The sequence below is a fragment of the Scyliorhinus torazame genome, chromosome 2 (assembly GCF_047496885.1).
Source record: "Scyliorhinus torazame isolate Kashiwa2021f chromosome 2, sScyTor2.1, whole genome shotgun sequence".
In the NCBI taxonomy this organism is placed as follows: Eukaryota; Metazoa; Chordata; class Chondrichthyes; order Carcharhiniformes; family Scyliorhinidae; genus Scyliorhinus; species Scyliorhinus torazame.
Window position 1 is genome coordinate 199,706,870 of NC_092708.1, and position 263,796 is coordinate 199,970,665.

Sequence of the window (263,796 nt, forward strand, 5' to 3'; positions counted from 1 at the left end):
TGCTCTTTCCAAGGGCTGGTGCAGACTCGATGGGCCGAATGGCCTCCTTCGACACTGCAAATTCTATGATTCCATAAACCATAGTAAACAGACCCAAACAGCTCATCAAAGGTTTGCAATTTGCAATGCAAGTGTAACGGACAAGTCCCATTTCTGTATGTGCTTAAGTTGGAGCTTAATATTCCACCCTGAAAAATGCAGTCTGTCCATACCCTTCTAACGATTCACTGGAACATTTTCAGCATGTTATACCTTTGATTGTCCCATCGATTTGGGCAGCATGGTAGCATTGTGGATAGCACAATTGCTTCACAGCTCCAGGGTCCCAGGTTCAATTCCGGCTTGGGTCACTGTCTGTGCAGAGTCTGCACATCCTCCCAGTGTGTGCGCGAGTTTCCTCCGGGTGCTCCGGTTTCCTCCCACAGTCCAAAGATGTGCAGGTTAGGTGGATTGGCCATGATAAATTGTCCTTAATGTCCAAAATTGCCCTTAGTGTTGGGTGGGGTTACTGGGTTATGTGGATTGGGTGGAGGTGTTGACCTTGGGTAGGGTGCTCTTTCCAAGAGCCGGTGCAGACTCGATGGGCCGAATGGCCTCCTTCTGCACTGTAAATTCTATGATTCAGATAAGGTCTACATGGATTATTCAATATACAGTCAATCATTAAAAGTCAAACTATCCAAAACTCAGAAATAGCACAATCACAATAAGGAAATGTTTTGTATAAATTCTTTAATCAATTTATAGAGATTTACATAACTTATTGCACTTGTGCCTGTCCTTGATAAAAAATAAACCAATTCCAACATCTTAGGAAAATTCATAAAGGAGATAGACCCTCTATCCCACAAAACATAGTAGCAGAGTTACTTGATAAACAGTTGGTTGCTCACATTGGAGGGGATGTTTCTGCAGCAGTTTGTACAAGTTTTATTTCAATTGATACTGATGCCCTTCTGAGCACCAGACTTGCAAAGATGCTAGTTTTGCGAGTGCTGCTCTCTGTTTTCTAAGCCATAGCCTGAAGCAAGCATGAAAAATGTAATTCCTTCAAACGAAAGTCTCAATTCTTCCATTCTAATACATAATTTGCTTTTCTCTGTCTTTCTGACACTATGTCGTAAAACCATCTCTTCTCCCTCTGCATCCCCAAAATTTAATTACTGGGGTCTGAATTATTTACAACAAGGAACTGTGTAACATTCTGTTCTACTAAGATTCTTGCAGGGTATTCTCTCATGTCATCTCCGGTAACTTTGGTGAATATTTGTTGCAAAATCCAGCTGTGGAGTGGGAGACGCTCCCCAGGAAATTCCGAGGATCTTTCTCTGGTGGCAACATGCAGTCAAAAGGATGCCAAAACAGCAATGACAACTCCAGCTTGTATACAAAGTCTATGGTTAAAGAATGAATTGACTCAAACCATTCACAAGTATTGATCAGCCCCTGAAGTAATGGGGCATCTGCTGTAGGTGGTCTTGTTATTTGCTTTATGTAATACATTTGCAGCTCTTCTTTCATTAATAGGATTGCACCTTTTAAAATGAAACCACCCAACTCTGTACTCTTCTATCCTCCTCTGTCTCTACACTTACTCCACCTGCTGAAAGTGGGCAGGGTGATGGGAAAGAAAGTTTAGTCTAAGGTTGTCGCAGGATGACTTAATAATTAGAGCCCATCAGTGCCTGAAGGGGATTACGTTTCCCTGTCCTTGTTATGCCAATACAAGGGATGCTTCATTCCCTGAAACGGGTAAACACAGACAGGGCATCTCTTAAGTCGGCATTGCATCCAATGTGATGCAGCTATGAATAATCTCCAAGGCTATTGATGGAGCAGCGCACAGGTAAATCCAGCACACAGTCACTGCCAGAGGGCTGGCAGAAGCCAAATTCTGCTATATTGAAAGGGAGATAGACAGGGATTAGTGAGGAACCCATCTGGGGAATGCCACCTGGAAATTGGAATCTGCGTTCAATGCATAGACGCCTTCACACCCAAGACCAATGAATTAATGGAAAATGGCATTTTACAATGTACACTGATACTTACATGGCATCCACTGTCACAAAATAAGTAAAACACAAGATATTAATTTTGGAAAGATTGGCGAGGATAACTAACTCCAAAGGGCTAGGATAGTTCTTAAAGAACTATAACAAATTAGGACTGTAGCAGTTATTCGGTAAAAGAAAAAAGGCGCTGAACTTATCATTTTTAAAAGTGTTCAGGGATTCTGTATTTAATTGACCTGTTGTTACTGAAAGAAATATAAAGTTAATAGTCATCAAGCTCAAAGACATCTTGTCAACTGTGTTCCTGCTTTGATAACATTAACTCTTCTAAAAGAGAACCATTGCCGGTGCTGGAAAAAGCTGCTCCAAAAACAAAATGCTTTCCAAAGGACTCCATAAAACTAGCCTTCAAATTAGTCTGGGTAGCTTCTCGCCCTCGTTCCCCACAATGAAACCAAATGCTTCCTTCTGGCCGAGTTGCTCATCTCTTTTGCTGTGTGCAGACATGCTAAAGGTTTTTCAGCTCAATTTGACATTATTAATTGTTCGTTAAAATGACCTTCCATTTGGGCAATAACGAGGGACACACACATGATATTTTACCATATTATGTCACAGCACATGTAAGAACTAATACACATCCACACTCTGCAGAGTGAAGAAATAGATTGCTCACCAGCATTATATTTGCTTAGCAATTTTTGTAGTAAATAAACTTGATTTAAAACTGAAACAATTGCAGCACCAACATACTATCACACTTTCTGATGACATTTTTCACTGAGCCACTGGCTATATTTTGCATCTGGTTCTGTCTGGAGGAGAAAAAACTCCATGCATTTATCTGATCTCTCTTAAAGAAACAGAACTTCAATGCCCATTTATAAAGTTCACAGGCAGGTTTCACAGTGAGATTTGCTAATTGTTGCTCCCATTTCCTATCATCTAGACCTTACTGTTCTGTTCGATTAATTGCCCTGAAAAGCTCAGCGCAGTACAACATAATTATTGCAGTCTCAGAAGCAGTTTTTGGTGAGGTCTGGAAGAAGCCACAGGAATAGTGCTCATTTTCCTATGAAATGTGCTAAATAATTGCAACGGCTCAGCTTGAATGAATCGCAGTGGAAGGGGTTAATGAATAACAATTGAAATTGGGCTCTCATTTTCTCTGCAACCATTAGTTTATAGCTGATATATTCTGACAAAGATATTCTGTTAAATCGGGTCAGTGAGTAATACTTTCTTAAGCATGTGGATTGCTTACAAATGGATTAACAAAACCTGTTCCTCATTCTGAACAAGTACGGACTGGATAAGGATTTAACGGCTACTAGTTTATACTTGATTGTACCAACACCAGCAGGATAACCAGAAATCTAAGTGGAGGAAAACTATATGATATTAACTTAGCAACAGGAAATTACCCTGTCCTACTAGCCATGTAGAAACCACCTTTTGAGTGCCCTACATTTAATCCATCCTATTTACAAGAGGTTCCTTCTCCTTTTAAGGCATTGGATAGCCCAAGTGACAAAATTACTAGTCCAAAATAAGTAGTTTTCTAGTCACTGTGACAGATAAAGTAAGGAAACACTGATTCTTTCGGAGATGTTACTCCACTGGCAACGTAGGTTCATATATAAATGTTTTTATTCCTTTCCACAAAGTATGCACTCTGAATCTATGACAAATCAATCCATTTTTGTATCAACATTAAAGAACCAAGTTTTCTCTAACCTGGCAACTCCTGAGGTTACAAGTGTTCATGTGAGGGACACAGTCCTTGCCAGCAAGTCAGGTTCTCACTGAAAGTCAGACCATAAAATCCACTTTAACTACGATTTTACACCCATCCTGCGTTAAAAAATCATTTATGTCACAACCAACCAGCTTTGCATTTGATAGGAGTCTCCACATAGGTGTGAGATCTGCACTGGATTTTATGGTCCCGTGAAATTCCAATTAATACATCAATCAAATCTGAACAAGTGCAAGAGGGATATTTTCACGAAAGTACATTACCAAAACACTATGTAAAGCACGGACAGCTGCAACACTGGGCGTCCACAATGTAAACAAGCGCCGGTTGCTGGTGTGTCAGAAGCTTCGAATTATTTCTTGGGAATAGATTCCCATTTATTGCATAGGTATTTTAAAAATTAGTTTTGAATACTTGCAAGAAGAAAACTGATTTCTTTTAAATATTGATTTAGGCAGTTATTGACAAAACAAATCTAAGTTCCCCTGGAGAAGGTTCTTCTCTTTGTTCCGATAATGCATTCTGCTAGGTCTCTCCTCCCAGTTTGAGAAGGTAGAACGGAACCTCACCAGGGCACCATCAAACTGGAGGGAGGAATCTGACAGCTCTTGCCAATTTATCTTCAAACCTTACTTTATAACTGAGATCATCGATTGCCTTTACTCCCGAGCTTTAGTAGATGGTGAATCGCTCTGTTCATACATTGCTTTTACTCAGCTCCACACTTCTAACAGTCATTGCAAGCCTCGTTAGCTCTTCCAGGACCCTCTTCCAGATAGCACAGTTGTTATCTGAAGTCTGCTACACTGATTGACAAGGCCACTTCAGGTCTGCGGGTACGAACACGAACTGTTTTTCTTTCACTGTTTTCTGGGGCATCTCCACTCTGATAGGCAGTAGCTTGCTGACTGTGAAGGAAAAATATACTGTTGATATGTGTGTCCAGACATTTCAGCTTATAATCCTTAACATTTCAAGCTTGATGAGGCTTCTATGAAGTACCTTGGGAAGTTGTACGTTGAAGTTGCTATATAAATGTAAGCTAATGGTACAGATTTACATCTTAAACAAAACTTTAATTAAATGAGCCTTTTCTGTATTGTAAGATTTGACAGTTCAAGCACTGCAAGTCACAAATACTAGTCTGCCATTAAACACATTAATATTGCACTCCTACAAGCCACATTAGAACAATTGAAGGATTTATACAAATCAGCTATTCGTGTGCAACATAATAATTTCCATTCCTGCTTCTCGCTGTTTTCCTTTAGCTAGGGGTCATGTGAGTAAGTGGCTTGTTTTTTCAGGGCTTAAACTGTTGTGCTCAGTGAAGAGGACACGCACTTGCTGGTCTAGTATTGTTAACTCAACATTTCCAGGCAGATTCAACAGCACTTTTCACAGTGTCATACTTATAGCTTTGTCAATGGGCAAACAAAATCTCTAAATGGCTCAGTCGGCTGTTAAAGGAGTTTCTATAACCCAGTGTTCATCTATAAATTATTCAAGTGAGCATCTGCTCTAGACTGCAGGACACCTAATCTCAGAAGATTACATATCACTAACTTTTCAATGCACTTGGGATGAGTATGTGTCGACTCTTCAACATTCTCCACCTAGAATAAACGGAACTGTAACTTCACAGTTACACTGTCCAGAAATATCCATTTTGCCACATTCCCCCCACCCCATGCCCCCAAGAGAATTTATCTCCTGCTTCCATATCCAGAGCTCCTCAGAATTTGCTAATCCATCTCATACTTCTGTTCTTCCCTACAAGAGACAAAATCTAGTTGCAAACTACAGCAATATAGTTTGACTCGCAACCAAATGTTTCTACAGGACAGCATATTCCTGCTTATCACTCTAGGCTCCATACTATTGGGAAATACCCTGCCCCAAAGAGTACAAAAGGACAACTGTTGATAAACAGATAAAAGCAAAATACCGTGGATTTTGGAAATCTGATATAAAAACAGAAAATACTGGAAAACCTCAGCAGGTCTGGCAGCATCTGTGGAGAGAGAAACGGAGTTAACTTTTAAAGTCCGTATGACTCTAAGAGGAATTCCAAAGATACAGACTCGAAACGCCAACTCTGTTTCACTTTCTCCACAGTTGCTGCCAGATGTGCTGGGTTTTTCCATAATTTCCTGTTTTTATTAGTGATCTATTAGGAAAGACTAGAAGTATTAGAAGATACTTATACTAGTGAAAAGGTGGGTTAGAGATGGCCTTATTAGGTATTTCAGTGCTTTAATGAACAGTGCTTTAAAACTGGATTGCCAGCACATCATCCCCTTGCAGAAATGCAGCACTACTTTCAAAGAGAGTTTATGACAATCCTATTGCAGAGACCATTAGATCAATCAACATGGCATGAAATCCATGCCATGAATCGGAGATGATTCAGTTTGGACCTCGAAAGATTAAAGTCTGTTAAATAGATGTTTAAGAGCAGATAGGCTTTTGTGGAAATTATGTGGAAGGGGGTTACGTCCATGAGCAGAAATCCCCACAAATAAGTTACCGTTTGTCGTTATTACTGTCTTCCAGTCTGAGCTTTTCCTTCCCAATCTCATCGGCAATGGTGCTGAAGTCTTTATTCTTGTCAATTAATAGATTCTGTGCAAATAAAATGTTTAAAATCATCCAATGAAGTTCAAGCAGGTGAGTTCCTCCCATGTAATCCAATCAATTCTCATTTCATCCTTGAAAGCTGGTCCACCATTCCCTCTTTAGAGAGGCCAATTGGAATTTCCTTTGTTTTAACCAAGTTACTGAAATGGCTGCATGCACAACTCCTCATGACTTGTGCAAATAATGAATTTTTTTTTCCTTTAAAAACAAAGCTCTGCGATGGTGTGTTGGCGAACACATTTTTTCTGCAGATGAGCCACAGCAAAGGATTCAAAACATCTCAATAATTCTAGTGAAATGGAATCCAAAGCACGGAGGTTATTGCGTACCTTTAAAGGCCATACTTGACAGAATTCGGTCCTTTGCGTCACAAAAAAAGATGTAGAATCATTGGTGAAAAGATTTTACTGGAGTGATATCAGAACCGAAAGGTTTCAACTATCATGAAGGACTGGACAGGCTGGACTTCTTTTCATAGGTGGAGCACGATCAACGGCATCCATCTGTTTCTGTGCCAGAGAATTCAATGTAAGAAGGGGTATTGATGAGGAAACAAATGTTGGCCAACAGACTCACCTTAACACCAATGATATCTCCGTCTTTCAGATAATAAGGTGCTCCTTGGAGGCTCTGCGATTTCTTTTTCTTCTTCTTCTTTGAAACTTGTTGGCTCTAAAAAGGTAAGATGAGATTTTGACTGCCAGACAGGTTAAGGCACGAGGTGCTTAAATTCCACTGTAGCAACCAGAGGTTTATTGCAACAAGGTTAGTAGTTCTTCAAAATAATGAGGCTAGAAGAAGAGGAGAGGTCACCTGGTGTCCTGGGCCAATATTTATCTCCCAAACAACTTTACAAAAATAGATTATCAAATTGGCTGGCGCGAATCCTACATTTGAACAGTGACAACACATTTCAAAAGTACTGTAAAATGCTTTGGGATATCCTGATGTCATGAAAGGCCTGTATAGATCCAAGTCTTTCTTCTCTTGAAGATCAAAGACTTTCAATAAATACTGAATCAGCAAAATAACAAAATTTGTTTACGGCATTTGAAAACATGGGGCGGGATTCTTTATAAAAACTGGATAAAAGCTTTGACAAAAGGTCACCTGGACTCAAAATATTAGCTCTTTTCTCTCCTACAGATGCTGCCAGACCTGCTGAGATTTTCCAGCATTTTCTCTTTGGGCGGGATTCTCTTTCGGCTGACATCAAAATCAGCAAAGGTGATTGGGTGAAGAATTGCTCGTGAAACCAAAATCGTGGCCGGCACTGGGCAGCCGCCAGAAAGCCATGCTCCAGTGCCTCGAGAGCAGCATCAATGCATTCTACTCCGCACATAGAGTAAATGCCATTGCGTATCATTAGCAGGCCCGACCTGGTATTCTCCGGGCTCTCCACGATGTTCCGCCTCCGCCGGGGAATTACCGATAGTATGTTTCACTTGTGGTTTCAAAAATTAGGAAATAGGTACCATGGCTGCCAAGGGACAGAGAGGAGGCCGGACATGCAGAGGAGCAACCGTGGGCTGCCGGTCCTGACATTGGTGGTTGGGGGGGTGGGAGGGAATGTGGCAGCGGGGAGTGACGGGTGATCAGGGAATGGGCTGTGGGGTGACCACCCCCACGGGTCCGGGTGTCCAGGCATGGACCACCATTGCCGCAGCCTGCAAGGCAGCCATCTTGCTACGCACCCCACTGACTGCCCAGCCTGGCTCGTGGTTGCGCAGAGTGACATCGGCCGCATGGGTACACCCACCCAATCACCCCCAGATTCCACCCCCCACCCACTGGCGAGGCAGCACGCTGCCCACCCAAGAGCAGAGCCCACAGTTGCCCCTGCAGGAGGGCAGCAGCCACCGGTACCCCTGGCAACAGGAATGGGTGCCAGGACCAGAGCAGACAGGGAGGGTGGGGGATGCAGGCAGGGTCACCATGTCGCCTGTGTGACCTGTCCATCCCCCCACCTCCAACGCCCCTTCTGCAGTGAGCCCAGATCTGCGCAGCCCATCCCTCACACCTGTCCGACAGAGCACCGAGGCAGGTGCATGGTGAACATAAGATTTGTGCCCGAGCCCCTATCGCTATACTGTGCTGCAGCAGTGCCAACTTAACTGGTGTCTACCATTCTGGCCTTACGGGACCTAACGCTACACCTAGGTGAATCTCCAGGCGGTACATCAGGAGTGGAGGTGACCTGCTGCGATTCCCACCCCGTGACCTGGGTCGCCACTGATGGCCATCTTAGGGGCGGCCGGGCTTCGATGGGCAAGCTGCTGTTCAGGTGTCCACGTTGCGTGGTGCCACCCTGTTCAGCCTGCTGCCCATCAGATGCGCCAGGGGCAAGAGAGGTGTTCCGGCACCTTCCCTGCGGGAGTCACCGGCATGGGCCCCATCACCCCCTCCACCCTCGGGGTGCCTGATGGCCCCCGCGGTAGTCCATGGAATGGTTGCTGACACCCCCTCATGCAGTCTCTCGCTCTGCGACTGCATCTCCACTATCGACAGGACCGTCCTTTCCAGAAGCCCAAAACCTGTCTGGACGGCAGCTCATCCCTGGGTTCTGGCCGTCCTGCGAACATCCACCCCCTCGGGGATTCCTACCTCCACCTGCTGTACCGTGCCATTAGGAACCACAACAGAGAGGGGTCTCACTTTCGTGCCCGATGTCGACCCAGAAAACACACAATCGGATGCATGCAGCACAGGGGTGGGTAGCTGGTGGTCTTCATGGCCAGGACACCCGGCCATGGCAGCCGGTATGGGTGTAGGCACGTGGTGCAGGATGGGGGCTCGGTCGCCCTACGGGTGGGGGGATGGGGTTATGGGGTGTGTGGGATGTGGGTTGGTGCAAAAGGGCACAGTGCTTCACCCTGGCTGCCCTGAGGAGGTCTTGCAGTTTCTTCCGGTACTGCTGTTCATTCCTGGCGGTGTGCCCCACGTCACTCACAACCTCTGCTGCCTGTGCTCAGGCCCGGGGCACGGCAGCAGGTGGCCACCTCCTTCCCATCCCGGTGTACAGGGTAGCCCTCCTGTCCTCCTCACCTCCATGGCATCCAGCCGGGTTTTGAGTTCAGTGCCCATGAACCGGGGTGGAGCTCTTTGTGCTGTCATCTTGTTGACTGAGAGGAGTGTGTTGGGAATGGAATGCTTATATACGGCTGCAGCTTGTCTGTCTCTCGAGTGTCAAGCCCCACCCCTGCAAATCCAACACCATGTTTCATTGGAATCAACCCTGTTCCATGTGGCGCCAGTGCCAGCCCATTGACGGTTGATGAATTGGTCCGGGTGCAGCGCCAATTTTGCTGGCACAGAAGTCCACCGATTCTGTCCCTGCGTCAGCACTTGTCTCTGAAACAGAGAACCCCACCCATGGATTTTTTGATGCAGTATATTTGTTATGATCAGAGAAGAGATGTAACAGCGCCCCTCTTTTCCCACTTTTTGTATGACTGCAACAGATTTTTTTAAAAAAGGATATGCTTGCTAATTCTGTTTAAGTGTAAAAGACATACGCAAACAGATTTTCTTGAGTTTTTTTGAAAAGGTTAGCTTTTATTGTATTGTACATTGTCTAAATAAGAATAAAAACGCCCCAACTGTCACACATACTCAGGTTCACACATACAAAAAATAGTTTACAAAATGGAGGATAGATAAAGTGATATTTTAAAAGTCAAATAAAGATTAAAGTGATACGGTTTTCATCGACTGATCAGGTTGAGCTCATTGATCCTTCTGGTTTCGGTATTGAGGCAGATTAAAGATGTTGACCGATGATTTTTCTGTTCTTTAGGAGACATCAGCTGCTGGGTTGATTTTGAACGAGAGTGCAACAAGGCCGGAGAATGGCACCCATAATCTCTTGCAGAGATCATTGAAGCTGATTGCCATCTCAGCAAAAACCATCGCCGGAGACTTCATTCAGACACATTTGTGTTTTCGCCTTCCGGGAATTGACAAGGGATTAAAAGCCAACTGCAACCCTGGTCTGTGTGCGCTAGTCTAGCATTATAGTTCAACTGTGCTTGTATGTGATGTGAAGATCACAGCTGGAGAATAATCATTAGGCAACCCTGTGCTGGCAGCTACAGTCTCTCTTCCTCCCTGATTGATGTCTTACAATACCAGGTTAAAGTCCTTTAAGACTTCTTACTGTGCTCACCCCAGTCCAACGCCAGCATCTCCACATCATCTCTGATTGATGGAAGCATGTCAAGTTAGCAAAGCCAGTCAAAAAGGAACCAGGACAACTCCTTTCAGCTAACCCACAGAACCAAAAACCTCCAAACCAATTGCTCAAATGTTAAAGTCAGCGTTACGAGAATCATCCAATTTAACGTGCGTAACGTTTTAACATCTGCTCCTCACAGACAAGCCAAAAATCGATTCAGATAAGGTTTTTTAACCTTTATTATTGGGCTCACTTCTCATTTCTATTTTGTGCGTAAGCATGCTAAGTTTTATTATTTTCTTCCCGTGTTTTAGTAGATGATAAATGTACCCTTTCTTTAACTCAAGAAAGACTGATTAAATTGGTTCCTTTTAAAACATAAAATCCATTTTGACTGGGAAGAGGGACCCACAAGGGGAGGCATCATTTTTAAACTGATCTTGTTGTGTCCAACCGAGGGGATTGAATGAAGACTGGGAGCAAGTTCATCCCTCCCCACTCAGAACATAACAATTTGGGGGCATCTTGTCTGGAATCATAACAAATTGGGGGACCTTGCCCAGGGACCAATCATAACAATAGGAAGACCTATTCTTAACTGTACCGGGGACTGGATTCCCCAAATGGAGGTGAAGGAAAAGGGCTGCATTTTATTGGGTTTTTCAACTGCACAGTAATGGCACAACAGCAGGAAACGAGATGAAAGACATTGTAAGTGAGCCCAACTGCCCTCAGTAGCAGTCTTTGCAACCAAACACAGCACTTGCATCATAATGTTCCTGCATGATACTTACAGTGGTTGTTAAACCTAACCCACAGTCATGAAACAAACTGCAGCTCACCAGTCAAAAACAGCTTCATTATCAAATACTGCTTTCCCAACTGCAATAAGAACATAACTGGTTTTATAGAAATTACATTCTTAAGGTATCTTTTACACAACTAAAGCGCCCCAAAATGCTTTAATATCGTAATGGTTGCCACCAAGCAGGATATGAGGAAGAAAATGAGCAATATCAAAGGTAAGTTTCAGGCCTTTTGAAAGTGGGAAGTGCATGAAGAAGTGAATCCCTGCAAGAGATTGATGGCTGGCCTCTACAACTGATGAAAGACCTGGGGGAAGGGAAGCCAAAATACACACCTCTGAGAGCTAGTATTGAGCCAGGTGAAGTTGGTCAGGACAGAGGTAAAATAGGTGTGCGGGCAGGGTACAGCCATGGAATTGGGAGTTGGTGTACAGCATAGCTGGGGAGTCTGGTAAAGAGAGGATTAGGGAAATAGAAACTTGAGATTATTAAAAGGTGTAAATGAGAGTTTTAGCATAATTGAGGTTGTGGTAGGCAGGAAATGGGAAACCTTGCCTAGAATCATTTTGGTAATGCATCAGATAGAGTTTGGAACTCGGTTGAATTGAACATTGAGATTGGCACGCCTGCTGCTTCGGGGCAGCCAGGGAAAGGGGCAGCACTGACCTCCGCTGAAAAATCTTTGGAAGGAACATAACAAATCTCATTTAACTTGGAACTGTTCTGGCCGATGCAGGACCAGATATTCAATATAACGTATAAGGACGGAGGCAGATATTAATCCGATGCTCAAGGATTATTTTACTAAGCAAATAGGAATGGGCGGAGATGTAGAGTTGCAGAATGCAAAAAGCACTAAATAGATGATGGTGAAGTCATTTGCACTCAATTTTGAGCATGAGACACAAGTGAACCATTACTCATTATTTAGCATGTCAGGCACATGTGTCTTGCCAGATATAAATTAATTATTTTCTTGTACCAAGTTTGCGCTCTACCTTCAAATTATTCATAACAGTGCTGTTGAGTTGCTTCTTACCCAGCTGGTCATAGGCATCCATTCAAAATGCTCTGCAAAGTATTTGGCAATTTCAATCTGTTCTGGCAGTAATGAGTAGCGCTGTACAATTTTCTGTTTAAGGGCTCGAGCTGTGTACTCCTTGGATGTGTCCCAAACAAATTCCTCCGCTGGGTAATACGACCTTTCACCAGGCACTGCCATCTGCAGCCGCAGCAACAACTCAGTGGGCCTGAACAAAAGGCAATTACAAGTACACTTACATTAAGATATTGGGCCTCCTTCTTTTACTGCAAATACCCGATACACAAACTTCTTTAAAAAATTCACTCTTAAGAAATGGGCGTGGCTGGCATTTATGGACCTCTCTTTGTTGTTCTTGAGAAGAAAGCAGCAAACCACCCTCTTGGAAAGCTCCAGGCCGTGTGGTAAAGGTTTTCACATATTGTCAAATGGAAATTCCAGGAATTTGACGCAGCAGAGATGACAAAATGATGATATATGTCTAAATCAGGCTGATCTACTGATTTCATGAATGGATCTAGAATTATAAGACTACAGCTGGAATCCTCCGGCCTTTCGCTGACAGCAGGATTCTCCGCTCCCGCCAGCAGCGGGGGGTGGGGGGCGCGGAGAGAGAGAGAGGCAGATACCACCTTGGACCTCCAGGTACAATTTTCAGCAGGTTCATTTGGGGTTTGTGGATTAAGAATATTGTTTAAAAGTATTGGTATGGCAAGATGTTAAGGTGCCGAGGAGAGTATAGCCAAGGAGCATGGCTTTTACCTCTACACCAGGTGTCTACATCGCCTCATGTTCTTCTGGAGGCAGCTACAAGAATAGACCAAACTACCTGGTTTGCTAACTGCCTTTTGGATGAGATGTTGAATCAAGTACCCACGTGCCTGCTCAGGTAGATGTAAAAGACACTATGGCATTATTTCAAAGACCAGGTGGAATTAACCCCAGGATCCTAGCCAATATTTAGCTCTCAAACAACATTAAAAAAATACATTAGCCTCATTACTTTTTGTACAAGCTTGTTGTGCATGAGACTGGCTGTAGCGTTTCAGTGACTGCGCTTCAAAAGTATTTAATTGACTATAAAGCACATTAAGACATTCAGTGATCATGAAAAACGCTATATAAATGCAAGTCTTTTCAAGGGTGTCCAAACTGCAACCTGTGAACCACATGCAGACAACCCCCAGCACCAAAAATACACAGGCAACTTTAATTTTATTTACACTTATATTTCACACTCACTGGCTTATCTTTATCAATTTGGCAGACCTACATTTTTGGAAAGGACTCCATTATAACGCCATTGCTTCATTGCTGGACAAATTAAAGCAGACTTTGAAGACCAGTTGGCCACAATTTAAAAATAAATTGATTAAACTTCATATGTGACCAGCAATCCTGCTTTTATTTATATTCAGGAGCATAGTAACCTGTTAAATAAAGTGAATTTTCAACCATTAGAAAGAAAAAGAAGCTGCTGGTCTTTTTGTCGGTGTGCAGAAACATGCTCTTGGAAGGATGAGAGTGGTCTTATGTTCACCATATCAAAGAAAGTGGTGGAAAATACTGCATGTCCACAATGACACTCCAGATCTATCAGCAATGAAACATGGCACTGCAAGCAGTGGGATGAAACAATACAATGAGATACTTACGCTAAACTTTCTTCTGCCTGCAGTGGTTGAATTCCAATCTCTGCACGAGCCCCCAGCTTGAATTTGCTGCAGAGACAAAAAGAATAAAACTCAGGGTGGAAGCTATGCATGCTTCTCAATTTAATAAATCTCAATTTATGCATTTATCCAGTGCATATATACAATCAACGGGGCAGAATGTAGAATATCAGCAGGGCCACAAGAAAAACCATCAAAAACCTAAAAAGATAGGGAGATTTAAAACACAGGAGGCCATTCGGCCCACTGTGTCCATGGCGGCCAAGAAAGAGTTGTTCAGTCTAATCCCAATTCCTGCTGCTGTCCAGAGCCCAAAGGTTGCAGAACCTCAAGTACATTTCCAAGTGTTTTTTAAAAGACAATTTTTTGTGTGTGTGTGTGTGTGTGTGTGTGTGTGTGTGGGGGGGGTGGGGTGGGGGGGGGGGGGGGGTGGAGGTTGCTTTGCCTGTCAATCAAGTAGTGAATTCCACATTCCCACCATTCTCTAGGTAAAACATTTTTCCTCAACTCCCTTCTAATCCTTCCATCAATTACTTTGACTCTCTTCCCCCTGACTATTGACCTCTCTGTGCTAATGGAAATTGGAGGAATATCTCTCAGTTCTTCTAATCATCCAGGGTTAGACATGTATGCAGTTTCTTCATTATTGCTGGGTAATACCTTTGAAATCCCTACTCAAAACTACCATTGGAGCACCATTATCACAAGGATCACAATTCAATTCAACTTCTCAGGCAGTTGGAGATGGCCACTAAATGCAGTCACATTCAGAGAATGAATAATAACATACACAGACTCCCCGTTATTAGAAATTAAAGATGTGAGTTGGGGGGGAAATCTTCTGGCATAAAACAAATTCAAATAATGACATAGGGAGAGTGATTAGTATGAGAGAATAATCATCTACAAAACAGTTTCTCCATCCACTTTAGTGTGAAGTGTGCAAGTACAAACAGCTCATTCAGGTTGTTGTAAGATGGAAGCCAGATAGACTAGGTGCTGATGCCTTGACAGAAGATTTAATGAGTTTAGTGTAATTGCCAGGAGGTATTTGCTCGAGTGTCCGCCAGCTGGTATTTACCTGAGCTGTTGCTGCTGGTTCCGTAGGATCTTGACAGGACATTTATTCTCCACCAACCAGACTCTAACGAATTCCATTGAAGGGACAGAGAGATCCTGCAGCACAGGCAAAGTCAAAACCTACAAAAAGGAAAACAGCAAGCTTAAAAGGAAACATAACTGAACACCTTAAAGAGCCGGCAACTTAAATCACCCCCTTATCGCACAAAGAGTGCCGCACTGAAGTATGTGTACAGCACACATAATCAGCACCATGATTCACCACAAATACATACACATTCTTCTTGTTTCATTTAAATGCAAGTTAGCACCTTCTGTAGTTTTTTCTTTTTCTTAATTCAATATTTGTACTTGTTTTTGCTAAACGTACTCCTTTTGTAAGGATTATTCTGATGGGGAATAGTAAATTTATTCCAGTGATAGTTTCAGTATTCCTACGTGAGCTGCTGCAGTGAAACAGCAGTAGTGATTGGTTTTCATGTAAGTTTTGGACCTTCAGAAGCAACCTCTATCTCGTTCCTCCATAATTATGAGATTCCAGCACCCACAATCCAGAACAGCAGCAGTTCCCAGCAAAAGAAAAAGTGAGAGGCTGCAGTTCAGAAGTATTTTGACTTATAAATGTTCGCCAGCACAGAGGGATTTGACTTTTTCCAGTAGGACTGTGGGAGTTAGGGTTGGGAAGAGTTTATTCGCTTTGAAATTTTGAAATATTAAAAAATTCATCAGGCTAAGAGATGCCAGTGATGCAGAAACTGAGCAAAGTAGTGCAAAACAATAGATAACTTTTGCTTTCCAACACCGGATCAATGAAACAGAAAGTTGAAAAGAACAACATGAAATTTCCAAGACCAGGTTAGCTCCAATGGCAAGCAGAGGGAAAAGTAACAGTGAAAAGAGGTGATTCCATTCCAGCAGGGAAAATATGAGGATATGGCTGAGAGAGTTCCCAAGTGCTGCCTCCCCAGTGCAAGTGTGAGGCATCTTAACTTGGGTGAATGATCTGTCAACAAGGTGTAGGGATAAATTTACTGTTGGGTTAAAATAATAGTTGTCACAGTCACCATTACTGAAACTAGCTTCATATTCCAGATTTATTAACTGAATTTAAGTTCCACCAGTGCCATGGTGGAATTGGAACACATTACTCCAGAGCATTAGGCTGGATCTATTCATTTAGTCCAGTGACATTACAACAACTTGGCAGTGTTCCTCAAAATATCTTCAAAAATGAACATAATGTGTTCATAAAGGGATCAGGGCAGTAAGGTTTCAGGGCGGCATATGGCACAGTGGATAGCACTGGGACTGTGGTGCTGAGGACCCGGATTCAAATCCCGGCTCTGGGTCACTGTCCGTGTGGAGTTTGCACATTTTCCCCATGTAGGCATGAGTTTCACCCACAACCCAGAGATGTGCAGGTTAGGTGGACTGGCCACGCTAAATTGCCCCTTAATAGGAAAAAAAAAAAATTGGATACTCTAAATTTATTTTTATAAAAGGACAGCAAAGTTTCTCAAGGCTCATTAAGATAAAATTAGTGAGTTGTAAAAATGGAATGTGAGGAAGATAGAGGCACAAAATTCACACCACCAAATCGGAACTTTTCTGAAACTGGAATAAATCACCTATACGCAATTCTAAGTAAGGTGTCTGTACATTCTAGTCTAAGTTAGAAAAATGCAGGTGAGAGATGTAAATTTATAACTTTCGCCTGAGGATGTTTGTGGCCCTGTCTATGGTCCTATTAAGAAAACCACACTGCGAGTCTAGCCACTACACTGGGACCATGCAAGAAAGATTAGCAAAGAGCTCCAGTCACACATCCCATTCTTCCAGTCTTTTCATAGATCACCTGAAAGCACAAGGATAAATTGTGTTAGATGTCACTTGGAATACTGATGTATTTGTGCGCAAACGCAATTTTTTTTACATGTGAAGAAGTGCACAGCAATTTTGCACTCAAGGCAGCGACTGGAAGAATGTGGGTTTTGAGAGGGATCAGGCATTGCAAGAGTTAGATAACCTATGCATTTTTCTTTAGTTCTGAATAAAAATATCCCCTTGGATTTCTGATGATCTGCTGATTGCATATTCTTTATTGTGTCACGAGTGGCCATGTTATTGCAAAGAACACACTTATTATTGCCAGAACATAGAGGGAAGAGAACAAAAACTATCATGGTTTTAACTTCATAACTATGTCTATGGGTACGCTTCATCTTTTGCAAGTCACTGAAACATAATCAACTATAAATCCCTTTTACTAATATGCTTTTGTTAGTCTGTAGTTGTGTAGAGTGCTCCCTCCACAGAATAAGTGGCAGATTACTCACTTGGCTTCAGAAATTCACTCACTAAATAAATAAATGGTCCATAGTTTAATATTGAGACTGCCAGTTTATAGTTTTCATTAATTCAAATTATCTTATTAATTTAGTTTTAGTTCCTCTTCATCAAGCAAAATTATGTTAAAAACTAAATTTTAATTAGTTAAATCTCACAGGAAATGCGTGTATGAAGGCTAAAAGACAGATAAGGGAGGCCCAAAGCAAGTGCCTAGATTCAGAGCTTGTCAGACCAATTACTGGGTAGAATTGGGTATGTAAGATGTATCACTGGATGGATTTTCTTACAGTTCTGATTTTTGGAGTATATTCGAGAAGGTATAGACCTAAAATAGGTCTTGCCTTTTACCAAAGGATAATAATGGATAATATAATTCTCATTTGTTCTTTATAAATTTCTGGAAGAATATTGCAGGACATTAAGTCTCACTTATACGCAGGTAAAATAATAACTGGTAGCAGCGTGGAGTCAACTTTGAACCACTGAACAGTCTGCAGGGATTTCAAATTTTTACAGGTCCTGTTGTAGAAGTCTGGATAGGTTTTTGTGTATCTCATACACAGTAAAAAGTGCAGCAACTCTGCACCGGGGTAGGCAAGTTTCATGTTTAAGATGGTGGGTGAGCTGCTGATAAAGCAGATATTTGTGCTGATTGCCAGCTTAAGATGATCATGCTTGAGATGTGTTTGGAGAAACAACATCCTGATAACATCTCTGCAGGATGGAAGATGGTGCATTTGTTCCGTTACCTTCTTACTTGGTGCATGGAAACACCAGTACCTCCAGTCACCCACCATCCTACTTGATTATATATTGCTGGTCTTTCATCGTTGGGGCGAAGGGGTTTAAAGGATATGGGGGAAAGCGGGATCAGGCTATTGAGCTGGATGATCAGCCATGGTCATAATGACTGGCAGAGCAACCTGGGAAGGAGTACCCCTTTCTTCTCGCACGTGCACTCTAGAATTGATTTTTCATGATGAGTCGGGCGGTGCTAATGAGGGTGGTACGGGCGGAGTATGTGATTTCCGACCACGCACCGCATTGGCTGGATGTGAGGCTTAGTTCAGGGCAGGGGTAGAGGCCGGGGTGGAGGTTGGATTCTGGATGGATTGCTGGCAGAAAAAGTGTTTGTGAGAAGGTGCGAGTGGCGATTAGGAACTATGTAGAGCTCAATCAGAATGGGGAGGTGTCGGCGGCCACGTTCTGGGAAGCTTTGAAGGTGGTCGTCCGAGGTGAGATTATTTTGTTTAAGGCGCATAGGGACTGGAGGAGGAGGAAGGAGCACCGGTGGCTGTTAGACAAGATAGTCGAGGTGGATAGGAGACATTCGTTGGGCCCCACGAAGGAGGAGGTTGCAAGGGCAGTTTAACAGGTTTACAACGGGCAAGGTGCTGGGACAGCTGCGGAGGGCGAGGGGGGTACAATACGAGTATGGAGAGAAGGTGAGTCATATGTTGGCCCACCAATTTCAGCATCAGGCAGCGTCTAGGGATATTTTGCAAGTAAGGGCGGAGGAGAGGGAGATGGTGTCGGAGCCACAAAAGATAAATGAGGTGTCTAGGGGGTTGTACACGGCCCGGCCGGGGGGAGGGGGTGTTTCGGGATGGGTTGGAGTTCCCAGAGCTGGAGGAGAGGAAGAGTCAGGCATTGGAGAAGCTATTGGGGCTGAGGGAGGTGGTGGATAGTATCAGGGGAATGCAGTTGGGGGAAGGCCCTGGGGCCGGACGGATTGCTGGCGTTGTTTTATCAAACGTCTGCCAGACGTCCAGCATTTTTTGGTCAGCACGGTAGTGCAGTGGGTAGCACAGTTGCTTCACAGCTCCAGGGTGCCAGGTTCGATTCCTGGCTTGGGTCACTGTCTGTACCAAACACCTCCTCCCAAAAGTTCTCCAGCTCCCTGCAACCCCAGAACATGTGAGCATGATTCGGCGGCCCCCGCCCACTCACAGCCATCGGTCACCCCCTGGAAGAACCCACTCATCCTCGCCCAAGACATGTGCATCCTGTGCACCACCTTGAACATGTAGAGGGGGAGGTTGAGCTCACCCACCGCATTGCCTCTGTTATGGGAGAGGTGTTTTCAGTAACCTCTGAAGAACCCTTTTGAGGGCAGCACCGGAGCATAGTGATTAGCACAATTGCTTCACAGCTCCAGGGTCCCAGGTTCGATTCCCGGCTTGGATCACTGTCTGTGCGGAGTCTGCACGTCCTCCCCGTGTGTGCGTGGGTTTCCTCCGGGTGCTCCGGTTTCCTCCCACAGTCCAAAGATGTGCAGGTTAGGTGGATTGGCCATGCTAAATTGCCCTTAGTGTCCAAAATTGCCCTTAGTGTTGGGTGGGGTTATGGGGATAGGGTGGAGGTGTGCGGTTGGGTAGGGTGCTCTTTCCAAGAGCTGGTGCAGACTCGATGGACCCCTTCTGCATTGTAAATTCTATTTATAAAAAAAAAAATTCTATAAAACCCCAAAATGTATTATGGAGTTCAACCAACCTCCCCTTTAATGCTATTGTTGCTTTTCTGAGCACACGGCTTGTTCCCTAGGTGTGGGATTACAATTATGGACACGTGGGTTTTTAAACACAAAACAATGTTTATTCCATGAACTCAACTTAACCTCTTAAATAATCATTGGATCTCTTAACACCCCTTACTTCAAAGAGAACCCCGAAAATATTACAACACTAAATAATCCTTCAGTTATTCCTTTCAACATCCATGAGACTTAACACCTTTAAACAGAAACACATCAGGTTAAAGGCTTTACTATTATGAGTTTAAATCACCCAAATGATCCAGAGATAGTCTTTCATGGCAGAGATCACAGCAGCTCCAGCTCACTGCAAACATAGACACACCCCGCAAGCTCTTTTCAAACTGAAACTAAAAACTAAACTGCAAAATGGCTGATCTAATCTGATGCAACACTCTGACATCACTGCATTTCTTAAAGGTACATTCCGTAAACATCCATTTCTTAAAGGTACCCTCACATGACACCTCACATCAGAGTCCCAACCTTGTTCTCTCCTCAACTCCTCCTCCCACTTACACTTTATGCCCACCACCTGTACCTTGCCCTGCTCCCTCAACAACCCGTATATGTCCCCAATCCTGCCCTCCTCCAAGCATCAGGGAGCAGCAATTGTTCCAACAATGTGTATTCTGGTAACTGGGGAAACACCTGCCACTCCTGTCACTGCATGTAATTGCATGTACCTAAACTTGCTAACCATCGGCAGCTCAAACCTCTCCCGCAGCTCGTCCATCCCCACAACATCCCCTCTTGAGAATATATCACTAACCCGCTCCAGCCCCGCCATCCCTCTAGGCTTAAACCTGTGGTTCCCATACAGTGGCATCAGCACCATCACCTTGTCCACTTAAAAAGCCTCCTCAGCTGGTTCCATATCCTGATAGTCGACTGCCCCACTGGATTTCCCGTGTACTTCCCTGGGGCTGACTGCAACAGGGCCGTCACCAGGCCCCTTGAACTAGAAAAATAGGGAGGGTCTGAAAGACAAACCGGAACCTTGGCAGCACATTCATCTTTACCACCTGCACCCTCCCTGCCAATGTCAAGCGCAAAGCATCCCATCTCTTGAAATCCCCCTTAACCTTATCTACTAACACTGTCAAGTTCTACCTGCGCATCGTGGACCACTCATGTGTCACAATCCCCAAATACCTAAACTGCTCTCTTGCCACCTTAAACGATAGTACCCCCAAATTGGCCTCCCTGCCCTGCCGCATTCACCGGGAACACCTCTCTCTTCCCTACGTTCAGCTTGTACCCGGTGAAGGCCCCCGACCTCTCTTAACAGGCCCATAATTCTGCCCATGTTCTCCAGTGGGCCTGACACAATCAACTGCAGGTCGTCTGTGTATAATGACACCCGATGCTCCCTGCCTCCCTTCAATCCCTCATCACTCGGCTGACCTCCATCACCAAGGGCTCAATTTCCAGCGCAAAGAGTAACGGCGATGCACCAACCCACGTCACAAACATCGGCCCAAACCTAAACCTACCCTGAATTTTGAACAAGTACCTCCACTCTACCCGGTCAAGGTCTTTTCCGCATGGATACAATAACCTCTGGTGCCTGCCCACAAACTACATTCAATGTAGAGCTGCCTACCCATCTCAAAACCTGTTTGGTCTTCGGAGACCACCTCTGGTAAACACCTCTCCAACCTACACACCAACACCTTCGCCAGTACTTTCACATCCGTGTTGAACAATGACGTGGACCTGATTCCCCTTCTTCAGGATCAGCGAAACCAACACCCGCGACAACGTTGCTGGCAACTCACCCCTCTCCACCGCCTTTGGACTGTGGGAGGAAACCGGAGCACCCGGAGGAAACCCACGCAGATACGGGGAGGATGTGCAGACTCCGCACAGACAGTGACCCAAGCCGGGAATCGAACCCGGGGCCGTGGAGCTGTGACGAAATTGTGCTAACCACTATGCTACCGTGCTGCCCTGCAAACTGTGTGTGGCACGGGCTGGGAAGAGCTGAAGAATTGAAGCTTAAAATGGGAACATTTGTGGTAAAACCGCCAAAGTCTTGTACAAGAACCTGGCCAGTAAAAACTGCTCAATTCCCGGATCAGAGCTTATTGTTCTCACAGGGAGGCGAATGCTCCATACTGGTGGTGGGAAGGCAGAAGTACACCGACCTGAGCATCCAGTATACAGCACTATCTGGTGACCGGTGACAAGAACTGCACTGATCTGAACACCCGGACCTAGCTCCATCTGGTGGTCAACGGGCAGAATCGCACTGAACTGGAATTCTTAGGTGAAGCACCATCTGGTGGTCAAAGGACGGAATTGCGCCAACCTAAACCTCTCAAGTAAATCCATTTCCCAGAGGCTGCAACCAGTCGTGAAGACTCATCTCAGACCTACCCCTTTGATCCCCGTTTTATTTTATTCCTCGCCGATCCTTACCTTGTGTCAGACTTGTGTGTCTGGAAAGAGGGTGGGACGGGTGTCTAACAAGAGGGTGGGACGGGTGTCTTGGGATTAGGTAGTCTGGTAGTCTATTATCCTGTTATTTCCTGATATACTCATCTTTTCTTCTTTTTATTAATATACAGTTTGTTAATGTTTTACTGATAAACCTGGTGTCTGTAACTCATTGAGCAGTCTAGGGTTAAAGATCTTCGGAAAATGTGAATTATTGGTTAATTCACTTATGTTGGGACTCCGGGGTGTGGAATTGACCGGGCACTCGCCAAGGGTATCGTAACAAAAGCAAGAACATCATTCCTCAGATAAGCACATCAAAACTACACACAATACTCCAGGTGTGGACTCACCAATGCCCGATACAATTGCAATAAAACATTTCTATTCCTGTACTCAAATCCTCTCACCATGAAGGCAGACATACCATGGCCTCCTCCTGCTCCTATTTTCTATGCTTCTATGTTGTGGGTCAAAATATTGGAACATCACACTTAGCAGCAGTGTGGAAGCAGCAGTGTGGAAGCACCTTCATCACACATATTCCTGTGATTCAAGACTGCAGCTCACCACCACCTTCTCATGGGTAGCCAGGGTTGGGCAATAAATTTTGGTTATACCAATGCTGCCCATAGTCCAATTGTCCAAGATTATATTAAACATATATAAATCTCTGCTGACTAAATGGAGGATCTGCTGAGGAGCATGCAGAACTCTACACATTGAACAGAATACAAGGCTTTTCAAACAGTGTGCAGGAGAATCAAAGGGAAATAAATTAGTGAGTTAACCTACCTGAGTTTTCAAATCTTCCAGACTAGCTTCCCCAGATATTTCAATATTGCCCATGTACTCGAGCTCAGTGCCCATATACTGTTGTGATGAAAAATCTGCAATACAAAATACATGGATATATCAGAATTGCCCAAACATAATTTTGTACAGCTAACTCACAGTATAGCTAACTCATGATATCAAATAGTCAAGCATAAGAAATTACATCATACAAGGCACAAAGCACAATGATTTATCTAGTCATAGTAGTGACATACATCAATAGCATATCGAGTTGTTAAACAATTAGTGAAAAAAAGACATGCTGTTGAAGCTTTTCGTTTTAGACTCATCAGGACAGATGCAGGAATTCCAAATTTCAAAGGGAGCAATAATTTACACCAGAAGAGAAAGGGTGCTGAGCGATTGGGAAGAACTCTGATTTGTCGAGACATTGCCATGGAGAATGTATCTGGCAACAGTTATCCCCTAAGCTTTTGTTCAATTGGAAAACATGCAATGCCTAGATAATCATTGTTTGCAGAGTGCAAATTTTTTCACACAGCAAATTATTGAAATCTGGAACGCATGCCTGAGAATGTGGATTGTGAATTGAATCGGACAGATTCCATCAAAGCATTCAAAAGGGAATTAAACTGTTATCTGAAAAGGAGGAACATGCAAGGTTGCAGGGAAGAGGAGCACGGTAGCATGGTGGTTAGCACAATTGCTTCACAGCTCCAGGGTCCCAGGTTCGATTCCGGCTTGGGTCACTGTCTGTGCGGAGTCTGCACATCCTCCCCGTGTGTGCGTGGGTTTCCTCCGGGTGCTCCGGTTTCCTCCCACAGTCCAAAGATGTGCAGGTTAGGTGGATTGACCATGCCAAATTGCCCTTAGTGTCCAAAATTGCCCATAGTGTTGGGTGGGGTTGCTGGGTTATGGGGATAGGGTGGAGGTGTGGACCTTGGGTAGGTTGCTCTTTCCAAGTGCCGGTGCAAACTCGATGGGCCGAATAGCCTCCTTCTGCACTGTAAATTCTATGAATGACACCAGGTCTCGTTGCACTTCCCCTTTTCCTAAACTGCCACCATTCAGATAATAATCTGCTTTCCTGTTTGTGTTACCAAAGTGGATAACCTCACATTATATTGAATTTGCCAAGTATTTGCCCATTTAGCCAGCCTACCCAAGGCACCCTGCAGCCTCTTTACATCTTCCTCACAGCACGCACTGCCACTCACTTTAGTGTCATCTGAAAATTTGGGGATATTGCATATAATTCCTTTGTCCAAATCATTAATGTATATTGTGAACAGATACCCAACTAGTCACTGCCTGCCACTCTGTAAAGGACCCGTTTATTCCCACTCTCTGCTTCCTGTCTGTCAACCAGTTCTCTATCCACATCAATACATTACCCCCAATACCATGAGCTTTAATTTTGCTCACTAATCTCGTGTGGGACCTTGTCAAAAGCATCTGTCCTGATGAGTGCAAGAAGAAAAACTTTGACGGCTTGTATAGTTTTTGCAATAATACTCCAGTTCTGCTCTATCAAGCACCCATTAAGCAATTCTTCAGTTGATAAGTTTTCATCAGCCTGCCCTTTGGTGGTGAGAAATTAGATGGCAAGTTCCCTTCACACTGCTCTTTTTAGCTGTGTTGTTTTTAATTCACACATGGCTGGAACCAGATTAGCAACTTAATAAGTATGACATTAAATCAAACCCCGATGAGAATAGCTGCCAGAGAAAGCTGCCTCTTCCATTTGATTGAGTACGGAGGGAGGAGCAGCTTTTGGTACTTATTGAAAGGGTTTAAAAGAGGGTAAAGAAAGTTGTAAATTTCAGCCCCCTTTGTTGGGGACGGGCTAGAGTGAAGGTCAGGAACTGGTCCACCAGGAATGCCAACCAGCTTCGAATTTCGAGTGATTTTGAGAGATGATTGAGGGGAGGAATTTTGAAGTTGGCATATTTATTATACTGAAGACACATATGCAAGGACATTCAGCAAAAAAGAATGAGGAATAAACTGAAAAGAATGGCAGATAGATCTATGATAACAAAAGCAGGCTATTCTGTTCCACTAACATGTTGGAATAATCAAGTAGAGAGATATAATTATCCTAGGCAATTACAACAAGCTTATCATTTAGAGAGGATATTTAGAGGGGATTTGAGGAAAACATTTTCTCCAAGAGAGTGGAGAGAATCTGGAACTCATTGGCTGAAAAGATGGTCGAGGTCGAAGCATTCAGATCAGCACTGAAAACGCCATAGCATACAATTTCGCGGTCCAAGTTTGGAAAATGGGTTTAGATTGGCTGGCACAGACACGATGGGCTGAAGGGTCATTTTTTTGTGCTGCAAAACTCTATGACTATCAGCTAGTCACTGAGGGACATTGGTCATGGGCAAATCCATATTGTTAGGAAAACAAAGGTAGTTTTAAGAGATTTATATTTGTATTAGTAAACATTAGAAATAAGGTATAGTTTCAGGTGGGTTTGATTTAATGTTTCTGTGCCTGAAAGGGTGAAACCTATGGTTAGATTCATGCTGCCTCATGGCGCCGAGGACCCATGTTCGAATCCAGTCCCGGGTCACTGTCCGTGAGGAGTTTGCCCATTCTCCCCGTGTCTGCATGGGTCTCACCCCCACAACCCAAAGATGTGCAAGGTAGGTGGATTGGCCAAATTAAATTGCCCCTTAATAGGAAACATTATTTTAAAATTAAAACAAAGACAAAGATGTTTGCTTGTGCAGGGGTTGGTTTAATTCCAACTGTGACTCTACTGCGTTTAGAGAGAGCTACGGCGTAAAAAGTAAATAGGGCAGAAGTATGTGGCCATTGCGGTTGAAGACAGGACATGGGTGGGAGTGAACATCTCTGCCAGAAGAAAGACTGTACAAGATGGGAGCTGCAAAAAGGCAGGCTCCCTAAAGAACCAGTTACTGTCCAGATAACCAGGAAATTGGGACAGAAAGAATGTCTTAAGGTGACTGAAGTAAGAGAACAGAGACTTGAAGTTAAGAGAACAGAGACTAAGGTATTGTTCAGAAAAATTCAAGGAAGAGTAAAAGTGTTCTGTGTTAAAGAGACAGCTGCAATAACCAGATTTAAAGTGGGAAAACTGAATCAGAGTTAAATCAAACCTTTGATGACATTTTAGTAGGGTCTGGGAATTAAGAGTTAAAGCAATTGTGAACAATTTGTACAGCAGTCAAGATAAAGACATGCTTTTATTTTAATATTTTTATTCAAGGCTTTTCAACAAAAATATAAATATACAGAATATAAGAACACATCGGCCAAATAAACAACCACAACTCTCCAGGCCCCGAGACCCAGTCACGTCCCGACTTCCCCATTTTAACCCCCCCCCTCCCTTCAATCCTCCTTGAAAAAAATCAATGAATGGTCAATGGTCTCTACCTCCGGGTGAATCCTGAAACTGACCGCCGCAGAGCAAACTTAATCTTCTTGAACCACAGGAATTCTGTCGGGTCGCTCACCCACACTCCTGCCTTCGGTGTCTCCAAGTCCTGCAACTAAATTCCTCTCTGGGCTATCAAGGAGGCAAAGGCCAACACATCAGCCTCTGCCTCCCCCCGGACTCCTGGGGCTTCCGACACAACAAATATCGCCACCCCCCGGACTCGGGACCACCCTCACACCCAGAACCTGGGACATAGCATCCGAGAATCCCTGCCAGAATCTCCCGTCTTGGACATGCCGAGAACATATGGACGTGATTCACGGACTCCCCCATGCACCGCCCACACCTAACTTCCATCCCCTCAAAAAGCTTGTTCATCTTCACAACCGTCATGTGGGCCCTATGCACCACTTTAAACTGGATGAGGCTTAATCTTGCACACAACAACGGTGCATTCACCCTCCACAAGGCCTCTATCAATACCCCAACCCCCACCTCCTCTCCCAGCTCCTCCTCCCATTTGTACTTAACATCCTCCACCAGGGCACTCTCCATTAATTCCTTGTAAATATCCAACACCCTCCGCTCCCCTATTTCGTCCTCGGACAGGAGCTTATCTTGCAGCACTGGAGGAGGCAGCCCCAGAAAGGGGGTATCATGACCGGTTCAGACTTGGAGGGCCGAAGGGCCTGTTCCTGTGCTGTATTGCCCTTTGTTCTTTATTCTAAAGGACTGCACCTCTCTCCTAACAAAGTCCCAAACCTGCAGGTACCTAAAACCATTCATTTGGGCAACACCCTACAATTCCTTCTTCAACACCTTCAGCCCCGCAAACATGCCCCTACAAATAAGTCCCTGATGTGCTCAATCCCCACCTGCCACCACCCCAGGAACTTCGCATCCAGTCTCACCGGCACGAGCCTATGGTTATCGCAAATCGGCGCCCACAACAACATGCCCTCTAACCCCAAGTGCTGCCTACACTGCCCCCACACCTTCAAGGCCAACGCCACAATTGGGCTAACGGAATACCTGGCCGGCGAGAACGGAAAAGGCGCCAACAAAGCCCTCAAACCCGTACCCCTACATGATACAGCCTCCACTCGTCCCTAAACTCACCTCTACTCCACGGCCCATTTCCTCAGCATTGTAATGTTTGCAGCCTCAATAATAATTTAGCAAAATCGGCAATGCCCCCTCAACCCCCCCCTCCAAAAAAGCCCACCGCATCTGCGGGTCCTTCCCCACCCAAACAAATCCCGAGATCAACCCACTGACTTTCCTGAGAAATGACTTGGAGATAAAGATGGGGAGATTCCGAAACACAAACAGAAACCTTGGCAGCACCGCCATTTTCACTGTCTGCACCCGCCCAGCCAGCGTCAGCGGCAAAACGTCCCACCTCTACCAATCGGGCCAAGTTCAATCTATGCAGCTGGGCCCAGCTCCGCGCCACTGGATACCATGATATCTAAAGCTCATCCCCACCACACTGAATGGCAACTCCCCATACCTCCTTTCCTGCCTCTGGCATTGATCGGGAACACCTTGACAGGGCAGCACGATAGCATAGTGGTTAGCACTGTGGCTTCAAAGCGCCAGGGTCCCAGGTTTGATTCCCTGCTGGGTCACTGTCTGTGCGGAGTCTACACGTTCTCCCCGTGTCTGCGTGCGTTTCCTCCGGGTGCTCCGGTTTCCTCCCACAGTCCAAAGATGCGCAGATTAGGTGGATTGGCCATGCTAAATTGCCCTTAGTGTCCAAAAAGGTTAGAAGGGATTATTGGGTTCGGGGGATAGGGTGGAAGTGAGGGCTTAAGTGGGTCGGTGCAAACTTGCTGGGCCAAATGGCCTCCTTCTGCACTCTATGTTCTATGTTCTATTTTCTACCTCACACTTTCCCATGTTCAATTTATATCTCGAAAACCGACTGAATTCCCCTAAAATCTCCATAATCCCCCCAACGGGCCAGAAATATATAAAACAGGTCAACCACGTACAACAAAACCCTATGCTCAGCGCCCCCTCCCGCTCAATCCCCCTCCAATCCCTCGACGCCCAAAGTGCCATTTCCAAAGCGAAAAGTAACGGGGAGAGCGGGCACTCCTGTCTCGTCCCACGGTGTAGCCCAAAGTACCCCAGACCTCACTTGGTTCATCCGCACACTCACCAGAGGCACCTTATTCAGCAGCCGGATCCAATCCACAAACCTCTGTCTGAACCTGAACTTCCCCAGCACCTCAAACAAATACGCCCACTCCACCTGATCAAAATCCTTCTCCACATCCATTGCCACCACTACCTCAACATCCTGCACCATAATCACATTAAGTAACCTCCGCACATTCGCCGACAACAGTCTTCCCTTTCACAAAACCCGCCTGATCCTCCCCAATTAACCCCGGCACAGTCCTCAATCCGCGATCCAAGCACCCTCGCCAAAAGCTTGGCATCGGCATTCAATAACAATATCGGGCAGTACTACCCACACTGCTCCTGGTCCTTATCCTTTTTAAGAATCATGGAGCTGGAAGCCTACGATAATGTAGGGGGGGGGGAAGAAAGGAGGGGGGAGTTCTACCCCCTTGCCGTCCGCCATCTTAACCTATGGTGTACCACGGAGACTGTCCTGCTCCAGCTGCTCTCTCTTTCTCGTGGCACCTCTCGTCTTCTGATCATAACCGATCTCACCAGAGGTGTATTACCTTCCCTGGGCACTCACACACCTTTTATCCTCAAAAAGTCCCCTAAAGGATGGGGAAGGACCAACAAAATCCACCTTGAGCGGGAGCCATCAAATATGAGACCACTTACTATGGCCACCACCAGAACTCCCCAAGATAAAGAAATCCTAAGGGAGTAATGTGAAAACCGGATTCGCTTCGGAATGGAAATGTTGTTTAAAAGAGCCATTGGGAAAATCTGCACTGGATTTCGGAATGTAGACCGCTGTTGGAAAGCATTATCGTGAAAGGAAATTTTTGCGCGTTTTGGGGGAGTGGAGCTTGGAAACTCTCATGTGACAATCATCTCGAGGAATTCCGAGGAGAAATCAACGGGACGAATGTGTGTTAACAGCAATGTGTGAATTTGACCACAGCCAATCTGTGTGCTTAAAAGGGACTTGGTGTTAAAGAGGCCATTGTAGCTTAAGATGTATTTAATCAGTGTTAATCTTAAAATTGGTGTGTGATTGTTACATTAAATAATATTAATAATAATCTTTATTATTGTCACAAGTAGGCTGACATTAACACTGCAATGAAGTTACTGTGAAAAGTCCCTAGTCGCCACATTCCAGCGCCTGTTCGGGTACACGGAGGGAGAATTCAGAATGTCCAATTCGCCTAACAAGCCCGTCTTTCAGGACTTGTGGGAGGAATCCGGGGCACCCAGAGGAAACCCCGCAGACACGGGGAGAATGTGCAGACTCCGCACAAACAGTGACCCAAGTCGGGAATCAAACCTGTGAAGCAACAATGCTAACCACTGTGCTACCGTGCTGCCCGAAGAGGGAGTAAAAGAGTATTGTACCATAATCCAATGTTTTCATATTTAATAAGCGTTATTTTCTTGTTAAAGCAGCAGTCCTGTGACTCTGTTCCTTTATGTTTTATTTAAAAAAGTAAAAGTACAATCATTTGAGCCTGGTCCCATCCGAGGATCTTCCCGTCCAGTTATAACACCAACTGGGATCATAACAATATCCCAAAACATTTTGCACACCCAGCTGAAGCAGCTCCAACACAGAAAGAAGATTTTCATTTTGCATATGTAGATTCAAGGAAATGAAACAATAATGATTTTTATAGCTGTCTGCTCACAATTATTCTGTAGATTTCCATAAATGTTAGTCACACCGACACTGTGCCAGAATCACATTACATCCTGACCTGCAAACTATCACAGAGCACCAACAGTTTACATAACTTGACTGACCTACCTCTAGACTCAATATTTAAAGCATAGAGCCTATCTGAAACGTTTTCCTGCTCTTCATGAAAGCATCCTCTGTTTTCTGAGTTCGGTGCAGGCTGGTAGAGCCAGACAGGTAAAATCAGGAACCCCTGTGAGAGATACACCAAGAAACTGAAAAAGCACAAAAAGGACACAAAAGAGACTTTTATTTTTAATCTGGCACTGGCAGTGAAAGCAGCCTACTGCCCCTGCAGGCCAAGTCATGGAAAAGGAAACTGCTGTTTCACTCATCATACGAGCCTTTTTTGAACAGCGGGCACGATGCAGGAAGTATCAAAATGATGGTTCTTGGACTTCCCCCTTTTCACATAGAAGATTAAGCCGAAATTTAATAGAGGTGTTCATAATAATGAAAAGTCCCGACAGAAAGACTGTTTCCACTAAAGGGAAGTCAGTAACCAGAGGACACAGATTTGGAATAATTTGAAAACGAATCGGAGATGGATGAGGAGATCTGGAATGCACTGTCTGAAAGGATGATGGAAACAGATTCAATAGCAATTTTTAGAAAGCGAATTGAATATAGTCTTGAGAAAGAAAAATTGACAGGGCTGTGGGGAAAGAGCAGAATGGAAACAATAGAATGGCTCTTTCACAGAGCTGCGGATATCGGTTCGATGGGCCAAAAGGCCTACTCCTAATAATAATCTTTATTATAACACTGCAATGAAGTTACTGTGAAAATCCCCAAGTCGCCACACTCCGGCGCCTGTTCAGGTACACTGAGGGAGAATTCAGAATGTCCAATTCACCTAACAATCACATCTTTTGGGACTTGTGGAAGGAAACCGGAGTGCTTGTTGGGTGAATTGGACATTCTGAAGTATACAGTGTCAGAACAAATCAGAAGAGCATGAAAAAGTTAGATCTCCACTGAGTTTGGACAGAAAAGGTAGCTTTCTACTGTAATGTAAAAGCACCTACACAAAATCACTGAATTAGATAGAGACAGGGATAGTGTGACGTAGGGAAACACAACAATGGGATCGGCAGCGGTTCAAAAATCATTGAAATAATTAAGACTTTTTAGTGATATTGAATTTTAAAATTGTGAGGAAATTCAAGGTTTGGTGACCACTTTTTCATAGAAGTCTGAGTATAATTTGTGGAGGGTTCTTCCAATTTGATTAATTAGGGTGAGGATTTTACCTTTGGTGGAAGTCTTCCCTCCATGATGACCAGTGTTTCTCCATTGACTATCTTCATGTCTGCCAATGTGGCTTCCTACAAACGCCAAGATAGAAAACAATAATGTACAACTTTAAACCTCCCTTTTCTGCTATTTCTCCCAGTTCCTACCCCTGAAAGCATTAACTCTTGTTTAGGAGTGAGCTAAACGGGCACTGGTTACCATCTCGCCATTTTGGATGTGATCCTAGAAAATGATTAAACTGCTTAACTGCAGGGGTATCAAAATCGAGGTTGGTCCTGTCACCCTCTCGTGTACTTTACAGCAAAAGTTCCAATCATGAAACAAAAGAACTCGAGGACTGCACCTTACTGCTATCTCAACTGACATCAATCAATTCAACAAAGAAACTTGGAATTTGAGGCTTACACTTCCCTGGCCTCCTCCTGTGCCACATGACTATATTTACCTTATACATGGTAAAGGAGCTGGCCATTCAGCCCCTCATGCCTGTACAACCATTCAGTTAGACTCTGGCTAATCTGTTTCAGGGCTCCATCAACCTGCCTTAGTACCATATCCTTCATTATTCAGGACTAACGGAAAAATAAATCAATCTCAATTCTGGTCCTCAGCCTCAATAGCTTTTGTTTTGGGAGGGCACGTAAATGGAGGTAGATAGGAGGGATGAAAATGTCTCGGATTTCCACCATCCTGAGTCATTTCCAGGTTAACATACAGATTTCCTGGATAACCAACATCAATGTGATCCCCTCCTATCAACATTGATGGAAGAACAATGATAAGAATCTTTTCATTCTTTCATTCAATGATCTGTATGTCGCTGGCAAGGCAAACATTTATTACCCATCCCTAATTGCCCTCAAGAAAGTGGTACTGAGCCATCTTCTTGAACCACAGCAGTCCATTGTTTTTTATTTGTTCATGCGACGTGAACATTGCAGGCTGTGCCAGCATTTATTGCCCATCCCTAATTGCCCTTGAGGGGGCAGTTAAGAGTCAAACACGTTGCTGTGGACATGCAGACCAGACCAGGTAAGGATGGCAGATTTCCTTCCCGAAAGGATATTAATGAACAAAATGGATTTTTACAGCAATCGGCAATGGTTTCATGATCCTGATTAGACAGATTTTTACTGAATTCAAATTTGAAGGAGGAATGAAAAATTGTGGAGGAACTGTCACAATGCTGTTAAGTATGGCATCCAGGATTTTGACCCAGTGACAGTAAAGGAATGGTGATATAGTTCAAAGTCAGGAGGCGGAACCTTGTGCCATCCTCTGTGGTGAGTTTGGTGAAGGGGTGGTGGAAATTAATCAGGCAAGAAGATTGTGGGTGGGATGGCTTGTGGACAGTCTTTCCACCCCGTTGCCAGTTAAGGCCCTTAAGGGGGCAATTGATACCCACTTAAGGGCCATGTCTTGATGCTGCTATTAACCCAACAGCTGGCTGAGGACTTGCTATGTGGGGAGAACAACAAACAACCCTTGCAGGCTCGCGGGGTGGGGGGTGGCCCCCTTTTTCAAAGGCACTCAGAGCCTGAACGAGGGACTCGGCATGGAGAAGAGGGAAGGGCTTAGCATGAAGATGGGGGAAGAGTCCCGCTGAGAGTCACTCCCCTGCTTTGACTGCTGATGCACCTCCCCCATACCCCTAACCTGCGATACTTCTCCCACCAACATTTACCTCTGGCCTGGGATCCAATGATAATCCTAGGCTTCGGATGGATGTTGTACCAGTTTGTAGTCACTGCCTCCCCAGTGGTACTGCTGCTCAATAAAGCGATAGCCTCCGACTGACTAGTTCTTGACAGTTGGGGCTTATGCCCCTAGTTCCTGATCCTGGGAGGAGGCCTGCCGCTGGTCTGTCAAATACTTGAGTGGAATGAGATGCAGTGGGCCTTCCCTAAAAAAGGTGATGAGGGCTCTGGCCTACTCTCTATCAGATGGGTAAGAGCCCGTCGCCTCTACAAGATTCCGGCTAGGAAACGGAGGGGGATCTTGCAGGTGGTGGTGTTTCCATGCACCTGCTGCCCTTATCCTTCTAAGTATCAGAGATCGTGGATTTGGGAGGTACTGAGTTTCTGAATTGCATCTTGTGGGTGGCACACACTGCAGCCATGGTACACCTGTGTTCACAATACTTCTGATGACATTGGACTTCTGGCTGAATGAAAAGGCCAATCTTATACTTGAGGTTCATGTGATTTTCTCCTCTTCCCACCATTCCCAAATAACTGATGAGCTTTGAACAGCTTAAAGACGAAAGAGGATGAATTTTTAATGTATAAAATGTACTGTCCCCTTCGAGCAAACAGGTTTGTTTTTAAAAAGGAACGACTCTATGAACTAATCATATATGTTGCATAAATCATCCATAAAGTGACAGTATATGTTGAGGTTCTATATCCTAAAATCATTATTGTCTAATCATTATAGGAAATCATATTAAAAGTCTTTGTGTCAAACAAAAAGATCAATGATGCCTATATAAATCTTTTTCAACACCAGTCCATGCTGGAGTATGTGCGAGAACCCTGCACAAAACATCTACAGTTCTGAAACTAACCAGTAGAGGGTACACAAGAATAACCTAAGGAGGAGTCCCTGAGTTTCCATGTGAGGAAGCAACCAATTCTGTCTCATAACTTTCCCAGAGCAGGTAAGTACGAGGGATGTGCCCCATAGATGTAAACTCAGGTCCCAGAAGATGATTCTGTTTGATGACGCCCAGAGGTCTGGTGGTGGCCAGATATCGGATATAAAACATGCCTTTGCAATTACGAGTTTAAATTATAATTCTTGATTAGGAGGGCATTCAAAAGATATCTAATGATTTTATTTAATCTGAAACCTAACAAATTAATGCGCATTTAAATAATACATATGTGAGACCTTAACTGTACTGTTTGATTTCATTCCAATTGTCAAGTGGGGTGAAGGAAGCACTGTTATCAACACTATCACCAGTATCTCAATGGTATTTCAAGGTAAATGAGTAACTGCTGGTTATTATAATATTGTACCTTTGTGGTAGAGCTAATTTCCACCTCATCAACTTACTTCATCTTTCAAAACCTCTCCAGCATCATAGCACCAGTCAGTTTTTCTTAAGTGCCAATACCCTCCTGTAGATAAATAGCAACAATAGTTTAACAGAACACACAGAGGAAGCCATGTAAACTTTTAATAGCACCAACAACTCTCCCAGAGGCAGTAAGCTTTCACTAGAAAGCTAGATGTGCGTTTGCTGATGTCACTTTAAAAATAATGCTTTCATTCGAGATAACTAATTCAATAAAGGATTCAGCTAAATTAATGTAATGGCATCAGCTTACACAGAGAATCGGCAAGAAGACAGAAAACCTTTGGATGTCTTCCAAATTTTATGATCAGAGAAAAAGCATTGGTTTAGACTTCAAAATCTTTCTTAACTTACCTTCCTACTACTGAATGTTTAATACTATCTGAAATAATATTGGTTCCTAGTGATCCATTGCAAATTAAATTCTGGTAATCTTGTAACAATTATGCTGCAAATTAAATTTGCTGCATGGAAGTCACCCTGTTTTACTGAATGGTGAATGGACTTATGCACAATGACACAGCAATACCACTTGTCTTGGAATAATGCATTCTAGGTGGTAGCAGACTAGGCCCTTTTCACGTTCACAATGTTTCATACACAGATTGATCCCAATATATACTAGATTACTGCATTTGTTCTGAAAAAATGTGGAAATTATAGCATCTTTGAAATAGTTAAACAAAATGAAGATCAGGTAACGCAGGACACTATAGTTTGACACTACACTATAGTTTACCTTTCAACTGAAACAAGTGTTCTAGCTTTCAATCACAACCCTAAATGTTGGTCCCTCAAAGCAGCATTTAAACAAAAATAGTCAGAAATCTGGACCATTACTCATAAATTTGTGGTTTCACATCTCACTTCAAGCAGAATCTTGAGGAAAATACACCTGCCACTCTGAAGCATGCACTGTATCATGGAATTTATAGTGCAGAAGGACGCCATTCAGCCCATCGAGTCTGCACCGACCCTTGGAAAGAGCACCCTACCCAAGCCCACACCTCCACCCAACCTTTTTCTTTGAACACGAAGGGCAATTTAGCATGGCCAATCCACCTAACCTGCAAATTTTTGGATTGTGGGAGGAAACCAGAGCAGTCGGAGGAAACCCACGCACACACGGGGAGAATGTGCAGACCCCACACAGCAGTGTCCCAAGCCGTGAATGGAACCTGACACCCTGGAGCTGTGAAGCAACTGTACTAACCACTATGCTACCGTGCTGCCCACTGGAGGCCATGCAATCCATTGTGCTCGTGTTGTCTCTTTGAAAGAGCTACCCAATTAGTCTCAAACCCTGTTCATGAAACTGCAAATTATTTTCTCTTTCGCATTTTAACCGTTCTTTCCCACTGTACAAACTAAGGCTCAAAATATTACAAATGAGTCGAGGCAGCTATTTAAGCAATTAAGGTAAATGCTGAAGGGACACCATAATGCTAATATACCTGTTAATCCAGATTTCGCCAACATCAGTTTCAAGCACTGGAACAAAAGAGACAGCAAACATGAGTGAAAAGGCATGTGATACAACAACAACTTGTATTGCTGTAGCACCACTACCGTTAAATAGCATTCCAAGATACTTCACCAGAGGCGCAATGAAGAAAATGGATTATCAGGCAAATGAGCTATTCAGAGGAGTAACCAAAAGCCTTGTCAAAGTCATGAGTTTTATTCAAAAAAAGATGAAGGTAGAAGGACTTAGGGAGTTACTTCCAGTATTTGGGGCAAAGGTAGTTGAAGACGCAGTTGCCTATGGTCGGGTGAAGCAAAGGAAAAATTTGTAAGAGGCCAGTGTTGAGGAATGGGGTGTGGGTGGTTTGGCTACAGGATTTGGAGAAAATTGGAAGAAAGGAGTAGGGGTGATGAAATAGGTGATATCACGAGGATGATACTCAGGTGAGAATTTTGAGTTTGAAGCATTAGAGTACCAGGGACCAGTGAAGATTGGAAAGGACAGCAATGATGGGGTGGTTGGACTTGGCACAGTAATGTTTTGGAGGAGCTGCAATTTGCATAGGATCATCCCGCACTCTATCCTGAGAGCTAACTTGCTGCCTATGCCAATCACTGCAAGCATAGGGTCACTAATCAGAAACTCCCACTCTGAAGCACATCAATCAAAGCAATTCTAAAAAGCTAAGGAGGCATTTTGCATTCAAGAAAACATTTTGGGAAAGGTTTCCAGTCTTCAAATCACTAAGATTGCTTAAAGGTGCACGCCCTGATGCACCTACCTGGGAATTGCAGGGGAAGTTTAAACTTCCGGTGGCGATCAATACAGAGCTCCACACAATGATGAAGGAGGTGATGTCGGAGACAACAAAAAAAATGCAGCAAACCAAAGAAGGCCTGCGCAGGAGAATCCTGGAGTTGGAGAAGGCCGCCTCGGACCAGAGCGACAGGATTGTAGCACTGGGAAAAGAGGTGAGAAGGTTGGTGACGACCCAGGGGAGCCTAAGAGGGAAAGTGGAGGACCAGGAAAACAGGTCCAGATGGCAGAACGTCAGAATAGTGGGTCTTTTTGGGCTACGAACTTAACCTGGGCAAAAGTGAGGCATTCCCAAATGGGGGAGGGGCAGAGCTGGAGGGGCTCCCGTTTAAAATGGCCCAGAACAGATTACGATACCTGGGGATCCAGATAACCAGAGAGACTGGGCACAGATCCACAAGTGGAACCTGACCAGCCTGGTGGGGGAAGTAAAAAAGGACCTACAAAGGTGGGGCTCACTCCCACTCTCCCTGGAGGGGAGAGAGCAGACGATCAAGATGAACGTACTGTTGAGGTACCTCTTCCTGTTTCGATCCATACTGATCTTCATCCCAATAGCCTTTTTCCAAAATGTAGACAGTCTAATCATGGCCTTTGTGTGTGTGTGTGTGTGTGTGTGTGTGTGTGTGTGTGTGTGTGTGTGTGTGTGGTGGGGGGGGGAGAGTATCCAAGAATTCCCAAACCAACACTGCAAAGAAGGAAAATCAAAGGGGGCTTGGCTTTACCGAACTTCCAATACTCCACTGGGCAGCCACGGCAGAAAGAGTGAGGGAATGGGTACACAAACCCAGCACAGAGTGGGTACAAATGGAGGAGGCCTCCTGCAAAGGAATGACCCTCTGGGCCCTGGCCACAGCAGCACTTACATCCCCCTCAACAAGATACACAACGAGCCCAGTGGCAGCAGCCACACTGAGAACATGGGTCCAACTGAGATATCACTTTGGGCTAACTAAAATGTCCCTCATAGGCCCCCATTTGCGGCAATCACAGATTCCCCCCAGCCATACTGGACAACACCTTCAAAAGATGGAGGCAGGACGGGGGCACACTGAAGGTCGGAGACTTTTACGTAGGGCACAGACTGGTGACACTGGACGAGGAAGTGGGAACTAACAAAAGGACAGGAAATGCTACACCTCCAAATAAGGCACTTCCTATGCAAGGAGACAGTAGGGTACCCCAGGGCCCCAGAAACCACAATATTAGAGGACCTGATAGGCACAAGCAGCAAAGAAGGGGGACTCAGTGGGAAAATGTACAGACAGTTACTGGACAGAGCTCAAACACCACTGGACGAGGCCAGTCAAAAATGGGAGGACGAACTGGGGACAGAGGTAGGGTGGGGACTCTGGAGCGAAGCAGTGAGCAATGCCAACTCCACCTCCTCCTGCGCAAGGCTAAGCCTAATGCAGCTCAAAGTGGTGCATAGAGCGCACTTGACCAGAACCCAAATGAGTAAGTTCTTCCTGGAGGTGGAAGACAAATGTGAGCGGTGCCAGAGGGGCCCAACCAACCACACCCACATGTTCTAGGTTTGTCCCAAACTTGCTGGGTTCTGGACAGTCTTTTCCGAGGCAATGTCCAAGGTTGTAGGGGTGAGGGCGAAGCCATGCCCAATAGTGGCAATTGCCACGGTATTGGAGCAGCCAGAGCTGCACATGGAGCCAGAGCTGCACATGGAGACGCCCAAACTTTCGCTTCCCTAGTCGCACGCCGGAGAATCCTGCTCGGCTGGTGATCAGCAGAACCACCCACAGCTGCAGACTGGCTCGCTGACCTTTCGGAATTTCTCCACCTGGAGAAGATTAAGCACACACCATCCGAGGGTCTGAGGAAGGCTTCCTAGAAACTTGGGGGCAGTTTGTCGGCCTGTTCCAAAACCTGTTCGAGACCAGCAACAAGGAGTAAGAATTTTTAAAAACAAGATAGATGAGGAACCAAAGGACTGCGCAACATTGTGTGTGTGTGTGTGTGGGGGGGGGGGGGGAAAGAGAGAGAGAGAGAGAAGAGGAGGGAGGGAGGGTGACCATGCACCCCCCCCCCCCCCCCCGAAAATGAAACAAGCATAGCTGAAGCCAACTGGGGGGGGGGGAATGTCTCAGACTCTGACCTAGAGTTGGAGACTTCAGATAGTTCCCCGTTACCATAGTTACCTTGGAAATGTTCGATTAAAAACTAACATTTGGATGCCCCCCTGAATCCCCAACTATTACCTCCAACCAGGCCAGGCTTCCTCTCCCCACCCAACTAACCATTTACCCACCCACACACCCATTCATCAACATTCAGACTGGATCTTTAAACTTAGCATACATCAGCTACTGCTGTAAAAAAAAAAGGGACCAGTCTATTTTTCACGGTATATACTTCTCCAACAGAGTTCTCCGATGGACACTGTGCTGCTCATTTCTATAAAGCCAGAATTGGAAGACCCACAAAGAAATGAGCAGCAATGTTGAGTTGGGAGAATATTTGACTGCAGCAATAATCCAATCATTGCCGCTGTTTGAAAGATCCAGACCAATGTGCTATTATTGAGAATGCTTCTGCTTAGCAAACTACTCAATTCCACTCAACACCCAGTCCAGAAAATCTACCCTGCATGAAATGAGTTGGGTACTCTCAATCCACTACCATTTGGCACGGACCCCAGTATGTTCATAATCTTCCACAAATTAGAATCTGTCCGAGAAATAGAAACCATTACAACAATGCCCTCTGAGCTTGCGTAAAGGTCTTACATCACTGGAAACCTCATTCATTTTTAAAATATAACTTTATATTTAATTACACTTCCTATCCCCAATAAAAATCTCACTCTGCCGAAAGGGAACATAACCTAGGTCCTGCTATGATGCCAACAATGTGGCATCATACTAGAATATGTGCGATATCCCAGCTGACACATTATATAATGCACAATACAGTGATGAGAGAGGACAAAGACAAAAATGAGTGGCTGAAGGCAAAATGCTCCAAAAATAGTTTCTGACAAGGAATCATGAAATTGTAGTACTTTTTATATGTAATGAATGTAAATGTTTTTCAAGGTCACTTCCAATGGATGGAATTATTAGACTTCAAATGGGTCACATATTCGAAACGTCAACTCTGTTTCACTCTCCACAGATGTTGCCAGCATTTTATGTTTTAATTTCTAATGGTAGAAACATTAATTTTCCCTTTGTTTACTTTCTATTACCGCCAAGACTGTGGAGCGACCTCAGCATTTCAACACATGTACACATTATAGTGCATAGGCTATATCTAGGCAAGAACAGTCTTTTACAAACAACTTCAGATCAAAAGAGAAATCATTAAAATAATCTGGTCAGGTTCATGCAAGAGTAACTGAGTGGTCTGCTCTAAATTCTGGTAGCAACCCTATAATGACCACTGCAGTTGATAGTGATTTAATTACTGGATTTTCTCACCTATTAACTACTGAAAGATTTGGACCGGCAAACCTTTGAACATTGTCTGACCACCGTGAATTGTAAAATTACGCGGTGAATGCAGTTGGGCTCATTTTTGCATTTCTTTTTAAATATATTTTTATTAAGAGTTTTTCCATTTTTACTACAACACGCCCTCAAAACTAGTACAGTACATTATGATCAGCTGGTTCAGTAAACCCGGAACTTCCACATATACAAAAGAGAGGCGATGTAATAGGGTGGGGGGAAAAAGGATAAAGCCATGAAAACATGGCAAAGTGGTGCACACCCTCACGTCTAGTATCAGAGGCGGTACCACATAACCTACAGAAAACCTTATGAGAGAAGTCTGACGCTATGAGTATTTGAGATAGGGGCCCCATACCTTTTGGAATGCATCCGATTTGGATCAGAGTATACAGTTAGAGATTCCATTGGGATGCATTCCATAATAATTTTATGCCAATTCTGAACAGAAGGAAGCTTATTGTTAATCCAGGAACAAAGGATAGGCTGCTGTGCTGCAAATGTTAGGATAACGTCCAGCCTTTTCTCATTGGCATCAATTATCTTCTTGTCTGGGAGCTCCAGAACCAAGAACAAAGGATCAAACTCGAAGGCCATATCAAATATCTTCTCAAACTCTTTAAGTATGCCCAACCAATAGGATTTGATTTTGACACAGACCCGACACAATGTATATAACCTCCACTCACTAGTTTGCTTTAGTGATGATATAGCGGGGCCTATCCTATGTTGCAAGCTTGGTGCAACATGCAGACGGTGCAATATTTTAAGCTGGGTCTCCTTCATTCTATTACAGACCAAGATTCTATTGGCATTTTTGCCAGATAGTGCCCCAAGTCTTCTCATCGACATTCATTGTAAAATCTTTTTCCAAAGACCGTAGAGTCTCAAGCACATTCACACAGGATCGAGAACATATGTCACAGAACTTGTGTGTAGATAACAATACTTTTTCCACTAGGGAGACACTAGCATCATGTTGCAGAGATGTCTCATCAGGAATAACATTTCAAAATTGCAAATGTCTGAAAAAGGAGCAACTTGGGACATCATACTGATGAAACAGTTGCTGAAAAGATAACAAGGAAGCACCCCAAAATATGTCGCCTAGCCAATAAGTCCTCTAACTTTCCAAATATCTAAACCATAGTCTACAAGACCTGGAGGGAAATCTGGGCTACCGTGAAATAAAATCTACCATGGTCCATCCTCCATGCTCTCAAAGTGTTGATGATTATTAGATTCTCACATTTATTCGACACAGTCCTAAAATCCCCAAGAAACAATACTCCTTGAACGAGGAAGCAGCAATTTGGCCAATTTTAAGCAAGGTTTCTTTTTATTCCATATAAAGGAGATAAACACCCCATTAATTTCTTTTCAGACCTCAGCAGAAAGAAAAATTTGTAGCATCCGTAAAGGATACAACAGCCCGGGCAACATATTCATCTTAATCAGTGCTATCCTAACCAGCCATATCGGTAATGAGGACCAACAATGTAGGTCCGTCCCACTTTAGTGATGCGAGTATAACCTATCCACAATATCGGTAATAGCAGGAAAAGGCATGTTCAGTTTAGACGCGAATAGCAACACGCGTGTAATGTGATTTTGGGCACGATGTATCAACCACGTCGCACCCAAATGGGTGAAGCCTCCCGCGGGCTTCCCAGCAGCCATGATGCCTCACGGAATCTACCCAAGTCCCATGAGGTGCTGGGATCCAGGAGCCCGGCCAGAATGGGTGGGATCAAGCCACATTGGCTTAATTAGGTATTAAACCGACTAGATGCCTACATACCCGGTATCTACTGGCCTCCCCAGGGAGGCCGCAGCCGGGCGCCGTTCACTACTGGTCCACACAAATGTGGACCAGGTGAAACAGCACCCGGGGAATCTCCCAGGCCAATATGGAGGCCCCTGGGTGAAGAGAGATAGTGCAGAGCGGCCCTCTAACTCTCCCCCTGGAACGCAGGCACCTTGGCACTGCCCAGGTGGCACCGCCAAGCTGGCAGGACCACTGCCAGGGTGCCAGTTGCAAGGGTGCTTGGGTGCCAGGGTAGCACTGCCAAGGGTCAGGGCTTGTGGGGGCCATGCCGATGAAAGGAGGGTGGAGGGGAGGTATGAAGGGTGGGGGGGGGGGGGTGCTGGACAGGTATGAAGGGGCCTCTTGAAGGTTGTGGGGGTGACAGGTGGGGGTCTTGGAAGGGAGGGTCTGTAAGGGGGTGCAGGGGTCCTGGAGATGGGGGTGCCCCCAAGAACCCCATAGCGGGGTGTCCTCACTTGGAGGAGGATGGGAGATGGCATATGGCCCATGTGTGTGTGTGTGGGGGGGGGGGGGATAAAATTGTCCATAGGTGGAGGGTGTGGGGTCCACAAGCTCATTTAGAGATCGAGCATTCTTTTGAAATGGCGGCCAGAGCTGCCAGGTGATGAAAATAATTCTGTGTGGGCAAATGTAGCGAAAACCTCCCCCAGGATCCAAAAAAGTGACTAAGGGTGCAACTCAGTGGTCTTGTTGTGCTTGAGTGAGCACAAAGCCAGTGAATAGCGGTAGAAGACAAAAACGAGAACCGCGGCAGGCGGCAAAACCATTTGCAATGCAACCGGCCCGCTCCGGTAGGCAAAATCGGGATCCTACCGTAGCGTGGCAAGAAACCAATAATCACCACTTGAGCCCTACTTACATACAATTAACGGGAGCCACCCCATATCTAATGGCCTCCTGTGATCCAGCGGCCTCCCCAGCAAGCAGTCACACTGGCATTAATAGTACTCCTTTTTAAAAACATGAATCTGCCGAAAGGGCTGTTGCGAGGAGGTGAGTAGCCATCTTCGCTCACAGGCAATGAGCCCATGGGGCACTGAGCTCATTATTCCTCCGGCCTGTTTTCCAGGTAGTAAAGGAATTCTGCCATACCACGCATCTGTCTTTCCATGGATTATAATTGGTCGCCTATCGAGGAAGTTGCATTTTTAACAGTATTAATTATTTCCTCCGCTTCATCAAGCCTTTTCCCCTGTTGTGTATTCATGTTTGTTCCTAGTTGAAACAAGGTCACTTTAAGATTCTGATCACATGATGTATTAATTACATCATCGGCCGTTTGTGCGGGCAAATGGGCAATCTATCTTAACAGCCTGTAAACGCCTTTCCAATAAAGCTCGTTTGTTTGTTCCTTCATGTCCTGCAAGTCTGTCCTTTAAAAACACCAAAAACACACTGACGGCGTGGAGGTCGGAACCATGCTGACAGGCTTCAGGAGAAGTAAAAAAAAATAGAAAAATTGTTGACCCATGTGCAGACATCCAAAAAGGATTAAGAAGCTGAAAATTTCACTACACCAAAGCTTGCGATGGATAGGTGCCAAATATTGACAGCAGCCATCGAAGGAGCCGAAATTTAAATGTTGATTTCAGAGGGAACATTGAAAAGTACCTTTGCACGTGCTCTGCCCAGAAAGATTTGGAACAGTACAGGGAGCACCGTGTGTTCTAAGTTTAGAGCTGGGGTGTTCCAAAACTCAGAAGGAAACAGGCCGAGCTCAGGGGTATCTTGTTCAAAAATGAAGCAAAGTCATGCTAAAAGATTTCTGCCACATCGTGTTATGCAAGACTTTTCCATAGCAAAAATTGTGGGATTTTTGGGACCATACGATGAAAACACTGAGTGGTGGAGCTCATGTACTGAAAGATTCAATTACTTTCTCTAAGCAAATAAATTTGCGGTAGCTATGTCGTTCCAACTTGCCTGAATACAACGGGATGGGAACATTCAACCTACTGCAAGGTCCAGTGCAGCCAGAAAAGCCAGCTCTAAAACCTATGCTGAGATTGTGGAGATATTGCAGGGTCACTTCTCACCTAAACCTTTGGTCAACGCTGAGAAGTTCAGGTTCCATAAATGTAATCAGCAAAATGAATCACTCACACGGTTCATAGCTATTTCGAAGAAATTAGTTAGATACTGAGAATTTGGAGATGTCTTGAACCACACCCTTAAGAAGCATAGCTATCCGAAAAGGTCATTAACAGAAAGCAACTTAAACCTAAGAAATCGCGATCTCTATGGAATTAGCAACTGAGGAAGCCCAACAATTAGGTTTGAGCACTAGCGTCCATAAAATGTCAGATGAGACTCGAACACAGACACAGGTTCAAAACTGCCACCGATGTGCAAAAACCGGACAATCTGCAGCAGGCTGCTGGTAGAGACGCAAAATGCAGGAATTGTGGTAAAAAGGTGCACATCGAACATCTGCGTTGGAGAATGAAACAACAAGAAAAAGCAATAACCAAATGAAAAAACGGATAATGTGAAAAGGGGGCGAGAATGGGCCAGTCACAGATAGATAATGAACCGCCGGGGAACGTATTCCCACTGCGGGCACAACACCATTACTAGGCCATTCCTTTACTGAACAGATAACCAGTGAAAATGGAGGTGGACAGTGCAGCAGAAGTTTCATTGCTCCCCAAAACTGTTTACCAAGATAAACTATGACATATCACCTTAAAACCCTGAAAGATAATACTAAAAAGCTAATACTGGAGAAGTGGTTCCGTTCAGGGGTCGTATCGATGTAGATTTGTCCCCACATGTCGTTTAAAGTAACTATCCGGCCCTAATGGGGAGAACCTGGCTGGCGAGAATCAAACTAAACTGGGCCTAGGTGTATCTCATGTCAGATTCCGAAGTAGGTCCACCAAAGATTTTAAAGAAACATGCCATTGTCTTTAAACGAGAGCTGGGAAGCACGAAGGAGACCTCAGCCAAGCTAAAGGTGAAGCATGAAAACCAAGCAGGATGCTTAAAGACTAGGTCAGTGCCATAGGCCATCAAGCCCAAGGTCGAGGGAGAATTAAAGAGGCTGGTTAATACAGGGGACCTTGAAGCCATTAATATAAGTGATTGGGCCATGCTGATAGTACCAGTGATAAGGAAGGATGGTTTGGTATGCAAATGTGGTGATTTTAAAGTCAGTATCAATCCAGTTGACTATGTGCAGAGCAGTACCAATGCCTTCAATTGATGATTATTTTGCTGGGTTGACCGTAGTTAAGTTTATCTTCAGGTAAATGTGGATCCAGATTCACAACAATATTTGACAATTCATAGATTGTGACACACAAAGGGCTGTTCAGATATAAAAGACTTCCATTTGGCATCATGTCTGCACCTGCGTTGTTCCTATGTGCCATGGATCAAATTCCAAGCAGACTAGAAGTCCAGTGCTACTTAGACAACATCTTAGTTACTGGAAAGAATGAAGAAGAGCATCTTCAAAGTTTAGATGCTACATTCCAGAGACGAGAAGAGTACAGACTATGAATACAGAAGGATAAATGTGAATTCTTCAAATCTTCTATTGAATACATAGAAGGAACTGCATAAATCGTCTTCAGCAGTAAAAGCCATAACTGCTGCACCTGCACCTCAAAACATAAATCAACTTTGATTGTTTTTGAGCTTATTAAACTATAATGGAAGGTTTGTTCCTAATCGAGCAACTATTCTCAAAACAGAAAATCAAAACGGGTGGATCAATGCGAGAAGGCCTTCGTACAAGCTAAGTAGGCATCACTAAAGTCAGAAGTTCTGACACACTTTGATCAAAAGTTATCCTTGCAACTGGCTTGTGACGCACCACTTTACGGTGTGGAAGCAGTGGTTTCTCACATAATGCCCAATGGTGCAGAGAAGTTTACATCAAGATTCTTGAACAACCCAGAATTGAACAATGCACAGCTAGAGAAGAAAGCTCGAGGCATCATTTTTGGAATCAAACATTTTTACCAAACCTATATGGAAGGAAATTTGCTATACGAACGGATCAATGACCTATGACAATACTTGAGCCGCACACTGGTATTCCATCTCTAACAGTGATCCGGATACAGAAATAGGAATTGCAGTTGTCAGCACAGACATACATACACGATAAAATGTCGTCAATCAAATTTCCATGGGAATGCTGATGGATTCTCTAGATTACCTTTAGCTAGCGAGTTGTCAATGAATAGCTTGAGTGGTAATATTTCCTATTTTGAAGATGTCGATAACAGTCCTGTAACTGCAGGACAAGAAATATATCAGAAATAATCCACTACTGCCAGAAGTTATGGACATAGTACTTCATGGCAAGACTTTAGGAGCAAACCAGAGTTGAAGCCATATGTTACCCAAAGGCTCGAACAATCCATACTGGCTCGTTGTCTCCTCTAGGGAATCATTCTGCCACTGTTAATGAAATGTGTCCGAAACCAACTTCATGAAGGGCACTGTGGGATAGTAAGGATAAAGGAGATGGCCAGAAGCTATTTTTGGTGGCCAGGGCTCAATAGTGAAATCAAAGAGATGGTGGGTATGTATTTAGCTCGTGCAAAGGTTCGAAACTTGCCACCGATAGCGCCATTACACCCATAAAAATGGCCAGAAGGGCCATGGCAAACAGTTCATAACTAAACTAAAGAGCTGGTCATTGACTTCAGGAAGCAAAGTACTGTACACACCCCTGTCAGCATCAACGGGGCCGAGGTGGAGATTGTTAGCAGCTTCAAATTCCTAGGGGTACACATCTCCAAAAATCTGTCCTGGTCCACCCACGTCGACGCTACCACCAAGAAAGCACAACAGCTCCTATACGTCCTCAGGAAACTAAGGAAATTCGGCATGCCCACATTAACTCTTACCACCTTTTACAGATGCACCATAGAAAGCATCCTATCTGGCTGCATCACAGCTGGTATGGCAACTGCTCGGCCCAAGACCGCGAGAAATTTCAGAGAGTCGTGACACATCCCAGTCCATCACACAAACCTGCCTCCCATCCATTGACTCCATCTACACCTCCCGCTCCTGGGGAAAGAGGGCAGCATAATCAAAGACCCCTACCATCCGGCTTATTCGCACTTCCAACTTCTTCCATCGGGCAGGAGATACAGAAGTCTGAGAACACGCACGAACAGACTCAAAAACAGCTTCTCCCCCGTTGTTACCAGACTCCTAAATGACCCTCTTATGTATTTATTTTATATTCGTTTCTTTTCATGTACTTAATGATCTGTTAAGCTGCTCGCAGAAAAGTACTTTTGACTGTACCTCGGTACCCGTGACAATAAACAAATCCAATCCAATCCAATATAGGTTATTCCAGACCATTCAAAGGACAAATGTTTTTCATTGTGGTAGACGCACGCTCGAAATGGCCTGATGTTGTCATTAAGAAGACCTCGTCCTCAGAGAGAACAACAGAAAGACTGGGTGAGATTTTTTGCAAGATTCAGTTACCCTGAACAACTTCTGAGAGACACGCCACAGTTCGTTTTGCAAGAATTCACAAATTATCTAAAGGAGAACGGAATCCAACACATTCGATCCATTCCTCATCATCCTGCCACAAATGGGCTGGCTCATGAGCAAAGATCATTTGTCTAAACAACTAGGCCAACTCCTGATGACATACAGAACTACAACATAATCAACAACCCAAAGTTCTCCCGGCATTACTCACGGTAAAACATCAGTCACATACAGCATTTGATTTGCTGAAGCTGCCAAAGACAAGAGAAATTGTTGCGAGGAAACAACAAAGTCAGGCATTGCAAAGTGAGAACAGGATGAAACACCGTATTTTTCAGACAGGTCAGGAAGTATTGGCAAGGAACTATACCGCCAGTGAGAAGAGGATACCTGCCATCATAATAGCACAGACAGAACCGGTCTCATACACTGTTCAGATCAGGATTATGTAGTGTGGAGGAAACATGCTGATCAACTTTCAACAACTAGAACTAGATTTCCAGAGGTAGAGTCAACCGTGAGTCGAAGACAAACAGTGCCAAGTGAAGACCTAAACATTCCTGAGAACCTGAAACAACTGTGAAAGACAGTAACCCAGTTGAGGATACTTCAACACTGAGTCAAGCTCTGTAGCCACCTGAGTTGGCCACTTCCCGACTTAAAATGGAGAACTGCAAAGGCTGAAGGGAAATTCAGCCAACACAGGCAAAGACTAGCAAATACAGAGATCATGTATATTGGAACCTGCAAAACAACCAGACAGCACCGAAACCAGCAGCCATCTGCATAGTAATGTAGCAGCCATCTACATAGTAATGTGCGATCCCCAAGCACAATGGCAACAGTTGAGGTGAATAAAGCCAAGCCAGACTCCTCAGCGCCAGCAGGAGCTAAGACAAAGGAAGGCCAACAATCAGGGAACCGCTCCAGCAATGGAGAAAATGATCCAAGTGATCGCAAAGTAGTCCAGTCACTTAGAACCAGGTACGAGGTCCGCCCCGAAGGGGAGGAAGCCCCTGGGGACTATAAAGTAAAGCCCCCAAATTCAAATCGTCCTTCTTTGGCAGGGTCACTCAGCAACTTGAACCAACCCGTGACAGTGACCTGTCTTGTTGCCTCCAAGCAAGTAAGTCTCAAGTCAACGCTCGCTACAAGATAGGCGCTCCTAGCTACCAGTCCATACCAGCTTTTGAATCCCGGAGACTCAGGACCTGAACGAAAGGCCATTTGTTCCCCTGACCTGGTGGGCCAGTCCGAAGCTAAATGTAGGCCTGTTAGTGATAGAAATAGCCTAGAAAGTAGAGTTTATGCATGAGTAGTGATTTACTGTGTATAATAAATGTGTTTGGATTTGAATCTTACTAATTGGTGTGTTGAGTTATTGATCATTACTTGAACTTGAACCTCGTGGCGGTATCATAAAGATATCTGGCGACTCTAGAGCAAAGTTTATAAAACAGAGCCAATTGAACCAACCAAAAGTTAGGAACAGCTCCAAATACTATGTTGACTCCAGTTTAGACAATTCCGGATGATGTCCAAACGAAACCCAAAACACCAGAGGTTGCACTCAACATGAAAAATGAGACGCCTGCGGTTCGCCGACAACCACACAGAAACTGGTGTTCTCCGAAATGTCTAACTTATTGACTGTTGTATTTATTAATTGTTCATATTCTAAATTATGATTGTTAACGTTATATTGTGTTTCATTGCAGCAGCCTCTAACGTAAAGGGGGAGGAAAGTGTTGTGTATTCATGTTTGTTCCTAGTTGAAACAAGGTCACTTTAAGAGTCTGTTCACATGACGTTATTAATGATGCTATCGGCCATATTCCCAGTCGGGAAGTGGCCAACTCAGGTGCCACGGATAAATTGGCAGTCTGTAATAGCCTGCAAACACCTTTCCAATAAAGCTCTTGTTTGTTTGAAGCTTCGTGGTATATGAGCCTATCTTTTTAAAATACCATATACCTATATTCTGCAGCTTTCTAGTATGAGCACTGATATTTTGTGCTAACAGACCGGGTTTCTCATTAATGACCTTAATAATATTAACTGTCATTAGCCATAATGCTTTTGAGAGTGCTGGAACGAGTGCCTGTTCGCTCATTAAGCCATGTTGAGGAGTCGGCTCCACCTCAGTCACTTGGACTGCTCTTTTTTGTCCACAATTTTCTTACTATTTCTTGGCATTTTGTAACAAAGGTTTAGCCAGAAATCTTCCAGGGACATAATATGGAGTTTTAGCTCCCACATTAGCTAAGTGCGAGCTGTGTGAGCGTGATAAACAAAAGGAATATAGGCTGAATGTGCCAGGGCTCACGGAAACACAGTTATTCCCGAGCTCACATCCGTGACCCCCCATTTTTGGATTCTAAATCGAGCAGTCACCTGATCTGGTTGGTTTCCTGACTTTCCAGTTACCTCATCAAAAAGGAACAGCTTATAAACCCTACTGAAGTATCAGTAAGACCCAAGTGATGAGAGCAGGCTGTGCCGCCTTCACACGACAGCCAGCTCAACAGACGATCATGTCATGTAGTACGTGGCTCAGAGCCAGGGAACGCTGTCATCGTTGGGGTTCTTTTCAGCTTCAGGGACTTTGCGTTCAGGGTAGGCTGAAGCCTTTATTCAAACCCATTCACTTGAGTTCAGGACAGGGTAATAAAGACGAGGCAGGCTGTACACAATGGGGTTTGATCAATAGCTTAATTGATTTATCCTCAAGGTGATCCTCAAAGGGCCAAACTTCAACAATCAGTTAAAACAGTGTCACTGCACAATCTGGTAATTAAAACCAGCAACTTGTTGGAAGAGTACCCATCACAGTGCGAACTACTACCTGCTAACAGCTCCCAACTGAAATCCCCAAATCTTGGAACCTCTGAATTGAATCCACAGTGAGGAAGGTTTTGTGTTTATAGGTCTGGTTTAGTGGAGTGAGGGGAGGTGGTGCTGGGCAATGATTCGACACTCGGGGACTGCAGCACAGCACAACTCAACCTCAAGATTGATTAGCTCGGAAATGTAATACATCTGGCCATCCGAGCACTCTGATTTTAAACAGCCCTTTTGTTCAGAGGAGGATTCCAGTGGTTGACATTAAGTCCTTTGTGCCTCAGCCTCAGGGCAGTGGGCAGAATCAGCCAACTGTGATCAATGGCCCGTTGTTCTGGTAGTGTTCAAAGCAGTCAATCAGCAGAGACAATGGGCGGGATCAGGCACAAGCAGAACTATACACCCGGTGCTCCTCAGCTGAGAGGTGAAGTAACAGACTGACAAAATCGAACAGGCAGAAATCTACCTTTCATCGCTGATAATATCCAACACTATCAACAGAGAATAATAAATACCTGGGAGAGGAAAGCAATGGTTTTACGTGTTTTGGAACCAAAGCAGGTAGCTAGAGTGGAGAAGTAAACAACCAATGGAAGATGGGAGATCCACAAATATCAATGAGGGTATAACACAGTGGGTGCGATTCTCGGAAAGGTTTCCAAGTGTGGTAGCGAGCGTTAATTGCCACGAGCTTCCCGGCGCCCAGCCCACGAGGCCGGCAACGCTATCCAATGTTAATTGGCCCACTTAACGAGGTCTCAAGGTCTTCTCACCCCAAATGCCGGCTGATTCGCCGGGACCACGCTCTGCAGGAGCGCGTACCCCCCCTGGAGGTGACCGGTGTGGGCCCTGGAGGTGACCGGTGTGGCCGAGGACAGGGCGGTCACTCACGTGGTGACTGGTGGACGCAGCAGAGGGCAGAGGTGAGGAACCACCGGGCTCCACCCAGAAATTGTAAATTGCCTTACTGACTGACCAATGCCTTCCACTGACCACATGTCCATTCTCCTGCAGTTCCTCCAGGCAACAGCGGCAGCCCATCCCGGGCAGCCCCCTCTCCTGGCCCAGAGGAGAACACATTCGGAGGAGAGCTCCGAGGATGCAACCGTTATAGTCGCGTCACAGCGGTCATCCCCACCCTCCACCAGCACAGATACACACACCATGGTGGAAAATGTTAGTGTTTCGGGGGCAATCTGGTGAGCACCACACTGCTGATGATGCACATCTGGTGGAGGCAGGAACCTGCAGGCGAGGGCTGCTGGATCACAGGAACCAGCTGGGTCCCAGCTGGATGCTGAGCCTCTGGAACAGGGTTACCTGGAGCTAATGGAGATGATAGGGAGCGGCCAGGACATTCAGAGGTTGATGTCAGTGTCACTCCAATAAATCCATAGCCGATTGGAGGAGTCCCGGATGCTACGGCCGCAGGAGATGGCGCTGGTAATGAGTGCCACAGAAGCTAACATTGCTAGGGTGGTGACCGCAGTAGAGAGCCTGGTGCACAATGTCGACACTATGAGTGAAGGTGTTCAAAGTATCGCTCAGTCGGTGTCAGCCATGACTGAGGGTCTCGACAGAATGTCTGCCTTGCAGGGGGATGTCACCCAATACCAGGCCGACCTTGACGAGGCGCTGCGGAGCTTGTCCCAGTCCCATTGCAGAGCCACTGCAGAGCATGGCCCGGTCACTGGAGGATGTGTCCCAGTCACTGAGGAGCATCTCCGAGTGCATCGACACAGTATTGCAGACATTGCGGAACCGCGAGGGCTGGCAGAGCCAGATGATGCAGGGGCAGCCGGGGCTCGAACCAGCTGCCCCTCCCTCCCAAGATAGACCCCAGGGCCCTATGGGCACCGAACGGGAGGAGGGGGCACGGAGTGCCAATCCAGGCCCGTCCCATGGGCGGCGCCGGTGGCCAACAGCTTCCCCCGAGGTCCACCCCTCTGATGCGGCCTCGTCTCGGGGTCAGCACACGGGACAGGGCAGCACGGCTGTTCATGTGCCATCGACAAGTGAGCCAGGGCTCTCCAGAGCCAGAGCACCCAGAGGGGCACCAAGGCCACAGAACAGCACGGTAGCATTGTGGATAGCACAATTGCTTCACAGCTCCAGGGTCCCAGGTTCGATTCCGGCTTGGGTCACTGTCTGTGCGGAGTCTGCACATCCTCCCCGTGTGTGCGTGGGTTTCCTCCGGGTGCTCCGGTTTCCTCCCACAGTCCAAAGATGAGCGGGTTAGGTGGATTGGCCATGATAAATTGTCCTTAATGTCCAAAATTGCCCTTAGTGTTGGGTGGGGTTACTGGGTTATGGGATAGGGTGGAGGTGTGGACCTTGGGTAGGGTGCTCTTTCCAAGAGCCGGTGCAGACTCGATGGGCCGAATGGCCTCCTTCTGCACTGTAAATTCTATGATCTATGAACAAGGTAAGCAGCTGGCTGCATACACCTCAGATGTGCATCCTGGGGGAACATCAAGAAGTAGTGGTACAGCTAGGAGAGCCAGGCACGTTGTGGATCACTGAGGGCACTGGGGTAGAGGAGACGGGGTAGGGCGGTGTGGAGAATGTGGTTTGGGGGGGGGTGGAGGGCGGCACCATCGGCCAAGTTCTAGGTGAAGCGTATAACGCCCTCCCTGGCCCTCAAGGCATGCCGGACCCTCACCGCTGCCGCCTGTCCTGCAGCCTCCGGCTGGCCCTTAGGTTCCTCCCCGGCCTTGTCCTCCAGCCCCTGCTGGTCCGGCCCCTCATTATCCTCATCCCCCTCGGAGGTGGTCACATGTTCCTCGTCACCAACCTCCAGCTCGTTGCCCCGATTCTGTGCCAGGTTGTGGAGGACAGAGCAAACCACAACAAAGAGGGCGACCCTCCAGGTGGTGTATTGCAGGGCACCACAGGAGCTGTCGAGGCATCGAAACCACATCTTTTTTTAAATATAAATTTAGATTTCCCAATTCATTTTTCCAATTAAGGGGCAATTTAGCGTGGCCAATCCACCTACCCTGCACATCTTTGGGTTGTGGGGGTGAAACCCACGCAAACACGGGGACAATGTGCAAACCAACCTGGGACCTTGGCGCCGTGAGGCAGCAATGTGCCACCGTGCTGCCCATCGAAACCGCATCTTGAGGAGTGCGATGCATTGCTCAATGACATGGTTGCATGGGCCTCATTGTATCGGGTCTCTGCTTCAGTCTTCGGCCTCCATACAGGTGTCATTACCCAGGTCCTCAGCGGATACCCCTTATCCCCCAAGAGCCAGCTGCCCATCCTGGGGTGCTCCTCGAAGAGGACAGGGATGACCGACTGCCCCAGGATGTAGCTGTATGCACACTCCCCGGGAAGCAAGTGCACACGTGCATTATCTTCATCTGGTGGTCGCACATGGGCTATATGTTGAGTAGGTTTTAACATGGGGCACTCCCAGATGGCCCGGTGAGCACAGGGCGACATGCGTGGCATCTATTACCCCCAGGATCTGGGGCATCCCAGGTGATGCCAAAGAATCCTGCGGCCCGGGCATCTTTCTGAGCCTGGTCCATATCAAAGATGATGTAGTCTTCCACCCGGGTATATAGGGCATTCATGACCTGTCGGATGCTCTTGTGAGTTGTGGCCTGTGAGGTCCCTGGAATGATCCCGAGGCATAAAAGTTCAGAGTTGCGGTGACCTTGACGGCCACCGGGAGCGGGTGTCTTCCTCCTCCACGTGGTGCCAAAGCCTGATGGGCAGCTGGGTCCTCAGGGTATGAGGCGAGTCCAGTACATGGGCCGCTGCCTCAAGGATCTGCAGATGCTGCTGCTCCCGCATTCTCCGGAGTCTGACCGCATCACATAGCACCAATGCCACTAGGGCAACCTCTGCGTCCAACAACCTTGCCGAGCATTGGATATCTTTAAGGAATTGTAAGAAGTCTTACAACACCAGGTTAAAGTCCAACAGGTTTGTTTCAAACACGAGCTTTTGGAGAGCACTGCTCCTTCCTCAGGTGAGAAAGGAGCAGTGCTCCGAAAGCTAGTGTTTGAAACAAACCTGTTGGACTTTAACCTGGTGTTGTAAGACTTCTTACTGTGCTCACCCCAGTCCAACGCCGGCATCGCCACATCATGTAAGGAATTGGGAGAGGGTGTTCGACTGACAAACTGACATGTGGCGCCAGTGCCAGCCCATTGACGGTTGATGAATTGGTCCGGGTGCAGCGCCAATTAAGCTGGCACAGAAGTCCACCGATTCTGTCCCTGCGTCAGCACTTGTCTCTGAAACAGAGAACCCCACCCATGGACTTTTTGATGCAGTATATTTGTTATGATCAGAGAAGAGATGTAACAGCGCCCCTCTTTTCCCACTTTTTGTATGACTGCAACAGATTTTTTTTAAAAAGGATATGCTTGCTAATTCTGTTTAAGTGTAAAAGACATACGCAAACAGATTTTCTTGAGTTTTTTTGAAAAGGTTAGCTTTTATTGTATTGTACATTGTCTAAATAAGAATAAAAACGCCCCAACTGTCACACATACTCAGGTTCACACATACAAAAAATAGTTTACAAAATGGAGGATAGATAAAGTGATATTTTAAAAGTCAAATAAAGATTAAAGTGATACGGTTTTCCTCGACTGATCAGGTTGAGCTCCACATCATCTCCGGCATCTCCACATCATGTAAGGAATTGGGAGAGGGTGTTCAACTGACAAACAGCGGTGGCTGCCACCCTGGGACCCTCCATTCCTCCACTGAACCCCCAAACCCACACGGTACGCCCTGCCCATGCACATCCAGCCACAGCTGGCCCACCTCACCGGACCCCAGACCCTGTATCTTTGCTCACAAGGTCAACCTGATTGGGCGCTGGCCCCTTCCCCGCGGCACTCACCCACCCTCGGCCGTGGACATGTCCCCCTGAGCTGTGTCTCATCTCCTGGGATTTTGGATGTTGGTTGCCGCGTATGTGGTGTTGCCTCCTGCAGTGTTCAGGCACAGTGCCTAGGTATCACGGTCTGATTGGGATGCTAGGCAATGACTTCCACATGCTACATGGCACGCCCATCCACGGGAATCCACTTGGGTTGTGTGAAGTGCTCACTTAACCATGACTGCCAATTCCCAAGCCAATACCCTAGAGGCTATAGCCTTCAGCTGCACGACCAGAGGCCTCAGGAGTTGATGGCGGTTCATGGTCAGTGGGGCAAGTAGTCAGTGGGGCAAATGGGCAGGGACAAGGGTTGCCCCTAGAACGGGTGCACACGATCCAGGGGTTGGCATGGTGGTTACGTGGGCTGTTGCCCCCTGGTTGCTCCCCCAGCTGTCCCCCACCCACCCTCGCATGGCGGTCCACCCCTGTGGAGGTTCCCCACTCCCTGCTGAGTACAGAGGCAGCAAGCCCAGTGCTCCTGGGCTCTTTGCCTGTCAACAAAGGTGGCAACTCACCTCGTCTGCTCCCACGGAAGCCCATCCGTCAGGTTCACATTTTTCAGAAAATGTACTAATCGGCGCCAGCGTGACACTTACTGGGGAGGCCGTTGAATGACGGGAGGCCGTTGGATATGGGGTGGGAGACCGTTGGATATGGGGTGGCTCTCGTTAATTGTATGGAAATGAGACTTAAATAGTGATAAGTGGCTTCTCGCCACACTTCATTGAGATCCCGATTTTGTCTACGGGAGCGGGCCGGTTGCATCGCAAACTGTTTGACGCCTGGCGCGGATCTCGTTTTTGGCCTCTCCTGCTATTCATCAGCCTCGTTTTGCGAGAGTGAGAGCGTAATGAGGCCGGAAGATCGCGCCCAGTTTGTCAGTTCAAATGACAAGGTTGAAGCATTTTCAAACATTTTAAGCCAAAAATACAAAACAAATGATCCAACTTGGTTTCCTCTTGAGATCTCCAGCACCACAGGTGCCAGTATTCAGCCAGGTTACTTTGTTCCACATGTGATCAAGAAATGGCAAAGTCATTGAATATAGCAAAAACTATGAACACTTGAGAAATTCCGGCAGTAGTACTGAAAACCAGTGCTCCAGGTCAGGCAATTTTCCGAACAACGCTGTATCTACAACACTGGTATCTACTCAACAATGTGGAAAATAGCCCAAGTTGTGTCCTGTCCATAAAAACCAGGACAAATCCAATTGAGCCAATTACCTTCCTCTTCTTTGTCGGCGAGTATGATTGTCCAAATTAGCACCGCGTTATTCTACTCTCAATCATAGGCAAAATGATGGACGATCTTGTAAACAATGCTATTAAGCAGCTCTTACTCAGAAATAACCTGCTCACCGATGCTAAGTTAGGCTCTGTCAGAGCCACTCACTTCCCGATCTCATTGCAGCCTTGGACCGAGTGTGGATGAAAGAGCAGAATTTCAGAGAGGAGAGTGACTGACCTTGCCAGTATTTAACCCAGCGTTGCATCAAGGAGCCCCAGTAAAATTGAAGTCAATGGGAATCAGGGGGAAAACTTCCCACTAGTTGGAGTCATGTCTAGCACAAAGGAAGATAGCAGTGGTTGTTGGAGGCCAATCATCTCAGTCTCACGACACTGCCGCAGAAGTTCCTCAGAGTACTGCCCTCAGGCCAACCATCTTCAGCTGTATCAATGACCTTCCCTCCATCAGAAGGTTCATTGTTCTGCAGTGTTCAGTACCATTCATGATTCCTCAGATTCTAAAGTATGTGCCCATATGCAACAAGACCTGGACAATATTCAGGTTTAAGCTGCTAAGCATTGTGTCACACAAAGGCCAAGCAACAGAGACCTTCAACAAAAAATAATCTAACCATCTTCCCTTGACCTTCAATGGCATTTCCATCAATTCCACATCAATATCCTGGAGTTTACCATTGATCAGAAACTGAACTGGAACAGCCTAATAAATATTGTGATGACAAGAGCAGATCAGAGGCTTGTGATTATTTGGAGAGTAACTGATCTCCTGACTGCCCAAAGACTGTCCACCATCTACAAGGCACAAGTCAGGAGTGTGATGCTTGGATGAATGTTGTTCCAACAATATTCAAGAAGCTCGACACCAATCAGGACAAAGCAGCCTGCTTGATTAGCACCTCATCAACTATCTTAAGCATTCAATCTCTTCACCACGGACACTCAGTGTCTGTAGTATGTAGCATCTACAAGATGCAATGCAATAATTTGCCATGGCTCCTGCAACAGCACCTTTTAAACCCATGACCTCTGAAATGAAATGAAAATGAAATTAAAATCGCTTATTGTCACAAGTAGGCTTCATATGAAGTTACTGTGAAAAGCCCCTAGTCGCCACATTCCGGCGCCTGTTCGGGGAGGCTGCTACGGGAATTGAACCGTGCTGCTGGCCTGCCTTGGTCTGCTTTCAAAGCCAGCGATTTAGCCCTGTGCTAAACAGCCCCTGCTACTCTACCACTTCATTGAATAAAGACAGTAGATGCGTGAGAACACCACCACCTGCAATTTCCCCATCAAGGTTCAAACTGTCCTGACTTGAAACTATATCACTGTTCCTTCATGGGCATGGAGTCAATATCCTGGAACACCCCATCTAGTGACTCTGTACGTACACTACGTGGATTGCAGCATTTCAAAAAGATGGCATCCCACCACTTTCTTAAAGACAATTAGGGATGGACTAAAACTTCTGACCTTGCATTATTCGCATGCCATGAACGATTAAAAATTGAAAGTTAAGATACACATCAGTCATTTAACTGAATGGTGGACCAGGTTCAATGGGGTAAATGGCCTACTCTTGGTTCTATATTCCTCTGAGTGACCTTTCCTAAAATAGTTGCACACTGCTCTGTATTCAATACATGTTTGTATTTATCAAACTTTGAAAAAATAAATAACTGTCATTCATCTATTGTAGGTATTAAATATACTTGCTCACATAGAAGAGCAGAATACAGAATTTATTTTTCATGCAGATTCCATCAATGCGATGCCATGATTTGAAATTCATAAACAAGAACATTACAATAAAGTTGCAGAAAAACCTCCGATGGCATATATCTGCCCATATATTTACCTCTCGGACAGAGATGCACTGTTCTACCACAATTTCCATTTCGGGGCTTAAGTGAAGGCTGTCACCAACAGAAAAGTACAGGAACAGCTAAAGAGAAGTTTTAAAAAAACAATTAAAATAAGTGATACAAAAGTGCATCTACATTGACAGTCAAGAGTGGCTCTGGCACAAAACGTTTGTAGTTGGCTCTACATCAGCTATTTCTCCAACAAGGAAAATGAAAATTAAAGGCATTTTGAACTATCCTTGCATTCAAAACTCCTGGGTGTAAGGCACAAGCCACCAGCCTACCTACTAGATTCAGTGAGCAGTGCACTGTGCAGAGAGAAATTCCATGAAAATAATTTAAGAAATGTAATCCAGTACAATTAAAATGTATGGAAAAACAAAATAGTTCAGATTGATGTGTCATATGTGGGCGAGCACCTTGGAAGTAATGGCCATAGAATGAGGCTGTGATTCAACAACTGAATATGTTTAAAAACTCCTTTTGCTCCGGTTCTGTATTTGCTAAAATGCTGTTGAACAGCTGAAAGGAGTTAGCTAGAAGACATTAGGTTCTTAAAAAAACAGATGCCACAATGGGAAAGTGGAAATGTTGGTATTCTGGAAACCTGGGATGAAATAGTCTGAAAGGCCTTTACATCTTGTGAAATCTAGTCTGCTCTGTGGAAGCACAGGTTTGGTCAGCAAATTACCATCTCATTTATTATTTTAAGGCAACTATGTTGTGGACTAAATATATGCCTTAAAAGGGGGACATGGTTTCAGAATGTTGTCAAGAAGTAAAAAGATTAAAACACTTTAAAGTTGAAGACAAGCTTGTATGCAGTTTACAAGCAAGAAAGCGCACTAATTGGCTGCAAATTCTAAACATTTGGTAACTAAAGTTGAAAGCAAAAGAGATTGGCATCCTTTCTGATGAAAGGTCAATTGACCCGTAAATTTAAGAGTTTCTATCCACAGATGCCATCTGATGTACTGAGTATTTCCAATATGTTTTGTTTTTGCTTCATATTTCCAGCATCCACAGTAGTCGCTTTAGTTTTGAGGAGTTTTTTTCAATTGGATCTAACATTCATACAAGTGGACCTGTTCAAATGACACTTGAGCATTGCCATTTTATTGGAATGGTAATTTGCCAATCAAACTTGTGTTTCCACACAACAGACTGCATTTCACAAGATAGGTTTGAATAAAGGTCTGTCAGATCATTTTGATCCAGTGCTTCCAGAATATTAACCTCTACTGGCTTCCCCTTGCAGTATCTGTTTTAATTAAAGAAACCCATGTTCTGGCCTCAAATATTTCTTGGCAACCCCTTTCAGATGTTGATCAGCCTCCATAAATAAATGCTTCTGTACTATCTCTCATAATTTGCACAGTACAGAATTTGAGGTTTATTTTTGAGTCAACATATGGATACATTAATACATTAAACTTAACAATAGAAAGGACTGATGTCTAATTAAGAATATATTCTTGGCAATGATAGTTTGAAATGAAAAAAAGCCAAAATAAACCTGCCAAAATATACAGAAGACAGCTCTGATCACTCTTCTTACCTGTGTCTCTGTGGGAGTGTGGCCAGGAAAAAGTGCTAAGCTGCTTCCTGTTTTCAATCCAATGCCCTTCACAGTCAAATCTTCACAGGCTATAGATGAAAAAAAGAAAAATGCATCAATATTTAAACAGAAATCTTGGAGCCAGGGTTGCAATGGGCATGGAGAGGCGATAGTGAGGGCTGAAAGGGAGAACCATGAATGAATCATCAATGACTCTTTCACAAAGAGTCATTGATAATTCATTCATGATTCTCCCTTTCAGTCATCCAGACTCGAAACGTTAGCTCCCTTCTCTCTCTATAGATGCTGTCAGACCTGCTGAGAATGTCCAGTATTTTCTGTCTTTGTTGCATGACTATATTCATTGAGGCAAGAAGTAAAACTATTGTGAAGTCAAGAATTTATTCAGGTCACCAGGACGGTTAAAAGGAAAATCTATATGGTTCGCTGCAACTGTCTTGAGGCAATCACCCACCTGGAGGGAGTAGTTTTCCAGTTCTGTCAATTGGTCTCAAACAGGTCCCAACTTCTGTAAAATAGAGAAGAGTTGAATTAACCAGGTCAACATGTGGCAGCTGTCAAGTGACACACTAAAAACAGACTTTTTCATTTGGATTTATTTGAAAAAAGATTCAATTTATATCTCTACTTTCCAACTGAATGTAGAGCTGAACCGAAGGTCCCATAAGATTTCCAGTCTGTGCTTAGCTAATGGATTGTAGAAAGAAAGCAAAGAAGCTTTCACAAAAGCAACCCAAAGCAACTTACAACCATTTAAGTGTTATAGTGCTGAAAGCCAGTTAGTTAGAAATGATACTGGAGTTAATTTTTATTCAGTCTTATATTTATTTACAGACTGAAACATTACAAGCTCCTAATGCAACCCCTAACAATTTCAGTAATTGTCCCTTTTAACTGCTCAAGTAAAACGGCGATTGATGCCCTCCATGTGCATATTGTTAAACATGATAAATATATAATTAACATGAGACACTTCTGAAATGTAGTTACTATTTTAACGTAGGGAATGCAGCAGTCAATTTGCATACACAGTAATTGTTGTAACCTACCTGAATACTATTGGCTGGGGACTATTGGGTATCCCATAATATATTTTAGTTTATTGACAACTCAACAATACAAAAAGAGTCAGCATCATGCAAAAACATAGTCACGAAAAACAGTAATATGCCAAAAGCATTTACAAGGTACAAAAACCACCAGCTCTCAAGGCAGCACATACACACAACCACCCCATCCCCAATGGTAACCCCACATCGGCGGAAAGGCGCCCAACGAGCAGCTCAGACCGCTGGAAAAGGACACACCGATACGGGCCATGGCAGAAGAGAGGAAGAGAGAAAGGGGTCTCCTTTACAAAAACAAATAAAGGGCAACCACAATCATAGATTATCATAGAATTTACAGTGCAGAAAGAGGCCATTCGGCCCATCAAGTCTGCACTGGCTCTTGGAAAGAGCACCCTACCCAGGTTCAACACCTCCACCCTATCCCCATAACCCCACCCAATACTTGTGGTGGTATGTATTAGGGGTAATATGGTACCTGTGAAGCCGAGAGGCTATTGGTTGACAGGTCCCGGGTCCTGGTTGGATCTGCCGACTTCTGGCTCCGCCTTGAAGGCGGAATATAAGAGCTCGAATTCTCCCCGCAGCCTCACTCTGTTACTGAGCTGCTGGGGAACAAGTCTCACTTAATAAAGCCTAGATAGACTTCATCGCTTCTCGTCTCGTGTAAATCATTGTGCGCTACAATTTATTAAGCGAGCTTAACAGACTATGGAGCTCCGGATTGCCCCGGAGTGTCTGCGGATCAGCCCCCATGCAGCAAACTCGGCGGCCGTGTTCAAATACTGGCTAGCATGCTTCGAAGGCTACCTTCGAACGGCCCCCGGCCAGATCACGGAAGAGCAGAAAATGCAGGTCCTGCATTCGAGGGTAAGCCCGGAGATTTACTCGCTTATAGAAGATGCGGAGGATTTCCCGACGGCGCTCGCGTTGCTGAAGGGCATCTACATTCGGCCTGTAAACCAGGTCTAAGCACGCCACCAACTCGCGACGAGACGGCAAATTCCCGGAGTATCGCTCGACGAATTCTACGGCGCTGCTGATTTTGGGACGAAACTGCAACTGCCCGCCGGTGAACGCGATCGAGCACACGGACCTGCTAATTCGAGATGCACTCGTGGCAGGTATGAACTCTCCCCAAATTCGTCAGAGACTTTTAGAAAGAGAGTCGCTAGGACTCTGAGGCACGGGCCCTTGCGGCCTCCCTTGATGTGGCCTCCCAAAAGGCCCGCGCCTACGGCCCCGACCGCGCGGCAGCCCCTTGGGCTCCGTGGACCCCCGTCGCGACCGACTCCCCGGAACCCCCCACCCTACCGCAAGCTTGCGCGGTTAGAGCGCCAGACCATCTCGGGGGGGCCCGCTGCTACTTTTGTGGGCAGGCGAAACACCCCCGGCAGCGCTGCCCGGCCCGCGCAGCTACTTGTAAAAGCTGCGGCAAAAAGGGCCATTACGCGGCAGTGTGCCAGTCTCGGGGGCTCGCCGCAATCCCCGGAGAAGAACGAGGACAACACATCCCGAACAACCCCCAACCCCCCCCCCCCCCCCCCCATGTGCGACCCGCGGGCGCCGCCATTTTGGGTCCCGGACACCACGACGGGAGGATGGGCGCCGCCATCTTGTGACCCCCCCAGCCACGTGCGATTCATGGGGGCGACCATTTTGTCCACCCCCGACCGCGTGCGATTCATGGGGGCGGCCATTTTGTCCACCCCCGACCGCGTGCGATTCATGGGCGCTGCCATCTTGGTTGACAACAAAGGACCCCAGCATAGACGGCTCCACGGGGTCCGAAGAAAACGCTGCGACACTACTGCCACGACTGGCTTCGGTGACACTGGATCAATTGCGGCCCCGGACGCTCCAAACGACGACAACAACGGTGCTGGTCAACAGATACGAGACGCCATGCTTGATCGACTCCGGGAGCACGGAAAGTTTTATTCACCCAGATACGGTAAGACGCTGTTTTCTGTCCATCCATCCAAGCACGCAAAAGATTTCCCTAGCTGCAGGATCCCACTCAGTGGAGATCAAAGGGTTCTGCATCGCGAACCTAACGGTGCAAGGGAGGGAGTTTAAGAACTACAGGCTCTACGTCCTTCCCCAACTCTGCGCGCCCACATTACTGGGCTTAGACTTCCAGTGTAACCTCCAGAGCCTAACATTCCAATTCGGCGGCCCAATACCCCCACTCACTATCTGCGGCCTCGCAACCCTCAAGGTTGAACCGCCGTCCTTGTTTGCAAACCTCACCCCGAATTGCAAACCCGTCGCCACGAGGAGCAGACGGTTCAGCGTCCAGGACCGGACGTTTATCCGGTCTGAAGTCCAGCGGTTGCTGAAGGAAGGTATAATCCAGGCCAGCAATAGTCCCTGGAGAGCCCAGGTGGTAGTCGTGAAGACCGGGGAGAAGCAAAGGATGGTAGTAGACTACAGTCAGACCATCAACAGGTACACGCAGCTAGATGCGTACCATCTCCCCCGCATATCCGACATGGTCAATCGGATTGCACAGTACAAGGTCTTTTCCACCGTGGACCTCAAGTCCGCACACCACCAGCTCCCCATCCGCCCAGGTGACCGCAAGTACACTGCCTTCGAGGCAGACGAGCAGCTATACCATTTCCTAAGGGTCCAATTTGGCATCACGAACGGGGTCTCGGTCTTCAAACGGGAGATGGACCAAATGGTTGACCAGCACGGGTTGCAGGCCACGTTCCCGTATCTCGACAACGTAACCATCTGCAGCCACGATCAGCAGGACCACGCGCCAACCTCCAAAAGTTCCTCCAGACCGCTAAAGCCATGAACCTCACATATAACGAGGAAAAATGCATTTTTAGCACAAACCGTTTGGCCATCCTGGGATACGTAGTGCGCAATGGAGTGATAGGCCCCGACCCCGAACGCATGCGCCCGCTTATGGAATTTCCCCTCCCCCACTGCTCCAAAGCCCTGAAATGTTGCCTGGGCTTCTTTTCATATTACGCCCAGTGGGTCCCCCAGTACGCAGACAAGGCCCCCCCGCTAATACAGCCCACTACCTTCCCCCTGTCGACAGAGGCCCGCCAGGCCTTCAGCCGCATTGAAGCGGATATCGCAAAGGCCACGATGCGCGCCATCGACGAGTCCCTCCCCTTCCAGGTCGAGAGCGACGCATCCGATGTAGCTCTGGCGGCCACCCATAACCAAGCGGGCAGACCCGTGGCTTTTTTCTCCCGGACCCTCCACGCCTCAGAAATCCACCACTCCTCAGTGGAAAAGGAAGCCCAAGCCATAGTGGAAGCTGTGCAACATTGGAGGCATTACCTGGTCGGCAGGAGATTCACTCTCCTCACCGACCAGCTTTTATGTTCGATAATGCACAGCGGGGCAAAATTAAGAATGACAAGATCTTAAGGTGGAGGATCGAGCTCTCCACCTATAACTATGAGATCTTGTATCGTCCCGGAAATCTGAATGAGCCGTTCGATGCCCTATCCCGCGGCACATGTGCCAACGCACAAATAGACCGCTTCCAAGCCCTCCACGAGGACCTCTGCACCCAGGGGTCACTCGATTCTACCATTTCGCAAAGTCCCGCAACCTCCCCTACTCTGTGGAGGAGGTCCGTACAGTCACCAGGAACTGCCACATCTGCGCAGAGTGCAAACCGCACTTTTTCCGGCCGGATAGAGCGCACCTGATCAAGGCTTCCCGCCCCTTTGAACGCCTCAGTTTGGATTTCAAAGGGCCCCACCCCTCCACCGACCACAACGCATACTTCCTGAACGTGATGGACGAGTACTCCCGTTTCCCCTTCGCCATTCCCTGCCCCGACATGACAGCGGTCACGGTCATTAAAGCCCTGGGCACCATCTTTACACTGTTCGGCTTCCCCGCATACATCCATAGCGACAGGGGGTCCTCCTTCATGAGTGACGAGCTGCGTCAGCTCCTGCTCAGCAAGGGCATTGCCTCAAGCAGGACGACCAGCTACAACCCCCGGGGGAACGGGCAGGTAGAGAGGGAGAACGGCACGGTCTGGAAGACCGTCCTACTGACCCTACGGTCCAGAGATCTCCCAGTTTCCCGGTGGCAAGAAGTCCTCCCGGATGCTCTCCACTCCATCCGGTCGCTGCTGTGTACCACCACTAACCAAACGCCTCACGAGCGCCTCCTTGCCTTCCCTAGGACGTCCTCCTCCGGAACGTCGCTGCCGACCTGGCTGGCAGCCCCAGGACCCATCTTGCTCCGGAAACATGTGCGGGCGCACAAATCGGACCCGTTGGTTAAGAGGGTTCACCTTCTCCACGCGAACCCGCAGTACGCCTATGTGGCGTACCCCGACGGCTGACAGTACACGGTCTCCCTGCGGGACCTGGCGCCCGCCGGCAACACACACACACCCACAACACCGATCACCCCCTCCCTGCCACCGGCGCACCCCACGACCGCCCCCTTCCCGGGGGGGATCGGTCCTCCTCCCGTGCCCGCCCAGGAGTAAAACAGGAACAAACTGCGCAACGCTCCCGGAGACGACAGCGCCCGAGCCAGCACCTGCACCACCACCGGGGCTGAGGCGATCAACGAGGAAGACCAGACCGCCCGCTCAACTCGTGGAATCTGCGTGACACCAAGAAAGCAAGAATTGTGTTGTAAAAGAAAATGTTTTTCCTTATTGTAAATAGTTCTGACAAACTTGTACATAGCTAAATGTTAGGCTAAATATGTATAGCCACAGTCCGAAATTTGTTCCAGGGCCAGCCTTGTAAACCCCTACCACCATGCGAACCACCACCCCGCCAGGTTCCTTTTTAACAAGGGGTGAATGTGGTGGTATGCATTAGGGGTAATATGGTACTTGTGAAGCCGAGAGGCTATTGGCTGACAGGTCCCGGGTCCTGGTTGGATCTGCCGACTTCTGGCTCCGCCCTGAAGGCGGAGTATAAGGGCTTGAGTTCTTCCCGCAGCCTCATTCTGTTACTGAGCTGCTGGGAAACAAGTCTCGCTTAATAAAGCCTAGATAGACTTCATCGCTTCTCGTCTTGTGTAAGTCATTGTGCGCTACAATACTAAGGGCAATTTTGGATACTAAGGGCAATTTATCATGGCCAATCTACCTAACCTGCACATCTTTGGACTGGGGGAGGAAACCGGAGCACCCGGAGGAAACCTACGCACACACAGGGAGGATGTGCAGACTCCGCACAGACAGTGACCCAAACCAGAATCAAACCTGGGACTCTGGAGCTGTGAAGCAATTGTGCTATCCACAATGCTACCGTGCACAAGAAATCTAACAAACAATTAAATTCAAGTCAAAGCTGACAGCACTCAAACCAGTGCACGCTCCCCACCCCCACTCTCCCCCCGGCTCCAGCGAAACCCCACGTCGGTTAAGAGACGCCTGCAAGCAGCTCTGTTCACCGGAAAGGGACAGGCAGCGCACGGTTGAGGAGGGAGAGAGAATACCCCTCCCCATCACTAGCACCAGGATTAAACCCTCAACCCCCAGTGCACAGAAGCAGGAAGGCTGCAACTGGTGAGCACCCAGCGCTAAGCCCAAAATAATACACAACAAAAATCCAATAATAACCATACACTCCCCCAACAATAAAACACAACCAACATCAGGACAAGCAGTACACAGTCAATTGGGCCACCGCCCTACTGCTCTCACAGTCCCAGCATCCAGGCAACATCCAGTCTAAAACTGCAACAGCAAGTCCATTCCACTTCACTTTCAACCCGGCAGCAGGCCAACCAAGACGCTCCACTCCAAGCTAATAAGCAGAAAGGCAGCCAGTGACAAGTACGAGTCCCAGGCGTGGCAACTGCAGGCAAGCATTCTCCTCTCTCTGACCTGCAAGCAACTGGCAGCAGCAACAGGCTCCCCATTCCCACCATTCAACTGGTCATAGCACCCCTTGCCGTAGTCCAGGCTTCAAAGTCCAGAAAAGGCAACCAGCATATAAAATAGCACACCAAGTCCAGAAGCAAGGTTACAGCCAGAAGCAGCAAGGGCTCAGAGACAGATCCTCCTCCTTCACCTCAGAGCACGAGCTATTCAGGTGGAGGGTGAGCTCCTCCAACCGGGGGGGGGGGGGGGAGGGGGGGGGTGTACCGCTGCTGTATATATATATCAAATTGCTAATAAATTTATTTTCTTTTGACTCTGCAAACTCATGCTGAATTCTTCGTGCCCTCACAAAAGTCCTACAAACAGCAATGCGACCATGATAAGATAATGCGGTTGAGCAGGCTATCATAGTGATTTAAGCAATACCCCTAAGATTATGCAATCACTACCTATTGAAGGTAAAAGCATGCAGATGCCAGGGAAGGCAGAATCAGACTGGATGGTTCTGATTTATGTACAGTTAACAGATTGAAGCATTCAAATACGTCGGTCCCAAGGTATCTTTAGGAAGAGAACATTTTTACCCATGAGCAATGTTTAGGGAGATCAACTAGCCAGTAATGCAGTACTTGTGACACCTGGCAGTAGAATTACATTTATTCAACACCTTGGTTCCTTTCTGTGGTATCAAACTGCATTGTTAAAAATTCTTTGGCTGCTTGGACATGAGCAAATCCAGCTGCACTCGTTGTTTGATACAAATAAGATTCAGTTCCTATCATCCAAGACTAGCTGACAAGTTATCTCAGGGTCAGGGATGATAAGAAAATTGCCATAATAAACTAAGGTTTACTTTATTTACCTTGTTCATCTTTCAACTTCAGTTTTTCAATGGCATTAGCTTTGATTTCCAAAATCAACTGGAACAAAAAAAAGGTCATGCTACCTTTAACAAAGAATCACAATAAACAATTTGCATTTCCCTCGCACCTTCAACACAGTGAAACATCCTAAGGTGCTTCATGGTTATCAGGCAACATGGGACACTAAGTCACATAAAGTCATATCAGGACAGATGGCCAAACATTTGATCAAAGAGGCAGGTTTAAAGGAGAATTTTAAAGCAGAGATAGAGAGGTTACCTTTGTGCCATTACATTTCATTCAGAAACTGCATACTTACATTTCATTTTACAGGGTTTGTTGATATAGGTATTACTTGTATACCAGTTTGACAGGAAATTTAAATATAATAGTAACTTTGCAATAAGTCATAGTTTAAGCAAAGCAAATATGCTATTTGGATGTGAATAACGTACTTTGGGGGGGTTAAGATTTGATTTTGATTTATTGTCACATGTGCCGAAGTACAATGAAAAATATTCGACCGAGGGACCATACACAGTACGTACATAGTAGATGCTGTGATGCTGCCATTGTGGCTAGAGGTGGGGCATGCTTCCTTGTTGAATTTGTGCTGTGGGGATGGGGAGGGTGCCCGGTGTTGGTGTTGTGGTGGAGGGATTTGGGGGGGGGGGGGGGGGGTGGCATTTATTTAAGTTGGGAGTTTGAGGCGCCTCTTCTCGGGATTCCCAGCCTTGCTGCCACCTTTTAAAATGCACAAGAGTGTTGTTCAGTATGGTGAGAAAAGTCGGCTGTGAAGCCTACGAGCTTCACTCTGGTTTACTCGCCTGAGCAATTTTGGGAAGTTTCTGTCCAGGTAGTGGGGGGGAAAGACTCCAGTGAGCAGCATTTGAAGGAGCTCAGCTAACAGCAACAAATTGGTGAACCAGGTACACAAAGTTAACATTAATCAGAGCTGACTACTAGGGATGGGAACAGAGTGGAAGTTAAATCTTATTGTCTAGAATATTTAGGACATTTGTCCCAATCAGCACTGATGCTCCACTTAAACTACATCTTCTCATTGCTCATCTAACCATCAGCATAACCCTATTCCTTTTCTTTGACAAGCTTATTTAGCTTCCCCTTAAATGTGTCTAAACTAACGGCTTCAACTATTTCCTTTTGTACTGAGTTCCAATTCTCACTACTCGCTCAGGAAATAAATATCTTCTGAATGAGATAGGGTAGTTTGTTCTATTCAATGTATAGGCCTAGTTTAGCTCAGTTGAGTAGGTTAAGACAGTAGTAACTGTATTATCCAGGTCAGACGGGAGAAGGTGTCCCCTTTTGGGGTTTCTGGACTATTCTCCTTTGTGACATTTGGTTCCTCTGGGGAGGTAGTATCCTGTTGGCTGTGGGGCATGAGTGCTAGTCTGAGTGCTGTGATTCAGCGTTGTTAGAATCTTTCTTCGGTTTGGGGTTAGGCTGGATGGAGGAGTAGGTCGCCCTCCTCCAAGTGGTCATACATATGGACTTCCAGACTGTCCTCGTGGGACAGGCTCCCCTGGGGTTATGCTGTTCTGTTCCTGGTATCCTCTTTGTGAAAGTGTACATTGCCAGACCATGTCTGACGTCTATTGGCTAATCCTGACGTTCTCCTCTCTTTGGGGTTTCCTTTCTTTATCTGGGTCGGTGAGATGCTGATACAAGCTCATTTGTTTATAATTAATTCTGGAGGTTTTCGCTTATTTTGTCGGGAGGAGAATTGGATTTCTCCTCTGATTTGGCTGGAGGAGTGAGGTCTGTTGTGTTGAGTCTTGCCAGGGTGTACGAATCCTTGGCCTACTGACTCCTGTATGCGAGAGTGTGCACTGCCAAGCTATGTCTTATGCTGATGGCATATCCAGTTGCTCGCCTTTTTGTGGATGTCCTTTCATTGCTTGGAGGACTTGGGCTGTGTTAGGTCCCAGTTGGTTGTATTTTACCCGATAAGGGATCCCATATATTGTGTAGCTGTTTTTATTGTTCTGTGGAGGAGGGTGTGCACTATGGTGCCATGTGCTCAGTGCTCATGACATTATCCTGTTATACTGAGATTCACCATTCTTTCTGGTATCCTTTCATTATCCATACAAAAGGAGGCAGCGACTGCAATGACTGATACCTTGAACCATTTATCTAAGAGTATTTGCTGGTTATTTCTGTATGTATATGTGGAATAATGATTACTCTGTACTGTACTAGATTTTGGGGAATTGTTGCATCTTGTGATAAAATGCAAAATTGAAAACCTTTAATAAAAATATTCCTGAAAGAAAGATTTCTGGAATACCATACCTATCTGCAAAGCGGGAGAAGCTTCACCACATGGACTGCACAGTGGTTCAAGAAGGCAGCCCCACTCCACTTTCTCGGGTGACATGGGGCGAGGAATAAATGCTGATCCTAATTACGACAAGAATTGATCATTTTTTAAAAATCAGACGCTGTTCTCATGGCGGCAATCCCAAATAGTTCGTCCTCTGTGGAGCCAACAGCACCATTTATTTTCCTAGCTCTAACTGCTGTGATTTTATGTTGGTGTGCAGTACACATTTCTTGAGGTAGTTTTTAAAAGTTCTCATTGACATTTATAGTGCTCAATGTAAGCAGCGCCAACAGGCTCACAGAATGCTACATACCGTCTCCATGGTGACCGGAATTGTCACTGTCGCTCCTGCAGTCGGTGCCAATTTCTCACCACAGTAATTCCTAACCTGCAGCCAGCTGCGGTCGGCTATAGTTAATGGCATACCATTGGAAGAGAGGACACTATATGAAGGCAATAAAAAGGACTATTAAAACACGTTTAGACTTATTTTTATATACACACCAAGAGAGAATCGGCTGCATTTGTTCGGTTTTATTTGCATACTGATTACAATTTGATGAAAGTACAAATTTATCCAACTGCCGAGATACCTGAAGCAGCATATTTTTTGTACACTTTTGAATAACACTGAATATTTTACTCCTTTCAAGTTTGGCTACCATCTGCATCCCGTAAAGTACAGTGCAGCCTGTTGTATAACAGAGGCTGAAATCATTCATCATGCATTGGTATTGCCCTTTGCAATCCTTTTTATGCTGAGATGCAGGAGTGCTGAAAAGCTAAATATTTTGTACTTTTTTTTTAATATAAAAGGCATTAGTATTCAGTAGCAAGAACACCAAACTTAAATATAGCATAACTTGCTCTATTCTGTTCAAACAGTGCATGTTAAACCCAATCGCAAACAATCAGCTTTTATTGAACCAGTATGGCATTTATATTTCTTACATGTGCCACCTGGGCAATCTACAATCTATCTGGGTGGGACAGCCAAGTTAGCAGTTAAAAGCGATTAGATCAGATATAGATCTACTGTACAGAAGGTGACCATTCTGTCCTGTATACCTGTACTGGATTTGAAAGAGGTTTCAAATGAGCTCTTTCTCTTTCCCCATAGCCCGACAAAATTTTCCTTTTGACTATTTAACCCAAATATCAAGCCTACCATCTTCCCATTGGAGATTAAACGACATGGGAAGTTGTTTTTTCCCTCATCCAAAAGTTCTGTTGTGAGAACTGAATCCTCAACTTCCAGCAAAAGGGACAGTGGCAACAACGGAAACATATGGGGAATTCTTCGTTCTTAAAACTAAGTGTTGATGCCGGGGCAGGATTCACGGAGTTCAACAACAGAAGACTGGTGCCGCACCTGGACTGATTCAACAACTTGTAAGAGGCTAGCACCGGCACCACATGGAACACAATCGGTTCCAATGAGAAACGGTGTGGGATTCGCTGGGTTCGCGATTGACTCTCAGGAGGCTGACAAGTTGCAGCCACATATACACACTTCACTCCCCCCACACACCATCCCACCCAACAAGGTGGCAGCGAGGAGAGCGGCACCCTGTTTGAGGGATGCTGAACTTGAGACCCTGCTAGACACCTGTGTGGAGGTAGGTGGCCCATCTTCAACCCCCCCCCCCCCCCCCACCCCCCGCAATCAAAACATCCTGTGCGCTTTGGCCTTGGCACTGACGTTGTGCGCCACCCGGGCCTGCCCGGGCCCCATGACCTGCCCATCCTCGCCCTCCCTTGCATCCTCCTCGTCGGATGAGGCCTAGCTTCCATCTTCCTCCTCCAGCACGTTGTCCCTCTGCTGTGCAATGTTGTGTAGTACGCAGCAGGCCACCATGATGCTGGCGATCCTCCCAGTCCTATACTGGAGGGACCCTCCAGAGTGGTCCAGGCACTTGAACCGTGTTTTCAGGATGCCGAAGCACCGTTTGATCATGCTCCTGGTCACTGCATGGGTGTTGGTGTAGTCTCCCTGTCAGTTTGTGGCCTCCAGGCAGGCGTCATCAGCCACCACCGTAGCAGATAACCCCGGTGTCCCAGGAGCCAACTCCAGCCGGGAATGCGCCTCAAAGAGGCCAGGAACCGTCGAGTGTGCCAGGATGAAGGTGACGTGCACACTGCCCAGGTATCAGGCTCAGACGTGCATGATGTGCATCTGATGGTCACACACCAGCTGCACGTTCATCGAGTGGTGCTTGCAGGGCGACATGCATCTCGGCGATGGTGGCGAACCCCACTGCCAGCGCGCCCTGATGGGCTTGGTCCACATTGAAATGAATGTATTGTGCGAGCTGGGCATATAGGGCCTCCGTGACGGTGCAGATGCACCTGCGCACCAAGCTCTCTGACCAGACAGGTCCCCATTCAGCACCTGTTAGAACCCCGTGACGTAAAATTGCAGGGTGACCTGACGGACACTGGGAGCGGGTGTCCTACCCCATTCCCCCGCGGTGCCAGGTGCACCATGATCTAGCAGACATGCCGCACTGTCCCCCTGCTCAGCCGGAGTCTTCGACGGCTTGCCCGGTCCGGCAAGTCCTCGATTAACAGGTGCTGCAGATACATACGAGGCCTCATGCAGCACCTCCTTTGCACCTCCTCCTCCTCCTCGGACTGTTAGGCGGCCGGCTCTCCATCCTCACTGGCTGACTCCTGTTCCTCCTCGAGCAGCACCAGCTCGTACAGCCGCAGTGCATCCGCCAGGGCTGCGGCGACTAGGAGGGAGGCCACCATTGTCTTCCAATATCCACTAAATGCAGGGGGTGAATGGCTGACATGTAACATGGTGCGTACTATGGTCCAACGGGCTACACGGTAGCTCCGGTTGGCACTGCCAACTCTATATCCCCATGATGCAACCCCCCACCCCCACCCCTCCCCACAGTCCCCGCACCCCTGCCCCGTCAGTGTCTGGAACCGTGGGCTCTCTGGCACTCACACCCGTCTCTGGTGCTGGAGGTACCATCGGCTGGTGCTGTCCTTGCCCGAGGTACGCACAGCAGCCCCCGTCTGGGCTACTGTGGGCGTCACCCTTGGGCAGGCTGCATTATGCCCCGCTTGCAGATGGTGGCCCGTTTGGGTAGGTGGGGGGGGCTGTGGTGCTGTGTTGGTGGGGGCATCCACACGAATGGTGTCATTCTGCAGAACCAGGAGCTCAGGTGGGTGCTCAGTGAGGTGGTCTGCAAGATGGCTGTCTTGCAGGCTGCGGCAATGGCGGTCCATGCCCGGACACCGCCCCAGTATACCGTTGGGGGGGGGGGGGGGGGTGTCAACCGGCCCCATGCCCCCCCCCCTCACATCCCCGGAAGCCCACGGTCACGCCTCTCCATGTCCGACCTCCTCCCTCTCCCTCATCGGCCCATCAGTGCCCAACTCCCGATTTTTAAAAGCACAAATTAACCTCGTCTTCAGGAATTCTCCCCAAGTTGAGACAGAGAATTGCAGAGGCCCCGGAAAATACCGGGTCAGGCCTGCTAATGATATGCTAACAGCGTTTACTGTACATGCAGAGTGGAATGCATTGACGCCGCTGCTGAGGCACCGAAGAACTGTGATCTGGCATGAAACCACCGGCCCCCACGATTTTGGAGTCAAAACAGATTCTCCGCCCAATCGCGTTTCCTCATTCCGGCGTTGGTCGACGGAGAATACCACCCATAGTGTGTAGCTCTGCACAATGGCTTCACACCAACCGGGAACTAATGTTCACTCTAAGTTTTCTAAGTGCGCTGAAATTAGGAATGAATCACAGGCAACAAATAGGCTGAGCACAAGAAAGAAAAATTAGAGAGAACAATACTAGGAACTGATCATAACTTAGCATTCTCATATATCCAAAAAAAAATGCAAAGTGGAATAGAAATAGATCTGACAACAATGATGTTCTTAAGCAGAAGTGAGGTAGTCAATGAACAACAATAAAATGATCTCTCACCTCAGGCTATAACACTTCTGGTCTGTTGCTAATACAGAGTCACCATCTTTCAGCCTTAAATCTGCAAGGCTCTTGTGCATATCTTCAGCATCATATTCAACCCAAGTCGTGGACCCTTTATTTCCCAAGTTCTTTTTGTAATAAACAGTCAGTTCCTCTGGAGAAATCCCTGTTGACAGGGTGAGAGCTTCTCGTACAGAAGCCAACAATGTGTTCCGAGCGAACACCCTCTGCGTCTCGGTGAACTGCACCATCGCGGTTTCTAATTTGCTATTCATTGTGGGACATAATACTTTAAGAAGCATGGGCGCAAAGTCCTCACCTGCTTGCACCTCCATTCCACAAACCTGCCAACAGAACAGCAGATGTAAGTGACTGCACAGAAAAACATCATCTCAGAGGTAAGCAGACAACAGAACCATTAAGTTGGCGAACTTAACCAAGGAAGAATAAAATGAACAGATGAGCAGAAAAGCATGACAGAAAGTAGCAATGGACATATGCACTGCGACAAAATGTAGCAGGAAGTATTACTTGATTTGTTGATGGATATGCTGGGCTTATTACATGCATAAATGTGCACAGATACAAGTCTAGCAGGGGTCCTGTGGTGCAGTGGGTAGCGCACCACTTCTGAGCCAGAAGTTCCAGGTTTAAGTCCCACCCCAAGACTTGATGGACAAGGAAGATGCGTTCATAATGCAGCCAACAGACTGAGTATTAACCTGCAAAATCCTTCCCACACGCCAATGGAAGGTGATAAGAGTGACAGAGATTCCTGGTCAGCTATGCTTGATACAAATGCGCCATTCAAAAGATATTCCTCTAATGACAGGCCGGTGATCTGTTCCAGGAAAAAACTAAGCCAAGAGATGAAAGTCTGCTCATGTTTTCTGGGGGAGGTAATGGCACAGGCGCTTACTAAATGGTGGAAAAGGAGGTGCTAAATTTTAGAGAAGAATCTTACAGAGAGGGACTTTGAGGTGGGGTAGAGGATGCAGGACCAATGCTAGGGTAAAGCAATGGGTGTGCAAGAAATGACAATCTGGGTAGAGGAAGGAAAGAAATAAAGTTGGAAGAGATGCAGAGATATGGTAGGAGGTGCCCTTGAAGGTTTTTACACATGATGACAGGGGATAGGGAGACTATGTATTAAATGAATATTTTGAATCCGTCTTTACCAAGGAAGTAGATGCTACCCAGGCCATGTTGACAGATCAGGAAATTCTGTCCCTAGAAGGCTTCAGAATAGATGAGGAGGAAGTGTTGAATCGGCTGGCGGTATTGAAAGTTGACAAGGCTTCAAGACCAGATGAGATACATCCAAAGGTATTGAAGGAAGTGAGAATGGAAACTGCAGGGGCGCTGGCCATAATCTTCCAGTCTTCTCTAGACTCAGGGGAGGTGCCAGAGGACTGGAGAACTGCAAATGTTATACAGTTGTTTAAAAAATGTTGGAAGGATAGCCCCAGCAATACAGGTCAGTCAGTTTAACATCAGTAATGTACAAACTTCTAGAAACAATTATTCGGGATAGAATTAGTAGTCACATGGAAAACCGTGGGTTGATTAGGGAGAGCCAGCATGGGTTTCTAAAGGGGAAATTGCGTTTAACTAACTTGCTGGAGTTTGTTGAGGAGGTAACAGAAAGGGTCGATGAAGGAAATACCATTGATGTGGTACAAAGACTTTCAGAAGGTATTCTATACAGTGCAGCACAGTAGACTTGTGGGAAAAGTTAAACTCATGGAACAAAAGGGACAGTAGCAACATGGATATAAAGTTAGCTGAATAATGAGAAGCAGAGAGTAATGGTAAGTGGGTATTTTTCGGGCTGGAAGAAGGTTTGTAATGGTGTTCCCCAGGGACCCTTGCTTTTCCCAGTATGTATAGAAATGATATACCTCTTGGTGTGCAAGGGGACAATTTCAAAGTTTCCAGATGATTCAAAACCTGGAAGTATTGTAAACTGTGAGGACAGTGTAGAACTTCAAATGGAAATAGATGAGTTGGCAGAGTGGTCGAAAGGTGGCAGATGAAGTCCAATGCGGAGAAGTGTGAGGCGATGCATTTTGGTAGGAAGAACATGGAGACAATATAAAATAAAGGGTAAAATTCTTAAAGGAATGCAGGAGCCGAGGGACCGGGATGTATATGTGCATTGGTCATTAAAAGTAGTGGGGCAGGTGGAGAGGGCAATTAATAAAGCATACAGTATTCTGGGCTTTATTAATAGGGGCATAGAGTACAGGAACAAGGCAGTTATGCTGAACCTATATAAGATGCTAGTTAGACCTAAGCTGGAATATCATATACAGTTCTGGAAGGATGTGAGCACATTGCAGACAGGGCAGAATAGGTTTACAAGAATGGTTCCAGGGATGAGAAACTTCAGTTATGAGGATAGATGAGAGAGGTTGGGACTGTTCTCCTTGGAAAAGCAAAGGCTAAGGGGAGATTTGATAGAGATGTTCAAAATCATGAGGGGGCTGGACATAATAGATATGGAGAAACTATTCCTGCTTGCAAAAGGAATCAAGGACGAAAGGGCACAGATTGAAAGTGATTTACAAAAGAAGCAAATGCAATGTGAGAAAAAACATTTTCATATCCGAGTGGTTCAGGTCTGGAATGCATTGCCTAGAAGTGTGGTGAAGGCAGGTTCAATCGAGGCATTCGTGAGGGCATTAGATTATTACTTGAATAGAAATAATGGGCAGGGGTATGGGGAAAAGGTAGGAGAATGGCATTTAGCCATGAGGCTCATTTGGAGAGCCAGTGCAGATGCGATGGGCCAAATAGCCTCCTTCTGCATCGTAACAATTCTGTGATTTTGTGATTTTAAATTGAATATGTTGGCGGACAGGGAGCAAAGATTGGTGACAACTAAGTGTGAAATGCTAGGATAGGATATCTACATGACTTTCACAAATTGGGGGTTTATGGGCACTCGTTACAAAGCAGGTAAAACGTACAGTTGCAATAGCATGCACAAGAGTTTTAGGTGCAAGATGACAGAGATAGGGGTGGAAATGGCAATGTTATAGACTGGAAGTAAGCAGCCTTTGAAGTGGGTGGGAACATAGGGACTGAAACAAAGCATGGAATCGAATAGAATGACACGGCAAAGTCTAAGGCATAAGCCAGGGAAGGAAAACAGATTAAGTGGCATGGGGAGCAAACTTTGTGGCAGGAATTGAAGACAATGGGTTTTGGCATTCTGAAGTTGAGCTGGAGAAAGTTGTGACTCAGCCAAGGCTCAATGTAGCATGCACAGGTAACCACACCCTGAGAATTGCTATTAACCAGAGTTTTTATTGGACCAACCATTAAGTACAGTGGTTATAAAGGTATAGAGTAACTTACCACCTGATTCCCCAAAGCCTGTCCACCATCTACAAGGCATAAGTCAGGAGCATGGTGGTATATCCTCCACGTGGCTGGTTCAGTTGAGCTCCAATAACTCAACACCGCCCAGTACAAAGCAGCAGCTTGATTGGCATCCCTTCAACTACCTTAAATATTAATTTGTCCGCCAGCAGCACATAGTGGCAACAGTGTGTACCATCTACAAGATACACTGCAACAACTTGCCAAGGTGCCTTCAACAGCACCTTTTAAACCCACAAACTCTACTGCCTAGAGAGGGACAGCCGACACATAGGAATACCATAATTTGCAGTTTCCCCTCCAGGTCATACACAATCTGGACTAGAGATTATATCACCGTATCTTCACCGTCACTGGGTTAAATGCCTAGAACTCCCTCATAGCACTGTGGGTGTATCTACATCACGTGGATTACTATGGCTCAAGAAGTGGCTCACTACAACCTTCCAAAGGGCAATTAGGGATGGGCAACAAATGCTGGCCTTGTCAGCGATGCTCACATTCCATGAACAGAAAGGCAACTAAAGCATGAGAGGAGGAAGAGTACATGGAAAGGATACAGAAGCAAACAAGTACAGAATGACAGTGAAGTGAGCATGTACAGGGAAAGACAGAATGAGTACATAAATGCAAATAAGGTGAACATAAAATGATTTTGAGAAAAGAGAAGGCCAGAGACAATGAAAAATAATAGTATTACTAAAACAATCTTCAAGGATAAACATTATTACATATAGATTATGATCTAAACATCTAATGGAGAAGTTTACAGTCATCATAAGAATTGGTTGGGTAGGGAAATCCTATTTCTGCTGCTGGAAGATTTCAAAACAAGGAAGCATGATCTTAAAATTAAAGTTAGGCCTTTCAGGGTGATGTTGGGAAGCACTTCTTCACATGGAATAATCTGGAAGTCTCACGCCCAAAAAGCAGTTTAGGCTGGGAGTTAATTAAAGGTTCAATTCAAAAATGGCTAAACAGGCTCAAGAGGCTGATTAGCCTAATCCTGTTTCTCTGTTCCTAACTCAGAATGGCAATGGAGATGTCTGCACCTAGAACTACTTATTCTCATCAACGGAGGATGCATATACTGGGGTGAATAGTGATTCTCATGCACATAAAAATGGAGAAATGATGCTGCTCTTTTGAATTTGGATTTATTTTCACGTTTACCAAGGTACAGTGAAAAGAACTGAAAAGTATTGTTCGGCATACAGTCCAGACAGATCATTCCATACATGAAAAACTCTCTTGACCACTAAAACCTATTTTTTTTAGAACTCAGCCAAGACTGACAAAATGAAGGTTGCCTCCGTCTAAAAGGCTCCTTGTGAAATGAGTTAGAGCCATCTCACCTAAAGGAGAAACCTTCCCCTCAATTCAGTAGTAAACTGACAATCTCAGACAGAGGCCAATGGATAAGTGGCTTGGAAAAATGTCAATGCAACACAAAATACTTCACGGAGGCATGTTGCTAGGCCAGAGAAAAAAAAGCTTTACTCAGCATATAACTGCGCTGTGCCTGACCCAGCAGTGCTTGATGCTAAAGCAAAATGCCCAAAATAGAAAACGTGTTTCCCCAGCACTATTAACCCTCACACCCATGTGAGCACAAGACAAAAATCACCAAAATATAAAATGGAAAGATTATACCAATCACAAGTAAATTAATTGTTAATTACCTGGTTACTGTTCCATACAAAGAGATTGGCTCCATCTGTAATTCCTAGACTGTGCAAAGAGGTGTGGTCCTCTGGGTTGAGAAGGGAGGAAACTGCAATCAGTACTTATCTAGGAATGTAATTAATCCTTATTAACCACCACATGGTGATAAGGGCAACAACGTCAGAACTTATTCTGTGTTTATCAACGGTGCTAAACAACGGTGCATTGTTTGGCATCTTTGAATTTGTCTATATATATGTTTCTGGAACATACCTCTTCATTCACCTGAGGAAGGAGCAGCGCTCCGAAAGCTAGTGACATCGAAACAAACCTGTTGGACTTTAACCTGGTGTTGTAAGACTTCGTACTGTGCTCACCCGAGTCCAACGCCGGCATCGCCACATCAGTGCTATTATAAAGGCAACCATCAAAAATAGTTTTTGCCACACAATTTTAATGTGTGGGGGTCAGTTAATTTAGTTGGCAGAATGACCCCAACACATTGGTTCAATCCCTGCCCTGGATGTGGTAGCTCACGAAGGCCTGCCTCTTTGTCTTTCCCCATGCTTGATATGGAGTGGTGCCCCAAGAACAAGCTACTTAACAAATTGCCTCTCTTCAATGGAAAATTATGCCAATGACCTTTGTGGACTCCAGCTAATTACATTCAATTGGTCATAACGAGTGCAGAATAAAATGTTAAGTAGTTAATAAACTACAGTAGCACCAAACTACAGTGTAATAAAAAAGCCGGATGTGGCTACCGGTTCCACCATGAGATGCCACAGCTATTCAGGACCCTTGCAACTGAGTTTTATTGGTCTTTTATTTGCATCCTGCCATTACTGCCATGCTTCATTGAAAATCACAGAATTAGAAAGGATATTTTTGGCTCACAGGAAAGTGGAAATGGTAACATGTCTCAACTGAAGAAATTAATACTATGCAATTACAACCCATACGTACTGAATAAAAGTCTGTCTAGGAATGGTTTGAAGGCTGTAAAAGTAAATATAGCTAGAGATGATGAAATGGTTAACGCTGTGATGAAGGAACGATGGAACTGCCATGCTTTAGAAAGCAACCACTTATTAAATGCAATGCAAATTTTTAGGATTGGATGAATATTCGCACATCTCACTTGCTTAAAATAGGAAGGTTTTTTTGCATAACCCAAGGATATTAAATAAATCTGGGAGGGTCATGATAAGGTGAATTATACATGGCCGACTGATTGCATAGGCTCAAAATTACTTTCTTTTTCCTTGTTTTCCTACAGATAACACCAAAGGCAGCTGCCAGCAGAGACAACTCCCAAAACTGCTCTTACATCCATTATTCCTTACCATTGAAGGTCTCGTAAAGATGAAGACCAGCTGGCAATTGCTTGGCAACGGTGATCACCATATCACCCTTCCAGAATTCCAACAGCTGCAAATGAGAAAGTCTTAGTTATGTTATGTACAGATATTTGTGATATTAATTATTGCCTACAGTACACAGATCGGTCTGATTTTAGACAAGACCGACTTATAACAATTAGTACTGCTAAACCTCCGAAGAGGAAGACTCAGTCCACTGCAGCATTCCCTAGCTTAATAGAACATCTGCCAATGCTACTTTTAAACCAGAAGACAATGAAAATGAAAATGAACATCGCTTATTGTCACAAGTAGGCTTCAATGAAGTTACTGTGAAAAGCCCCTAGTCGCCACATTCCAGCGCCTGTTCGGGGAGGCTGTTATGGGAATTGAACCGTGCTGCTGGCCTGCCTTGGTCTGCTTTCAAAGCCAGCGATTTAGCCCTGTGCTAAACAAAGAGCAATGCGGTTCCTTATCCCTAATCAATTCTCTTTTCTGTACCACCGTTTTGCTGCCACTGAGCACAAGAACCCACAAGAACTGCCAAAAATTAAAAGAGAAAAAACAGAAAGTGAAAAGAGAACTTGTATTTATCTCACATCTTTCACACCTCAGAATGTCCCAAAGCATTTTCTAACCAAAGTAAGTACTGTTGTTGTTGCAATGTGCTGTATGTTGGCTATGACCGGCTAAGCAATGATTGCTGAAACATGTGTCTGAACAGCAACTGGTTTATTGGATGAACTATTTACAGATGTACAAAGACTATATGTGTTATTCAGTCTAAGCCATGAGCATTTTTTCCTCAATTCTTGGTCATGTGTCTCTTACATTATCATGTGGGTGATACTGTTTCTCCAGTCCCACACATTAATCCTTTCAACCCTGAACACTATAATACTGTGCAATTCAGGAAACTCAGCAGCTAATTTGCAAACAGGAATCTCCACAAGTCATGATAATGCGCAAATAATCTATTTTAGTCCATGTTGGTTAAAGGATAAATATTGGTCAGAATAAAAGAACTCATTGTCAATTGAGCTACAAATGCAACTTGAAATCTAATGTGCTATTAATGATGGCAAACACCACAGCCATTTGAGGCACAAATAACATTGCATGTTTTGTATTCATGTGCATCCTCGTTGAAGATGTCATTTCAGTGCTGGCACTAGGATTTCAGTAAATTGTAAAATGATGGTTGTATGAAAATGTTATATTGTCTCCAACTCAAACATGATAAACAGGCAGAATTATTAAATTTGCTCTTCTAAATCTGGTAGTGGTTGGAGAGAGGATTTTGAATTGTAAAAGAACAACAGGTTCATCTTTGGCAATGAGATAGATCAAAAGAAAGGAAACAAAAGGAGACGGAGATGAAAGAGATGATGGGAGGAGCGGCAAGGGGATGAAAATGGTAAGGAGGATGGGACCGAGAGGAGAGAAAGGAGGGAAGAGAAGAGAAGGATTGAGCGAAGGAAGACAGGAAAACAAACAGAAGAGGGAAGATTGGGAGCAGGAAAGAAAGGAAGACGAGAGGGGAGATGTGCACACAGACTGTCCCGAGAGTTTAAATAAATTAATTAGTCTAAACCATGGCAGTCACTTTAATGCACTCCAGCCCAACACAATCCAGGCATGCCCCCCCCCCCCCCCCCCCCCCCCCCCCCCGCCACCACCACCACCACCATCCTCAAATAGTAGTTTCCCACCTTAAACAACTCTGCAAAGGACCAGTGAAGCTCTCCAACCATTCATGTAATCTAAACAGCCTTTCAGAGTTACCTCACTCCAGATTTAGAGTGCTTTACACACCCATTCGGCATAAAATTTGGCGTCCATTCTCTTCTGTCTCTGGTCCTTACATAGATTATTTCCTTCCCAGTACTTCATTTTCTGCGTTTATCCTACTCTCTATGCTTCAAGCCTACAAATTCTTTGAGGTCTCTCTTGACCTCCCCACTGATCTTTGGAGTCTCACCCGACTATTAATCGTCCTGCTGGCCTTCATAACATCTCCCTGTATCCTTAGTTAAATTTAACGTCCACCGCTGAACGACTCCAAGACACTGTAAAGGATCATACAAGAACTGATTTGTATAAGATGTACACCACTGTACCAATCAAGGGCAAGGACGACAGAATGGTATTGACAGGCGGGGGCAGGAGGCGAGGTGGGTGGAAAGCTTTTGGGAGTTCCTCAACCAGCCCAATTCCAGTTCCACATTCGAGTTCAATGACAGCACGTTTGCACAGTGGTTAGCACAGTTGCTTCACAGCTCCACAATCCCAGGTTCGATTCCTGGCTTGGGTCACTGTCTGTGTGGAGTCTGCACGTTCTCCCAGTGTCTGCGTGGGTTTCCTCCAGGTGCTCCGGTTTCCTCCCACAGTCCAAAGATGTGCAGGTTAGGTGGATTGGCCGGGCTAAATTGCCCTTAGTGTACAAAAAAAGTGGGGTGGGGCTACTAGGTTACGGGGATAGGGTGGAGGTGTGGGCTTGGGTAGGGTTCTCTTTCCAAGGGCCAGTGCAGACTCAATGGGTCGAATGGCCTCCTTCTGCACTGCAAATTCTATGACTCTATGACAACATCGCACTTTGACAGTTGAGCATCAACTGGGAGGAGTTGCCAGATCAGAGGTCCAAAGAACCATCAAGAGACTGAAGAACACCGAAGCATCTGGGATTAACAAGATACCAGCACAACTATTAAAACATGGCACTAACACCGTCAGAACAGAGCTCTCTGATCTGTTCACCAAGATCGGGACTGTGGAAGATAACTGGAGGCAAGGTGTGATCGTCAAGTTGCCAAAGAAGGGGAATCTCAGTGACTGCAACACCTGGAGGGGCATAACACTGCTGTCAGTGCCTTATTAGGCCTTAAGCACAGTGCTCCTCAAAAGTCTGAAAACTGGAGTAGACAGTGCACTTCATGAAGTACAGACAAGTTTCCTGGGTGGCAGATCACAGAGTAGATCTTTATGCTCAGGAACATCATAAAGCAGAACGTCAAGCATCAGAAATCACTTGTTATCAACTTCATTGATTTCAAGATGATTTGCGATAACATCGATCAGAAATCACTTTGGTACATCGCAAGACTGTGTGGTATCCTGGAACAGTACATTAACATCTTCAAAGCCTTATACACAACTCCAACTGTTGCATCAAGACAATCATGGCCCTTCCAACATCGTCACATGAGTATAGCAAAGCTGCATACTCTCCCATTCCTTTTAGTCTTGGTTACTGATTTTGCAATAAGGAAGGTGTTAGTAGGTGCAGACTTCAGCACAGTGGCAACACCACCGGCTAATGGACCTAGATGTCACGGTCGACATAACATGCTGTCCGAAGAATCATGCCGGCCCCAAGACATGCCCACCAGTCCTGAGACTAGCAGTGCCACGGTTAATCTACGCATCAGCTGAAAGAAGACCAAGGCAGTGATGACGGAATGGCAACAAGGTTCTCCATCACCATCATGCAACAAAACATTGAGGGTGTTGACCACTTCTCCGGTTAGGACACAACATTTCCAGGGATGGCAATGTAGAGATCAACGTTCACACAAGAATCGGCAAAGCTGCAACGATCCTCCAGCAGCTCAACAGTCTGGCATAAAATACCGTCAACACAACTATGTAGCTGCAACTCTGAATGCCCACAGTAGTGCAAAGTACAATTTATGCCAGTAAGACATGGAAAAGAGCAGCAATGGTGACATGAAAGTTTGATGTCTTTTACCAGGGTGCCTGTGTTAAGATCCTGGACATCACATGGAGAGGCAGTATCACCAACCAAAAAATGGTCAGAGGCAACTGTGGGACATCATGACAGAGAAACGTCTACGGCTGGCAGGACATATATATTGCTTCCCAGACGTACACCTTGCCAGAGGGTCAGTGGAGTAAAACCACCAGTTGGAAGACAACAACAGGACCAGTCAATGAAGACCTGGAGAAATACCTTTAATGCGGATTGCCAAGAACTGAAGTAATTAAGTCTAAGTAATCCAATACATAAAATAATCTAGTTATTTGTCTGCTCCATGATCATTTGTTTAACAGTCCACTAGCTCGACTTCGGGGACGGCCACGGTGTGAGTGGTTGCACATTTGGTGGCTCCTGCTCGTGGTGGAAGTTTTGGACCTTTTCCCCGGCTAACGGCGCAGTTGAGTGATAGTTAAAGGTGCAGGAGGGGTGGAGAGAGTATCCCACCGGTGTGTGGATTTGTGGGCCAGAAGTGGTCGAAAAAGGAGAGAACAATTGTTGAAAGCTGGTGTGGAGCCTGCGACACAGGGGAAGATGACGGAGGGTCAGGGTCCGAGCCTGCCTGCACAGCGGTCGACGGATCAGCTGTACTTGGGAATGCAGCGAGCTGCGTGTCTATCAGGACCTGGATACCGAGCTGGCGAAAAAGAGGGCGAGCTTCAATAAGGTGAAGACGGCCCTCTTTAAGAAGGGGGTGAAGTTCATCATTTTATACCCAGCCCATTTGTGGGTAACATATGAAGGCCTTGAATTCTATTTTGGGTCACCAGAGAATGCGATGGAATTTGTTAGAGACAATGGACTGCAGGAGAATGATGATATTGAACTCTGGAGGAGATGTTCCTATTTTGGTTTTCTTCTGGTTTGTATGAACCACTTTTGCACTGTACTTGAGGCCATTGCTCTGTTTTGGGTTTGTTTCGTTCTTGATGGAGGATGGTGGGTTGCTCTTTTCTTTGTGTTTGGTGGGGATTTACACTGGGAGAATGATTGAGTGGGGAGGGAGGGGATTCAGTGGGGGGTAGGGTGCTAGGTGCCATGGGCAGTGGCTACCAGGCTAGCTGGGCAGGCTAGCTCACGGAAGCGCAGTGGGGTTTGAGCAGGTGTTTAGTGTGTTGATGGGGGTGGGATTGTTATTTTGTTATGGGGGGTGGGGGGAGGAGGGTAGAAGACTGCTGACAGGGGAGGGATTGTTGAAAGGTGACATGGTGAGGGTCGATGACAGTGGGTACCCAAGGGCGGGCCTGAGGAGGAGCGGGACGCGGGCTGGAGGCTGGCCTAGGAAGGGTTATGGTTGATCGGGAGGAGCTTGCAACCTCTCCCCGATCAGGCTGATCACATGGAATATGAGAGGGTTGAATGGGCCGGTCAAGAGGGCCCGTGTGTCCGCACATTTGAAAAGCTTAAAGGCGGACATGGCAATGATATAGGAGACGCACCCGAGGGTGGTGCATCAGACTAGGCTGAGGAAGGAATGGGTAGGGCAGGTATTCCATTCGGGACTGGACTCTAAAACAAGGGGGGGAAGGTGGCAATTCTGATTAACAAGCGGGTGGCGTTTGAAGTGGGAAGTATGTGGCGGACTCGGGGGGCAGATGCGTTATGGTGAGTGGGAAGTTGATGGGGGGGGATGTCGTTGGTGATGGTGAACAGGGGGGGGGGGGGGGGAGGAGACACACTTTAATACGGTTGTAGAGCCAAGGCTGGATCGGTTGAGTTCGAGGACAGGGAGGGTGTCAGCGGCTGCAAAGGAACTAAAGGGATTTTTGTACACATGGGGGGGAGGGGGGGGGGGGGGGGGGGGGGGGGTCCATGGAGGTTTGGATGGCCGAGAGGCAAAAGAGTCTCAGTTATTCCCCGTTGACACAAAGTGCGCTCCAGAATTGACCTTTTTCATCATGGATAGGACGTTGTTGGCAGGGGTAGTGGTGGACGTTGAGTACTCGCCAATAGTAGTGTCGGATCATGCCCCACACTGGGTGGACTTACGGGTGAGTAAGGGGGGCACAACGCCCGCACTGGAGGTTAGATGTAGGGCTATTAGCGGAGGAGGAGGTGTGTGTGCGGGTGAGGGAGGCCATTCAGATGTATGTGGAGATAAACGATACGGGGGTGGTTTCGGCAGCTATGGTATGGGAGGCGTTGAAGACAGTGGTGAGCAGGGAGTTTATATCGATACAGGCACACAGGGAGAAGGCAAAGCGGGCAGAGATGGATAGGTTAGTGAAGGAGATTCTCCAGGTAGACAAGAGGTACTCGGAGGCCCCGAAGGCGGAGTTGTTGAAGGAGTGGCAGAAGCTGCGGTTGGAGTTTGGGTTGATATCTACAGGGAAGGCGGTGGGGCAGTTAAGGAAGGCGAGAGGGGCAGTGTACAAATATGGGGAGAAGGCTAGTAGGGTGCTAGCACACCAGCTAAGGAAGCAGTGAGGGTGATTGGAAAAGTGAAAGACAGAGGGGGGAATACGATCTTGGACCCGATGGAGGTGAACGGGGTGTTTTGGGACTTTTACAGCAGGTTATATGAGTCGGAACCCCCAGCCATAGTGGAAGGGTTGAGCTGCTTTTTGGAGGGATTGGAGTTTCCGAGAGTGGAAGAAGAGCTGGTGGAGGGCCTAGGGGCCCCAATTGGGCTGGTTGAAGTGGTGGAGGGGCTGGAGGCGATGCAGTAGGGCAAAGCCACGGGGCCAGACGGGTGCCCAGTGGAGTTCCATAAAAGGTCCTGGAGCGGTTTGGGTTTGGGCAGGGTTTTGTGGACTGGGTCCGGTAGCTGTACCAGGCACCGGTGGCGGGCGTGCGGCAACCCGAGTGAGCTTGGATTATTTTATGCTGCAGCGGGAACGAGGCAGGGATGCCTACTCTCCCCACTGTTGATTGCCTTGGCCATAGAGCCATTGGCGATGGCGATGAGAGCGTCAAAGAACTGGCAGGGGTCATGATAAGAGGGTGAATGCGGTTATCTCTGGGTTTGTGTGGGCGGGTAAGACCCCGTGGGTAAAGAAGGTGCTGCTGGAGCTGGGTCGAGGGGCTGGCTCTACCGAATTTCAGGACCTACGACAAGGCGGCGAACATAACAATGATTAGGAAGGGTAGTGGGGGAGGGGTCAGTGTGGGAGCGGGTGGAGGCAGCCTCATGTAGGGGCACAAGTTTAGTGGCACTGGTAACGGCACCTCTGCCGTTCTCACTGACTCGGTACTTCACAAGCCCGGTGGTAGTGGCAGCCTTGATGGCGTGGGGACAGTGGCGGAAGCACATGGAAGTGGATGGGGCGTTGGTATGGACACCTATTTGTGATAATCACCGGTTTGCACCGGGAGGGCTGGATGGGTGGTTTCGGAGGTGGCAGAGGGCTGTAATTGAGCAGTTTGGGAACCTGCTTATTGACGGCAGCTTTGCGTGCTTGGAAGATTTGGAGGAGGAGTTTGAGCTGCCCGGTGGAAATGGGTTCCGATACCTGCAGGTGGGGGACTTTGTGCGGAGGCAGGTCTCGATGCTTCCGCACCTACCGCCCCAGGAGATACTGGATACGGTAGTGTTGTAAATGGGAGTGGAGGAGGGGAAAATCGCAGAAATTTATAAAGAACTCATGGAATGGGAGGGGGTCCCGATAGGGGAGGTGAAGCAAAAGTGGGAGGTGAAGCGAAAGTGGGAGGAAAAATTGGGCAGGTAGTTAGAGGCGGGGTTGTGGCAGGATGCCCTGAGTAGAGTCAACGCATCCTCGTTGTGTGCCAGGCTTAGCCTGATACAATTCGAGGTGGTCCACAGGACGCACATGACTGTGGCCCATATGAGCAGGTTCTTTGAAGGAGTGGAGGAATGTGGAGTGCCCGCAAATCATGTTTTGGGCATATCCAAAACTTCGAGGATTTTGGCAGGGATTTGCCAATGTCATGTCAATGGTATTGAAGGCACGGGTGGCTCCGAGTCCAGAGGTGGTGATGTTTGGTGTGTCGGAAAACCCGGAAGTCCAGGGGGTGAGTAAGGCTGATGTTTTGGCCGAAGACGGAACTTATTGGCGTAGAGGGACTCGGAACCTACGAAATCGGGGGTATGGGTTGGCAACATGGCTGGGTTTCTCAGGCTTGAGAAAATCAAGTTCGCCCTGAGAGGATCGATGCTCGGGTTCGCCAGGAGGTGGCAGCCATTTATCGACTTCTTTGGGGAAAATTAAGGTGTGAGCAGAAAGGGGGGAGGGATAAAGGTGGATAAATGGCTGAGGTGGGAAATAGTTAGTGGGAAAGGGGATTAGGGAACTGTGTATGTAAGCCATGTTGGCTGGGTTTGGTTGTTGGTTGGTTGGGTGTTATTTGTTTCGTTCTTTTTTCCTCTTGAAAATTGTTAAAATTACATATGCCTCAATAAACTATTTTCAAAAAAAAAAAAACATAGTCCACTAGCTCATAAATTATTGATTAATGGTTTCCGGTTGCGGCGATGCCTTGCTAGCCGCACGTTTCGGCGGCTCCAGCTCCGACGGACCTTCGGGCTCTTTTAAGAGCCCCAACGGGAAATTTTTGGGCGACGCAACCCGGTGTGGGGTGAGTGAGTAGGGAGTCCCCCCCCCAACGAAGGAGGAAAATATCGGCGGCGGCGGCTGCAGCGCGAGGAATCGTCGACGAAAGGGACAGAATGGGAGAAGACACAAGATGGCGGCGGAGAAAGCTCAGGCGACATGGGGGCCCGAGCAAGACGAATTTTTGAGACGGTGTGTGGAGCTACTAAAGAGAGAGGTGCTGACCCCGATGCTACAGGCAATTGAGGGGCTCAAGGAGGCACAAAGGACCCAGGAGACAGAGCTCCGTGTGGTGGAGCAGAAGGTGACGGATAATGAGGACGAGATCCTGGGCCTGGCGGTCAAAACACAGACTCACGAGGCACTCCATAAAAAGTGCATTGAAAGGATCGAGGCCCTAGAAAACAGAGCGCGAAGGAAGAGCCTTCGGATACTGGGTCTCCCTGAGGGAGTGGAAGGAGCGGACTGTGGAGCTTATGTAAGTACGATGCTAAGCTCATTGATGGGTGCTGAGGCCCCTGCGGTCCCCTTGGAGGTGGAGTGGGCACATCGGATCCCGGCGAGAAGACCAAAAGCGGGAGAACCACCCAGGGCGACAATCGTGCGATTTCACCGCCTTAAAGATAGAGAAGAGGTCCTGAGATGGGCTAAAAAGGTGCGGAGTAGCAGATGGGAGAATGCAGTGGTACGGGTGTACCAGGATTGGAGTGCGGAGGTGGCGAGAAGGAGGGCGAGTTTAACCGAGCCAAGGAGGTGTAACACAAAAAGGTGAAGTTCGGGATGCTGCAGCCGGCACGACTATGGGTCACATACCAGGAGAGACACCATTATTTCGATACGGCGGAAGAAGCATGGACCTTTATTAAAGATGAGAAATTGGATCGGAACTGAGGGACTGATACTGTAGGGAATGTTATTGTTATGGTTGATGTAAATAGAGAAGTAAATTGGGATGGGGGGAGACACTAGGAAATGTGGGCGCCGGTGAGGGGGGAAAGAAGGGACATAGGCGGAGAGTGAGGAATGGGAGGGGGGAGAGGAAAGGGAGCTGCGCCACAAGAGGCGGGTCAGATAAAGGGATGTTCCCGCGCCAGAAAGATTATGGCGGGAAGACAGGCGCAAGGCGGATGGGAGTTCCCCACACGGGGGGGGTCAAGGAGTGAGCAGGAGTAGCCGGGGTCAGTTGAAGTCAGCTGAATTGCGGAAGTAATATGGGGGGAGCAATCACGCTAGAAAGGGATCTGGGGGGGGGGGGGGGCCAACTGGGTTGCTGCTGCGGAAATCAAAAAGGAAATGGCTAAAGAGTGGGTGGACGGGGATGGAATGCGACGCCTGGGGAGCGAGTGGGAGCGCGGAGACGGGATATGGGACAGGCCTAGAGAAGGTGATGGCTAGTCGACACGGGAGGGGGGCAGGTAGCCCCCTAGTGAGGCTGATCACGTGGAACGTGAGAGGCCTGAACGGACCGATTAAAAGGGCCCGAGTGCTCGCGCATTTGAAAGGACTAAGGGCAGACGTGGCTATGCTCCAAGAGACGCACCTGAAGGTGGCGGACCAAGTTAGGTTAAGGAAAGGATGGGTGGGACAGGTGTTCCACTCAGGACTAGATGCAAAGAATAGAGGCGTGGCCATATTGGTGGGGAAACGGGTAGCATTTGAAGCAAAGAACATCGTAGCAGATAGCGGAGGTAGATATGTAATGGTGAGTGGCAGGCTGGAGGGAATGGAGGTCGTGTTGGTTAATGTATATGCCCCGAATTGGGACGATGCGGGATTTATGAGACGGATGCTGGGTCGTATACCGGACCTGGAGGTAGGAAACTTGATATTGGGAGGGGACTTCAATACCGTGCTGGACCCAGGGCTAGATAGATCCAGCTCAAAGACCGGAAGAAGGCCGGCAGCGGCCAAGGTGCTCAAGGGGTTTATGGACCAAATGGAGGGAGTGGATCCATGGCGATTTCTTAGACCGAGGGCCAGGGAGTTCTCCTTCTTCTCCCATGTCCATAAAGTGTACTCCCGGATAGATTTTTTTGTTTTGGGAAGGTCGTTGATCTCAAGGGTGGAAGAAGCTGAGTATTCAGCCATAGCGGTTTCGGACCATGCCCCACACTGGGTGGACCTGGAACTTGGAGAGGAAAGGGAGCAGAGAGCACTCTGGCAATTAGATGTGGGATTGATGGCGGACGAGGGAGTGTGTGGAAGAGTGCGGGGGTGTATTGAGAGATACCTGGAGGTCAATGGCGACGGGGAGGTCCGTGTGGGAGTGGTATGGGAAGCACTAAAAGCGGTGGTCAGAGGAGAGCTGATCTCCATTGGGGCCCACAAAGGGAAAACAGAGGCCAAGGAAAGGGAAAGATTACTGGGGGAGATTTTAAGGGTGGATAGGGAATTTGCAGAGACCCCGGAGGAGGGACTGTACAGGGAGAGGAGACGACTCCAGACGGAGTTTGACCTCCTGACCACCAGAAAGGCGGAGGTGCTGTGGAGGAAGGCACAGGGGAGGAGGTATGAATATGGGGAAAAGGCTAGTCGCCTGCTGGCTCATCAGTTGCGAAAGAGGACAGCGGCGAGGGAGATAGGGGGAATTAGAGACGAAAAGGGAGCCACGGTGCGAAGAGCAGGGAAGATAAATGAGGTGTTCAAGACCTTTTATGAGGGACTGTATAGGTCCCAACCCCCAGAGGGAGAGGAGGGGATGCGGCAGTTCCTGGATCAATTGAGGTTCCCGAGGGTGGAGGAGCAGGAGGTGGAAGGCCTGGGGGCACCGATTGGGGTGGACGAGGTTATTAAGGGGCTGGGGAACATGCAAGCAGGGAAGGCTCCGGGACCAGACGGGTTCCCGGTGGAATTTTATAGAAAATATGTGGACTTGTTGGCCCCGTTGTTGGTGAGGACGTTCAATGAGGCAAGGGAAGGAGGGACTTTACCCCCGACAACGTCGGAGGCGACGATATCGCTAATTTTGAAGAGGGATAAAGATCCGTTGCAGTGCGGGTCCTATAGACCTATTTCATTATTGAATGTGGACACCAAATTGCTGGCAAAGGTACTGGCATCGAGGATAGAGGACTGTGTCCCGGGGGTAGTGCACGAAGACCAGACAAGGTTCGTAAAAGGGAGACAACTGAATGTTAACGTGAGACGACTATTAGGGGTGATAATGATGCCCCCAGTGGAGGGGGAGGCAGAGATAGTGGCGGCAATGGATGCAGAGAAGGCATTTGATAGGGTGGAGTGGGAGTATTTATGGGAGGTGTTAAGGAGGTTTGGGTTCGGGAACGGGTTTATTAGCTGGGTCAAACTTCTTTATGGGGCCCCAACGACAAGTGTAGTCACGGGTCGGCAAAGATCGGAGTATTTCCGATTATATAGGGGAACAAGACAGGGATGCCCGCTGTCTCCACTGTTGTTCGCGTTGGCAATTGAACCTCTGGCCATGGCGTTGAGAGACTCCAGGAAATGGAGAGGGGTGATTAGAGGGGGAGAAGAACACCGAGTCTCGCTATACGCGGATGACCTACTGTTGTATGTGTCGGACCCAGCGGGGGGGATGATAGAGGTTATGCGGATGTTGAGGGAGTTCGGAGATTTCTCGGGATATAGGCTCAACATGGGGAAGAGTGAACTATTTGTGATACACCCAGGGGACCAGAGTAGAGAGATAGAAGGCCTGCCTCTAAGGAAAGTGGAAAGAAACTTCCGATACCTGGGGATTCAGATCGCTAGGAGCTGGGGAACCTTGCACAGACTTAATCTGACACGATTGGTAGAACAAATGGAGGAGGACTTCAAGAGGTGGGACATGCAGCCTCTGTCACTGGCGGGCAGAGTGCAGGCAATTAAGATGATGGTCCTCCCGAGGTTCTTATTTGTATTTCAATGTCTCCCTATACTAATCACTAAGACCTTTTTCAAAAAAATAGACAGGAGCATCACGAGCTTCGTGTGGGCAGGGAAAGTCCCGAGTGTAAGGAGGGGGTTCCTACAACGTAGCAGGGACAGAGGAGGATTGGCGCTACCGAATTTGGGCGACTACTATTGGGCCGCCAATGTGGCGATGATTCGTAAATGGATGATGGAGGGAGAGGGAGCGGCGTGGAAAAGACTGGAGAGAAAGTCCTGTAAAGGGACGAGCTTAGAGGCGCTGGTGACGGCGCCGCTACCGTTCTCACCAAAAAAGTTTACCACGAACCCGGTGGTGGCGGCAACATTGACTATCTGGGGACAATGGAGGCGACAGAGAGGTGTGCGGGGAGCCCTGGTGGGGTCCCCAATCAGGAACAACCATAGGTTTGCCCCAGGAAGAATGGAAGGAGCATTTCAGAGCTGGCACCAGTTGGGAATTAGGAGGGTGGGAGATTTATTTATAGATGGGACGTTTGCGAGCTTGGGAGCATTGGAGGAAAAGTATAAGTTGCCCCGGGGAAACTTCCTTAGATATATGCAGGTGAGGGCGTTCACTAGACAACAGGTGAGGGAATTTCCGCTGCTCCCGGTACAGGGGATTCAGGACAGAGTGCTTTCGGGGGTGTGGGTCGGAGAGGGCAAGGTGTCAGAGATATACCGAGAGATGAGGGAAGAGGGGGAGGAGTTGGTGGGCGAACTAAAAGGAAAGTGGGAAGAAGAGCTAGGGGAGGAGATAGAGGAGGGTATGTGGGCTGATGCCCTAAGCAGGGTAAATTCCTCTTCCTCATGCGCCAGGCTTAGCCTGATTCAATTCAAGGTGCTACATAGAGCACACATAACGGGAGCAAGACTGAGCAGGTTCTTTGGTGTGGAGGACAACTGTGGGAGGTGCGGCGGAAGCCCGGCAAACCACGCACATATGTTTTGGTCGTGCCCGGCACTGGAGGGGTATTGGAAGGGAGTGACGGGAGTGATTTTTAAGGTGGTGAAGGCCCGGGTCAAACCAGGCTGGGGGCTAGCTCTATTTGGAGTTGCGGATGAGCCGGGAGTGCAGGAGGCAAAAGAGGCTGACGTTGTGGCCTTTGCGTCCCTAGTAGCCCGGCGTAGGATTCTACTCATGTGGAAGGAGGCGAAACCCCCCCGGACTGGAGGCCTGGGTAAACGATATGGCGGGGTTCATAAAACTGGCAGATAAAGTTTGCCCTGAGAGGATCGGCTCAAGGGTTCACCAGGCGGTGACAGCCATTCCTCGACTACCTAGAGGAACGTTAGAGGGAAGACAGATGACCAGCAGCAGCAACCCGGGGGGGGGGGGGGGGGGGGTGGAAGTTTTAGTTTATGTTAAATGATTATATTACCATGTTGATTAGCCATTTGTTTATTGTTAAACTTTCTTTACTGTTATGTTTGTTCTGTAAGGGGTAAAAATTTTGATCGAAAAAATTTCAATAAAACATTTTTTTTAAAAAATTATTGATTAATTTTCTCATCCATTTAAGACTTTTCTCCCATTCCCTGAAACTCTGCTGTTTAAATTTTAAGCCCCCTGCTATCATCCACCATGCTCCTTACATAATGAACTTATTTTGAGCACTGTGGCTTATCCACTTCACTCTTCTACCGACTCTCACCACACCTTCAAATTGTTTAAATTGGCTAGTAGAACTAAAGGTGCCTATAATCTACGACCTATCCCAAATTTCAGAAGAGCAAACTTCACTAAAATGGAAGACAATTTGGAACAATTTGGTAATTGCCAAATCTAACAAGTGGTGATGACAGAAGTAAAGAAAAAAAGTGTTGAATATAAACCAGTCCCAAGTCCAAAGAAGTCTAAAAGTATGCATGTTAGGTGGATTGGCTGTGCTAAATTTCCCCCTCGTGTCCAAAAGGTTATGTAGGATTCCAGGGATAGGGCGGGATAGTGGGACTGGCTGGGGTGCTCTTTCAGAGGGCCAGTACAGACTTGATGGGCCAAATGACCTCTTTCTGCAGTGTCGGGATTCTATGATTCTAAGTCAAAGGAAAGGAATGTGTTAGTCCATACATAGTTAAAGCTTTATGAACAATGGCGAATGTTCAATGGTGAATCAATGATTCAAACACTTGGGCAATGGGTTGCATCCATTCATTGATTGTAAGATGCATTCATTCATTTGTTATAAGATGCATTCAATCATTATAAGGTGAGACATATTATTTTATTCTTGTTCACAAAACTGGTCAGGTTTTATTTGGATTACTCACATGGTGATGGAGATATTTTGAAAAGGGCACTCAGGAGGGCCACAACACTAATTCCCGTGTAAAGCATCTTAGTTGTCTAGACAGACAAAGAGAGCTGGGGCTCTACACGTTAGATAAGCATTTAAGTTAAGGCTGATTTGATTAAGGTTTATAAAAAGATGAAGGGGCTAGTTTGCTCCAATTAAATACATACGGGTGGACTGGGGGAAGGAAGTGTCTCAATTTTAAATTATTTAAAGCAAGATCTGGATTAAACATCAGGAGGTGGTTCTTTTACCAGATAATATGCACATCTGGAATATACTACCATATCTTCCAGTTGTCAGCAATTTGCAGGTCTCCTTCAAGAGAGATCCAGGCCTGTTTTTGACTGGAGTAGACATAATAATAATCTTTATTAGTGTCACAAGTAGGCTTACATTAACACTGCAATGAAGCTACTGTGAAAGGCTCCTAGTCGCCACATTCCGGTACCTGTTCGGGTACACGGAGGGAGAATTTAGAATGTCCAATTCACCTAACAGCACGTCTTTCAGGATTTGTGGGAGGAAACCGGAGCACCCTGAGGAAACCCACACAGACACAGGGAGATTGTGCAGACTCTGCAGTGACCCAAGCCGGGAATCGAACCTGGGACCCTGGAGCTGTGAAGTAAGTGCTAACAACTGTGCTACCGTGATGCCCACATCACGTCTTTACGGTGGGTAGCATAGGGCAATTAGGGCCAGAATGATCTCTTGGACTAATTTTGATTGCTTAGGTGGGTTGGAGAGGGATTTCTCAGATTAATTTCCCCAAACTGCCCTGGATTTTTAAAATTCTTGTTTCTCACCTCATGAGTCAGAAGGTGTTGGGTTCAAATCACACTGCAGGAATTTGTGCACAAAATTTGCCTTCTCAGGCAGATGTAGAAGATTCCATGGTACCATTTGAAAGAAGATCAGGGGGATTTCTCCGCATTATCCTGACCAGCATTTATCCCTCAGTTATCATTGCCTGTGCTTACACTTTACAGGAGCTATCCAATTAATTCTAGTTCTCTGCTCTTTCCCGATAGCCCTGCAAATTTCTCCTTTTTGCATAGACTCAATTCTCGTCAGAAAGTTAGGTTGAGGCAGGATTCCGAGACTGGCAACTCCTGCCCGAGGTCAATGGATCTCTGTTTAGTTACATGTACTGGATTATGTAGTGATGGTCCTTCTAATCTGTTATAGTCCAACTTCACAGTGTCCTGAAAATCTGCTGAACTACTGTTATATCACTGATGTAAACCTTCTGCTTGTACTATTTTAAAAGAATTATAATTTATAAACAGATTTTCAGATAGCATATCCCTTGTCTTAGACCTCGCTGTACGTAAATTGTTGCAGCATTTCCTGCATTGCGACAATGACTACACTTCAATATATTTCATTGGCTATTAAAATATTTTGAGCTGTGCTGAGAACGAATGATGTATATAAATGCCAGTCTTCCTCCTTTCATATCACTCTAATCAATATTAAGTGTCCTTCTACTCACTATGACCAATACTACAGATCATCTACTCGTTACTCTAATAAATCTTCATAAAATCAATCTGCAACAAAAATCTGATTTCATTCACTCATCTATGATGACGTGCTTTAGCTGGGGTCATTACTCCTATGCACATTGTGAGTTTAAAGGCAATTGTTTTCTGTCATTCTTGTTAACCTTAGTGTCTACATTAATTAACCTCTGTTTAGTTACATGCACTGGATTATGTGGTCCTTCTAAACTGTTATAGTGAAACTTCGCAGTGGTCCTGAAAATCTGCTGAGCACCACTGTTATGGCACTGATGGAAACCTCCTGCTTGCACTATTTTATCAGGATTATTAACCTGTTGATACACCTGTGCAAAATAGTGACTTAAAAAAGCATCCTACGGAATTTCAACTATGAAGAACTTGATTTTGCTCCTTCCTAATTAAAAAAATACACTTCAAAGTCAGAACAGAGGATTTAAGATAATTGGCAAAAACAAATCCAGGAAAGGGAGATAATTTTTTCATGCACTGAGTTGATAAGAGTGCCAAAAAGGTATGTAGAAGCGGATTGAGGTGTAAATGTTCCGGTCCCGTTCTCCACGGGAATCGCCGTGAACAGGACGGACAATTTTACGAATCACTTAGAGATCCATTGACCTTTGGCAGGAATTTCCGGTCTCAGAATCCTGCCTTCAACCCAACTTTCTGACGGGAATTGAGTATATAAAAAAAGGAGTAATTTGCAGGGCTATGGGGAAAGAGAAGAGAACTAGAACTATTTGGATAGCTCCCATAAAGAGCAAGCACAGGCAATGATAAGCAGGATAGCGCACTTGTCTGCTGTATTATTCTATGTGAATTTAGCAAAGCAGTGGTTTATAACAAATAGGTTACAGCTTTGGGGCGGCATGGTGGCACAGTAGTTTGCACTGCTGCCTTACAGCGTCAGGGACCCGGGATCAATTCCCAGCTTGGATCACTATCTGTATGGACTTTGTACATTCTCAACGTGTCTGCTTGGGTTTCCTCTGGGTGCTCCGGTTTCCTCCCACAGTCCAAAGATATGCAGGTTAGATGGATTAGCCATGCTAAATTTCCCCTAGTGTCCAAAAGGTTAGGTTAGGTGGGGCTATTGGGTTATGGGGTAGGGTGGGGATGTGGGAGCACTTTCAGAGTGTCGGTACAGATTTGATGGGCCAAATGGTCTTCTTCTGCACTGTAATGATTCTATTCCAGGATACATCATATTGGCATTAGCCCAATATTCTGCACTTACCTGGAAAATAGCCTGTCTGAGATCACCAAGCGCTTTCCTCCTATCAATGGTTATTGTCAACACACTGTCTTTCTGGGAGGAAGCTGGATGAAGGGCACCATTTTCAAACTTATATTCAGGACCCAGATGAAGATGGACTTCAATGACATTGGCTGCAGAATCAAACTCTGCCCTGGATTTGAAATGAAAAAAACATGTCAGTCTTTTTTCTGAAATGCAAGTAAACAAGTTTTGCATCGTAAACCATATTCCTTCATGATGTGGAGATGCCGGCGTTGGACTGCGGTGAGCACAGTAAGAAGTTTTACAACGCCAGGTTAAAGTCCAACAGGTTTGTTTCGATGTCACTAGCTTTCGGAGCGCTGCTCCTTCCTCAGGTGAATGAAGAGGTATGCTCCAGAAACATATATATATATATATATATATATATATATAGACAGATTCAAAGATGCCAGACAATGCTTGGAATGCGAGCATTAGCAGGTGATTAAATCTTTACAGATCCAGAGATGGGGTAACCCCAGGTTAAAGAGGTGTGAATTGTGTCAAGCCAGGACAGTTGGTAGGATTTCGCAGGCCAGATGGTGGGGGATGAATGTAATGCAACATGAATTCCAGGTCCCGGTTGAGGCCGCACTCATGTGTGCGCAACTTGGCTATAAGCTTCTGCTCGGCATTCTGCGTTGTCGCGCGACCTGAAGGCCGCCTTGGAGAACGCTTGCCCGGAGATCAGAGGCTGAATGACCTTGACTGCTGAAGTGTTCCCCGACTGGAAGGGAACATTCCTGCCTGGTGATTGTTGCACAATGTCCGTTCATTCGTTGTCGCAGCGTCTGCATGGTCTCGCCAATGTACCACGCTTCGGGACATCCTTTCCTGCAGCGTATGAGGTAGACAACGTTGGCCGAGTCGCACGAGTATGTACCGCGTACCTGGTGGGTGGTGTTCTCACGTGTAATGGTGGTATCCATGTCGATGATCTGGCACGTCTTGCAGAGATTGCATGGCAGGGTTGTGTGGTGTCGTGGTCACTGTTCTGAAGGCTGGGTAGTTTGCTGCAAACAATGGTTTGTTTGAGGTTGCGCAGTTGTTTGAAGGCAAGTAGTGGGGGTGTGGGGATGACCTTGGCAAGATGTTCATCTTCATCGATGACGTGTTGAAGGCTGTGAAGAAGATGTCGTAGTTTCTCCGCTCCGGGAAAGTACTGGACGACGAAGGGTATTCTGTCGGTTGTGTCCCATGTTTGTCTTCTGAGGAACCGCACCGACCTCCTCAGAAGACAAACAAGGGACACAACCGACAGAATACCCTTCGTCGTCCAGTACTTTCCCGGAGCGGAGAAACTACGACATCTTCTTCACAGCCTTCAACACGTCATCGATGAGGATGAACATCTTGCCAAGGTCATCCCCACACCCCCACTACTTGCCTTCAAACAACCGCGCGACCTCAAACAAGCCATTGTTTGCAGCAAACTACCCAGCCTTCAGAACAGTGACCTTCAGAACAGTGACCACGACACCACACAACCCTGCCATGGCAATCTCTGCAAGACGTGCCAGATCATCGACATGGATACCACCATTACACGTGAGAACACCACCCACCAGGTACGCGGTACATACTCGTGCGACTCGGCCAACGTTGTCTACCTCATACGCTGCAGGAAAGGATGTCCCGAAGCGTGGTACATTGGCGAGACCATGCAGACGCTGCGACAACGAATGAACGGACATTGTGCGACAATCACCAGGCAGGAATGTTCCCTTCCAGTTGGGGAACACTTCAGCAGTCAAGGGCATTCAGCCTCTGATCTCCGGGTAAGCGTTCTCCAAGGCGGCCTTCAGGACCCGCGACAACGCAGAATCGCCGAGCAGAAACTTATAGCCAAGTTCCGCACACATGAGTGCGGCCTCAACCGTACCTGGTGGGTGGTGTTCTCACGTGTAATAGTGGTATCCATGTCAATGATCTGGCACGTCTTGCAGAGATTGCCATGACAGGGTTGTGTGGTGTCGTGGTCACTGTTCTGAAGACTGGGTAGTTTGCTGCAAACAATGGTTCGTTTGAGGTTGCGCGGTTGTTTGAAGGCAAGTAGTGGGGGTGTTCCCTTCCAGTCGGGGAACACTTCAGCAGTCAAGGGCATTCAGCCTCTGATCTCCGGGTAAGCGTTCTCCAAGGCGGCCTTCAGGACCCGCGACAATGCAGAATCGCCGAGCAGAAACTTATAGCCAAGTTCCGCACAGGAGTGCGGCCTCAACCGGGACCTGGGATTCATGTTGCATTACATTCATCCCCCACCATCTGGCCTGCAAAATCCTACCAACTGTCCTGGCTTGATACAATTTACACCTCTTTAACCTGGGGTTACCCCATCTCTGGATCTGTAAAGATTTAATCACCTGCTAATGCTCGCATTCCTAGCATTGTTTGGCATCTTTGAATTTGTCTATATATGTGTTTCTGGAACAGACCTCTTCATTCACCTGAGGAAGGAGCAGCGCTCCGAAAGCTAGTGACATCGAAACAAACCTGCTGGACTTTAACCTGGTGTTGTAAGACTTCGTACTGTGCTCACCCCAGTCCAACGCCGGCATCTCCACATCATGGCTACTATCGACACCGCTTTTCCCAGGCAGCGAGAGGTGTAGATGGCTTCAATGGATGGGAGGCAGGTTTGTTTGGTGGACTGGGCTGTGTTCACGGCTCTCTGAAGTTTCTTGTGGTCTTGGGTCGAGCAGTTGCCATACCAGGCTGTGACGCAACCAGATAGGATGCTTTCTATGGTGCATCTGTAAAAGTTGGGAAGAGTCAGTGTGGACATACCGAATTTCCTTAGTTTCCTGAGGAAGTATAGGCGCTGTTGTGCTTTCTTGGTGGTAGAGTCGACGTGGGTGGACCAGGACAGATTTTTGGTGATGTGCACTCCTTGGAATTTGAAGCTGTTAACCATCTCCACCTCGGCTCCGTTGATGCAGACAGGGGTTTGTACAGTACTTTGCTTCCTGAAGTCAATGATCAGCTCTTTAGTTTTGCTGGCATTGAGGGATAGATTGTTGTCGTTGCACCACTCCACTAGGTTCTCTATCTCCCTCCTGTATTCTGACTTGTCATTATTCGAGATCCGGCCCACTATGGTTGTGTCGTCAGCAAACATTTAGATGGAGTTGGAATCAAATTTTGTGAGTGCACAGGGAGTATAGTAGGGGGCTAAGTACACTGCCTTGCGAGGCCCCGGTTTTGAGAACTATTGTGGAGGAGGTGTTATAAGACCATAAGACATAGGAGCAGAATTAGGCCACTTGGCCCATCGAGCCTGCTCCACCATTCAATCATGGCTGATATTTTCTCATCCCCATTCTCCTGCCTTCTCCCCATAACCCCTGGTCCCCTTATTAATCATGAACCTATCTATCTCTGTCTTAAAGACACTCAGTGAATTGGCCTCCACAGCCTTCTGTGGCAAAGAGTTCCACAGATTCACCATCCTCTGGCTGAAGAAATTCCTCATCTGTTTTAAAGGATCGTCCCTTTAACCTGAGATGGTGTCCTCTGGTTCTAGTTTTTCCTACAAGTGGAAACATCTTCTCCACATCCACACTATCCAGGCCTCGCAGTATCTTGTACGTTTCAATAAGATCCCCTCTCATCCTTCTAAACTCCAACGAGTACAGACCCAGAGTCCTCAAACGTTCCTCATATGACAAGTTCTTCATTCCAGGGATCATTCTTGTGAACCTCCTCTGGACTTTTCCAAGGCCAGCACATCCTTCCTTCGATATGGGGCCCAAAACTGCTCACAATACTCCAAATGGGATCTGACCAGAGCCTTACACAGCCTCAGAAGTACATCCCTGGTCTTATATTCTAGCCCTCTTGACATGAATGCTAACAATGCATTTGCCTTCTTAACTGCCAACATTAACTTTAAGAGAATCATGAACAAGGACTCCCAAGTCCCTTTGTGCTTCTGCTTTCCGAAGCATTTCCCCATTTAGAAAATAGACTATGCCTAGATTCCTCCTTCCAAAGTGCATAACCTCACACTTTTCCACATTGTATTTAATTTGCTGCTTCATTGCCCACTCTCCGAGCTTGTCCAAGTCCTTCTGCAGCCCCCTTGCTTCCTCAATACTACCTGTCCCTCTACAGATCTTTGTATCATCTGCAAACTTGGCAACAGTGCCTTCAGTACCTTCTTCCAGATCATTAATGAATGAATGAAATGAAATGAAAATCGCTTATTGTCACAAGTAGGTTTCAAATGAAGTTACTGTGAAAAGCCCCTAGTCGCCACATTCCGGCGCCTGTTCGGGGAGGCTGTTACGGGAATCGAACCGTGCTGCTGGCCTGCCTTGGTCTGCTTTCAAAGCCAGCGATTTAACCCTGTGCTAAACAGCCCCTGTATAATGTATATTGTAAAAAGTTGTGGTCCCAGCACAGACCCCTGAGGCACACCACTAGTCATCCTGAAAAAGACACCTTTATCCCCATTCTTTGCCTTCTGCCAGTCAGCCAATCCTCTATCCATGCCAGGATCTTACCCTGAACACCATGAGCTCTTAACTTATTTAACAGTTTCCTATGCGGCGCCTTGTCAAAGGCCTTCTGGAAATCTAAATAAATCATGTCCACTGGTTCTCCTTTGTCTAACTTGCTTGTTACCTCCTCAAAGAACTCTAACAGATTTGTCAGACACGATCTCCCTTTGACAATGCCGTGCTGATTCAGTCCTATTTTACCATGCACTTACAAGTACTTCACGATCTCATCTTTAATAACAGACTCTAAAATCTTCCCAATGACCGAAGTCAGGCGAACGGGACTATAATTTCCCGTCTTCCGCCTCCCTCCCTTCTTAAACAGTGGTCTTACATTAGCCACCTTCCAGTCCTCTGGGATCCTTCCTGCCTCCAGTGATTCCTGAAAAATCATCACTAATGCCTCCACAATTTCCTCAGCTATCTCTTTCAGGACCCTGGGGTGTAGTCCATCCGATCCAGGTGACTTATCCACCTTCAGACCTTTTCAGTTTCCCCAGAACCTTCTCCTTAATAATGGTCACTGCACTCACCTCTGCCCCCTGGTTCTCCTGGAGTTCTGGCATCCCACTGGTGTCTTCCACCGTGAAGACTGATGCAAAGTAACTATTCAGTTTGTCTGCCATTTCTTTGTTTCCTATTATTACTTCTCCAGCCACATTTTCTAGTGGTCCAATGTCTATTTTTGCCTCTCCTTTACCTTTTATATTTTGAAACAATCTCTTCCTATCTTCCTTTATATTACTAGCTAGCTTGCACTCGTACTTCATCTTCTCCCCCCTTATTGCTTTTTTAGTTGTCCTCTGCTCGCTTTTAAAGGCTTCACAATCCTCTGGTTTCCCACTAATCCTCGCCACTTTGTATGCTTTTTCTTTAGCCTTTATGCTGTCCTTGACATCCCTCGTCAGCCATGGATGCCTTGTCCTCCCCTTAGCATTTTATTCTTACTGATTACTGATTTATGTACAGCAATTGGGAATGCAGTGCCTGAAACAGTCAATAGTAGCGTTCCAAAAATAATTGTTTGGTACTTGAAGGGAATAAAAAATTACAGGGAATGAGGAAAGAACAAGGGAGTGGGGTTAATTAAATAGCTTTACCAAAGAGGTGGCAAAGACACAAATAGGCCAAATGGCCTCCTTCTGTAATGTATCATGTTATGATCCCACATAGAGTCCTTTATCTTATTTGTTCAGGTTTGAATACAATTGTGAACAAACAATATTTTGTACTCCAGTGTCAATGTGCACAATATGTTGCTCTGCTATGGAAAACCCAACAACATGCAGATTTCACAGCTTCTTCCTGCATGACACTATACAATTTGTGCTTTCTGGCTATTCTGCCTGTTTTGCCCAACTAGAAAAGAGAACAAGCTCAACCGGAGATTTTGAGGACCGAACTTGACATACAAAATTCCTATTGATCTAATATAATTTGCTATCAACTATGTACCAAGTGAAAGCACCTATTTAGTTGCAGCATGTTAATCAGGATTAAACATTTAGCTTCCAGTGCTAGAAGTAAAAAAAATATATAAGCATCAATGATCTGATAAACCAAATTAGAGGGGCTCCAGCTGCACTGTGAACAGCCTGCAAGATAAGGGTTATGGTGCTTGGGCCGGAAAGTGGAGCTGAGTCCACAAAAGATCAGCCATGATCTCATTGAATGGCGGAGCAGGCTTGAGGGGCCAGATGGCCTACTCCTGCTCCTAGTTCTTATGTTCTTATCTTCTTATAACGTCAAAATATCTCTATGTACTTATAACAGGCTGAATTATTTGAATGTACCCTATTAATCCATTTTCTATTGTGCCTTCTGCTAGGACATGTCTGAAGCTCTTATTCCATGTAAAGATTGAACTGTACTTGCAATGCTGTTGCTATTAGAAGCAACATCAAAGATAGTTCTCACCAACACTGTGTCCACGACTCACCGTGTTGCATCACAGAATCGTAAGTACACTTGGCTGGTAGAGTGTTCAACCTGTACCTGCACAGCCTTCGACAATGAATTCAACAATTGCAGCGCCCTCAGTAACCTCCGCCCCCATTTTGTTTGTTTTTCTTTACATTTTGTAATTTCACTCTTGCTTCTTTCGTTTTTGCTTTTGAATGGCAGCTATTTATCATTCTGCCATTAACATTTCCTCTAGGCACATCTTTTGTTTCTTTTGTCCATTGCCATTCCCTTTGATCTTACACTGCCAACTCGTTTGTTATTTAATCTCTTCTGTCTCCATCTCATCACAAACATTCTTTAATGTTCTTTTTCCAGCTGAGTATTTCCAGCACCTTGTCTTTTTATTTCAGCAAATTCTCAGGACTGTTTCAGTACAGTTTTGACTTTCAGAAATTATTTCCCTGAATGATGTATTAAAAATTATGACTGAAATTAAAATCTGTTTAAAATCAGGAATATTCAGGTTTAATTGAGAAAAAAATGCTTTTTTAAAGCATATGATTTAATAATCTCTTTTATAATCTTTATTGTCACAAGTTGACTTACATTGATAATCTTTATTGTCACAAGTAGGCTTACATTGACACTGCAATGAAGTTACTGTGAAAAGCCCCTAGTCGCCACATTCCGGCACATATTCGGGGACACAGAGGGAGAATTCAGAATGCCCAAATTACCTAACGTGTCTTTCGGGACTTGTGGGAGGAAAGCAGAGCACCCGGAGAAATCCCACGCAGACACAGGGAGAACGTGCAGACTCCACACAGACAGTGACCCAAGCCGGGAATCAAACCTGGGACACTGGAAGCAACAGTGCTAACCACTGTGTTACCATACTAAATTGAAGAGTCGGGGATTATTTCTTGCAAAGAATTCATCTTTCAGGGCGTATTTAGCACACTTCAACTCGTTAAACCTCAAAAATTAGAGATTTGTTTGTCAACTGAGTGCCAAGAAATTTGGTCCAACTGTCAGATGGGAGTTAGTGTGCTGCTCTCTTTCTATATGGAAGAATCTATAGCAATAGAGTTTGATAATCATCACCTTAAATTTCCAAAATTAAAAATAACACTGAAATAAACTCCCTTTATTTGCGCTGCAGATCAGTTCCCAGAATATGCATGGATCATGAAGTTGAAAACATGTACAAACACCACTTTTAAGTGGAAAATGAATGGTTGTGCAGGGGAGGACGAAATGTTTAGTCATGATGCTTTCAGCCTTTATGATGTTAAATAGGCTTTATAGGCCAGCTGGCCTTTTCCTGTCAGTCAATTTTTGCATGTTTGTAAAAGGTAAACTTAGATCAAGATTACTGTGTGGAATCTGCACGTTCTCCCCGTGTGGGCATGGGTTTCCTCCGGGTGCTCCGGTTTCCTCCCACAGTCCAAAGATGTGCAGGTTAGGTGGATTGGCCATGCTCAATTGCCCTTAGTGTCCAAAATTGCCCTTAGTGTTGGGTGGGGTTACTGGGTTATGGGGTTATGGGGATAGGGTGGAGGTGTGGGCTTCGGTAGGGTGCTCTTTCCAAGAGCCGGTGCAGACTCGATGGGCCGAATGGCCTCCTTCTGCACTGTAACTTCTATGATTCTATGATAAGAAGACTATGATGGAGATATTCTTCCACTACAAAAATTAAGGGAAATAAACGGACCTCTCAGCTATTGAATACTGTTTTGCCTTGATATTCAGCAGGGGTTATTTTAGAGTAATGAAAAGGCTGGGCCTACTTATTAACTGCGGCCGAGATACGATGCTTGAATGATTTTATACCAATATACAACTGTATGGCTACAATTACATCTGAATTTTTACCCCAGTAAAAAATAGGAGCAGGAGTAGACCAGGCGGCCCCTCAAGCCTGCTTCACCATGGCTAACCTTCAGCCTCATGTCCACTTTCCCACACACTCTCCATATCCCTTGGCTCCCCACAAAAACCTGTCCATCTCAGCCTTGTATATGCTAAACGTGGAGGACCCACAACTCTCTGGAATAGAAAATTCCAAAGGTTCACAAATCTGAGTGAAAACGTTTCTCATCTGAAATGATCAACACTTTATCCTGACACTGCACCCCATTTTTTGAAGATTAGCCATCGTGGTCTAAAGGTGTCCAGCATCACATGAAAATGGATATAGCTTTGTTTCTAGCTCGGCTGTGCCTTGCACAATGGGTCTAGACCTATGGGAATTGTGCTCATTATAAAGCATTGGCATTTCTGTTAGTCCCTCATTTGTATTCTTGAGTTCCAGCAAAGTTCCAAATAATTACCATTGTTGAAGACAGATTTTTCTGAATTTATCCATGTTTCAGGCTCCAATATCTTTTCTCCCTACCTGATATTTCCTTATTGATATCAAAAAAATATAGCTTGATAAAACATCTAAAAGTAGATTGATTTCTAAACTGTTCAGAGAAATGACTTAAATGTCTCTTAGAGATAGTAGATCCAGGTAGGATCTGCAGTGATCAACATTCTCATGATTGGAATAGTGCCAACATGCCTTAATGCATACTTTTGGTCTTCTAAAAACAAGGGATGTGGAACTGGCTTCAGCTTTTAACCTTTACCTCATACTTCAAAGGTAAAGATTTCTAGTGAACCTTAAAACTCTACAAATTGGATAAAATTGTGCTGGGGTGGGGGATGCTGGGGAAACCCTATCTGGATGACTCTGATGTGGTCCCACCTTCAGGCAAGGATGCCATTGAACACTTCCGGTGGCGGCTATGAAGGAGTAAGTCACACATTTGGTGGCTCCCGCTTGGGTCGGACTTTTGGACCTTTTCCCCCGATTTTCTACCGGACTTTTGAACTGTAAAACTGAATTCAGAGGCAATTGTGTACTGAATTCCCACATCGGTGCATGGAGAGGAGGACTAGAAGTGCTCGTAAAGGCAGACAAGAAAGACAGAGAAGGCTTGGGCTGAAGCTGCAGCGGGAGACAGCATGGCGGAGGACCGGGCCTCTGGTTTGTCGACCCAGCGGTCAACGGAGCAGCTAATGCAAGTTATTCAGGAAGGCTTTGCTAAGCAGAAACGGGACTGCTTGGACCAATAAAAGAGTCGATTGAGCGGCTTGGGCTTACATTGAACGCCCAAGATCAGGTGATCCAGAAGGTGGAGAAGGCGCTGGCTGAGCAGGAGGGACATCAAACTGGGGTAGAGTTGGAGGTGGGGACGCTGAGAGACCAGCAGAAGAAGCTCCTGGAGAAGGTGGAGGACCTAGAGAATGGGTTCCGCCGTCAGAACTTGAGAATCGTTGGGCTCCCGGAGGGGTCCAAAGGAGCGGATGCAGGGGCATACATAGCAGGTATGTTTGAGAAGCTGCTGGGGGGTGGGGCATTCTCCCGACCCTTGGAGGTGGACAGGGCTCACAGGGCACTCGCGGGGAAACTGCGAACGGGAGCCCCCACCCCCCCCCTCCCCGAGGGCAATGATGGTGAGATTCCACAGGTACTTGGATAAGGAGCGCATTCTACAGTGGGCCAAGCAGACACGGAGCTGTAAGTGGGACAATAGTATCCTGCGGGTCTGCCAAGACCTGAGTGTGGAGGTGGCCAGGAGAAGAGCAGGCTTCAACCAGATTAGGTCGATCCTTTTTAAGAAAAAGGTGAAGTTCGGGCTGTTGTATCCGGCCCGTCTCCGGGTCACGTAGGAGGTATAGCACTTTTATTTCGAGTCTCCTGAGGACGCGCTGGATTTCGTGAAAAGGAAAGGACTGGTGGTGGACTGTGAACTTTTGAACTTTGCTGCAATGTTCATGTTTTTTTTTCTTTTTGTTCTTTAAAAAAAAAGTTTCTCGTTTTTCGTTTTGTGGAAGCTGTTTGTAACGCCTTCTGTATTGATTTGGGACCAGTGGCAGAGCTGAATGAGTTAAGGTTTACATTTGCACTGTTGGGGGATGGAGGTGAGCTTGTTTAGATTTTGGTGATTTTCTGTCGGGCAATTGTGTGGGGACTGTTTGATGTTGGAGTATGTTTGTATGAGCGGGGAGGGAGGGGGGAACAATAGGTGGGAGACTATCCGGCACCAGGGATGGGGGCCACCAAGCTAGCTGGGCAGGCTAGCTCACGGAAGCGATGTGCATATGTTTGGTTTATCAAAGGGGTTGGGTTACAGTGTTGTTACTTGGGGGGAGGGAGGGAAATGTTCTGTTGACGAGGGAGGGGCTTGGGCCAAGGGACAGTGAGGAGGTTGGGGGTGGAGGCTGCCTGGGAGCGGGCCGGTGGAGGCACGGATCATGGGCTGGAGGCGGGCCCAAAAAAGTGGATGGCTGATCGGCGAAGGAGGGAGGCAATGAGCCCCCCAACTAGGCTGATCACCTGGAATGTTCGAGGGTTAAATGGGCCGGTCAAGAGGGCACGCGTGTTCGCGCATTTTAGGGGGCTGAAGGCGGACGTGGTAATGTTGCAGGAGACGCACCTTCGAGTAACTGACCAGATTAGATTGAGGAAAGGCTGGGTCAGTCAGGTCTTTCACTCGCGACTGGATTCAAAGACTAGAGGGGTCGCAATCCTGATCAATAAGCGGGTGGTGTTTGAAACGGGTAGAATAGTTTCTGATGTGGGAGGTCGGTACATTATGGTCAGTGGGAAACTGGAGGGGGTGCAGGTGGAATTAGCAAATGTGTATTCGCCAAATTGGGATGATATGGAGTTTACAAAGAGGATGCTGGGAAAGGTACCGGACCTGGACTCACACAGGTTGGTCATAGGAGGGGATTTCAACACAGTTATTGACCCTGGCTTGGACCGGTCAAGCTCGAAAACGGGCAGGGTGCCAGCAATGGCAAAGGAACTAAAAGGGTTCATGGAGTAGATTGGGGGGGGGGGGGGGGGTTGATCCATGGAGATTTGGGCAGCAGATGGTGAAGGAGTTCTCCTTCTACTCACACGTGCATAAAGTGTACTCCCGGATCGATTTCTTCATTTTGAGCAGGGCCTTACTGGCCAGGGGTGGTGGACATGGGGTATACGGCGATCACAATCGCAGACCATGCTCCGCACTGGGTTGACCTGCAGGTTAGTAAAGACAGTAACCAGCGCCCGCACTGGAGGTTAGATGTGGGATTTTTGGCTGACGAAGGGGTGTGCGAGCAGCTGAGGAAATGTATTCAGGACCACCAGCAAGTCAACGACACGGGGGCAATTTCAGCAGCGATGGTCAGCAGAAGGGGGGGGTTAGTTTAGCTTCTAGTAGGAGGTTAATAAAGGTGGGACCTGTAAGGGAGGGAGATGGATTTTGCAGTATGTTTATAGTTTCATGTACATTGTTTATTGTGTTGTTGTTATAATACTAAAATATACTTCAATAAAATGTTTATTTTTAAAAAAGGATGCCATTGAATTGCTGTCCCACTGCACAGAGGTGGATCGGCAATCAATGTAATTAAGGCCTCAATTAGGAGATTGCAATTAAATAATGAGTGATGCAAGTTTTGACAGCGCTGCATGGGCCCCTCACTGTTTCAGGAGTCCAGCAATACTTCAGAGACAGCTTCTCGGCAGAAGGTCAAAGGCCACAAATGCTGGTTTATATAGAATCATAGAATTTACAGTGCAGGAGGCCATTCGGTCCAGCGAGTATGCACCGGCCCTTTGAAAGAGCATCCTACCTAAGCCCACACCTCCACCCTATCCTCGTAACCCAGTAACCCCACCCAACCTTTTTGGACACTAAGGGCAATTTAGCATGTCCAATCCACCTAACCTGCACATCTTTGGACAGTGGGAGGAAACCCACGCAGACACAGGGAGAACGTGCAGACTCCGCACAGACAGTGACTCAAGCCGGGAATCGAACCTGGGATCCTGGCACTGTGAAGCAACAGTGCTAATCACTGTGCTACCGTGCCGCCCCAAAAAACTGGAAATAGGAGGTAAGATTGATAGAAAATGTAAGTAGAGATTTCAGGGAGCTGCAATGCACATAGGGAGGGATGCAATTGAGAAGGAATTTGAAGGAGGACCCCTCGCAGCTCTTGCCCTTGTTTTTAATGTGTGCGCAGACCCTTTCAATGGCGAATGTGGAGGAAACTCCCCTATAAACTTGCACTGAAGGGCGTTCTACAAAGTACTTGGGCTGGGGACCCACAAATGGTCCTGACATTGGGTTCCTGAGGCCTGAGGGAAAATTCAGCCCAAATCCCCAGTCTGAAACAAAAACACAAATTGCTGGAAAAACTCAGCAGGTCTGGCAGCATCTGTCGAGTGAGAAAATAATGTTGATGTTTCAAGTCAGTATGACTCTTGAAACATTAACCTATGTCTCTCTCCAGATGCGACAAGGCCTGCTAAGCTTTTCCAGCATTTTCTGTATTGTTTCAGATTTCCAGCACCCGCAGTATTTTGCTGTTATATTATTGTACCAGTCTGAATGTTATGAAGCTCACCTTGAAGGAAAAAAACAAGTGAAGCCTATTTCAATGGAAGCAATTAAGACTGTGTTGCTAGGAACTCAGCCAAATGACAGCATTATTCAGTCACTTCAATTTGTTTACCTTTGAGGACTGCAAGTGCATTCTTAGATGGAAATCATAAAACACAGTACAAATTACAAGCCATCTGTTTTGGTACACTGGTCTAATTTTATGTAACAACATTTAACTGGTAGAAAGATTAGTTTTGTTGAAGTTAAATGAACTATCACTATTCCTAAGCTTATGATAAAAGGCAAGAGGACAATGGTCTGCGTCACTGGATAAAGCTGTAAACATTCTACTATTTTCAAGGGTTTTTAACCACGGTTAGATCAATGCAACATTTGAAATTAGCTTGCATCTATGAACATTAACTTGTCTCGCAAATAATTTTTTTAATTCACTGGAGCGTCTTGCTCCTGGATCTTGAATTTCAGCTCAATTTATATTATGGAATTAATATATTCTCTTTTTTTTATTCCTTTATCAGAGTTACAAAGCCAGAGCTCAAAGTGTGGACAGGGGCAAACCCCTAATTCAGCTCCTTGCCTGCTCCAAAAAACAATTCAAATTGAATCCAATTCATGGTCCCCACAAGAGAGACATACCAGATCCAGGCATTACACCTAACCTCATGCTCATATTCTCTTTTGCTCCTGTGAAGTTTATCCTTACTCAAACGAACATTTGGCTGCTAAGTGTTAAATGAACATAACTGCCCTTCATTCAGTGTGTAGTCATCTGGGATGGCCACTTCCCGATTACAAAATGGACACTTTGCGAAGATTGCAGGGAAAATGGACAATACTGAGAAAACAAGCAGGTTCGGGGTTTGTCTGTATATTGGAGCCGCAGCTCCCAGACAAGACCAAAACTGTAGGCCCATTAGCATACTAATGGCCCACCTCCGGGAACAAAAGAGTAACATTTGAGTAACCGATACTAAGGCAGACACCCCGGCGCCAGAGGAGACAGAAACAAAGCAGGCCAACGGCCACCTAGGACATGCCCAGAAAGAATCCTGGCGACTCTAATTAGAATTAAGGAAGGCGACCATATTGACCGCCATATTCAGAACCAACCAAAGAGAAACAAGTACTGATTGGCAGGTGAGGCCATGGATTCCTCCCTCACTGTTTGTTTTCCGGCATTCTTTGGTGCTCTTCCTTTCTATACAACTCAAGTGTCTGCTGTTCTTGAAAGTATATTTTGATTTTTATCACTTGATTATGGACTGGCCTCATTAACACTACACCCCTGTATGCTTCACCCGATGCCGGTGTGAAGTAGTTACATTGTGTACCTTGTGTTGCCCTATTATGTATTTTCTTTTATTTCCTTTTCTTTTCATGTACTTAATGATCTGTTGAGCTGCTCGCAGAAAAATACTTTTCACTGTACCTCGGTACACGTGACAATAAACAAATCCAATCCAATGAATGGCTGTTGTCTCTATCATAAAATGAATTTAAAAAACTTGCATTTTGATTCCAAGTAGTTACCCCTTAGAATACAGCCCTAATTCATATTTTAGCAGCCATTACCTTTGCTTTTGCAGACTGGCATCCAGGTCGGCTATCTCTTCCATCAAGTCGGGAGGTACTTTGTACCTTGAGTTTCCTCGGGCTATGGAAACATGTAAAACAGAACAAAGCTAAACATAGAATCACAGAATCCCTGGCGCTGTGAGGCAGCAGTGCCACCATGCTGCCCAAATAATGTTCCCCAAGTAATGTTTTACTTGGGGAACAAAAACTTCAATCACTACAACTCAACAGCATGTCAGCAGGACATTTGCTTTTGTACAGCCGCTATAACTAGTCATATACATCTATCGCACAAATAGGCAGCATTTAGCATCTATGACAACTTAGTTAAATCAATACAGTATAGAAGTTATTCTCCTACCCTATTTCTCTCTTATATCCATAGCACTGTACCTTACTCTGTTTCAAATACCTATCTACTCCTCCTTTAAAGATGCAATGCTCTCTGTCTCAACTACAATCCCCATGAAGCTGTGTATATGTACAGAGCATTACAGAGGCTATATATACACAACAAAGAAAAAGGCCATTTGGCCCAATCAGTCCATGCCGAAGTTTGTGCTCCACTTGAACTTCCTCCCATTTTTCCTCACCTAAGTCTACCATTGTGGCCATCTATTTCCTTCTCCCTCAAAAGTTTGTCTTGTTTCTCCTTACTTAAATACATCTATACTATTCACTATCACTCCGTGATAGTGAATTCCACATTCTTTAGGTAGAGGTTTCTTCTGATTTCATGGTTTGGGATTTCATGGTGACTAACTTATATTGATGGTCTCTGGTTATGCTCTTCTGCACAGAGGAAACATTCGCCCTGCACCCATTTTATGAAAAAGTTTCAAAATTATAAATTATTGGGTCACCCCTCAGCCTTCCATGCTCTTAATTTTTTACTTGCAGAAGAAAAGTTAAATAATGCTATGCTGATGTTGCATTTCTGCCCACTAAATGGTGGATTTTGCTATGTTGTGCTGGCATTTTTAGGCTTATGATCACAGCTGACACAATGTTTGCTGCAATGCAAAGTGTCAGGATATCATTTTTATTTTTAGTTCAAGTAACAATTGGATGTATCAAATGCAATATAATTACATTAACAATTGCCTCTTTAAAGATCATGGGCGAAATTCTCCCGAAACGGCGCGATGTCCGCCGACTGGCGCCCAAAACGGCGCCAATCAGACAGGCATCGCGCCGCCCCAAAGGTGCGGAATGCTCCGCATCTTTGGGGGCCGAGCCCCAACATTGAGGGGCTAGGCCGGCGCCGGAGGAATTTCCGCCCCGCCAGCTGGTGGAAACGGCCTTTGTTGCCCCGCCAGCTGGCGCGGAAATGACATCCCCGGGCGGCGCATGCGCGGGAGCGTCAGCGGCCGCTGACAGTTTCCCACGCATGCGCAGTGGAGGGAGTCTCTTCCGCCTCCGCCATGGTGGAGGCAGAAGGGAAAGAGTGCCCCCACGGCACAGGCCTGCCCGCGGATCGGTGGGCCCCGATCGCGGGCCAGGCCACCGTGGGGGCACCCCCCGAGGCCAGATCGCCCCGCGCCCCCCCCAGGACCCCGGAGCCCGCCCACGCCGCCTTGTCCCGCCGTTCAAAAGGTGGTTTAATCCACGCCGGCGGGACAGGCAATTTATAGGCGGGACTTCGGCCCATCCGGGCCGGAGAATCGAGCGGGGGGGCCCGCCAACCGGCGCGGCCCGATTCCCGCCCCTGCCGAATATCCGGTGCCGGAGACTTCGGCAACCGGCAGGGGCGGGATTCACGGCAGCCCCCGGCGATTCTCCAACCCGGCGGGAGGTCGGAGAATGACGCCCCATATTCTCCATTAACAGATAGTAGAGTTGTGATCAATCACACATAGCACAAAACAAATGGAAATCACCAATATATTTTTAGATAAAAATAAATGCGACAGGATATCACTGAGGAGTAGAGAAATGCAGAGATACATCTGGGATGATAATTTAATGGGATTTACTGCGAGCTGGATTGGCACAAGTTTCCAGAGAGTAGAAAGAGAAAGTAGATCATTCAGTAGCGCAATCAGGCAGTCAAGTCTAAAGGTAACAATGCCATGAATGGATAGATCACTTAGAACCATAGAATCCCTAAGAGCAGAACATTCGGCCGATCGAGCTTAAACCGACCCTCTGAAAGAGCATCCTACCTAGGCTCGCTCCTCTGCCCTATCCCCGTAACCCCACCTAACCTTTGGACACTAAGGAGCAATTAAACTTGGCCAATCCACCTAACCTGCACATATTTGGAATGTGGGAGGAAACCGGAGCACCCGGAGGAAATCCACAAACACGGGGAGAAGGTACAAACTCCACACAGTCACCCAAGGTTGGAATTGAACCCGGGTCCCTGGCACTGTGAAGCAGCAGTGCTAACCACTGTGCCAATGTGCCAAGGGGTCAACATTGGATGAGCTGGGGCAGGGCAGAGTTGGGCAATGTTACGCTGGTTTCTAAAACATTCCCAATCTTCAGATTTTCTACTTTATTTTTGCAACATTGTAAGCCTCTTTTAAGTTTAGAACAGATGTGTGAGGCAAGTTGGTTTTACACAGGGGGTGGTAAATATATGGAACGCGCTGCCTGGGGAGGTGGTGGGAGCAGGTACGATAGCGGCATTTCAGGGGCATCTAGACAAATATATGAATAGGGTGGGAATGGAAGAATATGGACTCCATAAGTGCATACAGTTTTAGTTTAGGCAGGTACCATGGTCAGCGCAGGCTTGGAGGGCCAGAGGGCCTGTTCCTGTGCTGTATTGTTCTATGCTACAGCAGTGGAAATAAGCCTTACTGGTGGTGCAGATATCTGGTCGGAAGCTCATCACAGGATCAAACATGACACCAAAGTTGTCAACAGTTTGGTTCAATCTCAAGTAGTTGCAGAATTTAGAGAGAGCTGAGGTGTCAAAAGATGGCAGTGATGAGGTAGAACTGTGAATTGTCAGCAACAGGTGAGGCTGACGTTATGGTTTTGGATGTCACGTCATGATGCAGCTTGTTGCGGAGAAATAAGAGGGAGCCAAGGGTAGATTCATGGGAGGCACTAGAGGGAATGGGAAGAGAAGCCACTGTAGATGATTCGCTGGCCACAACTGGATATAAAGAACCAAACCAGGCAACTGCAGTTCACTGAGCTGGATGACAATGAAGAGGCTTTGGAGGAGGATAACGAGGGATGGTTTACTTTTGTCACAGTCATAGAGGATGTTATTTGTGACTTCCATGAGGGTCATATCTGTACTGTGGCGCAGAGGAGGATCAAATGTGGAATTCTGGGAAAGGTGGACTCATAATTTTGGGAATGACAGCACTTTGTTGAAGGTGGGATGGCAGTTATTGAGGAGACTCTTCAAAATATACTGTACCCTCTGCTGGTCGCTGTAGTTGAGATTTTCTATAAAACAGCATGTAGGCGCACTCCTTTCCCTGAAACTGCTTCTCAATCTCCTTCTCTTGGATGGGTCGCACTTGGGAATCATCAAAATCAAACCAGTGTACATCAGAAGCAGGGAACCTTGGCTGTTTTTCTTCTGTCTTGTAGGTATGTGCGGTGATGGCTTTGCAATTTCCTGTCTGTGCTTTCTTGCCTTTGGATTTGTTGAGCTGTTGTCCTGGGCAGCCATGGTCAACCTGTTTTGCAGCAACCCGTGTTCCATCTGCCTTTAGCAGAAATACATCAGGATGACTCTCCAAAAACTGAAATGAAAGAAGGAAGATTACAGTGGAACTCCAGAACTTCTACAGAGCAACACTAGGATTAAGCTGGCCTGGCAGCTGAATTACAAGACTTGATGTTTTTAACTAGATCATTGGGGTTTAATCCAACCACGGCAACTTTCCCTCACTAACAGCTGTCACAAGTTCAAGAGAAGTTACTTCAGACAGATTGTTTTCTCATGTTACTGTATTTGATGGTACTTGTCCACTTAAGTGCACCGCATCCCATCTCTTAATTGAATGGAGCGAATACCAATAAAACAGACAACCTAAAGGACTCCACATAATTTTTCTTTTACATTCTGGAATACTTAATAATAGCAAATAGAATCACCTTATATCTTGCACACCGAGGACTGTAGCAGGCATGATAGCAGGGGGTGGCTGTGAGAAATGGACGGTGGTACCCGCATCCAATTCCTGGAATTAGTTGAGGATGGGAATGATCTCAGCTGCTGCTGACAGGATGTCACTTTGACTTATTAATGAGTCACTTAAAGCCAATTATCCATGAGCCCACCAGGGCCTAATGGTGGTTCAGAGATCTAATAGAGTTTGCATGGATCCCTTGTGCCTCCTGGAGGCTACCCAGAAAACCCTTCTGGTTGGTAGGGTGGGTCCCTTGATCACAGGCACTCAGTGGTCAATCAAGCGATTTAGCAAGGGGGGTTGGGGAGGGGATGCTTATTTTAAAGTTAATTTCTATTTTGAAATTAACTGTAAATGACAATGTTTTCTTGCAACAGCCCTAACTCTCTACTGTCTCTCACAACCACTCGATTACATGTATTGCGAGGCAGATAATAATAGATGTGGAATAAACATTGACAAGATCAAAACCACTGTCTTCACAAATAGAAATATATCATAAATAATGCCATTCCCTTTTGGGAAAGAGCCTCACCATGATTTACAGGCCTTCTGAAGTCAACTTGTAAATATTGTATTGAATCAAGAAAATCACGGGTGGAAACCAATTATTATTGCTACACATGTGCTCTGTGCCCATTTGCTTGGTTGAGCCAATACACTTGCAATTCTTTTATGCCTATTTTATTCACAAAGTGCAGTCTCTTACCTTCCTTAAAGACCCATGTTGTTTGCGGTATCTTTTATTCCATGCAACACCAACTTTCTCCAGCAATTTTTGACCCAGCTGATCCACCAGTATGCCATCGGGTCCCACCTCAATACGAACAGAGGGGAAAAGGGATTAGAAAAAGACAAAATATCTCAAAAGTGCCATCTTTCATTTTAGCACATTATTAAGCTAGCAAGAACAGCACCAGCAAAGTAGTCCTCACTGCCCTAGTTACCAGGAGTCCTGTTGGGTGGGTAGGTATCGAGCTACTGGACCTCAGACTTCAGCATTACACTCACCAAGGGTACAGAGCAGGAAGCAACAACAACATTCTAACTACTTCAGTTATTAGTTAACTCCAATACAAAAATATTGCCATATTTGAAGCATCTAATATCAACCACTAAAGCAACCTGTTACACAATGTAGGGATTCTCCTATCGCTTCGATGGATGAGTGTTCAGCAAAGAAAAATACGTTTTATAGTCTAGACTGATGTTGTCTCATGTGTGATGTTGGGTCAAGTCTCGACTTGCATTACCGATTGCTAAGTACTGCTTATGAATCAGGGTGGAGGCATTGGCTTTGCACTGCACACGCTTGTCCTGAAGGAACTTGACTGTTCTCCTCGAACATCAAAATCACTTGATGACAGGAACATATTGCACCTTTACCATAGTTAACCAGAGGGTTTTCAAATAAAATTTGACATTTTATTTTAGAGTGTATATGTTCTTGCATGGCCATGTCTTGGATCATTATTTTAATAGGTCTACTAACTGAAAAGGTTCACAGTGCAGAAGGGTGTGAGTAACTGTGATGTATATGTAAGGATACCCATGTCTAATACAATACCTGGACTAGAATAGTTCTGAGGATTTCTAGGGGATCTCCCAAGTCCAGTAGGTTGTCTACATTTGTCGGATCTTTTGTTGAGTTGATCACCACATTCTCTTCATCCTGAAAAGAAAGCCACATCATTGCTGCAAGTGCCACTCACACACAGGACTTTACCTGGGCTTAATGTGAACTACTGGAAAATAATTGAAGCCAGTCAAAAGAAATAGCTGTGGAGATTATTGGAAAATTGTGATCAATCCATCCAAGCCCTCTGGATTCAGAAATTATGCTTTTGGATTGAAACATTTCAAATTTCAGACTGTAATTTAAAGAACAAAGAGAGGGAGAAACAAGGAACTATGATTCTGTCTCATTAACGGGCGCAATTCTCTAGAAAAATTTCTAAGTGTGGTAGCGAGTGGGAATTGTCACGAGCTTCCGGCGGTCGGCCCAGTGAGGCCAGCAATACAATTCAACGTTAATTGGTCCACTTAACAAGGCCTCACAGACTTCTCTTTGCAAATAAAGGCTCGCCAGCTGATTCACTGGGATCGCGCTCACCAGCCCCCTCTAACAAGGTCGAGCAGCACTTAAGCAGCACTTGCTCAGCCAACACCAGCCAGCTCACAATGGTGGTGTCCAGGAGACCGGCCCCAAGATTCGGAGATGCTGATCGGAGCTGGCGGACCGCAGAGGTGAGGAGGCACTGGGCGCCACCTGTCAAACGTGAATAGTGATTGCCTTGCTGATGCTGAGATGGGAGACAGCTAGATACCATGGAGGCCAGAAGGGATGTCCTGTTCGCCCAAGGTTTCCGGAGAGTCAGCCACAAGGCAGCCAGTGCTGCCTGGGATGAGGTGGCAGCAGCTGTCAGCTCAGGGAGTATGACCAGGAGGATTGGCCTTCAGTGCTGTAAGAAGGTCAACGACCTACACCAGGCAGAACAGGTGAGTAGACCCCACCCCCTCCCCCCAAAGGGAGCAGCCACCCCCCAACTCCCCATGCGACCCCCCCAGCCCTTTCCTCCACCTTCCTCCCCTTTCAACACCCCTCATACCCCTCCTTCACACCCACTTTCAGTGCACAAAATGGCGCCGGAGGGTGGCGTCTCTCTGCGAGCTCTCCCTAACAGATCCTCTTTTTACCTATCTTACAATCGTTCTAATTTTTTAAAATTTAATTCTAAGACTCCCTACTATGTATTTTATTTTATTTCCTTTTTTTTCATGTACTTAATGATCTGTTGAGCTGCTCGCAGAAAAATACTTTTCACTGTACCTCGGTACACGTGGGAATAAACAAATCCAATCCTTTCCCACCACTATGAACCATGCGTGTGAATAACAATGTCCTCTCTGTCTGCTCTGGAAAAGCTCTCCCATAACCGTCGAGAGTGCCCAGATTGGCGGAGGGGTGCCGGGCATAAGAATCCCCCTCTCCTTCAAGGAGTGTACCTGGAGGTGACGGGGTGACCGAGGACAGATCGGTCACCCTCGCGGAGGCTGGCGGATGCCGCAGAGGTAAGGAACCACCGGGCTTCACATATCAAACGTGAATAGTGACTGCCTTACTGACTGACTCATGCCTTCCACTGACTACATGCCCATTCTCCTGCAGGTCCTCGAGCCGACGGCACTAACCCATCCCAGGCGGCCTGCTCTCCCAAGTCCGAGAAGAATACCTCGGAGGAGAGCTCCGAGGGTGCCTCCGTAGTCAATGCACAGCTGTCATCTCCACACTCCACCCGCGCAGATACACACACCTCGGAGGGACATGTTAGTGGAGAAGCTTCGGGGGCACCATCTGGTGAGCACCACACCGCTCCGCTAATGATGTACATTGGGGGGAGTCAGGAACCCCCATACAAGTCAGCAGTCGGAGGGCTACTGGATCCCAGGGCCCAGCTGGGTCCCAACCTAATGTTGAGCCTTTGGTACAGAGGTACCCGGAGCTGATGGAGATGATAGGGACCAAACTGGACGTTCAGAGGGAGATGTCAGCGTCACTTCAGCAGATCCATAGCCGCTTAGAGGAATCCCAGAGGCTAGGGGCGTAGGATATAGCTAGAAATGAGTGGAACCGAGGCCAGCACTGCTAGGGTGGCCACGGCAGTGGAGAGCCTGGTGCAGGATGTCGGCAAGATGGGTGAAAGTGTCCAAGGCATTGCGCAGTCGGTGACGGCTGCGTGTGTGGTGTTACCTCCCTCAGTGTTCAGGCACAGTGTCTAGCCATCAGGGTGTGATTGGGATGCTCGGCAATGACTCATACATGTTACATGGCCCGCCCACCCACGGGAAACCACTTGGCATGTGTGAAGTGCTCACTTAACCACGATTGCCTATCAGCGATAGCCTTCAGCCACACAGCCAGAGGCCTCTGTAGTTGGTGGGGGCTTTGGGCGGTCATTGGGGCAAACGGGCAGGGACAGGGGTTGCCCCCGGAACGGATACACATGATCCAGGGTTTGGCATGCTGGTGCCGCGAGCTGTTGTGTCCCCACCACCCCCCTCCATGGCGGCCCACCCCTGTGGAGGGTGCCCAAATCGAGCACTGGTTTGGCAAGCTTAGCACCCCCGGGCTCTTTGCCTGTGAGCAAAGAAGGCTACTCACCTTCTCGGCTCCTCACCGAAGCTCTTCCACAAGGTTCACGTTTTTCAAAAGGAGTATTAACCAGCACCAGCGTGACCACAGCACCAGCGTGACCACTTACTGGGGAGGCTGCTGAGTGATTGGAGCCCATTGGATATGGGGTCGCTCTCATTAATGGTATGGAAATGGGGTGAAAGCGGAGATAATTGGTTTCTTGCCACACTATGGAGACATCCCAATTTCGGCTACGGGAGCAGGCCGTAATGCATCGCAAACTGTTTGCCGCCCACCGCGGTTGTAATTTTTGGCCTCTCCCACTATACATTGCCCTCTCCCACTATACATTGCCCTCATTATGCTTGAGCGAGAGCGCAACAAGGCCAGAGAATCGTGCCCAACATCTGTTGTGGAATCTATGAGAGACAGAACGTAAGATTTGAACTCACTCAAAACTCATTTACTTAGAGTTAAAATCAGACCGAGAGTGCCTGAACAATTAGTAAGTAGAAACTAATCAGTCGTCATGGATTGGTGAAGTCTAGGTCATGTCTGATTTGGTTGAATTTTTTGAGGTAGTCACAAGCAGCATGGATAAGAGAGTGACTATAAATGCTGTCTATATGGACTTCCAGAAGACATATGAAAACTGTAGAAGGGACTTTTAGTTGGCGGATTAGTTGCCTTAATACCCTGTATTCATTTTAACCAGCTGCTTGACTATATTTCATGGAAATAGGCACTTGGCAAAGCATGATGGATATTTAGTCTTATTTTTAGTCAAGAAATTCTGTATGAAAGTCAGACAATGTAAACAAGCGTACAGCTGCACATTGTTTTGCTGACAGCAGACAATTATTATTTTTCTTAAGCGAGGAACTCAAGGCCTGTTATTAAACTCTAACTCCGGCTTGCTCGCTTTTCTGTCCTTTTGCTAATCTAAAGAATGCCTTTTGGCCTAGATATTGTATCATATAAATTGCTTGCCTTACCTTTGTAAAGCGGGGACATTTGGAATGACTGTGGTCTCTCTAATCCCCCCACGAACTTCGTGTTAAATAAAGGACCTTTGGGGGAAACTCGAAGTGCTGACTTACAATTTCTTCAACTAATTGGCGTAGTCATTGCAGTTTCCCTAATTTAACGGGAAGTGAATCCCGAAACGAATCTTTAAACAGGACTCTCTCAGCTGAAAGGGAGAGAGCCATAGCGCGACCCCAGCTGAAAGTGGGGTCTGCGGCTCAGCAGCCTTAATTACTGGCCAATGACTCATGCTGGGAGAGTTATCTTAATTAATAAATTAATGATAGCTGCATGAGAAGAACAAAGGTGCCTTAGAGCCTGGAAAAAAACCTGAATAATCAGCAGGCTTCGAGATTCGCAAAAGGACCAACACCGGTGAGCGCTCCTTGTAGTATTTGTTAATAATTTACCGCGACCCTTATTGTTATATGTCTATGCTTTAAAGTATTTTTCAGAAGCCACAATGGGCCATAAACCCGGACGCCCCTTACAGGTCACCCCAAAGCCATGGTACAGACGTCCAGAGCAATAAATAAGGCGGATTCTGCAAAGGAGACGGATAAGGGAGTGAAAATGAGTAAGATAACGGAACAGAGGCTAAAAATAGTCGTAAGGCATTGGAGAAAGGTAGGAGATCCCCTCGTCCCGCCGGGATCACCAGCTGAGACTGTGATAAGAGAAACCGGAGAACTTCGATATGCGGTAACATTCAATAGCGATTTGTATGGGTGGTCTCACGGGGCTTGGCCGTACAGGGGTAGTTTTAAAATACCGCTGATTGAACCATGGGAAGCTTTGACAAGAGATGGGAGTGAAGACCCTAATTGGGATTATAATTATATGCTGTGGTGCTTTAAGACATGGAAGGAAGTGGCTAGGAGGCACCAGCTCCCAAAGATCAAATGTAAGAATAGCGAAGTGAGTAAAGATACAGTAAAGAATGAGAATGACAATAAACAGACAGAGACGGCAGCAGCAGGGTTATATCCTCAAGTTTTAACTGAGGCATCTGCACCGTCAGAAGATTTCAACGATCTTTTACTGATGGCAGCTGCGTGGAGAACACAGCCGCCAGTGGGAGGAGAGGCCCGACAGCCGGTGATAAGGAGTAATGCACAGAGCAGTTTGCTACATGATCAGCTTGATGTAGCCGCCACCCCTGCAGGGGAGGTAGAACCGGCGGCCGCCGGACCATCCTCTAGTAGGGGTATGACTTTGCCCGACAGTACAGTGCCCGACAAGACAGCTTCGGTCAGCAGGACCTGTTAGACAGCACCGCAAGATAATGGTAGGAGATGTACCTGTCTTAAAACCTTGGACCCCTGCAGAAGGACTATGGTTCATGAGGCTCTGGACCCAATAAAGAAACCTCTCGCATTCCACAACTGGTTACAGCAAATGTGTGCTATTTATAGCCTGTTGTACCCTCAATAACGACGCTAGAGAGTAAAACGGTAAAGAAGGCTTTAATAAGCTAAGAACTAGCCTGGTGCCGAGACGGGTGCTTACTGGGTGCCGCCTGCAAGGCGGCCCCTTATATACGACTCTCAAGTGGGCAGAGCAAGAGGCGGAGTCCCTCAGGGTTCCAAGCCCGGTCTTAAAGGGGACATCTCCTTACATGATGATACGGGTACAGTAATACAATAACCGTTCATCACATATCCCCCTCCCAGGGGATGTTTTGCTGCTTTTAAAATACTCTTATGGTGCATCTTGGCCAGCTTTAAAAGATGGGATCGCAATTCCACCTGGTATAAACGGGGACTAGGCTCACAATGATGATCATTTAAATGAAGGAAACGAGTCCCTTGAACACTGGTTAGCAAATAGGGGAAAAGAGGCTTTCATGCAAGGGGCCAAGAAGCATAGTGACATAGGCGAGGTGAAGGCTGCCGTATTTGTGGCCAGATTTAAGAACTGTTGGGAGGAACATGCCAGTGTTGCATTGGAAGACAATGGACCTTTAGCGGTGCAGACATTGTTGAATTGCATGCTACCAGAGCATGCGCAAAGTTACAAATTGATTAATCTCACCTGGCAAACACAGTCATGGATGGCAGTGGTTACCTCCTTGGTAAACATGGACCGAGAAGGACTGTTCATAGCCCCCAAAGATCAAAAGCCGAGAATCACAGGACAATTCTACCAAGGAAAGAGTGGGCAGGTTCGGGGTCAGCAGGTCAGCAGAGGGCGGAGAGGTGGGGGTAGAGGCAGAGGACAGTGGCAAAGGAGAGTTAGATCCCAGGATCAATGTAGAAGATGTGGGGCAAAGGGACATTGGGCTCGTGAATGTAACTTTAACCCCCAGGAAGGATGCATCCCATTTGGAGACATGTCCCCTCCCCTGCCTCTCTTTAAGTACTCTGACCCGAACCCTAATCAAAATCAATAGGAGTGCCACGGAGAAAAGGTGGGACAGGCGGCCATGATCAGACTGTCCAACTCGGTAAGAGACGAACCTATGACAACGGTTAAAATAGGAGATCACGATATGGACCTTGTGGTCGATACCGGCGCTACTATGTTGTCTGTGCCCCCCTCCGTGGAACTAACCCCCGGTGAGTCCTCTATTGTCACTGGAGTAGCCGGTATTCCCATGACGGAGCCTGTATCACGCCCGACTAACCTGGAAATTGATGATATCCCCCTGGTCGATACTATGATTATTTCAAAAACTACACCCCTCCCTCTGCTTGGCAGGCAGACACTCTGCAAATTGGGGGCAATAATACATTGCACTAACAATGGCATGTTCATGGAACTGCCTCAGATAAGAGCTCATCAGTTGTTGAATTTAATAGCTTCTGACCAAGAGCCAGGTCGTTCTGTGTCTGTGTTATATTGCTGGCAGCTGAGCATTAACCCTTACAGCACCATCGTTAAACAGGAAGCCTTACAAAAGATTACTGACCCCTGGGCGCAGCTATTAAAACACCTGACAGAGACCAGACGAGAGAACATAGTGACCCACTGCACGGCTTGGTATGCTCGTGAGGATGAGCCGGCATACAATTTACAAGCGCAATGTCACCTAGGAAAGCAGACAACATTGCATGTCACCCCATTTTTATTTTTCGGTGTTGTGGGATTAGGAATGTTAGTACAGTTGACCGATAGTCAGTGGGACCTCTTCAGGATGGGTTTAACTTCAGAACCCCATTTAACATTGGCCGTAAGACATCCCGCTAAGGCAAAGCAAATGGGAGAACTGATAAAAGAGGCCAGAAAAAAAAGTAATACATCAGATTGATGCTGAAATAGATGGATGAAATTGCCTGATAGAGTTTTATAGCAAACAGGAGGGCAGAGTGACCTGGAAAGAGGAACAATGGTCCGCTACATTTGAAAGCCAACAACCGCCCCGAAACAGCCATCATTTACTCCCTTCAGTCCTGGCCCAGGTGCTGGCACATCTATGGGCCCAGCATAAAAATCATGTTGGAAAGGTACATTCTGCCCCAGCGCATAGGGTGCAGTTACAGAAGAATGTTGCCCTACCCTGCTTGAAACAATACCGGTTGGCACCAGAAGCAGAGAAACGGATAGAGGGAGTGGTCAATGCACTATTACAGCAAGGGCTGCTGAAGAGGACACAAAGCCCCTGTAACACCCCTAAACTCCCTATTTCAAAAGTAGGAAGACCCAACGAGTGGTGATTTGTGCAAGATCTCAGAGCCGTCAATAAAATTGTTATCCCTATTGTTATCTATTGGTGCTGGACACAAATGTCATTTTGTCTTCTATACCACCAACAGCAGACACCTTCTGTCATGGATTTGTGCTCAGCCTTTTTCTCCATACCATTGCACCCGGACAGTCAATATCTATTTGCTTTTACATATTAGAATCAACAGCACACTTGGACGTGCCTCCCGCAGGGCTACACAGAAAGCCTGGCAGTATATGCTGTGGCGGTTAAGAGACTCGGATGAGTGCCAGTTGTCGTCCGGCTCAACATTGTTACAATATGCGGACGATTTATTATTGGCCTCAGAGGGGGGTCTAACTTACCAACAGGATACCCTTTTGCTATTGTCACATCTGGCAGAAAGGGGGCATAGGGCCTCAATGGACAAGCTGCAATTCTGTCAGGAGACAGTTCAGCATTTGGGATTTCAGCTTCAGCAAGGACAGTGGAGGCTTGGGTCTGAACGAATACAGGCTGTAGCAAGGGTTCCAACTCCAAGTACGAAAAAGGAAACGCTCACCTTCCTCGGCATGGTGGGCTGTTGCAGGCAGTGGATACTGGACTATAGGGAGATGGATGCAGTACAGCGCAAGGCTACCCTACAGGACGCCCCTTCAGTTGTTATCTGGACCCCAGAGAGGGAGCAAGCATTTTGTAACTTGAAACAGGCCATGATTAGCGCCCCTGCTTTGGGACTTCCTAATTTCAGCAATGAAATGTGAATGAAGCAGGGGGATTTGCAAAAGGGGTCCTGGTGCAGGAGCAGGGAGAAGGGAAATTACCCCTTGCCTATTACTCGGTCGCCCTATGTGCAGTGGTAAAGGGTATGCCAAGTTGCTTAAGAGCAGTAGCAGCCACGGCCACCATAGTAGAAAAATCAGTACTGCTTGTACTCAACCACCCGTGTACAGTATTGGTTCCTCACTCTGTTTTGCTGCTGCTTAATTCATCCGCAACGCAGCATTTTACTGCGGCTCGACGCACTGGGTACGAGGTAATCCTTCTCTCCAAGACTAACTTTACCTACAAGCAAGCACCAGCTATCAACCCTGCTACACTCTTACCCGCGCCCTCGGAAGAAGAACATTTGTTTCATCATGACTGTGTACAATTGGTTGAAGCCCCCAGAACCCCTCGCCCTGATTTATTGAGACACCCACTCAAAAATCTAGACATCATCTTTTTCACTGATGGGTCAGCGAACCGACCAAATGATACGGCCCTCCTGGCCGGCTATGCAATGGTAACTCCATTCGAGATAGTGGAAGCTTTTGCTCTGCCTTCGGGAACGTCTGCCCAAGCGGCTGAGTTATTCACGTTTACTAGGGCATGTATTCTAGCTAAAAGTAAGACAGTCAACATTTATACTGATTCTCGATACGCTTTTGGGGTAGTCCACGATTTTGGCCAATTATGGAAAAACAGGGAGGTTCATAACTTCCTCCGGCCAACCTATTAAACGTGTTAAATTAATTTTAAATTTACGAGATGCTGTTCAGCTGCCCAGCAAGATAGCCGTTTTAAAGTGCGAAGCGCATACTACTGCAGACAATGAAGTCTCCAGTGGTAATAGATTTGCTGATAAAATAGCAAAAGAAGTGGCTCTCAAACAGCAGCCACAACTGCAAGCTGCTGTAGTAGAACTTCCGTCCACCATAACACAACCAGAGTTAAAGCAGGCACAGGAGCAAGCGTCCCCACAGGAGCGTCGCTCTTGGCCCAAAGCCGGTTGCTACCAAGACAGCCATCAGATCTGGGTCCACCCCGATACCGCACAGTATGCCCCAGAAGTCTGTTTTTGCCACTATGCCGCCTTGCCCATGGGCAGGCTCATGTGGGCAAAGGAGGGATGACACATGCCATATGTCAACAATGGTATGCTCCAGGTATTACGGTAACAATTGAAAAAGTAGCCCGCACATGTATGATTTGTCAGAGGAATAATCGGGGCAAAACACCCACTGTCTTTGATCATCTCCCACAGTCCAAAATGCCTTTTGAAAATTTGCAGATAGATTTTGTACACATGCCGATGGCTAAGGGATTCAAATACATGCTGGTGATAGTGGACATGTTTTCATGGTGGGTAGAGGCATTTCCGACCAAAAGAGATGATGCTAGAACAGTGGTAAATATTCTATTGAAGGAAATAATACCTGGGTTTGGAATACCGATGGGTATTAACAGTGACAGGGGAACTCATTTCACTAGCAAATTGACCAAAACCCTCACAGAAGCCATGGGATTTGATTGGAAATTGCATATCCCACATCAGCCGCAATCCTCAGGAATGGTGGAACGGGTGAATGGAATAATTAAAATGGCAGTTGCAAAAGTGTGTCAACAAAATGGGCTGCTATGGCCAGATGCCATACCCATAGTAATGTATGCCCTGAGAAATCAGAAAAATCGCAATACAGGCTTAACCCCGTATGAGATATTAATGGGACGTCCCATGACAACTGGAACAAAACCCCCAATGACCCCAGCGGCAGTAGCCTTAATATGGGCAGATGAGACGTCACTTAAATATGCCCAAGCTATGTGCGAGACCGCTGGAAAAATACATGACAAGGTGCGACAGGCTCAGATGCATCCAAAAGAGGGAAATACACACCCCTTTAAACCTGGAGGTCAAGTATATGTAAAAGCACTAAACAAAGATTATTTTTCTCCTAGGTGGAATGGACCCTACCAAGTGCTGCTGACAACCTGAACAGCCATTAAAGTAAAAGAAAAGCCAGATTGGATCCACGCAACTCGTGTAAACTATATCATACGGAACTTTGAGAGTACTAGCGAAACACTGCCCTGAAGAGAATGACGACGTTGATGTTTTTATATTATCATATTAATCCAACATCATGTAGAGGGAAAACCGAACACGAACACCTTGATATACATGTCCCACTCATACGCAGAGAGGGTAAATAAATCCAGTTGTTGGATTTGTACACAAATTTCCAGATGCTCGGGGGAGGGCATCCCCGTGCAACCCATCCTATTCACCAGTAACAAGATAGCAGATTGGGCCCTGCGACTGAATAATACAGGGCATGGGGAAGATACACAGGATATGTTAGATTGGAGATCAGCTGGTTATGATATGAATAGGTTTAAAGGATGGTGGTGGCCTAGATTTAATGTAACACGCCAACCGCCCTGTTTGATCCTTCCCAATTATACTGGAGTCCCAAAGGATAGCATATGCTTTAGGAAACATAAAACATATGGGACCTACCCAGTTGGCACGAGTCAGTGGGACCAGACCTTGAATTGGCAACCCCCTATGCTCCGCCTTACAGTAAAGGGCTATTCATCTTTGACTGGTCAGCGGTTGAAAATCAAACTAGTAGAGGCCCCTGGGGAGGGGATCCGATTAGACTAATGATGACTGATAGTAAAGGAAACCTGGCCGCATATAACCGCACATATTTTATCTGTGGACGTAAGGCGTACCCGTGGTTACCAGAAAATTGAGAGGGCTCCTGCTATTTGGTATATGTAGTCCTTTATGTACATCACGTCCAGCAACTGCAGGACCATCCCCATCACAGGTCGACACAAAGTGTTATGACATGGGCACAAATGCTGGGAATCATGATGCCACCATTAGGAATAACCACTAATGCATACGACCTACGTGAATTATGAGACATGCTTGAGCAGGTAGCTAATGACACTGCGGAAGTTGTTAATCAGATAGAAACTGAGATGGTTGCTATAAGAGTGGTTGCCCTACAGAATAGGATGGCCCTTGATTTCTTGTGAGCTGAAAGGGGAGGTACTTGTGCCCTGATTGGCAGTGACTGCTGCACATACATCCCTGATAACTCAGAGAAAATTGATAATCTGGTGGATCACAATCGTAGAGAGGTAGCATGATTGCATGAGGATGGGGGATGGGACTTTGGCTTTGGGTGGTTGGGAACATTAGGACAGAGAATTGTGATTTGGATTATGATCATCGTTGTAATCCTGATTGTCGTATGGTTACTGTTTAAGTGCTGCTCGGATGTTGTCAGGGCATGGGGGCGAGTATGTCAGGTTTGCCTCCGTGGTCCCAGCCACTTAACAATCAGGTGTCTATCATACGTCCATTCCCCTTACATTATAGCCCACCCTTTGCCGCTGAGGAAACTGTAATGTACTAACAATGTGTTGATCATAAGATCAACAAGGAGGGAATTGTAGAAGGGACTTTAGTTGGCGGATTAGTTGCCTTAATACCCTATATTCATTTTAACCAGCTGCTTGACTATATTTCATGGAAATAGGCGCTTGGCAAAGCATGATGGATATTTAGCCTTATTTTTAGTCAAGATGTTCTGTATGAAACAGTCAGAAGGTCATGCAATGTAAACAAGCGTCCAGCTGCACATTGCTTTGCTGACAGCAGACAATTATTATTTTTCTTAGGCGAGGAACTCAAGGCCTGTTATTAAACTCTAACTTCGGCCTGCTCGCTTTTCTGTCTTTTTGCTAATTTAAAGAATGCCTTTTGTCCTAGATATTGCTCACTGTATCATATAAATTGCTTGCCTTACCTTTGTAAAGCGGGGACATTTGGAATGACTGTGGTCTCGCTAATCCCCCCACGAACTTTGTGTTAAATAAAGGACCTTTGGCGAAAACTCGAAGTGCTGACTGACTTATAATTTTTTCAACAAAAAGGCTTCACATATGATTAGCAAAAATTCAAGTGCTGTGTCTCCAAGTTTGCAAATTACACTAAGTTGTGTAGTTGAGAGCAAAATGTTGCAACGAGCTATAAACAGATTGAAATATATGGATGAAACAATGACAAATAGAGTGCAAAATGGGCCATAATGCAGTCATCCACTTTGGATCAGAGAATGATAAATTGGGATATTTTCTAAATGGTGGCAGGGATAGGAGCTAGAGAGTAGCAAAAGGATTTAAGTGCCCATCTACAAAATCCACTAAAAACTAATTCACAAATACAAAAAAGTAATCTGAAACGCTAATGCCGCTATCTCAAGGGATTAGTGTAACTGAAGTAATGCTTCAGTTGTACAGAGCCTTAGTCAGGCCACATCTGGGGTACTGAGTTTAGTTTTGGGCACAGCATTTCATGACATTTATTCTGGTCTCAGAGCAGTTACAGTGCAGAATCACCAGAAGGTACCAGACTTAAAGGGTTTAATTAGGAGGGCAGGGGGCCTAAACATGATTTGTATCCCTCAGAGTTTAGAAAATTGAAAGGTGAATCCAAACAAAGAACAAAGAAAAGTACAGCACAGGAAAAGGCCCTTCGGCCCTCCAAGCCCGTGCCGACCATGCTGCCTGACTAAACTACAATCTTCTACACTTCCTGGGTCCGTATCCCTCTGTTCCCATCCTATTCATGTATTTGTTAAGATGCCCCTTAAATGTCACTATCGTCCCTGCTTCCACCACCTCCTCCGGTAGCGAGTTCCAGGCACCGACCACCCGCTGTGTAAAAAACTTGCCTCGTACATCTCCTCTAAAGCTTGCCCCTCGCACCTTAAACCAATGCCCCCTAGTAATTGACCCCTCTACCCTGGGAAAGGCCTCTGACTATCAACTCTGTCTATGCCCCTCATAATTTTGTAGACCTCTATCAGGTCGCCCCTCCACCTCCGTCGTTCCAGTGAGAACAAACCGAGTTTATTCACCCGCTCCTCATTGCTAATGCCCCCCATACCAGGCAACATTCTGGTAAATCTCTTCTGCACCCTCGCTAAAGCCTCCACATCCTTCTGGTAGTGTGGCGACCAGAATTGAACACTATACTCCAAGTGTGGCCTAACTAAGGTTCTATACAGCTGCAACATGACTTGCCAATTCTTATACTCAATGCCCCGGCCAATGAAGGCAAGCATGCCGTATGCCTTCTTGACTACCTTCTCCACCTGTGTTGCCCCTTTCAATGACCTGTGGACCTGTACACCGAGATCTCTCTGACTTTCAATACTCTTGAGGGTTCTACCATTCACTGTATATTCCCTACATGCATTAGACCTTCCAAAATGCATGACCTCACATTTGTCCGGATTAAACTCCATCTTCCATCTCTCCGCCCAAGTCTCCAAACAATCTAAATCCTGCTGTATCCTCTGACAGTCCTCATCGCTATCCGCAATTCCACCAACCTTTGTGTCGTCTGCAAACGTACGAATCAGACCAGTTACATTTTCCTCCAAATCATTTATATATACTACAAACAGCAAAGGTCCCAGCACTGATCCCTGCGGAACACCACTAGTCACAGTCCTCCAATTAGAAAACCATCCTTCCATTGCTACTCTCTGCCTTCTATGACCATGCCAGTTCTGTATCCACCTTGCCAGCTCACCCCTGATCCCGTGTGACTTCACCTTTTGTACTAGTCTACCATGAGGGACCTTGTCAAAGGCCTTACTGAAGTCCATATAGGCAACATCCACTGCCCTACCTGCATCAATCATCTTTGTGACCTCCTCGAAAAACTCTATCAAGTTAGTGAGACACGACCTCCCCTTCACAAAACCATGCTGCCTCTCACTAATACGTCCATTTGCTTCCAAATGGGAGTAGATCCTGTCTCGAAGAATTCTCTCCAGTAATTTCCCTACAACTGACGTAAGGCTCACCGGCCTGTAGTTCCCTGGATTATCCTTGCTACCCTTCTTAAACTAAGGAACAACATTGGCTATTCTCCAGTCCTCCGGGACATCACCTGAAGACAGTGAGGATCCAAAGATTTCTGTCAAGGCCTCAGCAATTTCTTCTCTAGCCTCCTTCAGTATTCTGGGGTAGATCCCATCAGGCCCTGGGGACTTATCTACCTTAATATTTTTCAAGACGCCCAACACCTCGTCTTTTTGGATCTCAATGTGACCCAGGCTATCTACACACCCTTCTCCAGACTCAACATCTACCAATTCCTTCTCTTTGGTGAATACTGATGCAAAGTATTCATTTAGTACCTCGCCCATTTCCTCTGGCTCCACATATAGATTCGCTTGCCTATCCTTCAGTGGGCCAACCCTTTCCCTGGCTACACTCTTGCTTTTTATGTACGTGTAAAAAGCCTTGGGATTTTCCTTAACCCTATTTGCCAATGACCTTTCGTGACCCGTTCTAGCCCTCCTGACTCCTTGCTTAAGTTCGTTCCTACTTTCCTTGTATTCCACACAGGCTTCGTCTGTTCCCAGCCTTCTAGCCCTGACAAATGCCTCCTTTTTCTTTTTGACGAGGCCTACAATATCTCTTGTTATCCAAGGTTCCCAAAAATTGTCGTATTTATCATTCTTCCTCACAGGAACATGCCGGTCCTGAATTCCTTTCAACTGACACTTGAAAGCCTCCCACATGTCAGATGTTGATTGACCCTCAAACATCTGCCCCCAATCTAGGTTCTTCAGTTCCCGCCTAATATTGTTATAATTAGCCTTCCCCCAATTTAGCATATTCACCCTAGGACCACTCTTATCCTTGTTCACCAGCATTTTAAACCTTAATGAACTGTGGTCACTGTTCCCGAAATGCTCCCCTACTGAAACTTCTACCACCTGGCCGGGCTCATTCCCCAATACCAGGTCCAGTACAGCCCCTTCCCTAGTTGGACTGTCTACATATTGTTTTAAGTAGCCCTCCTGGATGCTCCTTACAAACTCTGCCCCATCTAAGCCCCTGGCACTAAGTGAGTCCCAGTCAATATTGGGGAAGTTGAAGTCTCCGATCACAACAACCCTGTTGTTTTTACTCTTTTCCAAAATCTGTCTACCTATCTGCTCCTCTATCTCCCGCTGGCTGTTGGGAGGCCTGTAGTAAACCCCCAACGTTGTGACTGCAACCTTCTTATTCCTGATCTTCTACCCATATAGCCTCACTGCCCTCTGAGGTGTCCTCCCATAGTACAATTCTCCCTAACCAGTAGCGCATCTCCGCCAAATTGAAACAAAAATAGGATATTCTCACGTAAATAAGTTATTTCTGGTGGGGATATCCTGAATAAGGAGGATAGTCTTAAAATACAAGCTATGTCCTTCAGAAGTTAAATTAGGAAGTCCTTTTTCATGTAAAGGACAATGTAATTGTAGAACTCTCACCCAAAAGACTGTGGGATCCTGTGTCAATTGAAATTATCAAGGTTAAGATTAACAGATTTTTGTTTAGTAAGAGCAGCAAGGGAGGAGGTCTTATGGCCTAGTAGGTAGTTTCTTCTCCCTCAGGGCCGCATCCCTCCCTCTGGGCCAGAAGCTTCGGGTTCAAGTCACACTTAGTGGCTGTGATAGTTGCATTCATAATGTGGCCAAACAAGTTGATTATCAACCTGTATATCTTTCCAATATGATGGCAGGTGGAAAGACCAGGGAGTTTCCTGGTCAGCCATAATGCAGAATGAATTGGCAAACCACTGCAATGCTTTGCAAAGCATAATCATGGCCTAATAATCATGGACTAATCCAATGGAAGCCCATGGTCACCAACGTTCCCTTAGGGCACCATACCTGGAGGAGGAGAAAGGGTATCAAGAAAAATGGAGTAAAGTTGCGTAAATGACACTGGAGTACAGACCAGCAGTCCTCAAAATGAATGGAAGGACAGGCCCAATCAATGCCTATTCCTATGAAAAGGAACAAAATTCATTGAAACATTTAACAACTGATCTGAGGTCACAGGCTCATTTCTCTTCAGAACCCTCTTTGCTACTGGAACTTACTGACACATTTTCATTTAAAAGTTTCAGCCAACAAAAGCAAGGCATTATCACGGATGGCTAGGAGAAGGTAATCTGGAATGTTAGAGAAGAACTGCTGGATCAGCCACACAAATGGTTGGTAGCACAATTACATATTGCAATATATTAAACAAGTGTTATAAGCTATCCACCTTTTAATATAAATTTTAATCAAAACGACTATCATGAAGACACTCACTTGCTGATTTTGAATAAAGGATCAGAGACGTTCACTATTAAGTTTCTCAAGAGCAGTAATATGCTTTTATAGTAATTTACTCACAAGAGAGAACCAGCTGCCCAGTTGGTCAATGTCTTTGATGTATGCATGGTAATGCCCTCCATAACAGCCTCCTTTGTGGATGATTACAGAAAAGAGTTCGTATTCATACTCAGAATCTGGCAGATCATTCTATGAGACAAAACAAGGAAGGTGTGATTTTCACTAGCTCTAGTTTATTAGAACAGCCTGGATTAATATGGCACCTATAATGTAGCAACATGTCCCAAGAAACTTTGCAAGAATGTTATCAGAGAAAATGTAGCATCAGGCCAAGTAGACAGATATTAAAACAAGTGACTAAAAGGTTAGTCAAAGGGTTAGGTTTTAAGGAGTGTCTTAAAGGGAAGCGATGCAGAGAGGTTAGGGAAGGAATTCCAAAGCTTATATGATCAATATTTACTAGATATTTAATACTTTACACTATTTTAAGTGCTAATTTTAAATAAACCAATGATCCTTTTCCCTTTTTCTAAGATAGGAGTTTCAAATTGCAGAATTATCAGAATCTTCCTGGAAACAAAGAACTTGCCTTTATTTGGTGCCTTTCACATCCTCAGGATGTTTCAAAGTGACTCAAGGTGCAGTCTGCATTGTTTTTTGCTCAACACACCAAAAATCTCTCACAAACAATGAATGAATGATCGACCTGTTTTAAAGTATTAGTTAAGCAACAAACTGAATAGGCAGTTAAGTCCTCAGTTTAACTTGCCATCTGAAGGACTGTACCTCAGATAATTTAGTGCTCGCTCAGTACTGCATTCAAGTGCCAGCCTAAAAATTATGTACTCAAATCCTGGAGCAATTGTACCCTAAAATTAAGTCTGTGCAACTAGAAATGTTTCTCATCAGTCAATATGGAGAGTATTTTCCTGCCTCGTACTGCGTGCCATTTTAAGATAGACAAACAAGGTGGCTGCACAGACACTGGCATTTAATGTCTTGTGGCCCTGTTGCGAGTCTGCTCCAATGAAAATTTCTCTATCTGCACAATGGACAAACATATCAGATTTTACAAAAATATTGTAAGAATTTGTGAAACATCAGTTATTATCGGAAACATTTAAGTGATAATTTTGTCAAAAGGTTCATCAATCTGAAACATTAACTCTAGCTTCTCTCTTCAGATGCTGCCTGATCTACTCAGTAACTGTACCATTTTCTGTTTTTATCTCAGATTTCCAGCACCTGCAGTATTTTGTTTTCTATAGGGTCTTTATTGAGGAGTAGAACATAGAACATAACAGCGTAGTACAGGCCCTTCGGCCCTCGATGTTGCGCCGACCTGTGAAACCACTCTAAAGCCCATCTACACTATTCTCTTATCGTCCAGAAATCTATCCAATGACCATTTGAATGCCCTTAGTGTTGGCAAAGTACTTAAGTGAGGAAGTTAACCCTTTATAACATATTAATTAAGTATCAATTCTTAACATCACATCTAGGCTCCACATATTATGAAGAACGGCAAGGCCCTAGAGTGGGGGCCATAATGATTTACTAGAATACTCCATGGGATAAGAAACTTCACATGGGGCTGGGGGGAGGATACTAGAGAAGCTGGGGTTGTTCTCCTTATATCAGAGATTTGATTAAGGTATTGAAAACCATGAAGGTTTTTTCAGAAAACTGAAGAAATTGTTTCCATTGGCAGAAGGCTCAGTAAGCAAAGAACAGAGGTAAGGTGAGTAGAAAAAAATCTGAAGCAACCTAAGCAAACATTTTTCACACTGAGCTGTGATCTAAAATGGTTAGTGGGTTGTAAATTCAACTGCAACATTCAACAGGGAATGGATAAATACTTTAAAAATATCAGAGTGCAATGGGTAAAACGCAGGGGGGTGGCACTAATTCTACCAAAGAGCTAGCACATTATTCTGATTTTTTTGAAAACAGAAAGGTTGAAAAAGAAATGTGCACCTTGTTGCAAATTTGCATCAAAGCAATCAGGCACCAAATGCAAGGAGGAATGAATGGTTGCATGACTATGACTGACAGCATTGATTGTGATGGTAAATCACAACTGATTAAAGGAAAATCTGCTCTCACCAATGGACAGTAATTTCAACTTTTCTGTGCTGCCAGAATAAGCAAAGGAAAACTTTAAAGAGGAAATTTGAGGTGGGGGAAAGACTGAACTTTTCAATCAGATTCTGCAACCCGATAGGAATAAAAAGAATTTCTGTTGAGTTGCTACTATAGATTCTTCATTTGCAACTTCACCCACAGCTCGGCACTGCTTTGCCGATATCAGTGGCAAGCTCATTTAGGGAGAATATCCACAGATTTGACGGTATGGCATTCAAGTTATATACAAAGAATCTGCAGCAGGAACACAGGCCAACCCGTCTGTGCTGTTCACTCTTCATGCAAACAAGTCTGGATATTTCCTTTCAGCCTGCCTGAAATTAGGTCAAAATGAATAGAAAATAGGATTGAGGCAAAAGAACACAACAAAACTCGACATCAACAGAATAAAAGTTCACCTTTACCAATATTCCTGCTAAATTGCACAGCCTGGAAGGTACTGCACAGGCGTTGCTCCATGTTGAATCACATGCATATTTTTAAAACATTTACAAGTATATGCTCACTAAAAAAAACTGGCTGCACAACAAAAACATTTTCACAACGTACCTTGTCCCCTTCTTATTTTGCAATAAATAGTATGGGAAGTACAAAATAACAAAGGTATATGTGTATTTGAATTCCACCATTCTTATCTGAATTATAAGAGAGTTGAAGTCCTAATCCAGGACGAAAGTAATTCCAGTGCACTGTAGTGCATTAGCAGAGGTCTGAACCATCATTTGAGATATCATACTAAGATTCTGTTCCGTGTATTACAGGAGGACAAGTGCATCCTTAAGATCCTGTAGAATTATTCAAAGATAAGCAGGCAATTCTCCCGGTGTCCTAGGCAACATTCCACTTTTAATTAACACAATCAAATGTTGGTCATTAATCTCAGTTTGTGGTATCGTCCTGCAGACAAAACAGCCATCATGATTTTCCTGTTAACTCTCACTGTACTTTGAACAAATTGCATGTCAAGATCTTTGAAACATTTTCTAAAGGAACAATAAGGCACCCTATAAAGGCAAATCCTCTGCATTTATCCTTCTTACAGAGGAGTAATATTTCCCTTTGAAAGATTAGTAATTGCAGTGTGATGTAGGATGATTAATCTGCTGTTTGATATGAAAATCTCAGCAGTCATCATATATTAAAAAATCAGCTCGAAAAAGATCAACTTTAACATCCTTCTGATCTTGAGTGTCTATTCTATTTTTTAAACGATTTGACTGTGAGTATTGAAGACTCGAATAGAAAGATATGGATTGACATAAATAGGGATAGTAATGAAACTGGGAGGAAGTTTAATCATGGCATTTCAATGATGCAACACAGCTGAAGCCTAGGATGTCCCTGTTGTATTATACCAGTATGTCGATAGGTTCCAACAGGAAATAGTCACGGTTTTTCACTTTAAAAAAAAATACTTTGGACTGAATTCTCCACCGTCGGGATTCTCCGTATTGCCAGGATCCCGGGGGTTTCCCAACGGCACAGAGCTGCCCCACAATGGGAAACCCCATTGACCAGCCGGCGAAACAGAGAATCCCGCCGGCGTGCTGCACCATCCCACCCCTTAGTTTTGCTTTCCATGCCCTACTTCCATTCCTTGGCCTAGCAAGATGAACAATCCCTCCCAGTGTCTGTGTGGGTCTCACCCCACAACCCAAAGATGTGCAGGTTAGGTAGATTGGCCACGCTAAATTGCCCCTTTATTGGGGAAAATAATTGACTACTCTGAAATTATCAAAAAAATAATTTCAAATTCTTGCCTGAATAACAGCACTTGAACATGGATATGTTACAAAGACTGCCATCATCTTTTGATTTCATTTTTCTTTTTGGAGTAGTAATGTGGCTGAAGCATTTACTCAATCGCTTTGATAAATCGCTGCTCGAAATTTATTTTGCGCATGTTTTTGTTTCAGCGATATCATCACAAGTATGTACCCATGATCTTCCACAAGGCTGTTCTGGCTTTATCATGGCATCCTCATAGAATCCATACAGTGCAGGAGGCCATTCTACCCATCAAGTCTGCACCAACCTTCTGAAAGAGCACTCTACGTAGACCCACTCCCCCACCCATCCGTGGGCAGCACGATAGCACAAGTGGATAGCACTGTGGCTTCACAGCGCCAGGACCCCAGGTTCAATTCCCCGCTGGGTCACTGTCTGTACGGAGTCTGCACGTTCTCCCCGTGTCTGCGTGGGTTTCCTCCGGATGCTCCGGTTTCCTCCCGCAGTCCAAAGATGTGCAGGTTAGGTGGATTGACCATGATAAATTGCCCTTAGTGACCAAAAAAAAGTTAGAAGGGGTTACTGGGTTATGGGATAGGGTGGAAGTGAGGGTTTAAGTGGGTCGGTGCAGACTCGATGGGCCGAATGGCCTCCTTCTGCACTGTATGTTCGATGTTCTATCCTTGTAACCCCATCTAACCTGTGGACACTAAGGGACAATTTATAGAATCCCTACAATGCAGGAGGCCATTCGGCCCATCAGGTCTGCACTGACCCTCTGATAGAGAACCCTACCTAGGCCCAATCCCATCCGATCCTCGTAACCCCATCTAGGGGCAATTTATCGTGGCCAATCCACCTAACCTGCACATCTTTGGACTGTGGGAAGAAACCAGAGCAGCCGGAGGAAATCCATGTAGACACGGGGAAAACGTGCAAACTCCACACAGTCACCTGAATTAACCCGGGTCCATGGCACTGTGAGGCAACAATGCTAACCACTGTGCCACCGTGCTGCCCCTCTGAGGGAAATAACCCCGAGTTATTCTGCAGTTACAAAGTTTTATTCCTATTACATAGACTGAGGAAGTAGCTGGATTTTTCTACATGCTCATAACAAACAATATCAACATCCTGCCTTGTGGAAGATCATGAGCACGTACTCATGGCCAAAGCCTTTGCAGTGATGATATGGTTGAAAAAGAAATGCTGTCCAAAATAAATGTCGAATAGGGATTTCTGAAAGAGAATAAATATAAGGGGAAAAAAATCAGGAAATCATAGAATCATAGAATGTACAGTGCAGAAGGAGGCCATTCGGCCCATCGAGTCTGCACCGGCTCTTTGAAAGAGCACCCTACCCAAGCCCACACCTCCACCCTATCCCCATAACCCAGTAACCCGACCCAACACTAAAGGCAATTTTGGACACTAAGGGCAATTTACCATGACCAATCCACCTAACCTGCACAACTTTGGACTGTGGGAGGAAACTGGAGCACCCGGAGGAAACCCACGCATGTATGGGGAGAACGTGCAGACTCTGCACAGACAGTGACCCAAGCCGGGAATCGAACCTGGGACCCTGGAGCTGTGAAGCAATTGTGCTAACCACCATGCTACCGTGCTGCCCGTAAGAGCTGCGATGCATTGGCCGGGAACCGAATCCGGGCCACCCACGTGGCAGGCGAGAATTCTACCACTGAACCACCAATGCAAACAAAATGCAGGTAGTCATCACGTTCTGTCATCATGTTCAACTGCTCATTATTCATGTGAATATGCCAACTGAATGGCAGCATTAAAGGGCCAGATCTTGCCCACACACACTGAGGACAGCTGTCAAGATTCTAGTACTCTTCTGACTGAAACTAGCTAATAACACAGACAAATAATCAAACTTGATGCGCAAGTTTGCAGGAGGTGATATCGCAGTGGAGAATCTCACAGGCGTTCATTGCATAAATTCACTGTGCCACACAGGAGATTTGGTTAATGATATCCTTCCATCTAAAACTCATGTTGTCACACCAACTTCCCCAGGCAAAAAGAAAAAGAAAATTGTCCGTTGTAAAACATTATGCTGCCACCAGAGTCAACCCTTAAAATCATGGGACTCGCCAAAATTGAATCAAAATTGTAACTCACCTGCTCACAGAAGGGCCACATATCAAGCCTTACTGGAAAGGAGTAGCATCCTGTCTCCTTGTAACGCTCACATTTGACAAAATCAAAGTTGAAACGTAGCAACGAAATGGTGAGGAACGTAGGGAGATGCCGTAGCTTCGCTTCCTGCAAAACAAGAGGGACAGATAAACATGGTTAAACCGGACTCATACCGAATGTCAAACCTGCTTTTCAGAATTACATCCAATATACAAGCCACTGGCTTTCTAAGGCAAAAATGAAACCTCATCAGCAAGACTTCAAGTTTTCACAATTGGGCTAACAAAAAAGTACACATACTGATTTGATTCTTTCCAACTATTGGAATACTTTTGGTGGTACAGAACTTGAATATTTTGGGGCGAAAATGGCATGCCGTAGAAGCTTTTCATCTTGTGCTCATCAGGACAGACACAAGGGCCGGAATCCTCTGGCCATTTGTAAGGACGGGATTCTTTGGGCTCACTAGAAGCGCAACCCCGCTAATGGGTTTCCCAGCGGGGTGGAGTGGCATCAAAGGGAATTCCCATTCACAGCGGCGGGAGCAGAGAATCCCACCGCCAGCAAACAGCTCGCTGTTGAATCAGCAAAACTTAAGTTTAAAAATCGATTCTGAACAACTGACATAAGTGTTTGTTACTCACCAATATTTGCTGTTACCTCAGATATAAAACCATGCAAGTCACTACATGCAGGCTAAAGCATTTTGGTGCAAATCATTTAGAGCTAAAAATGAATTGCAAAATAAAAGGATATAACAGGATACAAATGCAATACTGAAGCAAAAAGTATACAATGCCCCAAATCTTGCTGCAGCAGGGCACCTCACAGCATGCACCATGAGTTCCACCTTTCCCTCCAACCTTATGACTTTGAAATGTGAGCCGTCAATGGTGCAGTACAACAAGGCATCGGAGACCTTTGTGAATGATGGTGTTAACAGTGTGTCATATCTCCCTAACAAATGAGATTTAAGGATTGAGTAAAAACACAGCAATGACAGTCAGAGCATGCATCACAGTGTGGCGAATTAGAGCCAAATCAGCTGCAAAAAGAGGGAAATGAAACAAAGAGTGAGAGTTTCTAGATTTCTTTTGATAAATGTAGAGTACCCAATTCATTTTTTCCAATTAAGGGGCAATTTAGCGTGGCAAATCCACCTACCCTGCACATCTTTGGGTTGTCGGGGCGAAATCCACACAAACACGGGGAGAATGTGCAAACTCCACAGACAGTGACCCAGAGCCAGGATCGAACCTGGGACCTCAGCGCCATGAAGAAGCAGTGTTACCACTGCGCCACCATGCTGCCCTGAGTTTCTGATCTTTGATGACCAATTTACTACATGCAGAAACTAGAATCAACATATTTAATAATTCCCTTTCTGAGCACAAGAGGTTGACTGATTGTTTTAACAATGTGATAATCCAATGTGAAGAACCAGCTCTAAATTTCTGCAGTGAATTTAATGCACCAATCCAGTAAATTCTTAAAAAGAAAGGTAGGCAAAAGGCAAGAGGCTCTGTGGGTGTGTGTGAAGTCAATGAGTAATATTGGGTATTTTCATATGTATTGGGCAAAATCATCATTCTACTGATCCCATAGATTTTCCATATAGCAAACTAGGTTAAAATTGCCCCCATCACCTGAATTTAGCCTGTTTTCCAAAGAAGCATTTTTGAAGACATGTTAAGATTTGTCCAATTTTAAATCGATAGAATACAAAATTCTAACTTCTCACAGGATAGAATCATAGAATTCCGACAGTGCAGAAGGAGGCCATTCAGCCTATCAAGTCTGCACCGACCCTCTGAAAGAGCACCCTACCTAGGCCTCCTCCCACGCCCTAACCACGTAACCCCGCTTAACCTACACTCCTTAGGACACTAAGGGGCAATTTAGCATGATTAATCCACCTAACCTGCACATCTTTGGACTGTGGGAGGAAACTGGAGCACCCGGAGGAAATCCATGCAGACACGGGTGAAAATGCAAACGCCACACAGACAGTCACCCAAGGTCGGAATAGAACTCTGTGAGGCAAAATATTTTTGATATTGTCATTCCAATTCTCTTTGGGAATATGTTCTATGGCTATCCAGGACCTCAAGAAAAACAAAATATGTTTAGACGTTGGGGCAAGCTTACCTTAGTTGCCTTAACCAGTTTCTCACATCTTCCACACTGGTAGAGATTATCATTATCGAAATGTTCTTCTTCAACATAGAAGGCACACAGAGCTTCTTCCAGTCCACTGACACCCTTCACGGCCACAGTCAAGTCTAGGAAATCCTCCTGCCAATTAAACCGATTGTATCCATTATAAAGTCAATGGAAGTAAGTAGAAAAGGAGAACATTTTATTTTTAAAAAGAAAAGAGCATCGACGATGTGGTAAATAGGAGTAGAAGAACAAAGGAAACAAATTACCGATGTAATCCGAAAACAAAATAATGGGAAATAGAAGAATTAGTCAAACTGTCTGAGCAGGAAATTGAGCCCAGTTGTTTAATGTCTTATTGCCTTTGTGGGAATGGACAATGCGTGAATTGAGGAGGAGGATAGAGGGGAGCAAGACCAAGGGGCATTAGTTTGTAAGGAGTATAGGGGCTTGAACATAAAAGTAGCAAATGGGCTCAAGCTCAGAAAGACGTGGAGTTTAGGAGTGGGAATATTCTGCCTCAGAAACAGCAGGGGAATCATGGCCTGGAACGCAATTTTGGAAGTAGCATGGAAGCAAATGACAGATAACGCTTGCAACACGAGTCCATCTTAAGGGACTGGCTAAAAATATGTAACCTGTTCCTTGTTATTCTGTTCGTGATCTAACTGCATGCTTCATCTTTTCTTGTATGTATGTTTGAGGGAGTGGGTCTTTTGTTGTATTGACATTTTGGATGTTGTATAAACATCTTTCTTTTGATTCAAACTCAGAATCTTGTGTTGTGTCTATTCTTTAAAATCACAACATTCAAAGGGTTTAAAATACTCCTGAAAATACATATCTTGTGGCAGTCAACCAAGAAGTGAGGAGAAAGGTGAACAGTTACCCATCCGCAACAATGTAAAAAAACAAGGTGGTTGTGTTAAACTTGCATAAAATCCTAATTCTGCCTCAACTGGAGGACTGTGTCCAGATTTGGGCACTGCACTTTAGGAAAAATGTGAAGATATCAGAGCGCCAAAAAGATTCACAAGAATTATTCCAGAGATGAGGGGCTTTAGTTACATAGATAAATTGGAGAAGTTGTGATTGTTTTCCTTGGAAAAGAGAAGGTTGAGAGGAGATTTGACAGAGGTATTCAAAATCATGAGAGATGTGGATAGAAATCTGGAATGTGCTGCCCAAGAGTGTGGTGGAGGCAAATTTAATCAAGGAATTGAAGCCGGAATTGGATAATTATAGGAAAAAGAACTTGAACTGGTTACATTCCAGCTCAGAGGTGAGAGTGCCACTGAGCCAGTTCGACATAAAAACTTGAATCATAATTATAATTCAAGAACTGCGCCGTGTAAACAGGATTTGTGTGGCGCACACAATCGATTATCAACCGTTTATTAACAACATATATGTTAGGGCTCCTGCAGCATTTCTGAGATCAAAGGATTGCCGCCTTTATAAATCATAGATTCATAAAATTTACAGTGCAGAAGGCCATTCGGCCCATCGAGTCTGCACCGGCCCTTGGAAAGAGCACCCTACTTAAGCCCACACCTCCACCCTATCCCTGCAACCCAGTAACCCCACCTAATCTTTTTTTTTGGACACTAAAGGCAATTTAGCATAGCCAATCCACCACCTGCACATCTTTGGACTGTGGGAGGAAACCAGAGCACCCGGAGGAAACCCACGCAGACACGGGGAGATCTTGCAGACTCCACACAGACAGTGACTCAAGCCGGGAATAGAACCTGGGATCCTGGAGCTGTGAAGCAACATTGCTAACCACTATGCTGCTGTGCAGCACGGGGAGGTTTATGCACCGTACAGCAGGGTCAAGGCAACTTAGTGTTTGATTAAATCAAAATCTGTCCTATTGAACAAGATTTTGGGATATTTCTGGTGTTTTGGAGATTGAATTTCACAACTTTGTTCCGTATTCGGTAAAAATAATGTACATGATTGGTATATTTATGTTTTTTTAAAATCACCAATCTTTTTCAAAACTTAGAATAACATGCCATGCAAGTTGTTCCAACTGGAAATAGATGCCCTGGTATTTAGCAGGTGTGAGATGAGGAAGTGGGGCTTCATTTCTACTTGATATCAGTTCTGCACTTTGATCACACTAAGGAATGATCCAGAGTTGGGATAGGAGTCATAAGGTTGCTGGAATTTGCCATTAGGAAGGCTATGCTTTGTTATGTCAACTCTATGGATAAGGAATTTGGGAATTCGGCAGATATGTGAAATGCAAACAATAGGTTTGACAGAACTAACAGTGGAATGTGTGGTTTGGATCACAAGCGGATTCTTAGGGTCTATCTGAACAGAGGAGAGGATGGGCAAAGCTGCATCAGCACGTTCAAAGAGGAACAGAAGAATATAGGAAACAGAAGCACAAGTAGGCCATTCAGCCCCTCTTATCCTGTTCCACCATTCAATGGGATCATGCTGATCAGTTCTTGGCCTCAAATCCACTTTCCTGCCTGCTCCCTATTACCCTGGACTCTCCTATAGTACAATAATCTGTCTATCTCAATCTTGATTATATTTAATAATTCAGCCTCCATAGCTCTTGGGAATAAGAAAATTCCAAAGATTCATGGCCCTCAGAAAAAAATACTCTTCATTTCAGTCTTATTCTGAAACTATTCTGCCTAGTTCCAGATTGCCGCACAAGAGGAAACATCCTCGTTGCATCTAATCTGCCAAGCCCACCTCAGAATCTTATATGTTTCGATAAGATCGATTCTCATTCTTCTAAACTCCTATGGATATAAACCCAACCTGCTCAATGTTTCTTCATATGGCATCCGCTTCATCCCAGTAATCAACCTAGCGAAACTTCTCTAAACTACCTTCAATGGAAACTTTGAATACTTTCTCAGAATCTCTACAAACACTCAAACTGATGTTCAGTACTTGTCACGGACAAGATGTAGGTGCTTTCTTACTTCCCATTAACAAAATCTCTTGTATGGAAAGAGAAATGTGTTTTCTTACCCCTTCTGGTGTGCATTCTAATTCAATAATTTCCTAATTTCTTTAACCTTTTTGAATTTAGAGTTCTCAATTATTATTTTTTTTCCAATTAAGGGCCAATTTAGTGTGGCCAATCCACCTACCCTGCACATCTTTAAGTTGTGGGGGTGAAACCTACGCAGACACGGGAAGAATGTGCAAACTCCACACGGACAGTGACCCAGGGGCGGGATCGAACCCGACTCCTCAGTGCTGTAGGCAGCCGTGCTAATTCTTTGATTAGATGTGTCTAATTCAGCCTTTAAATATTTTACTGTTCTCTGGAGTAGAGAATTTCAAGATTAACAGACGTCTGAGAAAATAAATTCCTAATTTCAGTGTTAAATGGGAGACACCTTATTTCTAAACTGTGTCCCCTAGTTCCAGATTCCCCCATGAGGAGAAATATTCTCAGCAACTACCCTATCAAGCCCTCTCAGAATATTTTATATTTAAATAAGATCACCTTTCATTCTTCTAAACTCCGATGAATACAGGGCCAACCTTTCTTCATAAGGCAATCTTTTCATCCCAGGAATCAACCTTGTGAACTTTCTTTGAATTTGCCACAGCGCCAGGGACCCAGGTTCAATTCCGGCCTTGGGTGACTGTGTGGAGTTTGCATGTTCTCCCCGTGTCTGAGTGGGTTTCCTCCGGGTGCTCCGGTTTCCTCCCACAGTCCAAAGATGTGCAGGTTAGGTGGGGTTACGGGGTTATAGGGATAAAGCAGGGGAGTGGGCCTAGGTGGGTTGGTCTTTCAGAGGTTCGGTGCAGACTCAATGGGCCGAATGGGATTCTAGAATCTATGGATTCTAATTGCCTCCTAAAATAAGATTAAAATTGTATACATTATTCCAGGTATGGACTTACCAACACCCTATATAGTTGTAACAAGACTTCCCAACTTTCATACTCGAACCCCCTTGCACAAAAAGGCCAACATTCCATTTGCCTTCCCCGTTACAAAGGCGGGAGTAGCTGAAGACAAAAAGATCTGAAAATATTTTGTAACAAGGAATCATGTAATTGTAATGATTTGCAGTGAAATGCAAATACCGCCTAGGCGATTTCAAATGAGTGGAGGTTTTCCTTTTGTTTACGTTCTATGACTGGTAAGAAGACTGTGGACCAATGCATTTGTATCAAATCACCAAATTGACCTCAGCATTTCAGCAGTCAATGCAGTGCGTACATGTGTGTGATACAGGGTGAAAAATTTAATAAGTAGCAAATATGTTGCTTAATTCATTTCTAAGTTGCTTGATTAATAGGTTTGTATTATTTATGGTAAAGTTATACATTATACGGGGCAGCACAGTAGCATTGTGGATAGCACAATTGCTTCACAGCTCCAGGGTCCCAGGTTCGATTCCGGCTTGGGTCACTGTCTGTGCGGAGTCTGCACATCCTCCCCGTGTGTGCGTGGGTTTCCTCCGGGTGCTCCGGTTTCCTCCCCCAGTCCAAAGATGTGCAGGTTAGGTGGATTGGCCATGATAAATTGCCCTTAGTGTCCAAAATTGCCCATAGTGTTGGGTGAGGTTGATGGGTTATGGGGATAGGGTGGAGGTGTGGACCTTGGGTAGGTTGCTCTTTCCAAGGTCCGGTGCAGACTCGATGGACCGAATGGCCTCCTTCTGCACTGCAAATTCTATTAGTATCGTATTTGATTGCATTATTTGCAGCTATAACGGAGCTAAGGGTTAATGATTTTAAAAACATGCGCAATTTTCACGGAAAGTTGCTGCCTGCTGGTTTGACATCAAACATGGACCCCATGTATCATATGGTCAGCAAACAGCGCAAAACGATCACCAGTGAGTTTGGAGTTAGTTGGCGAGGCCATACCTAGTCAAGGGTTCATGTAACCAGGTCACACGTAGGCAGGAGACTACATGCATGTAGGGGGCAGGTAAAAAAGTAGAAACTTTGAGGATCTCGGCACACAGGAGGAGCAGCCAGTGAAGACATCAGACAGACAACATTGGAGAGAACCGAAGCCAATGTCATCGGTGTCGAGGCAGCTGCAAGAGACAAGGATTGAAATCTACTATTGCCTATTATGATTTATTCCTGTTCAAATCAATCAATTAAATCATTATAAATTCTGTAAACATATTGCACCCAAATTATTGCTTGTTGCCTTTTTGCCTTGTTCCAAGAACTCAACTAAGGTCAGGGTACCCTACAAATTCTTTACGCACATGCGAAGCAAAGCAAGGACTAATGCTGTGCTTTTCAAATGGCAAAAATGTTTCCTTCCTGTAATGACTTGCTGTACCTGAATGTTAACTTTTTATGATTCATGTATGAGAACACCCAGATCCCCCTGTGCTGCAGCACTCTGCAGTGTCTCTTCATTTAAATAATCTTCTAATTTTCAACTCTGTCCGCTAAAATGGACAACCTCAAATAGAAAATTTTTACTTCAAACATTTACTGTGATTTCTTTTTCCAGGAGATTGAGAATACAGCTTCCAACTTGGCAGCAGAAACTAGAAACCAATATCACTTTAAACGACCACGAGAGCGTAAAACAGTGTGAAGAATAACAGAAACAAACAGGCTCATAGGTCTCATGCTCTGTGGCAGAAATTATCAGTACTGATGCCGAGGGAGAGAATATGGGCAGAGACCAACAGAAGGGAAGTTCTGTAATTGAAAGAGCCCCAACAATTGAGATCGTACAGGATTGAGACAGCCCAGAGAATCATAAAGTGAAATCCTAATGCCTTAACATCCTTGGAAAGAAAGTAAATAGAAACTTGGGCTTACTATTCAGATCCTGATGGAAATACAGTAGAAGTAACAAGATAAAGCTCTGCAGCCACCCAGGTGAAGGGTGAGTGCAGAAAGTCCGCGACCTCAGAAAGAGATCAGAACAAGATCAGGCCGATTGGTCAAGGTGCCTCAGAGACTAAACCTCTGAAATCTGAAACTTTTGGGCGAGAAGTAGGAGGATGTAAATAATTGCGATAAAGACTTGGGGATAGATTAACATCAGTAGCACAAGATGCTGATGTAATGATGATGCAATAACAAATGACTGAGTAACAGAAATCTGAAAGGAAGATAAGTTCCAAATTTATGCAGGGTTCTTAGAATGTATATAACCACTGCAAATAAAGGGTAACGGTTTTAACAAACTACAGTGTCAAGCAGCTTACTTTGGGAGAATAGAAACACACAAAGAACCCCACATGGAGCTGGAACACACAAAACAATAATAACCACATAATCTGTTCTTTGTGATGTTGGTTGAGGGATAAATATTGTCCAGGACACCAGGGGGGGGGGGGACGCCCATCTTTTAAACAGTGCATGGGAAACACTTACATCCACCCAGATAAGCAGATGGGGCTTTAATTTAACATTTCATCTGAAAGACAGCAGCCTCAACCATGCAGTTCTCTCAGTCCTGCACTGAAATGTCAGCCTTGATTTTTGTCCCCAAGACTTGAATCCAGAATTATTTGACTTAGAGTCACTAGTATTATCAACTGAGTCATGGTTGAGACTGGAGGGTCTATGATCTTTGAAGTTGGCAGGGCAAGTTGAGAAAACAAATAGGGTTTGTTGCTCTATTAATGGAAGTATAAAACACTATTTAGGCCTCGGCTGAAGAACTGTGTTCAATTCTGGGCACCATATTTTAAGAAATATATCAAGTTCTTAAGAGAGGGAACAGAAAGGATTTATTGGAATTGGTACCAGGTAGATTTCAGTTATGTGGAGAGACTGGAGAAGCTGGGACTGTTCTCCTTAGAACAGAGGTTAGGCGGTGATATGATGCAGGCATTCAAAAATCATGAAGTGTTTTATACCTGTCTTTCACTAATGTTGCCGCACTCCTTACAAACAATCTTGTTAACAACAATTCCATGGTACAGTCTGTTAATGAGGTCATGTCCCGAGGTTCCAACTAAAGAGCTTTCAAGTGCACTGAAGAGAATTCGGTTTAATTCTTGTACATCATGCTGACTCGTCTCCTGTAAAATAATTTTGATCTGTTCAATTACACACTCCACCAATCATCTAAAGGTCTATCAATGAATGACAGTTTAAAGATTTTTCAGAGAAAACATACCACCAGAATAGCAACAAAGCAACATTACACATTTCATTGCTCAATTCCATGAAATTATAGCTCACAAATTCTTCAGGAGGTTTTGGTTCATTATTTCAACTCATATCCTCCGATTCTAGCATTCTCTGTGCATCATTGCCTCCCTCTACTCCACCACTTCAGCCCAAATTTCTTGAACATCCCGAACTTCTCCCGACTCTGCAAGCAACCTGAAAACCTAGCTATACAGCCATGCTTTCAGTCATTTCTGCTAACTTGTATCACTGTTCAATTTAGGTTCAGTATATGGCCAAAGGGACTTCATAATATCAAAAATGCTATATAAGTTACATGGGTGGCCCCTTGGTCAAGAAATGCTTGACAAGTTCAATTATGCTTCCAAAACCCTTGAGAGCACCTATTGCATTCCAGGTATTACTCTTCCACGTTTTAGAAAGAAAAAGGCATTTTTCTTTTGTCTAACATAGAACGAAACATTTGTAAGCCCCTGACGATGTGCAAACTTTCCTCACCAAAGTACAATTAAATCCAATTGACTTGGGGAGTAAGAAGTACTTGGCCAGAGACTTCAAAGGGACAGATCGAATTATCAATTAAACATTATAACCATATTTCAGATCCTAGACTCAACAGCTGATGAGTGGTGATGCAAAATAATTTTGAAGCCAGTGTCAGCTTGTAGCTGGCTCAAGAAGCAAAAAAAAGGGGAGATCTGATCACCTCCCATCTTCTTGGTCAGGTGGCTCCCAAGTAGTGACAATAAAATTAATTTTATTTCCTGGTGGAATTTTTTCCAAACCTAGATGGTATTGGCAAAATGGGGAACATTTAGGAGCAAAAGGAGGATTGCAGGCCTTAAGAGAAGGTGGTGGGAAAGGGTTGAGGAGACATTGGAACAGGACTTGGCACTGAACGGAGTTGACATTATTTCCCAAGGAAGCAAGAGATCAGAGTACACTTCCTGACAGCCGAATACCAGGATAGCAAACCTATTTTGGTACCATTTACCCACTAAGTTCTGCAATCTTTAATACTCTCAGAAAAAAATCATGAATCTATTTCTAAATATTTAACTGACCCCCAGCTTCAACAGCATTCTGGAGGGAATTTGTTTTCCACTACCCTCGGAGTGAAGGGGTGAAGAGAACAAAATATAGACCACGCATTTTTCTCCATTTAAGCAGCATATAACAGAGAAGGAAATTGACTTGCTTCTCTAAACGCTTTATAAATCCAATAATTAAAGAAAGAAATAATCAGCATTTTATAACACACCTCATTACTTGTCCAGCCAAAGCTATCTGTTAGGTCAGATGTCGATGCTGCCAGCTGGTCTGCAAGCAATAACTGTGCAAAAAGCCTCTGTAACTCCAAAGGGATGACTCGAACCTAAAAGAGTATTAATATTATTACTGTACACAATCTTTTCATCCCATCATACTCTAATACTCCAAATCCATTTTCAACTTTGCCCCAGTGCAAAGCAATAATGTGGACAGACCCAACACACTGAGACAAAGAATCACCGTCCGCTGAAACCGTGCAAATGCTTTATAACAGCAACTGCTAGAGTCATACTGTGCTTTTTAATTGTTATAAAAATACTTTTGGATTTCTTTTTTGAGACTATGTTGGCAATCCTGAACATTGGGTTGGAGCCTTGTTCATTGGTGGCGATCTTTGGGGTTTCAGTTGCGTCGGAGTTTCCTGGCTTTTGCCTCTCTAATAGCACGGAGTTGGATCCTCATGGGTTGGAGGTCGATTACACCGCCAAGAACCTCGACGTGGCTGGGTGACTTGATGGAGTTTTTACATCTTGAGAAGGTTAAGTTTATCGTGAGAGAGTCAGTGGAAGGGTTTAACCGCAGATGGCAGCCGTTTATATTGAACTTTAAAGAGTTGGTCACTGTTAGTTGTTTGGGGGGGGGGGGGGGGGGGGGAAGAGACTTAATAACTAAGTTTTACTGTTGTAAGAGAAGAGGGGGTGGAGGAGGGGACTCTTTACAGTTTAATTGTTATTCTGTGTTTGAGTAGGATTTGTATTAAAATTGTTTTAAAAGTTTTAATGAAAATATTTCCCCCCAAAAAAGAATACTCTTGGATACTGATGGGTACAGCAGAGAAGCATAGTGAAGAAGAAAATATTAAGTTGTTTAGCCCAGGGTCCAGGTTCAATTCCCAGCTTGGGACACTGTCTGTGCGGAGTCTGCACGTTCTCCCCATGTCTGCGTGGGTTTCCTCCGGATGCTCCGGTTTCCTCCCACAGTCCAAAGATGTGCAGGTTAGGTGGATTGGACAAGCTAAATTGCCCTTAGTGTCCAAAAAAAAAGGTTGGGTGGTTTGCTGGGTTACGGGGATAGGGTGGAGGTGCGGTCTTGGGTAGGGTGCTCTTTCCAATGGCCAAACGGCCTCCTTCTGCACTGTAAATTCTATGGTATTATGATCCTTGAAAGTGGCTAAATCACTAGGCCCAGATGAAATGTATCGCAGGCTGCTTATGAAAGCAGGGGCTCTGTAGAGTATCATCTTCAATCTTGCTAATATAGTATTCAGTGTATAAAAAGGGGGAGAAAGGCAGTTCTTCTAATTACAGGCCAGTCAACCTCACCTTGATAATGGGAAAATTATTAGAAAACATTCTGACAGATGGTAAAATTGTAATTTAGAGAGGAACAAATTAATCAAGGGCAACACTGCAATGAAGTTATTGTGAAAATTCTCTCGTCACCACATTACGGCGCCTGTTCGGGTACACTGAGGGAGAATTCAGAATGTCCAAATCACCAAATAAGCACGTCTTTCGGGACTTGTGGGAGGAAACCAGAGCTCTCGGAGGAAACCCACGCAGACACGTGGAGAACGTGCAGACACCGCACAGTGACCAAGCTGGGAATTGAACTTGGGTCGCTGGCGCTGTGAAGCAAGAGTGCTAACCACTGTGATACCGTGCCATGTGATGGGTTTTAGCAAAGCTTACCAATGTCCCACACGTGGACTGATCAAAAAATTAAAAGCTCATAGATTTCAAGGGCAAATGGCAAGTTGATACCAAAATTGGCCCAATGCTAGAATGCAAAAAGGTTATAGCCAATGGATGTTTTTGTGACTGGAAAGTTTTTTCCAATGGGGTGCTACAAGGCTCAGTACTATCATATATCCATGCAGGATTAAGACGTTTACAGTTGATACAAAAATTGACAGTGTGATTTTTAGTGGAGAGAAAGTTGTAGACTGCAGAAAGCTATCAAAGAACTGGTCGGGTTCCGAGGAGCTGAAGCGCAAGTGGACCGAGGAGCTGAAGCGCAAGTAGGAGGAGGAGCTGGGAGGTGAGATAGAGGATGGTCTACGGGCAGACGCGTTGAGTAGAGTCAACACATCAGTAACATGTGCCAGGCTCAGCCTGATACAATTAAGGTTGTTCACCGGGCTCACATGACAATGACCCGGATGAGCAGATTCTTTGGGGTGGAGGACAGGTGCGCAAAATGTGTGGGAGGACCGGCGAACCATGTCCACATGTTTTGGGCATGTCCAAAGCTTTGGGGATTTTGGCAGGGGTTTGTGGACGTCATGTCACGGTGTTAAAAACAAGGGTGGCGCTGATTCCAGAGGTGCCGATTTTCGGGGTGTCGGAAGACCCGGGAATCTAGGAGAAGAGGCAGACGTTCTGGCCTTTGCTTCCCTGGTAGCCCAGAGCTGGATACTATTAGCTTGGAGGGACTCAAAGCCCCCAAAGTCGAAGACCTGGCTATCGGACATGGCTAGCTTTCTCTGTTTGGAGAAAATCAAGTTCGCCTTGAGAGGGTCACTGTTAGAGTTCACCAGGAAGTGGCAACCGTTCGTCGACCTCTTTGCGAGAAATTAATCGTCAGCAGACGGGAAGGGGGGGGCGGAAAAGAGTATTTAGATTAGAGTAGGTAAATGGCTTTTGCACTATGTTTATGGTTTCATGTATATTGTTTATTTTGTTGTTGTCACCATACCAAAAATACCTCAATAAAATGTTTATTAAAAAAAAAAGAACTGGTCGGGTTGGCAGAAAAGTGGTGAATGGAATATAATTCATATAGGTGTAAGATGATGCATTCGAGGAGCTCAAACACGCCATTGGAATACATGATAAATGAGGGTTCTGTGAAGTTTAGGGGGGCCAAGATATATTAAAATGTATATCTATAGATCCCTGAAGTTAGCAAGACAGGTAGGTAAAGTAGTCAAGAAGGCACAGGAAGACTTTCATTCATTGGCCAAGGTCTAGGGTACAAGAGCAAAGAGGTTATGCTAACACTGTATGAAATACTAGTTCGACCACAGGTACAGTACTGCGTACAGTTCTGTTCTTCGCGGTCAAAGGAGGAATATGATCACACTGGAGGGAGCACAGGAGAGATTTATGAGGATGCTGCCAAGAATGGAGAATTTTAGCGGTGAAGAAATATGTTGTAGTTGTTATTTTTGGAACAGTGGACTGAGTGGTTATTTCATTGAGGAGGATCCTAAATAGAATGGATAGGAAGGACCTCTTTTCACTAACAGAAGTCAATAGCTGTGTGCATGAATTTAAAATAATTGGTAGAACTAGAGGCGAGTTCAAGACTACGTTTTTTACCTAGAGGATGATAGTTACCTGAATGTGGAACCATCACAGACGAATAAGGAGCCGCGTAAAAGGACATCTGATCATCATCAGTCAATCTGATTTTCACTGAATTAGAGGGCGCGATTCTCCGCTCCCGCGACTAAATGCCCACGCCGTCGTGAACGCTGTCGAGGTTCACGACGGCGCGAAACGGCCCAGATCTCGACCGATTGAGGGGCGGAAAATGGGCTAGGATCGGGGCCGTGAGAAACTCGGGGGGGGGGGGGGGGTGCGTGTCGTGAAACCAGCGTCGTCAGCATGCGCCGGGCATTGGCGCCGCATAAATGTGGTGCCGCGTCATCCGCTGCGTAACTGCCGTCACCCGCGCATGCGCGGGTTGGCCGGCGCCAGCCCGCGCATGCGTGGTTGCCGTCCTCCCCGAGGCCGCCCCGCAAGAAGATGTCAGATGGATTTTGAGGGGCAGGGAGGGAAGGAGTTCCTCCTTCAGAGAGGTGGGCACCGATCGCGGGCCAGACCCCCTTTGAGTCCTACCCCGGTGAAAGAACCCCCCTCGCCACCCCCCCCCCCCCCACAGGCCGCCCCCCCAGCGTTCCCGCGCGGTTCCCGCCGGCAGCGACCAGGTGTGGATGGTGCCGGCGGGAAGCCGGCGTTTTGGGCAGACCGCTCGGCCCATCCAGGCCGAAGAATAGCGGGTGTATCGGAGAATCGCCATTTTGGGTATCCCGGGCGATTCTCCGGCATGCGCCGCGCAGAACTCGACGGGGACGTTGTCGCCGCTTGCGTGAATCGCGGGAGGGCGTCGGACCGGCGTCGCGGGGAAAAATGGCGCGCCAGGCGATTCTCCCAACCGCCGAGGGAGCGGAGAATCACGCCCAGAGTCTTTCAATCAGCCACCTTAAATTGAGTAGCTTTTCAGGATCACACACCAAGACACTCAGTACCCATTGCTGTAGAGGAGCAGGCACCAACCCCCACCCTGCAAGCCCTCCACATGCACACTCTCTCTCTTTACGTCCTCTAGTTGGAAGGAACTTTTGCGAAGACAAACACAAAGTTGGAGAGTTTAGTCATCCGTTGAAAATGTGTGAGGGACAATAGGGTTTGAAGGAAAACGTCTTCTTTCTTTCTGGCTGGGAGTCGATTCTGACCCACAGCAAAGCTCGCTGAATTTACCGGATTAAACCTGGCACAGAATAATTACACTTGGTCTTTTTCACAATAGCTACCGAAGGAAAATCCTCTGAACTTTACAGGTAGTGCCGCATTTGTCTGCCCCCACCCACCCAAAAAGAATCTTGCATCATTAAGTCAAAAATTCTTGATATCAGTCCTCAAAATAGCCTTCGAGTTTAAACCTGTATCCTACTCTCATAGTTTAATTTACAATAGTGTTCTGTATTCATCTTTCCCAGTCCTTTCATAGAATCAAAGAATTTACAGTGCAGGTGTCCATTCAGCCCATCGAGTCTGGAAAGAGCAAATAATTTGTCTTCCCCTGCATGATTATCTTTATAATAATAATAATCTTTATTGTCACAAGTAGGCTTACATTAACACTGCAATGAAGTTACTGTGAAAAGCCTCTAGTCGCCACATTCCAGTGCCTGTTTGGGTACACTGTGGGAGAATTCAGAATGTCCAAATGACCTAACAGCTTGTCTTTCGGGACCTGTGGGAGAAAACCGGAGCACCCGGAAGAAACCCAGGCAGACACGGGGAGAACGTGCAGACTCCACACAGACAGTGACTCAAGCCGGGAATCGAACCTGGGACCCTGGCACTGTGAAGCTACAGTACAATCCACTGTGCTATCATGCTGCCTTTAATCTTTAAGATTCAGGACTATTATGCCTCAATTTCTGTAGTCTTTCCTCGGTGTTAGTTGTAGCTCAGTGGGTGACGCTCTTGTCTCTGCATCAGACAGATGGTTGTGGGTTCACCTCCGCATCTAGGCCAACATCCCACTGCAGGGATGCTGACCTGTTAGAAATCCTGTTTCTCAGATACCCTGTTAAATGGAGGCTCTGCTTCTCATGTGGATTTAAAAGATTCCATGGGACTATATTGAATAAGAGCAGGGAGTTATCCCTGATGTCCTAACTAACATTTATCCCCCAATCAACATCGCACAAAAAAACATGCTTATCTGGTCTTTATCACATTGCTGTTTGTGGGAGTTTGCTGTGAATAAACTGACATTACAGCAGTGACTGTACTTTATTGGCTGCAAACTTTGTACTCATCTAGTTGTGAAGGTGCTAGCAAAATGCAATCCTGTTTTATTTCCATAATTCAAACATTGACATCAACCTCGTGTCTCTCCTCTGCACTTTGAATATCACTCTACCTTCACAGAGTCATAGGGTTTTACAGCACAGAAAGAGGCCCTTCGGGCCATCGTGCCTATACCCGCCATCTAGTGCATCCTGAAGGTTCGCCAGCTGGCAAAATTGGATCCCGGGAGAAAATGTTTGAAAAATACTGCCATAACTACAGGACTACAAGCCACGATCTGGAAGACGGAATTAGAATAAATCGGTTTGGCATGCATGGGCAAGGTGTGCTGAATGGCCTGCTTCAGTGCCGTAAATCATTTTATGTTTCTATATATTGCTTGGGCACAATTACCTGCAGAATAACTGTCTGGTAATACTTCTAAATTCTGCAGTAAACCTCGCTATTAATTCAATACACCAGCCAGCTCTGATTATTCATTTTTCTGACCCTACATGAATGGTGAAGGATGAAAATAAAGGGATGTGTGCAGAGTTGCAATAAACGTCAGGAGACACCGATGAGTACTCATACACATGGAATCATCTATCAATTTGAACTAGAACCATTCACATCAAAAGATCAGGGGCGAGATTTTCCTTCCCCCGCCGGGTCGGAGAATCGCCGGGGGCTGGCGTGAATCCCGCCCCCGCCGGTTGCCGAATTCTCCGGCACCGGAGATTCGGCGGGGGCGGGAATCGCGCCGTGCCGGCACACCCCCCCCCCCCCCCCCCCCCCCCCCCCGACACACACAATTCTCCGGCCCAAATGGGCCGAAGTCCCGCTGCTAGAATGCCTGTCCCGCCAGCGTGGATTAAACCGCCTCTCTTACCGGCGGGACAAGGCGGCGCGGGCGGGCTCCGGGGTCCTGGGGGGGGCGCGGGGCGATCTGGCCCCGGGGGGTGCCCCCACGGTGGCCTGGCTCGCGATCGGGGCCCACCGATCCGCGGGCGGGCCTGTGCCGTGGGGGCACTCTTTTCCTTCCGCCTTCGCCACAGTCTCCACCATGGCGGAGGCGGAAGAGACTCCCTCCACAGCGCATGCGCGGTGATGCCGTGAGCAGCCGCTAACGCTCCCGCGCATGCGCCGCCCGGCAATGTCATTTCCGTGCCAGCTGGCGGGGCACCAAAGGCCTTTTCCGCCAGCTGGCGGGGCGGAAATCAGTCCGGCTCGGGCCTAGCCCCGCAAGGTTAGGGCTCGGCCCCCCAAGATGCGGAGGATTCCGCACCTTTGGAGCGGCGCGATGCCGGACTGATTAGCGCCGTTTATGGCGCCGGTCGGCGGACATCGCGCCGATAATGGAGAATTTCGCCCCAGGTGTGAGACACATCACAAACCCATTTATACCCACAAAGTATCTTTATTTTTAAATGTTAAATTGATCACTATTGTAATACCAAAATTAATGAACTTATGGTCTAAAAGAGTGAGATTTGACAGGCCTTGTAGCGGCCCTGCTGTTACAGCCGAAACCTCTCGGCTAGCACTTTGTACATTCTGACAACTATTAAAAAAAGTTAAAAGGTCCAGATCACAGAAGAAACTCTCCTAGGCAATATATAGAGCCTTACTAGGTCAAATCAATAACATCATCAGGGAAGAAAGAAAGACTTTCACTCATGTTATACCTTTAATGACCTCAGGATATATCCCAAAGTACATTACAACTGATGAAGAGCTTTTGAAGCACAAGTCACTGTTGTAATATAGCAAGGTTTTTTAATCAAAGGTGACTAATATGTATTGGACAGTGAAAGTATGTACATACAACAGCTTCGGGCATTAACATTTAAAACATTACAAGATTGAACTATTATTTGTACTGAAATATGTCACTAAAGATCAAGGCAAACTGTGGGACCTGCACAAGGCATCAGAAACAAAGACAGATTGTGTTTTTTTCTATTGGTTCAGGGATATGAGCTACTTCCATTCCACTAAGTTTTTACTTGTTCTGTAGCTAATCGTGTGCCTAAGTATTACATGTACCATGTGCTAGCTTGTGTGCTGGAGTGTCAGAAAGGGTCCACATTGTTGGCATGGTGTACTTTGTGATAACTGAGATTGTCCTTGTGAAGCACCTATAGGTTTCAGTGCAATTGACCTTTTGAGTCAGTTTTATGTTCGAAAATTTGTCACTTGTGCGAACAGAAATCTGAAGCCAGGTGTTCTATTTCCAGATATGGAAGGGCAGACTGGGATGTTCCTCAATACTAATAGGCCCTGGAGTAAGTTGGACATAGAGGCTAAAAGAGAAAACAAGTCACTTCATATGCTCACACAACAGTGGTATTAGAAAATTATCAGTTATTTACTTGAAATATAATTCTGAAGTTTAATTGATCAGAAAATAAGCACTTATTGTTCATAGGGTGATGATAGAAGGAAATCGTATTTTACTGATCACATTACTTATGCATTAATACAGCCATTTTGTTTTATTTCAATTGGAAGAGAAACAAAAATTAGTAGCCCACAGATAGTCTGAGGACCCATAACACCAGCTCAGGAATTAACATGAGCTTTTTGTGTTCATTTACTTGAATGTCTGAACTTAATAAAGAGGAACAGTGCAGAACACAAAGAATTAATGTTAAAAATAGATAAAGGCAAATATTCCCACCTTTGACTCTGGTTTGTCTTTGTCTGATAAATATCCCAGTTCCTCCGGCCCCAGGGCAAACAATGATTCTGAGTCAAAAGAGATGGAATGTTAATCATACAGCATAACTTGCATTTATACGGAGTCATTATTGTTTTAAAAAACTCTAGGAGTTAAATTAGACGCTTTAAAGTGAAAAGAGATATTAGGATGGGTGAGCAAAGGCTTTGTGGAAAAGGTCGTTTTTAGAAAGGAGGTGGAAATACATAGGGCTTTAGGAAGAGAATTCCAGAATTTAGGGCCAATGGGCTGAACGCAGCCATTAACAGCAGATTTACGAGGGAAGATGGGCAGGACAGCATAGTAAGACACCACACTAAGAAAACAAAAAGGGACGGTCAATAAAGAATTAAAGGTGCTATATTTAAATGCGCGCAGTGTACGGAACAAGGTAGATGAGCTTGTGGCCCAGATTGTGACTGGCAGGTATGATGTGGTAGGCATCACAGAGACATGGTTGCAGGGGGTTCAGGACTGGCATTTAAACATCCAGGGATTCACAACCTATCAAAAAGACAGAGAGGTGGGCACAGGGGGCGGGGTTGCCTTGTTAATTAGGAATGAAATTAAATCAATAGCACTAAACGACATAGGGTCAGATGATGTGGAATCTGTGTGGGTAGAGTTGAGGAACCACAAAGGCAAAAAAAACATAATGGGAGTTGTGTACAGGCCTCCTAACAGTGGTCAGGACTGGGGGCACAAAATGCACCACGAAATAGAAAGTGCATGTCAGAAAGGCAAGGTCACAGTGATCATGGGGGACTTCAATATGCAGGTGGACTGGGTAAATAATGCTGCCAGTGGACCCAAGGAAAGGGAATTCATTGAATGTTTACAGGAGGGCTTTTTGGAACAGCTTGTGATGGAGCCCACGAGGGAACAGGCCATTCTGGACTTAGTGTTATGTAATGAGCCAGACTTGATTAAAGATCTTAAAGTAAGGGAGCACTTAGGAGGCAGTGATCATAATATGGTCGAATTCAATCTCCAATTTGAAAGAAAGAAGGTAGAATCAGATGTAAAGGTGTTACAGTTAAATAAAGGTAACTACAGGGGCATGAGGGAGGAACTGACGAAAATCGACTGGGAGCAGAGCCTAGTGGGAAAGACAGTAGAACAGCAATGGCAGGAGTTTCTGGGAGTAATTGAGGACACAGTACAGAGGTTCATCCCAAAGAAAAGAAAGGTTATCAGAGGGGGGATTAGGCAGCCATGGCTGACAAAGGAAGTTAGGGAATGCATCAAAGCAAAAGAGAAAGCCTATAATGTGGCAAAGAGTAGTGGGAAGTCAGAAGATTGGGAAGACTACAAAAACAAACAGAGGATAACAAAGAGAGAAATAAGGAAAGAGAGGATCAAATTTGAAGGTATGCTAGCCAGTAACATTAGGAATGATAGTAAAAGTTTCTTTAAATACATTAAAAACAAACGGGAGGCAAAAGTTGACATTGGGCCGCTCCAAAATGACGCTGGTAATTTTGTGATGGGAGACAAGGAAATAGCTGAGGAACTGAATAAGTACTTTGCGTCAGTCTTCACAGTAGAAGACATGAGTAATATCCCAACAATTCCGGAGAGTCAGGGGGCAGAGTTGAATATGGTAGCCATCACAAAGGAGAAAGTGCTAGAGAAACTAAGAGGTCTAAAAATTGATAAATCTCCGGGCCCAGATGGGCTACATCCTAGAGTTCTAAAGGAGATAGCTGAAGAAATAGTGGAGGCGTTAGTTATGATCTATCAAAAGTCACTGGAGTCAGGGAAAGTCCCAGAGGATTGGAAAATCGCTGTTGTAACCCCCCTGTTCAAGAAGGGAACAAGGAAAAAGATGGAAAATTATAGGCCAATTGTTGTTGGCAAGATTCTAGAATCCATTGTTAAGGATGAGATTTCTAAATTCTTGGAAGTGCAGGGTCGGATTAGGACAAGTCAGCATGGATTTAGTAAGGGGAGGTCGTGCCTGACAAACCTGTTAAGAGTTCTTTGAAGAGATAACAAATAGGTTAGACCAAGGAGAGCCAATGGATGTTATCTATCTTGACTTCCAAAAGGCCTTTGATAAGGTGCCTCACGGGAGACTGCTGAGTAAAATAAGGGCCCATGGTATTCGAGGCAAGGTACTAACATGGATTGACGATTGGCTGTCAGGCAGAAGGCAGAGAGTTGGGATAAAAGGTTCTTTTTCGGAATGGCAACCGGTGACGAGTGGTGTCCCGCAGGGTTCAGTGTTGGGGCCACAGCTGTTCTCTTTATATATTAACGATCTAGATAACGGGACTGGGGGAATTCTGGCTAAGTTTGCCGATGATACAAAGATAGGTGGAGGGGCAGGTAGTATGGAGGAGGTGGGGAGGCTGCAGAAAGATTTAGACAGTTTAGGAGAGTGGTCCAAGAAATGGCTGATGAAATTCAACTTGGGCAAGTGCAAGGTCTTGCACTTTGGAAAAAAGAATAGAGGCATGGACTATTTTCTAAACGGTGACAAAATTCATAATGCTGAAGTGCAAAGGGACTTGGGAGTCCTAGTCCAGGATTCTCTAAAGGTAAACTTGCAGGTTGAGTCCGTAATTAAGAAAGCAAATGCAATGTTGTCATTCATCTCAAGAGGCTTGGAATATAAAAGCAGGGATGTACTTCTGAAGCTTTATAAAGCATTAGTTAGGCCCCATTTAGAATATGGTGAGCAATTTTGGGCCCCACACCTCAGGAAGGACATACTGGCACTGGAGCGGGTCCAGCGGAGATTCACACGGATGATCCCAGGAATGGTAGGCCTAACATACGATGAACGTCTGAGGATCCTGGGATTATATTCATTGGAGTTGAGGGGAGATCTAATAGAAACTTACAAGATAATGAATGGCTTGGATAGGGTGGATGTAGGGAAGTTGTTTCCATTAGCAGGGGAGACTAGGACCCGGGGGCACAGCCTTAGAATAAAAGGGAGTCACTATAGAGCAGAGATGAGGAGAAATTTCTTCAGCCAGAGAGTGGTGGGTCTGTGGGATTCATTGCCACAGAGGGCGGTGGAGGCCGGGACGTTGAGTGTCTTTAAGACAGAAGTTGATAAATTCTTGATTTCTCGAGGAATTAAGGGCGATGGAGAGAGAGCGGGTAAATGGAGTTGAAATCAGCCATGATTGAATGGTGGAGTGGACTCGATGGGCCGAATGGCCTTACTTCCGCTCCTATGTCTTATGGTCTTATGGTTGGGGGGTCGCAGAAGTCTTGGAGAATTGTAAAGCCAGAGGATTTCACAAAAAGGGTTAAGGCCACAAAAATATATGAATGCAAGGCTGAGAATTTTAAATTAGATGCACTGGAGGACCCAGGGTCAACAAAGGTTAGTGAGGACAGGAATGATGGATGAGCAGGACATAGTGTGGATTATGATATAGGCAGACAATTTTTGTGATGAGCTGAACATGAAAAGGCTAAGAGGTGTAAGAAAGCCTGACCAGGCCAGTGTTGCAACAGCCTTGGCTGGAGGCAATGAAGGCCTGCAATAAACGTTTCAGTAGCAGATGGACTGAGTCAGGATGGTAGTGGGTATGGAATTGGAGGCTCAGCTCAGGGTCAAATAGAACCCTGAAACTGTGAATGCTGTAGTGTTTTAACTACTGCCCCTACTTTCATCCAGAACCAGGTGGAGAATGACACCAGTTACAAATGTAAAGGGTTTGGGCCATGCAACACAAAATCAGGACAGAAAGATAAAAGTGCCTTCTATAATTAATTTCTCACGGCATAAATATATTTTATTTTAGTGTTCCTGTTTATTCAGCAGTTTAAAAATTGGGATAGTTGAATAACATGATCGTCATGTCCTGTGTGGCATTTTAAAACATCCACACGGTATTAAATCCCTCAACTCCTCTGCCCAATAGTAAAATATTTGTACCCTTGGTTTTCCCTCGCATTCCTCCTCTCCATTTTCTGAGGCTTCCCTGCCTGGCCTAAACTGCCTCAGATGGATAGACTTTTGTCTCTCCTTCAAACTCTGTGCATTTCCAGAATGCTCCTTTATTGTTTTAGATTCCCAACATCCAGATTTTCTTTTTTAATCAAGTATGGTTATTGTAAACACATTCTTAAATAAAACAGAGATACAGGGCCAGGCGATGTGTTGTACATGCATGATGTGGGAGCTGGTGGACCCCATTGTGGTTCTTGGTGAACACACCTGTAACAAGTGTTGGTTGCTTGTGGAACTTCAGCTCAGTGTTGAACAGCTAGAGTCTGAGCTTCGGATGCTGCGACCCATCTGGGAGGCGGAAGAATTACCTGGAAGCGGTGTTTCAAGAGGCAGTCACATCTCGTAGATTAAGTACCTTGAATTCAGCCAGTGGTCAGGGACAGAAGGGTGTGACTATGAGTGAGGTAGGTAGAGGGATCCAGGAGATAGGGTTGCAGGAACATCAACCCTTGTCCAACAGGTTTGAGATTCTTACTCCCTGTGTGGATGAGAACAGGGACTATGGGGAGGATGAACAAACTGACAACAGCACTGTGGTACAGCGAGCCATTCAAGTGGGAGGAGAGAAAAGAAATCTAGTCATAATCGGGCATAGTATAGTTATGGGCATAGACACTGTTTACCGTGACCAGGAATGAGAGTCCCGAAGGCTTGTGTCGCCTACCTGGTGCTTGGGTTCGGGGTATCTCATCTGGGTTGCAGAGAAACTTTGAGTTGGAGGGTAAAGATCCGGCTGTCGTGGTCCACGCAGGTAACAACAACATAGGTAGATCAGTGATAGAGGTTCTGCCAAAGGAATATAAGCAGCTAGGGGCTAAATTAAAAAGCAGATTCAAAAATGTAATAATCTCCAGGTTACTACTTGAGCTAATTGGCACAAGGTCAATAAGATTAAAGAGGTTAAGTGCATGGCTCAAAGGTTGGTGTGGAAAAAATGGGTTCAAATTCATGGGGCATTGGCACCAGTACTGGAAAGAGGGAGCTGTTCCGATGGGAAAGTCTTTACCTGAATCATGATGGGACCAGAGTTCTGGCGAATCGCATAACTAAGGGCTTTAAACTAAATGAAGGAGTTTCCAGAACAAGTAATAGAACAGAGGGCTCGATTCAATCGGCAACTAAGTCCTATAGCGAGCACATTTAGACGTGCTTTTCCCGGTGGTCGCAGCGGCTCACGTTGTATAAGTGGCCTTAGTGAGGAATGCACGGCTGATGCCGCATATAGACACGTTTTGTACACAAGGGAGCTCCGCTCGCAGGAACTCCCCAGTGTCGTGAGGAATCCGGATGCTATTTGCAAATAGCGCCCCAATCTCCAAGGACCCTGAAGCGACCCCCGATCACCCCCCCTGCCCGAACGCACGACAGGAGGGTCTCTGGCAACGTACCCCCCGCGCCCCTCCCAAAACCCAAGCAGGGCACACCAGCCCAATCGCGCGCACGCAAAAATGCCAGGCTGGCATCCTAGTGGTGGCAATGCTAGCTGACACTGCCACCTGGGCAGCTTTGCAGTGCCAGACTGGCACCAGGCTGCCACTGTCAGGTGCCCAGGTAGCACCGGCAGTGCCAGGGCGCCACCCTGCCCAAAGGGCATGAATCCCCTGGGAGATCCTCACAAGTGCCGTTCGGTCTGGTCCCTCTCTGTGTCCCTCTCGTCCAAGGTCCCCGAGGCAAAGCGGATGAATCACAAAGCCTCAGATACCTCGGGAATCTGCACATTAGAGTGAGACAGCTGCCTGGCTCTAATATGCAGATTTCCCAAAAAGTGATCCTGCCCACAATGGCAGGATTAACATGCCAACATCTCACAAGGGTGTTGCAAGCCTGGTAGATCCCAGGAGCGGAGCCTCCCGGCTTTTATCGACCACACTGCACCGTGGCGAGCTGCTTTTCAGGCATAGCGTGGCCATTGGATTGCGCCCCGAGAGTTTGGAAAGCGGCAGGAATCTAACTACAGGCACAGCAAATAAGGGGACAACTATTAGAAGGAGGGCAGTCAACGCAGGGCTGAGGGTGTTGTACCTAAATGCACGCAGTAAATGAGCTTGTAGCGCACATTGAAATTGGCGGGTAAGGTGTTATGGGCATCACAGAGACGTGATTGCAAGGGGATCAGGGCTCGGATCGAAATATCCAAAGATCTGTGTCCTGCAGGTGGGCAGAGGGGGCGGGTTGACTTGTTAGTAAGAAATTAAATTAAATCAATAGCAAGACGCGCCTTAGGGTTGGAAGGCATAGAATCTGTGTGGGTAGAGTTGAGGAAACGCAAAATAAAAACACTGTTGGGAATTATGTGCAGACCCCCTAGCAGCATTCAGGGTGTGGGGCATAAAATATATCAGGAGATAGTAAAGGCACATAAGAAAGGCAATATTAGAATAATTCTAGGGGACTTCAATAAGCACATGGACTGGGAAAATCAGGATGGTAGCAGATCCAAAGAAAAGGAATTCATGGAATGTTTACAAGATGCTTTTTCTGGAGCAGCTTAAGGTAGAGCCCACTGGGCAACAGGCAATTCTGGATTTGGTGATGTGCAATGAGGCAAACTTGATTAGGGAAAAAGGGGAAGGAACCTTTAGAGGCAGTGACCACAACATGATAGAATTCACCCTGCAGCTTGAGATGGAGATGCTGAAATCAGGGGCGTCATTCTCCGACCCCCCGCCGGGTCGGAGAATGGCCGTTGGCCGCCGTGAATCCCGCCCCCGCCCCCGCCGAAGTCTCCGGTACCGGAGATTGGGCGGGGCGGGAATCGGGCCACGCCGCTTGGCGGGACCCCGCGCTCAATTCTCCGGCCCGGATGGGCCGAAGATCCGCCCAGAAATTGCATGACCCGCCGGCGTAAATCAAAGCTGGTATTTACCGGCGGGACCAGGCGGCGTCGGCGGGCTCCGGGGTCCTGGGGGGGGGCGCGATCTGACCCTGGGGAGTGCCCCCACGGTGGCCTGGCCCGCGATCGGGGCCCACCGATCCGCGGGCGGGCCTGTGCCGTGGGGGCACTCTTTCCCTTCCGCCTCCGCCACGGTCTCCACCATGGCGGAGGAGAAAGTGACTCTCCCCACTGCGCATGCGCGGGAAACTGTCGGCGGCCGCTGACGCTCCCGCGCATGCGCCGCATTTCCGCGCCAGCTGGCGGGTCAACAAACGCCATTTCCGCCAGCTGGCGGGGCGGAAATCCCTCCGGCGTCGGCCTAGCCCCTCAATGTTGGGGCTCGGCCCCCAAAGATGCGGAGCATTCCGCACCTTTGGGCCGGCGCGGTGCCCGTCTGATTGGCGCCGTTTTTGGCGCCAGTCGGCGGACATCGCGCCGTTGGGGGAGAATTTCGCCCCAGATGTTTTACAATTGAGTAAAGGCAACTACAAAGACATGAGGGAGGTGATAGCCAGAGTTGATTGGAAGGGGAGCCTGGCAGGGAAGACAATGGAGCAGCAATGGCAGGAGTCTTTGGGGGTTATTCGGGAGGCACAACAAAAATTCATCCCGAGGAAGATACATGCTAAGAGGAGGTTGAGGCATCCATGGCTGACAAGGTAAGTCAGAGACAGCATAAAAGCAAAAGAAAAAGCATACAATGTGGTGAGAATTAGTGGGAAGCCAGAAGATTGGGAAGCCTTTAAAAACAAGCAGAGGACCACTAAAAAAGCAATAAGGGTAAGCTAGCTAGCAATATAAAAGAAGATTGCAAGAGCTTTTTTCGATATATAAAAGATAAGAGGTAAGAATGAACATCGGACCACTGAAAAATTAGGCAGGAGATGTAGTAATGGGAAACAAAGAAATGGCAGAGGAACTGAATAGGAACTTTGCATCAGTCTTCACAGTGGATGACACGAGCGGCATACCAGAACTTCAAGAGAGTCAAGTGGTCATCACGAAAGAGAAGGTGCTAGGGAAACTGAAAGGTCTGAAGGTGGATAAATAACCCAGACTGTATGGACGACACCCCATGCTTCTGAAGGAGATAGCTAAGGAGATTGTGGAGACATTGGTGGTGACTTTTCAGGAATCACTGGAGTCAGAGTTCTGGAAAACATCTAATTTAACAGCCCTGTTTAAGAAGGGAGGGAGGCAGGAGACGAAGAATTATATGCCGGTTAGCCTGACATCGGTCGTTGTAAGACTTTAGAGTCTATTATTAAGGATGAGATTGCAGAGTACTCGGAAGTGCATGGTAAAATAGGGCTGAGTCAGCATGGCTTCAAAAAGGGGAGGTCATGCTTGGCAAATCTGTTAGAATTCTTTGAGGAGGTAATGAGGAAGTTAGACAAAGGAGAGCCGGTGGACGTAATGTCATTGCTGCCTCACAGCAACAGGGACCCGGGTTCAATTCTTCCCTTGGGTGACTGTCTGCGTGGAGTTTGCACTTTCTCCCTGTGTTGCATGGGTTTCCTCCCACAGTCCAAAGATGTGCAGATTATGTGGATTGGCATGCAAAATTGCCCCATACTTTTCCAATAGGTTAAGTGGGGTTACTGGGTTACGGAGATAGGGTGGGGGCGTGGGCCTAGGTAGGGTACTCTTTTAGAGGGTCAGTGCAGACTCGATGGGCCGAATGGTCTCATTCTGCTGATAGGGATCTTTTTTTTTAAATTTCAATTGAAGCACTCAATTCTTTTTTTTTCCAATTAAGGGGTAATTTAATAATAATAATCTTTATTAGTGTCACAAGTAGGCTTACAGTAACACTGCAATGACGTTACTGTGAAAATCCCCTAATCGCCACACTCCGGCACCTGTTTGGGTACACAGAGAGAATTCAGAATGCCCAATTCACCTAATAACCTACCCTGCACATCTTTTTGGGTTGTGGGGGTGAGACCCATGCAGACACGGGGACAATGTGCAAACTCCACATGGCCAGTGACACGGGGCCGGGATCGAACCCGGGTCTTCAACGCCATGAGGTAGTAGTGCTAACCACTGCGCCACCGTGCCGCCCTTACTGTAAATCGCTGGCTTTGAAAGCAGACCAAGGGGCAGGCCAGCAGCACGGTTCAATTCCCGTAACAGCCTCCCCAAACAGGCGCCGGAATGTGGCGACTAGGGGCTTTTCACAGTAACTTCATTTGAAGCCTACTTGTGACAATAAGCGATTTTCATTTCATTTCATTTTAGCTTTCCAGAAGGCCTCTGAAAAAGTGTCATACAAGAGGATGCTAAATAAGATAAAGAGCCCATGATGTTAGGGGCAAGGTACTGCATGGATAGATGATTGCTGTTTAGCACAGGGCTAAATCGCTGGCTTTGAAAGCAGACCAAGGCAGGCCAGTAGCACGGTTCAATTCCTGTACCAGCCTCCCCAAACAGGCGCTGGAATGTGGCGACTAGGGGCTTTTCACAGTAACTTCATTTGAAGCCTACTTGTGACAATAAGCGATTTTCATTTCATTTCATGATTGGCTGACAGGCAGAAGGCAGAGAGAGGGGATAAAGAGGTCTTTTTCAGGACGGCAGACACTGATTAGTGGTGTTCCACAGGGGTCAATGTTGGAACCACAACTATTCACGATATACATTAACGATCTGGAAGAAGGAACTGAGGGCAATGTTGCTAAATTTTCAGATGATACAAAGATATAATAATAATAATCATTATTAGTGTCACAAGTCGGCTTACATTAACACTGCAATGACGTTACTGTGAAAATCCCCTAGTCGCCAAATTATGGCGCCTGTTCGGGTACACTGAGGGAGAATTCAGAATGTCAAAATCACCTAAACAGCACGCCTTTCGGGATTTGAGAGAGGAAACCGGAGCACTGGAGGAAACCCACAGACAGAGGGAGAACGTGCAGATTCTGCACAGATAGTGACCCAAGCCAGGAATCGAATCTGGGCCCCTGGCGCTGTGAAGCAATAGTGCTAACCACTGTTCTACCGTGCCTTGATATGTAGAGGGCCAGGTAGTGTTAAGGAAGCGAGGAGGCTGCAGAAGGACTTGGACAGGCTAGGTAGGAGAGTGGGGAAAGAAGTGGCAAATGGAATACAATGTGGAAAAGTGTGAAGTTATGCCCTGTGGTCGGAAGAATGGAGGCATCTACTATTTTCTCAATGGGGAAAGGTATTGCTGAGGCTGTATAAGGCTCTGATCAGACCCCATTTGGAATATTGTGAGCTGTTTTGGGCCTCGGATCCAGGGATGAATGTGCTGACCTTGGAGGACGTCCAGAGGAGGTTCACAAGAATGATCCCTGGAATGAAGGGCTTGCCTTTATAGGAGCGATTGAGGATGCTTGGTCTGTACCCGATGGAGTTTAGAAGAATAAGGGGGGGGGGATCTTTGTGAAGCTTATAGAATAATGAGAGGCTTAGATAGAGTGGACGTGGAAAAGCTATTTCTACCAGTAGAAGAGGCTCGAACCCAACAGCACTGCCTCAGACTGGAGGGACGATCCTTTAAAACTGAGATGAGGAAGAATTTCTTCAGTCAGAAGTGGTGAATCTGTGGAACTCATTGCCACAGAGGGCTGTGAAGGCCAAGTCACTGAACATCTTTAAGAAAGAGATAGATAGGTCCTTGATTAATAAGGTGATCAGGCGTTACGGGGAGAAGGCAGGAGAATGGAGATGAGAAACATATCAGCCATGATCGAATGACGGAGCAGACTCAACGGGCTGATTGGCCTAATTCTGCTCCTATATTTTATGGTCTTATGATGATTTGTACTGGTGCAATGGCACCAAGTGTTAAAGCCTGAACCGTTAGGAATGAACAACTTCAGACATTTGCAGCTCCCAGTTCTTAACCTGGGTCACATGATATGAAGGAATCTTCCGATTTTGAGGGGTAAGAAAGGAACAAACAACATCTTTAATGTAATAGAATGTCCCAAGGTGCTTCACAGAAGAATTATAAAACAAAATATGATGCCGAGCCATGTAAGGAGATACTGTATTAGGGCAGATAACCAACAGCTTGGTCAACGAGGTAGATTTTAAGGAGCATCTGAAAGGAAATCAAGATGGAGAGAAATACTCAAGAGGGCAGTATCAGACAGGCAGAGATCATGGAAGGTTGTGTGGCTGGAGAAGAATACAAAGATAGGGGGGGGGGAGAAAGCATGTAGGAATTTGAAAACAACAATGAGAATTATAAATATTTGACTGTGTTACGATCCAAGACTAGACCCCAACAGTAGCGAGGAAAGTGGACCAAAACCCCAATATTTCAATTTATTTTAAGACTGTATGGAAAGAATTATTTGCTACAGGAGTGATTGCTTGAAAATGATAGGGCTTCGGTATTTCTAAACCAAACTTTATTATGAATGCAATATTTAACTTTTCACTTCACACCCGAAAAGACCAGCTTACAATTAGCCCTCAACATAATTGTATAATTTCCCATCAAACAACAAGAAAAGAAACATACAGTTCTTAATACAGCTTAAAATTAGCAGGGCATAGAGTAATACTTGCTTGATAAAACACATTTGGCTCCGGTTGGAACCCCTTCAGACTCTGCCTGAATGTCTTCAAATAGCTGCTTCAACTAGGTTGTTTCAGCCTCTTCCTTGTCTTCAGACAAGACTGCTCTGCTTTAAAAAAATATTACTTTTTCTTTTTAACTATCCTACATGAAGTCCCATCTCTCTCAAAGCTTCTCCAAACACACAGCTCAATGCCTTTCGGAACTCCATCCAGCAATGACCCCATCTCCCCAAGCTAATAAAAATAATCTTTATTAGTGTCACACATAGGCTTACATTAGCACTGCAATAAAGTTACTGTGAAAATCCCCTAGTCCCAACACTTCAACGCCTGTTCGGGTACACAGAGCGAGAATGCAGAATATCTAATTCACCTAACAAGCACGTCTTTCGGGACACATGGGAGGAAACCGGAGCACCCGGAGGAAACCGGAGCACCCGGAGGAAACTCATGCAGACATGGGGAGAACGTGCAGACTCCGCACAGACAGTGACCCAAGCCGGGAATCGAACCTGGGGCCCTGTCGCTGTGAAGCAACAGTGCTAACCACTGTGCTACCGTGCCGTCCTGAAAAACACACCATCTGTGCAGACAGCAAAAGCACATTAACTCCCTAGCGACCTCCCCAGTCAATCCACTGTGCATTAGTCCAAACTGATGAACACATTCCTTCATCAATTTCATCTTCTGGTTGCTAAAAATACCCAGGCTCTGCAAACAGAATTCTTTCTAAAAACAAAATGACAACTGTAGTCAAACACACAACACAGGTTTTTAACCCTCAAATTGCCCGCTATATTTATAATCCAATTTTCCCAAAATCTTCCAAATTCCTCCAAAAGAGCAATCTACCTAAGCCCATGTATCCCTGTAACCCCACGTATTGACCATGGCCAATCCACCTCACCTGCACATCTTTGTGGGAAGAAATCGGAGCACCCAGAGAAAATCCACACAGTCACGGGAGAACATGCAAACTCCACATAGACAGTCACCCCAGGCTGGAATCGAACCCAGGTCCCTGACCCTGTGAGGCAGCACTGTGCTACCCTCTTTTAAAACTAACTCTTGTCGGAGATTGTTCTCCTTTCCACAATCGGCAACCCTTTTTTTGTAGAGGCTCAATAAGCCAATCCAGAGTTAACTAAGATAGCACAATCAGCCCAAACTGAAGTTGATAAATTCCCAGAGTGTTAGTGCTTTAAAAATGGGATACTAATGAGGAAGTACAGACCTCCTTACAGACCTGCAGATGATGAATGGGTGGTTGTTCATCAGGAAGTGATACTGCCCAAATATCATAGAAACAGAGTTAACTTTTCGATTCCATATGACTGTTATTCAGTTTTGAAGAACTGAAGAGTCATACAGACTTGAAAAGTTAACTCTGTTTCTCTCTCCACAGATGCTGCCAGGCCTGAATTTTTGCAGCATTTTTGTTTATTTAATGCAATTAGGAGAATTGGTAAAATAAATTATTCCATAGACACCCAAGGTCACAGGAAAAAGGAATTGGCTGTGTTGTATCAACATGTTAAAAAACAATACCATTGTGGGGAGGATAAGGAGCAGAAATGTCAGGTGGTAAATGCAGAGGACAAGAGAGATGGCGAGAGTGAGGCAGGAGATATGAACAGTTCACAAATTGAACCGCCTACTACGCATGTAGCTAACACTAAAGTATTTAGACAATTATACACACCATATTTTCATACTTCGAGGCAGGGCAACAAGAGGATCCAGTGAGATTACTAACAGACTTTGAAGAAATTTGTACGAGTAAACCAAGGTATACAACTTTAGCCAAGCATGATGTGGATGTAGGGTGTTCTTCCCCAAACCAACATCCTTATCATTAAATCCAGAGAAAGAAGCTAAAGTGAAGGCAGAATTTCAATATATGTTGGAAAATCACCTAATTGAACCTAGTCAAAACATTTGGAGTTCTCCAGTCGTGTTAGTGCCTAAACCTGATGGGTCAACCAGATTCTTCATAGATGGGTTCCTAACCAATCCCTTGTTTAGAAGTTTGCATTAACAGGGTTGGCAGTGCCATGTTCCTTACTAAGCTAGATTTATTGAAAGGAGACTGGCAAGTACCTTCAGTGCTGCAAGTTAAGGAGGTATCGGCATTTGTCATGCTGAATGGGCAATACCAATTCTGAGTGATGCCATTTGGACTCAAAAATGTTCCGCCCACTTTCTAACAACTAATGAATTAAGTTGTAACTAGCGTTCCCAATTGTGTAGTTAACTTGTATGATTTATTGATTTGCAGCAAAACATGGAAAGCTCATGCAACACAACTAATGACCATACTCGGCTCCCCAATTCCTTAGCGGTGGAGCTTGCATTCGGCGAGTCTAAGAGGGATGGTGATTGCTACCACCCTTTAAGTCTTGTGCTCGTTGTAACATCCCTAACCCCACCCCAATGTCCGCAGATTCCTCTGACAACTGTGAAGTAGAAAGATGATGGACTCTCTTCGCACTTGGTTGCATGTCCTGCACTCGAAGTGCTGGATCTGACAGCGTACATGTGAATGATGTTTCCCACTTCCAATCGGAATGTTGTGGTGGATGCAGTGTCTGAGGCTGTTGCAGTGCTTGCTCCCCATTGGGAGAACTCAGACGCCTGAGTTTCCATGTCAGAATCCGTATCTACAAAGTCTCTCATTTTGGCGCCTTGACCCCCTTGGGTAGCGTATTAGCTTCTGCGGGCATCAGATTTTGCATAATCGTTGGAGTTTTACTTAGAACTGGCCGTCTGGCTCAAATGTGATTAGGTGCTTTTGCATGTTCGACCTTGTGCCTGCACTTGATAAGTTACCAGCCATGTCTGGCGGACAATTGTCCCGGAGATCCACTGGGCACCATCTGCAAAATTTCTAACATACACTGCATCACCTGGTACAAATAGCCTGGGTATTTTTTGTCGAACAGGGCAACATCTTTGCATCTCCTGCTTGTGGCATATTTTCCCACCTATATCAGGGAAAGCCATACTGAAACTGGTTTTAAGCCTCCGGTCCATGAGAATTCAGCCGTGCTGCCCCGGTCGCAGCATGTGGAGTGGTCCTATAGCAGAACAACAACATGGCTAGTCTTGTGTCCAGCGACCCAAAGTCTGCTTTTTGAGTCCACGTTTGAACTTTAATACCAGCTTTCCGCCAATCCATCGGAGGTCGGGCGATGTGGGGCCGTCCAAACGTGCCGCACCCCGTTAGCCTTCAGGAATCACGAGGATTCTTCACTTGTGAAAGGTGTTCCATTATCGGTAACTAACACCGCTGGGATTCAGTGCGTACCGAAGGACTAACATCATTTTTATTTATTTTTTTAAAATATTTTATTGAAGGTATTTTCAACATATACATAACCACAAAAGCCAACCGCGGCAATAGGAAACAAACTCCTCCCTCCCTGCAACCCTCCCAAAATAAACTGTCCCCCTTTTCCAATTTTTCATCACATCCCCCCAATCCGGACAAAAAATTAAACGAAACCCCTCCCCACCTCCGCTGACGACTCTATACTCTTTAAAGAAATCTATGAACAAATTCCACTTCGAGGTGAACACCTCATCCGAATCTTGAATGGCGAACTTGATCTCTTCCAAATGTAGGAATTCTGCAAATCACTCACCAACACACCTGCTTTTGGCAGCTCCGAGTCCTGCCAGCACAATAAAATCAGTCTCCAGGCTGTCAGGGAGGCAAAGGCCAACATTTCGGGATCTCTCCCGAACTGTACTCCTCCAACACACTAAAGTAGCGCCACGTCTGGACTCGGAGCTACCTCTACTCCAAAACCTTTGACATGTGTCCAAAAATGTATTCCCCTCAACCTCAAGACACATCCAAAACATATGCACATGATTTGCCAGCCTCCCCGCACAGCGCCCACACCTACACACCTATCCTCCACCCATGCAAAGAACCAACTCATCCTGGACTACATCATGTGAGCCCTGTGCACCACCTTAATTTGGATACAGCCCAGTCTCGCACACAAAGAGGATGCATTCAGCCTCAACAGAGCTTCACTCCATATTCCGGCCCCCAATTCCCCATCCAATTCCTTCTCCCACTTACACCTAACCTCATCCACAGGAGCACTCTCTCTCTTCAACAGCTCCCCACTTATATCCACAACCTTGCCTTTCCCGATCTCATTCTCAGACAGCAGTTTATCCTGCAGCACCAGTGGCAGCATCGGAAATGACGGCACCTCCTTTCTCGTGAAATCTCTAACCTGCAGATATCTGAACTCATTCCCCTTCGGCAACTGATATGACCCCTCCAACTCCCCAGGCTTAGAAACTTCCCTCCCACAAACAAATCCCTAAAATATTCTATCCCCACCTGCTGCCACCCCTGGAACCTTGCATTCAACCCCCCGGAGCAAACCTATGATTGTCGCAAATCGGCGCCCACAAAAGCATACTTTCCATTCCAAAATGCTGCCGACACTGGTTACAAACCCTCAGTGCTGATGTTGGTACCGCCACCGGGCCCGTGGAGTAGATGACCGATGAGAACGGAAAGGGCACCATCAAGAGTGCCCTTAGGCCGCCTTCATCCGCCCCCAAATTGACCACTGCCCCAAACCCATTTCCTAACCATTGCAATATTAGCTGCCTGGTAGTAGTTCGGCAAGCTTGGCAATGCTACCCGCCGTCTATTCGCCCCTCACCCCCGTCGATCCCTTTCCAAAAACACCTTCTTAACCTGCAGAGCCTTCCCTGCCCACACAAACTCAAGATCATCCCATTAACCTTCCTGAAAATGGTATTGGGCACAAAAATCGGGAGGTTTTGGAACACAAACAAAAACTTGGGCAACACCGTCATCTTTACCGTCTGGACCCATACTGCCAACAATGACAACACATCCCACCTCTTAAAATCCACCTTCATTCTCTCCACCAGCCGTGCCAAATTCAACTTATGCAGCTGGGCCCAACTCCACGCCACCTGTATCCCAAGGTAGCGAAGGCTCATCCCCACCAACCAAACCGGCAGTTCCCCTAACCTCTTCTCCTGTCCCAGTGCATTAATTGGGAAAACTCGCTTTTCCCCAGAGTCAGCATATACGCTGAAAAGTGGCCATACTTCCCCAAAACCCCATGATCCTAACAAAGCTCCGGCCGGGTCCAAAATATACAGCATGAGATCATCCGTGTACAAAGAAACACGGTGCTCGATGCCCCACTCCCCACCCCTCCACTCCCTCGAACCCCTGAGCGCCATTGCCATGGGTTCAATCGCCAGGGCAAAGAGCAGCGGAGGGCGGACGCCCCTGCCTTGTCCCCCGGTGCAACCCAAAATAATCAGAACTAACCTTGTTCATCCGAACACTCGCCTCAGGCACCTTATTCAGCAACTGAACCCAATCCACAAACCCCTGCCCAAACCCAAAACGCCTCAACACCTCAAACGAATACGCCCAATCGACCCGGTCAAATGCTTTCTCCACGTCCAGTAACACAACCACTTCCACTTCACGGCCCTCGGAGGACATCATTATAACTTTAAACAACCTCCGTACGTTCACCGATAACTGTCGCCCCATCACAAACCCCGTCTAGTCCTCACCTATCACCCCCGGCACACAATCCCCTAGCCGCATCACCAGCAATTTTGCCAACTTTGCATTTGCATTCAACGGCGAGATCGGGCGGTATGATCCACACTTTTTCAGGTCCTTCTTTTTTAGAATAAAAGGTATCGAAGCCTGAAATAGCGTGGGGGTAGTCCCCCCTCCTCCCCACCTCACCATCGACTCATTATACATCTCAACTAGCAGGGGCCCCAAACTTCTTATAGAACTCGACTGGGAACCCATCAGGATCAGGGGCCTTCGCCGCCTGCACTGATCCCACGCAATCCATCGATCCCACGCAATGCATTACCTCCCTCAGCCCGAACGGGGCACCCAGCCCCTGCACCCCCCCCCCCCCACCGTCCACCGTCATCCCTCCCAGCTTCCCACTCATTATCACAAACCTACCCCCGGGGTCATTTACAATATTTCCTACCTCAAAAGCCACTTTCTTATTGATCAGCACCTCCACCCCCCTGGTCTTCATATCCAACCCCGAATGGATCGCCTGCCCCACTCAGCCCATTCTGGTCCCCCAACTGCAAGTGCGTCTCCTGAAGAAACACAACATTCACCTTCAAACCCCTTAAATGTGCAAAAACGCGAGACCTTTTAACCGGGCCATTCAAACCCCGAACATTCCACGTAACCAATTAGGTCGGGGGCTTCCCGTCGCCCCTTCTCGCCGATCAGCCATAGCCCCTCTTTAACCAGCTCCCCCAGATCCACACCTCGCTCAACCTCGGTCCCTTGGATCTACTGCACTCCAGTGCTTTCGCAGGAAAGCAAAATTTGCAAAGCTTGCTGCAGGTCTAAAGATGGTTTGGCTAGGAACTTCCGCTGAGTAGCCACATTGTTTGGGCCACAGAGCAAACGGTCACGCAGCATTTCTGAAAGGGAAGGCCCTTATTCACCAAATTCGGCTAAAGAAAGAAAATTTCCAACCTTAAATCAAGCAGACTAAAGGAGGTGGTTTATCCAGCGATGTAGCAGCGTCGCCAATAGTTTTATCCTCATCGCCAATTTTGTAGACTACAAGGAGCCCACACCAAATTTAGTAAAAGCAATTTTGGTTTATTGTAACTTAAAGGTCACTATGCAACAGATCCCAGCCGGGTCTGTCTGTTAGTTCCACCTTTGGCCAACTTTATGTAGAACTCAACATGATCAATCTCAGCTCTCCGCCTCCTTAGCGAGGGGGCTTGTATTTGGTGACACTCACGGGGATGGTGATTGCTCCCACCCAGTATTCTCATGTGGTTTAACAACAGTCCTGTTGAACCATTAAAAATAATGCAATAATATCTCCTGTACAGAAGCGATAGGTAGTGAACGCAACTTAATGGGAAGCATTATGTCACTCTACCCTCTATCAATAATGTTCATTAGTACATAATGTACAAAATAAAGCTTAAACTGTATCCTGTGTATCTTTTTTTTACTCATTAAAGTGCCAGCTATCACTGTTGGAAGGAGACATTTTGGCAGGTGGATGAAACAGTTTTCTCACCTGCAATTAAATATTCCTGGATCAAATGGAACATGAATATATGCACAGTAAAGCTCCCTCACGCACGCCCAGCAGTATATTTTAAATCAAACATTACACAAGATTGGAACATTGTCACTTACTGCACCAAATGTCTGAGGCCTGATTGGAATAATTTGTGTAAAATTATAAGCACCAAATGAGCTTATTTGCACTAGTTAGGAACAGTCAAATTCCCGTGCATAACCCTAACCCTAATGCATTTATATAGTACCTTTAACATGGCAAAACTACCCAAGGTGCTTCACAGGAACGTTCTCAGGCAAAATTAACACTAAGCTACGGAAGAAAATATTAAGACTACGAGCTTTATGGAAGAGATAGCTTCAAGGATGGGCTTAAAACAGGAGGGACATGTAGCGATGAGGGGTGGGGAACGTAGGGACAGAATTCTAGACCTTAAAGCCTGGGCAACGAAAGGCACAGCCGCCAAAGGTGAAGCGATTAAAACTAGGAATGCCCAAAAGGCCAGAAATAGAGCAATGCAGAGATCTTACAGGGTTGCAGGGGCAGCACGGTGGCACAGTGGGTAGCACCGCTGCCTCACAGCTCCATGGTCCCAGGTTCAATTCTGGCCTTGGGTGACTGTCTGTGTGGAGTTTGCACTTTCTCCCGTGCCTGCGTGGGTTTCCTCTGGGTGCTCCGGTTTCCTCCCACTGTCCAAAGATGTGTAGGTTAGGTGGATTGGCCATGCCCAATTGCCACTTAGTACCAAAAGGTTAGGTAGGGTTACTGGGATAGGGTGGAAGTGTGGACTTAAGTAGAGTGCCCTTTCCAAGGGCCGGTGCAGACTTGAGGGCCAAATGGCTTCCTTTTGCACTGTAAATTCTATGATTCTGTGGAAGGGACTACAGAGGTTGAGGGGGAAAAGCCATGAAGGTATTTGAAAGCAAGGATGAGCAGCAAGGCATCGATCGATCAGGAGCCAATGTTACTAGTACAAGGTTGATCAGTGAATAGGACTTGGTGGAAGCTGGGACACAGGCAGCAAAGTTTGCGAAGAACTCAAATTTACATTTTCAAGGTGGGAAGCCAGCCTGGAGAGGACTGAAATAATGAAGATTAAATGTAGCAAAGCAATGGACGAAGATTTCTGCAGCAGGTGATCTGAGACAGGGGGTGGGCAATGTTAGAAGTGGAAGTGGGAGCCAAGCTCAAATAGAATAGAACTCCAATGTTGTGTACAGTCTGGTTCAGCCTCAGTGGCCATGGAGATGGATGGAGTCCATGGCTAGGAAATGATGTTTCCTGCAGTGACCAAAGTTAATGGTTTAGCTCTTCTGAATATTAAGTTGAAGGATGTTTCTGCTCATCCTTATACTGGATGTTCAACAGAAGAGATTTTCATACCATCAGTCTGGATTGATCCCTCTGATGAAAGGCTGTGTGACCTGACCTACTGTAATACCTGGCTTTTTCTTGCTTTATTTAAATAAAGCCACATCAACATCTATTGTTGAAATACAAAGATAACATGGAACAATTAAATGACAGCTGCACTTGCAAACAAACGCTTTGTACTTCATTGAGTAACTAGGAATTTTGATTCTCCCCTCAATTTATTCGCATTCCACCTTCAAATAATTTACCTCGGAATTCAGGTGTGTACAGTAAGGTCTGAAGCAGCGAGTTGAGGTAGCAGGTGCCTCCCTGGTTTTTGATTCCACTGAGGTTACTGGCTGCCCTGTGCAGTGGGGGGTCAGTGTCCTTTTTCCTGGATTTCCGTCCATTCACGCTTTTGTTATCAGACACAAAGCCAGTGTCTTCCTCTTCTTCAAACATATCCCCAAACATCCTGCAGAATTCGAGGAACACAACCTCTCATTCAGTTCCTTTAGCCAAATAAACCAAAGTTGCAGCTATGAGGTTATTGCTATCTCATTCTGAGCAGCATTGGATGTTCTGATTTGTAGATAGCTGCAGTACGTCCCCTGAAAAACAGAAAACTTTTGTAAGTATAGAATCAAATATGGCACAGAATGAGGCCATTAGGTCAATTGCATCTGTTCTTTGTACAGCTAACTTGTCCAACTCTGCGACTCTTTCTTCACAGACCTGCAATTTATTTTACACGTATTTATTACTCTCATTTGAAAGTTAGTATTAAATTTGATTGCATCACCCTTTCAGACAGTGCATTCAATATCACAATTCGCTGTGTAATAAAATATTCCTTTATATTGCTCTGATTCTTTTACTAATCAACTTAAATCTGTGTCCACTGGTCACTGATTGACTCTTCTGCAGCGGGGAACAGTTTCTCCTTATTTACTCCATCAAAGTGCATTAGCAAAAATAGAAAGTAACTTGGTATACAGTATTAATCAGATCAGTTATGATCTCATTGATTGGCGGAGCAGATGAGATTGGCCAAATGGCCGATTTCTGCTCCTATATCCAATGGTTGACCAGTCATAAAACGTACATCGGTGGTGCCGAGGTCCCAGGTTCGATGCCGGTTCTGGGTCACCGCCCGTGAGGAGTATTCACATTCTCCCCGTGTTTGCGTGGGCCTCACCCCCCCCAACCCAAAGATGTGCAGGGTAGGTGGATTGGCCACACTAAATTGCCCCTTAATTGGGAAAAATTAATTGGGTACGCTAAAGTTATTTAAGAAAAACGTACATCAATGATTTCCAGTTAATATTTTGATTCAGAGTTAATGAGTCATCATAATATTTGATCTCTATTTTATGTTCCTGAGTTGCTCAGATCCAACAATTTAAAATTATATATTGTAACTGGGAGAAAAGAACGATTTAGATGGCCAGAGCACTAAGCCACCAAAGATGAAACACTAGGTAAGTGAAGATCCTCAGTTCATAATTTCAAAAAATTAGTTTAAAGTAAGAAAGCAATAGATGTAAATACCGTATTATAAAGCAAAATATAGAAAATGCTGGTAAATCTCAGCAGGTCGGGCAGCAGAAAGAACAGACAAGTTAATATTTCAGTAGCACAACCCGACATTGCTGTACGGGGAGGTCTACTGGGGTTTGGAATGACCCAGTTTAACAGGGCACTTCTAAACATACGTGCTCCTAAGTGCAGGTTGCATTGTAAAATATAATGGCTGTGTGACTTGCTTTTAAATGAACATTTGGTCATTACTAAATAAAGCTACGGTCATTGTTGCAACTCAGTGCAGGTATCCCCGCTTAACTGTATAAAGCTTTGTGGCCAATTGTGACTGCAACCAAGACTTGGTGATCACCTTAACGTACTCATTCATGGGTATCCAATATTCTCAAAGTGCAAACTTACTGCAATGAAATCTGATGGAAAGGTTCTAGACACCAGGAACAGCAATAATAAAGCTGTTGCAATTCACGCTTCACTACAATGAGATTATACTACAGCTCTGAAATACCACCTTTGTTTGCTATTTATACAGATTTAACAGATGGCTGTGTTAGTTTATGACAGGAAATTTGTTTGCTTTATAATCTCCAGTTACTTTTCCGGTATCCACGAACTCCAAAAGGTAAGGAGACTTTGGAGAGGCAAGGTTTGAGAATGACTGGCAGAGACAGGCCGCATTCAGAACACCTATGAACTTAATGGTGCTAATATGCCTGCTCATGTGTGCAGATTATATCATAGCACTAAAACAAGGTTTTACTTACTATTGAGCCAACAATTAATTATCATTAAGTAAAACAGCAGTCGTTATATCACACGGATGATTTATTATATTGAAAAGTTGCTTAACAATGCAGATAATAAAAATATATTTTACCTCATCAATAGTGAGCTCAAATATTGGTTGATAGCAATTTGAGAAAGAGAAATTTGCTGAAATGCAAATAATCCTGGACTCCTTTAATCAAACTTTAAACACCCTCCCCCAAACCCACAAATTTGCAGGAGTTTTTTTGACAGTAAACTGAAAGCAGAGACAAATGCAAAGTGATCTTTACAGAAATATTCTCCCATAACTAACCTGTGTCCTGGGCTGCATGGTGGCACGGTAGTTAGCACTGTTCCCCCAGAGCACCAGCGACACAAGTTCAATTGTGGCCATAGGTGACTGTGTGTGTGGAGTTTGCACGTTCATCCCGTGTCTGTGTGGGTTTTCTCGGCGTGCTCCCATTTTCTCCCATAGACCAAAGATGTGAAGATTAGATGGATTGGCCATGTTAAATTGCCCCTTAAGAGTTCAGGGATGTGCAGGTTAGGTTATGGGGATAGGGCGGAGTGGATGGGAGAATGCACCTGGTTAGAGTGCTCTTTCGGAGGGTCGTTACAAACCATCCAAATGACCTCCTTCTGCGCTGTAGGAATTCTATGAATATCATAGAATTCTATAATTCTAAGGTCCTACAGGGTGCCTTCTTTCACAATTCCCAGTTTTATTTTCCTGAGTAGGAAAGATGGCTAACATTGTGCCATGAGGCATGATGGCAAAAGAGGCCAACAGATTTGTGTGCTGAATGAATTTCATGGGAACAGACAGAACGGCAGCTTCCAACTGGGCATTTTGCTGATAAAGCTTTGTTTGGGAACAGTGAGAACAAGGCTCTCTCAAGAACAAATAAAGCCTGTGAGCCACAGGATTGTTTATATGAATGAACTATAAGCTACAAGCTGAAACATCACAAAATAGCAGGGACTTCCGAGATTCAGGTGGCAATAACTCCGGGATCAACATGCGCAATACAAACCTGAGTTTGGAAGCTCACAGTGCACACACTCCAGCGCAAGCCTGGCCAAGATCTCTCTAGCGGGTAGTATTTTTGTTCAAGTTGTGAGTCTTGAAACTTATGAAACTGTTTAAGTAAGCACATAGCTAAAGTCTGAGTTAAATAATAAAATTGTATTAATTCAACTGGCAGAGAGTATCAATATTGTCTGTTGTCAGTTGATGCCCTGCATTGGGCATCTCGACAACTCTGTCCACTCTCCACCTCTACTTTTGTCCACTTGGTGCTGAAACTCTTTTTCATAATTCTGCTGCAACCAAAACCAATAACCTGAACATTTACCTTGTTGACTTCCTACTGTTTGCACCACACCAACTCCAGCTTGTCTAAACTGCTATCATTAGCATCTTGCCCTGCACTATATTCAATTGGGCCAGTGTTCAGAGTAACAGACACAAAGAGAGGCCATTTTCTCAAACCTACACTGGCTCAATGTCCCCAATTTAAAAATCTCACCTTTAGCTTCAAAGTTCTGCATGGCTATATTCCTGCCATCTCTCCAGCCACTCATCCCTTCCCATACCATTTGGCTCAACTTCAACCTCTTCGGTTTCGTTGCTCCCCGACATGCCATCATCAACTAGCTCAGCCCTACTCCCTCCTGAAATTCCTCTGCCATCCATCCTCGTTTAAAAATTCCATCACAATTTTGTAGTTCAATTTTGCCCTTTACCCAATCTCCTTCACATGGGTCCATCCATCCATAGTCTTTTATTATTCTTTGTTGAGCGCTTTGAGGTCATGGTGCCATATAAATGCAAGTTATTTGTTTCCCTAACCTTTCTTTCTTGCTACCTCTGTATAGGACTGACCTGTTGTCTCCATACTTAGTTCATCTGTTCATTTTTATTCACCTCCTCTCTGCCATTGTGTGAAACTCGCCTCTCTGTTTTTCACACTTTGTGGTTGACCCTGAACCTGGGCTGGTACCCTCTCTCTCTCGCTCTTCACTTTTTGTATGATTCTCACCATATTCTCTTCTTTACTTCTCCGCGCAAGACCTGAAGCTAGGATTTAAATCCTATGATAACCACAAAATTGTCACTGCCACGTCCTGGATATAAAGAAGCATGTGAGAGTTTGTGTTTTGAGTGGGGAGGTCAGGCTTCGAGGCAGTAAGCGCAGGGACAGAAGAGGTAGTCAGAGCCAAGAAGCACTTCCACTCAAAATAGTTGTTCTTTCTGTTGAAGTCGTTCTGGATCCTGAGCTTTTGCCTCACTATATCTGTGAATTTGGTAACTTCTACAAAAAGTAGAAAGAAAGAGAAAGCAGGAATTGAAGGAATGCAGTGAATTGAACTCTAGGCTGGAAATGAGTGAGGATCCAGCAACTTAAGAGGTGGAAGGAGAAAAGGCCAGGACCTATAAAGTTTACGTTTGTCATTAAAAGCAAAGTGTAAGCATTTCAAATTACACTGAAGAATGAAGACCTTTGTTTCAGCATTTTAACATAAAATACACACTCTGGGTTGAACAAAATTTACGACGTCAGAAAATAAAAAGAAACAGTCAGTCAGGAAAGTGTATCAAACAGGATCCAATGCTACTTTTCTCTCCACCGTGGGACTAGGTAGGGATGGCCTATGTCGCCCCCTGCTGTTTGCACTCGCGATTGAGCCGTTGGCCATCGCATTAAGAGGTTTGGGGTTATGGAAAGGAAGAGTGCGGGGGGGTGGTGTAGAGCATAGGATGTCCTTGTATGCCGAAGACTTGCCGTTATACATGTCGGAACCGAGTATGTCGATGGGGGAATATTGGAGTTGCTTCGAGTGTTTGGGTCTTTCTTGGGGTACTAACTAAATCTAGACAAGAGTGAGTATTTTGTGGTGTCTCAGCAGGGGTGGGGGGGCTGCCATTCCGTTGGGGAGGGACTCACTTTAGGTACCTTGGGGTGCAGGTTGCCCGGGAGTGAGGGGGGCCCTGCAGGTACAACATTTCTAGTTTGGTGGCGAGAGTGAAAGCTGGTCTGGCAAGGTGGGATGGTCTCCCTCTGTCACTGGTGGGTCAGGTACAGGCGGTTAAAATGAACGTGTTGCCGCGATTTATTTTTATTTTTCAATGCCTGCCGATTTTCCTGCCAAAGGCTTTTTTCAGAGAGATTGAGGGAAGGATTACATCGTTCAAATGGGGAGGGAAGGTGGCCAGAGTTAGAAAGGTGCTACTAGAGAGGGGAAGGCAGCCAGGGCGTTTGGGTCTTCCGAACCGGATATATTACTACTGGGCGGCGAATGTGGAGAAGGTGAGGAGCTGGGTAAGAGGGGTTGATTCCCAGTGGGTCAGAATGGAGGAGAGTTTGTGCCGGGGGTCGCGAGTGAAGGCACTAGCAACAGCGCGCTCCCGATAGCCCCAGGGAAGTACTGAGGGAGTCCGGTAATAATAGCTTCATTGAGAATTTGGAGGCAGCTTCGCCAACACTTCGGGTTGGGGGCAGGGTCAAGGGAAAGGCCGATTCGGGGGAACCACAGATTTGAGCCAGGGAGGTGGGATGTAAATTTTTGGAAATGGGAGGAAAAGGGGATTAAGACACTGAAAGATTTGTTTCTTAGGGGTCGGTTTGCAGGATTGAAGGAGCTGGAAGCGAAGTATGGGCTGGAGCCGGGGGGGAAATGTTTAGATACATGCAGGTTCGAGATTTTGCCAGAAAGGAGATACAGAACATCCCGGCGGAGCCGGCCTCCACATTGCTGGAGGAGGTGCTGACGGCAGGGGGACTAGAGAAGGGGGTAGTGTCAGCGGTTTACAGAGCTATTTTGGAAGAGGAGAAGGCACCACTGGAAGGGATCAAAGCAAAGTGGGAGGAAGAGTTGGTAGAGGATATGGAGGGGGGGTTCTGGTGCGAGGTGCTCCGGAGAGTGAATGCCTCCACCTCAAGCCAAGGTTGGGGCTGATACAGCTGAAGGTGGTATACAGAACACACCTCATGAGGGCGAGGATGAGCCGATTCTTTGGAGTAGTAGAAGATGTGTGTGAACGTTGCGAAGGGGGAGGGGGGGCGCTAATCACGTTCATATGTTTTGGTCCTGTCCAAAGCGAGAGGATTAATGGAAGGAGGTTTTTAGGGTAATTTCTAAAATTGTGTGCGTGAAACTGGACCCGGGCCCCCGGGAGGCCATATTCGGGGTGTCGGACCAGCCAGAGTTGGAAACGGGTGCGGAGGCAGATGTTGTAGCCTTCGCCTCCTTGATCGCCCGAAGGCGGATCCTGATGGGTTGGAGGGCAACCTCGCCACCCTGTGCCCTGGCGTGGCGGGTGCACCTGCTGGAATTCTTGACTCTTGAGGTTAGGTTTGAACTGAGGGGAAGGATGGAGGGGTTCTACAATTCATGGGCATTATTCATTATGCGCTTTCAAGAACATTGAACCTTAGTTGGGGGAGGGGGTGGGAGAGTTGGGGGGAGGGGGGTGTATTCGTGGTGGCTATGGGTGATTCCTGATTCCTTTTTGTCATTTATTTATGTGAACATGCGGGCGAATGTTTGTGGTTTGGTGGGAGGATGGGATCGTTGTTATTGATATGGGGATTGACATATTTGTTACTGATTATTGTTGGTGGGTGTAAATTTGGGAGGAAATGTGAAAAAGGAGGAGAATAAAGAAATATTTTTTTTTGAAATAGGATCCAATGCAGAACAAATTGGCAAAAGCAAAACACTGCAAATGCTGAAAACCTGAAATAACAACAAAAATGCTGGAAATCCTCAACAGGTCAATGTCTGTGGAGGAAGAAATAAAGGGCAAGATTTACCAGTCACCCTGAGGCCAGAAATTCCCACTCGAGGTCAACTAACCTTTAAATGGGCCTTCAAATTTTCCGTTCCACCTGTGACAATTCCAGTGGTGGTGAGACTGGAAAGTTTACCCCAAAGTTAATGTTTCAGATCAATGATTTTTTATCAGAACAAATTAGAAGCAGGTGTGCCTGAATTAAATATTTTCCCAATATTAGTTCTTCAAAGTATATGTACACAGAACACCTTCGGGGAAAGTTTTGACAGTGGATATACAATTCCATGTCCAGCACCATCCCCCTCACCCTTACTTCACTATAATTTCTTCATCAGCTTACTCAAGTCCTTATCAAGATGGTTCCTCTATTTATCTTAAGTCTATCTTCAGACACTTTTCCCATTGAGGAAAGTGGGGAAATGGTGGAAGGATTCCCGAGCTGATTATCAACCCTCTTGAAATGTGAACCATGTTCTGAACTCTTCTTTTGTGGCCAACAAGCCCTAGCGTTGAACCAGGACAATACTGCTGCCCATAGAATCCCTACAGTGCAGAAGGAGGCTCATTGGGTCTCCACCGATTCTTCAAAAGAACACTCTACCTAGGCCCTCCCCATTCCCGTAAACTTACACCTTGATCATGGCCAATCCACCTTACCTGCACATCTTTGGACGGTGGGAGGAAACCGGAGCACCCGGAGGAAACCCACGCAGACACAGGAAGAACATGCAAACTCCACACAGTCACCTGGGTCCCTGGCACTGTGAGGCAGCAGTGCTAACCACTGTGCCACAAGACTTCCTGTGGCTCCTCTATGCATTTTCAATACCACAATAACATTATATCCAATCATGACCACACTATCCCTAAACTAATGCACGTGTAACTTTGTCAGCTACTGTTCCATCTTTCAAAACAATCATTCCCCCCTCAAATGAGCCAGGCCATGCTGCTCTGCTCTTCCAATGAATAATTGCATCATTAACCTTCCTTTCCCATCTAATTGTGTCGTCACCATCCATCTCCATGCTCACCTACCCAATCAGCCCCGTTGTACAAACCCTCCAGTCAGACTTTCACCTTTACCTACATAACAGAGACGGCTCTATCAAAGGCAGTACAGATTATTATGGTAACTGCGACCATGAAATATTACCCTTGTGCTCTTTGGCTTCTCCATCATGTTACCAGGTTTGCCCACCAACTTTTCTCGTTTGTTATTCAGATCAGCTGGCCCACCACTAACTGCCACAATCAGCGTGACTACTGCAAAAGCTTCTTTTCCAACAACTATATGGTTTATCTTCTTGTTCTTAGTCTTCTACATGAAAGGTTAGGTGGGGTTACGGGGTTGAGGCGGGGGAGTGGGCCTGGGTAGGGTCGAATGACCTTCTTCTGCACTATAGATGTGAGGTGTGGCAGATTTGTGACGCTTCCACTTCTGCAGCAAGTGTAACCAATGGCAGCTCCTCACAGACTGCGTGGTTCGGTTGGAGCAGCAATTGGATGCACTTAGGAGCATGCAGGTGGCGGAAAGCGTCATAGATAGGAGTTATAGAGACGTGGTCACACCCAAGGTGCAGAGAGAGATGGGTGACCACCAGAAGGGGCGGGCAGTCAGTGCAGGAATCCCCTGTGGTTGTCCCCCTCTCGAACAGGTATACCGCTTTGGATACTGTTGGGGGAATAACCTATCAGGGGAAAACAGCAGCAGCCAGAGCTGTGGCACCACGGCTGGCTCTGATGTTCAGTAGGGAGGGTCAGAGCGCAGAAGAGCAATAGTCATAGGGGATCTATAGTCAGAGACACAGATAGGCGCTTCTGTGGACATGAAAGAGACCCCAGGATGGTATGTTGCCTTCCCGGTGCTAGGGTCCAGGATGTCTCAGAACAGGTAGCGGGCATTCTGAATTGGGAGGGCAAACAGGCAGAGGTCATTGGACATATCGGTACGAACGACATAGGCAGGAAGGGGCATGAGGTCCTGCAGCAGGAGTTCAGGGAGCTAGGCAGAAAGTTAAACCTCTAGGGTTGTAATCTCGGGATTACTCCCTATGCCACGTGCCAGTGAGGCTAGAAATAGGAAGATAGAGCAGCTAAACATGTGGCTAAACAGCTGGTTATCTGGACCACTGGGAGCTCTTCCGGGGCAGGTGTGACCTGTATAAGAAGGATGGGTTGCATCTAAACTGGAGAGGCATAAATATCCCGGCCGCGAGGTTTGCTAGTGTCACACGGGAGGGTTTAAACTAATATGGCAGGGGGGTGGGTACCGGAGCAATAGGTCAGAAGGTGAAAACATTGAGGGAGAACTAGGGAATAGGGCCAGTACGGCTCTGAGGAAGAGCAGACACGGATGTTGCTGAAAACCGCGGGTCTGGTGGCCTGAAGTGCATATGTTTCAATGCAAGAAGTACAACGGGTAAGGCAGATGAACTTAGAGCTTGGATTAGTACTTGGAACTATGATGTTGTTGCCATTAGAGAGACCTGGTTGAGGGAAGGACAGGATTGGCAGCTAAACGTTCCAGGATTTAGATGTTTCAGGCGGGACAGAGGGGGGTGTAAAAGGGGTGGCGGAGTTGCGCTACTAGTTAGGGAGTATATCACAGCTGTACTACGGGAGGACACCTCAGAGGGCAGCGAGGCTATATGGGTAGAGATCAAGAATAAGAAGGGCGCAGTCACAATGTTGGGGGTTTACGACAGGCCTCCCAACAGCCAGCGGGAGATAGAGGAGCAGACAGGTAGACAGATTTTGGAAAGGAGTAAAAGCAACAGGGTTGTTGTGATGTGAGAGTTCAAATTCCCCAATATTGACTGGGACTCACTTAGTGCTAGGGGCTTGGACGAGGCAGAGTTTGTAAGGAGCATCCAGGAGGGCTTCTTAAAACAATATGTAGACAGTCCAACTAGGGAAGGGGCTGTACTGGACCTGGTATTGGGGAATGAACCCGGCCAGGTGGCAGAAGTTTCAGTAGTGGAGCATTTCGGGAACAGTGACCACAATTCAGTAAGTTTTAAAGTGCTGGTGGACAAGGATAAGAGTGATCCTAGGGTGAATGTGCTAAATTGGGGGAAGGCTAATTATACCAATATTAGGCGGGAACTGAAGAACCTAGATTGGGGGGCGGATATTTGAGGGTAAATCAACATCTGACATGTGGGAGGCTTTCAAATGTCAGTTGAAAGGAATTCAGGACCGGCATGTGCGGAAGAAGGATAAATATGGCAAATTTCGGGAACCTTGGATAGCGAGAGATATTGTAAGCCTCGTCAAAAAGAAAAAGGAGGCATTGGTCAGGGCTAGAAGGCGGGGAACAGACGAAGCCTGTGTGGAATATAAGGAAAGTAGGAAGGAACTTAAGCAAGGAGTCAGGAGGGCTAAAAGGGGTCACGAAAAGTCATTGGCAAATAGGGTTAAAGAAAATCCCAAGGCTTTTTACACGTACATTAAAAGCAAGAGGGTAGCCAGGGAAAGGGTTGGCCAACTGAAGGATAGACAAGCGAATCTATGTGTGGAGCCAGAGGAAATGGGCGAGGTACAAATTGAATATGTGTAGATAGCCTGGGTCACATTGAGATCCAAAAAGACGAGGTGTTGGGCGTCTTGAAAAATATTAAGGTAGATAAGTCCCCAGTGCATGATGGGATCTACCCCAGAACACTGAAGGGGGCTAGAGAGGAAATTGCTGAGGCCTTGACAGAAATCTTTGGATCCGCACTGTCTTCAGGTGATGTCCCGGAGGACTGGAGAATAGCCAATGTTGTTCCTTTGTTTAAGAAGGGTAGCAAGGATAATCCAGGGAACTACAGGCCAGTGAGTCTTACGTCAGTGGTAGGGAAATTACTGGAGAGAATTCTACGAGACAGAATCTACTCCCATTTGGAAGCAAATGGACGTATTAGCGAGGGCAGCATGGTTTTGTGAAGGGGAGGCTGTGTCTCACTAACTTGATAGAGTTTTTCGAAGAGGTCACGAAGATGAATGATGTAGGTAGAGCAGTGGATGTTGTCTATATGGACTTCAGTAAGGCCTTTGACAGGGTCCCTCATGGCAGACTGGTACAAAAGGTGAAGTCACACGGGATCAGGGGTGAGCTGGCAAGATGGATACAGAACTGGCATGGTCATAGAAGGCAGAGAGTAGCAATGGAAGGGTGTTTTTCTAATTGGAGGCCTGTGGCTAGTGGTGTTCCACAGGGATCAGTGCTGGGACCTTTGCTGTTCGTAGTATATATCAATGATTTGGAGGAAAAGGTAACTGGTCTGATTAGTAAGTTTGCAGACGACGCAAAGATTGGTGGAATTGCGGATAGCGATGAGGACCGTCAGAGGATACAGCAGGATTTAGATAGTTTGGAGACTTGTGTGGAGAGATGGCAGATGGAGTTTAATCCGGACAAATGTGAGGTAATGCATTTTGGAAGGTCTATTGCAAGTAGGGAATATACAGTGAATGGTAGAACTCTCAAGAGTATTGACAGTCAGAGAGATCTAGGTGTACAGGTCCACAGGTCACTGAAAGGGGCAACACAGGTGGCGAAGGTAGTCAAGAAGGCATACGGCATGCTTGCCTTCATTGGCCAGGGCATTGAGTATAAGAATTGGCAAGTCATGTTGCAGCTGTATAGAACCTTAGTTAGGCCACACTTGGAGTATAGTGTTCAATTCTGGTCGCCACTAACTCTGGCCATTTTCTCTCCCCATATGAACGAGGTAATCATTCCTTCAATCTCTCTAAAAAACGCCTTTGGCAGGAAAATCGGCAGGCATTGGAAAATATACAGAAATCGCGGCAACACGTTCATTTTAACCGCCTATACCCGACCCGCCAGTGACAGAGGGAGACCATCCCACTTTGCCAGATCAGCTTTCACTCTCCTCACCATACTTGAAATGTTGTACCTACGGAGCCCTCCACACTCCCGAGCAACCTGCACCCCCAGGTATCTAAAGTGAGTCCCTGCCCTACGGAATGGCAGCCCCCCCAACCCCTGCCCCTGTCCCCCGCCGAGACACCACAAAATACTCACTCTTGTCCAGATTTAATTTGTCCCCCGAAAAAGACCCAAACACCCGAAGCGGCTCCAGTATTCCCCCTATTAACACACTCGATTCCGACACTTATAACAAGTCATCGGCATATATGGACAACCTGTGCTCTATCCACCCCGCCACTTCCCCCCAGCACTATCCCTTTCCATACCACCGAACTTCTTCCGCGATGGCCAACGGCTCAATCGCGAATGCAAACAGCAGGGGGGACATAGGACATCCCTGCCTAGTCCCAAGGTGGAGAGAAAAGTTTCTCGAGCTGATGTTATTTGTGCAGACACTCGTCCTCGGCTCCTTATATAGTAGCTTTACCCAGTCCACAAATCTTGGTCCAATCCCAAACCGCTCCAAAACTGCCATCAAGTACCCCCATTCTACCCGGTCAAATGCTTTCTCGGCGTCCAATGCCACAACCACCTCTGTTTCCTTCCCCTCCGCCGGTGCCATAACCACGTTCAATACCCTCCTGACGTTCGAAAAGAGCTGCCTCCTTCTCACAAACCCCGTCTGATCTTCACTTATCACCTTCAGGAGGCACTCAGTGAAACAACACGGCCCAAAGCTAGCTTACTCCTAGCAAGTGTCCAATCTCTGGAAAACAAGCCAGACGAACTTAAAGCCAGACTCACTTTTCAAAGAGAACTAAGGGACTGCTGTGTGCTCTGTTTCACAGAGACATGGCTCACTCCTGCTTCACCAGACTCTGCCCTTCAACCAGAGGGCTTCTCAATCCACCTAATGAACCGTCCAGCGGCCTCAGGCATGGGGAGGTGGGATCTGCCTCCTAATCAATACCTCCTGGTGCCTAGAGGTCGCAACACTGGCGAGTTTCTGCTCTCCAGGCCTAGAATACCTGACGCTAAAATGCCGCCCCTACTACCTTCCGCGGGAGTTCAGCTCCGTTATCCTGACGGTAGTTTACATCCCACCCCATGCGGTAGTGAAAATCGCGCTGGACGAAATATACACCACCACAAATAGCCTTGAAACGAAACATCCCGAGACCTTGTTCATCGTGGCCAGGGACTTCAATCAGGCCAAGCTCAAGAGCGTACTACCAAGTTTTCACCAACACGTCACCTGTCCCACCAGAGGCCCAAACACCCTGGACCACTGCTACACAAATATCAAACATGCGTACCACTCTTATCGCCCGCCCATACTATGGCAAATCTGACCACAAGGCTGTGCTCCTGCTCCCAGCTTATAAGCAAAAACGGAAGCGGGAGAATCCGTCAAAGAAAGTCGTGCAATGCTGGTCTGAGGAATCGGATGATCTCCTACTGGATTGCTTAGTCAGTGGACTGGTCAGTATTTAAAAACTCTACGACCAGCCTGAACGTGTACGCTACCACAGTAACTGACTTCATTAGTAAGTGTGTAGAAGACTGTGTGCCAAAGAAGCAAATCCATGTTTCCCAACCAGAAACCCTGGATGAACAGGGATAACCACTGCTTGCTGAAGTCTAGGTCTGAGGCGTTTAAGTCAGGTGACCCTGACCTATACAAGAAAGCCAGATATGATCTAAGGAAATCCATCAAAGATGCCAAAAGACTGTACCGGACCAAGCTCGAGTCCCAGGCTAACCACACGGACCCCCGCCGACTATGGCAAGGTCTGCAAGACATAACGGGCTACAAGATGAAGGCATGTAAAATCACCGGCTCCAACGCACCCCTGCTTTGCCCGGGGCATTGAGTATAAGAATTGGCAAGTCATGTTGCAGCTGTATAGAACCTTAGTTAGGCCACACTTGGAGTATAGAGTTCAATTCTGGTCGCCACACTACCAGAAGGATGAGGAGGCTTTAGAGAGGGTGCAAAAGAGATTTACCAGAATGTTGCCTGGTATGGAGGGCATTAGCTATGAGGAGCGGTTGAATAAACTCGGTTTGTTCTCACTGGAACGACGGAGGTTGAGGGGCGACCTGATAGAGGTCTACAAAATTATGAGGGGCATAGACAGAGTGGATAGTCAGAGGCTTTTCCCCAGTGAGAGGGGTCAATTACTAGGGGGCATAGGTTTAAGGTGAGAGGGGCAAGGTTTAGAGTAGATGTACGAGGCAAGTTTTTTTACACAGAGGGTAGTGGGTGCCTGGAACCCGCTACCGGAGGAGGTGGTGGAAGCAGGGACGATAGTGACATTTAAGGGGCATCTTGACAAATACATGAATAGGATGGGAATAGAGGGATACGGACCCAGGAAGTGTAGAAGATTGTAGTTTAGTCGGGCAGCATGGTCGGCACGAGCTTGGAGGGCCGAAGGCCGATGTTCCTGTGCTGTACATTTCTTTGTTCTTTGTTCTCCCTGATGAGCTCAACGCATTCTATGCCCGCTTTGAGCAAGAGGTCAGCAGGAGCGCGCCCTCCACCCTGGAAGCCACGCATGAACTTGTACCCAAGGTCACCATTGCAGATGTCAGAGCAGCCTTCTCGAAGGTCAACCCACGGAAACCCACTGGCCTGGAAATGGTACCCGGTCGAGCACTCAGGTCTTGTGCGGATCAGCTGGCGGGGGTATTCGCAGACATTTTCAACCTCTCTTTACAACAATCTGAGGTCCCTGTCTGCTTCAAGAAGATGACCATCATCCCTGTACCAAAGAAACGCCAATCAGCGTGCCTTAATGACTATAGTCCAATGACTCTGACATCCATCATTATAAAGTGCTTCGAAAGGTTAGTCATGGCACGAATCAACTCCAGCCTCCCAGATTGCCTTCGCCTACCGCTGCAACAGATCCACAGCAAACGCCATCTCCCTGGCCCTGCACTCAACACTGGAACACCTAGATAACAAAGGCACCTATGTCAGACTCCTATTTATTGACTACAGCTCAGCCTTCAACACCATCATTCCGACGAAACTCATCTTCAAACTCCGTGGCCTGGGCCTCGGCTCCTCCCTCTGTGACTGGATCCTGAACTTCCTAACCCACAGACCACAATCAGTAAGGATAGGCAACAACACTTCCTCCACGATCATCCTCAGCACCGGTGCCCCACAAGGCTGTGTCCTCAGCCCCCTACTATACTCCTTATGACTGTGTGGCTAAATTCCCCTCCAACTCAATTCTCAAATTTGCTGATGACACCACCGTAGTGGGTCGGATTTCAAACAATGACGAGACAGAGTACAGGAATGAGATAGAGAATCTGGTGAACTTGTGCGACGACAATAATCTCTCCCTCAATGTCAACAAAATGAAGGAGGTTGTCATTGACTTCAGGAAGCGTTGAGGAGAACATGCCACTGTCTACATCAATGGGAATGAAGTAGAAAGGGCGAGAGCTTCAAGTTTTTCGGTGTCCAGATTACCAACAACCTGTCCTGGTCTCCATGCCGACAATATAGTTCAGAAAGTCCACCAACGACTCTACTTTCTCAGAAGACAAAGGAAATTTTGTGTTAAAAAAAGGGCAGCACGGTAGCACAAGTGATTAGCACTGTGGCTTCACAGCTCCAGGGTCCCAGGTTCAATTCCCTGTTGGGTCAGTGTCTGTGCGGAGTCTGCACGTTCTCCCAGTGTCTGCGTGGGTTTCCTCCGGGTGCTCTGGTTTCCTCCCACAGTCCAAAGACGTGCAGGTTAGGTGGATTGGACATGATAAATTGCCCTTAGTGACTAAAAAAGGTTAGGAGGGGTTATTTGGTTACGGGGATAGGGTGGAAGTGAGGGCTTAAGTGGGTCGGTGCAGACTCGATGGCCCGAATGGTCTCCTTCTGCACTGTATGTTCTATGGTCTATGAAATTTGGCATGTCAGCTACAACTCTCACCAATTTTTACAGATGCACCATTGAAAGCATTCTTTCTGGTTGTATCACAGCTTGGTATGGTTCCTGCTCTGCCCAAGACCGCAGGAAACTACAAAAGATCATGAATGTAGCCCAGTCCATCAGGCAAACCAGCCTCCCATCCATTGACTCTATCTATAATTCCCGCTGCCTCGGAAAGGCAACCAGCATAATTAAGGATCCCACGCACCCTGGACACACTCTCTTCCACCTTCTTCCGTCAGGAAAAAGATACAAAAGTTGAGGTCACGTACCAACCGAACCAACCGACTCAGGAACAGCTTCTTCCCTGCTGCCATCAGACTTTTGAATGGACCTAAATCGTATTAAGTTGATCTTTTCCATATACATCCCAGTTATGACTGCAACATTACATTCTGTAGTCTCGCCTTCCTTCTCTATGTACAGTATGCGTTGTCTGTATAGCATGCAAGAAACACTTTTCACTGTATACTAATACATGTGACAATAATAAATCAAATCAAATCACTGCTCCAGCCATAGATTGACTCTTTCATTTTTATACAACTTTTCTACATTAAACAACAATGTTCTCTTCACAAAGTCTCATTGAAGTTGATCAGATTTGAAACCTTTGCCAATCACCATTCCAACAGACACCTAACTGCCCCAAGAACACTAACTTCTAAAGGAAACGACAGGTCTAATTCTTATTTGATTAACTTGGGCTGCACCTAGGCATAATAGCATGTATAGATGCACTTTGATGAGGCCGTGTATTTAGGAGTGTCCCTCACTTCTAATTTTTCAGTCATCAAGCTTTGTTTGTAATATTTTAAACACGTAGGGCAGGTTTTCACATGTGACATCTCAGTAACACTCCTCTCTTATCTTGGTATCATCTCTTGAGGAAGTTAAAGCCATTGACAGGTTTTGCTTGTTTGGTGGAATTGTATTCCAGTTTCCAACTTCTTCAAGAGATGTTGTGACTGAGACTGTGCCCATATTTCCATCCCCTACTATATATAAACTACCTATTTCAACTGTTCCATTCATTCCTCCAGATGACGGGCAGATGACATTGCCCGAAATGTCGAGACCTGTCAGTTCTTCTAATAAAAACTCTTTTTAAGGTAACAACCGCTCTTTTCAGAGCAAATTGTACATGGTGTAACCATAAAATCATTTTACTCAATGTTACTGCTTTCAGTATGAAAACCTTCAAACTACTTTCATTCATGAAAATATCGACAAAAATATTTTACCTAAAAAGCTGGTCCCAAAAATCCAACTTTCACACAATTCCAAGGGATGAAGAAGAAAATTGATCAATGGTCTCAACATTCATGGCATCGACTGTTCAATGTGAGAGTGTGGATCTGCATTTACCAGGACTGTCAGCCGCAAGTAAAAACAGAAAATGTTGAATATAGTCAGGTCAGGTCGCATCTGTGGGGAGAATTAACATTTCAGTTGGATGACCTTTCATCAGATCTCTGGATAGATCTTTTGTTTGTTTACTTGTTTCATTACCACTCCCTTTGTCGGTGCACCATGAAACCTTGTGTCATTTTATCTCAGAGCTTTTATCACAAGAGGCTGAATGCCAACTCTCAGCACTTCCTTCTACCTCTTCCTGGATCATGACCCCACCGCCGAGCATCAAGCCATTGTTCCCAGGACTGTCACTGACTTCATCTCCTCTAGGGATCTACCCTCCACAGCTTCCAACCTCATCATCTCCCAGTCCCTGACAGCCTCCTCCCCAAAATGCACAAACAGGACTGTCCTGGTGGTAGACCCATCATGTCAAACTGTTGCTGTCCCATCAAACTCATTACTTCCTATCTTGACTCAATACTCTCTCCTCTTGTCCAACCTACATTCATGATTCCGCCGATGCGCTACATATCAAATCAACAACTTCCAGTTCCCTGGCCCTAACCGCCTCCTCTTTAGCATGGATGACTATTCCCGCTATACCTCCATTCCCCACCAGGGTGATCTGAGTTCTCCATTTCTTCCTTGAACAGAGGCCTAAACAATCCCCATCCACCAACACTCTCCTGTCTGAACTTGTCCTCTCATTCAATAATTTCTCCTCGTCTCATTTCCCCCAAAGGTGTGGCTATGGGTACCCGCATGGGTCCCATTTTTACCTGTCTCTTTATGGGGTATGTGGAATATTCCTTGTCCAGTCCTACTCCGGCCCCTGCTTCCGCGCTGCTTCATGTTCATAGAATTCATAGAATTTACAGTGCAGAAGGAGGCCATTCAGCCCATCGAGTCTGCACCGGCTCTTAGAAAGAGCACCCTCCCCAAGGTCAACACTTCCACCCTATCCCCATAACCCAGTAACCCCACCCAACACTAAGGGCAATTTTGGACACTAAGGGCAATTTATCATGGCCAATCCACCTAACCTGCACATCTTTGGACTGTGGGAGGAAACCGGAGCACCCGGAGGAAACCCACGCACACACTGGGAGAACGTGCAGACTCCGCACAGACAGTGACACAAGCCGGAATCGAACCTGGGACCCTGGGGCTGTGAAGCAATAGTGCTATCCACAATGTTACCGTCTGAACCTGGGAAAATGTATTACTTTTGTTTCCAATTTCCACCCCTCTATCACCGTCACATGGTCCACTGTCTACACTTCCCTTCCTTGACCTTTTGATTACAATTTCTGGGGATAGATTGTCCGCTAATATCCATCAGAAAACCACGGACTCCCACAGCTACCTCAACTGCAGCTCTCACACCCCACATCCTGTAAGGACTCTATCCCATTCACCCAGTTCCTTCGCCTCAGTCGCATCTGTCCTAATGATGTCACTTTCCAAAACAGTGCTGCTGACATGTCTTCATTCTTCCTTAATCGTAGTTTCCCATCCACTGTGGTCGAAAGGGCTCTCAACCATGTCTGACTCATCTCCCGCATCTCTGCCCTCACCCACGCTCCTCTCTCCCAGAACAAGGATAGGGTTCCCCTTGTCCTCACTTTTCACCCCACCAGCCTCCGCATTCAAAGAATCATCCTCCGCCAGTTCCACCAACTCCAGCATGATTCCACCACCAAACACATCTTCCCCTCACTCCCCATCAGCATTTCACAGGGACCGTTCCCTCCAGGTACCCTAGTCCACTCCTCCATCACCCCCAACACCTCACCCTCTTCCCACAGCACCTTCCCATGCAATCGTGGCCCTAAACACACTTTTCAAGTGAGGTAGCACTTCACATGGACGTCTTTCAATCTGGTCTATTGCATTTGCTGCTCCCAATGAAGTGTACGCTACATTGCAGAGACTAAACACAGATTGGGTGACTGCTTCACAGAATACCTCCGGTCTGTCTGCAAGCAGGACCCAGACCTTCCTGTTGCTTGCCATTTCAATTCACTGTCCTGCTTTTATGCCCACATGTCCGTCCTTGGTCTGCTGCAATGTTCCAGTGAAGCCCCGCGCAAACTGGAGGAACAGCACCTCATCTTGCGGACTTAACATTCATAGAATAAAGGAGTTTATCATAGAATTTACAGTGCAGAAGGAGGCCATTCGGCCCATCGAGTCTGCACTGGCTCTTGGAAAGAGCACCCTACCCAAGGTCAACACCGCCACCCTATCCCCATGACCCAGTAACCCCACCCAACACTAAGGGCAATTTTTTGGACACTAAGGGCAATTGATCATGGCCAATCCACCTAACCCGCACATCTTTGGACTGTGGGAGGAAACCGGAGCACCCGGAGGAAACCCACGCACACACGGGGAGGATGTGCAGACTCCGCACAGACAGTGACCCAAGCCAGAATCGAACCTGGGACCCTGGAGCTGTGAAGCAATTGTGCTATCCACAAGGCTACCGTGCTGCCCCGAGTTTAACATTGAGTTCAACAACTTCAGACTGTGAGCTCTCTCCTCTACCTTCACCCCATTTTTATTTCTATGAATTTATTTTCATTTCTTCCATGGTCTGTTGATCTGTTTTCCCCTCGCCATTGTTCCCCCCCCCCCCCCCCCCCTCCCTCCCCTCCACTTTGGCCAACTGTTCCTAGTTGCCGTTTGACACTGCTCACCTTTGTTCTGCCATTCACACATTCTAATCTCTTTATGTGCCACTATCCGCACCCTTCTTAGCCTTAATCACCCCCATTTATAATCCTTTTGTCTTCTGTCCTCAACATTTGTCAATCTCCACCTATTGCTGGCCCGCTATACAGCCCACTGTTCCATGCCCTCCCACCACAGTATAAATCTGATCCATTTCTAGTTCTCTCTAGCTTTGCCAGTCTTCCAGACTCAAAACGTTACCTGCCTTTTCTCTCCGCAGATGCTGTCAGAACTGCTGAGATTGTCCAGTATTTTGCTTTTGTTTGTAATTTTATCTCTCCTGCACTCCAGCCTCAGACAGACCTTTTTCTTCCCACCCTCGTTCCATCATTTACATCTCAGTTCTGATGAAAGGTCATCGACCTACAACGTTAACTATTTTTCCACTCCACAGATGCTGCCTGACCTGCTGTGTATTTGCAACACTTTCTGTTTTCATTGCAGATTTCCAGTACTGCAGTGTTTTGCTTTTGTATAGGTAGCAAGTATGAGGAGTGAGATTGACAATCATAAAGCATGACACTCTAGTGTTCATGATCAAAAAGCATAAGGCTATTGCTGACGGGGGTGCGTGGATTGCAGGGAATGGTTGTAACCACTTAGAGGGGGATGAATCAAAGCAGGATGACACAGTTTAAAAACTGCAAAATCCCAAGTTGTAAATGCAGTGGAGATTCAGAGAGACAGGAAAATGCTGCCAGCCTTGTTGCTCATTTTTGTGCCTCTCTGGTAATACCTGTAAGAGTAAAGGTATGCATATGGTCATTAATAAAGCCAACTCTTACCACCTCTGCAACTCCACCAACCTGTAACTTGCATCCACAGATGGGAGAAGCTTCCAGAACAAAAAGAAACACATTTAAAAAGAAGTCCAACTTCGGGCCCAGGAATGCTCACTTCAACCCGGAGGTGCAGATATTATTATTCTAATTTAATTATTAGTCTTGTTTTTTTGTCTCAATGCGAAGAGAAGGGAAGCTTTGAATCCAAAGTGAGTGCCTGGCATAGATTTAACTCGCAGCAACAGCGTATCCCTGGGAACCTCCGGGCGGCCATTACCGCACATCCCCGGCTCACTGCGCTTGCGCCGCTGCGATGCACGCTGGGACCTGTAGTCCCTGGCCTCAAGTTTAGATGGGGCAGCGCGGGTGCGGGGAACTACATTACCCAGCGGGCCTGCTACCCAGCGGCTGAGGGGCAAGGCAAACTTCGGATGACTGGAGCTCTGTGGAGAAGTCCCCAACTCACCCTCTTTTTCTTAACAGTTACCTGTATTTAAAATCAAAAAAAAAAATGCTCTTGTTTGTACTTAGTTTGTTAGCATATGGGACATTGGTCCCTGAGTCAGAAGGTTATGCCGTTCAAATCTCACTCGCTCCAGCACAAAATCTAGCCCGACAATGACAGTCCCATAAGACCATAAAGACATAGGAGCGGAAGTAAGGCCATTCGGCCCATCGAGTCCACTCTGCCATTCAATCATGGCTGATTTCAACTCCATTTACCCGCTCTCTCTCCATAGCCCTTAATTCCTCGAGAAATCAAGAATTTATCAACTTCTGTCTTCAAGACACTCAACGTCCCGGCCTCCACCGCCCTCTGTGGCAATGAATTCCACAGACCCACCACTCTCTGGCTGAAGAAATTTCTCCTCATCTCTGTTCTAAAGTGACTCCCTTTTATTCTAAGGCTGTGCCCCCGAGTCCTAGTCTCCCCTGCTAATGGAAACAACTTCCCTACATCCACCCTATCTAAGCCATTCGTTATCTTGTAAGTTTCTATTAGATCTCCCCTCAACCTCCTAAACTCCAATGAATATAATCCCAGGATCCTCAGACGTTCATCGTATGTTAGGCCTACCATCCCTGGGATCATCCGTGTGAATCTCCGCTGGACCCGCTCCAGTGCCAGTATGTCCTTCCTGAGGTGTGGGGCCCAAAATTGCTCACAGTATTCTAAATGGGGCCTAACTAATGATTTATAAAGCTTCAGAAGTACATCCATGCTTTTATATTCCAAGCCTCTTGAGATGAATGACAACATTGCATTTGCTTTCTTAATTACGGACTCAACCTGCAAGTTTACCTTTAGAGAATCCTGGACTTGGACTCCCAAGTCCCTTTGCACTTCAGCATTATGAATTTTGTTACCGTTTAGAAAATAGTCCATGCCTCTATTCTTTTTTCCAAAGTGCAAGACCTCGCACTTGCCCACGTTGAATTTCATCAGCCATTTCTTGGACCACTCTCCTAAACTGTCTAAATCTTTCTGCAGCCTCCCCACCTCCTCCATACTACCTGCCCCTCCACCTATCTTTGTATCATCGGCAAACTTAGCCAGAATGCCCCCAGTCCCGTCATCTAGATCGTTATATATAAAGAGAACAGCTGTGGCCCCAACACTGAACCCTGCGGGACACCACTCGTCACCGGTTGCCATTCCGAAAAAGAACCTTTTATCCCAACTCTCTGCCTTCTGCCTGACAGCCAATCGTCAATCCATGTTAGTATCTTGCCTCGAATACCATGGGCCCTTATTTTACTCAGCAGTCTCCCGTGAGGCACCTTATCAAAGGCCTTTTGGAAGTCAAGATAGATAACATCCATTGGCTCTCCTTGATCTAACCTATTTGTTATCTCTTCAAAGAACTCTAACAGGTTTGTCAGGCACGACCTCCCCTTACTAAATCCATGCTGACTTGTCCTAATCTGACCCTGCACTTCCAAGAATTTAGAAATCTCATCCTTAACAATGGATTCTAGAATCTTGCCAACAACCGAGGTTCGGCTAATTGGCCTATAATTTTCCATCTTTTTCCTTGTTCCCTTCTTGAACAGGGGGGTTACAACAGCGATTTTCCAATCCTCTGGGACTTTCCCGGACTCCAGTGACTTTTGAAAGATCATAACTAATGCCTCCACTATTTCTTCAGCTATCTCCTTTAGAACTCTAGGATGTAGTCCATCTGGGCCCGGAGATTTATCAATTTTTAGACCTCTTAGTTTCTCTAGCACTTTCTCCTTTGTGATGGCTACCATATTCAACTCTGCCCCCCGACTCTCCGGAATTGGTGGGATATTACTCATGTCTTCTACTGTGAAGACTGACGCAAAGTACTTATTTAGTTCCTCAGCTATTTCCTTGTCTCCCATCAAAAATTACCAACGTCATTTTGGAGCGGCCCAATGTCATCTTTTGCCTCCCGTTTGTTTTGAATGTACTTAAAGAAACTTTTACTATCATTCCTAATGTTACTGGCTAGCCTACCTTCATATTTGATCCTCTCTTTCCTTATTTCTCTCTTTGTTATCCTCTGTTTGTTTTTGTAGCCTTCCCAATCTTCTGACTTCCCACTACTCTTTGCCACATTATAGGCTTTCTCTTTTGCTTTGATGCATTCCCTAACTTCCTTTGTCAGCCATGGCTGCCTAATCCCCCCTCTGATAACCTTTCTTTTCTTTGGGATGAACCTCTGCACTGTGTCCTCAATTACTCCCAGAAACTCCTGCCATTGCTGTTCTACTGTCTTTCCCACTAGGCTCTGCTCCCAGTCGATTTTCGTCAGTTCCTCCCTCATGCCCCTGTAGTTACCTTTATTTAACTGTAACACCTTTACATCTGATTCTACCTTCCTTCTTTCAAATTGGAGATTGAATTCTACCATATTATGATCACTGCCTCCTAAGTGCTCCCTTACTTGAAGATCTTTAATCAAGTCTGGCTCATTACATAACACTAAGTCCAGAATGGCCTGTTCCCTCGTGGGCTCCATCACAAGCTGTTCCAAAAAGCCCTCCTGTAAACATTCAATGAATTCCCTTTCCTTGGGTCCACTGGCAGCATTATTTACCCAGTCCACCTGCATATTGAAGTCCCCCATGATCACTGTGACCTTGCCTTTCTGACATGCACTTTCTATTTCGTGGTGCATTTTGTGCCCCCGGTCCTGACCACTGTTAGGAGGCCTGTACATAACTCCCATTATGGTTTTTTTGCCTTTGTGGTTCCTCAACTCTACCCACACAGACTCCACATCATCTGACCCTATGTCATTTAGTGCTATTGATTTAATTTCATTCCTAATTAACAAGGCAACCCCGCCCCCTCTGCCCACCTCCCTGTCTTTTCAATAGGTTGTGAATCCCTGGATGTTTAAATGCCAGTCCTGAACCCCCTGCAACCATGTCTCTGTGATGCCTACCACATCATACCTGCCAGTCACAATCTGGGCCACAAGCTCATCTACCTTGTTCCGTACACTGCGCGCATTTAAATATAGCACCTTTAATTCTCTATTGACCGTCCCTTTTTGTTTTCTTAGTGTGGTGGACCTTGGTTTACTGAGCCTTTCCATACACTGTCATATTTTGTGGGATGGGGACTATCATAACCTCTCCTGAGTTTTGTCTTTTCGTGCTTTTTTGTATTCCTAAGCAGCTACGCTTCCCACTGATTACTTCACCTCTTGGTTCCCTGACTTTTCCTTCCCCCCCAATCTTTAGTTTAAAGTCCTATTGACCACCCTATTTATTCTTTTCGCCAGAACACTGGTCCCAGCTCGGTTCAGGTGGAGACCATCCCAACGGTATAGATCCCCCCTGTCCCAAAACTGATGCCAGTGTCCCATGAAAAGGAACCCCTCTTTCCCACACCACTCTTTCAGCCACGTGTTAACTTCCCTTATTCTTGCCTCCCTATGCCAATTTGCACGTGGCTTGGGCAGTAATCCGGAGATTATGACCCTTGAGGACCTGTTTTTTAATTTGAATCCTAGCTCTTTATAATCTTTAAACAGGTCCTCTTTCCTAGACTTGCCTATGTTGTTGGTACCGACATGGACCACAACAACTGGATCCTCCCCCTCCCTCTCCAGTATCCTTTCAAGCCGGTCAGAGATGTCCCGCACCCTAGCACCGGGCAGGCAACATACCATGCGGGACTCTTTATCCTGCTCACAAAGGATACTATCTATCCCCCTGATAATAGAATCCCCTACAACTACAACTTGACTATTTACTCCCTCCCCTTGAATGGCCTGCTGAACCATGGTGCCTTGGTCAGCTGACTCATCCTTCCTGCAGCCCTGTTCGCCATCCACACAGGGAGCAAGTGCCTCATACCTGTTGGACAGAGTCAAGGGCTGAGGCTCCTGAGTTCCTGACTGCTGGTTCCCTTTACCTGCCTGACTTGCAGTCACACCCTGCTGTCCCTGGCCACTGGCAGGATTTAAACTACTTACTCTGACAGGTGTGACTGCCTCCTGAAACACAGTGTCCAGGTAAGTCTCCCCCTCCCGGATGTGCCTCAGTGTTTGAAGCTCAGACTCCAGCTCATCAACTCTGAGCCAGAGCTCTTCGAGCAGCCAACACTTACTGCAGATGTGGTCGCTGCAGCTCGCAATGGGATCTGCCAGCTCCCACATCAAGCAGCTCAAGCACATCACCTGACCAGCCATCACTAATTAATTAATTAGTTTAATTTAAGTTTATGAGTTTAGCTGTGTTTTTTTTAAAATTTGGGGCAGATTTGCTATCAACCACTCAGATCACAGCTTCCTCTGACGTCACGTTTGGGGGAAAAAACTGGAAAACAGGAAGTTTCCGTTAGGTTTTTATACTCACAGAGACTGCTCCTCCTCCTCCGAACGGCTCCCGAAATTAGGCCCGAAGAAAGAGAGAGAACAAAACAGTCGGGAAAAAGCACCTTCTCCCACTCTTCACCGAATTACCTCACTGCACCAAATTACCAAATTCTCACTCGGTCTGTATCTCTCTCACTCAGGCTGTGTCTCCTTGACCTTTGTGCCCCTTAACAGGCCTCAGGTGACTGCCAGATAACTGCCTCTCAGCAATTAGGGTGGGGCAGCTTCAGCCAATCAGACACTAATTTACACTGCACTTTTCACTGAAAAACAGCAAAATTAGATGAACCACTTACCTTTCCTGGTTACCTCACTGCACCCAATTACCAAATTCTCACTCGGTCTGTATCTCTCTCACTCAGGCTGTGTGTCCTTGACCTGCGCAGTGCAAGACTGAGGGAGTGCAGCACTGCCAGAGGTGCTGGGCGGGATTCTCCGTTTCTGAGACTAAGTGTTGACGCCAATGCAGAATTTGTGGGCTTTCACAACAAAAAAACTGGCGCCAAACCTGGACCAATTCCCGCTACTATTAAGCGGCTAGCACTGGTGCCTCGTCAAACATAATCGATTCCAATGAATAACCGAGTGGAGGCTGACAAACTGCAGCCACACATGCACATTACACTCTCCACACATAGTCAACCCAGCCAACAAGATCATAGATCATAGAATTTACATAGATCATAGAATTTACAGTGCAGAAGGAGGCCATTCGGCCCATCGAGTCTGCACCGGCTCTTGGAAAGAGCACCCTACCCAAGGTCCACAGCTCCACCCTATCACCATAACCCAGTAACCCCACCCAACACTAAGGGTAATTATGGACACTATGGGCAATTTAGCATGGCCAATCCACCTAACCCGCACATCTTTGGACTGTGGGAGGAAACCGGAGCACCCGGAGGAAACCCACGCAGACACGGGGAGGATGTGCAGACTCCGCACAGACAATGACCCAAGTCAGGAATCAAACCTGGGACCCTGGAGCTGTAAAGCAATTGTGCTATCCACAATGCTACTGTAGTACTGGCCGTGCTGGAGCGTGCCCATGCAGCTGATGGGTCGGCTGGGACCAGAGGGCACCCAAGGGGTGCCCTGGGTTGAACAACTTTATGACCCCTGGCACTAAGTTCAAAGTAGGCTGTTAGCGGTATGTGCAACTGCATGGCTGCCTTGCCAGCTGCGGCAATGGTGTTCAGCTCCCGCCCACCCATACCCCATAGCCCACCTCCTGGCCACACCCCACTACTCCCCACGGCCCTGGCAGAAGCCCCCCGGCCAGTGGCACAACTGTCAACACACTATGGCGATGTTGGACACTTTCTGTACCCCCTCTCTCCCTCAGCAGCCGCCACGCCGGTTTCATGATTTTTAAAAGCACAAGTGCACCACGCCGCCGGGAACGCGGCCCATCGGAGGCGGAGAATTGCGGGGCCCCCGGAGATAACCAGATCAGGCCCGCTAATGATATACAAACGGGGTCTACTTATGTGCGTTCTGGAATGCATTGACACCGCTGTCGAGGTGATGGAGAATTGTGATTTGCTGTCAAATCGGCGCCTGTTGCGATTTTGGTGCGGAACCGATTCTCCGCCCAATAGCGTTTCCCGATTTCGGCATAGGCTGATGGAGAATCCCACCTGCTATCTTTCAGAAGAGATGGCACAGTTGATAGCACTGCATAGCGCAGTTGATAGCACTGCTGCCTCACGGCGCTGAGGTCCAGGTTCGATCCCGGCTCTGGGTCACTGTCCGTGTGGAGTTTGCACATTCTCCCCGTGTTTGCGTGGGTTCCGCCCCCACAACCCAAAGATGTGCAAGGATATTGGATTGGCCACGCTAAAATTGCTCCTTAATTGGAAAAAATAAATAGGGTACTCTAACTTTTAAAAAAATCTTTCAGAAGAGACATTAGATCAAACCACTGTCTCCAGGAGACAGTGGGGTTTTCTATAGCACAACAGTGACAACAATTCAAAAGTATTTTATTGACTTTAAAGTAAAGTGCCTTGAGATGTCTGGTTGTCGCAAAAAGTTCTATACAAGTGCAAGTTTTTCCTCTTTCGGTGTTCTGTTCCCCAATCAACAAACGTAAAGAAGATCATCTTTTTTTTGTTTGCAGGGGCTTGCTGTGTGTGTGAATTGGGGGTTGTCTTGTTTTCTACTTTACAACAGTGACAAGTCTGCAAAAGTACTTTGTTGGCTGTATACGGTGTTGAAGTATCACAAGCTTGTTAAAGACACCCTATTAATGCGAGTCATCTTTTGGTCTGAATTTTTATGTTTCCTATACTCAGAAGTAGAGTGTGACATATTGTTAATCAGAACTAGTTTACTTTTTGCTTGATAACTTGCAGAGGCTGAAGAAAGCAAATGCACTGTGTACCTGTTATGTGTGGCATATTGTTAATCAGAAATAGTTTACTTTTTGCTTGATAACTTGCAGAGGCTCAAAAAAGCAAATGCACTATGTACCTGTTATGTATTGTAACCAATGTCCTCTTCCTAGTGTGTATCCTGATTACATGGTGACATCATCAGAGGCACTTGAAGATTTTCCCTCGTTTCCATCTTAGACTGCAGGCAAGCAACACCTCTGTAAATAAAGTCGGACTACTGGTTATAGTAGAACATTACAGCACAGGAACAGGCCCACCAAGCCTGCACCGATCCAGATTCCTTATTTAGACCCATGACTTATTGCCCCAAAGATCTGTATTCTTCCATTCCTGCCCATATGTCTATCAAAATACATCTTAAACATTGCCATTATGCCTTTCCATCACCTCCACTGGCAACGTGTTCCAGACACCCACCACCCTCTGCGTGAAAAGCATTCCCCGCACATCTCCCCGAAACTTTCCCCCTTTCACCTTGAACCTGTGCCGCCTTGTAATTGAGACTTCCACCCTGGGAAAAAGTTTCTGACTATTCATCCTCTCTATACCTCTCATAAATTTTGTCTCCCCTCAGCCTCCGTCTTTCCAACAAAACAATCCGGGTTTATTCAACCTCTCCTCACAGCTAGCACCCTCAAGACCAGGCTACATCCTGGTAAACCTTCTTTGAACTCTCTCCAAAGCATCCACATCCTTCTGATAGTGTGGTGACCAGAACTGCACGCAATATTCCAAATGTGGCCTAACTAAGGTTTTATACAACTGTAACATGATCTGCTAACACTTGTACTTAATGCCCCGGCTGATGAAGGCAAACATGCCGTATGCCTTCTTGACCTCCTTATCCAGCCGCATTGCCGCTTTCATGAAACTATGGACCTGAATGTCCAGATCCTTTTGTATGTCAATGTTCCTAAGGGTTCTGCCATTTACTGTATAATTTACGACTGAATTTGATCTTCCAAAATGCATCACCTCGCATTTGTTGGGATTGAACTCCATCTGTCATTTCTCTGCCCAACTCTCCAATCTATCTATATTCTGCTGTATTCTCTGACAGTCCTTTTTACTATCTGCAACTCCACCTATCTTAGTGTCATCTGCAAACTTGCTAATCAGACCATCTACATTTTCCTCCAGATCATTAATATATATTACAAATAACAGTGGTCCCAGAACTGATCCCTGTGGAACACCACTAGTTACAGATCCCCATTCTGAAAAACTCTCTTCCACTGTTACTCTCTGTCTCCTGTTGCCAACTAGTTCTTTGTCCATCTAGCTAGCGTTCCTCGAATCCCATGCGACTTTACCTTTAGTACCAGTCTGCCACGAGGGACCTTGTCAAATGCCTTACTAAAGTCCATGCAGATGACATTCACAGCCTTTTCCTCATCAATTAATTTTGTCACCTCCTCAAAAAACTCTCAGGTTGATAAGACATGACCTTCCCTGCACAAAACCATGTTGCCTATAACTAACAATCCATTCACTTCCAAATGTGAATAAATCCTGTCCCTCAGTACCTTCTCCAACAGCGGGCAACACGGTGGTGCAGTGGTTAGCACTGCTGCCTCACGCCGCTGTCGTCCCGGGTTCAATCCCGGCCCCAGGTCACTGTCCATGTGGAGTTTGCATATTCTCCCAGTGTTTGCATGGATCCCACCCCCACAACTCAAAAAGATGGGCAGGGTAGATGGATTAGTCACTCAAAATTGCCCCTTAATTGGAAACAAATAATTGGGTACTCTAAATTTATTTTTAAAAATCTTCTCCAACAATGTGAGCCCGCCTTGTACGGCAGCCTATCCAGTGAGTGAGCCCGAAACATTCACCATCTCCTGAAACTCCTCCCACCCCCTCAAAGGATATATGGGCCCATGAAATGGACTGGCAAACAGGGATCACCCAGACGGACAGTGGAAGGTGATTCTAAAGGCAGGAGTCAGACTTTGTCAAAGGATTAGGAGCATCAGAGCTCATAATAATAATCTAATTCTTTTTTATAATAGTCTAATCTTTATTAGTGTCACAGGTAGGCTTACATTAACATGCAATGTAATTACTGTGAAAAGCCTCAAGTCGCCACGTTCCGGCACCTGTTCGGGTACACTGAGGGAGAATTCAGAATGTCCAAATTACCTAACAGCGTGTCTTTCAGGACTTGTGGGAGGAAACCGGAGCACCCGGAGGAAACCCACGCAGACACAGGGAGAACATGCAGACTCCACATAGACCCTAGCCGGGAATCGAATCTGGGGCCCTGGAGCCGTGAAGCAACAGTGCTACCCACTGTGCTACCGTGCTGCTCATTTCATGGCGACGAGAGCTGTGTTCAACGGGAAACCTTTGTTGACAATGGTGAGACCAGATGATCCCACCGCCAGCCAATGGCTGTAAATCCCACGCATAAGTGTGAGTTGGTAACAATGTGGCAGATGAAGTATAATATGGGGAGGCGTGAGGTTATTTAATTTGGCAGGAAGAATAGGAACACAGAATATTTCTTAAAAGCCTTGAACCTTCTAAATGTTGATGTTTAGAGAGACTTAGGTGTATTCCAACAAGGAACGTAGAAAGTTAACATCCAGGTATATAAAGGCAAATAGCATGTTGACCTTTAGTGGAAAGAGATTGGAGTAGGAGAGTAGTAAAATCTTGCTATAATAGTGTAAGGGTTTGGTGAGATCACATCTGAAATACTGAGCACAGTTTTTATCTCCATATTTGAGGAAGAATATACTTGCGTTGGACGGGAACACAAAACAAGCTCATGGAGAATCAGCAGCTGTTATGTCTTATGCCTCAGAGATATGCAGATATGATACGCTCCATGTTTTATGTTTGCAGGAGGAGTTTTATTTACAAAGTTTTAAAATCTTTGCTCACATCTAGCTTGACTTCCAGTCTTTCTCTAAATGGCCACACCCAAGCTTAACTAATCATACAGTGTGTAGTCAACGGACCATAAATGATCAAACACAGAATCACAGAAGTGTTACAGTGCAAAAGGAGGCCATTTGGCTCCATCATGTCTGCATCAGCTCTCCAAATGAGCGTCATGACTTAGTGCCGTTCCCTTGCCTTTTCTTGAAACCCCTGCACATTGTATATATTCAAGTAATATATTTAAGTAATCATCTAATGCCTTCTTTAATGCCTCGATTGAACCTGCCTCCACCATACGTTCAGGCAGGGTGTTCCAGGCCCCAAACCCTTCAAATGTGTGAAAAAGCTTTTTTCTCACATCACATTTGAATAATAATAATCACTTATTATCACAAGCAGGCTTCAATGAAGTTACTGTGAAAAGCCCCTTGTGCTTATTTTGAAAATCACTTTAAATCTGTGCCCTCTCGTTCTTGATCCTTTTACGAGTGGAAATAGTTTCTCCCTACCTGCTCTGTCCAGCCATGCCTTCATTGTCGCTGGGTCAAAGTCTTGGGATGGCACTGCCATTGAATGTCAATGGTTAGATCCTCTGTTTTTGGAGATGGTCATCGCCTTGTACTTGTTTTGTGCAAATTTATCTTGCCACTTGTCAGCCCAAGCCTAGATATTGTCCAAGTCTTGCTGCATTTGGGCATGGACTGCTTCATTATCTGAGGAGTCATGAATGGTGCTGAACATTGTGCAGTCACCAATGAAGATCCTCACTTTTGACCTTATGATCGAAGGGACATCATTGATGAAGCAACTAAAGTTGGTTTCTCCTAGACAACTACCCTGAGGAACTCCTGCAGTGATGTTCTGGAGCTGAGATGATTAACCTCGAATAACCACAGCCATATTACTTTGTGCCAGATGTGACTCCAACCAGCAGAGAGTTTCCTCCCTGATTCCCATTGACTCCATCTTTCCTGGGACACTTTTATGTCATACTCAGTGAAATACGGTCTTGATGTCAAGGGCAGTCGCTTTCACCTCACCTCTGGCATTCAGCTCTTTTGTCCATGCTTGAACCAAGGTTATAATAAGACCAGGAGCTGATTACTAATGAGTGGCATACGCATGGCAGTCGTCGGTTTGCAAGAGACTTCAATGTGATTTGAACACTGCCGTCGTGCCACCCTCCTCCTGATGTCCTTTTCACCAATCTGCCAAGGCAGACCGTATCCTGCCTCCAATTCCATGCCGAGCTCATCTTCATGGACAGCACAATGTAACTGGACACATGAACCCTCCTGTGTCACTGACTCTAATCAGTACTGAGCCTGGGGTTGGGGAGCAGAGGGGTCTCTTTTCCCCCGGTGACACACGGCAGTGTCTATCTGGACAACTCTGTGCTGTGGGACTCCTGCAACCACCGCAACAAAGGTCTGACGTTTGAGCATGGTGGAGTGAGAGGTGAGGCTGGGGTAAGGTGGGGAGGGTAGCCTGACAAAGACAAGGGGGATAACATGGAAGGAGGGCTGTGCAAAGAGATTGATAAAGAAGATGAACAATGGAAGACAAAGGGAAGCCAACGGGAGGATAGCTGGACCCCGACAAAGGTTGTATGAAAAGCTAACAAGGAGGTCAAAGGGATACAACACCATTTACTGGAAGGGGACTCACAGACCGTGGATGTGGTGGGTAGAGGTCCAAGTGGGGCATGAGCACCTCGCAAATGATGGGCCATGGGGAGGACTGTTGAGTCGAGGAACAGACTTCCTCTTGAGGCTGCTAGCCCTTTCCCTCTGGGTTGCTGACACCCTGCATGGTTTGGTGAAGTCAAGTGGACTGGAGAGAGCGATATGAGTGTGCTGGACTGGTATTTAAATATGGTGCCGGGACCTTTGATCCCGCCAGCTAGTGGCAGGAAGATGAATCAGCTACCGGCCCACCAGGTAGCTTGGAGAGGAACTTGGTTGAGTATAATTAATGAGGTTCCAAATGCAGAATCTGGCATAGGATCCCACCATTCTGCTCAGTGGGATAGGCATTGCGGAGCCACCCGCCACCATCAAGAGAATCCACAAAAGTACATTCGGAATTTGCTAACCTGGGCCCCAGCAGATAATTGCAGCAGAAATTCAGTGGAACAATCTTTCTGGCTGAGAGAGTTTCTAGGTTGATGTTGCAGAGTGAGCCAGCAGCCTACCATTTTATAATCAAAACATGATCCTTCTGATCTCACCCAAGGTTCCTCAAGGTGATGTATTATAAGTTTAAGGACATCATAATTCAGTTAAGATTTCAATGGTTCAGAAAGCACAATTTCTTGACATCCTGTCAATATGGCACCCTTTACATTTACCTTTTTCTAAACTGTTTTGCATACAGATAAATAATAAGAGAAGATAGGAGAAGAAGAAGAATGATGAGGGGGGAAGCACAGCGGTTAACTGTCTCACAGTTCCAGGGAGCTGGGTTCAATTCCGGCCTTGGGTGACTGTCTGTGTGCAGTTTGCACCTTGTCCTTGTGTCTGCATGGATTTCCTCCGGGTGCTCCGGTTTCCTCCCACAGTCCAAAGATGTGCAGGTTAGGTGGACTGGCCATACTAAATTGCTCCTTAGTGTCCAAAGTGTTACAGGGATAGGGCTGGGGAGTGGGCCTAGGTTAGGGTGCTCTTTCAGAGGGCCAGTGTGGAATCGATGGGCCCAAAGGCCTCCTTCTGCACTGTAGGGATTCTATGATTCTGTGGTTAGCACTGCTGCCTCACAGTGGCAGAAACCGGGGTTCAATTCCAGCCTTGGGTGACTGGCTGTGTGGAGTTTGCACATTTTCCCAGCGTCTGCGTGGGTTTCCTCCGGGTGCTCCACTTTCCTCCCACAGTCCAAATATGTGCAGGTTAGGTGGAAAAGCCATGTTAAATGTGCAAGGTTACGGGGATAGAGTAAGGGAGTGAGCCTAGGTAGAGTGCTCTTCTGAAGGATTGGTGCAGACCCGATGGGTCGAATGGTCTCCTTCTGCACTCTCGGGATTCTATAGATTCTAAAAGAACTTTTGGAGTTCCAACTGCAAAAGACTTTCGAGGTGAAAAAGGTATCAGAATATTCAAGAGTCTCATCTCTGAGAATTGGATGCTGGCAACTTTGAAAATTAGATAAATAAATAAAATAAATAACTTTTTATTGTCACAAGTAGACTTACATTAACACTGCAATGAAGTTACTGTGAAAATCCCTTAGTCGCCACATTCCGGCGTTCGGGTACACAGAGGGAGAATTCAGAATTCTCAGCTGGTACAGGAATTGAACCCGTGCTGCTGGCCTTGTTCTGCATCACAACCTAGCTGTCTGGCCCATTGAGCTAAACCAGCCCTATAAATCAGTATCCCTGAATATTACAAAGTATTATTGAAGCAAATATCCCTGAGATTCGTGCTAGAAGCACATGACTTAGAGTTAAGTTCCATGTTACGTTTTGGAGTGACTCACAAAAGGGAAATTCTCCTCCAAGATCTTGGCCCCATTCACATGGAGAGACCCATCACCACCTCACATCTGTGCCTGGAATTTCCTAATCCCACCCTTGCCTCAGGCCACAACTGACTACCCCTTTCCTGCCTGCTACACAAATGATGGGCAGGAGTCTCCAGCTGATTTTCCTGCCTGACTTCCTGATGCTGCAGCCTGGAATTAATGATGGGCCCAATGAAGAGATGGTGAAACCCACAGTTTTTCCCAGTGCAGACGAGAGGATTGTTCGTGAGTTTCCTTTCCCTCCAGTGGGCCCCAGACGATGACCTACTGAAGGCCGTAGAATCAGTAGTTGCCTTCATTGGGAACTTTGTGTCTAATCTTCAGAGTATTGTTGTGCCTTGGCTGTTTCTTCTACTGTTGCATTGGTCCCCCATTGCAGCAGCCTGGAGTCCCCTGCTTCACACTGAATGAGTCTTACTTTGGACAACAGGTATCCCACAACCCTAGCAAGGATCTCACCCACTTCCCCTGAATTCACACATAACCTCCCTCCTTAGTCCTTGAGTGGGTTTACTTTTTCCCTAGCTAACCTCTTGCTCCTTTGTCATGTGAGAGTACCTTTAAGAAATTGGTGTTTAAGAAATGTACCTTTGAGAAATGGGCGTACAGGGCGTCGGTCACGGTCCGGATGCACCTGTGAACCGATGCCTGTGAGATCCCGGATAGGTCCCCGCTCGGCGCCTGGAAAGAACCAGTCGCAGAAAAGTTTAGGGCCACCGTCACCTTGACGAACGCCGGGATAGCATGTCCTCCTCCCGTTCCACGTGGTGCGAGGTGCGCCATGAGGTGGCATATATGTGCGACTGTCTCCCCGCTGAACCGTAGTCTCCTCCTGCATGCCCTGTCCGATAGGTCCTCGAAGGACATGCGGTTACGGTAAACCCTAGGCCTCGCTGGGCACCTGTGGCGCCCTGGCACCACCAGCACCTGTTCCTCCTCCTCCCCCTGCACCCCTTCGAGATCAGTGCCCACATCCTGTGCATTCCCGACGATCTGGTGGTGAATGTTTCCCTCAGCATCCTCCTGGACATTCCAGCCGTGCGCGCCTGCAGCCTGTGCGGCTACGACGGGGCCCTCTGAGGCCACCCGCCCAGCTGCCGCAGCCACTCTGAGCCGTCTCAGTCTACGCTGCCGGACGGCCACCTGCAGTGCAGCGGTTCCAACCACTGCGGTGAACATCGCTGTCTGGTTAGCATACATGATGACCTGCAAGAGGGGGTGGGGGAGGGGAAAGAGAAACAACATGTTACACGGAGGTGCTTGGACACCTCGACAGCCAGGTGGCATGGGGTACTTGTGTGCCCCCGTGGCCTGGTCTCGCTGCAGACACGCAGCCAGCCTAATCCCTGGTCACTGTCTGCATCCATGGCCAGTTCACACCGTCCTCCTCACTGGTGCGCCAGTGGCCTCTGTTCATCAGCGAGACTTCAACTTGCAAACATGTCCTCCTCACCGTCCTGCCATGGCAGGATGGCTGACATGTGGCACCCGTAGATAGGCGACCTCCTCCTCTTCCCACCCCCTGCCCCACTCCTCCGGGCATGTCTGCAGCCTTCCACGCAGGCATCCTCCTCAACCCCCCCTCCCCTCCGCCGGGTATGTCTGCAGCCTTCCACGCAGGCATCCTCCTCAACCCCCCCCCACCCCCGTGAGTGGCGGCAGCATTCTGGGAGAAGCATTCCCCACCCCCCAGCACCGGCCGTGTCCGCAAAAACTCCGGGACAGGGGCTGCTCACCTCCTCGCTCCTCATCATCAGCCAGCACAACTGGTTGACAAATCTATTTACCAGGTGTAAACGGCGATGGAGTGCCCTGGGGTCACGCCGTTGGGACTTTGGGCCATCCGGGCCGCTGAAAAGCAGGGGTAGGGAGAATCCCCGTTCTGAGTGCCTCGGGCATTTCTCCGGCAGGCGCGGCGCCGACCTCGACGGAGCCATTCTCGCCGGTTGGGAGAATAGCGGGACGGCGTCGGACTGGCGTCGCGCAATATAATGGCACGGCCGGCGATTCTCCCAACTGGCGCGTCTTCGGAGAATCTTGCCCCTCAAATCTGGGCCTCGAGACAAGAATCGATTTTCGGGAGACCACTCTACCATCCATAAATGTGCGGTAAAACTGGTCATTGGGAATGGACTTTTTAGCTTTGCTAAGAGTGTATATTAATTTTAGAAGTGATACGAAGCACTCAGGACTGTTCCTTAAATTATTTTCTACAGTACTGTGACCCGGGAGCGCTTAGAGAGTCGTAGGTGGGAAAAGAGAATGTTTTTTTTTTCAGCTGGAGTGTCGACTGTTGGGCCAGTTGATTTGCACAATTGGTGGCAGAAAGAAAACCTCCTAGAGAAGAGAAAGTCAGCAACTCAGGGGATAGGCTGTAAAAAAACGTGTTGGTCGTCGAGCCGGGGAGTTTTTGCAGTAAGGCTGGCTGCAGAATTGGATCCTCAAATGTGGAGAGAGAGAAATACCTGCTTTTGTGAAGTAACTGCCCAAAATGGAAAAATGCAGCAATAGTAACCAACATTAAGCTTGATTAATGCTGACATTTGCTTTTTTGAAACAGATTGGCTCTTGCAAAAGAAATGTTTCTTAAAGTCATAGTCCAACCAAGAAAATGTCCTTTTTTTAAAGAAAAAACAAAAGAAATAATAGAACCAAAATTGGGGAAAAAAATTGAAGGGGAGGAAAAGTTAAAGAAAGTACGACAACTGAAGAACAGGTGACTGCGATACTGGGAAAAGTGGCACTATGGAATCATTGAATGAGAATGTGGAATCATGTAGCTCCTCTGAAGATTGATTCTAATATTACCTTGCTGCAAACAGGTTACCGGATGAAATCAAAGCAGCAACATTCTTGCATGTGATAGGATGGAAAACTTTCACCCTATTACGAAGCCTTGACCATCCTGCAAAACCTGGTATAGTAACTTATGAGGAATTGACTACGGCCCTTGAGGAACACTTCTCACTCAAACCATTGATCATAGCAGAGAGAGTCAGATTTCATCAACATAGCGGAGAAGAGGGTGAAAAGATTCCTCAATTTGTAGCAGTACAACAGAGACAAACAAAGAAATGTGAATTTGGATCGTCTCGAGGATATACTGCGAGAAAGACTTGTGTGTGAATTAAGAAATTGGACAATCCAAAGATGATTGCAGACAGAAAACCCTCTGACACTCAAACTTGCTGTTGAAACAGCAGTGTCTATGGAGTTGGCAGCTAAAGAAGCTTCCCAAATTGGAGCTGGTGCCAAAATAAACAAGATGAATGCTGAGAAAAGAAGATCTCTGAACACGAAAGCATTCCATTGGTGTGTCCAGGTGGGACATTCTCCACAGGAATGTTGATGCCGAGAAAACAAATGTTGTAATTGTGGTAAGAAAGGTACCATAACAAAGGCAAACTGGGCCAGACAGAATTCTCAACCAAATCCACGAAAAGTGTCTACAGAATTACTGAAGATGAAAATTCCCAGGAAGACTCAATGCCTACGGATCAAAGAACTAAAACTCTATGTATTATCGATGGAAATTGGTACATGGAGATTTTGGGTCTATCCAAAACTAAATGGCAACAAAACTAAAATGGAAGTAAATACATGAGCCACTGTATCTTTCATTTATGTAAATTTATATCAAAAAAACTCAATAATGTACCATTAAAACTGTCTGATATAATCTTGAGAATGTATACAGAAGAGGCGGTTCTAGTGAAGGGTTATATCATGGTGCATGTCGAAGTAAATGGGCAATCTGAAAAATTGCCATTATATGTAGTAAAAGGAAATCTTCCTGCACTTTTTGGAAAAGCATGTTTGAGCAACATTAAATTAAATTGGCAAGCTGTGAACTATTTGGTTGATGGAAAGAACACATTACAGGAACTCAAGCGGCACGGTGGCACAGTGGTTAGCATTGCTGCCTCACGGCGCAGAGAACCCAGGTTCCATCCTGGCCCCGGGTCACTGTCCGTGTCTGCATGAGTCTCACCCCCACAACCCAAATATGTGCAGGATAGGTGGATTGATCATGCTAAATTGCTCCTTAATTGGAAAATGAAATAAAGTGCAAGAAGATATTTGAAAACACTTTAGGGGAAGTGACCAGAGTCGAGGCACAACTTAAGATAAAACCTGAAAGCATCACTAAATGCTTGAAGGCAAGAACTATGCCATTTGCTGTCAAACCAAATGTCAAAATGGAACTAGGCAAAATGATCAAAGGTGGAGTGACCAAGAGTGGGACGACAAGCGATTGGGCAATCGCAGTTGTTACAGTTATCAAGCCAAATGGCTCAGTAAGAATTTGTGATGACTTTAAAATGACAATAAACCCAGTGGTAAACCAGTATCCTTTACCATTAATAGAGGACCTATTTGCTGAATTGTCGAGCAGACAAATGCTCAGTAAGATAAATTTGTCCAAAGCATACTTCCAGATAAAGGTAGCAGCTGAGTTGCAACCTCTTCTAACTATTGTAACCCTCAAAGGATTGTTCAGGTACAAGCACCTACCATAATAGATCAACTCCTCAAAAGACATCCAGGAATCATATGGATGAAAGAACTTGCAAAGAGTTAATTTTGATAGCTGAGGTTAGACTCATAGATTGAAGAAAGAGTAGGTCAATGTCAGTCTTGTGCTAGGATACAAAATACTCCAGCTTTTCAACCACTTCATCCTTGAAATTGGCCAAAGCAGCCTTGGCACATATTGATTTCACGGGACCAATATATATTTCTGGTCCTAGTGCATGCACATTCCAAGTGGCCCAAAATATGATAATGACGTCAACGACGACTGAAAAGACAATCAAACAGAATCACAGAAAAATCCAGTGCAGAAAAAGCTCTTCGGCCCATCGAGCCTGCACCGCCGTATGAAAGGCACCTGATCTGCCAATCCTAATCACATTTGCCAGCACTTGGCCCGTAGCCTCAAATGTTAAGACATACCAAGTGCTCATCCAGGTATATTTTAAAGAATGTGAGGCTACCCACCTCTACCACCCTCCCATGCAGTGAGTTCCAGACCGTCGCCACCCCCTGGGGAAAAGCGTTTTTCCTCAAATCCCCCTGGAATCTCCCGCCCCTCACCTTGAACTTGTGTCCCCCTCGTAACTGACCTTTCAACTAAAAGGAACAGCTGTTCCCTATCCACCCTGTCCATACCCCTCATAATCTTGTACACCTTGATCAGGTCGCCCCTCAGTCTTCTCTGCTCCAACTAAAATAACCCAAGCCTATTCCAATCTCTCTTCATAACTTAAATGTTCCATCACAGGCAACATCCTGGTGAATCGCCTCCGCACCCACTCCAGTGCAATCACATCCTTCTTATAATGTGGCGACTAGAACTGCACACAGTACTCCAGCTGTGAAGTAAAAGCAAAACTCTTTTGAGCACAACAGTACCAATGACTTATTGTTCATGTGATTTGTGGCCTATCTGTTAAACCAAGTCCTGCTATCTATCTATTTGCATAATATGCTAATACTTCTAATATGGGGCGAAATTCTCCGGAAACGGCGCGATGTCCGCCGACTGGCGCCCAAAACGGCGCCAATCAGACGGGCATCGCGCCGCCCCAAAGGTGCGGAATGCTCCGCATCTTTGGGGGCCGAGCCCCAATATTGAGGGGCTAGGCCGACGCCGGAGGAATTTCCGCATCGCCAGCTGGCAAAAACGGCCTTTGTTGCCCCGCCAGCTGGCGCGGAAATGACATCTCCGGGTGGCGCATGCGCAGGAGCGTCAGCGGCCGCTGACAGTTTCGCACGCATGCGCAGTGGAGGGAGTCTCGTCCACCTCCGCCATGGTGGAGACCGTGGCGGAGGCGGAAGGGAAAGAGTGCCCCCAAGGCACAGGCCCGCCCGCGGGTCGGTGGGCCCCAATCGTGGGCCAGGCCACCGTGGGGGCACCCCCCCCCCGGGGTCAGATCGCCCCACGCCCCCCCCCCAGGACCCCAGAGCCCGCACGCGCCGCCTTGTCCCGCCGGTAAGGTAGGTGATTTAATTTACGCCAGCGGGACAGGCAATTTAGCGGCGGGGCTTCGGCCCATCCGGGCCGGAGAATCGAGCGGGGGGGCCCGCCAACCGACGCGGCGCGATTCCCGCCCCCGCCGAATATCCGGTGCCGGAGACTTCGGCAACCGGCGGGGGCGGGATTCACGCCCGCCCCCGGCGATTCTCCGACCCGGCGGGGGTTCGGAGAATGTCGCCCATAGTGTCAGCCATTCCATCTGTACCATTGAGAAAACACATGACAGAAACTGAAGTACAAGAGGCTCAAAAATTGCATCACACTAGTTAAAACCTGTTTTCATTCCACGTAAATAGATAAATTGGATTTTAATTTTCTCAAGAGTTTAAAAGCGTCAGCATGTGATCCTGCAGCTGCAAAAATTCAAAAAGTATGATAATTTAGCAATAGGATGACAACTCAGCATTAGCACACAATGTTACTGAGCCAGGTGTTGGTGTGGGGAATGTCAGACTGTTGCAATTGAAGGTGCTGTTCAGAAATTAAAGTGAGGGTATCTTGTTGAAACAAACTACAGGGGTTTTATCCTACATTTTAACATAGGCATGCCTAGTCTGGGAATGATTGATTCATTTGAGTGCTCATGATAATTAAGTGCTAATGCCCCTGTGACTGCAGTAATCAAATCCCCAGGACTTGAACAAGATCCATTTATATTTCTATGGCCCCTTGGCTGACAGGCAAAATCTATTTGCGAGGACAAAAGGACTTGGAAACCTCTTATTAAACTTATTAATGACATGGAGATGCCAGCGTTGGACTGGGGTGGACACAGTAAGAAATCTTGCAACACCAGGTTAAAGTCTAACAGGTTTGTTTTGAATAAGCTTTCAGAGCGCTAGCTTTCATTCACCTGAGGAAGTTGCTGCGCTCCGAAAGCTAGTGATTCAAAACAAACCTGTTGGACTTTAACCTGGTGTTGTAAGATTCCTTACTGAACTTATTAGTTCAACCACCATCAACCACCTCAAGAATCCATACAAAGATATACTATTAGGTAAGCAAAGGTAGTTTTAAGTGGGCTTAATTTAATGTTTCAGTGCCTGAAAGGGTAAAACTTATAGTTAGATTCATGCTAGACATAGGTGTTTGTAAGTGTGGGGGTTGGTTCAGTTCCAACTGTGTTGCTATTGTCCTTAGAGAGCGCCACGGGGTGAAGAATAAGTAGAAAGAACAGTCACTGCATAGCATCTGGAGGCCCTTGTAGGTTAAGAAAAGCTTTTAAGTTTTTGTTTTAGCTGGATATGTTGCAGTTGGAGACAAGACACCAGGGAGTGAATCTCCCTCAACTCTGCCAGGAAAAGCTGGACACGACAAGTGAGTTGCAAAGATACATGCTCCCTAAGAAACAAGATACTGTCCAGGCAACCAAGGAATTAGGACAGAAAGAATGTCTGTGATGACTGGAGTTAAGATAACCAAGACTTAGGTATTTATCAGAAGAATTCAAGGAAGAGTAAACAAAGTGTTCTAAGTTAAACAGACAATTGCAGTAACCAGATTGAAAGTGGGACAGCAGACTCTAGAGATAACTTAAATGTTTGATGCAATTTTAATAAGAGTCTAGCAATGGAGAGTTAAAACAATTGTGAACAGCAGTCAAGACAAAGAAATCCTAAAGGGGGAGTTGAAAATCCTGAACTAAATCGTTGTGAAAAGTGGAGCAAATTTGGAAATTCTGGACTGGATTTCAGAATTCAAACCACCAAGGGAAAGCATTATTATAAGAGAATATTTTAAATTATATATATTTATTGAATTTTCATAAACAAACATTAACCATATTATCAACAATTAAACAGTAAATATACAAAACTATAAAGTCAAAAGTTACATTCACATATTTCCTCAAAATTGTAACACAAATTTTAACCCCACTATAAACTAAGCCCCCTAACAGACGGTGTCTATAGCTTTAAAAAAGGAGATAAATGGTTGCCACCTCAGGTAGAACCTCCCCACATAACCCCGGAGGATATTTTCTCCAAGTGTAGAAAAGACACCAAATCGCCCAACCAGGCGGATGCACTAAACATCCTGGAAAAACCCACTCATCCTCGCCTTGGTCCAATGTGTTCTGTGCAATACTTTAAACTGAATTCGACTCAGTGGAGTGCAGGAAGAAGTGCAGTTCACCCTGTAGAGGGCATCCTCCAAGCTTCATCAGTAAGCACAGGACCTAGTTCCCTCTCCCATCTTTCCCTTACTTCCTCCAAAGGGGTTAGATCCAATGAAAGGATAAGGCCATACAGATCCGAAGTAGACGCTTGTCAGATTGAGCCTAGGATAAACTCGTCAGCAAGGAGCAAATGGGGCTAAAGGAAAGAAGGAAAAAACTGATGTGAAAAATCACAAATTTGAAAATAATGAACGAGATTAGAACTGGGCAACTGAAACTTGTCAACCAGCTCCTCAAAATTGGCGAATCTTCCCTCTACGAATAGATCCCTAAAGTGCACAAGTCCCTTTGCCCTCCAAGACTTAAATGAAGGGTCCAACCCTGAAGGCAAAAAGGGATGATTATTAAAAATCTAGGCCAAAAAAGACAGGGAGAGAAGTTTGAAATGCTGCCAAAATGGAGGGAGGAAATCACCAGAGGCCTGAAGAAAAACCTGCAGGGGAGAAGGACAATGGTACAGTAATTATAGCGTGGAGAGAGGAGGTGGTGATGCACGAGCAAGCCTCCATTTTGCCCCAAATCGCGTCAGGGTCACTAAGTCACTGTGGAATCTGTTGAATGTTGGCAGCCGAATAATAAAACAAAAGATTCGGGAGGGCCAAGTGTCCTGACCCTCTGTCTCTCTGGAGCAGAGCGCTGCAGACTCTGGCACACTTACCCTCCCAAATGATAAATAAATAAAATTGTTGACCATAGTAAAAAATGGTTTGGGCAAAAAAATGGGGGTACATTGAAAGAAAAATAGAAACCTGGGAAGCATATTCATTTTAATTGTTTGGATCCTACCTGCCAGGGATTGAGGGAGGTTCTTCCATCTCTGCAAAGCTGCTTTGACATTACTGATGAGACTTCAGTGATTTAATTTGTGAAAAGAGGCCCTATTATGGGCTACACGGACCCCCAGGTAACGGAAACTGGTGTCAGAGATGAGAAACAGCAATGAACTATGTTAAGCGCAGCCGATCGGGGGGGGGGCCTAGTTTCTTTGTGTGGGTCCACAGTCCGAGTCCGCCATGGTGCTTGGCGCGGCCGTTGGAGGTCGCTGCCATGCGCTATCACGGACCCGGAGCCAGAAGTGCGGGGGACCGTATCCGCAGCCAAAGCTGCGTGAAGCACTCCAGGTCCCTGCTAGCCCTCCTGAAGGTAAGTGAATCGGCTGGTATTTGTTTCTGGAAACTCGGGAGTGCAACGCCCATGTTTTGGCGGCAGCATGTGGACATAAGCCCCATTTTGGGAGAATCCAGCCCATGAGCTGAGGCAGCACGGTGGCGCAGTGGTTAGCACAGCTGTCTCACGGCACCGAGGTCCTAGGTTTGATATCGGCTCTGGGTCACTGTCGTGTGGAGTTTGCACATTCTCCCCATGTTTGCATGGGTTTCACCCCCACAACCCAAAGATGTGCAGGCTAGGTGGATTGGCCACGCGCCAAATTGCCTTAGTTGGAAAAAATGAATTGGGTACTCTAAAATTTATTTTTTAAAAAGAAAAAAAAATTAAAGGTACGAGCTGTTCCAAGAACTTTTTATAGAACTCGGCTGGGAGGCAATGAGGACCTGAGGTTTTGCCAGATTGTAACAGCCCAATACTCTTTAATATCTCTCCCGCGGCTAAGGGGTCATTCAATTCTTGTCTCATGCTCTTCTCGATGGTTGGAATATGCAAACCATCCAGAAAACCCGTTACACCTGATTTGTTCGGAGAGGGTTCTGACTCATGCAGTTCCTGATAATATGAGCTGAAAGCCGTGTTAACCTGGAGAGGAGGAGCGGAGACAAGGGGCGAAATTCTCCCCCAACGGCAGGATGCCCGCCGACTGACGCCAAAGCCGGCGCAAATCAGACGGGCATCGCGCCGGCAAAAAGGTGCGGAAGTCTCCGCATCTTTGGCGGCCTAGCCCCAACATTGAGGGGCTAGGCCGACGCCGGAGGGATTTCCGCCCCGCCAGCTGGCGGAAATGGCGTTTGTTGCCCCGCCAGCTGGCGCGGAAATGCGGCGCATGCGCGGGAGCGTCAGCAGCCGCTGTCAGTTTCCCAGCGCATGCGCGGGAGCGTCAGCGGCCGCTGTCAGTTTCCCGCGCATGCGCAGTGGGGAGAGTCACTTCCGCCTCCGCCATGGTGGAGACCGTGGCGGAGGCGGAAGGGAAAGAGTGCCCCCACGGCACAGGCCCGCCCGCGGATCGGTGGGCCCCGATCGTGGGCCAGGCCACCGTGGGGGCACCCCCCGAGGTCAGATCGCCCCGCGCCCCCCGCCAGGACCCCGGAGCCCGCCCACGCCGCCTGGTCCCGCCGGTAAATACCAGGTTTGATTTACGTCGGCGGGACAGGCAATTTCTGGGCGGGACTTCGGCCCATCCGGGCCGGAGAATCCAGCGGGGGGTCCCGCCAACCGGCGCGACCGGATTCCCGCCCCCGCCCAATCTCCGGGAGCGGAGACTTCGGCGGGGGCGGGGGCGGGATTTACGGCGGCCAACGGCCATTCTCCGACCCGGCGGGGGGTCGGAGAATGACGCCCCAGATTACCATCCTTGTTAAGAATCATAGGGATCTCTCAAAAGGCGGTCTGCCACTTGAGTTGATGAGCCAGAAGATGACTGGCCTTCTGCCCTCATGCTCGTAGAAGATCCCCTGGAGTGCCATAACTGACGTACAGCTTTAGTAGTAGACATCAGTTCGAATTGGAGTTGTAACTTTTTTCTGTGCGTCAGTAACTCTGGTATTGGGCAAGTGAGTATCGGCAGTACACCTCCAAGATGGAGTCCACCAACCTCTGTCACTCCAACCACTGCCATTTTCATGGTGTAAGTCCAAATGAAATAATCTCCCCCCTCATGATGGCCTTGAGAGACTCCCAAAGCATAGAGCGAGAGACTGAATCAGACTTTTTAAGCCAAATAAAGTTTGCTATGGAGGTAGACAAATGCTCACAGAGTTTGTCGTCAAACAACAAGTGGTGTCTAGTCTCCAGGGTGGACGTTTGGAAAGGCCAAAATGTAATCACATATCGACAAAATGTGGGGCGTGGCCTGAGATGACAGTCGTTGAGGAGTCAGCTGTAACTACCGAAGGGAGATGGGCTTTATCAAAAATAAAGAAGTTGATTTGAGAATATGCATGATGGACTGTGGGGAGAAAACTCTATGTTTGGATGCAGAAAATGCCATGGATGTATCCCACCCATCTGTTCTGCAAACAAGGACAGAGCCTTGGCCATCCCAGATGGGACCAGAGATTCTGGTTTGGAATGATCCAATTTCGGGTTCAAGACACAATTCAGGTCACCTCTCAGAATCATCCAGTGCGAATCCAGGTTGGGGAGAGAATTCACCAGTGAATTTATAAAGTTTGTGTCTTCCCAGTTGGTGGCATAGATGTTTATCAGGATTATTGGAGTGTATGCCAGTGAACCACAGACAATATTACAGTGACCATTAGGGTCAGCTATAACACGAGAAGAGGAGAATTGTATTATTTTATGAATTAAATGGGTCCTCCTGTTTAAACCCGAGTGGAAGACCTGCCCCACTCAATTCTTCTGAAGCCTTGTCTCGTCTTTTACACACAAGTGGGTTTCCTGTAAAAACACAGCATCAGCGTTTAGATTCTTAAGATGGGCAAAAGCCCTAGACCGCTTTACTGGGCCATTCGAACCTCAAACTTCCAGGTTACCAAACAAATTGGAGGTCCTCCACTGCTCCCCAACCTGGAGTTAGCATTTCCAAGGAGGAATACCAGGCAAGGGATCTCGGAAAGATAAAGTGAGGAGACCCTCCCAAAATGGCCAATGAGCCAAGTCATACGACCTAACAAAAAAGGATTCACAAACACCGCCATCCAAACAACCTTAAAACCCCAATTAGCCCCAATTTATGGACTTTATGATCTGTTCTGTTCTTCCGTTTAATCGTTTAAGTGGTTTGTAAAAAGTGTTTATCTCGTTATTCTTGTGACACACTGTTTTTCTGCACCAGGCTCCTTCACATGTAAATAGTTTAGTTTTTATGTACATAGTCCTGTAAATATTTTGCACACATTTAGTCAGGAACATTCACCGTACACTATTTGTCACGCAGGTACATTTTTTTTATAAAAGGGGGGGGGATGTCATAATATACACCAGTATATCATGGTGCAGACACACACTGATGGACACACAGTGGGACCAATCAACACACACAACACCGCAGCCAATCACCAGTGAGAGCACACGCACTATAAAGACAGGGGGCATCAGAGTTCCCGCTCATTCGAGTAGCAGCTAGCTAGAAGGACAGAGCTCATAGCCTGCAACACAGACATTCACCATGTGCTGAGTGCATCGACTGGTAAGGCAAGGCAAAGGTCTCTAGTTAAAGCTAGTATCGTATTAACCCACAGTCTGAATATGTTTAAACAGTTAATGGTTCAATAAAATAGTGTTGCACTATTTCAAGTGTTGGTGACCTGTATGTGATCCAGAACACCCAACACATCAAGGTGGGTGCGAAGTCTCCGGCCCATTAGGACTCCTGCAGGAGCTACCCCGGTCACCGCATGTGGAGTGGTCCTATATGAAAACAAAAAACGAGCCAGTCTCGTGTCCATAGACCCGGAAGACTGGTTCTTTTGGCCTCATTTGAATGTCTGCACTTGTGGTATGGAGCGGTGCGGATATGGCGTATGCCGTTCATCTTCATGAACCTCGCAAACTCCTCACTTGTGAAAATAGTGCCGTTGTCCGTGACCAGCACCTCAGGGAGACCATGCGTACTGAAAGACAAACGCATCTTCTAGATTGTTGCGCAGGACGTTGTGCCTACCATCTTATGCACCTCTAACCATTTAGACTGGGCATCGATTAATAGAAGGAACATGGATCCTTGAAAAGGGCCGGCGAAATCCACATGCAAGTGCGCCCAAGGCCACCCTGGCCATTCCCAGTGAAGTAGGGGCGCGGCCGGCGGAAGTTTCTGATGCTCCTGGCAAATGGAGCAGTTTTGGGCCACCTTCTCAATGTCGGTGTCGAGGCCTGGCCACCAGACATAACTCCGGGCCAACATTTTCATCTTGGTCACGCCCGGATGCCCATTGTGCAAGTCCCTTAGTATCAGCTCCTGTCCTTTTTCTGGGACAATCACTCGCGTCCCCCACAAGAGGATACCGTCTTCCACGCTAAATTCTGACAGCTTGGAGGAAAATGCCCGCAATTCGCCTGGGAGTTGTCTCTGTTGCCCACCATACAGGACTATGTGCCGAACTTTTGACAGGACTGGCTCCGTCTGGGTCCACTCACGGATCTGTGATGCCGTGACAGGCAAGGAGTCCATAAAATTTAGGGTTGCAACCACCTCACCAGTCGTGGGGGTCGACATGGGGCCAGTCGATAAAGGCAATCGGCTCAGTGCGTCGGCATTCGCTATCTGCGTTCCTGGTTTGTGCTCCAGACAATACTCGTAGGCAGCGAGCAACAAAGCCCAGCGCTGGATCCGTGCGGAAGCAATGGGCGGTATTGGCTTATCCTCTCTGAAAAGTCCCAGCAGAGGCTTATGATCAGTCACGATAGTGAAGTGGCGGCCAAACACATACTGGTGGAAGCGTTTCACCGCAAAGACCACTGCCAGGCCCTCCTTCTCAATCTGCACATACTTTTTTCCGCTGCAGTTAATGTGCGGGAGGCGAAAGCTATCGGCCGCTCGGCCCCGTTCTCCATCTTGTGGGACGGCCCCAATACCATACCGGGATGCATCACACGTGATGAGCAAAGGCTTTCCAGGACCATAGTGGGTTAGTAACCCAGACAACGACAATTGTTGTTTTACCCGTCGGAAAGCGGTTTCTTGCGGCTGACCCCAAACCCAGGTGTGATTCTTCGTTAGCAGAAGGTGCAATGGGGCCAGCGTAGTTGCCAGATTGGGAACATCCCGTAATAGTTTACAAGGCCGAGAAAAGAACGAAGATGCGAAGTGTCAGTCGGAGCGGGGGCCTCGATAATCCAGGTAGACCCGATAACCCAGGTAGACTACTTCCTTCACCTGAAAGACGCACTTTGTGCGACGTAAAAGGACTCCAGCCTCTGAAAAGCGTATAAGGACAGCCTCCAAATTTTCCAAATGTTCCTGCTCCAACGTCCCTGTAATCAAAACGTCGTCTAAGTAGACAGCGACCGGTGCTGGTGAAATTATTGGGGGAGGGGGAGGATCCCTCCTAATATGAACTGGATCGGACTCATTGGATGTGGAGGCCTGTACCAAAGGTGAGTGAGCCGCCAAGGGTAGTGACTCTGTGCTTCCGTAGGTACAGTGTGAAGGAGAAGGTCCTGAGCTGGGCCAAGCAGAAGCGGGTGATGCAGTGGGCTGGAGCTGGTATACGTGTATACCAGGACTTTACGGTGGAGCTGGCAAGGAGGCCGGCTGCCTTCAACCGGGTGAAGAGGACACTGTACATTAGCAAGGTGCAGTGCGGCATTGTATGTCCAGCGAAGCTGAGGGTGACTTACAAGCTCAGGGACTTCTATTTTGGAACAGCGGAAGCAGCGGAGGAGTTTGCGAAGGCAGAAGGACTGTGGCAGAACTGACAAATTGAGGAATGGTCATGTGCCGATGTGACCTCATGACTGTATTTTCTTCTTTTTTGTTTCACTGCGTGTGGGTGTATGGGCTAAAGGAGCCAATGTTGTATATATTTGGACAAGGGAAGTGATGGAACTTTCACTCGAAATGAGGGCTCTTTGGGGTGTAGGTGGATATGCGGGGTTTTTGTGCTAAAAGGGGATTTCTGGGCTTTCCTAGGGCCGGGCAAGGGGGAAAGGGACCCGGGCGGGGGCCTCCACGCTGGCCGGATTAAGCTGGCCAGTGAACGGGAGTGAGGTGGGGGGTGGGGCTGCGGCCATCGGAGCCTGGCAGAACAGGGTCCGAGTGGTCTAGCCGGGGTGGAAAGTTGGGGGGAAGGAACCGAGGTTGGGAGGCGGAGTTTTACAAGAGGCAGTGGACGGGAGGAGTTGGAGACGGGGCGGGGGGGGGGGGGGTGGGGGGGTGGTTACAACTCTTGGGTATCATGTACGGTACTCTTTCAGAGGTTGGAGGGCGTTGAGTGTAGGGGGGGTGGGGGAGTGGACTCTATAGGTCAATGGTGACCATGGGTGGTCCCGGACTCCTTTTTCTTTTTCTCCTTTGTTTTTTTTGTTGCCACCGTGGGAGGGTTTGTTTTATTGGATGCATATATTGACAGGTGGGCCGTTGTTTGGGGTGGTGGGAGGATGGGATCGGTGGTATTGTTAAGTGGATTGATTTTGTATTGGTTACCGTTTACTGTCTGTGGGTGGGGCGTAAATTTTGAAGGAAAATGTGAAAATGGAGAATAAAAACTTTTTTAAAAAAGAAGTAGACAGCGACACGCAGTAAACCTCTCATGATGCCCTCCATGAGGCATTGAAAAATAGCGCATGCAGAGGATACCCCAAAGGGCAACCGTGTATATTAAAGGCCCCGGTGTGTATTAATAGTTACAAATGGCCGGGAGGCAGGGTCCAGCTCCAACTGTAGGTAGGCGTGACTCATATCTAATTCCGCGAACGAGAGTCCGCCTGCAAGCTTCGCGTAGAGATCCTCTATGTGAGGCATTGGGGGCGTCATTCTCCGAACCCCTGCCGGGTCGGAGAATGGCCGTTGGCCGCCGTGAATCCCGCCCCCACCCCCGCCGAAGTCTCCGGTACCGGAGATTGGGCGGGGGCGGGAATCGGGTCGCGCCGGTTGGCGGGACCCCCCGCTCAATTCTCCAGCCCGGATGGGCCGAAGTCCCGCCCAGAAATTGCCTGTCCCGCCGGCGTAAATCAAACCTGGTATTTACCGGCGGGACCAGGCGGCGTGGGCGGGCTCCGGGGTCCTGAGGGGGGCGCGGGGCGATCTGACCCCAGGGGGTGCCCCCACAGTGGCCTGGCCCGCGATCGGGGCCCACCGATCCGCGGGCGGGCCTGTGCCGTGGGGGCACTTTCCCTTCCGCCTCCGCCACGGCCTCCACCATGGCGGAGGCGGAAGAGACTCTCCCCACTGCGCATGCGCGGGAAACTGTCGGCGGCCGCTGGCGCTCCCGCGCATGCACCGGATTTCCACGCCAGCTGGCGGGGCACCAAACGCCATTTCCGACAGCTGGCGGGGCAACAAACGCCATTTCCGCCAGCTGGCGGGGCGGAAATCCCTCCGGCGCCGGCCTAGCCCCTCAATGTTGGAGCTCGGCCCCCAAAGATGCGGAGCATTCCGCACCTTTGGGCCAGCGCGATGCCCGTCTGATTGGCGCCGCTTTTGGCGCCAGTCGGTGGACATCGCGCCGTTGGGGGAGAATTTCGCCCTGGATATCGGTCGAGCCGGGAAGCCGTATTCACTGAAAGTTTATAGCCGCCGCACAAGCGATCTGTGGCATCTGGCTTCATTACAGATACAATTCGTGCTGCCCAGTCAGAGAAACGGACGGGCCTGATAATACCCAAGGTCTCCAAATGAGTGAGCTCCCCTTCTACCTTCTCGAGCAAGGCGTAAGGCACCAGGCCCAGAAATAGTGCAGCGTGGCTCCTGGTTCGACTTGGATACGGGCTACGACCCCTTTTATTTTCCCCAAACCGGGCTGGAATACATCTGGGTATAGTCCTAGCACCTCAGTCAACCCTCCAGAAACTGTTTGGAGGATGTGCTGCCACTACAGCCGCAAATGGCGCAACCAGTCCCGACCCAACAGGCTGGGCCCATGGCCTCGCACCACGATAAGTGGGAAACGCCCCTCCTGGTGTCCATAAACAACAGGGGTCATTGTAGTTCCTGCAATGTCCAGTGGTTCCCCCGGGTACGTGGCCAACCTGGTCTGTGTGCCGGTTAATGCAAGGGTCTGTATACCCTGCATGATGCGGTTGAATGTCCTCTGGGCGATCACGGAGACCACTGTGCCAGTATCCAACTACATCTCAAGCGGGTGACCATTGACCGTACTGTCACCTTAATGGGGAGCTGCCACACAATGCAGCTGCAGGCAGTCGTCCTCCGTCTCCACATCCTCAGGAGTAGTCGCCGCACGTTCATCCAAATGGAAGGTACGGCCCCTGGGCTGGCCCCAGTTTCTGTCGGAACGCGCCCCCAGGACAGGGGTCCACGACAGGGTCGGCACCCACAGGTCCGACACGGACATGGCTCCTCATCCATTGGTTCTGGAGAAGGCTCCCTTCGGGGAGGAATGTCCGACGGCCACTGGCGTCGATCCAGATGTCGCCTCGCCCAAGGTACCGCAGGGGTGCGGGGAGACACTTTTGGAAAAAAGGGGTTGAGCCCCAAGGCGTGCACCTCCATTCCCTGAAGCTCCTGCACTCCCCGTTCTGCGCTCTCTCGCGACAATACTATTTGAATGGCATGTTGAAAAGTCAATGTTGGCTCAGCTAACAACTTTCTCTGGGTGGCCGCATTGTTAATACCGCAAACCAAACGGTCGGGTAACATTTCTGACAAGGTCTCACCATAGTCACAGTACTCCGCAACCCTGTGTAGCCTGGATAGAAACTCTGCAAGGGATTCTCCTGGGGTCCTCTCAGCAGTATTAAACTGGTAATGCTGGACTATCGTGGACGGGGTTGGGTTAAAATGTTGCCCCGCTAAGTTCACAAGTTCATCAAACATTTTGGTGTCCGGCGCAGCTGGGTATGTAATGCTCCTAATCACCCCAAACGTATGCGGGCCGCAGGCGGTGAGCAATATGACCACCTGGCGCTCGTTTTCGGTGATATTGTTTGCCCGGAAATAGTAACGCATCCGTTGTGCGTACTGGTTCCAGATTTCCAGCGCAGCGTCAAAAACACCCAAACGTCCGTACAGAGGCATGGTGTAACAGAACAACAACTTCCAACCTGTATCCAACAAAAATCCAGGGAGGTGGCTTCAGCAGTGTAGACAGCTATCCACTTTAATCCTCGTTCCCAGTTTTGTGAAGGCCTCGAAGAATCCAGCACGAGTTGAAGGATAGAAAGAAATAACATTTATTTACAATAACATATATACTACAACAACAACAGCACTCCCTTGCTGCTCACTCCTCTCTAGCTAGTTCCAAACTGGCCAGCTTTATTTATGCAGGGAATCTGCTAATGATTTCTCCACCCCCCTCATTGGGGAAGCTTATACACCCAAAGGATTGTGGGGTTGCCATTAGTCCCCAGCCAGTGGTAAACAGGCAGGTTATAACAAGGACTCAAACAAAAGCAAAATACTGCGGATGCTGGAAGTCTGAAATAAAAACAGAAAATGTTGGATAAACTCAGCAGGTCTGGCAGTGCCCGTGGAGAGAAACAGAGTCAATGTTTTGAGTCTAAATGACCGGTCTACAGTTCTGTTTACGTTTAGGATGTTAGCAGAGAGAGGGATGGAGTTGGTAGCGAGAGAACAAAATTTTGTCTTTGTGGGACTGAAAGCAATAGTTTCAGTCTTCCCAAAATTTAAGTGGAGGAAATTTCAGCTCATCCAGCACTGGATGTCAGATAAGCAGTTTAATAATTCAGCAACAATGGAGGTGTCGAGAGAGATGGAGCCGGGTATCATCTGCGTGCATGTGAAAACTAAAGTTTTGCTTTTGGATGATGCCACCCTTGGGGGTGGCACATTCAGAAATAGAAGGAGGCTAAGGATAGGTCCTTGGGAACACCAGAAGTAATGACACAGGAGCAGGAAGAGAAGCCATTGCAACTGACTCTCTGGATATGATTACGTAGGTCAGGATTACCTTGTGACATTTTTACAGAATACTGTGGGTGCAACACCAAACAGCGCTGTGGGTGCACCTACACCACATAGACTGAAACGGTTCCAGAAGGCAGCTCACCACCTCAAGGGCAATCAGGGCTGGGCAATAAATGCTGGCCTAGCCAGCAAAGCGCACATCCTATGAATGAAAAAAAAAAGTGGCCATTCATCGCATGTGAAGTGTGTTGTCACTTTATTTCACCATAAAATTCTATTTGAATCAATTCATAATACATTCAATCTTCATACATGTCCAATACATGTTCATAAACATTAAGGTTTTTTTTTTTGTTTAAGTTTGGTCCACTTGCTCTATCCTCTATTTCCATTTTGTTCACTCTCAGATCGATTCCTTTGTGATTACCATTGATTTGGCATTTATTTTCAATCCATGCTCCAAACATACCTGATTGACATTGTGCAAAAGTCCCTTGTAACCTCTCTATGTATCCACAATCAGCACTGTAACATCCTTGCACTTCAATAAGTTTAGCAATTCCCATCAATCTTCAGCCGAGCCTCTTAGTTATACAGATTGTTTTCTGTGATGAATGAAGTATTTGTTAAAGCTTGATTGAGGTGACACACCCTTTTCTCAACTCGCACTCCTGGGGCGTCATTCTCCGACCCCCCGCCGGGTCGGAGAATGGCCGTTGGCCGCCGTGAATCCCACCCCCGCCGAAGTCTCCGCTCCCGGAGATTGGGCGGGGGCGGGAATCCGGCTGCGCCGGTTGGCGGGACCCCCCACTGGATTCTCCGGCCCGAATGGGCCGAAGTCCCGCCCAGGAATTGCCTGTCCCGCCGGCGTAAATTAAACCTGGTATTTACCGGCGCGACCAGGCGGCGTGGGCGGGCTCCGGGGTCCTGGGGGGGGGCGCGGGGCGATCTGACCCCGGGGGGTGCCCCCACGGTGGCCTGGCCCGCGATCGGGGCCCACCGATTCGCAGGCGGGCCTGTGCCGTGGGGGCACTCTTTCCCTTCCGCCTCCGCCACGGCCTCCACCATGGCGGAGGCGGAAGAGACTCTCCCCACTGTGCATGCGCGGGAAACTGACAGCGGCCGCTGACGCTCCCCGCATGCGCTGGGAAACTGACAGCGGCCGCTGACGCTCCCGCGCATGCGCTGGGAAACTGACAGCGGCCGCTGACGCTCCCGCGCATGCGCCGCATTTCTGCGCCAGCTGGCGGGGCAACAAACGCCATTTCCGCCAGCTGGCGGGGCGGAAATCCCTCCGGCGTCGGCCTAGCCCCTCAATGTTAGGGCTAGGCCGCCAAAGATGCGGAGACTTCCGCACCTTTGGGCCGGCGCGATGCCCGTCTGATTGGCGCCGGCTTTGGCGCCAGTCGGCGGGCATCCCGCCGTTGGGGGAGAATTTCGCCCCTGATCTTTGCCTATTTTGTTCAGTCGTGGCTGGTTGATTCCAGTAAAGATTTTCAGAGAGACCCAGCTGCAGCAAGTTTCATCGAGATATAATTCTAATCGGTGGAGAGTTTCCCCCTGATTCTCATTGACTCCACTTTTGCTTGGGTTCCTTAATGCCACACTGGAAATGCTGCCATGATGTCAAGGGTCGTCACTCTTACTTCAGCTCTGGAGTTCAGCTCTTTTGTCCAAATCTGGACCAAGGCTGTATGCAATGAGGTCAGGAATGGGCCTTGTCGAACCCAAACTGAGTGCCAGTGACTAGGTTAATTCTGAGTGTGTGTCACTTGATAGCACTGTCGACAACCCTTCCATCACCTTCATAGATTTCATAGAATTTACAGTGCAGAAGGAGGCCATTCGGCCCATCGAATCTGCACCAGCCCCTGGAAAAAGATCCCTACCTAAGCCCATACCTCCACCCTATCCCCACAACTCCACCCTATACCCATAATCCCATCTTACCTTTTTTGGACACTAAGGGCAATTTAGCATAGCCAACCCACCTAACCTGCACATCTTTGGAATGTGGAAACCCACACAGACATGAGGAGAAGGTGCAAGCTCTACACAGAAAGTAAGCAAAGGCCGGAATTGAACAAGGGTCCCTGGCGCTGTGAGGCAGCCACTGTGTCACCATGCCACCTACTTGTTCTGGGCTCCCCCATCATTGAGGATGGGGATATTTGTCGAGCCGCCTTCTCCAGTTAGTTGTTTAGTTGTCCACCACTATTCACAACTGGATGTGGCAGGAATGCAGAGCTTGGACCTGATCTGTTGGTTGTGGGGTCACATAGCTCTGTCTTTTGCATGCTGCTTACGCTATTCGGCAGGCAAGTTGTCTTGTGTTGTAGCTTCATCAGTAAGAAGTCTTACAATACCAGGTTAAAGTCCAACAGGTTTGTTTCGAATCACTAGCTTTTGGAGCACAGGTCCTTCATCAGGTGACCTGGTGTTGTAAGATTTTTTACAGTGCCCACCCCAGTCCAACGGCAGCATCTCCACATCATAGCTTCATCAGGTTGACACTTGATTTTTAGGTATGCCTGATGTTGCTCCCGGCATGCCCTTCCACTCTCTTCATTGAACCCTGGATGATCCCCTGATAATAGTAGAGCACGGTTATGCTGGGCCATGAGGTTGTGGTGGAGTACAATTCTGCTGCTGCTTCTGGCACACAGCTCCTCATGGATGCCCAGTTTTCAGTTTCCAGACCTGTTCAAAATCATCCCATTTAGCACATTGATAGTACCACACAACATGATGGAGGGTATCCCCAATGTGAAGATAGGACTTTGTCTCCGCAAGGACTATGCGGTGGTCACTCCTACCGATACTGTCATGGACAGATGTATCTGTGACAGTTAGATTGGTATGGAAAAGGGCAAGTAGGCTTCTCCCTCTTGTTGGTTCCCTCACCGACTGCTGCAGACTCACTCTAGCCGCTATGTCCTTTAGGATTTGACCAGCTCGCTTATTAGTGGTGCTACCGAGCCACTCTTGGACACGGCGGGCGCGCTTCTCCCAAAGGGAGACAAAGTCCCGACGCCGGAGTGAAAACCAGAGTGTTTCACTCCGGTGTCGGAGCCCGCTCCCAGCTGTAGCCACTTAAATTGGCCAACTCCAGATTCAAAATGGCGAACGGCAAAGGCTGGTGGGAAAGTCAGCCAACAAGACAAAAACCAGCAGCTGCAGGTTTTCTGTGTATTTACCTCTGCAAAAACCAGACAACATCGATACCAGCAGCCATCAGCATGACAAAGTAACAGCCATCTGCATACTGATGAGCAATCCCCGGGAACAATAAGTAACATTTTGACACACAAAGCAAAGCCAGACTCCTCGGCGCCAGCAGGAGCAAACACAAAGGAGGTGAACGAGCACCTCAAGACTGCCCATCGATCAGGGAACCGTTCCAGTATTGGAGAAAATCAAACCAAGCGATTGGGACGAAGTCCAATCACTTGGGATCAGGTACAGGGTCCGCCCCGAAAGGCGGGAAGCCCCTGGAGACTATAAGAGTTGAGTCCCAAGTTCAAATCGCTCTCTCTTCACCGCTCTCTTCTTCCTGCCCAGGTCACCCAGCAAAAGGAACCAACATTGACCGTGACCGGTGCAGTGACTCCAGTGATCATCGAAATTGTGAGTCTTAATTCAACGCTCGCTACGAGCTAGGCGCTCCTAGCTACCAATCCGTACCAACTTCGAATCCCTCAGACTCAGAACCCAAACAAAAGGCCATTTGTTTCCCTGACCTGGTGGGCCAGTTCAAAGTTAAGCATAGGCCTGTTAGTTGTAGAAGTAGCTTAGACGTAGAATTTGTGCATGAGTAGTGATTACTGTGTATAATAAATGTGCTTTGATTTAAATCTTACTAATCGGTGTATTGGATTACTGATCATTACTCGGACTTGAACCTCGTGGCGGTATCATAAAGATACCTGGTGACTCGAGAGCAAAGGACATAAAACAGAGCAATTGAACCAAGGCAAAGTTAGCAACACAGCCCCCTATTCTCCCCCCACCGGCGGGCTAGGAGCGGGGTTGTGTATTTAATGCGCGCTGGGCCTTGGCGCCTCGTAAAAAGCGGCGCCACGTAAATGACGCGGCGTCACCCGCGCATGCGCGGTTGCCGTCCTCCCCGAGGCCGCCCCGCAAGAAGATGGCGGATGGATCTTGCGGAGCGGCGGAGGAAAGAAGGTCCTCCTTTAGCGAGGTCGGCCCGCCGATCGGAGCCCACCGATCGGCGGGCCAGACCCCATCGGAGACCCCCCCACCCCCCCCACCCCGGTGAAGGAGCCCCCCCACAGGCTGCCCCCCCTAGCGTTCCCGCACAGTTCCCGCCGGCAGCAACCAGGTGTGGACGGCGCCGACGGGAACTGTCGTGTTGGAGAGGTCGCTCGGCCCATCAGGACCGGAAGTACCGGAGAATCGCCGTTGTGAGTGTCTCGGGCGATTCTTCGGCTGGTGCAGCGCAGAACTCGACGGGGCCATTCTCGCCGGTTGGGAGAATGGCGGGACGGCGTTGTGTGATATAATGGCGCGGCCGGCGATTCTCCCAATCGGCGCGGCCTCGGAGAATCGCGCCCGGTGTGTCCCAGATGAAAATATCAATATTAAGATTGATCAATCTTTGTTGGGTAAAGCTATTAAGCCGCTAAGGAATCAAAGTGGGTAGATGGAGTTAGGATGCAGATCAGTCATGATTTAATTGAATGGGTAAGAGGCCAGAGAGGGCTGGAAAAGCCGCTTCTTATTTCCATATTCCTACAAGAAGCTGAAATTGAAGAAGATTGGGAGGGAACAAAAGAAAAAAGATCAGAGGGTTGGATTTTTAGCTGGTTTTTGAAAGTAAAGAGAACAGCTTTTGAACAAAATGAGTTTGGAAGAAGGATTAATAGAATCCCTACAGTGCAGAAGGAAGCCATTCAGCCTATTGAGCCTGCATTGACTTTTCAAAAGAGGACCCTACCTAGGCCCACACCCCCACCCTATCCCCGCAACCCCCCACCTAACCTGCAGATCTTTGGACTGTGGGAGGAAACCGGCGCACCTGAAGGAAACTCACGTAGACACGGGGAGAACGTGCAACTTCACACAGAGAGTCAAGCAAGATCAGAATTGAACCCGGGTCCCTGGCGCTGTGAGGCAGCAGGGGGAATTAAGTGTAATGGCTGGAAGAAGGGCCTGCAATGGTAAAGTAGAGGTTATAGAGAGAATGCAGTAAATGCGAAGGAAGTGTCGATGTCGTCTGGAATGTAAGGCTGGATATTTCCCAGGAAAGGGAGAGATTGTGGAGGCAATATGAGAACTAAAACAAAGAACTCAAAACTGACTCGCTGGGACCCAATTTTAACTCACTCAAAACCCATTCAGTTATGGAGTGTTAAAAGTGGGCCAAGATATGTAGCAGTGGGATTGATAAAGATGCACATCGTTGTGTCTGGGTAAAGAATGGAAGCTGGTAAACCAAGTATTTGGGAAGTTACAAGGATAATGCTAGAAATACGAGGTTATACCTTATCAGGAAAGAGCTGAGGCTTTTTAGGCCAAGGGATGACCTGATAGAGTTCTTTAAAATTATGAAGATGGTCGGCAGGGTGGATGAAGATAAAATGTTTCCACTTCTGGGGGAGATCTAAATTCAAGGCTATAAGTATAAGATAGTCACAAATACATCAAATGACATTCAGGAGAAATTTCTTTACTCAGTGGTTAGAACCTGCTACCACAGAGAAACAATTAAGTGAATAACATAGATGTATGTTAGAAGAAATGTAGGTAAATACATGAGGGAGAAAAAATAGTTGTTATGCTGATATGGATCGATGAAGAGGTGAGGAGGTTTGTGTGGAATATAAACATCATCACGTAGATGGACCAAATTTCATGAAATGGTGCTGTAGATTCTATGTAATTATGTGTAGTCTTAATGATGGACCAGCCTACCAAATCAGCTCAGGGTCAAATCGATTGTTGAGGTGTTGCAAGGTTCTGATTATGCTGGAGATGTTCATTTGACTCATGATGGGCACATAGGATCATGGCCTGAAACACACACAAAACCTTATCTCAGTACTATTCTTCCATAGAGGAGTAGGTTAATCATCTTCTGAGAACAATGTGGGAAGAAAGGAAGACTTACATTTGTACGGAGTTTTATAGGCGCTTTGTGTTCTAATATGGTGCACGGTAAGGTCTCGGTGATGAGGATCTTGGGACTTGTATGTTTAAGCATGGACCATTTACTGGTAGTCGTTAACAATTTACAAACCCCAAGTTACTGTCTTGCATGGTGCTGCTCACCATGCAGGTAGGTGCTTCCAGACTGTTTCTGAGTCTATCTCCATGGGACTATGTATCTTAACGTGGATGGTTTTATTCTCTGCTGGCCACCGTTACATTACAAAGGCATGCAGGCACAAAACACAACATTTAAGACTTCCCAAAGCACTTTTGAAGCATATTCACCATTGTAATGTGGGGAACATGGTAGCTAATTTGCACAGAGAAATATCCAACAACAGCAATGAAAAAATGACCAGCAATCTCCTATTTCAAGGTAGTGCCATGTGATCTTCTACGTTCACCTGAGAGAGCAGAAAGCCTTGGTTTAACATCTTCACTGAAAAGGGGCACTTCAAACAGAGCAGCTCTGTACTGCAATGTACACCTGGGTTATGTGCTCAAGTCTGTGGAGTGGATTTTAGAGCTAATACCTTCTGACTCTGTGGCGAACCAAAGCTGAGGGCGCCTGGCACCTTCCAGTATTGTATGGTTTAGCATTACATTAGGCAGTCATAGAGTTTTGCAACACAGAAAGAGGCCATTCAGCCCATCGTGTCTATGCCAGCCATCAAGCACCTAGCTATTCTAATCCCATTTTCAGGCACTTGGCCCGTAGCTTTGTATGCTATGGCATTTGATGTGCTCACCTCAATTCTTCTTAAATGTTCTGAGGGTTTCTACCTCTACTACCCTTTCAGGCAGTGGGTTCCAGATTTCCACCACGCTCTGGGTGAAACTGCTTTCCCTCAAATCCCTTCTAAATATCCTGTCCCTTAACTTAAATCTATGCCCCCTGCTTATTGACCCCTCTACTAAGGAGAAGGTTTTGTCCTATCTACCCTATCTGTGTCCCTCATAATTGTGTGTGTCATAATAGACACCAGTATATCATGGTGCAGACACACACACACACACTGATGGACATGCAGTGGGACCAATCAGCATACACAACACCGCAGCCAATCACCAGTGAGAGCACACGCACTATAAAGACAGGGGACATCAGAGTTCCCGCTCTTTCGAGTAGCAGCCAGCAAGGAGCACAGAGCTCACAGCCTGCAACACAGACATTCACCATGTGCTGAGTGCATCACCTGGTTAGGACTAGGCAAGGGTCAACAGTTAAAGTTGGTATTGCATTTACCCACAGTTCAAGTATGTTAATATAGTTAACCTTATAATAAAATAGAGTTGCACCACTTCCAGTGTTGGTGACCTGTTTGTGATCCAGAACACCCAACACATCAGTGTGCACCTCGATCGCTTCCCACTCAGCCTTCTCAGCTCTAAGGAGAACAACTCCAGCCTAACAAGCCTCTCTGCATAGCTGAAACACTCCAGCCCAGGCAATATCTTGGTGAATCTCCATTGTACCCTTTCTAGTGCAATCACACCCTTCCTATAGTGTGGCGACTAGAACTGCACACAGTAACCTCTAGTTTACAAGTGTTTTATACAGCTTAATACAGTTTTAGGCAGCTCCATCATAGCCTCCCTATTTTACCTACTAAGCTATGTATGGACAGTCCTTTCAGTGATGCAATATTGTTGAGGGGGGGAAAAAAAATCATACATTAAAGTTCTATTGAAGAGCCCTGGCTCTGTCACCATCTCTAATTCTGTAATGAACCAGGTACTCAGGCTTAATTGTCTGAAGAATGGTTTACTTTTGCACGCAGTAATTTGGAAAATATTAGCTCACATCAAACCAATACTTCAAGGTTGCCAGCAGGTCGGTGGGTGATTTTACATGCAGAGTGATGTGATGCCTTTGATTTACAGATCACTTCACGGGCCTCTGCATTGTGCAAGAGATTGAATTACTTCTATCGGTAATTCCATATCCTCTTTCCAGCAATAACACTTAGATGAGAACAATACTGCGGCCTTCGTTGCAAAGACCTGTGACAAGTAGGACATTCCTGAGGGTGCTGGAGGTGACAATAACTGAAGAGGAGAACACTATTACCTGGAATGGAACAGAGATTAAATAGCATTCCCACAGTAATATGGTCAGTCATGAGATGCAGGATTGGTTTGAAACAAACCAAAGAGAATGCTGACAAAGCACATTTTTTCATGGCACCTTGCCTGTAAGCATTTGAATAGAAAAGAAAATAAGACTTGCATTTGTATTATGCTCCCAACGGCCAGTGGACGTCTTAAAGCACTTTACATCCAATTAAGTACTTTTCTTGCAGCCAATTTAGGCACAGCAAACTCCCAGAAACAGCAATGTAATGACGACCAGATTACCTGTTTTTGTTGTGTTGATTGAAGGTTATATATTGATCGGAACACCAGGGATAACTCCCCTGCTCTTTTACAGACAGTCAGTCCTCACTTAACGTTGTGGCTGCATTCCTGAACATCACAACGTTTAGCGAACCGATTGCTTAGTGAATCATGGGTTCACAAAGGAATCAATGTTAAAGCCAGAAATAAAAACAAAAAATGTTGGATTAACTCAGCACGTCTGGCAACATCTGTAGAGAAAAACAGAGTTAACCTTTTGGTTCTAAATGACCCTTGTACAGAACTGAAGAAAGGTAGAAATGTAAATAATTATAGGAGGAGGTGGGGCAAAATAGAAGACCAGGGATAGGAATGGGGCAAAGAAGAGCTTGACAAATTTGTCATGGCCAGAAGACAAAGGGGACCTTTAATGGTGCTATTAAGGGAAGAAGAGTGCTAATAGTGGCAAAAGATGAGACAGCAGAATGTGTTAGTGAGAACAACTGAGCGGCCAGGAACAAGTAGTCATGTGAGGGAAGGGTGGGGTTGTGTTGGGGCAGGTCAAGGAGCTGAACAACAAGTTCCAAAGGGTTTAAGAAGGGGGAGGGGGAGGGGGGGGGGGGGAGGAATTTACTGTCTTAAGTTATTGAACTCAGTGTTGAGTCCAGAAGGCTGCAACATGCCTAATCGGAAGATTGGGCATCACTGGAACATTTCAGCAGGCCTAGGGTGGATATGTAGCCATGAGAGCGAGATGCTGAGTTGAAATGGCAAGCGACCAGAATGTTGGGGGTCATGCTTGTGGACAGAGTGAAGATGTTCCGCAAAGCGGTCATCCAGTCTGCATTTAGCGTAGAGGAGACCGCATTGGGAACAGTGAATTCGGTCGACCATTTTGAAGGAGGTGCAGGTGAAATGCTGCTTCATCTGCAAGGAGTATTTGGGCCCCTGGACAGTGAGGAGGGAGAAGATAAGGAGGCAGTGTCGCACCTTCTGCGATTGCATGGGAATGTGCTGTGAGAAGGGGATGAAATGTTTTGGTGATCGAATTTATCCAGCATTTTAAGGAAGTAGAAAAGATGATTACCTCATTTATTTGGAGTGGCCGGGGGGGGGGGGGGGGGGGGGGGGGGTAAATTGGCTTGGATTAGGAAGGTGCTGTTGCAGAGAGGACAGCAGTCAGGAGGGTTGTGTGCTCCCAATTTATTGTATTATTACTGGGCGTCGAATGCTGAGAAGGTGCGGGGCTGGTTTAGAGGGGGGGACTCCCAGTGGGTTAGAATGGAGGAGAGTCTATGCAGGGAGTCAGGGTTGAGGGCATTGGCAATAGCGCTGCTCCCAATGGCCCCAGAGAAATAATCAGCGAGTCCAACGCTCAAGATCTGGAGACAGTTGCGCCAGCACTTTACGATGTTAGTGGGGTCAAGGGAAATGCCGATTCAAGGGAATCATAGATTTGAACCAGGGAGGTGGGATCGGAATTTTCAGAGATAGGAGGAGAGAGGAGTCAGGGTATTAAAGGAATTGTTTCTGGGAGGCTGTTTTGCGAAGTTGGAGGAGCTGGGGGAGAAATATGACTTGGGACAGGGGGAGATGTTTAGGTATATGCAGGTCCGAAATTTTGCCAGGAAGGAGGTACAGAGCTTTCCGACTGCACCGGCCCCCACACTGTTGGAAGAGATATTGATGGCGGGGGGATTGGAGAAAGGGGTGGTGTCGGCGATTTATGGGGTTATTCTGGGAGAAGATGGATGAGATTAAGGCAAAGTAGGAGGAAGAATTTGGGGAGGGCATGGAGGAGGGGTTGTGGTGTGAGGTGCTACGGAGGGTGAATGCATCAACTTTGTGCGCGAGGTTGGGCCTGATACAGTTGAAGGTGGTGTATAGGGCGCACCTCACAAGGGTGAGGATGAGCCGACTTTTTTGAGGGGATGGTTGATGTTTGTGAACGTTGCAGGGGGAGGCTCCGCAAATCATGTTCAAACCCTATATCTCCAAAATTGCAATGTCACAAAGGTGGGTGGGAGGGTGAGCTCTGAGGAAGATGCAGAGATGCATCACTGTGATTTGGACAAGTTGAGTGAGCGAGCAAATGTATGACAGGTACAGTATAATGTGGATAAATGTGAAGTTATTCACTTTGATAGCAAAAACAGGGAGGCAGTTTATTATCTAAATTGCAATAAATTAGCCTCACAGCACCCGGGACCCGGATTCAGTTCTGGCCTTGGGTTACTGTCTGTGTGGAGTTTGCATGCTCTCCCCGTGTCTCCATGCGTTTCCTCCGGGTGCTCCTGTTTCCTCCCACAGTCCAAAGATATGCACGTTGGGTGGATTGAACATGCCAAATTGCCCTCTAGTGTCCAGTGATGTACAGGTTACGTTACAGTGTTACAGGGATAGGGTAGTGTGGGGTGGATGAGAGAATGGACCTGGGTAGAGTATTCTTTCAGAGGGTTGTGTGGTGATCTTTGTGAGGCTGACTTCAGGATGGAAGGAGTAGTGATCACAAAGACACTTGAAGCTCTTTTCATGAACTAAATTAATTTTATTTACACTACTTGATTTAGAGTCCGACGCTTATTCCTATGGTAAACAAATAGATATTAAACTACACTCATTAACACTACCTCGATATTCTAACTAAAACTATATTCTATTTTCTCTAGCTCTACAATGCACTTTACTCCAGTCTCTTCTACCTCTACTCCACTCTCTTCAGCTCACTCTCCAGAAGCCTAAGAGTCAGTGCCTTTTATAGTACTGTCCCTTAGGTCCATCTAGTGGCTCGTTTTAACATAACATTAACTCTTCACATGCTGTACATTTGTATAATATCACAGGTTGATGCAGACTCGATGGGCCAAATGGCCTCCTTCAGCGCTGTGGGGATTCTATAGATTTTATGAAAAAACAAGGATATGCAATGAGATCTGGGTGCCCTCGTATACCAGTCGCTGAAGGTAAGCATGCAGGTGCAGTAGGTGGTAAAGAAGGAAAATGGTATGTTGGCCTTCTAGAGGGAGGATTTGAGTACGGGACCAGGGATATATTGATGCAATTATATAGGGCCTTGTCAGGGCCACTCCTGGAATATTGTGTGCAGTTTTTCTCTCCTTATCTGAGGAAGGATGTTCTTGCTCTAGAGGGTGTGCAGAGAAGGTTTACCAGACTGATTATTGGGATAGCAGGACTGACAGATGAGGAGAGATTGAATCATAAAGATTATATTTGCTTGATTCAGAAGAATGAGAGGGAACCTCATAGAAACCTATAAAATTCTAACCGGACTCAAAAGGGTAGATGCAGAAAGGATGTTCCAGATGGCAAGGGTGTCTATCATCAAAGGATACGGGGTTAATCTTTTACGACTGAGATGAGGAGAAATGTCTTAACCCATAGACTGGTCGACCTATGGAATTCACTTTCACAGGAAGTAGTTGAGGCCAAAACATTGTTAATTTTTCAAGAAGGAGTTAGATGTTGCTCTTGGGGCTTAAGGGATCAAAGAATATGGAAGGGAAAGCAGAAACAGGTTACTGAGTTGGATAAAAGCTAATAACTCCAGATGCTGGAATCTGAAACAAACACAGCAAATACTGTTCAATCTTAGGAGGTCTGACAGCATCTGTGGAGAGAGAATGGAGCTAATGTTTCGAGTCTGGTTGACTCATTGTCAAAGCAGCTGAGATAGTGGGCTATAAAACAGAGAATCAGGGGATAAAGATAGGTACTCAGGAAGGTGGGAAGTAGTGTGCCACGAGCTTTGGTGTGTTTACATAAATGCATTGGACTTGGGAATTAAAGATACAGCAAATAGCGAGGGGCAATGTGGTTAATACTGAGGAAGGCTGTGAAAGAATACAAGATAAAGGGCGGGACTTACCGACCATCCTGCCGCATGTTTTTCGGCGATGGAGACGGCCAACCAGCGGGATCTACCGACCCCGCCATTGATTTTTTAAAAAAAAATTTAGAGTACCAATTATTTTTTTTCCAATTAAGGTGCAACTTAGTGTGGCCAATCCACCTACCCTGCACATCTTTGGGTTGTGGGGGTGAGACCCACGCAGACACAGGAAGAATGTGCGAACTACAGACAGACAGTGCCTTGGGGCCCGATTGAACCTGGGTCCTCAGCACCATAGGCAGCAGTGCTAGCCACTGCACAACAGTGCCGCTCGACCCCGCCATTGTCAGTGGGATTTCCCAGTGACAGCACCGCTCGTCGCTGGGAAACCTGTGCACTGGCGAGGGACCGGAATTTCTGCTGGCATGAACAGCCAGTAAATCCTGCCCAAAGTTAAGAAACTTGCAGAACAGGCATGTAATTACGAAAATTAGTTTCAATATAGATAGTTGTGGATGGTGCTTTCTGACAGGTTGAATAAAGAGGCCACACATTCCTTGGAACTTGAGAGTCTAAATGGAGTAGAGCAGTAAAGGGTGTTAATTGTGTATTAATTGGATGTTTAATTGTATTATGAGCACACAAATTACGGCAGTGATGGGCCACCTGCGGCGCGGGGGCCACCTGCGGCCCATCTGGGTTCTGAATGCGGCCACAAGACATTTTGTTGACCGTTGCCATGCGCAGGTTTGCCACATTCCATTGTTTAACGTCTGGGTAGTTTTCTTCTGACCGGTATGACTGAAGTGATCCGCAAGTGAAGTAAGGTGCATGCTGAGGGGCAGCACGGTAGCATTGTGGATAGCACAATTGCTTCACAACTCCAGGGTCCCAGGTTCGATTCCGGCTTGGGTTACTGTCTGTGCGGAGTCTGCACATCCTCCCCGTGTGTGCGTGGGTTTCCTCCGGGTGCTCCGGTTTCCTCCTACAGTCCAAAGATGTGCAGGTTAGGTGGATTGGCCATTGTAAATTGCCCTTAGTGTCCAAAATTGCCCATAGTGGGGTTGCTGGGTTATGGGGATAGGGTGGAGGTGTGGACCTTAGGTAGGGTGCTCTTTCCAAGAGCCGGTGCAGACTCGATGGGCCGAATGGCCTCCTTCTGCACTGTAAATTCTATGAAATCTATGATTGCTCACAACATTGACTGTGAGAGCTGTGCGCACCCTGTGCGCCCAAAGTGTAAATATTTATTTAGTTGTTACCATTTGAAGATGATAACAGTTCTATAAATATATAAATGATTCAGCATCTTCTGTAATCTGGTATGAAATATTCGGCATGTATGGTGAGTGAACAAACCGGATTTCAATCTTGCAGCCCACTGAGATGAAGGAGGGTCACTCATGTGACCCACTCACTCGCCTAGATCGGCTTAGATTGACCATCACTGAATTAGGAGCAGGACAAGGCAACTCAGCCCATGAACTTGCTCCACCATTCAATAAGATAATGGCTGATCATGCTTGTAACTTCAACCCCACATTCCTTCCTGACCACCTTTCACCTCCTTGTAATTGAGGTGGTGGACTTGAACTGGAAAATAGACTTGTGCTCCTCTATATAGGAGCAGGCTTCAAGTTGTTTTTTGTTGAATTTTGGGGTGCATGTTTGCCATGTGTGTCTCTCAAACAGGAAAGTGTAAAGATTAGGCTCCTGTTCTACCCTTCATCCCAGCTGAGCTATCTAGAGCAGTGGTGGCCCATTTGGGCTCTGACTGCGACCCAGATTTTATTGTCCATTGCCCAATCGCAGGGTTGCCATATTCTGCTAATTTCATTTGCAATAGTCATAGAATCATAGAAATTACAGCGCAGAAGGAGTACATTCGGCCCATCGAGTCTGCGCCGGCCCTTGGAAAGGGCACCCTATCCAAGCCCCCCCCCCACCCCAGCCCCGTAACCCAGAAACCCCACCCAACCTTTTTTGGACACTAAGGGCAATTTAGCATGGCCAATCCACCTAACCTGCACATCTTTAGGCTTCCTGTTTATTTCCTATGTTCCCATTTTCTTTTTCTTTATTTTATTACTTTTGATCCATGGACCCGTATTCGGAATGCGCATTTCAGCAGTGGACTGAAGCTGTAGCAGCCTGCTCATCAGGACTGTGTGTTCCTCGGCTTTGTATTTTGGATGATGAATGTGATATAAAATAGTTACTTTAGAGATATTAGTTACTGTAATGTAGAGATAGGCCAGTCTCATTCTGGTGAGTTCACAGACAAAGGATTTCAGACCACATGGCAAAGCAAGGAGGAGGTGTGTCCACCAAAGGAGGAGAAAAGGATGCTGGGTAATAGGGGCCAGAGGAAGGGATTGGAAGTGAGCCAATTAGAGTGTATGGATAGGTCAGGAGGGGTATAGGATGACCTATGGGAATCGTGTATGTGAAACTTGATGCCAGTTGTGTGAGTAGTAGAGATCCCTTTGTCCTACAGACTCACTTGATTCCAGAGGTGTACGAAGCAAGATGTGCTTTGTACTTGCTGTGAATTGAGAAAGGCTTGCAAGTCAAATAAAATAACTAATGCTGTACCTGCAAATCCATCTCGACTTTTATTGAGGCCAGACTGACGGGTAAAGAAATTTGGGATTTGTCATTGAGAGGAGAAAACAGACTTGTCAGCGCCAAGTGAATCTTAGGAACCAGCTTTGGAGGAAGTTGGTTCGATTGGTAGGCTGGCAACCTGTGGGTTGGTCAGCGACAGTGTTCTGCCTGACAACAGTCAGTGATTGGTTCCAACGTGGTGCTTTTTGAGGGAACTGGGCAGAAGTGTTTAGGCCTTGGAAGTGAAAGGGAAGTCTCTCTCCCTCTCGCTGCTGAAATAATGAACTGCTTTATTGTTCTAAAACCAGTGAATGCCTGGCATATCTTTTCTGTAAACTTGAAATGATCCTGATTCTACAAAGAAAGTAGACAACCTTGCCAAAGAAAACCATTTCAAGCCTAGAAGGACAAAGCACTGAAATGAAAGCTTGATCTCCAGAAAGGCATTATAACTAGAAGCCATTCTAGTGCATCAAAGATCCTTTATCCGTTTATTTTTATGAATATTTTCTTTACCTTTCAATCACCCTTTCCCCTCTCTGTTGTTCGTGTGTGTGTGTGGAGAATGGTGGTAGCCAGAATAGTGGAGGGGGGGGGGGGGGGGGGGGGAGTGGTCGGGAAAGAAATATTAGATGGTCAAGTACATGTTTCTGTCAGTTTAATTATAATACTGCACATACTAAATGGTTACTTGTGTTAAAGTTACAAACCTGGTGACTGCAGTTTATTGGGCTCAGCCAAGGCCCCCAGCTTTTTAAAAATAACATCTAATTTCACTTGTGTTGTGACTCTGGGTCAAGTGGGGCTGGATTGACCGCGCACTAGCCCAGGGTGTCATGACACCGCCGCTTAATTTTTTTTCCTACCAGTATGACTGAAGTGATACACTCGTAAAGCCTGGGTGAGTGCAGTGAGATACATGCTGATTGCTCACAATATTGACTATGAGAGCCCTGTGCTCCCTCTGCGTCCAATTACCATTTGAAATTGATGATAGTTCTAGTAACATATAAATGATTAAGCATTTTCTATAACTCATTCTGAAATATTTGGCGTGTATTCGATGTATTAAATCTTATTAATGGGATCATGGTTCGTGAACAAGCCTGATTTCAATCTTGTGGCCCACTGAGATGAAGCAGAGCCGCTCGTAGGTTGCCTATCATTGCTCTAGAGGGTAAGAAAGAGGTCAAGGGGTACAAATATACAAAGTGGTGGTGCAGTTTAATAAGGCAACAAAAGATGCAAGCACAATATGAGGGTTTATCACAGAATAAAATTGAAAAGCAGAGAACCTTTGCTAAACTTGTCTAGAAACCTGGTTAGGTCACAGAGCATTGTGAGTAGGTCTGCCTTTAATATTATAAAAAGGACATGGAGGCACTGGAGAAGATGCAAAATAAATATAAGGATGATAACAGCGACAACCAACAGGAAAGCCTGAGCACGGTAGCACAGTGGTTAGCACTGTTGCTTCACAGTGCCAGGACCCGGCTTCAATTCCTGGCTTGGGTTACTGTGTGTGTGGAGTTTGCACATTCTCCCCGTGTCTGCGTCGGTTTCCTTCGAATGCTCCTGTTTCCTCCCACAAGTCCCGAAGGACGTGAATTGGACATTCTGAATTCTCCCTCAGTGTACCCGAACAGGCACCGGCGTGTGGCGACTGGGAATTTTCACAGTAACTTCATTACAGTGTTAATGTAAGCCTACTTGTGACACTAATAATGATAATGATGATGATGATTATTATTATTATTATTATTATTATTAATAAAGATTATTATTACATATTACAGCTTTTTTTTAAATCTAGGAAACTGAAGGGTGACCTAATTGAGGTCTTTAAAGTTATCAAGGGGTTTGGCAGGGTACAAAGAAGAAAGTACAAAGAAAATTACAGATCAGTGTGGTGTTATGCGTACAGGCATATCTGTATATAATTGTACATAGTTGTATCAATGTATATATTTGTATATAACAGTGCCCTTTATGTAGACAACAACCGACACATGTAGGGACAGCTATAACCTCCTGCCAGCAGGTGGAACCAGACCAGACAGATGTATATATATTAGGAGATAGACGGGAGCCAGGCACTGGTAGCAGGACAAACAAGTCAACAGATATCAGTAACGGAGACGGAATCGTTTGTACATAGTAATGCATGGTTACCACTAAGAATAAATACTTGTCGCAACTTCATCTTTGTGTTTGATGCGTACCTTCACCATCAAGGAAGTAACAGAACACAACACACAGGAACAGGCCCTTTGACCCTCCGAGCCTGCACCGACCTTGCTGCCCGGTTGAACTAAAATCCCCTACCCTTCCGGGGTCTGTATCCCTCCAGTCCCATCCTATCCATGTATTTGTCAAGATGCCGCTTCAAAGTCACTAGAAAAGATGTTTCCACCAGTGGGCGAGATCAGAACTAGGGGCCATAAATCTAGATAGTCCCTAATAGGTGTTCAGGAGTAACCTCTTTTACCAAACATCTGTCTTGGCCCTATAAGCTCTGGAATTTTCTCCTTAATCCTCTCAGTCTCTCGCTGCACCTTGATGATGTTCCTTCATAACTAGCTCTTTGACCAAAGTTTTTGGTCACCTGCCCTTACTCCCTTGGTATCAAACCTTGACTGATGATGCTCCTGTGAAATGCCTTGTGACGATTTGGCACACTAAAAGCACTATCTAAATGCACATTGTTGTTGTTATGAGAGTTGGCAACCTTGGAGCAGCTGCCAGGGCCAAGCTGCTCCACTGTGGCAAATAACTATGCTGAAAAAAGCTGCAAGGGAGCAAACAGTGGGCAAATGTTGAAATAAGTCATGCTGGAGATTAACATAACCAGTGGGAAAGGAAGAAAGGCAGGTGCATTTTCTGCCTTACATTGAATGGCAAGTGAACCTAAACAAAGTTGAAGTAGTCTGAAACTAGCGCATAATTTTCCATAACGATGAGCTTTTGATATGATTGCCGCCCTTGACATCCTGCAGAGAGGAGTGTGCTAAATTGCTCATAGCAAATTGTGCATCACTTTTAGTCCCTTTTAGCTATGCAGCTTAAATTTAGATCAGTGTTGAAATAATCGCTGAGACATAGTGGCCTCTCTGTTTAAGATCACTGATTAAACCTGTTTCTTTTAAGTATCCGCCTGTGCTTTTAACCCTTTGGTTCACAGCATGGTGCAACACAGAAAGAGGGCTAATTGGCCCATTATGCTAATACCAAAAAGCAATTCAATCAGTCCCATTCTCCTTTAGAATCACATTGCACAGAAACGTCTTAAAAAATCAGTTAAAAATAACTGGTTTAGTCGATGAAAGGGTTAAAAAAAAAGACTGAAATTTAACACAGGCAACAGATAGAGCAACCACAACCCCCTTTCTCTCTTTTTACTATTGAGTGAATTTGTATCAACCTTTTACATAGGTACAGATCGGAAGATAAAGCCAAAGTTCAACTGGGAATTGTATTATCTGAGGCTCATTAACAGATGACAATTTGGCACTGCAATGTGAAATGGTGGATTCAGGCAGGCTCTCAGGGTAGTCAGCAGATTATCGGAGTTTAATTGGGTCCCCTGCCTATGGCCACAGAGCTCTATCATGCAGCTTTGAATTCCTAATCTGCCATCCAGTTCATGATGCGTGGTCTCAAGGGCTTTTTCACTGCTGCTTTATTCACCCTTTAAACTTTGATTTTCGACAAGCCCATAAGGAACCCTCAGGGGGATTCACTCAATAATTCATGGTTAGCCAAGAATAGACTAGACCCGGTTCCTTGGCATCCATCGTCATAGCAACCCGACGATGCTCTTCAGGGCATATTAACATGAGAGGCGTGGCCTCTGACGAGTTCAGCTACATGTTAACTTCAAGCAATCTTCCCCTAGTTCATAGGAAGCGCACTGGAGGCAGTGATGGATGGATGTCATCTGAAGTGATCAGCGCATTCAAACACGATTCTTACCCATTGACCTGCCAACAACTTTGTTCTGCAGAGGCAGATCTTGCATGAGCTCAGGACACCCAAAATATTTTGCAACCAATTAAAGTACTTTTTGAAGTCAACTCAATGGTGAGAGGGTAGGAAATACTGTCAGGCACCTGGGTGTCCTTGTTCACAGATCACTGGCCTGTATTTTTGTGAGGTTGGAGAGGATCTCAACTTTGCCAAAATGGCACTGGAGCCCCGGTTCCAGAAGTCCTCTCCCTGAGCCCAGAGCCATAATTTTAGTTTTCTGTGGGTGAATGGGGAATGGGTTGTATTTTGAACATCCATGGTCCAAGGGGCAGCTGTACATTGGAAAAATGCATCTGCCTTCAAACGGATCCAATTTCTGTTTGTGGGATGTTCAGTGTGGTGATATGTCTGTGTATAGTTAATAATGCGACCTCCAACCATCTGGCGGTGTCAGACATCCGTCACGTGACGTGAGATACCGGGCAGTTGGTAGTAAGACATACAACAGGATAGTCGCACTTAGAATAGCTCCAGGAGAGTTCACTGAATTAATTAAGTAACTTTGGCTTTATCACAATCGGTTAGTTATCTTCCCATGTGTTTGCTAATAAATCATCATTCGAGTTAAACAACTAGATGTTCTGTGTACATCGTTACAATGGTGGGATCACAGAATACAACATTCAGCATATCACTTATGAGCTTTAGACCTTTGTGGAAAAGGTCTAAAGCTGGCAGAGTTATTTGGAGAGGTAGGGTACCCATTTGGATAGGTCCAGATACACTTTTGAGATAGGTTCAGGGGGCCTTTGGGAGGTAGGGGTGCTCTTTGAGAGAGAAAGGAGGCCCTTTGGGATTGTTAAAAATAGACATGAATGTGCATAAACAATGGATAAACACATCAGAATTATCAAGCTGTCAAGGAATTTAAACTGCGACCATTTAAATAAAAAAGATTGCAGTGCAAAAATAAAATCAGTGCTTGCTATTTCACTCTGTCTGATAGCTATCATGGATTTTGCAACCTATCATTGTCACAGTAGGGTGCCTGCCAGTTCACAGTTTGATTGACAGTTCCAAGTATTAACAAAACCTTTAGTGCGGGGCTGTGAATACAAATGCTTGTTTCATAAGGGATTTAGCACTTAAATACATTTTTCTTTCATGATGGAATAAGTAGTTGAAGGAATTTAAATATAGGGAATGGGATTTTATACATCAGAGTCAATTTTAAATACTAAGTCTGCAATAGACAACTAGAATTTTATTTTATTTCATCTCAGCATGGCTCCTGAGGTGTGTGTATGGTACTGGATGAATTGGCATGGAGAATGTAAGGGCAAAGGATGGTGGATGGGGGCATTGGTTGGCATGAGTTGGCACAATGTTGGCATGGGGCTATATATGGTGGTGGATAGAGGGGTTGAAGTTGGCATAATGGGTATGAAGGGCCATGGGCACATGTATAAGTAGAGGGCCACAGGTTGACAGGGATGGATTGAAGGGCAAGGAGGGGTGAGAAGGGCCATCAGGTGGCTCTTGTGGGGATGGGGAGTGTGCACAGGGTGAGGGGCAGAGGGCTGCTTTTTGTTTTCTTGTTTTTTTAACAGCTGGCGCAAACTGCCGGACCACCAAAGTAGCCCTTTCAAACAGCCCACCGTAGCACTTGGCAGCCTCCAAACTGTCTCCAGGGTGACGGGTCTGACTCCTGTTGATACCTATCCACCCATTCACCCTCCAGGGGGGGGGGGGGGGGGGGGGGGGGAGGAGAGGCAGGTAACCTTGCCTGCCCCGATCTGCCTCAGCAAAAATGACTGGCACTAGGAAGAGAGTCAGAAAGCTTCTACACCAGCCAGTGCCAGTATTTTCAGATCCCACCCACCTCCTGAAAACTTTAGCCCAAAATGTTTTCCCATGTTTTGATCAGCAGCATTTTCCCTTTGGGTCATCAGGGTGCGCTATATCCTACATTTTAAAGTTGAATTGATATTCTAATTACATGAAGATAATTAGCATAACTAGATGAAGAAATTTGCGCTTAATGTCGGAGCATAAACATGGAAATATCAAGGTCATCTCCATGGTTCCCTCAACCACATGTGCAGCATAAAAATAGAAATCGCTGTGACTATTTGACAATAAAGAATTCCACTTCTGTGCTGATAGTTCCTTCAGGCTTCAAAAACAAACAAACAAACAAATTAATTAATCCTGCCTGCAAGTTGTGACTGAAACATAGGCATTTCACTTGAAATTATATCCTTCCTCTTCCACAAACTAGTTGACAGAGGGCTGGAGAGAGTGCCGATGGTATTTGGCACAGTGGTAGTGGGGACGAAGGACTTCACCTATGTGGAGAGACTGGAGGAGCTGGGATTGTTCTCCTTGGATTAGAGAAGGTTAAGAGGAAATTTAATGGAGACACTTAAAATTACAACTGAATTTGACAGAGTAACTAAGAAGAAACTCTTGCAATGGCAGGAGGATCAGCAGGCAGAGGACTCAGATTAAACAAAAAAGGATAAGGAATAATGTGAGGAAAGGATTTTTTTAACATAATGTGTTGTTGTGACCTGGGACACAATGCCTGAAAGGGTGGTGGCAGCTGATTCATTGATAATTTTCAGAAGGGGATTCAACGTCTCCTTGAAGGAAAAAGTGAAGGGCGATAGGGAAGGATAAAGGGAGTAGAACTCCTTGCGTCAAAAGAGTCAATCCAGGCATTATAGACAAAATGGCTATATAATTTAATAGCCCCCTACTCCCTCCACCAAGGCTGCAGTGTATGCTGTCTACAGCAGGCTTGATGTGGAGATGCTGGTGTTGGACTGGGGTGAGCACAGTAAGAAGTCTTACAACACCAGGTTAAAGTCCAACAGGTTTGTTTGTTAACAGCAGGCTTGTCTAGCCTTTTCGCGTTGGTGGGAAGGGACCACATTTCAATTTATTTCTCAATTAGGTGGTCAATAAGCAAATTTCCACAAGATAAAGTTTGACACCATGCTAAAGCAATAAATTGCTAATTTTAAAAAAATGATTGCTAAAAATGACCATTAAAAAATGTCAAGCAACAGAGTTAACAAATGTAACCTTCATTGCCTTTCTTCCTCAAGAAGCAGAGCTAGAGAGACAGTCGAGGCCCTAAGTCACCAGGAAGGGGTGGGGACTGGGGCCGAGATAAGAAATTAGATTTAACTAGCACTGACTTTGCATTTGCCTCTGAAGGCACAGATTCCATGCTGGCCTCAGTTGAATTCATTCGAAAGTTGGGGTTGGAAGTGGGTTGCTTTCAGCCTGGGTGAGGGGGTGTGTATCCATTTCACTCCCAGTCTCAGGGTTCTCTCTCTCACCCACCACTCACACAGACAGACTCACCCACCTACTCCTATGCGTCATCTAGAAAAACAAGATTGATTGATTGATTCATTTATTGTCACATGCACCGAAGTACAGTGAAAAGTATTCTTCTGCAGCTAAGGGAATGTGTACGAACATTGTAGAGAAAAAGAATAATCAACAAAGTACATCGATTTGGTGGTGGTGGGGGTGGGGGGAGGTTGGGAGGGGCCATGGCACGTCAGCACCAACACCATGGCAAAATATAGAACTGTCTGAAACTTTTAAATGATATGATTGTCTGAATTAACTACAGCAGCAACCAGCCCGTTCCCTCCCCTCCCCCCATGTACGCTCATCAATGACAGCTTCTGACTATTTCCCTGCACATGCTCGCAGACCAGAGCATCCAATCACTTTCCTTCTTGCTACCCACTGGCATGTGCTCACTGATCCTCTGATCGTTTTCCTCCTTTCCCCGCAATCCTGTGACCCATTCTCTTTGCCACGACGTGCCATCACTTGTGCTTTCAACGCGCCAATGATTTCGATACCTAGACCCGCTGCCCATGGCAGCCCTCCAGCCCACATTCAGCTGCGTTTTCCGCTCAGTGATCATCTGCAGCATCACACCCCCCCTCCCGGCCTTTCCTGCAAATCCTGCTCAAAGTCAAATAAATGCCTTTGGAGATCTGAGGATTAATAAAAGATGGAGCAGGCAGGGAAATGAAAAAGCAGGTGGAGTTTTCCTGCAGAATGGGATAAGGAATGGTGAAACATGTAGACTGAGCTTCTTTCAGTCGGACCAAATCCAGGGAGAACTTCAGGTCTCACGACATCTCGGTGGATAGAGATTGAAAAGAATTGTCTGTGGCACAATATAATAAACACAAGGCTGAAAAGGAAAAATAAATAAACATGCAAAGCAAAGAAGTTCCTTTCTGAAGCATCACCGTCCACAATATAAGGAAGATGTAGGTTGCTCAAAGGATCAAGCTGAGACCAAAACTGAGACATCAGTTTTGTTTGCAATCTCACAAGTTGAGGTTGAGGAATATCTGAATGTCGAAGAAAACTAAGCAAAAATGAAGTTCGCCATGGTTTGAATGGACCCTGCTATGTAACCCAAATGTGACGATTATGTGCAACAAATCTTGGCAGACAGGTTCGGCAGTTCAATTATCCTGAAGATTATAATCAAAGAAAATTCTCAACAAAAGGATCTTGCCAATAGGGAAGAAATGTACCATCAATGGCTACAGTATTCCATGGCGACGGATTTTGTATATTGCTTCTGTTGCACTCCATGAGTCACGTTTGTTCCTTTGTGAAGGATTTAGGTTATTCCGGACCTGATAATACTTTATTAATAACCTATGCTTTAGTTTAACCCATCAAAAGAGGGAAATCCGTTTCTCTGCTAAGCTTCAAAATAGATCTCACGAAGGGAGAATGTTTTTCCGGGTCTCAGACAGTTAAACAGGATCTCAGTTACTATTTTTGGGAAAAGTTCAGATGCGTCACTCATAACTAAATCGTTACCTCTGTCGCCGTGGGTCCTAGTCATTTAAGACTTCCTAAATGAGTATCTAGGATTTTAAACTTTGAGAGTAAGTCTATACAGTATAATTTTTAATAAAAGTATTTTTATTGTAAAATACATACAATTGATACATACAGAATTGCAGAGTTAAAAATGTATATTGATTAACAGTCTTTAGTTATCTGTTAATAATATAAAAACTCATTAACAGTCCTTTGTTATCTGCTAACACACTAACTTCTCTTAAGAGAATGAGATATATAAAACATGGAAAATCCTAAAGTATCTCCTATCAATTTCTAATACATTTCTAAGAATAACAAAAACATACTTACAAAACCATGATGGTCTTTGTTTGATGAGGCTAGCTTGAAGAACAGAGCTTTGACCCACACGCCTGCAGAGGAGTGAGAAGGTACCTCTCTGCCAAAATGCCCCTCTTTTTATACATAAAATCTTCTAATCGTTCAAGGACTGTTTCTGTTATCTTATCACTTATTGTTGGTTAATTGCCTATAGCCAAATGGCTAATTTGATGTATTACCATCAATATATTTTAATGATCTTAGTGTCTGTGTGAATGTCGGGTGCCTTAAGATATATTGGCCAAGAGGGACTCGTATAGAGATCTGTCTCTTTTCAGTGTTGCCATGTTTCTTAGATATATAGATTGTCAAACAGACACTTCTTTGAGGGTGTTATTCTAAGTGTCAAGAGTTATATAGTTAAGGAAGGATTTGTGTATTGTTTATCTGAAGAATGTTCTGTCCTCATGGTTTGAATAATTATAGGTGTAGGGGAGTGATCTAGAGAATTTACGGCGTGCCAATGCAAGGTTTTCCTTATCCTGTATTTGTTTGGAATGTATTAATGATCCTTGGAGTCATCGAGGAATTTCTCCCAGCAAATGCTGACTTCTGGACGACCTTTCGTGGTTTTATTCCATTTTGAATTAAAATACTGGTCGTATTAATTTCTGTTGCCTTATTTCAAACCGAATTCTGTGGCGAACGTGATATTCATCACACCTTCAGCTCATATTCTTAGAATACGATTGCTAATGACACTGCCAAGTGTCGCTTGGAGGCGATGACCTTCTTTGACCTCGTACAAGGTGTTCATGGGTATTTCTCAGTTTCAATGTATCATTGTGAAACTCTAATGTGCCATGTGTCTTATCTCACAGTGAAACCCATTCAGTCGAGCAAGATGGCAAAGTCAAATGAATGGCTTGAAACCTCTTCGCTGTCAGCTAGGTGATATCTATGATGCAATGATTGGTGCGTCATCTCTTCTTTCTGATAAGTCCTTGAACAATTGGAAAGACATGTCTGCAATTCTAGCAGCGCACATGAGAAGCAGTGAACATTTGGAGAATTTTCAAAAGCGAAAGAACTTGAGTTGCGATTGGAAAAATAAAAAAAACCATTGATGTAGAAATGCTTTGTTAAACAAGTAGAAAAGGGGCAGCATGGTGGCGCAGTGGTTAGCATTGCTGCCTCACGGCGCCGAGGTCTCAAGTTCGATCCTGACTCTGGGTCACTGTCCATGTGAAGTTTGCACATTCTCCCCATATTTGCATGGGTTTCGCCCCCACGACCCAAATGGTGTGTAGGGTAGATGGATTGGCCACGCTAAATTGTCCCTTAATTGGAAAAAAAGGATTGGGTACTCATTGTGTACTCTAAATTTTTAATAAAAAAACAAGAAGGAAAGTATAGGTGGTAAACCTTAAAAGAACTGATTGCTTCAGTGAGAGGTTTTGATGTGCCAACCCTGGCCTTTCGGGGAACACAAGAAACTGTAGTGTTCTGGTCATGGGAACGTCTTGAAATTTGTAGAATATTGAGCTTTGTTTGACGCAGTAATGGATGAGCATCCTAGTCAGATAAAAGACACGTTTACACTACCTGGGAAAGACATACAGAATGAATTGTGATACAGCTCTTGTCCAATACCATCAAAGAGAAAAATTAGAACACCTGCTCATGCTGCCAAGTATTTTTCAATCATTCTACATTGTATCGCAGGTATTTGCTATTTTGAACAAGTGACCATGATCATTCGCTTTACAGCAATAGCTTCAGACACTGATAAATGTGAGACTGCATGCAGAAAGAAATATTTGCATAAGAATATAAGAACATAAAAAATAGGAACAGGAATAGCCCTTTTGAGCCTGCTCCGTGATTCAATGAGATCATAGTTGATCTTGTACTTCAACACCATTTTCCTGCATTATCCTCAAATCGCTTGATCTTCTCAATATGTAGAAATCTACCTATTTCATCCTTGAACACACTCAGCGACTGAGCCTTCACAGCCATCTGGGGCAGAGAATTCCAAAGATCCACCACCCTCTGAATGAAGAAATGCCTTCTCATCTCATGGAATCATAGAATCCCTACAGTGCAGAAGGAGGCCATTCGGACCATAGAATCTGCACCAACCCTCTGAAAGAGCACCCTACCTAGCCCACTCCCCCATCTTAGAGGAACATAGGAATTAGGAGTAGAAGTGGGCAATTCAGCCCTTCGAGCCTGCTCCGCCATTCAATCAGATGATGGCTGATCTCTTCCTGGTCGCAAATCCATCTCCCCACCTGTTGCCCAAATCCCTTTAATCCATTTTTATCAAAAATACATCTATCTCTTTCTTGAAACCATTTAATGACTCAAATTTCACTGCACTATGGGGCAGCGAGTTCCACAAATTCATCACCCTCTGCGATAAGTAGTTCCTCCACATCTCAGTTCTAAATCTACCACCTCTCAACCTATATCCGTGACCTCTCGTTCTACATTGTGCTACAAAGGGGAACATTTGGTCTATGAATACTTTATCAATCTCATTTTGTATTTTATACACCTCGATCAGATCCCCTCTCATCCTTCTAAACTCCAGCGAGTATAAGCCCAAACTATTTAATCTCTCCTCATACATCAACCCTTTCATCCCCGGAATCAACCTGGTGAACCTCCTCTGAACTGCTTCCAATGCCACCACATTCTTTCTCAAATAAGAAGACCAAATCTGAACACAATACTCCAGATGTGATCTCTATACAATTGCAACAACACTTCTCTATTTTTATACTCCAGTCCTTTTGCAACAAATGCTAACATTCCATTTTCCTTTTTAATTAGGTGCTACATGCCGATTTTCTGCAATTCATGAACAAAGACACCCAGATCTCTCTGCACAGACACATCTTGAATCTGCGTTCCATTTAGATAATAATTTGTCTTTCTATCTTTACAGCCAAAATGGATAACCTCACACTAATCTACATTAATAATAATTGCTTATTGTCACAAGTAGACTTCAATGAAGTTACTGTGAAAAGCCCTAGTCGCCACATTCCGGCGCCTGTTCGGGGAGGCCGGTACGGGAATTGAACTCGCGCTACTGGCATAGTTCTGCATTACCAGTCAGCTGTTTAGCCCACTGTGCTAAACCAGCCCCGACATAAACTCCATCTGCCAAATTCTGGCCCAACCTCCTAGCCTATTTATATCTGTAAAATCTTTATCTTCTCTTCAATGCCTGTTTTCCGACCAATTTCAGTAGCATCCACAAATTTTACTATATTACGCAGGTCATTAATTTAAATTGTAAACAGCTGAGGTCTGAGAACTGACCTCTGCGGCGCCCCGCTAGTTACAGTTCGCCTGCCAGAGAAAGACACATCATTCTATCTATCCCCATAACCCTATCTAACCTGCAAATCCCTGGACAATAAGGGGCAATTTAGAATGGCCAATCTACCTAACCTGCATGTCTTTGGACTGTGAGAGGAAACCAGGAGGAAACCCACACAGACACAGGGAGAACATGCAAACTCCACATAGTCACCCAAGGTCGGAATTGAACCTGGTTTCCTGGAGTTGCAAGGTAGTGGTGCTAACCACGGTGCCACCTAAATGTCCTAAATGCCAGTCTAAATGGTCTGCCCCTTATTCTGAGATTGTGTCCATTGGATCTAGACCTTTGCAAGTTTAGCTGTTAGACCACAGTAAACATAGCAGCTAAATTTATTTGCTGAAAGGACCAGATAATCTGTTTTAATAGATGTCACAATGGTTTAGGTAACTCCTCGGTTTACGAAAGAAAAATCAGCCAGGCAGGGTGTTTCTGATCATCTGAAGGTCGTTCAGGCTTCCTGGTCAGGACCAAACTCACTTATTTATGGTCGAAGGTCTGAGCTAACATTGATGAACCACGCTGAAAAATGGTGAATCATGCAATTGACACAGGTTTCAAGTTTTGAATGATCAGAGTGTGTTTGTTACAATGAATCTAAATATGGCGCGACCAATGCAAACCATTCTTACACGGCTAATAACAAAACAGATTACTTCCTCTTGGACTTCACCAAATGAAGTCGCTCCGGGTTCCCTTACTCACAGTCGTTAATCCCCCAAAGTTACCTCAGGTTTGATCGGGAGATGCGAGGCAACACTCCACACAGCATTGGGCTGAGTATTCCGCAGGCTACAGATAAAACGTTCACCCCGTTGTGTCCTCCATGGTCAAAGTCCTCAGAGCCATGCCTATTCCTTGAGGTATGCGACTTCCTTGAACCTGTTTGTAGAGAGAGAGTGAGAGAAAGCCATAAGCTGCTCTGATGTACCGATCTTGTCGAGCTGTAAGCCTCGTGTTCCTTCCTTTCCATTTCACCCCATGGCTTGACCCCCTTTTCGTTCAAGAGGCTACCTCAGTTATACTATTTTCTGCCTGATCTACTCAGATGGCAAAAACAAACCCAAAAATGGTATTGATTGGTCCTCTGGACAGAAAGCTTTGTTTAAATGTGTGTTGTTTACCTGTCCCTCATCTAGCTGGTAATGCAGAACAAAGTGAACGCCTGATCTGGAATATTATATGATGTGTGGACTGCCTTCTGATGGGCTCTATTGTCTTTTTAATCACATCGGATCGATGGGTGTCATTTTCTCCCTCGCCAATTTAGAGCCAGCGATTAGGTTATCAGTCTCTGTTGGGTGGGATTGGATGGGGTTTGGCATTGGAAAAGTTTGTCCTTTCTGGTCTTGGGACCAACAGTCTATGTTTTAAACAGGGTCCCCTTTCCCAAAACCGGAATATCACCTGGCGGAAACTTGGATTAAACCATGATTCCTGGTTGAGGGTTGGATATTGGCCAGGAGACACAAGGGAGAACTGCTCTGCCACTCATAGTGCCTTAGGACCACCTGAAGGGGCAAATGGAAGGCCAATTTAATATGTAATTTGAAAGGCAGCACTTCTGACAGTGCGGCACCCACTCAGTGCTACTGAGTGCCTGCTAAGATTTTGTTCTTGAAGCTTAGTCATACCGGTACCAAAAAAGAACCAGGCAACGTGCCTCAATGACTACCGACCAATGGCCCTGACTTCAGTCGTAATGAAGTGCTTCGAGAGGTTGATCATGAAGCGCATCACCTCCATACTCCCAGAACGCCTTGATCCACTGCAATTCGCATGCCGCTGCAACTGGTCCACATCAGACACCATTTCCCTGGTCCTACACTCATCCCTAGAGCATCTCGAAAACAAGGACTCCTACATCAGACTCCTATTTATTGACTACAGCTCCGTCTTCAACACCATAATCCCAGCCAAGCTCATATCAAAGCTCCAAAACCTAGGACTTGGCTCCCCACTCTGCAACTGGATCCTCGATTTTCTGTCCAACAGACCACAATCAGTAAGAATGAACAACAACACCTCCTCCACAATAGTCCTCAACACCGGCACCCCGCAAGGCTGCGTACTTAGCCCCCTACTCTACTCCCTGTACACACACGACTGCATGGCAAAACTTGGTTCCAACTCCATCTACAAGTTTGCTGACGATACGACCATAGTGGGCCGGATCTCAAATAACGATGAGTCCGAATACAGGAGGGAGATAGAGAACCTAGTGGAATGGTGTAGCGACAACAATCTCTCCCTCAATGCCAGCAAAACTAAAGAGCTGGTAATTGACTTCAGGAAGCAAAGTACTGTACACACCCCTGTCAGCATCAACAGGGCCGAGGTGGAGGTGGTTAGCAGTTTCAAATTCCTAGGGGTGCACATCTCCAAAAATCTGTCCTGGTCCACCCACGTCGACGCTACCACCAAGAAAGCACAACAGCGCCTATACTTCCTCAGGAAACTAAGGAAATTTGGCATGTCCACATTGACTCTTACCAACTTTTACAGATGCACCATAGAAAGCATCCTATCGGGCTGCATCACAGCCTGGTATGGCAATGGACCGCAAGAAACTTCAGAGAGTCGTGAACACCGCCCAGTCCATCACACGAACCTGCCTCCCATCCATTGACTCCATCTACACCTCCCGCTGCCTGGGGAAAGCGGGCAGTATAATCAAAGATCCCTCCCACCCGGCTTACTCACTCTTCCAACTTCTTCTATCGGGCAGAAGATACAGAAGTCTGAGAACACGCACGAACAGACTCAAAAACAGTTTCTTCCCTGCTGTTACCAGACTCCTAAATGACCCTCTTATGGACTGACTTCATTAACACTACACCCTGTATGCTACATCTGATGCCGGTGCTTATGTAGTTACATTGTATATGTTGTGTTGCCCTATTATGTATTTTCTTTTATTCCCTTTTCTTCTCATGTACTTAATGATCTGTTGAGCTGCTCGCAGAGAAATACTTTTCACTGTACCTCGGTACACGTGACAATAAACAAATGCAATCCAATCCAATTAGTGGAGTGGAACTTGAAGCCACAACCTTCTGAGTCAGAGCTGGGAGTATGGGCTAACTGAGCCACATTTGGCACCTACTTGGACTTAAAATCCCCCAGGTTGGTGGCTACAAACTATTCAAGAATCTGCTTGATAAGTCTGATGGTAATCTATAACTGTCTGACTCACTCAACAAATGTTTGTGAGTAACAACTCTATGAGGCTATAGGAAACTGTCAAATGCTGATAAAATATTCAATTTCAGTGATCGAAAAAATGAGTGAGCACCTGAAACAGAATGTGTTTTATACGTTTTTTTAAAAATTATGTAAGTTCAGGCAGCAGTTTGGCAAGAACCATTTCAGTAAAGTAAGCTTATCGCGAGCAAGCACAGAACTTAACATTTCACGCTGGAAATGTTAATTTATTTACTTAACTCCCTGGTGGTTGGGATTTGTATAAATTTAGCCCTTGTTTTATTAAATCGCAGTGTGATGAGGAGCTCCTCTTGTGCAATCTGTTGAAAATGCTGCCTTCATCTGAAACAATCTCCTATCTCACTCCAATACCGATCACTGTTGTTAGCAACTCTGTAAGCAATTAGTCACATTCTGTCACTGATCTCTCCCGCTCTCGCTCTTTCACTCCCTCTCTTTCTT

At 46.2% G+C, this 263,796-nt stretch overlaps 1 protein-coding gene across 3 annotated transcripts; it reads right to left on the bottom strand.

Annotated features, from left to right (window-relative positions):
* Positions 1 to 715: 715 nt before the first annotated feature.
* On the bottom strand, positions 716 to 200,342 carry usp40 (ubiquitin specific peptidase 40). Of its 3 annotated transcripts, XM_072482540.1 has the most exons (33): positions 200,077 to 200,342; positions 196,420 to 196,603; positions 179,505 to 179,846; positions 159,315 to 159,382; positions 151,093 to 151,206; positions 149,555 to 149,719; positions 142,698 to 142,844; positions 140,532 to 140,675; positions 134,571 to 134,699; positions 118,296 to 118,400; positions 117,438 to 117,545; positions 116,008 to 116,338; positions 112,623 to 112,704; positions 98,150 to 98,321; positions 80,907 to 80,991; positions 79,578 to 79,648; positions 74,506 to 74,852; positions 70,864 to 70,993; positions 68,200 to 68,257; positions 60,883 to 60,936; positions 60,408 to 60,496; positions 58,843 to 58,929; positions 36,391 to 36,427; positions 34,915 to 34,979; positions 31,851 to 31,925; positions 30,667 to 30,790; positions 23,309 to 23,403; positions 15,191 to 15,309; positions 14,092 to 14,157; positions 12,434 to 12,644; positions 6,991 to 7,086; positions 6,305 to 6,399; positions 716 to 4,682 (listed from the first exon to the last, which is right to left on the bottom strand). In XM_072482540.1, exons 3-33 carry the CDS (start codon positions 179,707 to 179,709, stop codon positions 4,562 to 4,564), a joined length of 3,795 nt encoding a protein of 1,264 aa, XP_072338641.1. In that variant the 5' UTR covers positions 179,710 to 179,846; positions 196,420 to 196,603; positions 200,077 to 200,342; the 3' UTR covers positions 716 to 4,561. The 3 variants fall into 3 exon arrangements, with proteins under 3 accessions (XP_072338641.1, XP_072338634.1, XP_072338651.1); XM_072482533.1 differs by lacking the exon at positions 196,420 to 196,603; XM_072482550.1 differs by lacking the exon at positions 196,420 to 196,603 and having other exon boundaries at positions 200,056 to 200,342.
* Positions 200,343 to 263,796: the final 63,454 nt, after the last annotated feature.

Bases quoted from the DNA above. Each gene is read 5' to 3' on its own strand.
- usp40 (XM_072482533.1), bottom strand. From the start codon at position 179,709: ATGTTTGGGGATATGTTTGAAGAAGAGGAAGACACTGGCTTTGTGTCT. The intron at 112,705-116,007 runs GTACAGTATATT...ATGTTTCCATAG, and splicing joins ACTACAGCGACCAGCAGAGG to CCCGAGGAAACTCAAGGTAC. The intron at 68,258-70,863 runs GTATGTAGCATT...TTTTTGTTCCAG, and splicing joins TTCCGGTCACCATGGAGACG to TTGATTTTGGAAATCAAAGC.